The 243,793-nt window shown below is 42.3% G+C and overlaps 3 protein-coding genes and 1 long non-coding RNA gene across 6 annotated transcripts; 2 read left to right on the forward strand and 2 right to left on the reverse strand.

Moving 5' to 3' along the window:
• The first annotated feature begins 27,990 nt into the window (after positions 1-27,990).
• LARS2 (leucyl-tRNA synthetase 2, mitochondrial) lies at positions 27,991-145,392 on the forward strand. Of its 2 annotated transcripts, XM_054019628.1 has the most exons (21): positions 27,991-28,075; positions 30,423-30,669; positions 34,550-34,678; positions 49,789-49,880; positions 55,288-55,348; positions 73,559-73,648; positions 80,240-80,383; positions 86,270-86,377; positions 89,904-90,063; positions 95,576-95,680; positions 99,399-99,514; positions 100,434-100,717; positions 104,119-104,217; positions 107,557-107,694; positions 109,582-109,685; positions 110,768-110,950; positions 114,475-114,644; positions 115,124-115,201; positions 121,758-121,869; positions 132,901-133,028; positions 142,163-145,392. In XM_054019628.1, the coding sequence occupies exons 2-21, from the start codon at positions 30,445-30,447 to the stop codon at positions 142,340-142,342; spliced, it is 2,706 nt and encodes a 901-aa protein (XP_053875603.1). In that variant the 5' UTR covers positions 27,991-28,075; positions 30,423-30,444; the 3' UTR covers positions 142,343-145,392. The 2 variants fall into 2 exon arrangements, with proteins under 2 accessions (XP_053875603.1, XP_053875604.1); XM_054019629.1 differs by lacking the exon at positions 73,559-73,648.
• On the reverse strand, positions 137,972-153,383 carry LOC128832341 (uncharacterized). The gene is made up of 3 exons (XR_008443968.1): positions 153,248-153,383; positions 151,689-151,834; positions 137,972-138,530 (listed from the first exon to the last, which is right to left on the reverse strand). It is a non-coding gene; the product is annotated as an uncharacterized LOC128832341 (long non-coding RNA).
• Positions 153,384-174,485: 21,102 nt separating this feature from the next.
• LOC128832359 (uncharacterized) lies at positions 174,486-176,165 on the reverse strand. Its single transcript, XM_054019658.1, has 2 exons — positions 175,993-176,165; positions 174,486-175,009 (listed from the first exon to the last, which is right to left on the reverse strand). The coding sequence occupies exons 1-2, from the start codon at positions 176,162-176,164 to the stop codon at positions 174,534-174,536; spliced, it is 648 nt and encodes a 215-aa protein (XP_053875633.1). The 5' UTR covers position 176,165; the 3' UTR covers positions 174,486-174,533.
• Positions 176,166-180,365: 4,200 nt separating this feature from the next.
• On the forward strand, positions 180,366-236,703 carry LIMD1 (LIM domain containing 1). 2 transcript variants are annotated; one of them, XM_054019630.1, is made up of 9 exons: positions 180,366-180,449; positions 180,837-182,772; positions 195,600-195,701; positions 220,101-220,168; positions 221,938-222,000; positions 225,549-225,679; positions 230,803-230,854; positions 231,626-231,694; positions 232,221-236,703. In XM_054019630.1, exons 2-9 carry the CDS (start codon positions 181,269-181,271, stop codon positions 232,356-232,358), a joined length of 2,127 nt encoding a protein of 708 aa, XP_053875605.1. In that variant the 5' UTR covers positions 180,366-180,449; positions 180,837-181,268; the 3' UTR covers positions 232,359-236,703. The 2 variants fall into 2 exon arrangements, with proteins under 2 accessions (XP_053875605.1, XP_053875606.1); XM_054019631.1 differs by having other exon boundaries at positions 180,449-180,526.
• The last annotated feature ends 7,090 nt before the right edge of the window (positions 236,704-243,793 follow it).

Below are 243,793 nucleotides of genomic sequence, written 5' to 3' on the forward strand. Positions count from 1 at the left end.
GAATAAAGGGGAACGATTACGTTCCTCGATCTGCTGGCAATGCCCCTACTTATACAGCCCAAAATGCCGTTAGCCTTCTTGGCAACAAGAGCACACTGTTGACTCATATCCAGCTTCTCGTCCACTGTGACCCCTAGGTCCTTTTCTGCAGAACTGCTACCTAGCCATTCGGTCCCTAGTCTGTAGCCGTGCATGGGATTCTTCCGTCCTAAGTGCAGGACTCTGCACTTGTCCTTGTTGAACCTCATCAGGTTTTTTTCGGCCCAATCCTCTAATTTGTCTAGGTCCCTCTGTATCCGATCCCTACCCTCTAGTGTATCTACCATGCCTCCTAGTTTAGTGTCATCTGCAAACTTGCTGAGAGTGCAGTCCACGCCATCCTCCAGATCATTAATGAAGATAGTGAACAAAACTGGCTCCAGGACCAATCCTTGGGGCACTCCGCTTGAAACCAGCTGCTAACTAGACATGGAGCCATTGATCACTACCCGTTGAGCCCGACGATCTAGCCAGCTTTCTATCCACCTTACAGTCCATTCATCCAGCCCATACTTCTTTAATTTGGCGGCAAGAATACTGTGGGAGACCGTATCAAAAGCTTTGCTAAAGTCAAGGAATATCACATCCACTGCTTTCCCCTCATCCACAGAGCCAGTTATCTCATCATAGAAGGCAATTAGGTTAGTCACGCACGACTTCCCCTTCGTGAATCCATGCTGACTGTTCCTGATCACTTTCCTCTCCTCTAAATGTTTCATAATTGATTCCTTGAGGACCTGCTCCATGATTTTTCCAGGGACTGAGGTGAGGCTGACTGGCCTGTAGTTCCCCGGATCCTCCTTCTTCCCTTTTTTAAAGATGGGCACTACATTAGACTTTTTCCAGTCATCTGGGACCTCCCCCGATCGCCATGAGTTTTCAAAAATCATGGCTAATGGCTCTGCAATCTCACCCGCCAACTCCTTTAGCACCCTCGGATGCAGCGCATCCGGCCCCATGGACTTGTGCACGTCCAGTTTTTCTAAATAGTCCCGAACCACTTCTTTCTCCACAGAGGGCTGGTCACCTTCTCCCCATGCTGTACTGCCCAGTGCAGCAATCTGGGAGCTGACCTTGTGCGTGAAGACAGAGGCAAAAAAATCATTGAGTACATTAGCTTTTTCCACATCCTCGGTCACTAGGTTGCCTCCCTCATTCAGTAAGGGGCCCACACTTTCCTTGATTTTCTTCTTGTTGCTAACATACCTGAAGAAACCCTTCTTGTTACTCTTAACATCTCTTGCTAGCTGCAACTCCAAGTGTGATTTGGCCTTCCTGATTTCACTCCTGCATGCCTGAGCAATATTTTTATACTCCTCCCTGGTCATTTGTCCAATCTTCCACTTCTTGTAAGCTTCTTTTTTGCGTTTAAGATCAGCAAGGATTTCACTGTTTAGCCAAGCTGGTCGCCTGCCATATTTACTATTCTTAGAGCCCTTTGGAGGCCAGCACCCTGGTCAGTTAGATCACCCAAGGCATGGAGTGTGGTTAGAGTAGAAGAGAATTGCATAGCTTGATTGGGTTTGGACGGGCAGAAGGGATCACTTTACACCTGTATGGTGCCTGATCAGCTAATGAGGTAGTTAGCTCATCAACTGGAGAACCCAGGGACGAAATCAAACAGTACAAAATTCTGCTCCAGGGAGCAGGTAGGGGCCTCCATCCACTTGCTGCTATAAAGTGTTTGTACCTGTAGCTTATAGAAGAAATAATAACAAACACACTTGGTGAAGGTACCCCAATAGACTGTGTGTGCTGTTTAATTCACCCAGGGGGCTTACCAGCAGCTGAAGGGGGGACCCATTCACAGCGACAAATGAGAAAAGAAATTCATAGTTGGCATAAGCTGGTAGTAGCCTCCTTGAAATGGAGTAGAACCTACTTATTTCAGAAGTGGACTTGGCGCAAGCTCCATGCCAAGAGAAATACACAACATAGGCACGATCCTGTGAAGTGCTGAGCTCCTTAAATTTCCATTTAGTTCAGTGGGAGCTGAAGATGTTCAACTCCTCTTGGAGTCAGGTCCTAAAGTAGACAAGTAATCATACACAAATGATGATGGGCAGGTGACAGGGGTAAAAAAAACATGCTTTTGTTTTTCAATCACTGGATTAGGATTCCGGAGAACAGGGTTCAATTTGCAGCTGTACCACAGATTTTCCTGTATGATGTTGGCCAAGCTACTTAATCTCAGTGTGCCTCAAGTTCCATGTCTGTAAAATGGGAACAGTAATGCATTACTAATTTCCCATGCTCTGTCTTATCTTCTCTATTTATACCATAAAGTCTTTGGGGCAGGGATTATTTCTGATTGTGTCTATATGCAGGATCTAGCACAATGGGATTCCAGTGTTCTGTATTGATGCGAATATATTAATAAAATGGTTATCACTTTTTTTGTTAAGTCATTACAAACTTATTTGCTTTTTAACTGAATGTTAAGCTATGGCTTAAAGCATGTTACAGCCAGGATGCTTGGAAATCTAACAAAACATAAGTTTAGCTAGTTATGTTACAAAATGTTAAAGCTAATCAAAGAAACTCCGGAAGGATTTTGCTTCTGTCTCTCAAGGACAAGCAAAGATCAAGAACACAAACTGTCACGGAGTCACCGGGCGATGCTCTGGAACTACTCCATATGGAGCCAGTCAGGACTCTGGGGTAGCATGCCTCCTCTCTCTGAGAACACTGTCACCAGGGCAAGAAGCTTACACAGCTTCGACCTTCCTGGGTCTGGCCCCAGAGCATTCAGCATCCCCTTCCACACCATGCGCTTCCCGCAGCAAGTCCACCCGGGCGGTGCTCCTGGGAAAGCCAGAGGGCCCTGCACGCCAACTCCACAGTCAGCAGTGACTCTCAGCCAGCGTAAAACAGGAAGTTTTATCAGTCGACAAGAACAGAGCGCAGAATAGAACTTCTTAGCATAAAGAAATCAGTGACTTTCAGTCAAGTACGTTTTGGAGGACCCTAGGGCAGATGCACTGGACTCCCCCCTTTCCAGTCCCAAAACGCAGACCCCACAGCTTCCAGAGACCTGACCTCTGACCCTCCCCCATCATTGCGCCTCCTGCTCGCCTTTGTCTCGCTTCCTGGGCAAAGAGCCACCTGGTCGCATCCCCCTCCTTGGTCTCAGGTTACGCTGGGCAGCTTTACCTGTCCAAGGGCCTCAGCAAATGTCACACATGCAATTCCCATCACCTAAGCACTGGTGCAGTACACAGGGAAACTGAGGTACACACATTATTAGTATAGGACAGTAAGACTCACATGCAACATAACAAGGTGAATAAAACCCCACTTCGTCATACACACCAAGGAAAAAATTCCTGTTTCAGGAAGAGGTTCGATTGTGAAAGGAATGTAGAGTGTGTAATCAGAGCAATAAGTCTAGATAAAGTACCAATCCTTCACCTGCTTGCTAAGAAACCTGCTTGTGCTTTTAAACTTTAGAGGAAAACATGTGTAGTTGGAAATGTTCTAAACTTTTATTTCTTAATGTTGAAATGACAAACATCTTTGTGAAATGCAAACTTGCAAATATGTTAGCCAAATGCAAAGTTCCTACTACAGTTCCTAATGGCCCTGCTATGTAAATGATAATATGCTTTATGTACTACCATGGAATCTAATGATCTTGCTAAACTAATGACAAATGTAAGACGCTATTTACTTATGCAATATTTATATCAATGGGGAATTAATTAACTCAACTCAGGAAAATAAGAAAAATCATTCTAAAAATTGTCATGCAGAATCAACAACCTAAACTAAAGCCTTTCTAAAAGCCATTTAATTTTAAGACTATTTTGAGAACTAAAAACTTTATATGAAGTAATGTTTGGACTTTTTGAAAACAGAATTTCATTTCCTCTCAAACTAATAAAATTGAAAGAATATTCAGCCCATTCTCTAAGATAAAGAGTTAAAACTAGCCTTCAAAGTTATTTGATGCTTTTTTGCCACAAGAACAAAGACAATTAAAGAAATGTTGCATATTCATTAATAAACAACATATTCATATATGAAGGCACTCCTGAGGACAACCCATGAAGACATGGAGTCAGTGAAAGAGTGACAGCAGCCAACTTGAATCCAAAGGTGTGTTTTCCTATAATTTCTGAAAATAGGAAGGAGAGGGGTATAAAAGACTCTGAAGTGAGCCCCTCCCTCACCGCTGCTCTGCTTAGACAGCAAGCAATCCACCACTCATCCTGTCCATCTCTACAAGCAACCTGCCAAGCACAGAGGAAAAAAACAGAGAATGCCAAAGAAGAAATCAACCCAAGGAAAACCTCCCTGGGACTTCAGCATGGCTTGGTGAGAGCAAGTTGATGAAGACACTGCCAATGGATTAGATTTAAACTCTTTTAACAATTTTATTTGGATATGAAAACACTGTTGTAAGTTAAATTAACAACTGTTTCTCCTGCTAATCACTGGAGGGTTAGATCATGTATTCCTGGAGAGATGACAGGAACTGAACACTGGTAATCAGAGAAATAGTGGGATTTAATTCATTTTAAGATTCTTAATATTGGTTAATTGGCCTGTCTCAAGACAGCTCATTAAATGGCTTCTTCTGAGTAAGTAATATAAATATTTTCTTCAATTCCATAAGTTTAGTTAAGATTGCATACTTTGCCCAATTCTAAACTGGCTGGTTATTTATTAAGTGAAACAGAATTCACTTGCCTTTAAACAAATTATTTTTCCTGTACATAAACAGTTGAAGTATCTAATAAGATACTAAAATGACTTCACAATTATTTTGGAAACAATATACTTTGGTCGTCGCTTACCAAATGAAGAATGCACCAGAGGCAGTTCACTCTCCAAGGTGTAACCTCTGATAAAGCTCTCCACGAAGAGGGAGAGATACACAAAAGAGATTGTAACTGAAGTCATCAGTTTATCACGTGTTCTGTCATTTGTGTTGTTTTGTTTAATGTTTTTATTTTCCTTTCTTTAATAATAAAACAGCCCTGGTTAATAACTGATTATTTTGCTTGATTTATTTGGATCATGGTGTCCCATAATCCTTGTAAAAGAACTTCTGTGATTAAGCAGCGGGAGCCATACGCCCTGTGTTGGCAGTTAGAGAAACAGTTAGTAAGAGCTGACCTGCCATTTCTTGTTTCTCTGGACTAAATATTTTTTAGGAATTTTTAAAATAAAATTACCTGGCATCCAATAATTTAAAATTACCCCTTTCCACTCCACAGTTGGCTGGGCCATATAGGCACTGTTGTATTCCCTGAATGTGACGATGAGGAACAGAGATGTTGTCAAAGCAGCACAAGAGAAAGATGATTTTAGCTGCAATTTTTTAGGTGAACTAAAGGTGTAGGAAGATGGGAAGCTAAAACGGAGAAGGTTGCACTAGGGAAAGCAAGGGATGGCCAAGGCATGAACCAGGCTTTTAGCAATGGAGACAATGGGCAGAGGGTAGGTTGTACAAAATAATGTGGACGAAAATCTGATCGGATTTGGCAAGAGTCAAATTCTCATTCGGTTTCCATATAAATGAGTAAAGTATTTATATTCAATCCTAGATTTCCACAGGAGACTAGCTGGCATTTTGATTTGTACACTAGTTAACTGCAGATTATAAAATCAAAGATCAAAGCTTAAGGGAAATCCTGTCATGTTTGGAAACCTTTCATTTCCCCCTTGCTGTGAATGCAACATTTGCCCAATAAACTACTTATGATGCATTCTAGCACTGATAGTAACTGCCTTGCTCTGTCTAGACCTTCCTCTCAAATCCCCGGTGAGCAAAAGCGTTGATGTGCTGCTGCTTACTAGTCCCCACTTCCCCCATGACAGTTGTGTGTAGTCATAAAGTATTAGGCACTTGTTCCTCTCCCACCTCTGAGATGTCAAATTGTCATTTCTATGATGTTCCTAACATCCAGGGGCCCAGGAATGGGAGTCTAGAATCCATTTAAATTAACTGGAAAAGAGAGCAAGCTACTCAAGATTTCAAAGCTCTTACTGATACCTAGTTCTTATGTAGCTCTTTTCATCATCCCCAGGTGCTTTACAAGGAGGTCAGTATCAATATCCTCATTTCACAGATGAGGAAACGGAGGCCCAAAGAGGGGAAACAACTTGCCCAAGGCCACCCAACAGTCCTGTGGCAGAGCTAGGAATAGAACACAGATTTCCCAAGTCCCAGTCCAATAGTCAATCCAATAGGCCATGCCAGCTCTCTTGAGTGCAGGGGAGGTGGGGTGGTCTCTAAATAAAAAGGGCCTAGTACACTTCTCTGAGCCCTTTCCAACACCTACCATTTAAAAAACACAAAATAACCAGCCAGAGAGAGGTTTCCTCTCTTCCCCAAATGTGCATTTTCGCTTCCCAAAACTATACTTTCCTGAGCCCCAAAACGGGCAATGTTCTGTCCTTGACCAGTGACTGGTTTAAAGTCTGGAATCGCTGAACCATCTAGGCAGGAAAGCATCATCTTACACAACTGAAAGCTAGGAATCTCTGCTTTCCATTGGGACAGAAGGCATTTGTTTCTAGAGCTGGTAGATCGCAAGATATCAAATCTCAAAATTGCTATATAATTGTGTATGCAAAAGCTAATATATATAACTTTTAGGTTTCTAAATTTTATTAGTTATAAATTAAATTAAAAAAAATCTCTCTGTAAGGCTTGTACAGTTTGAGTCATAGGATAAAAGGAACATGGTTTTACAGGTGAAGAGATACATAAAATAAACATTAGAGGTACTAGTGTAGGAGCAGGATTTTATAATTGTACTATGAGAATTAATGTATGATTTGATTTTATCCTGTCAGCCACCCTTTTTGAATAGCAGAAAGGAATGACAGACCAGAACAATCCTTATGACTGATTATGGTCACCCTTTTGTTTTAGGATAAGTTATAATGTCTACTATGGTTTCCTATATGTATTACATATTAGGCACTCTAGTTAAATATTTCTTTGTTTTAAGGTTTTAGTAAGTAAGAGACAGGATCTTGTATTGTATCTATGTTAAGGAGATTAGAGGAATGTTGAGGGCCTGAAGCCCCAATGTGAATTGTTTTAGTTATAATATTTAGCAAGGCTTAATTTACAATGTATACTGCTGAATATAAAATACTGTATACCTTTGAAGGTTTCTGTAAGAGATTGTTTGTGTGAATGAGGAATGCATGCATCAGGAAAAGATAAAGTGTGAAAGCCATCACAAATGTCCAGATGGTCAAGAAAAAAGTGAGAGACTTGGAAACACCAGGAGACAGTCAGAAAACAGCCATTGTATCCGATGCTAAACATGTTAGCAACATTGACGACCTCAGAGGTCAGGCAGGCACCCCCAAAGGCAAGACAACAAATAGGAGATAATGATGGGAAGCCCAACAATAACCATCAAACAATAACAGCAGAAAACCCCAAGATTAACACCACTAATGATTACAGGATGACATTGCAATATATATGGACTCAAATGGGAATTTACAACCATAAAGCTGGGTGTTTTGCCATGGAACTCTGGGTTCAGTCCTGCAAAACCTCAGAGCATCGGATCACGACCGACAGAGCCCAGCTCCACACTCGTGCTCGGTCTAACTGGCCATTAGATTGACTCGAGCTACAACAGACTGGTAACTATGAACATCAACTGCCAGGACTCTGTGTGTGTGTGTGTGTGTGTGTGTGTGTGTGTGTGTGTGTGTGACTGAAAAGCATATGCCAACTGTTGTATTTTCAATAAATGCGGCGTATTTGCCTGCTCCTCTATAAAAGATCCCGTGTGCTTTGTATAGCATAACACTAGTTTAAAAACTCCCTAAAACACCTTACCGTATTTAGTTCTTTTTTTAACCCAGTCATATTTTGATCATCACAATCATGTTAGCCTTTTTGACCAATGCTGCACATTGAACAGAAGTTTGCAGAGCTAACTGTTTGTAACAGCTAATTTAGAACTCATCATTGTATTTGTATAGTTGGGATTATTTTTTCCAATGTGCATTACTTTACACTTATCAGTGTTGAATTTCATCTGTCATTTTGTTGCCTAGTCATCCCGTTTTATGAGCTCCCTCTGTAAGTCCTCAGTGTGTTTTGGACTTAACTATGTTGAGTAGTTTTGTATTGTTTGCAAATATTGCCACTTCACTGTTCACCCCCTTTTCCAGATCATTACTGAATATGTTAAACAGCACAGGTACTATTACAGATCCTTGGGGGACCCCGCTGTTCACCTCTCTCCATTGTGAAATCGACCATTTATTCCTATCTTTTGTTTCCTGTCTTACGACGAGTTACTAATCCATGAGAGAACCATTACAACTCACTTATGAGAAATGCTACCTGTAACTCATAAAAGCTTCTAGCCCATGTGATGATGTATTCTTTTTATACAAAGTATCTGCACTGACAGTCTGGAGCAATGTTCACGTGTTATGATTTATATTTCATAGAGGTCAGGGTGAAGTGAAAAAAACAGGATTCAGCTGCTGAATAAAAACTGAATTTCTCATCTAGGGAATGAAGACCAAATGTTTTGACAACCTGCCAGAAAATGACTGTGTGCTTGTCACTGATTTGTAGCTATATGACTATAGCCAAGACTCACTCTGAAATTCCAGGGTACAATTTTGTACTTGTTGAGTCTGTTCATTTTAACAGTGCTGAAAGGGAACCGTCTATCCAACAGAAACACCATCAGCTGACCAAGATTGACTTGTACCTACTGTAAAGAAAAGTCACAGCCATTTTAAACAACCTGATATCTTTGAACCTCAACTGCTTAACGTTTAAAATAAGAGGTGCGCACATCATGTAAGCCTTGTGACAGAGTGCTGGACAACAGCAGCTGAGCCAGCACTCTGGTCACTGCAGCTTTAACTAATTACTCTAGAGCAGACCTTATTAAGAAGAGCTGTGCCTAACTGATGGGCTGAGGAGATCTAAGAGGCTAATTAGGCCATTAGGTGATACAAAAAGCACAGGAAAGAAGTGGGAAAGGGATAAGCAGATAGAGAGACTGAGATTGCTCTTGCCTCATGAGCTGAGGGCTCCCTAGGACTGTAGGTTGAGGCTATATAGCATATAACTAGGGTGGAAACTAACATTGTAAATAAACTGCACCGGCTAAAAGGTCTCTGAGCTTTTTGGGGGCTTGAGCAGAGGCCGGAGCGAGCAGGCCCTGTCACAAGCCCCAACACATTTTTTTTTTAATTTATCACCCCCACTTCACCATATTTCACGAATGTCAAGATTTCCCTGCATTTTGAGCTACAAGCAGAACATGGGCTGCAGATTTTATAACATTTAATCCTGAAAATGAGGCGTTAATTGGTATTAAGAGGGAGCATTGAAACAGCAGCAGCCCAGGTTGTTTAATCCTCCCTCTGATTAGCTAACTCTCAGGGATCTGGAAGATTTCTGTCAAATATCAATAGATTTCATATAGCTGTAAGATTTATTCTAACACCTAAAATTGTTAAATTTCCAAGTAATAGGCGTAACAGAGTGCCTGTGCATGCAGCTATCACGCAAAGCAAATAGATCAATTTGATAATAACAGATGCATATTAGAAATTAAATTAGTAAAAATAATGGACAATAATTAAGTTATATCATCACAGATAATTAAGGTGTCCAAACTGGAACTCTCTGATGATTGTCCTTGCTTTCTTTTTTTAAAATAACCAACCAAAATACCCTCTTTAAAGAGGATTTAATACAGCAAGTAATGTTAACATGGAGAAGAGGGGGGGTAACTGTAACTGCACAGGCAGCTGGAGCTTATTTTAGTATCAGAGGTTTCCAAACTGTAATATATGCAATGTATATAAAATAGTAAAATGTGATATTTTGTTTGACAGTGAGCTGGATCTGGTTATCCTCTACCGACGCCACATCTGAAATAATTTCTGGCTGGTTCCATAAATGTTTCCTTTACAAATACCTCCCATGCCCAGTGGGCATGACTTAGACCTCATTCCTGCAATGAGCATGGCACAGGCACCATTTACCTCCAGCCAAGCTCTGAGTGGGCACAGGGTTCCTCTCAAATGGAGCTTGTCCAGAGTCACTGTGGTCTGAAAAACGTAGACATGTAAGAACCATAGGTTCAAAAGGACGCAGCAGGCATGTTCCCCTAGCAAGCCAGGGAGGTCTGGCTTCCCAGTGCCCTCAATAGGGAACTACCTACCAGACCACACCAAACACAGGACAATAGGGGTGGGATCCACAAAGAGACTCTTGACTCCGAGCATTTCAATGCCTAGAAAATCACAGTTGGAACCTTGGCGGCTTGCAATGCTAATGGTAATGGCACTGTTTGTGATAGATGGCTGGCTGATCTGTATATGGCCAGAGGACACATATGCATGCTATTACTTTTAAATCTATTAATGGCCCTAAACAACAAAGATCATAAGATTCTGATGATGATACACAACTCTTCACCTCATTAAACTCAGCCAGTCCATTTGCACTGGTATCTCCAGAACCCTGATGGGTGGATTGCCCAGGGTTCTCTTTTGAATATAACGCTTCAAATGAGAGGCTTCAGAGAAGAAGCAGAGAGGGGAGAGCTATGTTTCCAAAACAAACACTCCTAATACATGAAAAATATATGGAGAAATGCCTGGATCACATGGTGATGGCTGCTTTAAAAAATTGGATAGCATCATAATAATATAAAATATAGAACATAACCTTAGTCCATCTGCCTGGCAGACCAGGACTTCAGTCTCCATGACTGGAAATTCAACACTTTAAACAAGTGTTAAAACACCTTGCTTTTTAAAGATTAAAAACAATAAATGCAGAACTTTGTACAACAAAGATGTAATTTGGCTCGCCACTGTGTGTAAGTAGCTCTGTACAGCAACTAAGTTGTACCAGTGCATGTGATGGGGTCTATCAAGCCTTCTCTGCCCCCTGCTGGACCCTGACTCTCCTCGTCCAAGAAATATCCACTCAGACCAGACGACTAACAAGACAGCCCTCCAGAGCAGTGGTTCTCAACCAGGGTTACGGGTACCCCTGGGGGTATGCAGAGGTTTTCCAGGGGGTACTCAACTCATCTAGATCAGTGTTTCTCAACCTGTGGGTTGCAGCCTCCAGGGGAGTCACGGGGTGGGTTTAGGGGGCTTGCAAGTGCAGGGCCAGCAGTAGTGGGCGGCAAGCAGGGCAACTGCCCAGGGCCACAGGCCACAAGGGCCCCAGCAAAGCTAAGCTAAGTTACATGCTTCAGCCTTGCCGGCTGGGGCTCAGGCTTCAAACAAGGCTCACAAGTGTACAACAGGCTCAAGTAACACACTGAAATGTAAGTACAATATTTATATTCCAATCCATTTATTTTATAATTATATGGGGAAAATGAGAAAGGAAGCAATTTTTCAGTAATAGTGGCTGTGACACTTTTATATTTTATGTCTGATATTGTAAGCAAGTAGTTTTAAGTGAGGTGAAACTTGGGGTACGCAAGACAAATCAGACTCCTGAAAGGGTACAGTAGCCTGGAAAGGTTGAGAGGCCTAGAAGGGCCAGGAGAATATACTGACCAATCAAGAACCAACAGAGCAGTTAAGAAGGCTTGCCTGCTTTTGCTCAGGGGCAGAGCTAGGTGACACTGGGACAGAAGAGGAGCACCTCCGGGTGAGCCCTTGCCTAGCAACTAAGTGCTTGCATTTTGAAAGGGTTTTTCCCCCTCTTTCTTTAAAGGCGTAGACAGTTGAATCCTGAGTTGCTATTTTATTACTTGATTGTTTAGAGCAGTGATGCTCAGACTGAGACTTGTAAGCCGCAAGTGGGTCTTTAATGTGTCTCCTGTGGCTCTTTGCTGCACATGATATTAAAACACAGTGTGATTATTAACCAACCTTTCAGTATGTTGTTAACCAATCGTAGTTGATAAAATAATATTTGGTCAGTCATTTTGCTGTGTGTACTAAATATTTCCCGTCATACTGTTTAAATATGAATATATAGTAAATGACACACTGAATTCACACTACTGTGGCTCTTTTACATAATGTTGATCACTAATTTGGCTCCTGAACCACTGAGGTCTGAGTATCACTGGTTTAGAGACTGACACCAAGCAGGAATCCAAACCTTGCAGACTAGGGTCTCCCTGCAGTACCATGTGTGGCCTTGAAGGGCCTTGAAGGGGGCTCTACAGAGCAGCAGGGCCTCTCACAGTGCATTAGAAGAAAATGACATAGATGGAAAATGCAGGGTAGATTGCTTTGCTCTAAAGCTGGATAGTTGAAGAATAATAGAAATGAAAATGTATTGATTTTGCCATCTTTTCCCTGCCCACACACACACCTACTCACAAACTTTACTTTATTCTGACTCAGTAAGAAGCAGTTAACTGTTATAGATATTACTCTCATGTTTTTTTCGGCTGCTTGAGACGTGTTGAACATTATGGGTGAAATTCACTCCTGTGCAAAGCTCCAGCACAACCTATGGCCCACTTAATCCCTCAGGAAAGGGTTCAGGTGTTACTTAAGTTGTGCCTAGGACTCTGCACAGGGGGGAATTTTACCCTCTTTAGGGTTGCCAACCCTCCCGGTTTCACCGGGAGTCACCCAGAATCGGGCTCTACTCCCCGAGGCTACTGAAGCCAAATGGGGAGACTTTAGGCCACTAAAAATCCAGCAGTGCAGCTGGGCTAAGGCAGGCTAAGGCGCATTGCCCCTGCCCCAAGTGCTGACTCCACAGCTTCCACTGGCTGGGAACTGAGGCCAATGGGAGCTGCAGGGGCGGTGTCTGCAGGCAGGGATAGCGCACGGAGACCCCTGGTCCCACCTAGGGGCCACAGGGACGTGCCGACTGCTTCTGGGAATGGCGCAGGCCAGGACAGGCAGGGAGCCCTTAGCCATGCTGCACCGCCAACCGGGAGCTGACTGAGCTAAGTGCCACCCAGCTGGAGCCCCACACCCAAACTCCCTCCCAGAGTCTGCACCCAGCACCCCCTCCTACAGATTGTCAGAATTGTACAAGGGGGGGGATGGCGCATCAGACAGTGGTGATGACATCATGACTTTCTCCTAGAGTCCGAGAGCATGTCAAGTTCAGGCTGTCAGGGTAGGAAATCAACAGTGGACAATACCAACCTCCAAGCATGCAACAATGCTAACAGGGAAATGTCCCATGTGATTTCAGCTGGATAGTGAGGCCTTTTGCAATGTGATTCCTCATGGTGAATTGCACTTGAACACACTCATTACAAAGAGCAGGCACAATCTAATGATGTACAATGAGAACATAATGCAGCCCATAGGAAAATGTAACTTTTTAGTAACTAACCTGAATAACAACAGATGGAACCAACTGAACTTGGTGGTGGTGGATGGTAAGCACCATAGACCTCTCTTGGGGAATACAGTGATACAAGCCTGGGATGTGATCAAAGTGCAGCATCAGTAGGGTGACCATATTTCACAAAGGGAAAATGGGACACTGCACGGGGCAGGTCCAAGCCACTTGCCCAAGCCCCCCTTCCCACCCTCCATGCGATGGTAGGGTCTCTAGAACCCTGCCTGCCCCCTGCATGAGCACAGCCTCCCCGCTACAAGCAGCTGGCATCGCGGCTGGCCCCCCCTGCACGTTCCTCTGCACCACACCCCACTTTTTTGACAAAAGTTGGCATTTGTCCTGTTTGCTCTTGATCAGTTGGCCAGAGCAAACGGGACAAATGTCCACTTTGGTCAAAAAGGTTGGGACGGCCGGGACAGAGCTTAAAAAAGGGACTGTCCCAGCTGAAACAGGACGTATGGTCACCCTTAGAATCAGAATTTTATAGCTGCAGTGCAAGAAGCAAAATGGACAATGGAAACAATTTTAAAAGCATGTGAGGATGTCACAGGCGACAGATGCCTTGAAGGAAAGCTGAGGCTGGAAGTAGATCTCACGGTGAAACCTGTGTGCTTTCCATGAAGAAAAATTCCAGTGGCACTAAATAATCCAGTTTGCAAGGAGCTCAAAAGTCTGCGGAGCAGGGGTATCAGAGCACCTGCAGAGGCCAGTGCAGCCTGGGTAAGCAGCATGGTGAGGTAAAGAAGCCAACAGGCACTTTACACATCTGCATAGACCCAAAGCCACTGATGCGGGCATTGAACAGCTGCCATTATCAACTGCCCACAATTGATGACATCTTGCCTGAACTCTTCAAAGCCAGAGTCTTTACAGTCTGTGATGTGAGGAATGGGTTTGGGCACGTAAGCCTAGATAAAGAGTCCAGCGTGCTGACAACCTTTGCAACACCATTTGTTCACTACAGACGGCTGCACATACTGATGGGCATACGCCCAGCACCAGAGGTGTTCGAGAGAAGACTCACCCAAGTACTAGAAGGACTGCCTGGAGTGAAAATAATGGCAGATGATATTCTCATTCTAAGTGAAGGGAGCAAGGATACCGAAGCTGAACGAGACTATGACAGAAAACTGAAAGCTCTTCCACAACAATGCAGGGACAATAACCCAAAACTCAGCCTGGAAAAAATTGTGATTCAAACAGTGTGAGGTGACACATATTGTGTCTCTGCTCACAGCACATCCCAATAAGATCAAGACAATCAAAGACATGCCAGTTTCCAGTGGATGTGAAAGGGGTACAGCACTCAGGAATGAAACATTTTCCATCCCAACTCTGTCCGCACCTGGCTGCACTAGGGAAACCCATATGTCAGCTCACAAGGCAGGATGTGGCGTGGGTCTGGGCACGTCCCCAACAGCAAGCATTTGACAACAAATGATAACGATTGCCCCTGTCCTGAAGTACTACCAGCCAGGAGAGCCACTGACACGCCAGTGTGATGCATCGGTGAAAGCACTGGGTGTAGCTCTTTTGCAGGAGCAACCAGTTGCTTATGCCATAAGAATCCTCTCAGAGACTGAATGGGGTATGTCCAAATAGGAAAAGAGCTTCTGGCTGTAGTATTTGGAGTGGACCGATTCCATCAGTACACCTATGGCCACCCAGTAATAGTGCAATCAGATCACAAACCCCTAGAGACAATCATGGCAAAGCCCCTTCTTAGTCTTCCAAGGAGATTGCAGCGCATATTGATGCATCTCCAGTGCTACCAGGTGGAGATCAGATCCAATCCAGGTTGATTACTGATGTTAGCTGACACTGTGAGCAAGGCATATGTACCCAGTATCAGCAAGTTGGGGGAAGGGAATCAGGACATTGAATCCATTAACATGTCGCACTATCTCCCGGTTTCAAGAGCAAAGCTAGTGGAACTCAAAGAGGTCACAGAAAAGGGCATCCCACTACAGGCAGTTGAGAGCAATACTAGCTATGTGGCCAGAAGACAAGAGCCAACAACCAGTAGGAGCAAAGCCGTATTTTTCAAATCAAAGATTAGATGAGTGTGTAGGATGGAATCATATTTTGAGGACAGAGAGATGTTGTCCCCACCTCATTACATAAGGATGTCATGCAAAAATATGTGCTGCAGACTTGGGCGTAGACAGCTGACTTAGATGGGCTCCAGTGCATGTTTACTGATCAGGAATGAATACACAGCTCTGCTCCTTGATAGAAGGGTGTGACACCGGCCAGTCATGTGATTACCACCAGCAGAAAGAGACTCTGTTACCACATGAGCTGTCCACCTGACTGTGGGAAAAGGTGAGAGCGGACTTATTTACCTTCAAGGAAAAGCAGTATTTAATTACAGTGAATGACTACTCAAATTTCTGGTTTCAGAGTAGCAGCTCTGTTAGTCTGTATCTGCAAAAAGAACAGGAGTACTTGTGGCACCTTAGAGACTAGCAAATTTATTTGAGCATAAGCTTTCGTGGGAGGTTGGTGCCCTGTCTGATACAAGAAGCAAGTCAGTGATTGGAAAATTGAAGGCACATTTTGCGAGATATGGCATTCCGGACACTGTATTCACCAACAACAGACTCCAATTTGCCTCAGAAAAATTAAAGTAATTTGCTTGCAAATGGGAGTTTGACAACCACACCTCCTCCCCAGTATACCCACAGAGTAATGGTAAGGTGCAATCAGTTGTGTAAATAGCTAAGAGACTGTTACACAATGCTGTTTCTTCTGCTTCAGATTCTTTGTTAGCATTCTGGCACCCAGGAATACCGCATTACAGGGATTCCAAAACAGTCTGGTGCAGGCACTGTTGGGACAAAGGGCCAACCCTGCTACCAACGAGGGGAGACCTGTTGCAGCTAGATGGATGGGGACACCGATGAGAGGAGATGGCCAACGATCAGAGAAAGCAGGTGTTGTTAGTGCTGCGGAGTGTTGCTGATGCTACAGCATTGTTACTGCTGCTAGTGTTGCTGTTCTTGGAGCTCCAGTGTTGGGTTCACAGCCTTTGGGTCACACTGTTAGTTATACCTAGGGCTCCAGCAAGGCCTACAGCAGATACTAGAATACAACAGGTCAGCCCTGGAGTCAGGCACTCCTGTGAGGTTTCAGCCTTTAGAGAGACACCAGAAAGAGTGAACTAAAGGAATGGTGAGGGGTGCAGTGGCACCCAAGTCATTTGAGGTGACTGCAAGAGGGATAAGTGATCCAAAGGAGCAGAAGACACTTATGAGCCAGTTGACACAACACTGAGAGAGAGCCTACAGAGAGACAACCATCCAGAAACCAACTCCACAGGGAGGGAGAAGACTCCACAGAGAGATAGTTTGCTGGCCTCTGAGTCTGGTGACAGGAAGACACACATAGGCCACTTCCGGCGTGGTCATGGTTGAGGAGACCAAACTATCTCAAAGATTATGTAACCAAACCAGCTGAGTCTGTGGTAAAGATGAGACTCCAACTCAGCTATGTGCTAGCAACCTCTGGCTGAAAGGACATGGGGTGGAGGTCTGAGAATCAATTGTTTGTTTCTAATGTTTATATTTAAGATGTTTGTAAAACAGGTAAGATGTATCATGATCAGTGAAACTGGAGTGAGGTGGGCCCATGTTCCCTGGAGGACCTATTATTGATGGGTAACCAGAAAAACAGGAAATGTGGAGACTTGGGAGTTAGGCTGGAAGCAAGTCAGCCACTTGGACAGAGCAGTCTACCAGGTTTAGTAAAGTTCCACTTGCTCAACTTTAACCTGCACACAGCTTCATTCTGTGTGAATGAAACAGCTAGCATAGATTCATAGATTTTAAGGCCAGAAGGGACCATTATGATCATCTAGTCTGACCTCCTGCATAACCCAGGTTATGGAATCTTATCCAGTAATTCCTGCATCAAGCCCATCTTAATGAAAATAACACCTGATTCAGTTAATTTTTTTATCCACCAAACATCACTTGTAACATATGCAGTGTATTGAAAATTGTGTTAAAATTGTGATCCTGTGGCTTTAAATTACGTAGCATTTTCTTGCTTCTGCTTGCATGTAGGAGGCTCTGTAGAGAAGCATATGATCAGGGTCAGTTTGCAGATAGTCAGCTTAGAGTGAGGTGGGATGAGTTGTGCCTCTCTGTTTTAGGAGAAGCCTGCTTTGTCTCTTTCTGTTCTTGTGTTCTTGTGTGTTAGGATTCTGAATTCTATTGCAAGCTTCCAGCAGGAGGATTTTCTGATTTGATCTAATTTCTCTGTTTGTATGCCATGAACCATAGCCCTTCACAATACTTTTGAGGATCCGTGCCTTAGTGTCTTCCATTTTAAATTAATAACAATAGTGAAGTCCTGAGCAGTTATCATGGAATCTCTGGCACTTCTATTTTACAGGGTCAAAACTCTAGTTGGGGGTAGGGTTTTTGGTTTTTTACATTTATTTTATTAATTCATTTCCTTTTTTAAAAATACTTTTTACATCACTGCTTAATCCATCCTCTGCATTACTTGCTTGACTTTGTGGGGTGAACAGAGGGAGAGAGAGCCAAGAAATGTTTATCCATATAGGAAACCGCAAAGGTCAGAAGAACGCGCTATCCTAAAAGAGGTGACTGGAAAAGGCAAACTCCTTAAAGTCACCTGAAATAATTTTCCTGCTATAATTTGGAGTGGTGCTAGGTAGCAAATATTTTTTTTGCATTTCGCATGCTGATTTTTTAAACCTATTCTTCAATGGTATAGGAGGAAAGACTAAGCATGGTTTTTATATACTGAATCAGCAGAACAACGCTAGGAGAGCAAAATGTAAGTATTTATGGTAACTATCAGCTGGGGCCAAATTATAAGACTGCACAGGTGTTTCTGAAGCATGTCTGTTTCTGTGGCAGAATACAGGAAACTTCAGCAAGATACTTCACAGTGGAAATAATGAATTTTTTACAAGCCTTGTGTAGATAAAAAAATATTAATGAACCAATGAGTGTAAATTCTGTGTAATCCCAAAGAAAAAAGGCTAAAATTAGGCCCTGTGAAATAATTTACTACCAAACTTCTGACTCAGAGAGAAACTGCATTATACCACTGCTTCCTTATAGGGAAAAAGAGGTCAAGCAAACAGAGCTTTGCAGCCTTGCATAACCTGAGAAAAATCATAAAAACGCACTTCCCTTTTTGAGCTACACAGCAGCTGACTAGGAACTCAAACATATTTCTTCTACTCAGTTTCAAAAAATTAAGGAATGGATCAGTAGCATGTTGCCTGTACATTTTCCATAATATCCCAGGCTCTTTACTATTTAAGTGTGTGTGTGTGTGTATTTTCCTGTTTTATGTGCTTTTGTTATATTATGCAGGAAATGAGGCAGCTTCATTTGTTTCTTGGCTAACTTTCCTTTCCATCAGAATCTGCAGGTAGTATGCAGGAGAAGGAGAAATCTTGCTCTAGGTACTGTTCTTCTTGGATGGGGAAATTGTGGCAGAGAGGTTAAGTGATTAGCTGAAGCCCACAAAGGAAGCTTATATCACAGATGGGATTAGAACTCAGGAATGCCTAGGCCCCTGTTCTTAGACCCCACAGCGGTAACTGCTGCAGTGGTTATTCATGGGGTTCATTGCTGACAATGGATCTAAGTGGAAGAAATTTTAGTTTTGATGCAAAAGAATTAAAATGTTAAGTGGCTGGGGAAGAAGTCCTGTAGCATTAAGTGGTGTTGTGCATGCCCAGCATTAAATAACAGTTAATATCTTGGATTTTCATGGATTAACATGCTACTCAGTAACGTAATTGTCTCTAAGGTTAAAACAGGCTTTCATGAGATGACTATATTTCCTGTTATCTCTTGAAGTGTTTGTCTCTGTGTTGTCCTCGGTTCACCCATAGATTTAATTTGGGTTTTCAGATGATCTTGGTTAACTTCATTTGACCTTGTCTGGCCTTCCTTTTGTTACAATTTGCAGATAGTTAAATGGGCTAAAATAAGAATTGAACTAATGGATAATAAAGAGGTTTATGCTGTGCTTAGGGATTGAGCTCCCTATTAAGTCTCTATTGTTGATGAAAGATGTTCTCTATATTCTTGTATATGATACAATACCTATGTCATTGTATGCCTATACTGAATGTTATTGGCCTATTCTCAATTGCATTTAGTTAGAATCACACCGTCTGCAACGTCCCAAAGATAGATGGTAGGGGGAAATATTCCTTGTTCCTTATTTTTACTGTTTTCTTTAAGGAACTTGGGATCCAGCTGTGTCTGTGTCAGACACTGAAAGAAGCTTCTCCAGATGGCATTGTTGCATAGTCTGGTGAGAAGTGGAATCTTGGATGCTCCAAATGGGGTTCATTCCTCCAAACACTTTGGGCTGGATTCACAAAGAAACATAGGCATGGTGACATTCAGCATCACCATGCCTAACTCTTAGGTGCCTAGAACATCACTGGGATTCACAAAGTCTGAGTTCATCGCCTAGGCTCCCTGTACAATGAATGGAGAGAGATAGGCACCTTCAGCCATGTCTACATCACCATTGCACAGCTTCAGTTCTGCAGCTGTGCCACTGTAGTGTAGACGCTTCCCACATCTACAGAAAGTTTTTCTTCCATCAGTGTAGTTTATTTACCTTTCCAAGAGGTGGTAGTTAGGTTGATAGAATCCTTTCATCTACCCACCTGGTCTACATTGGGAGTTAGGACGATTTAAATATGTTGTCCAGGGCGTGAAATTTTGCGCAACCGTGAGCAATGTAGCTAGGTCGATCTAATTTTTAGGTGTACACCAGGCCATAGAATGGATTCACAAAAATCAGCATTGTAGGAAGCACTTCACTGAGATAGCCAATGAGAGGTGCCAAGCTGAGAGGTGTGTGCTAAGCCCTGCCCTTCTCTCAGATATAGGTGCCTAAGTCTGGGCTGCAGGAAGGCACCTCCCTCGGCTTGGGATTCTCAGCTGAAAACCCTCTCTTGGCAGTGGAGGAGCCGGAGGCGCTCCCTCAGATCTCTTAGCCCAGTCTAGCAGTTATCACAACATTTTTTTTTTTTTGGTGGCCCCAGAGAGCAACCTCCAACTCTTGTTGGTGGCTGCTCTGACAATTTTTCTGCCACTCTGGGGGCCCCGCCGTCCCTGGGAAGGTGGGTCGGGAATTCACCGGCTGCCTGTGGAGTCCCAGGTTCCTCTGGCGCTGTGTACACCAGCTCCATGTGTGTCCAGAGGTGGAGGCTGACTGGTGCAGGGCACTGATCCCTGCTGGCAGTGCCAGCAAACACCAAGGTGTCCCATGCAGGATTAACAGCTGGGTGCTGCAGTGATTTGACACACACACCCAATCTCCGCCCAGAACACTGTTGTGGGTGCAAAAAAATCTGCTGGTGGCCGCATTTGAAAAACACTACTCACCTGGGATTTGGGAAACCCTGGTTCAAGTCCCCCTTCTGCCTGATGAGGCAAAAGGATTTGAACAGGGATCTACCACTTCCCAGAAGAATGCTCTAACCACAGGGCTATGGGATAGTCAGATGGGGGTGGGGCCTCAGTCTTTTCTGTTGAAGGTGTTCCAACAGTGAACAAATAATGAAAGAATCATTGGGCAAGACAGAGAAAAAGTTTGTAGCCTGGTAATTAGAGCACTCACCAGGGAGAGGGGAGACTCAGAATCCAGTCACCCTGCTCCAAAGACTTTTAAAATTATATATTCAATGTGGGAACAGCTTCCACAGGAGAGACTGAGGGAGCGCCACATCAGAACATCCCATAGCTGAATGGTTAGGGCACTCCCCTGAGAGTGGCAGATCCCAGTTCAATTCACTTCTTGTTGGGGTGAGGAGTGACTTGCCCCAGGGGTCTCCCGCATCCCAAGTGAGTACCCTAATCCCTAAAAGTTATGAGAGAGCTTCTCCTCCACCCACCACCATTTAATGTAAACTCAATTATAGGGGCCCAGTCTGAAAGGCAAACTCTGAGCATGCTTAGCAGATTGGGCCCACAAGTGAGTTAGGCAGGGGAATGCCCACCTTTCCCCCATTCATGATCGCTCCAGGGCTTAGGCATCGGGATGCCTGCTGTGGGGCCACAGCAGGCAGGCCCAGTGGTAGAAACAAAGGTGCCTGGGCTCTGTGACTCCCAGTGGGGCCTAATTCTGGGATTTAGATGCCTAAAGTGGCAGCTAGGTGCCTAAATCCTTTTGTGAATCTAACCCAGACTACAAAGCAAAGTTCTCATTGCAGTAAGCACCACCCACAGCAGTAAATGTTTGCAGGACTGGGCAATTGTATGTGCAGAGTGTTTATCAGACTATCATCTGAAATTTAGATTATAAAGCAACAAATAATACTGCTGTGTTTTATTTTCATATCCTCCCCTAATAAATTAACAGAAGAGTTGTAATATCTCTAACATAAAAGCAAATTTGTAGAACCCTGCAAATATCCGCAAACAATTTTTTTGGATCAGATGCGGACACAAATTTTGTATCTGCACAGGGCTCTACATATTTGTTTAGCATGTAGCTCTTCCATAAGCATTTTAAAGGGCAATTTGATTAGTTCAGTGTTATTCTAGATTATCTCTTGCTATAAGCAAATGAAATATATAAGTAGATTTTCAGAAAGAGAAAAATGATTTTTCCTGCAATGAATGGATTAAAAAAGATAAGACAAAAGTCTGCCTAAGTGATTGGCTGTAATCTTGATGACAAGCTTGGAAAAATATAGGTCAGTATATTTAAGGAAAAATACTTTTTAAAAAAACAGTTTTAAGACATTAATGTGTTTAAAAAACACACCAAAAATTCTGTATAAAACTGGTTGTGGTTTGACATATTTTTAATGTTTCTTATACCTTAGTAGCACACAAAACACCCTGTGAGTTAGAGCCAGATTTTGCCACCCTTACTCACTCTGAGTAGTGCCTTCCTCTGTGGGTAATCCTCTTAAAATTAATGGAACTACTCACAGAGTAAGGTTGTACCAAGTGTGAGCAAGGAAGGCAAAATCTGTCTCCCAGTTGCTGCCAATATATTAAGTTGAAAACCAAATAAAGAATCAGAGTTTAATAACTTTACACTGAATAGCACTTTACCTCACAGGTAATCTCATTGACTTTAGTGGAGTAAGGTAAATTAAGAGTATTGGAATCTGGACACAACTTTCATTCCGTTTACCTTCCTATTTAACATAACCCCTCTTTAAACTAATACATTTGTCCTGCTCTACTCAAAGTGATTATTTCTATGTATTTTTGCCCTTCTATAAAAGCCATTGTTTTCTGGTCATTCCCTCATTGGAGGGCTGCTTTTACAAATGACGGGTCCAGTACTGTACATCTAGTTTGCTACTCCTAATGACTTTGGGCCTCACACTGATAACAGTTACTGAGCTTCAAGACATCTACTTAGAAGATTGTTAACATGAAAGTTCCTTAAAAGCTACACTTCCAAAGCAACTTAAGCAGCAGTGGCCCCTACTGCTGGTGATTTTTCACAAAAAAAAAAAACGATTGTACATCATTTTAAGGTTTGCCTTGATGCTGGATCCCGATAGTGGAATGTGTCAACTGTTCCCAGACACCTGACAATCTGCAGCTGATTTGAAAATTTACATAACCACATTGTAACTTATTCATGTAAAGATTTGGGATGGAAAAAGCTGTTGAGAAACTCGTCACCATCACTTAAGAAGAGCCAGGAAGAGACAATGGAATCAGTTTGCTTCTCCTTACATTGTGATAAATCAGACATAATTCCAATGGACCTTAATGTAATTACATTCGTGTAAAAAAGGGTAGAATCAGACCCGTGCTTATTTTATTTTCTGTGGCACAAAGGTTATAATTGAAGTATATTTGATAGATGTACACAGCAAAGCTGAAGGCTTATATCTGGTAAAAATTATTTTTAGTGATGTAAGACACCCAGACGTACAAAGAAAAAATATATCACCCAGCTCTCGGCACTGTATTATATAACCAGAAGTTGTTCATTTCCACTCCACTTGAACACAAGGGTAAAAAATTCAGTCAATGGTTGCCAGCAGCAAAAGGGTGCAATCAACAGGAAAAAAGTATTTCACGTTCCCTGTGCAAACTCATAGTAATTACAAACAATTATTAACTGCATTGTTTAGACAACTGGATAAGATGTTATTTTCCAGCCAGAGGTAGAATTAATTATGCTGCTTGTAGATTGTCTTTATGGACTTTTGTGTTTTCCTCATTAGTTCAGTTTTTTAATAAAATGATTATTGGCCCTATTTCTGGGCTATTGCCAGGCAAACACAAAGGAGAAGTAAAAATGTTATAAAAATCCAGCCGTGTATTGCATAGTTAGATGTATTTTACATATGCTGTGATAGTGCCCATTTGGATTCCTAATAAATATGATGGTATCTTAGTCACAGCAGTGCTTGAACTGTCCAAGCCCTGATCCTGCAAATGTTTATGCATGTGCTTATCTTTATTCAGGTAAGTAACTTACTTCCATGACATTACTTAAGTGTGTAAAGTTAAACACTTGCAGAAATCTTTGTAAGAGTGGGACCTAAAGATTTAGCATGGTTTGAGAACATGGTTAGGGTCCCATTTCCACTACTAAAAGGAACTAATCGCTTCCCGGCTCTTTGAGCTGTGGTCAAGTGAAAAATTCTCTAAGTTGTAACTACCCAGACAAGGTGGTAGCTTAGCTGGGCTCTTAGTGCCAGCATGTGTGATGGGTTGTGTACATAATGTGTGATTTGTTTTCAAAACTGTATTTAAAGCCACTAGTTACTATGGTGATTGGTACTAAGCAAGATAATATATTTTCAATAATGTTCTGAAGACACCTTTTCCCCCCTCCCCTTCTGTCACTAGTGTCACAGTTCAGGGCATCTACCCCTATATTCCCACTCCATGGTCCAGCAAGGGCACCAACTCTAGTCTCCTCACCCATCACCTCTCTTGGGAGGAGATCCACGTTTCTCCCTCCTGACCTGGGTTTTTCCAGGTTCAACAGTTCCAAGCTGTGAAGCTCTCAGGGCAGCCAGGGCTGTAAGTCATCTTGTTGTCAACTGCCTTTGGCATGAGGGAGTCTTGCCTGTGCCAGCTAGCTGTTAGCTCACTAACACAACCAGCCTGTCAGCCACTCAACCACTCTCCTCTGAGTGACAACAGATACTGGTTGAGAATAGATACACCTGAGTCCCTTAAAAATGTCCCCTCTTTGTATCATTGGATACCCACAGAAATCCCAGATCCTCCGTTCCCAAAGGAACAGTGTACCCCAGTTTTACCTTAGACCAGTGCTCCTGTATCTCACACATGGCACCTGAGTTTGATTGTAGTAAAAACAAGGGCATTTTAAAAAGAATAAGGTTCAAGAAATATTCAAATAGAATCAAGTGAGAGCAATGGAAACAAATGATTACATACAAAACAAAATCATAAAATGCAAACTCGGGCCTACGCTTACTAATAGGTACCTTTCCTATTTCATAAAGTAGATTCTCACCACAAAGTTCAGTCTTTTGCAGCATTTGGTAGGGCCAGAAGCCAGGACCAAATTTTTCATGAAGCACCTCCTTCTCATTAAGGTACCTACCCCTCTAGTGAATGGATTACTTTTGGGGGAATTCTGCACCATAAAAATTAAAAATTCGGTGCCAAAAAATTAAAAATTCTGCACACAATATTCTAAAATTCTGCATATTTTATTTGTTAAAATAACACAATATAATCATGCCAGTTTCAATTATTTTGATAATTTATTTCAAAATACCTGACAGCAAATTTGTCTGTAACAATACAGACAACAAAAAAGATTCAGGAAATGTTTTTTGACAAATAGATTCCTTACTAGGCATATTAATACAGAACGTTGAGTAATAATTCATTTAAAATACAATACAGAAACATATTTCCCACACCCCTCATAAACAGTGCAAAAGTTTGGGGGAGTTGGGGTAACAGAGGAGCTGAGGTAGCGGGAAGTAATTGCTGGGAAGGAGCCTGGGTGTGAACTTGGAGTGTGTGGGTGGGAGAAGTATGGAACAGAGTTTTTTGCAGGGAGGGATTGTTAGGGAGTCTCCCCCAGGCGGATCCTACTTGACCCCTAGCCTCTCTCATTCAGTCTGGCACATCTGCCCCGGTCCCATGTGTTCTTGCACCCCACCCCCCTCAGCTATCGCTCCTCCCCATGTGTTCCTGCATCCTCCCCAGCCACCTGCTCGTACCCATGTGCCCCTGCACCCCCACTCAGCCACCCCTTCTCCCCATCCCTATGTATCCCTGCATCCTCCACTCAGCCCCTGCCCAGTCTGTCCCCCCACTTGGCCTTCTGAAGCCCAGTCTGTGACCCTCCCCAGCAGCTCCATGCAGTCAGTCCCCCCATATCCTGTGCCTCCTGATCTGGCCCACGGGCAGGGCGCTGTGAGGAACACAGCCTTTTCTCTTCCCTATCCGTTTCTGGGGCTGCTCCCGCCTGGGAGCAGCTGCTCTCTTCTGGTACACAGCAGCCCCTGATGGGTGAAAGATGTAATTGCAGCATCTCTCCAGCAGAATATATTTTCTGCAGAGAAAAAAGATTTCTACACAAGAGATTAATTCTGCATGTGTGCAGTGGCGCAGAATCCCCCCAGGAGGAATGGATGCAGTGTCTTTCTCCATTGTGTGATATAGTCAATCAGTCTTTTGTCTTTATTCACAGACAGGGTGACCCCTTTTCACTTCCAAGTAGTTTCAATGCTTATGCTTTGTCTTTGATGGTTTTCCATTGACTTTTCTGGGTTGATGAAATAGTGGACAATTGAGTAATACATTATGTAATCAGCTAGCCGGGGTGGTGGTAACTCCCTCCTGTTTGAATACGCCATCACCAAGACATATGATTCCCTGGTGACTCTCTTTCACTCCAAGACCGTAAGGGCGTAATTTTCTATATAGTTACACTATCCTTTAAATATTATCTGTACACACATCTCACAATAAGTTACAAGCTTTCAGCAGAGATCTCACATGCTATCCTTTATGGATAAATACCATGAAAGTGGTATATTGGGTGTAGGAGTTGCTTGTAAGAACAGTAAACCCTTTGCCAGTTGGCACCAATGGGCCTCTGTGTCACATCTTCCTACACAAGTTCCCAAGCAAGCCAGCCTAAGTAGGCCAGCATCTGTACTTTGCTTACAATTCAAAGTAACAACATAATTGTCCACAGCCATAAGTTACCACACAACCCTTTCTAAGCAAGCACATTTATTCCTAAGGTAAAAAGTATTATGGCAACAACATATTAAAAACAATAAAAGAACATACACACATACTAATAAGCTTATTAGAGATCACCCCAGCTCCAGTCTTGGTCTCTGGTAGGATTCAGTCCTTCAAACCCTACCAAGGGGGTTTTCTGTGGTCACAAGTTCATAACAGCTTCTGCTCAGAACAAGAAGTTATATGCGTATATTAACTTTTTCATTATACAGCTAGGGTTTTTGATATCCAGAGACTGAATAGATAATCAGTCAGACAATGGTTCTCTCCTTCAGAAGGCTGGGTCTAGAAGTGGAAATTTGCATTTACCTCACCCCAACTATTTCATAGGAAACCTGTTTCATTGTCTCAAAAATTCCTTCTTGTCTGGCACATTGTTTAAAATAGTTTGATGCTCATAACTCTTCCCAGGATTTAGTTTGGCCACATAACTCCTTGAGAGAGGTTATGTACAATTCCACATTAATACACAAAATTTGCATTTATGAGACAATGGACTCCACAGTTATTCAAACTTCACTCAGTAAGAGCTCCCAAAGATAGGGTTGTTTCCTGCAATCTCCCTCACAACTAGGTTTTGGATTCAAAACCTCTAGCCAACTTTGTGGGAAAAGTTTTGGGTGAAGGCTGAGGCTGGATCTTATTTTATTTAAACATTCTGCCCCTGCATGGGTAAGAGGCTGGGCGCATGGCTTTTAAGTGCTGTGCTTATCTACGAGGCCCCAGCATTTATTTTTAGAAAATAAATACAAGTACAAACTAAGGATCAGGGTTTTTTTTAGTAGTTGGGTTTGACCATTAAACATCAAACGCATTTGGCTGAGGGCCTGTCTTGTAAGATTTTTTTGCTCCAGTCCCACACCCCTCCCCAGTGATGCGCGACGAGGGGGATTTGCACGGGGGGTGAGAACAAACACCCCACGCTCCAGTCGCACGGATGCAAGCCTTGTTCTGCGAGGGCTCAGTGTCTCTAGACGTTACACCTCCGGAGCGACCTGCGGGCACTGAGCTTCCCGCCCAGGCAAGCCCGGAGCAGCCCGTGGGACGGTGCCGCGGATTAGGCTGCAAGTTCATACTCGGCACTAGCTGCGGTGGGGCGCGGCTGCCAGCGAGTGAGGCACCTGGGGCCAGGCAGCACCTCACCCCCCGGGCACAGCCTGGGCAGGGCCCCGGCCGGTGCTCCAACGGAATCAGGGGATCCGGGCACGTGGGGAGGGAGGCGGCCGGCGCACAGCAGCGGGCTCGGAGTTCTGCCGCAGGAAGCTGTGGCTGGAGAGGCCACGTGGGAACCCAACCACCCGCCCGTGCCGCCAGGGGACCCCATAACCCCGCCCCTTCCCCATGGCCCCGCCCTTCGGCCCGCCTCCTCCCGGGGGGCGGGGCGAGCTGCGTTGGAGACGGTAAAGACATGGCGGCGCCCAGCGCGAAAGCGGAAGTCAGCTGGAGCGCGTGAGGGGGGCGGACGCTAGCAGCCCGGGCTCGCGCGCAGGTAACACGATCCTTCCCTTCTCCCTCTCGTCCCCGCGCTCAGACGTGGCTCGCGACGACCCCCTCATTTGGCATAACGGCCCCGAGTCCATACCGCCCCTTACGCGACCTTCCCCGTAACGGCCCCAACCGGCCCTGAGCACCCAGTTCCCCCCCCCCATGGCTCCCTGCCCAAACCATCCCCGAGCCTGTAGCAACTCCCTGTCCAGCACTGTGCCGCGAGTACTCCTCCCCCACCAAGCACCCTCTGTCCAAAGCACCCCCACCCATAACCTAGACCCCCCCCAGTACCCCTTCCCCAAAGCATCTAACCCCAGCACTGCCACTCTAACCTAGAGCCCCATAACTATTCCTCCCCTAATCTAAAACCCCCATAACTATTCCTCTATAAAGTAGGGTTACCATATTTTGAGCGTCCAAAAGGAGGACACTCCACGGGGCACCGCCCCCAGCCCTGCCCACGCCCCAACTCCGCCCCTTCCCCATTTCTCCGCCCCCTCCCCTGCTTCCCGCGAACATTTGATTCGCGGGAAGCCTGAAGCGGGTAAGGGGGGTGTGGGGGAAGGAGGCGCAGCCCAGTCTGGCCCCCCCCCCGGCGTCTCCAGCCTGGGTCGGCTCGGGCCCTGGGGTGCTGGCCCCGGGCCCGGCCCCCGGCTGAGCACCCCCGCCCGCCCAGCACTGCCAGTCCCCGGCCCGGCTGAGCACCCACGGCCCACCCAGCACTGCCGCGCCCCCTGCCCGGCCCCCCGCGCCCCCTGCCCGGCCCCCTCCTCTCTCCCAAGCTGGCCACTCAGTACAATGTGCTCTCCCACATCAGTGCACACCCGAGAGTGGCTTCACAAGGTTTTATCCTTTTTTGTTCAGAATTGAATAAAGAGAAAATGACTGTTTCAATGATTTATTAATTGTTATTATTTGTATTACACTGCAATAAAGTTATTCAGTTGGGGGGAAGTTCTGTTTTTAGCCCAATTAAAGATTTAGAGACCCCACTGTAAATTATATCATTTAGGGTCTTGATTCCATTCATTCCACACAAATGGTTTTGTCTCTTCTGAGTGAAGGATTCAACTGCAATAGGTTCAGTGGGAAGAAGAAACTTGTGAAGCAGTAATGCTGAAGAAGACCACCCTTGGGGATGAGAGGAGAAAACAGTTTGCAGTACAACAGAGCAGCAAAAATGGCCAGTGTAGTTTTGAGCTGCATAGATAGACATCACATTGTGGAATGAGGTGGTGGTAATATACCACCTGGCTTTTATATGCACTTTACAAAAGAAGTCAGTATCATTATACCCATTTTATAGATGAGGAAACAGGCATAATAAAGTGAAATGATATGTCCAAAGTCATCCAGAAGGTCAGGAGAACCCAGATCTCTTGAGTCCAGTGCTCCCTAGCCATTTTCTATATACAAAAATCACACCTCTAACTGAAATGTTATACCACTACAACTTTCAAGGGCAGACTAGGCCTAAGGATGGAGAAGAATTGGCATGGTGCAAGGGATATCAACAGGAGTAATGGGATGAGATTAAAAAGGGAAATTTAGGATGAATCTCAGGAAAATCTTCCTACCAGTGAGACACTTTATTTATTTTAAAGGCTGTGTAATATTCTCCTAATAGAAGTAAGAAAAGTTGCTAGCACTAGCAACAATGCTATTGGGAACAATCCTACATTGTCAGAGAGATGGACTAATAGGTCTTTACCATCTCTGACTTATTTTTGTGATAACTGGATTGAGACCTGCAAAAGTGTGTGAAGAGAAGTTTCCATAATTTGGGGCTCATCATTATTATCTTTGTCTTGACTTGTTGAACCACATCTGAAACTGAAGAGTTTAGTAGTGAGTTTTCCATCTAATCCTATGCAGGGGAGTAACCAGAGGCAAATGTCAATCTGAAATCTAGTAACCATAGTCCTCCCCCCATGGCTTTTCAGCAGTTACAAACTAATTGACTATATTTGAGATTGTTTTGCAACTCCCACCTTCCCCTGTCCTCATCCCAAATAACTATTAAAAAATTCTAATAGCCTTTTCCAAATTCTGTTAGTTCAAATGTCTGTAATCTCCAGGGGGTTGATACTGACTTTTCTGGGAGATTGTAGAAAGATTTTATCCCTTTAGGAAATAATCTAATACTACCAAACTAGAGCCAGTTCTTTAAAATTGAGTGCTTTAACAACCCACACTAGAAATAGAATGCAAGTACCATCTGAAATAAACAAATATTGTTTAAACTGTGCTTAAAGTATGTTTCATTACAACAGAACTGTCATACAGATTTCTACTGTAGTATTCATTGCTTGACCTTAGATTAAAAATTATGTTTTTGTATTTTTCAGAACAGCCATTGTATCCTAAAACATGCAGTCTGCTTGGCAGAGATTTGGAGTTTGTTCCTCATGTCTGAAAAGGCAGCTAAATGACTTAATTAAATGGCAAAGGAGATTGATTCCAGGATGGATCAGATCTATTTACAGTGAGACAGGGAAGTGGGAAAGAGACTATGGATTGGAAACAAGAAAGAAAGTTGAGAAGTGGTGGCTTCCAAGAATGAAGGAACAGTTTTGCAAAACTTCAGAAACAGATGTAAGCGTTTTGAGAAACTTGAAAAATTCATATTTGATTTTTTTTCTCAAGGTGAAATATTTTTGAAAGCATCCGTCTGGAGTACTTAACACTGTTTAAAACATCTATATTATCCCTTACTTAGCAAAAATATATCCTGTAATAGACTATTTGAAAAAGTTATAATAAGAAAAGTGAATAAGGAAACAATATGGTTAACAACAGACAAAAGAATTTATAAACGTATGGCTCCCATTTAATAGCTTTCTTCTAAATAAGATATTTACTGGCAGTAAAACCAAAAATATTTGGGTTTTTAAAAATATTTCTTTCATGCTAGTCGCAATAAAAACTTCCTGTGGTGCGGTGTAATGGAAGCAATAGGATACCAACAGATAAATACAAATAAATCACTCTTGAAAGAAAGCTATAAGAAAGAAAAATGGATGTCTTAAAATGACCAGCAATTAGAAGGACATTGAGAACCCAGCTTTCCTGGTCATGGACAAGAAAAAGCAATAAATGTGGTGATTCATACAACAAATCTCTTTCCCCAACTTCTTAATAAATAGTTACTCATTTTATAAGTCTAAATATGTGTATTCAAACTATTCATGTTCAGATTTATTTAAATATATACAGATGTTATTCTAGGCTTTATGAAGTTGGTTTTTCATCACTTCTAGGATTAGTTTTACAGAGGAGGGGTGAGTAATAAATATTTGTACAGTAGTAAAGCTAATGAGAATAAGAGGTGACTGTGGGCAGAGAGTCATGTCACACAATGACCAAAAAAGCCCCTTTGGATTTTTTTTTTTTTTTTTTTGGAGGGGAAACTTCTCAGTACCATAAAGATGCCAATAAATTGGAGGGAAATCTGAGAAAAACAACACAAGTAATTTCAGGACTTGCAGAATTCGTATGAGGAAAGATTTAAAAACTAAGGTTCGATTCTATAATCCGAGAACATGAGTGCAGGAGTTCTCCCATGCAAAAGAGACTTTCATTGACTTTAGAGGGACTCTACTCAGGAACAGGGGTTCACCCATGGTGATCGGATTTCTAGGTTAGGACTTAAATGTGTACACGTTGGTAAAACGATGACTAAGGCCCTGATTCTTGTAATTCCTACATCATGTGCTTAATTTTATATACACAAGTAGTTCTGTTAATTTCACTGGGACTACTCACATATATAAAGGTGGGTGCATGTGTGTATGTAAGTGTTGATGGATTGGGGCTGAAAGGTGACTTTGGTAACTGAATGCAACAGTTAGAAGATAGCCTCAGTGTTTGCAATGTCTATGCATAAAATGTCACAGTAGTGCTTCAGTGTAGACACTCCCTACAGTGAAGGGAGCAATTCTGATGTTGCTGTAGTTAATCCAACTCCCTGAGTGGCAGTAGCTAGGTCGACAGAAGAATTGTCGACCTAGTGCTGTCTACACCGGGGGTTAGATCGGCATAGTTGTGTGTCTAAGGGGTGGGTTTTTTTCGCAACACTGAGAGATGTAGCTATGTCAATGTAAGTTTTCAGTGTAGAACAGCCCTAAACAGAGAGAGGAATTGTTTAGGGTGGTACTAATACAAGGTAAAATCAAATGAGTATATTTTAGGTTGACTATGAGAGAGGTTTTCTTAAAAGTGCTATCTATTCTGCTGTGAAATAATCACCCAAAGGAAAGGGCGGAAACGTCCATTGTTTGAGTTTTTTTTTTTTAAACTGGCTTGGACAAAGCACTTAAAAAATACTGGTAAGAACCAATCCTAGATTGTGAGCAGAATGGTTTAGGAAGCTAAGACCGTATTTTCCATAGCTGAGTGATTGGGAAATACCTGATGCTCCCTCATGGGTGAGACCCATTTTTAAAGTAAATCACTTTCCCAGAATACTTAAAAATATGGAAAAAACCCTTTGAGATTATAAACTTTGTAAGGAATCAGTTTTCAAAGAGCAGTTTGGCTTCACTGACCAACTGCTAAATCTGTTGTCCCACTAATGTGGCATGTTAAATTTATATTTAGGGAAGCTTGTTTCTCAGAGTATTCTATAATTGAAAGCATCCCAGAAACAATGAATGTCTTAAAAAAAAAATACCCTCCACACTGTGAAGATCTTTGAAAAACAATTTTAGTATACTCTGTCTCTAATACAATTCCATGTTTCTTTTTCACGCTTATCTATGTTCAGTCACATACCTATAAACTCTCATTCTTCCTTCTCATTTGCTTCTCTTCTCCCCCTACCAGTCCTTCTTCAGGCAGAAAATAGAAGTCATTATATTGTCACAAAGATAGAGAGGTGACCTGACTTGCATGGAGAAGGAAAAAAAAATAAGATGAGAATTGTGCGTGCATGCCAGGGAAAGAATTGGTTTAAATACATGCCTTTTTAGTATGAGACAATAATCTAGAAAGCATTCATAAATATGCAAAACTCATAGAATTATTTTTAATATTTTTGTTCCATTCCTGGTGTTAATGTGTCATTTAATAAAATCCACTGTTAAGGTGCTAGTTGTCTCTACTACCCCAGTAAACCATTTTGATTCTCTTTAGTTTTGCTGTTTGCTGGGGAAACAAAAAGGAAAATCTGTAGGGGAAAATATATTTGGAAGAGAGTGTTTGTTAAATAGGAATACAGAGGAATTCATAGTACAATAGAACCTCAGAGTTACGAACACCAGAGTTACGAACTGACCAGTCAACTACACACCTCGTTTGGAACTGGAAGTATGGAATTAGACAGCAGCAGAGACCCCCTCAAAAAAAAAAAAAAAAAAAAATTAAATATAGTACAGTACTGTTTTAAACATAAACTACTAAAATAAAAAAAGGAAAGCATCATTTTTCTTCTGCATAGTAAAGTTTCAAAGCTGTATTAAGTCACTGTTTAGTTGTAAACTTTAGAAAGAACAACCATAACATTTTGTTCAGAGTTACGAATATTTCAGACTTATGAACGACTTCCATTCCCGAGGTGTTTGTAACTCCGAGGTTCTACTGTATTTTTTTAAAAGCGATCATAGTATTTTTGTAACACCAGCATGTAAAGAATAATGGACCAGCACGTAAATTGTTGAACAACGGATATAATCATCTATATAGTGACCAAAATTAGATTGTGAACAATTTATAGGGAAGATTAAAGTTGCAAATAAAAAAAATCATAATGTTACAAATATAACTTTATTTTAAAAAATTAGAATGTAAGTATTTTCACTTACTGTTCACTCTTTAGGCTGCCTTTTCGTATTTTTAGTTTTTGCAATAGGAATATAGTGATCAATTTCACTTTAGTTTGTAGTCAGTTTTTAGTCACCTTAACTTTTCACATTTTCATGCAGTAGCTCAGTGGTTTAGTAATTGGGTTGTAGACACTCTAGAGGCATGTTCATTTGCTTTTTAAAACCGTTTTTTAAAAAAATAATTAAAACACTTCTGTTACTCTGGATTTGGATTTTTATGAAACTTAAAATCTGGGGCAATTCTGACCTGACTGTTTAAAAATATAGCACAAATTACAGTTTTAAATGAACAGTCATATCTTTTCCCCCCCTCTTTTGTTATCTTGTAAAAGAATCTTCTGTAAAAGCAGGTATATGCAAAAACCCCACGAATGTTTGCAGTTAACTTTTGAGATAAAACACTAGGTTCCAAATTCTCTGTTAATATAAATTGGTACAACCCAATTGAAGTTTGGAGCCCTGCCAGTTTATATTCCCAGCAAACTTAACTTGGATATTTTTGATTGAAACCCTATTTTTGCCCTGCTGTAACATGACTTTGTTTTGTTTAATAGGAGTTTTAGAGATTGTGTAGCCTATAGGCTGCTTATTGATTTATTTTTTCAAAATTAAATGCTAACCTACTTGGGTTTAACTTTTTTTATTCTTCCTAGAAATCAAGACAAAAGTTTTATGTGCTTTCAATGTTCCCATACCCTTCTGGAAAGCTGCACATGGGCCATGTTCGTGTCTATACCATCAGTGACACAATAGCACGGTTCCAGAAAATGAGAGGGATGCAGGTAAGGAAAGATTTGCAATACCGTAGAACCTCAGAGATACGAACAGCTTGGGAATGAAGATTGTTTGTAACGCTGAACAAAACTTTATGTTGTTCTTTCAAAAGTTTACAACTGAACACTGACTTAATACTTTGAAGCTTTACTATGCAGAAGAAAAACGCTGTTTTTTAACATCTTAATTTAAATGAAACCAGCACAGAAACAGTTTCCTTACCTTGTCAAATCTTTTTTTTAAACTTTCCCTTTATTTTTTTTAGTCATTTATGTTTAACACAGTACTGTACTGTAATTGCTGTTTTTTTGTTGTCAGCTGCCTGATTGCGTACTTCTGGTTCCAAATGAGGTGTATAGTTGACCGGTTGGTTCGTAACTCGTGTTCATAACTCTGAGGTTCTACTGTAATTCATAGGCTCAGGAGCACCCCAGTCATATTTATAAATGTATGGCAAATGCTGTACAGTTCTTAGCAGCACCCAAAATTTCAGGCCCAAAGAACACACCAAGAGAGAACACAACTGTTGCTGACTGTTAAAGTGCTCTTTCAAAGCCTCTGGCAACTGCATAGCTCCACACTGGGCTCTAGTAATGGCCCTCGTGTCTGGCTGTTCAAACTCAGCAGACAGCTTTCCACCTTCGCCCTTCATCCTTGTGGCAGGTTGTACTCCTTTGCCTCTCAGATATTGTGCAGGATGCAACAGGGAGCTATAACCATAACAATATTTTTCTCACCGAGATCCAGTCTAGTGAGTAAACACCACCACCATCTCTTCAATCTACCAAAAGCACATTCAACAGTCATTCTGCACTTGCTGAGCTTGTAGTTGAATTTCGGAGCTATCTAGTGGCTGGTGTATGGCTTCATCAGCCAGAGGAGCAAGGGGTAGGCTCGGTCACTATTGGTATTTCAGTATCACCAGTGGTAATCCACCAGTTGGGAAAGAATGTCCCTGCTTGTAGCTCTCTGAACAGTCCTGAGTTCTTAAAAATGTGAGTGTCATGCATCTTCTCTGACCAGTCCACATTGATAGCAGTGAAGTGTCCTCATTGATCCACCAGTGCTTGCATAACCATAGAAAAATAGCCTTTTTATGTACTCTGTGTCAGGGTGGGCTGGCGTCAAAATAGGAATATGCATGCTGTCTAATGCCCCACAGCAGTTTGGGAACCCCATTGCTGCAAAACCATCCACTATGTCCTGCATGTTGCCGAGAGTCACAGTCGTTTGTAGCAGGAAATGATTCATGGCTCTACACACTTTCTTGACAATAGTCCCCACTGTAGATTTCCCACTGGCCAGTAGCAGTCTGGAATTGCAAGTTTCCACAGTGTGATCATCAGTCTCTTCTCCACTGTCAATGCAACTCTAATTCTGGTGTCCTTGTGCTGGAGAGCTGGGGCAAGCCCATCACGCAGATCCAGGAATGTGGCCTTTCGCATCTGAAAGTTCTGCAGCCACTGCTCATCATCCCAAACCTGCATTATGATGAGATCCCAGCAGTCAGTGCTCGTTTCTCAGGCCCAGAAGCAGTGTTCCATCACTTGCAGCTGCTCCATGAACATCACCAACAACTTTGAATTATTTTTTGCTATGTCCTTTAACAAACTGTCCTAGAAGAAACCATCAAGTCCCCCATTGTTGTGGTACTTCCTGTGGGTCTGCCAGTACAGAATAATCATGTGTCCTGGATGTGCACTGTTCATGAGAATAGTGCAGAGCTCTGCAGGCTCCATGTGTCTGTCAGAGATGGTGGACAGTGACAAGTGCCACACGAGTTTGTGGGATTTTTTTTAAAAGCATGAAAATTATGGCATATAGATAGCGTTATGGGATGGAGAAAGTTGCGTGCTGTGCACTTGACCACCTAGGGTCTCAGAAATCCTGGATGAGTCATTTCTACTCCACAAGAGGTGAAAATTTCCCCAAAGGCATTGCACTGGATGGTGGCAGGTGGCACTTGGAATATTTACTTATGGTATACTGCACTTTGCATTGACACGAGCACTCCATGTGATTGTACACAGCACTGATACAAGCAGCCAAGTGTGCATATGCCTGAGCAATATACAAACTTTGGTGGTAGAAGATGAAGTAACTTGCATCAACCAAAGTTTGTAGTGTAGACATGGCGTGAGGCTACCTCATTTGCATTACAAAAGCCGGTCTTTATTTCTGTGGTTGCTTCGCTTTCATTATCTGAGGAGGTCTGAAAGTCTTTCCTCCCAACCAGTTTTTATATGAGATACAGTTTCAGATCTTTCATTTCAACTTCTTTTTACCTTTTATGTGAGAAAAGACTATGTGAAGTGTATTAGAAGCAGTGGTTGCAGAACACTCTGAATTTCCTATGGATCTATAAATAGGCATAACTTTTCTTTTGTGTTAATCTGCTTGAACATCTATTTATGACTAATGATGGGCAGTCAAAGAATTCAACCTTCACATACCATAACAGACATAAAAGGTCTCTCAAATGATTTTCATTGTGTGTCAAACTCAGAGCTGTTGTGTCATGATGAACGTTTACATGAAAAGAAAAGCTCTGAAGTCTTTTTGAAGTTACCAGCCTTGCTAATTCCTACGATGTAGGAATCAATGTCTTTACTCTTGAATTTCTCTTTCAGATTAATTTCTTGTCTGTTTTTTCAAGAAGCTGTCTCAGCTTCTAAACTTCTACAGATTTACTTTGTGTGATGATTACAACAGACAAGGGGTTGGAGGTTTTATTATATGTGGAATTTGAAAACCACAAGAAAAATAGCTTCATTTCCTTACCTGACTGGATTTTACTGAATATGCATTAAATGAATGACAATTTTTTAAAAATAACAAACCAAAATATATCTTTGAATGCATGAATTGGAAAGATTTTTTTGTAGTTTATACAGTGAAAAAGCAAGTTTGGGTTTTGCAGGGCTATACATTCTTAAATCTCTTATTTTCCAGATAGAAATATTTGATATTCAAAGCAAGTCTTATTTTGAAATGTTTTTCTTGGTGCAAATTTTAAAGTTAGAAAGCAATGCCATTTATACTTGGTTGCTTTCCTTAAGAAATGGTTACAGTAGAAAGGAGAATCTTTGAAACAATGTCAGATTTAAGGACTATGCATAAAGATCATAGAATATCAGGGTTGGAAGGGACCTCAGGAGGTCACCTAGTCCAACCCCCTACTCAAAGCAGGACCAATCCCCAACTAAATCATCCCAGGCAGGGCTTTATCAAGCCTGACATTAAAAACCTCTAAGGAAGGAGATTCCACCACCTCCCTAGGTAACCCATTCCAGTGCTTCACCACCCTCCTAGTATAAAAGTTTTTCCTAATATCCAACCTAAATCTCTCCCACTGCAACTTGAGACCATTACTCCTTGTTCTGTCATCTGCTACCACTGTGAACAGTCTAGATCCATCCTCTTTGGAACCCCCTTTCAGGTAGTTGAAAGCAGCTATCAAATCCCCCCTCATTCTTCTCTTCTGCAGACTAAATAATCCCAGTTCCCTTAGCTTCTCCTCATAAATCATGTGCTCCAGCCCCCTAATCATTTTTGTTGCCCTCTGCTGGACTCTTTCCAATTTTTTCACATCCTTCTTGTAGTGTGGGGCCAAAAACTGGACACAGTACTCCAGATGAGGCCTCACCAATGCCGAATAGAGGGGAATGATCATGTCCCTCAATCTGCTGGCAATGCTCCTACTTATACAGCACAAAATGACGTTAGCCTTCTTAGCAACAAGGGCACACTGTCAACTCATATCCAGCTTCTTGTCCACTGTAACCCCTAGGTCCTTTTCTGCAGAACTGCTGCCTAGCCACTCAGTCCCTAGTCTGTAGCAGTGCATGGGATTCTTCCATCCTAAGTGCAGGACTCTGCACTTGTCCTTGTTGAACCTCATCAGATTTCTTTTGGCCCAATCCTCTAATTTGTCTAGGTCCCTCCGTATCCTATCCCTACCCTCCAGCGTATCTACCACTCCTCCCAGTTTAGTGTCATCTGCAAACTTGCTGAGGGTGCAATCCATGCCATCCTCCAGATCATTAATGAAGATAGTGAACAAAACCGGCCCCAGGTCCGACTCTTGAGGCACTCCATTTGATACCAGCTGTCAACTAGACATGGAGCCATTGATCGCTACCTGTTGAGTCCAATGATCTAGCCAGCTTCCTATCAACCTTATAGTCCATTCATCCAGGCCATACTTCTTTAACTTGCTGGCAAGAATACTGTGGGAGACCGTATCAAGAGCTTTGCTAAAGTCAAGGAATAACACATCCACTGCTTTCCCCTCATCCACAGAGCCAGTTATCTCATCATCGAAGGCAATAAGTTTAGTCAGGCATGACTTGCCCTTGGTGAATCCAGGCTGACTGTTCCTGATCACTTTCCTCTCCTCAAAGTGCTTAAAAATTGATTCCTTGAGGACCTGCTCCATGATTTTTCCAAGGACTGAGGTGAGGCTCACTGGTCTGTAGTTCCTCGGATCCTCCTTCTTCCCTTTTTTAAAGATGGGCACTACATTAGTCTTTTTCCAGTCATCCGGGACCTCCCCTGCTCGCCATGAGTTTTCAAAGATAATGGCCAATGATTCTGCAATCACACCTGCCAACTCTTTTAGCACCCTCAGATGCAATACATCCGGCCCCATGGACTTGAAGAACTATTCGTCTGTCTGATCCTGTCAGACAAGCTAGATAGGTCCCACTAGCTCTAACTCAGAATATAAACGAGATGAGTCTCTTTCTTAGGTAAAAAGGGGACTTGGGGGAGTGCCAGTGAGATTTACAGTGAGAAATCCTAAGCATGGCCATGCTTGGGGGAAGCTGAGGCTGATATTTATGTTGTTGTTTAACTTCTTAATAAAGGAAAACTCAAAAAACGACAGTTAGTTTGGACATTATATTGAGTTGGGGGCAGAGTGGGAATGCTGCTTGCGTATATAGGCATTATCTATAGGAAAAAGTTTTACTAATTTAAATAAATTGGTCTTATATTGACTTAGCTTAAGTTGGCGAGGAGTTGACTTAAGTTAGCTCAATATGATGCTTAAATAAGAATGAGTGTCTACACAAGGGAATTACACGTATTTAACTAAATTAGTTTCTAAACCAATTTATGTAAATACATCTGTATAATTTGCTCAGTTAGGTGGTAGGCTGATATCTCTATGGGGACAGAGTTAAGCAGTTTGGGTACTATTTTGGATAAGTGCAACTTTAGTGTTTCATCTTTCCAGATTTCCAAAGTTTGATTTTTTTAATTTAAACACTAATGTAAACCAGTAATATTTGCCTGAAACCTTAATTTCATTTTAACAAAGGTGTTTTTTTGGTGGGGGGGGGGAGTGGGGTGTTGGGAGGGGAACGTGTATTTGCTGCTCTCTTTCTTTCTCTGTTGCTTTGGGATTTCACTTTATGATAGAGCACCAGGTGATGCAAATGCCATGTCGCACTTAATATGAACAAGCAGGCAGGAGGGCTTCACTAGCAAGAGCCTTTGTCTAATTGCAGTACAGTAACACTAGCAACTTTACTTCCATATGTTTTTTCCAAGTGTAAGTGTAATGTCATATGACTATATAGTCACATTTGAACATATGGATGAATGATGTAATAACAAGGTTTCATTATATTACTTATCAAAAAGTATTTTTGTAATGTATGGGGAATCATTTGTGAGACCTGCATAGACAAGTCCTCAACTTGTGTAAACTGGCATTGCCCTATTGATGTCCATTTTATGTCCCCTGAGCTTCTGGCCCACGATCCTTGAGAATGGCTCCATTTATCCACAGTTCTCTCACTGGACTGTATGTAAACCTAAAGCCCTGTCATGCACCTGGAATAGGTTGTTGAATAAATGACTTCTGGTGTAACATATCTGTTTATAGGACAAGTTGTTTACTTTTTAATTATCGAAGACAAAATTTGAAGACAAAAGTCTTAGCACAAACTGTACTATTTCTAAAAATGTGTGCTCAAAGTAATACAGTAATATTGCTGTTTCCCAGGTAGAAGTACAGTTAAAACAGATCTTCAGATATGTAGTGTTAATTACAAATCTTGTTACAAAACTTAATTTAAAAATATGCTATGGAAAATCAATTTGTAGCTTTAAACTTACAAGAAAAGTGCTCCCTAAATAAACTAACTTCAAACCAAAATAAATGTTGTTACTGCTTTATCTTGTAAGTTCAAAGAGAAAAGCTTTGTGGCAACCTATGACATTTTCCTTTCTATATTTTTTAAAATATTGTTTTCTTTATTTTGAGGGTGTTGTGTCCTTTACAAACCTTAGAAATACTCCTGACATTTTTTCAAAGTCATCCAACCTGCCTCCATTTGAGGAAAAAAATTCTATTGCACCATGCTATTGTTATCACGGCAATTTAAATCATGATTTAATTCACCAAGTGAATAAATAATTGATTTTAATCCACTTTTCCATATGTACTACTTTTATTTTCTAAAGAAAGGTGCATTCTCATTGGTTGATATAGCCATTAAAACATGTTTATTTACAACTAAATAAAGTCTTTACACTGTAGTTTTTTTGCTACGTAAGGGGGTACGCTGTAACTACATAGATTTATTTAAGCAATTATATATCTTAATATTTTCAGATTCTTATTTATTGTACAATTTTAGTATGTTAAAAGATGTGAATGATGTATTGCTTATTTACTAGATAATTAACTTTTTGTTCATAATTTGTATCAAGCTATTTTAGGATGATAACTGGACTTTAAATACACAAAACAGCATATAACATTTGTTTTTATTGCTCAAAGCAACCTTAAATGTTTTGGATACATAAACTTCTTGTATCAAAATATGTTTCACGTTTGCAACCAAATGATTTATTAAACAGAGGGATTAACTGTAGTAAATGAATTAAATTGATTAATTCTGGTCAGTCTGGGAAAATTTTCAAATATGCCTAAGTGAAAGTGACTGGAGCTTAAGTTTTTACTTGTCTAAGTCTCTTGAAAATGTTTCATTCTCCTAACTTACATAGGCTGACCTATTGTGCCATGTTTTAAAGCCCTAGCTTGACCTCAAAAGTAACGTTTTTTTTCCTCTGATTCTCTCTTTATATAGAAAAGAGCCTTAACTCTAACTTTTTTTGAGAGAGAGAGAGGCTCATGGATTAAGCATATTTATTTTTATTGAAATGTTTTAAGAGTTTATAAAAAGTTATGGCTTTAACATATTTTGTATAAATTCAGATTTCATTTTCAACAGGTTTATTTTTAAAAAGAAAAATTTATAATTTAAATAAATTAAAAATTCTGATTTAAATAAAAATGTTTTTTAATTTTTTCCCCAAGAAATCAATGATTTCTATCTACAGTGTTTCTAACAAATTCTTACACAGATTGATCATTTTTGTCCTTCCCGGACCTGAGAATAATTCTCTTAAGAATCAGTAAACGGAGAGAGATCCAGTTTATTTGTTCCCATGGTGTTATTTTAATAGAATCATAGATTGAAATTAATACTAGTGAGATTCAGTCATTTACAGGAAAACTGGAAATCATACTGTAGGGATAGTCTGAAAATTATTATAAGATTGTTTAGTTTGGAAGTGACATCTAATCCATTCGTCTGCATTGTGGCTGGATTTATTTTATTTATACTTAAATCAGGTCCTAATAGATGGGATTCAGACTAACTGAACATTTCTATTATCATTTCCACAACATCCCAAGGGAATTGGAAAAGACTTTTTTCTCTTAACCACATCACAACTTCCTCCTTTTGAAATGACTTGAGTTTCTTGTTTTCCTTATGCTAGTGCTTTTGGAAATGTAGGTAGTTGATTGTATTGAAGAGGGATAAGCATATCTGTCTAAGTCTTATAATGCACTTGTCACCACGACATGTTATACCAAGTGCACTTCAATTCTGATCTTCATTAGCTTTTACTTCTTCTAGCTTCTCCTGAGAAAATGTTGTCCATTTTGTTAAATTGTAAGATGGTTCCTGTGTTTCAGATTAAATGAATAGCACCATGTATATCTCATGTGAACTGAGTCAAATTTGAATCCAGTTTTCCAAAGGCAGATAACTAAGATGTTAATTAGCTGACTGACTCTTTCATGTTAAAAAAAGAGAAATCGTTGGAGATGCAATTAAACATGATAAGAATGTAAAAGATTAAGGATGTGAGATCTCATTGTGTTGTCTAAGCAATTTTGGTTGTGTGTGGACATAGCATAAGACATAGAATAATTTTGCATTTTTTATTTCTTTTGAGAACAAGAATAGAAATAAATGAGAGCATTACATAAGTAGAGTTATTATGATGATAGAAGTCTGTGGGTTGTTTTTTTTTTTAATTGGGCAGTAGATTAGCAGAATATTAATAGGCAGCACTGTTGCAGAGAATTATTGAAATAGTGCTGCTTGCTAGATCATATATAGTAGTCAAATATTCACCGTTTTAATGTTTCCAGTTGTTCCTTGCCTGCCTGATTTTTAGCTATTAGGTATCTGTTTCTGTTAGCTGGTAAATTTAAAGGGCAATTTGGAGACATGCTCAGAAGGAAAGCTTGTTTTTAAAATTTCATTCTCTCCCTAATGTGTAGGCAAATAGAGGAATTTAGGATTTGTCGTAACCTACCAGACCATTGGTCCTTCAAATTCTTTATCACTTAAACAAGACCCTTTGTTTTTGCCTGATATTGTCTTCTCCTGCCAGCTTTAAAATAAATAAAACCAATATATAAAGTTTATGAAATGGATGTATTTTTTGGCACTCATTGTAGAGTCTGAGCACTTTAAGAAATTTCAGTCTTCATAATGGAATGCAGTACACCAGGAAAGAGATATTACAGTGCTGTGACACACTATTCCTTATATACCAAAGACTCTGATAATACAAACAAGCTCTTTGTTTCCTTTTAGCAATTAAGCAAAGGTCTTTCAATAGCTTTTCATGCCTTCTCTAGTCAGATTGATAGAGACATAAAGTTGAATATTATCAGAATATTGTTAATCTTGTATCATGAAGCACTTCTTGACAAGACAGAACATAAAGAGATTGCACAGTTGAAAACCTTCTGAGAGAAGGGGTCTGAGATCTCTCTGAGAGGAATGGAGGGAATATCTTAAATCTTCCTCTTCCAGTTCTGTAGTCATGTTAACAGGGCCTCCTGGTTAACAGTAAAAAGAAGAACAGGAGTACTTGTGGCACCTTAGAGACTAACAAATTTATTAGAGCATAAGCTTTCGTGGACTACAATAGTAGTACAAGTACTCCTGTTCTTCTTTTTGCGGATACAGACTAACACGGCTGCTATTCTGAAACCTGGTTAACAGTGACAAGTCACTGACAGAAGTGGTAGTATGAACCTGAGCATCTGACTTCTGTCCATTGTCCTGAGAACATGGACCACATCATGAGACTAGCACAGTTGCTGTGCCATGACCTAATGTTAAGCTTGATTCTTTGGAATCTAAAATATTTCAAGATACCGCTTTCTCTTGGCCCAACTGCATCCTTCTCAAGGATCTTTTCTAGAAAGAAGAGGCTACAGACTGTGTGGGGTACTAGTCAAGAACATGATAGGAAATAACCATTTTATTGTTGTAACTTCATGGGCCTCATATAAAATATCAAATGCAGATTACAAAATACCAGTCTCTGAATAACTGTTGCTTCCTAATAATACGACTCTCTCACCATCGGATTAATAAGTGTTAAGCATCCTGAGACTTACAGAGAAGAGCCTGAGTAGAAGAGGGGTCCATTATTTGTTTTCTCTTTACCTTGTGGGTAGGGAACAACTATCATCTGTGCTGAGAAGTCTTGTTAGGAAGGGGCTGTTGCTTTGCTGAGTGATCTCCAAGTGAGCAGAGTTGGTCTGTTGGTTGTATAACCACAAGAAGTAGTGACCTTTGTCTTAAGTCAACGTCAAGTCAAAATATAAGAAAGTGATTGACTTTCTTGCATTTCATTTGTTCATCTGTAATGCTGGGGGAAATAGTGTATTTTCTAATGGTGCCTGAATCGCTGTCCATGGCTAAGGAACTGATGTGCATATACATATGTCTTATAAACTGTTTTCTTCCTGTCCTTGTTTGTTTGTTTTTTCCTTCTTTTTATAAAATGACAGGTCCTTGTATTCTTTTCAGTATTATTTGAATTTGATGTATCTTCTGATATACAAATAATGTGTGTATTTCATGCATTCTTCCCTGATTTCTACCCTGTATTTCACTACTATAGAAATCATACTCAGCTGAATAGGCATCTTTCGATTGTGCTTTGTCCATGGTAACTGAGTAGACCATAAGTATAGTATGGAGAGCTGTGTGGGGACTATTGCATTTTATCTGTAGATTCATATCCCTTAGTATGGTCAGAAGAAACAGACATATTACCATTTAGACAATTGCATTTCACAAACTTTCAAATCTATTCTCACTATAGAGGTAAAAGAGACAGTGAACTTGAAATGATTTTCTCTAATATATTGTGTGCGCTACATTAGTCTCTATGGCAACTGCATAGATACATCTATTCTGGAGTTTCACTTGTGGATATTTTTAATGTCTCTTTAAACTAAGGTTCCAGTAGGAAACCTCAAATGTAAATATTTCTTCATGCTTTAATTTTAGGATCACCTTAGATAGCTATTAGAGCAAAATATCTTCTGTTGGTGAAATTCTTAAATTGATTTCCTAATGAATAGACATTCCAGAGGTTGATTTAAAAAAACATGTGTGAGGAGATAGCAATACTGTACCATCTTCAGAAAAGTAAATATTAAACTCCCCCAAAAGTTGATAGACTTAATAGGAAGACACCAAGTACAGTGATTGCATGTTTGTTGTTGTAATGAGAGAGACAAGGTGAGTGAGGTAATATCTCATATTGGACCAACTTCTGTTGGTGAAAAAGACAAGCTTTCAAACTACACAGAGTTCTTCAGTCTGAAAAAGGTAATTGGAATGTCTCAACTAAATATGAGGTGGGGCAGATTGTTAAGCATTAGGAGTAAACGCATGTTGCAAGAGACCATTTAAGGTGCCGTGGGCAATTAGGACAAGCATAGAACAAGGAAGGGTTAGTTGGTTACAGATTGTTGTAATGAGTCATAACAACTGTATCTTTGATTCCATGATTTTTAGAGTCTAGCTGAATTGTGAATTCAGGTTCCTAGGCTCATCTTTTGAAGGTGTTGTGCAGATTTCCTTTGAGGATGAGGACTGATAGGTCAGATATAGAATGATTGCTTTGTGAAAAGAGTTCGCCCATGGGTAATAGCATGTTTTTGTCTTTTATCATTCTTCTGTGAGTTCATTCGAGAATGTAATGATTGTCTAGTTTCATGCACATAGTTGTGATATGCCTCATCAAATGCCTCAACATGTTTGATAGGCATGTATAGGACCCATGGATCTTGAAAGGTGTGTTGGGAGGAGTATTGATCATTGTAGCAGTAGAGATATATCTGGACGTTTTGCATCTGCTGTTATTGCAAGGTCTGATGCCGCTTTGAGTTGGTATCCTGTTGGGAGCTTACTTCTGATGATGAGCTGGCAAGGCTGAGAGTTTATTTGAAGGCCAAAAAAGGGGGTTCGGGAAAGATTTCTTTCAGGATGTAGTCCCCATCAAGTACGGCTTGTAATTGTTCAATGATACCCCATATGGGTTCCAGAGTGGGGTGGTAGGTGAGGACTAGGTGTGTGTGGTCAGTGGTTTTGTTTTGTTTTCTGTGTTTTAAGTGTGCTAAGTTATATATACCAAACTTTCTCCTTGGAGCATATTCTGTGGGATCTGAGTGCTGGGCTTTAGACAACAGGTTTCTTGGTGTGTCTGGGGTGGTTACTTGATCTGTGGAGGTGAGTGTGGTGATCTGTGGGTTTCTTGTATATAGTTGTATGTGGGGTTCCATTGTTGGAAGCTGATCATGCTGTCCAGGAAGTTGATGCTGGTATGGGGGTATTCTAGAGAGAATTTGATGGATGGGTGGTGGCTGTTGAAGTTGTAGTGGAAATATATGAGAGAGTTTAAATTGTTTGTCCAGAGGATAAAAATGTCATTGGTTTCCTGACACATTTTTCCAGAAATTCTTCCCTTAAGGAGGTTAGCTTATTTGGGAGCCATCCTACTGCTCGTGGCTGTTCTCATGGTTTGGACAAAGTGTTTATTCTGAAATGTTAAGTTGTTATGTGTGAGGATGAAATGGATGAGTTTGGCGATGTATGGGGTGGATATCTGAGTGCTGTCCATTGTCTTGTTGATATTTGAGACCGACAGTGATGCTGTCCTGGTGAGGGATGTTGGTATATTATTGTAATGGAAATGTAGGGTTATGCTGTGGCTGTTAAGCAAGATATATAAGGAGGGGGCTCCATGCTGGACTGTTTCTGGGGCCAGTGGGAAAAACACATGAAAGAACAATGGCTGTGACCCCCTTTAATAGAATGTAGCATGTGTTCCCTCTTCCTGCACTGGTCAGGAACATCACCCAGCCGCTCTGGTGAGTCTAGCCAACAGCAGAGCTACATTTTCCTAGTTCTTGCACTTGGGGATCATGAGGACTGAGGCTATGGGCTGCTCAGCTGAGCAAAGAGTGGAAGGTTCATTGTTCCCGTTCAGCTGCCCTTCCACGCCCTTACAGGACCAGATACAGATTGGCCCTTAATGTTTACAAAAATGAACCCAGAGCGGTTATTCAGAAGTGTACTGTAGGCACATTTCTTGTTGTATAGAATGATGGAGATTATAATGGTGGGTGTGGGAGAACTGTAAAATACAAGGCTATTTCACCAAATGTAACAGCTCTTTCCATTGCAAATCCCTCAACATTTAAACAACAGTCAGGAAGAATTGATGAGAGGATGCTTATCTTTAAGTATCCCATTTAAAAAAAGAAACCCCATTAAAAATCATTTAACAGAATTTTTAGTTAAGCAAAATTTTTATTTAATTTATTTTATAGTAGCCATTTTTATTTTTTGAATGGCCCCAGCATGCTTAAAGGGCTGTTGTCATGTGGTGTCAGCCCAAAACGTGTCTTGACATCAAATGGCTGTAATCTCAGGGAGGTGGAGAATGTATTTTTGTTTCTAGATATGTATAAAAATCTGCTTGGTAACTGGAAAAGGCTACAACAAAAAATACAATATCTCTTGCTTTGTTAGTGCATTGATTTTGTGTAAATCTATGCTCTGGAACTCGCTATGCTGTCTTGAGTCACAATTAATCAACAAATATTCTTCCCAGAGCTGATGTCATTGATGGAGCTGGTGTACCAACAGAGGAATAAAATAGAGTAATATTAGTTTTTAATCAGTGTTTAAAACACAGGATGTTGGGGAGATAATATCCGTTAGATGCTGATGCTTATATACTGAGGTGGTGCTGCAGGCACCATATAAGTATCTAAGGGGGGTGCTTTTTGTTTTTGTTTGTTTGTGTTTCAAATGGGAAAGAACCACAGTTGAAATCAGGGGATCATTTTTTGTTCACGTTTGGTGGATTATGTCAAATTAAGAATAAAAATAACAAAATAATAAGAAAAGGAGTGCTTGCACCTAAGAAATTAGTTCATTTTTCCGGATGGAGGTATTAGCATTTGTCTTCATATTCAACTTCCGATATTACTATTGCTTGTTTGTCTAACTGTTCCTCTTTTTTTTTTTTTTTACAGAGTTCTAAAATAACACAGGGAGATTTTTACATAATGATTGTTTAGGTGGGAGGTCAAATTTTATGTCTTGTAAACCTTTTAAATACTATTCTTGTATCACAGGGAGCGGCAACCTTTTGGCCCGCGGCCCATGAGGGTAAGCACCCGGGCCGGTTTGTTTACCTGCCGCATCTGCAGGTTCAGCCGATCGCAGCTCCCACTGTCCGCGGTTTGCCACTCCAGGCCAATGGGGTCTGCGGGAAGTGGCGCGAGCCGAGGGATGTACTGGCCGCTGCTTTCCGCTGCCCCCATTGGCCTGGAGCAGCGAACCGCGGCCAATGGGAGCCGCGATCGGCTGAATCTGCGGACGCGGCAGGTAAACAAACCGGCCCGGCCCGACAGGGTGCTTACTCTGGCGGGCCGCGTGCCAAAGGTGGCCGATCCCTGTTATATCACCTGCTGCTGCTAATCTTTTATTTGTAATAGGTCAGAATTACTGAATTTCATAACATATTTAAAATGGTAAGAAACTCTGTCTCTTTTACAAAGCACCTATCACTTTACTGTCCAGGCACATTTAATGGCAACATTACTGAAGTGTTAAGTTAAACCATTTTTACACTATTACCATACATTCAGGAAAAGAAAAAAGCTTTTTGAATATACTGTGCTGTTGGCTAACTAATCAATTAGTTATCAGTAGGAAAGCTGTGCACAGGTTGCACCACTTTAAATCAATAGTTTTGTTTCTATAGTAAACTTATTTTTTTCAGTTGTCATTTAATTGTCATCTTTCTAAAATAATGTGTATAAAAGTCTTCAGCCAAAATTCCCAAGATTGTTTTCACAAAATTTACTGAAAACTTTTTAGGGTCTCTGTGTATGTTTTGTTTTGCCTGTATTATTTGGGGCTATTGGAAACTCTTTTCCTTCCCCGTTTTCCCACTTAAACCAAAATAAAAAAATTGGATAAACAGGAATGCTGCAGTTTGGATCTGACCTAGAGCTATGCAACAGGTTCTCAGATATGGGAATTTGTGTCCAAACAACCTTGTTCATCTTTTCACCCTTTTCTAGCACAAAGATTTGTAATACAACAGCTTCTTCCGACTCATAATGTCAGTTGCTTTGTGTTTTGGCATAGTTAGAACATTAGACAAATTACAGAGGGTTGATATTGTCATTGTTAACCCATTATTGAAATAGTGACTGTGCTGCACTATGTGAGTGATCTATAGATTAACTACTCCTACTGCATTCATACTCCCTATGTCACCAAACTACAGCAGGCAGACATATCTCACATTTCCATTAAAGCTGAACTAGTCCCAGTGGGCACTTTTTGGAGTGACTCAAATCAGGGAAAGCAAATGCTGAAGTGTGAAATAATTCATTATTTTGAGCCCTGAAGGTGTTACTAACTCCATTCCAGAAAGTGACAAAGGATAACATTTTTCATTTTTGTTACAGGTGATAAATCCAATGGGATGGGATGCATTTGGGTTACCTGCAGAAAATGCTGCAATTGAACATGGGCTGCACCCAGCAAACTGGACACAAAGGTATTTTTTATCTACTTAGGTACTTATCAAATTCACAGTATAAATAATGAACTGTACAGTTGGTTAAATTTTAAAAGCTAAAGTATATCACTGTGATTTTATAAACTCAAGATGTGATCTACTCCAAATAGCAAGTTGTAGAAGACATATTAGCTGCATATTATAAATAGGGCCCTACCAAATTCACAGTTCATTTTGGTCAATTTCACAGTTGTGGGATTTTAAAAATAGTAAATTTCATGATTTTACTTATTTAAATCTGAAATTTCATGGTGGTGTAATTGTAGGGGTCCTGACTCAAAAAAGGAGGGATGTGTGTGTGTGGGGGGGAATATTGCAAGGTTACTGTAGCGGGGATTGCAGTACTGCTACCCTTACTTCTGCACTGCTGCCTTCGGAGCCTGGCAGCTGGAGAGTGGTGGCTGCTGGCCGGGAGCCCAGCTCTGAAGGCAGAGTCACCGCCAGCAGCAGCGCAGAAGCAAGGATGGTACGGTATAATATTGATACCCTTGCTTCTGCATTGCTGTCTACAGGGCTGAGTCCTTAGTAAGCAGCTGCCGCTCTCCAGCCACCCAGCTCTGAAGGCAGCAGCGCAGGAATAAAGGTGTCATGGTATGGTACTGCCTCGCTTACTTCTGCGCAGCTGCTGATGGGGCGCTGCCTTCATAGCTGGGTCCCTGACCAGCAGCCGCCGCTCTCCAGTCGCCTATCTCTGAAGGCAGCATCGGCACCAGAAGCAGCGTAGAAATAAGGGTGGCATGGTATGGTATTGCCACCCTTACTTCTGCAGTGCTGCTGGCAGTAGTGTTGCCTTCAAAGCTGGGCACACAACCAGCAGCCACCGCTCTCCAGCCACCAAGCCTGAAGGCAGTGTAGAAGTAAGGGTGACAAAACCACAATCCCCCTGCAACTCCCTTTTGGGTCAGGACCCCCAGTTTGAGAAACGCTGGTCTCCCCCCTGAAATCTGTATAGTATAGGGTAAAATCACACAAAAGACCAAATTTCACGGAGGGAGACCAGATTTCACGGTCAGTGACGCCTTTTTCATGGACGTGAATTTGGTAGGGCCCTAACTATAAATGTGACATTTCCCAAACTCTGAAATCAGAGAAGAATAAATACAAACCTGTTTATGCTGGAGACAACTGTTAATGTAGAGTACATAACTGAGGGAGATGACTTCTCTGGCTGGATTTGCTGACATTTTCACTATTAAATTGGGGTTGCAAGATGATTGGTCCTTCGTTTGGGCCTGACCCTGGGAAGTGACAAGCACCTATATTTCCTACTAAGTTCAATGGGAGTTATGAATGTTCAGAACCTCTCAAAATTGGGCTCTCCTCCTATTACTTATTGTTTGTTTGTTTTAATAATACTGAGTGGAACTTTCTCTGATTAAAAGCAACAGAGGGTCCTGTGGCACCTTTGAGACTAACAGAAGTACTGGGAGCATAAGCTTTCGTGGGTAAGAACCTCACTTCTTCAGATGCAAGACTTGCATCTGAAGAAGTGAGGTTCTTACCCACGAAAGCTTATGCTCCCAGTACTTCTGTGAAGAAGTGAGGTTCTTACCCACGAAAGCTTATGCTCCCAGTACTTCTGTTAGTCTCAAAGGTGCCACAGGACCCTCTGTTGCTTTTTACAGATTCAGACTAACACGGCTACCCCTCTGATACTTCTCTGATTAAATAAACATTAATTTTTGTAGATGATATGTCTACAAATCTCCTATCTGCAATTATTTTGTTTACCACCTAGAGCAGGGTTGGGCAAACTTTTTGCCCCAAGAGCCACATCTGGGTGGGGAAATTGTATGCAGGGCCATGAATGTAGGGCTGGGGCTGGGGTGCAGGAGGGAGTGCGGGGTGTGGGAGGGGATGCAGTGTGCAGGAAGGGGCTCAGGGCAAGGGGGTTAGGGTGCAGGAGGGGTGCGGCGGGTGGGGTTCAGGGCAGGCGATTGGGGTGCAGAGTGTGGGACAGGGCTCAAGGCAGGGGGTTGAGGTGCAGGAGGGGTTCAGGGTGCGACAGGGGGCTCAAGGGAGGGGGTTGGGGTGCAGGAGGGTTTCAGGGTGTGGGCTCCAGCCCGGCACCGCTTACCTGGAATGGCTCTGGGGTGGCAGCAGTGCGCACTGGGGCCAGGGCAGGCTCCCTGCCTGCCTTGGCCCTGCGTCGCTCCCAGAAGCGGCCGGAACCATGTCCCTGAGGCCCCTGGGGGAGAGGAGGGCAGAGGGCTCAGCGCGCTGTCCTCGCCTGCGGGTACCTCCCCCAAATCTCCTCTTGGCCATAGTTCCCCGTTCCTGGCCAATGAAAGCTGCAGTGGGAGGTGCTGCAGGTGAGGGCAGCGCACGGAGCCCTCTGCCTCCGCCCCCTCCCCAGGGGCTGCAGAGATGTAGTGCCGGCCGCTTCCGCGAGCAGCACGGGGCACACAGCGGCATGGATGTGGCAGTCCCATGGGCTGGATCCAAAGCCCTCATAGACTCATAGACATTAAGGTCAGAAGGGACCATTATGATCATCTGGTCTGACCCCCTGCATGCTGCAGGCCGCAAGACCCTTCCCTGGACTCTACCGTTGAAGTCCCCAATCCTGTGTTTTAGTGACTTCAATCGGCTGAGACCCTCCTGCTAGTGATCCCTGCCCCATGCTGCGGAGGAAGGCGAAAAACCTCCAGAGGCTCAGCCAATCTACCCTGGAGGAAAATTCCTTCCCGACCCCAAATATGCCCTGATGGGCTGGATTCGGCCCGTGGGCCGTAGTTTGCCCACCCCTGACCTAAAGGGTGTGGTGGACTTGGCCATGTTTTCATTTTCTACTTTGACCTATTCCCTTCTCTGAAAACATCCTCTGCCCGTACCTTTTCACATTCCTTGGACAGATACTGAGATTGTTTGATTCCTTACCCACTAAAATATTAGAGGAGGCAGTGAAGTCTAATTGATTTTGCTAGAAATAATTAATACTATGCATTGGTAATTTATGCTGTTTGCATTATATTTATTGCTTGCATTTTCTTTCTACATTGTCTAGAGGAGAATATAGAAGAAAACAAATTACCATCTAGCAAAACACCAGGGACTGGCTTTTGTTCTTTTTACTCTCCAGAGATGGAACAAAAGAAGGCCTTATACATAATGCATGGCAGACAGTCAATTATGTACTACATGAAGATAGTTCAGAGGAAGTTATAGACTGCTGAACTCATAGAACCATTGCACATACACTTGGGCTTTACTACATCTGCCCAGTGTGTCCCCTCTGGGCAAATGCTTATATATTATTACCATAGATTATTTATTGTGTTACCTCTGAGGAAGCTGGGCAGTAAATTGGTGATAACCATCTTCTTTCCACTCCCTCCACTAAACCTACTGTAGCCTGAATACAAAACAAGTCTGTCTACGGTACTTATATGGCATCCATCATGGTACTATCTGAGTACCCACAATCTTTAACGTACAACACCCCTGTTGAGGTAGGGAAGTTATTATTATCCCCATTTTACAGTTGGGGGACTGAGGCACAAAGAGGCTAAGTAATTTGCCCAACATCACATAGGAAGTCTATGGTGGATCAGAGAATTGAACCTGGGCCTCTTCTATTTTTGCTGCCCTCTTATTTTTAGATGTCCCTCTTCCCTGATAACTCAGCCTGGGCAGTTTTTGTTTCTCTTTTCCTTTAAGAGTAAACTGCTAATGAAGCATTTTATATTTATGTAGTTGAGTCCATAAATCTCAGAAAAAAATACAGTTAAGCCTCTCATAATAACATTAATTTGCCCACACTGTGTATACTATCTGTCTATACATTTAAAATAACTGCACATATTTGCATTTATTAGTTTAATGTGAGAGGCCTAGTATTGTTATGGAAGCCTTATCTTTAGCATTTCCTCGTTTATTTCCCCTTCCCCTTGATGTGTTAATAGTTTCTATTAACAAAGTAGTCAATCCTGTAAATCTCTTTAATACTGAAAAATGTGTGCTATTAACTTGTTTAATATTTAAACACTCTAAGACTATTCTAACAAAACTGTTTTAAAACAAATTAACAATTAATTGTTGAAACTGCTTACAGTAATACACTGAAACTAAAACCACATTTGCATTTCCTATTGTTTTTATTTGTACTACATCATAAAACTACTAAATGTAAATAATTAAAAATGAACCTCAGTTAAGTTGTCTACTGTGTGTCTCTTTTCCTCTTTTAAAAAACACAACAAACTAAGGCCAGATCTACACTGGAAACTTTTGTATATAGGTTGGTTGTGGTGTAATTTTTTTAATGACATTTTTATACCAGCAAATGCCCTGGTATGGATGCAATGGATGTCTCCCAAGTCCCAGGTGTGTACCCTAGCCACTGGACCATCCTTTCTCTCTAACTAAACCGGAATATTTCATAACCAAAATAAAAAGTTAAACATTTCCAGAATGTTAATTCTTACCTTTAATTTCCATAGAAATGTAAACATTTATGACCATCCTATTATGTTCCACATTGTTATGCCATGTAGGAGGTGCATATTTGGGAATCCTCCATCACTTCCCTCTGCCAGGATTGGTGGAGAGCTGGTGTGCAGGCCTCCATGCATTGGGAGGAGTGTACCGACCACCATCAAAGGGAAGATATTGTGGTAATTCTCTTCAGTGAAGAGACTTGAGAGCAAATAATGCCAATATTAGTTAAATTTTTGAAGAAATTCCTTTGCAGTTTCTTGCATGCTACTCCTAGTAAATGGGAGGAGGTGCCTGTAAATATCCACAATGCCACTGCGTTATCCACCTTCAAATCTCTCCTTAAAATGTGACTGCCATGATGCCTACAAATCACTCAGCAATGGTAAGGCAATTGTTAAGAAGATGTCACAACACATTACACTTATCACTGTCGTCTCATTGTTATCTGGTGCTCCCTCTGTCTGTTTCTTGTATTCTCCTGATAGGTCTTGTCTTATATTTTGATTAAGAAATCTGGGGTAGGGACTATCTTATTGTAAGGTATGTGTACAGTCTGTAGCACTATGAAGCTGGAGTCTCTAGTTCTACTGCAATACATATACAAAATAATAATGGGAAAGCATGTTCTCCAAAACTAAAAGTTGTCGTCTTCTCTTCAGTTACATTCAAGGTAATGGCAAAAATCAGTGTGTAGTATAGATGGTCATTGAAGGTTGAACCAAAATGCACAGGAAGCCTTTAAAGTGATCACATAAGAAGGATTTGCCTATTAGACAACTACTTCAGTTGGACTGCATATGTAGGATAATGATATTTAGCAGTTCTGTAGTGCCTTTGAGGGTCAAAAAGCTTTACAGGCATCTGATAAGAAATGTCTTACATAATCAACAATAGTTAGGAATATTCTTTAATACTCTTAATTGTTTCATATTTTTCTTTTTTGCAGTAATATTAAACACATGAGGGAGCAGCTTGATGCACTAGGTCTGTCTTTTAGCTGGGAACAGGTAAGCTTTTTTCTCTTTAAGAGTCTGTTTTGTTTATGTATGAAAATTATGCAAAATGGAATCTGTATCATTTTAGGTAAAATAGAAACTGTAATATGTAATCTGGGATGGTCACTGCTTCAAACTGTTAAACAGCATAATTATACTTGAAACAAATTTGGAAAACTTCGTTGCCAAACTTTCCGCACTTTTGAGATATTCACTGACACCACTGTTTTCCACATAATGTGCGGGATGAAGGAAACACTCCTTTTCTTTTAGCATTCATCTCAGTTTTGCATTAGAATAATTTTTCCCTTTGCTTTTTTGCCTATCTACAGTAGAACTTCACAATGCCATAATTAAGGCATTGTATCAATAGTTTTTATAAGCCCAATGTTTGTGTGCCCTAAAATATTACCTGTAAGCAGAAATTTGTCATATTTGCACTCCCTCTGTCCCCCCCCCCCCTTTTCTGTGGTTGTGGTTATCAGAAAGTAAACAAAAATGTTAAACTTTTTAAATAGAGACTGCTATCTAAATTTTTTAAATGATGTCTTTGGTTTATAAAGTAAAGAGTGCTAAGTGAAGTCCCTACAATGATATGGCACCGTGGAAGAGAAGGATAAAATAGCTAATACCTAAATTGGCTGTAAGTCCATGTATGGTAAGAAATTGTTGTAAGGGGTATGTCTGCACTACGGGATTACTCCGATTTTACAGAATTCGATTTTTGGCAACAGATTGTATAAAGTCGAGCGCATGTGGCAACACTAAGCACATTAATTCGGCAGTGTGCGTCCATAGTACTGAGGCTAGCATCAATTTCCGGAGTGTTGCACTGTGAGTAGTTATCCCATAGTTCCCGCAGTCTCCCCCGCACATTGGAATTCTGGGTTGAGATCCCAATGCCTGATGGGGCAAAAAACATTGTTGCGAGTGGTTCTGGGTACATGTCGTCAGGCCCCCCTCTCCCTCCCTCGCTCCCTCCATGAAAGCAACGGCAGACAACCGTTTCACGCCTTTTTTCCTGGATTACCTGTGCAGACGCCATACCACGGCAAGCATGGAGCCCGCTCAACTCAATGCAGCAGTCATGAACATTGTAAACACTTGCGCATTATCGTGCAGTTTATGCTGAACCAGAACCTGCAACACCAGGCGAGGAGGAGGCAGCGACGGCAGTGATGAGGACATGGACACAGAATTCTGTCAAAGCGTGGGCGCCGGCACTTTGGAGATCATGGTGTTAATGGGGCAGGTTCATGCTGTGGAATGCCGATTCTGGGCCTGGGAAACCAGCACAGACTGGTGGGACCGCATAGTGTTGCAGGTCTGGGACGATTCCCAGTGGCTGCGAAATTTTCGCATGCATAAGGGCACTTTCATGGAACTTTGTGACTTGCTTTCCCCTGCCCTGAAGCACCAGAACACCAGGATGAGAGCAGCCCTCACAGTTAAAAAGCGAGTGGTGATAGCCCTGTGGAAGCTTGCAACGCCAGACAGCTACCGGTCAGTCGGGAATCAATTTGGAGTGGGCAAATCTACTGTGAGAGCTGCTGTGATGCAAGTAGCCAAAGCAATCACTGAGCTGCTGCTACCAAAGGTAGTGACTCTGGGAAATGTGCAGGTCATAGTAGATGGCTTTGCTGCAATGGGATTCCCTAACTGTGGTGGGGTGATAGATGGAACCCATATCCCTATCTTGGCACCGGAGCACCAGGGTAGGCAGTACATAAACTGCAAGGGATACTTTTCAATGGTGCTGCAAGCACTGGTGGATCACAAGGGACGTTTCACCAACATCAACGTGGGCTGGCCGGGAAGGGTTCATGACGCTCGCATCTTCAAGAACACTAATCTGTTTAAATGGCTGCAGCAAGGGATTTACTTCCCAGACCAGAAAATAACTGTTGGGGATGTTGAGATGCCTATAGTTATCCTTGGGGACCCAGCCTACCCCTTAATGCTATGGCTCACGAAGCCATCCATTGCAGCCTGCACAGTAGTCAGGAGCTGTTCAACTATAGGCTTAGCAAGTGCAGAATGTGCATTTGGACGTTTAAAGGGTCGCTGGCGCACTTTATTGACTCACTCAGACCTCAGCCAAACCAATATTCCCATTGTTATTGCTGCTTACTGTGTGCTCCATAATCTCTGTGAGAGTAAGGGGGAGATGTTTATGGCGGGGTGGGAGGTTGAGGCAAATCACCTGGCCGCTGATTATATGCAGCCAGACACCAGGGCGATTAGAAGAGCACACCAGGAAGCGCTGCACATGAGAGAAGCTTTGAAAACCAGTTTCATGAATGGCCAGGCTACGATGTGACAGTTCTGTTTGTTTCTCCTTGATGAAAATCCGCCCCCTTGATTGACTCATTCCCTGTAAGCCACCCACCCTCCCCCTTCGATCACAGCTTGCTTGCAAAGAAAATAAAGTCACTATCGTTTAAAAACCATGTATTCTTTATTAATTGATTATAAAAATAGGGAGAGAACTGACAAGCTAGCCCAGGTGAGGTGTGGGAGGAGGGAAGGAAAAGGCCACTTCAAAACTTGTTGAATGACAGCCTTCTGTTGCTTGGGCTGTCCACTAGGGTGGAGTGGCAGGGTGCACGGAGCCTCCTCCCCCGCGTTCTTGGGCGTCTGAGTGAGGAGGCTATGGAATTTGGGGAGGGGGAGGGCAGTTAAACAGGGGCTGCAGCGGCACTCTGTGATCCTGCTGCCATTCCTGAAGCTCCACCAGACGCCGGAGGATGTCCGTTTGATCCCGCAGTAGCCCCAGCATTGCATCTTGCCTCCTCTGATCTTCCTGCCGCCATCTCTCATCTCGAGTGTCCCTCCTGTCCTCACATTCGTCCCTCCTGTCCTCACGTTCGTTGGCCGCTTTCCTGTATTGTGATACTGTGTCCTTCCACTCATTCAGATGAGCTCTTTCATTGTGGGTCGACTGCATGATCTCAGAGAACATTTCATCTCGCGTGTGTTTCTTTTTTTGCTGCCTTATCTGAAAAATTTGCAGCTGCGGGAGGGAAAAAAGGGAGAGAAGTATTTTAAAAGATACATTTTACAGAACAATGGGTATACTCTTTCACGGTGAACAACACTATTCACATTACATAGCACATGTGATTTCGGTACAAGGTCGCATTTTGTATCTTAATATTGAGTGCCTGCGGTTTTGGTGTTTAGAGATCACAGACGCAGGGCCAGGCAACAGAATTCGGCTTGCATGCGGCCATGGTAAGCAACTGTCTTTCGGCTTCTGCAGCCTTCATAAAAGCAGCGCCCTCCTTTCCCATACCAAGCAAAGCCCGTTGAGTGTTGCGGTTTTCGTGTTAACGTGCAGCAGCAGAAACTAAACTAACCACCCCCCATCCAATTCTCTGGGATGATCGCTTTACCCCCTCCCCCACCGCGTGGCTGGTATCAGGGAAGATCCTTGCTAGACAAACGCAAACAGCTCAGCGCCAATGCCCCTCCCACCACCGCTTGGCTAACTGCGGGGAGGATTTCTTTTCAGCCACAGGCAAAAAGCCCAGTAGGAACGCCCACCTCAGAATGTCCCCTTAATTAAATTCCCATATTTCAACCAGGTTACCATGAACGATATCACTCTCCTGAGGATAACACAGCAAGATAAAGAACAGATATTGCTTGAATGCCAGCAAACACTGGGACCATATGCTGCCAGGCTTTGTCATGCAATGATACCAGATTACTTGCTACTAGCATGGTGTGGTAAAGTGTCCTACCATGGAGGACGAAATAAGGCTGCCCTCCCCAGAAACTTTCTGCAACGGCTTTTGGAGTACCTCCAGGAGAGCTTCATGGAGATGTCCCTGGAGGATTTCCGCTCCATCCCCAGACACGTTAACAGACTTTTCCAGTAGCTGTACTGGCCGCAAATGCATCCCAAGTCCTCAGGGCAAATTAATCATTAAAAAACGCTTGCTTTTAAACCATGTTTTATATTTACAAAGGTACATTCACCAGAGGTCCCTTCTACAGCTTCATGGTCTGGGATACCGCCTTGGGAGGGTTGGGAGGCTATTTCAGTCAGGCTGCGAAAAAGATCCTGGCTGTTGGGGAGAACGGTGTGCTGTGTGGTCTCCGCAAGCTCCTCGTCCTCCTCCTCCTCATCATCTTCCCCGTCCACAAAATCCTCAGGCATGGTTGAGAGTAACCCCTCATTGGAATCCATGGTCAGGGGTGGGGTAGGGGTGGCGGCCCCCCCTAGAATTGCATGCAGCTCAGCGTAGAAGCAGCATGTCTGTGGCTCTGCTCCGGAGCGTCCGTTTGCTTCTTTGGTTTTCTGGTACGCTTGTCTGAGCTCCTTAACTTTCACGCGGCACTGTAGTGAGTCCCTATTATGGCCTCCCTCCATCATGCCCTTGGAGATTTTTTAAAATGTTTTGGCATTTCATCTTTTGGAACATAGTTCTGCTAGCATGGAATCGTCTCCCCATACAGCGATCAGATCCTGTACCTCCCATATGGTCCATGCTCTTTTTCGATTCTTGGACTGCATGGTTACCTGTGCTGATGAGCTCTGCATGGTCACCTGTGCTGATCAGCTCTCCACGCTGGGCAAACAGGAAATAAAATTCAAAAGTTCGTGGGGCTTTTCCTGTCTACCTGGCCAGTGCATCTGAGTTCAGATCGCTGTCCAGAGCGGTCACAATGGTGCACTGTGGGATAGCTCATGGAGACCAATACTGTCGAATTGCGTCCACACTAACCCTAATTCAAACCGGCATGTCAATTTCAGCGCCACTCCCCTTATCAGGGAGGAGTACAGAAATTGATTTTAAGAGCCCTTTATGTTGAAGTAAATGGCTTCGTTGTGTGGACGGGTGCAGGGTTAATTCGATTTAACGCTGCTAAATTCGACCTAAACTTGTAGTGTAGACCAGGCCAAGGACTTGTACTACATCTATCAGTAAATGTGTTAAAATTAGTCTAAATAATAAACCTAAGTGCTCTTAGGAATCTTTTCTGTTTGTTGGATAAATGGTTTTCCATTTAAATATTTTTCAAATATTGATTTATGTGGTAGTTTGTGGTATGAAATTCCTTATAGGAATTAATGTGGTTTTAATTTTTAAAAGTATGTAAAGATATGATAGATCAGAGACGGAAAGGAAAAATTAGAAAGAAATTTTTGCTTATTAACCCTGCCTCTTCTCTCTTGTCTTAGGTGTGTGCATTGGAAATGTACACTATAGGATGGATGTATGGCCTTCCACAATATATAAACTATATCAGTCCAGTATACAGAGTTGTGTATGGCCCAATGCATGCTTCATAAAGTGTGCATTGAATGAGGCAGGGCTCCTGTGCATTATAAGATGTATATTTTCAGGTGTGCTTTTTTAATATGCACATATTTATCATGTGCAGGTAGTGAAGAAACTGTTCAAAAACAGTTTTTTTTAAAGACTGGATTATTCTGTTTGAGACTGTAAAGCACTAGCCTGTATTATCATAGTTGTCTGTATCACCACGGGAGCAAAGGTAGGAGGGAAGCACATTGGAAGCTGGAAGATCTATTTAAAACAGAAGTGCTTGAGAAGCAGCTGTTACCAAGGCTTTTAAGGTAAAGAAAATCAGACAAAAGACTGTGCAATTATGGAGATAAGAATGAAAATTTATTTATTTCTGAAGCACCGTACACTGCAGGGTTATTGCATTTACGAATAGATTGAAGTTATTCACTACCTTTGAATTCTCAGTGGTAAACTTTGATTATTACTTTAGTATGATTCTGCATAGAAAGGCAGAGATGTTAATCTTGGGTTTTTATGGCAGGACTATAGCTCGGAAAAAAGAGAGGATTTGTTTTCAGTATAAGATCTGCCCTCTCTTTTCAGTAACCATAGAGGTAAGGAAGCTTAGTTATATGGATAAAGTCTCAGAATCGTGCCACCACATGTGGCAATGAGATCATTGTTGCTGTTTTAGTGAGATTACAGTTCCCCTGCATAGCCAAGAAGTTGCTTTGGGAAGAACAGGCGAGGAGAGGAAAGTTCACCCAACACATGGTTCACATCTAAAGGTTTCCATGCATTTGTAAGCTTTTTCATGTCCGAGAGAGATTTTCTATACATGTAATGAGGAAACTTTTCAAATCATTAAACCTTTGTGTGCCTAATGTAGTGTATCCTAAAGAGTTAAGTATACTATTGCAGATAGTCTTTCAGGAGAGGTAAGAACGTTCTAAATAGTAGATGATCTTTTACATAACTTTAAGACATTGGCTAATAGATAAAACTGGCTATTTCTGGGATGTTGGAAACTGAAATGGGAAGGGTGTATAGCTGTTGTGAGATAGGGTTGTCAGACTGAGTAAAGTGAGTCCCACCGAATTTTCCTGTTTGGCCAATTTGTGAGCTTTGCCCTCACCTTCCTAGGATAGCTTATTTAAATATATGCCCCCTTGTTAATTGCTGATGCTTCTGAAGTCTCTAAATATTTGTGGCAGGGTCTGTGACACTTGCATAGAGTCTATTTTAACCCTTGCATTGATGGGGTGATTTACAATGTTTTAGGGACATTTTAGTTTATTGTTTTTTATGGAACATTTTCTGAAACAGGCTAAAAAGAGTTAATTGAAATTCAGGGAGAAGTTGTTACATAGAAGAAAGCAAGCTGGTGAGTTCAGTATTTTGTTTTACTTAATTTCAGATGGCTGGTCCTTTTCAAATATTTAACTAGGATGTTAATGGCCTGAGCAGCTGCTTAGAAATGAAGATTCATACTTATTTAATGGAAAAATCAGCTGACATTGCCAGAGACTCATCTCCTGAAAATGATGGGGAAAGAGTCTTTATCATGGCTTGATCAAGCTACCCATGGTTCTTTGACAAAACAGGAGTTTTCATTTTTTAGTAGAAATGTATTGATTTTGCTTAAATATGTACCTACTTAATTTCAATAGAGCATGACACATAATAAATACACACTAGAAGAGCATGGTAAAAAAGAAGTTAATAAAAATGGAATTTTAATACTTAATATGCACGGCTGTGCTTAAGAAGCTGACTAAATATAAAATTATCTTTGGCTTTGCTGCAAACTCCTGTCCAAGACTAGTGGAACCCAGATGTGGTTTTATTACTGAACTCAGCTATGAAGTAGATAAGGAGATTTCCTATTGTGACTAGCTGCCTGAGGTCAGGTTCTTGTATCCTTGTTTTTATTAGTTTCTGTCACAACCTGAAAGATACCTTTTAATGTTTTGGTTTGCATGTTGTAGTCAACAAAATTGCACAGATAGGATACAGAAGGATGTCATCGCAAGCATTATAACATTATCAAAATTTAGCAACATTATTTCAGAGAGCCAATAACTCAGATCTCTTAGTATATTACCTGTATTTTAAACAAAGTAATTAATGGAATTAGTGAAATACTAGTAATGGTCTACATTTTTCAAAAGTTTCAAGTGATTTTTAAGTGCCTCAATTATTAGGTATCCAATTTGAGACACTTAGAGCCCTGATTTTCAGAGATGTTGAGCACCTGCCCTCTGAAAATCAAGCTCCTTTAAGATGTTGCAAACAGGGCACGCAAAATCACTAGACATTTTGGAACTATAGGTCATTATATAAAGTTGATGGTACTTTAAAGCTCAAAATTTTAGAAGATATTTGGATATTAGAAGTTTAGCTCTAGAGTGCCTAAAATGCATTTTTAGAATACAAAATATCCTTTTCATAATAAGTCCTGTGTTCTTCATTCAAGCGTTGCTCTAATGAAGTTAATGGATATGAAACAATAGTTGTTAGTTGCATTGTCATAGGTAGGGACCTACCAAATTCAGGAAATTTTGGTCAATTTCATGGCCAGGGGTTTTTTAAATTAGTCAATTTCATTATTTTCAGATGTTTACATCTGAAATTTCACGATGTTGTAACCATGTGGGTCCCAACTAGGGTGACGAGACAGCAAGTGTGAAAAATCAGGATGGGGGTGGGGGGTAATAGGCACCTACATAAGACAAAGCCCCAAATATAGTGACTGTCCCTATAAAATTGGACATCTGCTCACCTTAGTCCCAATCCAAAAGGCGGTCAGGGTGGGAGGATTTCAAGCCTGTAGCGGGGGGAGACTGTCTTGAGGGGGGGTTACTTCTGCCCTGCTGCTGATAAGGGCACTGCCTTCAAAGCTGGGCAATGATGAGAGAGAATACCCTGAAAACCTATGCAGAGCATTACATTTCTCAATCTGTCAGAGTACCAAGTGTTCAAAAGCTGCATGTTTGAAAAACACTCTCTAAGAGACTTTAAAGAGATTTAAAGAGTCAAAAGCATTGTAGTCATGCTTTACCCGTTGTCATGGTAACCAGATTTTGGGGATTCCTGGCAATAGGATTCTTCCAAAATACCATTATACTAGACAACTACCTCCCACTGTATAGACAACTTCCTGCCGCTGTATAAACTGGCTTTTTTTAAATTTTCTTTGTAAGAACTAGTCAATAAAATTTTCACAGAGAAACGCATCACCACCAGCAAAAGATACAGACTTTGACATAACTCCCTCTCTTTCCATCTTGGGTTCCATCAGAATGAATGCACATTCTCATCAAGCCAACAATTCACAACTAGACAAATTATCGAATTGTAACTCTCTTTATCCTAGAGTACAGTCTCCACGCAAACTTATTTGTGAACTATTTCAGTCTGTTCATGCTGAATTTTCATATAATTTTCATGTAAAAATAATAATCCTTTCCTCATAGTAATTTTTAAAGGACAGTAATTCTTTGATATTTTTCTGTAGTTTGGTCATTTTAAAATGACCTCTTGTTTACTGCCTGAAGAACATTTAAGAGTTTAACAGTATATGCAGTACCTACTAATTTTCTTCTCCATCATGATCATTACTTGTGTCCTTATATCCATGTTAAAGATTGAGAGTCACATCTTCAGCTAAGTCAGCACAATTCCTTTGATTTCAGCTGAGGATCTGGCCTTTATTACTCAAACTGGGCTACCTACAGCTATTGGGTTTGTAATGTAAATATAATTTTATGAGGTTGTAAATCATTTTGGAAAGTGGATGAAATGCTGCTGTAGAAATGTTGGTTTGATAACAATCATACCAGATATGGTTGAATAGAAAAGGAAAATTGACATTCCAGAGCTTTTAGTATGGGAGTAAAATAGCTCAGAGAGTTGCATTCTTCATGAACTTTGCATATGATGTAAACGACACATGAAAAAGTAGGTTGCAAGTCCTTCAGTAACAAATATTTAACTGCTAGGTAGGAAATGTAGTTTGGTCCATCTCTAAAGATCTGTGAAAACCAAGAAATTATTTTACTTCCAGCAATCTGGTTTCTACTTGTGTGTCAGAAAAGCCATATGATACCCAAATGGACAGGTAATGTATTAAAAACTGTTTATTTTTTAAAAATGTTTTGGAGAAATGCATCCAGATTTTTTTTGTTTGTTTGTTTCCCCATAATAAGAGGAAGTGCAAGTGCAGTACAACTGTCTTGATATTTGGATGTGCTAGAAAAGAGTGATTACTAATAAATTAAGAAATGGGTTCACTCTAGTTGAGTTATGTATTATTCACAAAACCTAGCTGGGCTCACAGCAGGAACAGTTCTCTCTCTCTCAGGCTCCATATATTGCTGATATTAAAAAATAATACCCATGGAAATAGCTTAAAGGTAAACTTCAAAAGTGTTCTCTCTTTTTTTTTTTTTTTTTTTTTTTTTTTAAATGCAAACGGGTTAAGTTCATGGTTCAGTAATAGAAAATAGTATGTGTATAGCAGACTTTAAAATAACAGATGATTACATTATAAAACAAGGCACTTGAAAATCAGTTCGTCCTTTTCTTATGAACTGAATCTTGCATCAGAATTCTTTAGATCCTTGCATATACAGCAACCTTAAATGTGGATTTCCTCTTCTTCCCGCAATACCTGGAAGCAGGCCAGAATTTTGACCTGGGCGGGACTTTAAGGGTATGTCTACACAAGGATAAAAGACCCCTGGCAGGCTTAGGTCAACTGGCTAAGCCTGTGGGGATAAAAATTGCTGTGTAAATGTTAGGGCTTCAGGATCCCTCGTAGGATCCCAGAGCTTGGGCTCCAGCCCAAGTTCAAATGTCTACACAGCAATTTTGAGCTCTGCCAGACTGAGTAGGCTGACCTCGGCCAGCTGTGGCGATGCCACGGGTCTTTTATTCCTGTATAGACAAACCCTAACCAGAGTCAATAGCTTCCAAAGCTGCACCCCACTCAACTTTAAACTAGCAATGCTGTTTATTCATTTAAATTGAGAATTTGTTTGCAACAGAACCTTTAACTGAACTTCAGACAATAGTGGTAAGATGTGCCAATTAACTGATTGTAATATCTCCTCCAGCATAATTCTCCCTGGGTGGGAGAAGGTACTGGGCATGAAGGGCCTAAGAAAGGAAATTCCTGTATAAGAATACATTTTTCCTTTCCATGTCCAGCAGTCTTAACAGTGGTATGTTTGTAGCTTTGAGTGTCATCCCTGAGATAGTACAGTAACATTAACTATAAACAACAATGATAAAGATACTTTTTGGTGAAAGTAACAGATATATTTGTGACTAACCAGTGGACAAAAGGAGGAACGGAAAACTGAGAGCGAGGCAGTAAGAAGAGGGGGGATCTCTCCCCTCAAAAAACTCATCAAACTTCCTGGTGGCTATTTGTCTCTAAATCTGTCACAGACACTGAGGAACACATGCAGTAGGCAAAAGAAAATAATATTTCATTGTTGTAAATATGGTGGTGTTTTTTAACATGTATTCTATCTCAGAAGCAAAAATGCTAGTAAATCGGTCAAAACACATTCACCTGAACTGCTTTGTGTTATGGATTTTTTTTTGCCCTCCCCTTCCCCTCTCCCTCCCCTCCCCCCCAAAAAAAACAAGTGATTGTATGTATGTACTATATGCTGGAGGACTCACAAGCAAAGGAGCTAAATTTGATATATTGCAGGAAGAATCCTGTCTTGTAGTTTTGCAGACTCATTTTATGAAAGCTTTTCTGGCTTTTTGTATCAGAACAGCTGAAGACTTTCAAATCTGTGTTGGGATCATTTGAGGCAGCACAGATAAAACCTTTAATACACATCTGTCTTTAATTAAAAATGTTAACAAGCTAACAAAGGGATATTTCCAAAGATAATTTTAGAGTTTTATAACTGGGAAATATGAGAATTTTATTTTTTTCTATAAGTCTTAATGTGCTAAACTAAAGGCAGAAGGATCATATTTGCACATGGTCTTTGGGGGTGGTTCTTGGCTTGTCATCATCTGCAATGACACAAATTCTTGCTGATCTCAAACCTTGTTCATTTTTTAGAAATTCTCTTAATGCTTGACTCTGTAATGATGTTGTTGCGCTACCTTTTTTATACGTGACATGTAACTTCAGTCCTTCGTGGTTATAATGTTAAATAAATTATGGGTTTGACTGATCTCTTTGCTGTTTGGTGATTTGAGAGCACATCATTTTCAGTGATGTATTCTCCTTCATCTCCTCGTGAATGGCAAGACAGGTCACCACCTACAGAATCTCATTTGTACTCTCTCCTGTTTGCACCAGTCGAGTTTGTATTGTGTAGTTCTAAGTATGCTAACGATACCATTTTAAATTGAGAATGTCATCGCCTATAGTTTCAAATGATAACCTGCCCATCAGGATCAGAGATGAGCCTCTGTCCATTTTATTACTTTTAGCTTGACCTTTTTTGATAGCTTGTTTCAGTTGGTTTATGGGTGTGATGCTACTATCCTATCCTGATGTACAAAAAAAAAAAAAGTTCCATTGGGACTGATTCTCCATTCTCTTACTTCACTGGTATTTACACAGACATAACTACATTCGCTTCACTGGAGCTATGCCAGTATAAAACTGGCATCACAGAGTGGAGAACCAGGCTAAATTAATTGAATATGCAAATAATACCAAGTGTGTACTGAATTGTCTGAGACATAGAAGTCAGGCTTTTCATCAAGTGGTCTATTTTCAGCACAGAGTTAATGTGTTGTTAAATCTTCACACACTGCTGAAAACTTACCATTAAATGTTTCTCTTTGGCCTTCAAAGCCTTATTTTTGGTGCTGAGACATATTTGCACAAAATGTATTAATTGTTCCTAGCTTCATGTCAATACTGTAATGTTAAAATTGTAGAAAATGAATGAAATTATTAGGCAGAAGTATTTCAAAGGCCTTTGAATGTCAGGTGATGTTACCCACATCGTGATGCAACATCTATAACAGGGAGAAAAAAGGCATTATGTGATCCATGCTTGTTGACATTTTTAAGAGTTTCTTGATCACATTTGCTCAGTTTAGAAGTGAAAAGTTGCTAGTGTTTTTCTAATTGCCAACCTTGGAATCTGATAAGTCAAAATATGTTCTTTTTGGCTTAATGAGCCTGAATAGAATCCAGCTCACACTTCCATTGTTGCGCTGTTTTTGCAAGGCTAACAGACAGAAATGTATTTGTGTCCCTTAAGCAAGCACACATGAATCTAAAAGCACCCAGGCAGTGGATCTGTTGTGCAAGAAAGTGCCCTTTGTATATAGTTACACTTTTCTGACCCTGATTCAGAGTTTGACGGAGTTCTTTTGCTATTTTCATTTTGGTCCAAACTTGAAAAACTGGCCATGCCAATGAAAATGTGCTTGTATCCATTGCACCATAATCCATTGCACAGAAAACTGGGATTTGCATGCACAGCTTTAGAAAATATAGCCCTTCAGCCCACTTTAATCTTTTTCCAACAACAATTTTGGCTTTTAGTCCATGTTACTGAAACACATTTTTGTCTTTGAAGTTTTTTTAGAACTAGTTTCAGAGTAGAAGCCGTGTTAGTCTGTATCCGCAAAAAGAACAGGAGTACTTGTGGCACCTTAGAGACTAACAAATTTATTAGAGCATAAGCTTTCGTGGACTACAGCCCACTTCTTCGGATGCATATAGAATGGAACATATATTGAGGAGATATATATACACACATACAGAGAGCATAAACAGGTGGGAGTTGTCTTACCAACTCTGAGAGGCCAATTAATTAAGAGAAAAAAAACTTTTGAAGTGATAATCAAGCTAGCCCAGTACAGACAGGTTGATAAGAAGTGTGAGAATACTTACAAGGGGAGATAGATTCAATGTTTGTAATGGCTCAGCCATTCCCAGTCCTTATTCAAACCGGAGTTGATTGTGTCTAGTTTGCATATCAATTCTAGCTCAGCAGTCTCTCGTTGGAGTCTGTTTTTGAAGTTTTTCTGTTGTAATATAGCCACCCGCAGGTCTGTCACTGAATGACCAGACAGGTTAAAGTGTTCTCCCACTGGTTTTTGAGTATTTTGATTCCTGATGTCAGATTTGTGTCCATTAATTCTTTTGCGTAGAGACTGTCCGGTTTGGCCAATGTACATGGCAGAGGGGCATTGCTGGCACATGATGGCATAGATCACATTGGTAGATGTGCAGGTGAACGAGCCCCTGATGGTATGGCTGATGTGATTAGGTCCTATGATGATGTCACTTGAATAGATATGTGGACAGAGTTGGCATCGGGGTTTGTTACAAGGATAGGTTCCTGGGTTAGTGGTTTTGTTCAGTGATGTGTGGTTGCTGGTGAGTATTTGCTTTAGGTTGGGGGGTTGTCTGTAAGCGAGGACAGGTCTGTCTCCCAAGATCTGTGAGAGTAAAGGATCATCTTTCAGGATAGGTTGTAGATCTCTGATGATGCGCTGGAGAGGTTTTAGTTGGGGGCTGAAGGTGACAGCTAGTGGTGTTCTGTTATTTTCTTTGTTGGGCCTGTCTTGTAGGAGGTGACTTCTGGGTACTCGTCTGGCTCTGTCAATCTGTTTTTTCACTTCAGCAGGTGGGTATTGTAGTTTTAAGAATGCTTGATAGAGATCTTGTAGGTGCTTGTCTCTATCCGAGGGACTGGAGCAAATGCGGTTATATCTTAGAGCTTGGCTGTAGACAATAGATCGTGTGGTCATCATGAATAAATTGGAATATGACCAGGAGGCTGCTAGACAGCTCTCTAAGACCACATTCTACAGGCCATTATCCTCTGATCCCACTGAGGATTACCTAAAGAAACTACACCATCTGCTAAAAAAACTCCCTGACAAAGCACAGGAACAAATCTGTACAGACACATGCCTAGAACCCCGACCAGGGACATTCTATTTGCTACCCAAGATCCATAAACCTGGATATCCTGGACGCCCCATCATCTCAGGCATTGGCACCCTAACATCAGGCTTGTCTGGTTATGTAGACTCTCTCCTCAGACCCTACGCTACCAGCACTCCCAGCTATCTTCGAGACACCACTGACTTCCTGAGGAAACTACAATCCATCGGTGATCTTCCAGAAAACACCATCCTGGCCACTATGGACGTAGAAGCCCTCTACACCAATATTCCACACAAAGATGGACTACAAGCTATCAGGAACAGTATCCCTGATAATGTCACAGCTAACCTGGTGGCTGAACTTTGTGATTTTGTCCTCACCCACAACTATTTCACATTTGGGGACAGTATATACCTTCAAGTCAGCGGCACTGCTATGGGTACCCGCATGGCCCCACAATATGCCAACATTTTTATGGCTGACTTAGAACAACGCTTCCTTAGCTCTCGTCCCCTAATGCCCCTACTCTACTTGCGCTACATTGATGACATCTTCATCATCTGGACCCATGGAAAAGAAGCCCTTGAGGAATTTCACCATGATTTCAATAATTTCCATCCCACCATCAATCTCAGCCTAGATCAATCCACACAAGCGGTCCATTTCCTGGACACTACTGTGCTAATAAGCGATGGTCACATAAATACCACCCTATACCGGAAACCTACTGACCACTACACTTACCTACATGCCTCCAGCTTCCATCCAGGACACACCACACGATCCATTGTCTACAGCCAAGCTCTAAGATATAACCGCATTTGCTCCAATCCCTCGGATAGAGACAAGCACCTACAAGATCTCTATCAAGCATTCTTAAAACTACAATACCCACCTGCTGAAGTGAAAAAACAGATTGACAGAGCCAGACGAGTACCCAGAAGTCACCTCCTACAAGACAGGCCCAACAAAGAAAATAACAGAACACCACTAGCTGTCACCTTCAGCCCCCAACTAAAACCTCTCCAGCGCATCATCAGAGATCTACAACCTATCCTGAAAGATGATCCTTTACTCTCACAGATCTTGGGAGACAGACCTGTCCTCGCTTACAGACAACCCCCCAACCTAAAGCAAATACTCACCAGCAACCACACATCACTGAACAAAACCACTAACCCAGGAACCTATCCTTGTAACAAACCCCGATGCCAACTCTGTCCACATATCTATTCAAGTGACATCATCATAGGACCTAATCACATCAGCCATACCATCAGGGGCTCGTTCACCTGCACATCTACCAATGTGATCTATGCCATCATGTGCCAGCAATGCCCCTCTGCCATGTACATTGGCCAAACCGGACAGTCTCTATGCAAAAGAATTAATGGACACAAATCTGACATCAGGAATCAAAATACTCAAAAACCAGTGGGAGAACACTTTAACCTGTCTGGTCATTCAGTGACAGACCTGCGGGTGGCTATATTACAACAGAAAAACTTCAAAAACAGACTCCAACGAGAGACTGCTGAGCTAGAATTGATATGCAAACTAGACACAATCAACTCCGGTTTGAATAAGGACTGGGAATGGCTGATCCATTACAAACATTGAATCTATCTCCCCTTGTAAGTATTCTCACGCTTCTTATTAACCTGTCTGTACTGGGCTAGCTTGATTATCACTTCAAAAGTTTTTTTTCTCTTAATTAATTGGCCTCTCAGAGTTGGTAAGACAACTCCCACCTGTTTATGCTCTCTGTATGTGTGTATATATATCTCCTCAATATATGTTCCATTCTATATGCATCCGAAGAAGTGGGCTGTAGTCCACAAAAGCTTATGCTCTAATAAATTTGTTAGTCTCTAAGGTGCCACAAGTACTCCTGTTTTTTTTAGAACTAGTGTTTTACAAAATATTGGACACTATAAAGCATTTGGTTCTACTGACTAAAGAGTTCTTGCATAAATATTTTTAAGTTTACATTTTAAACTTTTATTTTCCAACACCATATTCCAGCAGGAGAAAGATTTATAGCTCTATTAGTCTTGCTTCATAGCACAAACATTAAGGTCTGAGTTGCACACATATCAAGGTATGTGTTTGTATAACATATATTAAAAGTACAGTGTTCTTTTCCTAACATTTCTGTTAATTTTAAACCATATTTCTTCCAGTGTTTCAAAGGCACTAATCCTGAATGAGGCAAATTTGTGGCTATTTAAAAGTAGACTGTTTTTATTCAGTGGAGTGCAAAAAGTTTCTGAAAATTGTCTTAGGTGAAACAAATACTGTCCATGATATAGTCATCTGCCCTCCTCTTAACTTCTGCCCCTCCTCTATCTTTTTATGACACGGGGCTTTCAATCTCACTTTCCTCATGATCCCCCAGCACTGTGATTTCCTATCTGACCCCTTCGTCTCACTTCTCCTTGCTGTCACCTTCTTACACAACTTTCAATCTTAGATCACTTTGCCCACTAACCAAACTGGCCACTTATTTGACCTTATCTTCACTAAGCATTGCTCCTTCTTTGATTTCTAAATATGAGGTCTCCTCAGCAACTATCCTATCTCCTTCAACGAATGTTGCATGCTCATCCCCTTTTATCACCTCTCCGCCATATTCTTCCAGTCTGTCAACACGCACAACTTCTCAGCTCTTTCCTGTTCTCTTTCCCTCACTTCTGTGGTTCCCTTCAGTCCACTTTCTCCTCTACCCTCAACTTTTGCCCTTCTCTTCAAAAGTAAAGACCACCTGTCACCTTCCGGGGGCAGTCCAGACCAATGAATGGTTGCCACCACCTGCCATGTAATATTGGGTGTCTCACATTGCTTTGTTGTTGTAGCTCCCAACTTGGGCTACTCACAAACAGCCAAATAGCATGCAGGTCAGACCCTGAGTGTCTGTGTATATTTGCAGTCCTGGTCCAGCAACTCTGGTTGCTATCCTGGTTAGCAAACACAAGCCACCCTCTGGCTTCCAGCAGCCTTGGTTAATACTTGCAGGGTGACCCCAACACACTCCCCATCCCCAATTTCCCCCAAAATGTGTGTTCTGCACTGTCCAGCCCTCTCCTGGACAGTTCAGATATTATAGGTCTGTTGCCCCTGTAGGGGGTCAGTATGCAACAGTTTGCTACTCTAACTGGAGTTACCAAACAGTTGAGTTTAACCACAACACTGCATTAGTTTAGATTTATAAAATAAGTTTATGTAACTATAAAGTGAGAGATTAAATGAGTACAAGTATAATGTATTAAAGACAGAAATAGTTACAAGAGAAATAAATATAAAACATTTTCTAGTAGCTAAAACTTAACAAACTAGACTTGGTTCAAGGTGAAATCCTTACCACAGGTTCCCAGCACCATTGCTGACCAAATTCTCAGAACAGGAACTCCTCCAAAGTCAGTGGCTGGTTCCTGTGTCATCTTAGGAGAAAGAGAGAGAGATAACCTAAGGTGGTTTTGCTCCTCACTTTTATAGTCCAGTCCCCCTTTGAAATGCATTTTCCTGAGGGTTACCCGTAGATAAATTTCCTTCTTGCTGTGAGGATGGAGATATGGAGTCTTGTGGTGAAAGAGGTTCCATGTTATTGTTTGCTAAAATGCAGATTGATCTGTTCCTGCCCACCCAAGAACAGCCACTTGATGGATGATTGCCAATCCACATTGATGACACCTGGCTAGAGGTGTTGGCTTGTCCTTTGTCTTTGAGAAACTGGTTTACCCCCTCTTGCTGCCAACTTCTTCAAGGAAAATCAACCAGATCCCTCCCATCCCACCCCATGGGCTGGAATAGCAGCATTGTATAAACTGTGTTGCAGCTCCCTGGGTTAGCTGTGGTTTGAGTGCACTGAAGGACTCACAAACCATGATTTCTCTGACTTTGCATATGTGTGCTTTTCAGTCATAGTGCACATTTTCTAAATTAATTTAATACAGTACATATTTTCCCTACAGGTTGCAATTATTCATATGGTCTATTAAGTAAATCACTTGAGTTATGATGTAGCAGGAAGATAATAGAATGTTTTTTTTCCCCTTCTCTTTACAGGAAATAACCACTTGTTTGCCAGAGTACTATAAATGGACACAGTACCTCTTTATTAAGTTATTTGAAGCTGGATTAGCCTATCAAAAGGAGGTAAGTGCAAACATTGACCTATACAATTATGCATATACCTTAAACTTAATGTCCTGAGTCACTCATACTATAGATAACATCTTTCAGGCTCTTCATTTCACATTCATTAAGGGGACAGATATCTGCATTACTGTGTTTGTGCTTTTGTGTATCACTGTAAAAGATAACGAAATGTTAATTGGTAACTATCTTCCACTGCTACATATAATGGCAAGGCAAATCAGTGATCTTTATTATCAAACTGGTATACAGTGGCTGTACGTGCAATATTGGTATGCCAAATGAATGATGTAGATTGAATTTCTTTATTTCTTGGCTCTTGATGTCATAAAATGACTCCTGCTTACTTAGGCCTGGTCTACACACTAGCCTGTTATTTCGGAATTAGCTGAGTTATTTAAAAAAAAAAAAAAAGATTCCGTCCACATGACCAAACGGTTTTTTTCGATTTAAAGGGCTCTTTAATTGGATTTCTGTACTCCACCTCGGCAAGTGGAGTAGCGCTTAAATCGAGATCGCAATCCCGGGTTCAAGATATTGTGGACGCAATTCAACATTATTGGCCTCCGGGAGCTATCCCAGAATGCTCCCTTGTGACCGCTCTGGTCAACACTCTCAGCTCCAATGCACTAGCCAGATGGGCAGGAAAAGCCCCGGAAACTTTTGAATTTCGTTTCCTGTTTAGTCACCAGCATCACAGGTGACCATCAACACAGTCCACCATCACAGGCGACCATGCAGAGTCCACCATCACAGGAGATCACGCAGTCCCGGATTCGCAGACGAGCTCCAGCATGGTCTGAACGGGAGGTACTGGATCTCATCGCATGCTGGGGAGACGAGTCTGTTATGGCAGAACTACGTTTCAAAAAAAGGAACGCAAATACCTATGCTAAAGTCTCCAGGGCCATGACGGAAAGAGGCTACTCCGGGGACACAGAGCAGTGTTGTACAAAAATCAAGTTGCTCAGGCAAGCATACCAAAAAGCCAGGCAGGCAAATGGGCGCTCTGGGTCACAGTCCCATACGTTCTGCTTTTACTGTGAGCTCCATGCAATTATGGGGGGTGATGGAACCACTACCCCACCACTGACTCATAGACTCATAGACTTTAAGGTCAGAAGGGACCATTATGATCATCTGGTCTGACCCCCTGCATGCTGCAGGCCATAAAACCGTCCCTACCCCTTCCCTGGACTCTGCTGTTGAAGTCCCCAATCCTGTTTTTAGTGACTTCAATCGGCAGAGACCCTCCTGCTAGAGATCCCTGCCCCATGCTGCGGAGGAAGGCGAAAAACCTCCAGAGGCTCAGCCAATCTGTCCGTGGGCACCTGCAAGGGGGGAGTTAAACAGAGCGAGGAGGAAGAGACATTGGAGGACAAAGAGGAGGAGGAGGACAGTGCACAGGCAGCAAGTGGGGAATCCGTTTTCCCCCTAGCCAGGAACTAATCTTAATGCTGGATCCAATAGCCTCCCCTCACTCCCAAGGCAGGCTCCTGTTCCATGACCCTGGAGAAGGTACTTCTGGTGAGTGAGAGCCTGATCGGAGCCACGCAGTGGGGGGCGGGGAACCCAGCTGTGCTGGGTTGTTCGCGTTTAAAGTAAATGGCTCAGCTCATCCTTGCTCTGAGCCTGATTGGAGCCACGTGGTGGGGGAGGTTGTTGTGTGCAGTGATCATCCCAGAGAGCCCGCAGGTCCTCCTTTTATATGGCAAACCCACCAGGCATTGTTTGCTGTGGGAAAGGGGGCCCAGCAGTTTGAAAGCATTGAAAAGAATGTAGAAGAAGCAGAACCCCGTGTGCCCCTAGGGGCTGCCTGCAAGATGAATTCTGTTGCCCAGCCGTGTGTGATTCCTTACTCATACCAAAGTGCCCCCTTTGTTCTCTGCAATGTATTTTTTAAAATACTACCCTCCCTTTTTCTCCTCCCGCAGGTGCAAATGTTTCAATGCGGCCTCTATCTACTCCGTCCCAGAGGCTGGTCCAGATTAGAAGGCGGAAAAAACGAACTCGGGACGACATGTTCGCCGAGCTCATGCAGTCCTCCCGCACTGATAGGGCCCAGCTGAACGCATGGAGGCAAACAATTGCGGAGTCCCATAAAGCATGAGATGAGAGCAGGCAGGACGCTATGGTCAAGCTCATGGGGGAGCAAACTGACATGCTCCGCTGTATGGTGGATCTAATGCGGGAAAGGCAGCAAGACCACAGACTTCCGCTGCAGCCCCTGTATAATCAAACTCCCTCCTCCTCAAGTTCTATAGCCTCCTCATCCAGAAGCCCAAGAACACGAGTGGGGAAGCTACGGGGACCCACACACTTAACCCCAGAGGATCGCCCAAGCACCAGAAAGCTGGCATATGCGAACTTTTGATTTGGTTTCTGGACTTGTGCTTCCCTCCTCCTCCACCCCCCTAACCCAACCCACCCACCCCCAATCTACTTCTAATTTCTCTCAATGCATTGTGCATCAAATAATAAAGAACAGTTTTTAAACAATTTTGACTTTATTTCCTTTCATATATATATAGGGTGCAGGTAATTTCAAGAGAAATAAACACAACTGTCATACCATACCCTGGCCAGTCATGAAACTGGCTTTCAAAGCTTCTCTGATGTGCAGCGCGCCCTGCTGCGCTCTTCTAATCGCCCTGTTGTCTGGCTGTGCGAAATTGGCAGCCAGGCGAGTTGCCTCAACCTCCCATCCCGCCATAAAAGTTTCCCCCTTACTCTCACAGATATTGTGGAGCACACAACAAGCAGCAATTACAATTGGAATATTGGTTGTGCTGAGATCTAACCGAGTCAGTAAACTGCACCAGCGCCCTTTCAAACATCCAAAAGCACACTCCACCACCATTCTGCACTTGCTCAACCTATAGTTGAACTGCTCCTTACTACTGTACAGGGTACCTGTGTACGACTTCATGAGCCATGGCATTAAGGGGTAGGCTGGGTCCCCGAGGATAACTATAGGCATTTCAACATCCCCAACAGTAATTTTCTGGTCTGGGAAGTAAGTCCCTTCCTGCAGCTGTTCAAACAGACCAGAGTTCCTGAAGATGCACCTTTCCTGGTCATCCCACGTTGATGTCGGTGAAACTTCCCTTGTGATCCACCAGTGCTTGCAGCACCATGGAAAAGTACCCCTTGTGGTTTATGTACTGGCCACCACGGTGTGCCGGGGCCAAGATGGGGATATACGTTCCGTCTATCGCCTCGCCGCAGTTAGGGAAGCCCAGCTCATTGAAGCCATCCACCGTAGTCTGCACATTTCCCAAAGTCACTACCCTTGATAGCAGCTGGTCAATGATTGTGTTGGCTACTTGCAGCACAGCACCCCTACAGTAGATTTGCCCACTCCAAACTGATTCCCGACTGACCAGTAGCTGTCGGGCGTTGCAAGCTTCCACAGTGCTATGGCCACTCGCTTCTCAACGGTGAGAGCTGCTCTCATTTTGGTGTCTTTGCACTTCAGGGCAGGGGACAGCAAGTCACAAAGTTCCATGAAAGTGGCCCTACGCATACGAAAGTTTTGCAGCCACTGGGAATCATCCCAGACCTGCAACACTATGCGATCCCACCAGTCTGTGCTTTTTTCCCAGGCCCAAAATCAGCGTTCCACAGCATGAACCTGACCCAGTGCCACCATGATCTTCCAATCACCACATGCCGTGCGTCTAGGAACGTCTGTGTCCATGTCCTCATCAGTATAGTAATCGCACTGTCATCGCTTTCTTGCCCGGTTTTGCAGGTACTGAACATACTGCTGCATAATGTGCGAGGTATTTACAATGGTCAAAACTGCAGCAGAGATCTGAGCGGGCTCCATGTTTGCGGCGCAATGGCACCTGCATGGGTAATCCTTGAAAAAGGGCGCGAAATGAGCTGTTTGGTTCAAGATGGCTGATAAAAGGCGGTAAAAGGTTGTCTTCTGTAGCTTCCACGGGAGCCCAGGACCGAAAACATGGAAAAAGCGGCGAGAGCAGAGTTTGCGGCGGAAACGTGAGCAGAGTTTGCGGCAGAAGCTGTGCGGCTCTGTTCATGATGGCCGAGAAACGGCAGGGAATTGTTGCCTTCTGTAGCTTCCACGGGAGCCCAGGACAGACAACTTGGAAAAAGCGGAGGAAGCTGTGTGGCTCTGTTCAATGGCCGAGGACATTCGAAGTGGATTCAGCATACCAGGAGACAGGTGGTGCACCGTGCTGCACCGTCTGCTGGCAGCATGGCGTCTGCCGTAGCTTTCACGGAGGGTGGAGCGAGTGACGGCACACACCCAGAAAAACCCGCGAAAATGTTTTTGCCTCATCATGCACTGGGAGCTTAACCCACAATTCCAATGGGCGGCAGAGACTGCGGGAACTGTGGGATAGCTACCACAGTGCACCGCTCCGACATTCGATGCTAGCCTCGGTACTGTGGACGCACTCCGCCGAATTCACGCGCTTTAGTGGGGACACATAATATCGAATGTATGAACTCGATTCTGGAAATTCGAATAAAATAACTTTGAATTAATTTCGTACTGTAGATGTACCCTTAGGGTGCTATCCTCCTCCTAGCAAAGTCATTGGAAGATTTGCCATTGACTTAAATGGGATCAGGATTGACCTCATCAGCAGTGACTCTTCAATCTGTGCTGACACCAGTTAATGCACCTCTTCATCTCTGCCTCCAGCACTGTTGAGATATGCCTTAAACAGTCTGAAGTATCATTTATTGCAGTTATAAATGGAATACTAGAGGAGCAACTGTGGCTTTGCTAAGGCTATAAGGGTAGCCTTGAGCAAAGATGGATGTAGAGCTCCATTCCATGACTGTGAATGCCAGGCCAGTAATTACCAGTTTACATATTGTTTAATTAGTCTGGGAACTGGAGTCAGTGAAAATTAACAGAGTCTGTCTCTGTCTTTCAGCTTCAGTAAAGAACCCAGTTTATATTCATCACAACAGACTCCTGTCTCTTCTCTAAAGTGAGAGACTGCATGAGTTCTGAACACTAGTGGAGAGGATGCAGTAGTGAGACAGAAGGGACAAAACACAGCTTTAAATCCCTGATTATGACTTTCATCTACTGATTTACATGTGGTGTTGCTCTATTTTTTTTCTTCATTGATTGTGATGGAGTTGTCTATTTGAAAAGTTCTGGATTGTGTAGTAGTACTAATTAACACCACTGTCTCATGGCTAGTTTAATCATAGTCCAAGATTTCAACATACATGCTTCTCCTCAATATCTGCAAACTAAAATCATCCCATTTCTTCCCAGCTTTGGATCGTAGTTATTTAGCAAAAGAAAAGGAATTCATAATGATACTGCTTCATTTTGGCTTTTTAGCATTTTATTATTTTTTTAATATTGTCTGTTTTGTGTTCATCAATGTTTTGTTTTAACTTTGCAGTGGTCTAGTCATCTTGTTAGGGAATGCTTTATAAATAAAATGGTCACTGTTTTTAGAGCCACTTTTACAATGTGCTATACCATTATTGAAGATACGTATTTTGATTGGCTTTGAAAATGAATTGTAATAAATTAATCTCGCATGGTATGATATTAAGTATCTTTTTAATTTCAAAAAAGTTTGACATTATTAGTAGGTTAAAGATAAAAGGTAGCTGAATCACATTAAGCATGAATTCCCATGGAATACTTGTATTCATGTGAGCTTGATTTGTAGATAGAATGAATTAAATATAGATATTTTTGATGAAAAATTTAAATTCCTATAATTTATATTGAATAAATCAATGCAGGCAATCAGATGCATAAATAGTCACTGTTAATAACAATTGTGTTCCTAAGGGGAAGGGAATCAAGCAGCTACATACTACAGTATTTCCCTTCACACAATTTGTGAAGTGGTTTTTGCTTCTTCCCAAGCACAAGCATTGTGTTTAAGAAGAAGAAAGGATACATGTGATGAGGGCTGGACTTGAACACAGATATTTTCTACACTATACCATTTTGTACTTTCTAGTTTACTTGGATTGATATAAATAGGAGAGAGTGATATCTAAAATAACATATATTGAGTAGTCAAATTCAGTGCAGGAAATGTTAACTCTGTTTAACTTACTTATATTTACAGCTGACCAGTATTACTTGAACATTTTTATATGTGATTCCTCAACCTCTCAGGTTAGAGCTCTTTAGCTATAAATTATCCTCATACTTTACCCCCAGAGCTTTTGGATCAGAACCAGCCTATTTAACTTCAGACTATATTCTTGCTCTGTAAAGCCAATGAGAATGATGTTCAGTAGTGTTTTTACTTCATTATTGAAGATAACAAATGTCCTTGGGTCACTATATCCCCTGTTAGTACAATCAATCCAAGTATGCGTGTCTTAACTCTGTAGAAAGGTAGCAGGCTTCGTTGTTGGCCTTTGAGTTTTGAAGAGCACAGTGTCCAATAGATCCCCAGTTGAATCTCAATTCATGGAGATGACTCTAATGGACATTTTTATGCAGAGATCACGGGAGCCTTGGAAACTATCTTTGTATGAGTACTGTCAATACCTGAAAAGTTAGATCTACTTTTTGTGACACACATACTAAAACTAGTACTTTGTTTCCTAAAACATTTTTAGGCCATGGTTAATTGGGACCCAGTGGATCAGACTGTTCTAGCAAATGAACAGGTGGATGAAAATGGCTGTTCATGGCGTTCAGGAGCAAAAGTGGAACAGAAGTACCTCAGACAGTGGTTTATCAAAACTACTGTTTATGCAAAGGTGTGAGTATGAGGTTTTTGGACATCACCCCATAAAATCTCTCTTCAGGTCTTCATCAGGCTAGCAGGAGAATGTGTTATGCATGCGTTCGTGCACAAACTATTATTCCTATTTGCCTTTCTCCTCCTCCTCTAAAGTAAGATATCTAAATAACTGGTTTAGGATTCAGCAGTGGAGAAGTCAAAAATGGGAATGGTTTGTTCTCACCAATAGGTACTATTTGTTTATATCCTGTTTTTATTTTTTTCTCATATATGGCCAATCAGGAAGATTAGGTTTGCCTTTCACATGTGCTTCTTATAGGTAAGGATCAGTGTTTTAAAATATATTTGAGTTGAGTAACCCTGTCAGTCTCTTCTCCTTTCACTTGTCATGTGAATCTTCAGCTAACAGGGACTGAATAATCATTAATTATTTTTTTTTAATTCTTTTTCCTCCTTGAAGCTTCTACAAAATGTTTGATCATTACCCATGAATATTAACAACCAAGGCACATACTGTAGGTAGATCATCTTTCTGTTTATCTACATTCCTCTTTTATATCCACTTTCCTTCTCTGCTTTACTATGTTTCTCCCTTTTTTCTCCTGGCTACTGCTTTTGCTTAACCTCCAAGTATATGCTTAAGTAACCCACCAAATAGCAATCATGCACAAAGGGTCAGTAATATGTTATGCAGTCATCTTGGCTGTTGCATTAATCAAGTGTACCTTTGTCATAACTATAAAGGGAAGGGTAACAGCTCTCCTGTGTAGAGTGCTATAAAATCCCTCCTGGCCAGAGACTCCAAAATCCTTTTACCCGTAAAGGGTTAAGAAGCTCAGGTAACCTGGCTGACACCTGACCCAAAGGACCAATAAGGGACAAGAGACTTTCAAATCTTGGTGGGGGGGAAGGCTTTTGTTTGTGCTCTTTGTTTTGGGGGTTGTTCGCTCTTGGGACTAAGAGGGACCAGACATCAATCCAGGCTCTCCACATCTTTCTGAACAAGTCTCTCATATTTCAAACTTGTAAGTAAACAGCCAGGCAAGGCGTGTTAGTTTACTTTTGTTTTTCTCAACTTGTAAATGTACCTTTTACTAGGGTGTTTACCTCTGTTTGCTGTAACTTTGAACCTAAGGCTAGATGGGGGTCCTCTGGGCTCTTTAAGTTTGATTACCCTGTAAGTTATTTTCCATCCTGATTTTACAGAGATGATTTTTACCTTTTTCTTTAATTAAAAGCCTTCTTTTTAAGAACCTGATTGATTTTTCCTTGTTTTTAGATCCAAGGGGGTTGGATCTTGATCCACCAGGAGTTGGTGGGAGGAAGGAGGGGAGATGGTTAATTTCTCCTTGTTTTAAGATCCAAGGGCTTTGGATCTGTATTCACCAGGGAATTGGTGAAGAGTCTCTCAAGGCTACCCAGGGAAGGGAATTAGCATCGAGAGTGGCGGCAGCGGACTGGATCTAAGCTGGTAATTAAGCTTAGAAGTTTTCATGCAGGCCCCCACATCTGTACCCTAAAGTTCAGAGTGGGGAAGCAGCCTTGACAACCTTGTTTATGCACATAACATTTTTTAGGCTTCCAGTATGTCAGGAGAGATATTTTTGGTTTGTTTTTAGAATTGGTTATTGTTACTTCACCTATATTCATTCATTTCTTAAAATAAAGAAAACAAAAATGCTGTTTGCTCATATGGCACTTCACCAATGATGACACATTTTCAAGGGTAGAAAGAGTGACTATGCAGATACTATTTTAAGTAATCATGACCATGTTGTCTCATTTTTCAAAACTTATCAGTAAACTTAAGATACTGTCAAGTAACTTTTATAGATTTTTTTTTTTTTTAAAGTAAATTTTAATTAGCTTTTTTGTTTTGACAAATTTCTTTGGTAAAAGTATAATGGGCTTAACTGATGGCATTATTATTCAAACTGTTATCTGTGCATTTTAGAATCTTATTCTGAAATATTTAGTTACTATGGTTACTCAGCTAGGACTGTATGCAGATTCATCTGCTAGTTATTTCTGTATACAAATGTAAAATGGTATAGTTATTTTTTATGTACAGCCAGCTAAGTCTTCAAATAATGATATGTAAGGTTGGCCTTTGTTAGCCCTGCCCTCTCCTGAAGGGGTGCTCTGAAAATTTCAATAACATTTTGATATTTGGTTTTAAAAACTCATACTAAGGAGCAGAAAATAGATAAATTTCAAATGTTGCAAAACAGAAAACTTCGAAATTTAATTTTTTTTCATGAATTCATATCCCTGTTTTTTGTCCAACTCTAGGGTAGTATATTTATACTTCATTTTAAAAATGTGGAAATTGGCAGGAACCACAAAATCCTGCCGTAGTTAGTTTATAGCCAACTCTGAGAATTGCTCTCTCTGAGTGCATGTTTTTTAAACAAATATTTAGAGGCACATCCTTCCCATGGTACACAAGTTGAGTAGCTGGATAGTACATAATGAAGTTTTAGGCATAGTTTCCTACGCAACCCCTGGATGGAGAAATGGTCAGTGAAGGGACCTACCAGCTCGGTTGCAACTTTTCCCTTGACTTGCCCTTACACCTAACAGTGACTTTCTCAGCATTGTGTAGGAAAACCCCACAAAGAAGGATTCCAGCACACAGGAGTTTGTACCTTCTGGAAAGGGGTTAGGCATTCAGCCCTACCAACATCCACAAACTGTGGAATCAAGGGAGTTCCACTGCTGTCCCTCCATTTGTCACTTTTTGAGGTAGAGAGCTGAGTGGGTGTCACTGTGAATGTATTCATGGATGCATATGGTTTATTAAAGTGCATAAATTAAACCTCAGCTATGAAGAAAAAGACAACTGAGGAACTGTCTAATTTGAGTGAGGCAACAGAAGGAAATATTTCAATGTTATTAAATCCCAGATTGATTTGCCTTTAGAATTAGAATTCTGTGCTCCATGGCAAACCTGTGATTGTGCTGTTAATACCATGGACAAAAGAAATCTTGAAAAATATCACAGATTTTTTTTTAGAAAACTGAATGCTTATTTTCTACTGTATGATTTTATCTGCCAGTATTTAGAACAGCATTTCATGCTGAAAAAAGTGAAATTTGTGTGTCCCCTGACTGCCCCTGGATCCCCCACCCCTGATTGCCCCCTGTCACCCCATCCATCCCTCCCTCCCTGTCCCCTGACTGCCCCCGGACCCTCTGCCCCTGATTTCCCCCCCCCCCCGTCGCCTCATCCAACCTCTCCTCTCATTCCTGACTGCCCACCCCCAGGATCCCTGCCCCATCCAACTGCCCCCAAACCCCTGCCCCTGACTGCCCCCTGCAACCCCATCCAACCCCCCTCCTTCCTGACTGCCCCCTGGGAATCCCTGCCCCCCCAATCCCCTTGTTCCCTGCCCTCTGACTGCCCTGACCACTATCCACACCCCTACCCCCTGACCACCACCCTGAACATAGGCACCAACTCTGTGGGTGCTCCGGGGCTGGAGCACCCATGGGGAAAAATTGGTGGGTGCTCTGCACCCAACGGCAGCCAAGCTCCCCACCCCGCCCCAGCTCACCTCAACTCCGCCTCTGCCTCCTCCCCTGAGCGCACCCGTCCCTGCTTCTCCTCCCAGTGCTTGCCACCACAAAACAGCTGTTTCTCAGCATAACAAGCTCTGGGAGGGAGTGGGGGGAGTGGGTTCGTGGCGCACTCAGGGGAGGAAGCGGGGCGGGGATTTGGGGAGGGAGTCCAATAGGGGCAGGGAGGGGGTGGAGTTGGGGTGGGGACTTTGGGGAAGGGGTTGGAATAGGGGCAGGGTAGGGGTGGAGTGGGGGCGGGGCGGGGGTCGAGCGCCCACTGGCACCAGGAGAAGTTGGCGCCTGTGACCCCAAACTCCCCTGCCCTCTATCCAACCCCCTCTGCTCCCTGCCCCCTTACCTCACTGGCTGGACCACCGGCAGCATTTCTAGTGTAGACATGGCCTGACTCTTGATTTGTATTTCTTTGTTCATTTTGTTAGTGTGTGTATTGCCAGAGCGCAGTTTAAACTTTTGTTACTCCCTTATTTGACTTAGGTCACTTAACCTTTCTCCTTACATCCATTCTCTTTGTCACTTTATCGCATTTGATTTTATTCCATTCTTTGTTTCAGACTTTGCTCTGCCAGTGGATGCCTTTATTTTCCCTGCTATTTCTGGTGTCTAATCTAATTACAGAACTAGCTTTTCGCCACATTTATGTATATTTTCGCTATGGTTCCAAATTGTATCTTCTCTGTTTGAAAACAAAGTGAGGGACCAGAATTTTCAAACTTGGGTGCCTGAAGTTAGACTCCTAAATCCGTATTTCAGGCACCCAAATAAGTGTCTTGATTTTTCAATGGTGCTGAGCACTCCCATTTACTTAATCAGGAGAGTGAAAAAACTAGTATTACCCCTGTTACTGACACTTTTTTCAGCGTCTAGTCCATCTTAATTTTATTCGGTGATGAACATTTCAGAAAACGTTTTTCTTTGAACATTTTACAAAAATGTTTTCATTTACTCAAATGATTTTTAAAAAGTGAGCATATTAAATGAGTGAGAACTGATGAGTATCCAGTTTGAGATTGTTGTAAGGTTATCTATTAAATATTAAGTAACATTTATTAACATGTTAGTAATATATCTCCAATGCACATTTTTCCCTTTGTAATACTGTTTAAAATGTTTTAACTTTTGTTGGTTTTTACTAAATTTCCCAGTGTAGGCCTCTCAAGTTATTAGGGCAATGCCTTAAGTGCAAAGAACTGGGATTGGGAATTATCTGTTCCGAAATTTTGACGGCATTTATTTTGTCTTTTCACTGTGTACTGTGCAGGCACACACCTATGTGAAGAAGTTTCTGTGCTTACACAGTGTATAAGGCTATGTGTTCACTGCAGAGTTAACTCTAGTTGTTTAAACTCAAGGTAGTCTAGATTGCGTGAGAGGGTATGTCTCTACTGCAGTGCAAGCCAGAGCTCAGACTTATGCTCAAACCCTAATCCCCCTTCGGTCTACACACAAATATCTCAGACTCTGGCTCAGACTCAGGGTCCTAGGACCTTGCAAGAGTGGAGGGTCTAAGCCCCCAAGTCAATGCGGGACCCAGGGTTTGAGCTACACAAAGTGATTATTAGCTGAGGAATTGTGCTAACCTGATCAGTAGGTTATATTTTCTGATGGGCCAGCCAACTCGAGTTAAAAGCACTACTACACTCAAGTTGACTGTTTGTGTGTGTGTGGAATGGACGTCAGTTAGGGGCAACACTCGAATTATAAAAAAAAATCCTAATAGTTGCCCAGTGGATTTTGAAGAGAACAGTATCTGACTAGCCAGTCAGTTGTCTATTGACCTATTTGCACACTCTTAAAATGTATTTATATAAAATATATATAATTATTTTAAAAGAAATTATCCATTCATTGGTTTGTCCTCTGCATTTCTTGCATTGGGTTATTATATGTAAGCACTCAGTATTCACTGTAGATAGAGCCCAGTACTCTATGGAACAGGACACCAAGCAAGGTAAATAGTCTTAACATGAACATTTAAAACAGAACATGAAACAATAAAGGGAATTGTTGGTTTATATTCCACTAAAGTCATTACATTATTGTTTTAAAAAGCAGCAGCTTGGCATTCTTATATCTATAAATCAGCAGAAAAGGAAGTAGTTAGTTGAGGATGCAAAAGAAGGTTAATCTAATAAGGAATAATAATCCAAAACAGTATGTAGATATGAAATTGGGGGAGCTATAGTAGAAGAACACCTTGTTCATGTTTTTACTCCTGCAGCTCTACTGCTGTGCCCCTTTATATAACTAAATTTGAAAGTGTTAATGTATGTGGTTTTATATATATGCTAGAGTTGCTAACACCTCGTTTATATTGTGCCAGGCCATGCTTGATTCTTTGTCGGATCTCCCTGAGTGGTATGGTATAAAGGAAATGCAAGCAAACTGGATAGGTGATTGTGTTGGATGTTATCTTGACTTCGTGTTAAAGGTGAGTCAGAAATTTGACCATCCCTTTCTTTGTGTGGATTATGCAAAATGACTGAAATGCATAATGGGATTTTTCTTAATATCTAGAAGATTTTTGAAAATTAAGGATACTATTACATATATATAACACTTTGCATTATTTTTATTCTTACTGCACTATAACATTCAAAGCTCACTGAAAATTTCCTGCAGAAAAATTGTGGCAGACCTTAGTATTTTTGTAAGTGAACTTTTACTTAATAACCCAAATCTGTGGCTGATCAAAATTCCCAATTCTAACCCAAAACAAATTAAGATGCGAGATTACTTAAATATATCCGATTTAGTGGGAAGGTAATGTCATGAGGCTACATTTAATCACTGGACGGAGTAAAAAACAGATATGTAGGGTTAAGATAAAACAAAGGAGGACAGGTATGTTGAGCTGTGTTTCAGAGTGTTCTCATAATGATCATATCAGCTTCATGAGTCACATTTAAAAGCTCCAGTTCTTCATTGTACTGGAATTTATTCATCGGAGAAAAGCAGTAAAATTTTAGTAGCTTCTCATTAGTATAAAAAGCAAGAAACTGAAATCCTCCACCAAAATTTGGTGTGTGAGTTCAGCAGTTTGGAACCCTGTAGCTGTTCAGTTCTGTCTGTGTCTCCTAGGGTCCACAAAGTCCACTGACGAGTGCTGAGAAGTTATACAGATCTAACTTAGTAGTTCTTTCATCTCCAACCATTCCCAAGAAAAGCCAGCTGCATCAAGTATAAGTATTTTTGCTACTGTGGTTATTAGCTCTTGGGACAAAAATCACATGAAACTATTATTAGTTCTTAGTAGGACAAAATACTACTGGCTTTTCTTTAGCAGTTGAGTCTTTAAAACTATTTTTGGTTAAATGCTTTGGGTACAGAAGCTTTCTTTGCTCAATATTTGTTTTCCTTCCTAACATTGAGTCCTGCCAACATGCATGACCACAGAAACTTTTTAAAGCAACAGGGGTTGTTGAGGATGCACACATATAGCTCTCAAACCCATAGATATCAGTGTAGAGCAACAGGGTTAAGAGATGTTTGTTTGTTTTTCTTTTCCTCCACTGGCAATGGAAGAACTCCCCTCTTGGGAAATCTATGCTAAATTGAGCCTCTTTATATTGATAGTACTATTTATTGTAAGTAGTAAGTAGTTACGTTTAATGCAAACTAGAAAACTAGACACTGAGGAACCTAAAGAAAAGTGCTGGATAAAAGAGGTAGGTAGATAAGGAGAACTTAAGAAAAGTACAGGTACACTTTGCCCTGTGCTCTGTCCACAGAACAAAGAGAATATTTGACATCCTTTTGGAAAGATGCAAAAGTGAAATGACTCTGGATGATGATCAAGTGAGAGATTTGCAAAGGTACCAATGGTGTTAGGCACCTGGCTCCCAATCACTTTCAGTGAGAGTTAGGTGCCTAATTGCTTTGGCCTAACATTTCATAAATGACTAATGACTTTAGGTGTTTTAATTTCTGGGAGCCCAAATTGAAATACTTTAAAGGGGCTCTGCACATCTGAAAAACCAGCCACCTTAGTTAGAGGCTTCTGTAAATGTATGCCTCGATGTGCACTGAAAATCTCCTCTGAGGGCTCCATGTGCTAAAGCATTTAACGGGACCAAAATTCTGTAGCAATTCTGCAGTAGCTTAATTTAAATTTAAAAAATAGATTTTTAATTAATAAAATATGAAAATAAATATTAGTGTACAGTGTCCCTAGTGTTAGTCATATATTACACTTAATTTATTTCATATTGTGCCATCTTTTCCAGTTTTCATTATGTGTTGTAAGTACAAAAATCTGCAGCATTTAACTTCATTGTAGAAATGTCAGTGAGTTGGCTGGAGATGGAAACAGTTTAAAATTCTGTTTAGATTTCAGATTCAGCACCTCACTTAGATGAATAATGGGGCAATTTCTGTCAGAACTATTGTCGCAGGATGCCTGCAAACTCAGAAAAACAAGATTATTTCCACTACCACTAGGGCCACAGCCATAATTTTTTTTAAATGAAAGTTTAGATTCTGGATCACAAATCTGTGGCAAGGGATAGATTTTCATGGTAAATTCTGTAGTCACAGAATACAGCAGTCCCTGAATAATGCTTACTGTGCATAAAGTCATTAGTCATTTACTTATAATACATCAAAGTGATTTGCAAACATTAACTGTGATATTCTCACAATGGGTCTGATACAGTGCTTGTTGTAGTGAATGGAAAGGCTCCCATTGACTTGTGTAGCATTGGATAAGGCTAAATACCCAAAGAGGTTCTTAAGTATGATTATCCCTGTTTTATAGATGGGGAAATAGAGGCAAGAAGATTCTCTTTTCCAGAGCCACAGAGAGAGATGATGTCTGAGTCAGGATTAGAGCTCTGGAGAGTTAGCTTCTGCCTGTGATATTGGAAGTTATCCTTGTGTATCTGATGGATTAATTGGGCCTTTAATGTGAATAGGAAGGAAGGTGTGGTATTGTATTAAGTTAGATGGACTATATAGGCCAAAGGTGTTAACATAACCCCAGTCCCTGTCCAACAATAAACAGTGTTAAACAAGGTCCTGGGTTTGGTACACAGAGACTTTGGCCAGCTTAATACCACAGCAACCATTAAAAATCCTTGTAACCTTTTATTAAAGATACAGAAAAGAAGGAAAAATAGCTAAAGCATTTGAAATCTGGAGTATTATGTAAGGCTTTCATTTTAACAATATCCCTTATTCCCTTTAGCTAGAGAGAGTTTTTAAAAGGAAAAAAACCCTTGTTTGACAATGTCTTAGGTGGTGTTAATAACTATCCTTTTGGGTAAAAGAGAAGTTAGTTGTGATGGGCTGGAGTTGTTGCTTCTGCTGCTGCTACTGTTAAAGTCCACCCTTTCATCCCAAGTGGTGTTTGGGAATCAGCTGGAACCAGTAGAGGTGGCGATGTTATCTGGGTCCCTTTCTCTAGTCCAATCTGGTCAGGACATCTCAGGATTAGGGTAATGAAGGCCCCGGGGTCCCAAGAGATCGTGGGGATGGAAGCCATGAAGGTGAAGTTTGCTTCAGTAGCCACCATTTCTGTTATTTCATATTGTCAGTTCTTTCTCTATTTTCTTTCCCCCCAAAGTCTGTTTCTTTTAGCAAAGAGTGATTGATGGAATAGCCCAACCCCACATCATTTTGCACACCATTAGGCCTAATATCTGATGCAGCAGTTTTGGTGCACTAACTTCCAGCTCCATGTCATATGCTTTTAACAAACATAATTTGAACAGTCCTTGGATTATATCAATATGTGTGTGACTTTCTGTTTGGAATAATTTAGTCCATCTGTCTGTTTCTCTTGCACCTATTTATAACATTCTTTATTGAAAACAATTTGACGTACTTTCCATGTTATATTCCTAAGCAAGCAAAAGTTATAGACCAGTTGTCACAGCAGAAGGAAATATAAAAAATGGAATTTTAATGGAGAAAATTAGCAATAAAACTGCCCTGGAATACTTTCTGCTCTTTATCAGGTTAATGGCAAAGAAACAGGAGAGAAGCTAGCTGCCTATACCTATACACCTGAAGCCATTTATGGAGCTTCCCACTTATATGTTTTACCTGATCATAGACTACTGCATGGAAATAGTAGTCTGAAGGAAGTGTTGCAGAGTGAGTTCATCCCAGGCAAAGGTGAGTTTTTATTTTTATTTTATTCTGGAATTGTGATAGTTTTAGAGACTAAAGTTTAAAAAAAAAAGGGGGGGGGAGGGGGAGCATGAGCATAAAAATTCCTGTTGAGGAGGAACAATTCCTTTTGATTCTTTGTACACATCAAGTAGTATCACTTTACCTCATCCTGACTTCAAGGATGGTGGGATGACAATAGCTGGAATGGTTGATAAACCTTTAAAGAAGTCAATTGGTTGCATGAAAGTAGTGGGCCAGATTCCTGTTTCTGTTCTGGGCCCTTTCTACCATGAATGGTAGAAAGGTCCAGATTCTGGTTGTAGTTGCCCAGTGGAAAATTGTCCTGGTGGAGTGTTGCCTCCTCATTGGCATAAAACTGGCAGAGTCAGCCACAAATATCTCCCCATTCTGCCCTACCCCATCCCCGGGGTGTCGGGGGCATGTGGGAAAAGATGGGAGTGTGAAGGGAGCGTGGCTAAGATATGCTTTGTCACATTGATCCTCAGCTGGCATAATGTCCCAATGGTGTAAGTTAGAGCAGCCCCATGGCTGGCCTTGACTTCTTCTGGAGCTGGCATAGACTGTCCTCCAGGTAAGAGAGTTGTAACTGACTTCCTAAGAGACACCGCACTCACCTGGGCTAAGTAGAGGTATGGCCTGTTATTTTGTTACATTTGGAAACTCACAACGATAAGAGTAACAGGATGCCTTAAAGCAGATTAAGTACAAAATATACATATTTTATTTCTACTTCATTCTGCTAATACTTATATTTTTATTAAGTTGAAAAAATATTAACTACCTTATGCACACGTGTTTATAATATAAGGTCAAATCCTCTGCTTTGCTCCTCTCATGCTCAGTGGAACAGATAAGGAAACCATCAGAGAACCAGTTGTATCTCCCTGACTCTCTTCCCAATGTCTGGCCTGGGCATAGATTTAGGGCTACTCTAAATTGCCACAGCTCACAATAGTCCCTAAGGGGCCATCTGCCTGCTGTGGGTAGTTGGAGCACAGCGCATTTCAGCTACTCTTCCCCACCTGTCACATGCTCGCTGCACTGAGAGCTGTAGGGAGGGTGATATAGGAACTGGCTATGCCAGGTTTACAGCTGTTGGAGACTTGCCCACATGGGGGATATCCCCAACAGAAAAGATGAGCCTGATTCCATCCCCTTTGCAGCACTGTGCATAGGGACAGAGCTGACCAGAGAATCTTGCTCAGTGTCTTTAATATCATAACTGCATACTACTTTTTCCACCTCATTCAGTGACAGAATACATGGCTCAGAGAATGAGGCAGCTGTTCAAGAATTATTTTTATCTTTGCTGCTCAATGTGTGGCCCACTGCCTCATTAACTTCATACTCTCCAACTTCTGCAGGGAATGAGGAAATAATCCTACAGGGGAAAAAAAAAAGTGAACATGTAATTAAAGACAGTGTCATAATGTAAATGCGCAGGGAGCAGAGTTAAGTACTTCCTGACTTGAATGGTTCATTTTTACAACCTTGATATTTTTCATATGGAATCAGAAGAAACTGGGGCCGGAAGGTATTGGTTATCCCGAGCCTCTTCCATGGGAGCCAGGAGAAACTGGAGCTGGCATATCAGAGGGATTCTGTTGTATGATTAAAAACCACTATGCCTGTGAGAAATGCATGTTAAGCTCTTATAACTCAGCTAAATCAAAACAGATTTTCATTGGCCCAGAGAAAGGCACAGCTGCGTCCTAGGGATTACATCCTTGCCAACTTTTATATTCCTATGCCAGATGACTGGAGCGCAAAAGCTGTGCAGTAAAGATCACGTGTTATTTTTGATAATGGCAAAAGTGTATTTTTTACACACTTCCTACACAAAAATAGTCGAACCATTGTTGCTTCAAGTTGCCTATAGGAATTCACCCTCCTGTGAGACCAAATCTAGAAAATTTCAGCCAGAATGATGAAAGTTTGAGAAAGTTATAAGCAATTGAAAAGAACCTTTAAAATGGAAACAGTTACACACCTTGTGACACACCCTTGGGGTACAATCTGGACTGTGGGACCGCTGTATCCCATTAATTCTCCTCCCTGGGCTGTCTTACAATGTGCTAGTGACAAGCAGCAAAACCCCTCCAGGTGCTGTGCTCACTCAGTCAACAACATACAGGGACACACCAAGCTAAGTTGTATGAATGCTCTGTAAGCCGCTCATGAATTATACAGAGAGAGTCCCCAGCCAATTTCCCCAGACTTGCACCCCAGAAATGTACCGTTTTATACAGCTCAAGACCTCCTCTTGAACAGTGCAAGCTCATCAATTAGTTCACCACTTTGTCAAAGGAAAGTGGACATGCACCAGCCTTTGTGACGTGGGGGGCTACGTAACCCCCATTCGGTACATGCCCTCTCTGAGGAGTCTCTGGGACAGTGGATTCTTATTGATGGGCCATCAACACATATCTGGCTGGTCCTGGTGTAAATCTATCGTATCAGTTGTTCTTTGTTGTCACTGAAAAGCTAATTGTGGGCTTTTTCTACTTACCCCATATTTCAGTAACAAACACATAGCAATACTTCATCACTTCACATACAATGATAGTACATACAATCCAATAGGATAGTAATGTTCAGCGGATTGAGACTTTTTAAATGATACCTCACAAGGCATACTGTGTACAAAACATATCCTAATCATATCACAGTTGTCAATATGTGGGTTCCAGGATGCTATTTTAAGGTAGAGTGCCACACACCTCTACTATAGTATAGCTATGCACTCGTGCCATTTACTTATATATTTGTGTATATGTGTACATAGAGGAACTGGAGTAACATCCTGGCCCCATTAAAGTCAAAGGGATGTCGCAGTGCTTCAAGCCACGTGCCGATCCCTGGGCCTACTGGTAAACGACAAAAATCAACGTTAGTGCCGGTGCAAAGGATAGAGTTCATCGGAGCAGTCCTCGATTAGACCTGCTCCAGAGCATTCCTGCCGCTGGAAAGGTTCCACGTGTTGGCGAACCTCATTGTGAAAGTCTTCGCGTTCCCTCTGACTACAACCAGGGTCTGTCAGTGCCTGCTGGGTCACGTGGCAGTGTGCACTTACGTGGTCTGCCATGCCAGGCTCAGGATGCAGCCCCTGCAACAATGGCTGGGGATGATCTATTCCCAGTTCCGAGACCCCCCTGGAAAAAATCGTTACCCTTCCTCAGGCGTTTCTTACCTCGTTGTGATGGTGGACTGACCTCAGGACAGTCCTGGAGGAGATTCCGTTCGACAACCCCCTTCACTCCATCGAGTTGGTGTTGGATGCCTCGGACCTGGGCTGTAGTGTGCATCTCGGCGACCTCCAGACATGGGGATGTGGTCCCTGGAGGAGGCGAAGTTGCACATAAACATCAAAGAGCTCCAAGCAGTCTAGCTGGTGTGCAGAGTCTTCCTGCCCCACCTGTTGGGCAAGGTGGTATGAGTCCTGATGGACAACACAGCCTCGATGGTCTACATCAACAAGCAAGGGAGAGCACGCTTGTCAGGCCTATGTCAAGAGACACTCTGTCTATGACATTTCTGCATCAGCCACGAAATCCACCTGGAAGCTTGTCACCTTCCTGGTGTCAAGAATATGCTGGCGGATTTCTCCTCTCACCACAAGTGGTCGCTCCACCCGGAGGTAGCCTACATGATCTTCCAGAGGTGGGGAGCTCCCCAAGTGGACCTGTTCGCCACTAGACAGAACAGGAAGTGCCATCCGTTCTGCTCTTGGCAAGGTCTGAGCAGGGGATCCTCTCCGATGTCTTCCTCCTGTCATGGTCATGATGTACGTGTTCCCTCCAATTCCACTCATCAGCCGGGTCCTGGCAAAGATCAAGAGAGACCAAGTGCAGGTTTTCGTGATCACCCCAGCGCGGCCTCGCCAGCATTGGTTCGGCACACTCATGAACTTGTTAGCGGCCCCTCTCTGGCCCCTGCCCAACCGACCAGACCTGCTGTCACGGGAGCACGGTTGGCTCCTACACCCCAACCTCGAGTCCCTCCACCTCTTGGTGTGGATGCTGTGTGGCTGAACCCAGAGGAGTGGGCCTGTTCCGAAGGAGTCCAACAGGTCCTTCTGGAGAGTAGGAAACCCTCAACTAGACTGACTTAGCTGGCCAAATAGACGAGGTTTTCCCGCTGGGGGTCCGAATGTGGCATCTCTCCCTCACATTCTTCCATACCGGCTGTCCTGGACTACCTGCTCCATTTGAGGAACCAGGGCCTGGCGCACTCTTCCATTAGAGCAGTGGTTATCAAACTTTCGTATTGGTGACCCCTTTCACACAGCAAACCTATGAGTATGACCCCCCCCCTTATAAATTAAAAACACTTTAAAAAAATTTAACACTGTTATAAATGCTGGAGGTGAAGCAGGATATGGGGTGGAGGCTGACAGCTTGCGACCCCCCCATGTAATAACCTCGTGACCCCCTGTAGGCTTTAAAGTTTTACACTATTTTGTTTTTGAGTGCAGTTATGTAACCAAAAAAATCTGCATTTGTAAGTTACACTTTCATAATAAAGAGATTGCACTTCAGTACTTGTCTAAGGTGAATTAAAAAATACTATTTTTTTGGTTCATCATTTTTACAGTGCATATATTTGTAATCATAGAATATCAGGGTTGGAAGGCACCTCAAGAGGTCATCTAGTCTAACACCCTGCTCAAAGCAGGACCAATCTGCAGACAGATTTTTGCCCCAGATCCCTAAATGGTCCCCTCAAGGATTGAACTCACAACCCTGGGTTTAGCAAGCCAATGCTCAAACCACTGAGCTATCCATCTCCCCCATTAGCAAAAATAATAATATAAAGTGAACACTGTGCACTTTGTATTCTGTGTTGTAATTGAAATTAATATTGAAAATGTAGAAAAACATTCAAAAATATTTAATAAATTTCAATTGGTATTCTATTGTTATAAGTGCAATTAATCGTGATTTTTTTTTTAATTAATAGCATGAGTTAACTGCGATTAATTGACAGCCCTAGAATTTACTATTTTAAAGGGGCATTGTCAGCCAAAATAATGCTTTGGTCTGAAATTGTTGTACCAGCTATTGTTTCAAGTAATTTCTAAAATGAGTAACCCTGAAAGAAATTGGAGAACAATAATGGTTCACTTGGTTTACTTTGTACATTTATCAGTTCTTTGCACATTGTCTGTTCCTCGGTTTCTACTATATAGTGAGTTAGTGTCTCTTATTTGTGGGGATCTTTCACATGCCATCAGGGAACAGAAAAACAGCTTTTTAAATCACAAAATTTGGCAGTGGGACTTACAGAAGCTTTTAACAGCTTTAAATTCATATTTTGAAATTGACTAGATTCTAAATTGAGTCTCTCCCTTTAAACAAAGAAAGTACTTTGATTCAGTGGGTTACCGCATAAGAAATTAGGATGCAAAGCACAGAAATTTTCATATTAATAAGTGAGATTCTTAGCACTGTTGGTGTCATATTTTAATTATTGTGATCTTTACATGTATTTGCAGACTGTCTTACGTCAGTGACAGCAGTGAACTTACTTACCAAACAGGAGGTTCCTATAGTCATCTCTGCAAAATCAGCTTTTGAGAACTATATTGATACTAAAATAGGTAAGTGACATTTAAAATACAAGAGTAACATTGAAGTTTTTCAGTTACCATTTTGGAGCACCAGAACTGCTGCTGTAAACCTTTGAAGATAATGGCTGTCTTAGGGCCTTTAGAGGCAATATTCTTCTTAATTAAGGGGAAAGGAAAGGAAAGGTAGCTACGCAGAATTTGTTACAGGTCTGAATACAAAGAGACAGGGTAATATATTGTAATGAAAGAGAAAAATATTATAAAAAATTAATAAAATTAAAAGCTGACTGTAGTGAAACCCCAAGGTTGAAGACCTCCACATTTTCTCTTAAGAATTATAATACGAGACATGTGAATATGAGTGTGTCTCTTTCTCACACATACCAAAACAGAACAGCATCAATGCTTGACGTAAAAAATATTTGCCAAAGATCAAACTCATAGCAGTATAGTTTTGCTATGCCTACACACAATAGAACTCCCCAAACAAGATAACTTAAAAATTGCCTTACTTCAATAAATGATTCAAACGATCAATCCAAATTTGGCTTTATCTATTTGTATTTGTTTGATATCAATAAAATAATACAGAATGTACAATAATTGTGTGTGTTCATGGTCAATGATCTCAAAGCTGGGAACCTGAATGTACCATCCCCAGGACTCTCAGCCCTGTCTTGCCTTGCTACTTCTCCTAGACTCTCTTCTGCTTCTTTCTTTGCACCTAGCTGCTTTTACGTCCTGGGGAATATTAGCCTATGTATGCTACCCTACAGGGCAGGACCAGGCTGGGTAGCAAATGTGGAATATTAGCCCAAATGTGATTTAGGTCTGATTGAACAAAAAATCAATAATAAAATACAGAGTTCCTCTTGGTGGGTTCTTGTTTAATCAGTTTTTAAGTTCATTATGTTCTCATAAGCTGCTGAATTTTCTTAGAAATTCTTTATTAACAGTTATTAGAAAAAATGGATTGAATAAATCAAGTGATGTGACTAGCCTACTAGCTGTGATATTATGAGTTTCACAGCATGGGTTGGAACTCGTTAGCCCAATCATATAATAGACTGTATTATTATGCCCAGTTTAGAATCAGTAAAATGTAGGTGAGTGATGTGAACTGTTAAAGTGAAGATTTTTTAGGTTGTTTCTACCTTCATCTTATTTGTCTTATTTTCCTTCACAAATTTTTTTTTTAGATAGTTTTAAAGAGCTGTAAAAGCTTAACACATGTTAGGAAGATGCATATGAACAGGTGTGGGGGAGGACATTGAGGAGGGAAGACAGAAGGGAACAAAACAAAGTGTGTTTTAGATCTTTTCAATTTCTTTTAGAGATTAAAAAAAAAAAAAAACCAACAACCTAACTTGGCTTAGTCCAAAAAAGTGTTTTTTAAAATCTTAAAGATTCCATGTATTGTCTTTCTCCTGTATCTTCCCTGTCTTTCTCACTCAGTCAATCAATGCCTTCCTTTTCGGTGTCCCTCTCTCAGCCTTTGCAAAGCCAGCCAGGGTTACAAAGCCTTGTAACTTTTTAAAGGTATTCATCTTCTTCAAGATGTTAAACAAACTTAACTGTTTTATTAGGAAGAGTTCAGATTTTCAAAGAGTCTCCAAATTTGCACATTCAGAATTTTAGCACATACTTGTTTGTGTATGTATTGAGTAGCTTTGTACACACAAATTGCTTCAAACATACATTTTTGAATGAATAGGTTATCTTGAAATTTTCTTTAGATAAAGAAAGTCAAGCTCCTGGCTGTTAATCTGGAACTTTTGATAAGAACTAAATTCAATTAAAAAATAATTTTAAAATATTGTATGAGTATTGATAGGATATTTTACTGCATCTTTATTAGTTTGGGTGTGGTATACCATCAGTATTAATATGACTTCCATGTGTCATATTCTTTATTGACTCCTAGTGATGATTTGATATAATACAGTTCCTTTCAACATTTTTGTCACGTACTTCCACATTAATCAACAAGGAGTAAATAACTAATACGCCATTGTATTTTTGGGAGCCAAAGAATATCAAAACAATTTCTGGAATAGGAGAGGCCAAATAATTGAGGTTCCCTAATATTACTTTTCATGACAGGCCTTTATTTTGTTCACTGGTGTGTACTTTGGTCTTATGTATGCTGGATACCTCCCAGATCTTCCCAGGAAATGCTGGATGCCAACTGTTGAGTTTTGATATAGGACAGTGGCATCATCATCTTCTCTAAAGAAAAATAGACTAAACTGTGGGAGCTGCTTTTCTCTATTTGTGCAGCATATGGTAAAACCACCTGTGGTGGATTGCAGGGGGTTCTTTGACTTAGTAAGATACCGATATACCATGCTTTAATAGGGGTTTAAGAATGGCAATAGGGAGCTTCTGCTGTGGAGTTGCATAGTGATTCCACATTTTGGTTTCTTTTTTGTTTGTTCTTTTGTTTTGCATTAGTTATCTGCTTATGTATTTTCACATATCGACACAGTTGAAATATTTAACATAATGGGCAGTTCCGTGGCTGAGTAAAGGTGTATGTTATTTTTTAATTCAAGTTTGTATTACGATAATTCTAAGGTGGTTGGTTTTTTTAGATCATTTTTTGAGAGCCTCTAGATCTATAATATCAACAGTTGTTTCCAAAAATAGGAAGGAAAAAAGCTAACCTGACATTTGGGTTGGTCAATATATCTGCTGTTCTGGCTGATGGAGGCCAACCTAGTAATTCAGACTTATTTAAAAAAATAGAACAATTGACCCCCCCAAAATGAAAACAAACTAACATAGAAGGATATACATCACTATGTTATATAGTATGTCAAACAACATATAATTAATATTTTAATTTAAATATGTATACTAAAAATGGGGATTTCTTAGCTAACGACCAGAATGCAGTCCTTGTAGGTGAAACACAACAGCTGCTGAACAGATTGCAGCTGTCAGGCGGTAACATTGTGAACAAGGGTTATTTTAAAATAATACATCACTTTTTGATATTGATAAGTTGCAGCAATAAAAAGAATTCTGTGTGGGTTAGAAAAGACTTGTATTCAAAACGTGTGAATGTCCCAGGTAATAAGGCACAGTGGGAAAAGGTGTCATCGGTGGCCTTAACTATTCTGACAGAATGGCTTATTCTGGCAATAGTAAGAAATGCTTTCTCTAGCTTTATTCTGAATGGAAGGTTGACATTACTTTGAATTGGAATTACTGGAGATGACTTTCTGATAGCAAAGGATGAGATTTTAAAAAGAAGGGGCAGCAGTGTTGAAGGACATTGTCAAGTTAAGTCATTTTCTTTTTTAAAAAAACCTTACCTTTGTTTTTTATAACACCTTCAGTTATTTTAAAACAACTTACTATGTATTTATGCTACTTGCTTAGCTTTTGCATTTCTCTCAATTTGGTAAATGAAAACAGATTAGTCAATTTCAGTTTTATTTTTAGTCAATTTCAGACCCAATCATTTTCAGGTTCTCCTGAGTTAGCACAGTAATAATGATTTTTGGGTTGTAAACACTATAAGAGAATGTTTTGTTTAGAAAGGTTGTCACTGAAATTTCACAAGCTTGTTTTTATCAATTTTGTGAAATTTTGGCAAAATTTTACTTACCAATATCTTTTTAAAGCCGTTGGAAAGAAGTAAGTAAGTGCCAATAGATGAAAATATTTTCCTCAAAAAAATGATGAGGAGCAGCCATGTTAGCCAATTATGGAACTGACTTTTTTCCCCTTCCATGGCTAGGAATTCCTAGTACTAATCCAGAAGATGCTGCTGTTGCTCAGAATCTGGGTCTCTCTTTCTCTGAAGTCATTGAAACACTACCAGATGGTTTGGAGACCCTTGTCAACTCTGGAGAGGTTGGTGCACTTGTACTGCGTTTCTTTCTAAAGTACAGTGATAGTGCATACTAAAACCCACTACCTGGAAAATGCCAAATATTTTGTTTTCGAGGCTTAGTCTTCAAAATTTAACATACCTGAAAGACGAAAAATGCTATAATAGTCTAAATTTTACAGTAGAGAAGGAATAATAAATTCCATCATGAAAATGGCTTGATGTTTTTTCCTGTTCTTCATTTACACATTTGTTCTTCTTTCAGGTTAAATGTTAATATATTAGTCCCCTTGGTTGTATTCACTGGAAATGTTATTACAGGCCATTTGATAGCTTCATGGCTGTGTAAGGATGTAACCCTAAACTAACACTGAAGAGTTCTTGAGGGTCTGCACATATTAATCTGAGGAAGGGGGGATTGTTGTTCAATAGGAGACAGGTTTTGTGTCTGTCTAACTTGGGAGGGATATTGAATGTTTAAAATATATGAAGAAGTGAAGTATAAAACCACCCAGAATGAATATGTGAGGGAAGGTCTGATTTACCACCCATACTCTTGCAATGTCTGCCTTGGAGTACTAATATACCGGATGCCTTGCAGTAAGGAGAGTCCACCTTAACTGCAGATATCTGGCCAACAGAGGCCAGGAGTGCTAAACAGGCCCTTCCTCAGCAATGACCCATTCAGCCCATCAAGGGAGTGACCCTGATAGGCTTTCAAGGGTGACCAGAAGGTTGGTGATTGACATGTGGAAGCCTGGAAGGTGGATGGGTGTAAACCAGGAGAAAAAAATGGGGAACCTCAAAAATGCTTGGAACCTCTGTCCCATCAGAGTTTGAATGTTGGGTTTGTGTACTATGCATATGAAAAACAACATAATGGGGCTACTACAGCATTGTCAATAGTAGCATATATCAAATGTCTGTCTTTCTTTTTATCAGTTCACAGGCATGACTAGGCAGGAAGCTTTAAAAGCCCTAACTCAGCAGGCCAAAAATAAAGGAGTAGGTGGAAACCTAACAAGTGACAAGTTAAGAGATTGGTTAATATCTCGACAGCGGTACTGGGGAACACCTATTCCCATAATCCACTGCCAGACCTGTGGCACAGTCCCTGTGCCTTATGAGGACTTACCTGTGGAGTTGCCCAATATAACCACCTTTACAGGAAAGGGAGCCTCCCCTCTAGAAACTGTCCCAGAGTGGATAAACTGTTCATGTCCAAGGTGAGCAAATGTTATATACTGTCCACTTGCTATAATTCTTCTTGCCATAATATGGCCTCTTACTGTTTCTTAATACAAGCTCTTTTTCTTGATAAATACCTAGTGGAGGAAAAGCTCAGTGTTTTTAAGTTAGAGGAAAGAAAATGAGAAAAATAAAATAGTTCTTTCTCCAGTTCTTTATACTACTGCTTACTTCATCTATTGCAAGATTTTTTTTCCTCTTTCAACAGCAGAGTTAAAGCAAAGGTTGTAGTGTATATTGAGTTGTTTTATTTACTTTTGTTAAGGAAACTAACATATTGATCAATTAATTAATAAGTCCAACAACAGAGATAAGATGGTGCTACTGCAGTAGAATCTTTTATAAAGATTTACATGCCTGGTGCATTTTACACGGCAGCAAATAATTCAAGTTGAAGGAGTTAATAGGTGTATGATTCAGATTTTGATCATACAGTTTGTTTACCAGCTCTTTAAGAAGAAGCATGTAGTTCAGATTTAGAAAGATACAAATTCATTAGAGAAAAGATGTCTCCAGAGCTGGTTGAGTGTTGGGTACATTGGAGTTTGTGCTCACCTTCTGCAGGTGGAGGGAAGAGAACCCGAGGAATCCCTGATAGAAACCCTTTCCTTTCCAGGCATATAGTGAAACCCTGCTGTCAGCAGAGCTGGCCCAGCGAGCAAGGCATTGTCAGGCTGCCATGCAGGAGAACCAGGGACATAAAGTGACCTTAAGGCTCTCACTCTTCATAACACAGAAACTGTAAATCTGTTACTTTGGAAGGTTAGCGTATTAGCGTGATTCTCATTTGTAATTAAGCGGCTTACACAGGGCAGTTCTGTGGCTCACTGGAAACGTGTTTGACTTGATGATGATATACATTTTAAGTAAAGGAAAGACATACATCTGCATATTTCTGCAAAGAAAATGTCATTTCAGGTAGGCTTTTTTAAACACTGCACAGTAACTTGTTAAGGAGTACGGGTATTTCAAGGCAGTCTGACTAAATGAATTGTAATATTGAAGTAATGCTCTCAGCAATGTCTTCTAGTCTGAAATCCTTGACTCCTACTGAAATCTTTGTTGCCCGCACTCCAGGCTTCCCACTGACAACATATAAATGTTGAAATGCCTTTGTTGTGAAGAGGGAACACTAGTTCTGATCTCCTCTAGACTATATACTCCATCTACATGCAGTATTTAATAGCTGGGATTAGGTGGATTAACAGGATGAATAGAGATGGGAAGCTGAGGTGACTGTGGTTGTGGACATACAGATGTGGAGTTCTGAAGCTGTAACCAGTCATGAGTGGAAGGATGTGCATAATGACTTCACAGTAGTTAAAAATCATTCAGTGAATAGGCAAATGTCTGCCGTCTGCATGGCTAGCTATAGGCTATCAGTAGCCGGAGTATAGTGGCTTGCATGCTGTCACTATGTTAAAAACATAAGAAGGTCAAACTGGGTCAGACCAATGGTCTATCTAGCCCAGTATCCTGTCTTCTGATAGTCAAATGCTTCAGAGGAATGAATAGAACAGGGTAAACTTACCAAGTGATCCATCTCCTGTCATCCAGTCCCAGCTTCTGTACACCAGAGGTTTAGGGACACCCAGAGCATGGGGTTGTGTCCCTGACCATCTTGGCTAATAACCATTGGGTGACCTGTCCATGAATTTACCTAGTTATTGAGCCATAGCCAGCTAGGATGCAGGGAATTGCATAACTGCTATGTTAAGTATCCCAGAAGTTGATAGGCTGAGACAATTCTGTTATAGTATAATACAATATTTATTTATTTTGTAATAAACATATTATCCTAGTCTCTGAGCACATGTACAGTATTTAATATAATTAATTCTTTAAACTAAAAAGTCAACTAGAAACAAGATGCCTCCACTGCAGTTATCCAGCTACAAGTAAAAGCTTGTTAAGAGATGGGCCTTGCACATAGATCAGACTGTAGAGAAAATAAGTAGTGGTACTTCCCTAAGCTATGCCTGCAATCCAAGCTCATCTACTATGTTGCCAGAATGAGGCACCACTCAGGGTGAATTATGCAGATATTAATGTAATTGCCTCTCTCCTGTCTTATTTGTTTTGCTCAGTTAAGACACTGAATTATCATTGGTTTCAGAATTAGCATCCTATTGAGATGAATGTTTCAGACTGTTTGCAAACTCAGGCAGATGTGACTGTATTAACTCACATTTGGTTCACATTTTGAAGGTTAACTCCACAGTTGTAAAGGCTAGAGACTTTCTTTAATGGAAGTTTAGATTCTGGAGCATGAGATAGCAGTTACCAAGTAAAAATTCTGGGCTGCTAACCTGACATCACAGCAGTCCAACCCCCTGCCTTGCACCATGCATTTCAGGGTAGCAAACTTGGTTTAAGTCATCTGAGAAAGGAAAGGAAAGGCTTTCCACTAATCACACTCAGACATAAGTCCTCTGATACTTACCACTAAATACATGCATCTCACATGCCTCAGACGACTGGAAATTCTGTAGCAAATACGCAGAGAGAGAGGTGGTGTCTTAGGTAGCCAGGACCCAAGTCATATAAAGGCTTTATAGACCAAAGACTCACCACACCCAGCAGTGACTAGGAAGCCAATGTTGCTGTTGAAGAGCTTGTTTAATATGCTCTCTATGGTTTACTAGCTGAAGCTTCCAAGCACAGTAACAGATTAGAGTTACGATTTTGTAGGTGTTAAACAGCCAGTTGACATTCTTTGTGTAATATATAGTGCACATAGGTTTGCAGCAGGTTGCAAAATTTCATTTGTATTATAAATTTATCATTATTTTAGCAGATATACGTACTTAAATACTGAGTAGTTGCAATAAATGCAAACCTAGTTTTAAAAAAGTTTCCTCCTGGTGTTTGTTTCCATGAGCAAACTATTTCTATTCATGGGGGAAGGAAAAACTATTCCAGCTTTTAACTTCTCATTTTGAATCTGTTTTAGTCTTTACCTTCAATATAATACCTAGCAAATATTGATTTGTTCTAGCAGTAATCATGAATTAAAATATTACAATGACTGGGAAAGATTTGATCCTTCTCAGTGAAAACTGGAATTAAACTAAATTTGTTTTTCCTGCAAATAAGTGGAATCCCAACTAATCAGGAAAAACAGACCATTTTATAAAACCAGAACCAGTGAAATGCAGCCTACCCTACTCTTTCTACTGGAAGTGGTCATAAATGATAGTACCGGAAGAATGTACTGGTTTTTGAGTATCTTTCTATCCTTCTATTTAATGGCAAAATACTTTTTCCTTTCTCTTGGGCTTTCATAGCATTTGTTTTATTAACTTCAAGATGTGAAAAAAATCAGCATGTGATTTTTTATTTTTCATCTAGGAGTGCTGAAAATTTTTCTATTCCCCAGGTGCAAAGGACCTGCAAAGAGGGAAACAGACACCATGGATACATTTGTTGATTCATCTTGGTATTACCTGAGATACACTGATCCTCATAACTCTGATAGGTAAGGCATCCAGGCAGCTTGCAGGCAGGCCCATGGTCATATGGGTGTTCATGTAACCTGGACCTGTTTTACATAGCAGGAGTAGAAAGAAAAGAAAAAACAAGCAGCCAGATACTCTGGTAGTTCTACTGTCTGCTGGGTGCAGCAGGATGGGAGGTTGTCTGGGAACCCCTTTATGAGTTCCTGATTCTCTGCATGCTGATTGGCCCTACTCAAGTTAGAGTAGCCTTGGGAACTGTTCTGTACTATGGAATAAGGCTATAACTCCCCTATGGGACATGAAAGGGCTGAGACTACACACTCACCTGGTGATCCACAGCTTTTACTCCTTAAGCTGATTACTTCTTCTCCAGCAGTAGACCAAGTCTCTTATGTGTGTGGATGTCAGGTGCTTTTCCGTCAACTAAGGCAGAAGCAGCCTGTGTAACTTCTGTAATGTGGACAAAGTCTTTAATTTTCTCTTTGTTGTTGCTGGTGTGCTTACATTCTGCCACTATCTAAGAATATAGCTAACTGGCTTCTTCTGGGATTTATAGCAACGCATCCAGCTGGCAAGAGCTGACGGAGAAGGAAAGAAGTGAGAAATCAAGCAATTTCCCCCAGAGACCAAAATTAAGAAAACCACCAATCTATGCTAGCCAGAGTCATGCTAATTTAGGTCCAGAGCTAAAATAAAGTATCATCATAGTGGCCTATTGCCATCTTACTATTTCAGTTAAATACAGTATTACAAAAGGAAACTCTAGATATGCTATGCATTTGTGACCATAAAATAGGGCAGTGTGAGAGATAGACAAAGTTATTTATCTGTTTACTTACTCCATCTTCTATCGTACTAGCAAAGCTGATTGTGCCCTGGAGGTTGTGTCAAATGCAGCATTAAAGCAGGCTGAACAAAGGCTGACTCAACAGTCCAAAATGTATTTTCTATACACTGTCCAGATTAGATTGCTGTCTGCAGTTGCTGGACAGACAGCCTATGATTACTGTCTCTTGAATATTTTATGAGCCGTTCTGTAGGCAAAAGGCTAGCCATAAATTAGATAAGAAGTATCACTGTTTGGGTTACTAAGTCTTCACACAGATATATAGGGAAAGTGTCTGATAGAATGGCTTCAGTGTGTCCAGCGAATTGTACTATGTGATGATCCTATGATAGGCAAACCCGGCTGTTGGAATCTGTCTTGTTTTAGATGCCAAGGTTTCTGATTTAGAATCTGACCTCCATTGGGTGGGAGAGAGAGACATTTTTGTTGAAAATTCTTGTCTACTTTATTTAAAAAAAAAAAAAAAAGATCCTGGTCAGTGGGTCTTTTTTTAAGACAAACTCAATCATTAAAACTATTTACATGTTTGTTTTGGTTAGCTGCTTTTTATCTGACATGAGATATTAAGACATCCACTTGCTTCTCTTGGTGGGGGAGGAAAAGGAGTTGATGAAGAGTTTTGGTTATAAAGACTTGGGGGATATGGAGAGGATTCCATTTATTGGTCCTACTTGTCTTTCTGCTACAGGTGGTGCTTGTGCCCTGAGCACAGTCTGGGTGTGTATTGATATACCATTAAGTAACATCTTTGGAATAAATTAATTAAATTATAGAAATAACATATTTTAAATAGAACTGGACCCAAAACAACATTCTGTACAGGATTCATTGCTCAAACTAAGCTCAAACTACACATGAACTTTTACTGGTTTAGTTAAACAAGTGCAAACCCCTGTGTAGACACACTCATTTCTCATCAGCTTAAACATGTTCTTAATGGACGTGAATTACATCGAAATAAGCTTGATTTCTACTGAAATAAGAGTGCCCACATAACATTTTGCACAGGTTTAACTAAATCAGTTAAAATCATACCTTTAGACCAGGTCTATGCTATACAAAGTTTTATCAGCATAGCTGTGTCAGTCAGAGGTGTGAAAAAAAATACCACCCTAGCCAATGTAGCTATGATGTGACAAAAACCCCAGTGTAGATGCAGCTGTGCCAACAGTAGAGTGTTTCTGTCAGCAGAGCGAATATCATTCCAGGAGGTGGTGTTACTATGCCAACAGAAAACCTCCTTCTGTTGGCATCTGCTACATCTACACCAGGGGGCTATGCTGATATAACTGTACACCCAACACATTTGTAGTTTAGATAAGGCCCCAGTTAAACAACATATAGACAAGCCCTTATTTTTATGGGTCAAACTCCAAACACCAAATCTGGACACAATGAACTTAAGAAAAGCTCAGATCTGCATTTTGAAACTTTATGTACAACAGTGTTGAGATTTGGATTTGTGACTAGTTATAGATAGGTATATCTCCATAATCTATTATATCTCTTAGAACTGGAAGGGACCCTGAAAGGTCATTGAGTCCAGCCCCCTGCCTTCACTAGCAGAACCAAGTACTGATTTTGCCCCAGATCCCTAAGTGGCCCCCTCAAGGATTGAACTCAAACCCTGGGTTTAGCAGGCCAATGCTCAAACCACTGAGCTATCCCTCCCTCTACATTATGGACATGTGAAGTCCTGATCAAGGGTTTTATTCCAGGCTCATCTCTAATTAAGGAAGCATAACTAATGTATAACAAAATAAAATCACAGTTCTGATACAAGCTGAGGTAGTCCAATAGGTACATTTACTAAAGAGTGGGGCTATAAAACATGCCTTGAGGAGACATAGTTACTTGAAGTGGTGTAAACCAAAACAGTATCTTTAAAGTTTGTTTATGATGCCCCAAATGAATATTCCGAATATGCTTTTTAAACACTATAATAAATGTCATGCTGCCCTCTAATGGTGGCAACACAAACCTTCAATTTTAAATAAATAAATGAAATCATTCCAATATTTTTAAAATTGGTTTATTGTTGTATATTTTGGAGAATAATATATAGCCATATATATATATTTTATATATTTTCCCCCACAAAATATCAATTTGTAACCACAAAAGGCTAGAACAGATAACCACAACCCAGTTATGAAAGTTCCATAGAAATCAGGCAAATATTTCCATAGCATTTTTTTAGTTTTTAGGGGGTACATGTGAACTGATAGCCATACATCTAAGATATTATGTGTAAATTATATTCCAGTGGATCTTTCTCTATAGCTTTTAAAAATTCTCACACAGATTTTTGTAATTTAACCAAGTCAAACATTGCTTTTTAAAAATAAGGAATTAAGTCATTAGCAAAATTAATAGAATGTAGTTTAAGATGCACATGCAGCTCACTGTGAACATCTATTTCCAGACAAGTCTTATTGGAGGTGTTCCAGTAAAGCTGTTTTTTCCTTTTGCTTTATACTTAATGTATGCTTTCTGTTGCTTTGTGTTTTAGGCCTTTTAATAAAGCCTTGGCCGACTACTGGATGCCTGTGGATTTGTACATTGGGGGAAAGGAGCATGCAGTTATGCATTTATACTATGCTAGATTCTTGAGCCATTTTTGCTATGATCAAAAGATGACCAAACACAAGTAAGTATTATTTGATTTTTTATGAAAAATAATTCAAGCATCAGTCTCAGACTGCATCTGGCATCCACAGGCATGAATGAAATTTTATAGAGCTAGAAGAAGCAGACGTACCAATATTATTTTCAATGGTATATTTTTCATTTCATTCTCTGAGCCTGAATTTTCTTCCTCGTCAAGTTTAGCTAAATGATCAGTTTCTTACAGTCTGTATTGCATTTGTTGTTTGTGTACATATGTCTTGTGAATATTTACTGGCTCAGGGCACAAGTAGTAAAATTTTACCTTAGGCCCTCATCCTGCAGAGAATTACACACGTTTAACTTTATGCACTGTGAGTAGAGCCATTAATTTGACCATGCTTAACTTTATGCACCGTGAGTAGTCTCATTAATTTAAATGTAACTATTAATTGTGGAGAGTTAAGCACTTGCATAAGTCTTAGGATTGGGGCTAAATGTATAAAATAGATCCTGATAATGTAGTATTCTGCCTAAATCCTTTGGAAATGTTTTTTTTTAAAATCAAAGCAACTATTTTTACCTGATAGCAATTTTAAATTGTATTTCCTTTAACCAGCAGATGGAGTCATCCCAGCATTGTTCCTAGGGTGAAACCCTTTTGAGCAACAGAAGAAATTCAGTACTGATTTGCTATTTGTTTCTAAGCATTGCCTTCTCCCCCAGATCTTTTCACAGGCTGAGCATTTCTGATTTTGGGCATGTCTCCATCCTTCTGTACTCTCCCACTTGAATCAAATATGTTTCCTTTTTTTCTTTTTCCCCGTATATGGTAAAGTATTTTGTACTGCATCTTTGAACCTCTCTCCCTGTAAACAGAAATTGGAAATGCACATTCCTACATTTAACTTTTATCAACATGGCATCTGACCTGAACTAACGCTGTGTCATGAAAAGACAAGCGTTCCCTGAAAAATTACCTCCAGTTGGGACATTTACCCAGTTTTTGATGCTCTGATTATTTAGTTAACGTTCCCATATTTGGTAAAATATGGTAGTTATTTAAATTCAAGAGAAAGGCATATGTATTGGGGGAGAAAATTAATTGTTTTATTTTTCACCTTTTTGTCATTTTTTTAACTGTTTTAATTAATGGTCTGGGAGGGCTTGCTCTCCTGAAATAAGGAGCAAAGACTCAATTTATGAACTCTCATCTTATGATTACCTTGGAAAACAATTATTTTAGGATTGGATCACTTCTTTTTTAAGATGTTCTCTTGTTCTTATGATCCAGTTGCAGTTTTTGCATCTTTAAGTGCCTTTAATTTATTGTAGGCAATGTAAGCAATTGAGTTTGTCAGGTAGGTTATGAAGTACCATTTGGAAGGTGCTCATAAAGACACTCCAAGTGTTCCTCTGTTAAATTAGGTAGTTGTCAAAACCAAGGTTAATAGTAGGGGTTATGTAACTAACATGTAGACAGTTTACCCTTATCCCACATCTGCCTACTGTGGGATTCTTGTACCTTCCTCTGAGTTGACTGGTGCTGGTGACTGCCAGAAATAGGACACTGGACTCTGATCCACTATTGCAACTCCAGTGTTCCTGTGCTGTGGGAACACTCAGAAGGAGGACCTAGGTTTGTAAAAGAAAAGACATTTGTTCAAACGTGAATATTTGAGTGACAGAAAGACGGATGCAGAAAGTGACTGGTCAGATTGCTTTTTTCATAAATATTTTTCTCCCCCATTAAATTTTCTCTTTAAAATATCCTTTGATTTTTGCAGGTGACAGCTATTTCAGTTGTCAGTGTGACATTCTTCTTTCATTAAATAATTGTCTAATTGAGTTCAGCCTCTAAAGCTTACTGTAAAATGTGCTTTTGACAGCTATTTTCAACAGACGGGTTTCCTTTTCCTTTCATCCTCAGGGAGCCTTTTTATAAACTCTTGGTTCAAGGTCTTATCAAGAGTCAGACATATAAACTAACAACAACAAGCCAATATCTGAAGAGAGAGGAAATTGATCTCACTGGTAAGAGACCGTATGGGATGACCAGCACAGGTGCATCCAGAAAAGTCAAGGGCTAGTTCAGTGAAAAAGGATGTACAAGTCATAGTGCATGGAAAATTCATCAGTGAGGAGTGAATTCTTGTAATCATTAAACCGGAGATTGACTTTTGTGTGTGTTCTGGACTCGTATGCTTAATGCTGAATCCACATACAGAGAAAATACTACTCCAATTGCCTGTAACCATTACCAAACACAATATTTCTGCTATATTTGTTTTTACTTAAGCCTATTCTATGTCCAAAAATGACTAAAAGTGAGTATCTTATGGAGGCCATTCACTAGCCCATGTGAAAGGAGTTGGTGGTCTCAATTCCATTCCTAGTAGACTGATGTTCACATTACAAAACCATTAGCACAGTCAACACCATTGTTGGCAATCTGAACAGATAAGATCTAGATAGAATGGGCATAGAATGAACTTCTCTCCAATGCTTACATGCGATCCTTGCAGAGCAGTTTAAGAAAACATATGTTTGCTACTGCCTGTGCTATACTTGTACCTTGTATAAAAGGCAGAGTTTGTGTGCAGTAAGGAAATCTGCACTGGTGTAGCTCTACACCAGTGCAAACTCCCCATGTAGATGGATACATTGTAAAGCGGTGCTTGCACTGATGTGATTTACTCTAGCTGAAACCTGCAAACTTGCTGTCTATAAACATCCAAAGATGGAATCAAGGTAAATTTGCTCCAGTGGAAGTACACACCAGTACAGCACATCTACGCAGGAGGTTTGCATTGAGATAGCTACACTAATGCAAAAATCCTAATGCAATAGATTTAGCTTGCACGAGCACTGGATTTAGCTTTATAAAATGGAAGAAAGACATTTTCTCCCCTGCGTGATGGAAACATTATAATATTACTTCAGTAAAGATATGAAAGTAAAAAAGTTTTTTGTCTTATTCTCAGAATTGTTTTTTTCTCTTTCAATTATATGAGGCCATCAGAGAAGGGATTAGAAATAACCTAGTATTAAGTTTTGCTGCTCCAGATGTTTGTAGAACCAAATTAGTTATTATTGTATATGTTCTATATATTTAGGGACTGAACCAGTTCACATAAAAACCAAAGAGAAACTTCAGGTTACATGGGAAAAAATGAGTAAATCCAAGCATAATGGGATAGATCCTGAGGAATTAGTAGAGCAGTATGGCATAGACACTATGCGACTGTACATACTGTTTGCCGCGCCTCCAGAACAAGACATCTTGTGGGATGCAAAAAGTAAGTCAAGTTGTTTTGATTCTTTCCTCCTCTTGGTTTATTTCTGTTTGAAATACAGTTTGTTGTTTGTGATTTGGAGAATTGAATGTGAACAGCTGATGTAATGAGAAGATTACACTGGCTGTCTTTCTAAAACGGGACCTTTGTTGGGATCAAAGATACTTTTGTTAGTTATGTATGTATTTAACATTAATAATAGAAACAAAAGTGGACCTCTGATCTCATATGCTGGGTCACATTCTCTGAGAGTGATCAGTACCAGATGCTTCAGAGGACATTGCAGTCTTCCCTTGGTTAGTGGTTGGCTTAATTCCTAAAGCATGAGGGTTTATATTACTTCTCAAAAATATTATCCTACCTCATATAATTATAGATGTTCTCAATATCTATAGAAATGTCTAATCCTTTTCTGAATTCCGGTAAGCTACTGGCTTCAATATTTGGTAGCAGTGAGTTCCACAAGTTAATGATGCCATTTTTTGAAAAGTATCAGAGGGGTAGCCGTGTTTGTCTGGATCTGTAAAAAGTGACAGAGTCCTGTGGCACCTTATTTGTCATGTTTTGAAAAAGTATTCCTTTTAATCATCTTTACATATGTTGCCTTCAGTTTCACTAATTGTTCTTCTGTTATGGGAGCAGGTAAATATGACCATCTGATTGACCTTTCTAGGAGTCATTAATTTCTGACAATGGGTTCTTCAGACTTTCACATATAATCAAAAATTAGATTAGGTCATTCTGTTCCAGGCTTCATATTGAAAAGAATGTTTTACATTGGGAAGGTTTCTACAGAACTGAACAATCTTTTCTATAAAGGGTGTTCCAACATGAGGCTACGGCATAGGATCTGAAGCAATATTAAGGATGATGTGTCTCTAATATCCTCTGACAGACACAGCTGCAACACCACTGCATACATACATCTCTGTAAGGCTGTTGAAAGCAAGGATCTGCAATATGGCATCTTCGCTGCACACTAGAATATTAGTCTTAGGCAGAAAAAAGCCTGCAGAAATGTTCCATTATTATGAAGACATCCTGTACACTGAGGGAAATGGAAGCAGAGAGAAAAAAACTAAGCAACCTTTTATAAGTCTTTTCCTTCTGTTTTAGCTTATTTGAACTATGATCTTTGTAGTTTATGAAAATAGTGATACCACAGAATTGGACTACATGTCCACTTTGTAAATTGAGAAAATTATCTTTAAGAAGCTAATTTTGCAAGACAGTGTTAATTAGGCTACAGACTTGTTTAGGAAGCACCTCTCTCCCTTCTTCCCTTACAAACCTCTTAAAAGCTAAGATCAGGTGTATGTAAAAAATAGCTCCTTTGGTAATAATTTCTTACCCCAGTCTCTGAATCTCTCTTCTTACCAATGACTTAGAAAGCAGCTATTTTAAAATTAGATCACCTCCTCCTTTTTAATACAGTCTCTCTTGTTTTCATGATGGGAGAATCCATTTGGAGCTTTAAGCTGCTTTTATTTATTGTAGACATTTATGCAACACAGCTTGTTAAATGGGCTCTGAATACCATTTGAAAGATGCTGATAAAGACACTTAGATTGTATGCTGTTGAGTTACATAATTGATTAAACTAGGGTAAATAATGGATCCTACAAACACACAAAACATGTACAAGTGTCTGTCTAGTTTCACCCCTTAAATATGACTTGCTTATGGGGCTCTGCCTTTTCTAAATGAATGTGCAGCCCCAATGCCATCTTAATTTTAATTTCTGTTTTCTGTCTGCCTTCATAATATTTGGTGTGCACAGGAAAATGCATGCATTTCTTGTCACACAGAACTTCAATAAAACATCTAACTACATTGTTTTAAAAAATAAATGTTTTTAAATGATTTGTTCTACCTCTTCGTTCTTTGTTTGATCAGCATCTTATAGTGCAGCCTATACCAACTACAGTTCAGGCTAGTCTGTATCACTACCTTTTTTATTCGCTATGTACCAAACTACCACATTTCTAACAACAAACTTTTGGGGGTAGAGTTGATAACATTTTTTGTGTTAGATTCCTATCACGATCCTTTCCTGAAAGCACAAGACTGAGAGTCAGTAGGTTCTATTCCCGCCTCTCGTGGATTCTCCTGCCCTTGCTAACATTTAGTAGTGCCTTACTCTGTAAGTAATCTTATTGAAATCAGGCTCTAAGTGAGTCATCCTGTGTTACACAGCCTTTTTGCTGTTGTTTCCCCTTCTTGAAAATGAGAATAATGAAACTTTATCCCCTTTTTGTAAGTGCTATGCAGTCCTTGGATAAAAGGTGTTATTTTGCAAAGTATTATTACAGTTTGATGGTTATATTATACGCACACATTCTTTCATACGTACAAGCACAGATATCTTATACAATGCTAGGAGAAAAGCATTTTGCCATTCAGACAGGTTTCTTGTCAAATACAGAGTAGTGTAAAGAAAGATATTTTTTGAGAGTCACCTCTTGTTAAGGGAATATTGGAAAAACAGTAAAGAAACAGTTAACAAGATAATGAAAACAGTGTAATAAGCCTTCTGTAAACACTGCCTAAGGCCCGTCTTCTCCTTACAGTAACAAAATAATGTACATTCATTCTGAAGGAGCCACACTGGTAAACATAGCATTGACTTATTTTTGGCAAGAAACTCTGCAATATTATGTAATAACACTGGGTCAGATATTTGGCCTCATTAAAGCTGCTTTACACTTTTCCAGTGATGTAAAAAAGCCTTAAATCTATTGTAACCAGACATTTGGGGATCATCTCAGGATGGGGAATTCCCAGGTGGTGTAGCAGCTCTTATGCCACCCACTCATCCCTCACCACTTCCCTCCTCCCCTCCACTGCTCTCAAGTATAGACGTGTGGCCTGAGCACTGTTGTACTCAAACTGTCCCCAGCTAGAGGAGCAGCCTCAGAGGCTGGGACAATTTAAGAGTCTGGACTGGTGACCCCAAGGATTAGGGAGGACATATAGGTGGCTTATAGCCACCCTTTGCAGTCCCTGCTCCCCAAACTGAGCTGGGTGCTAAATAGATGATCCCAAGTAATCTGGCCCTTTGTCTTTCATTACCGTGGCAGACACTATATATTGATATGTCAGTATCTATATGTAATTTCTGTCATCACTATAGAAGAAAGTTTAAAAGAACCATCTCCATTCAGGAGTTTGTCCCATCTTTCTTGCAAATAAAAGCATATAAAAAAAGCCTGTTTTCCTGAGTAGTTGGCAGGACATTAGCTTGATAGTGGATTGTATTATACAGTTAGGATAATACATTGAACTGCTACTTAGAAAATATTCTTGATTTTCAGTAGTGTTCATTTGTCTTCATTAAAGCAACCTAACAATTTTTTAAATGTATTTTCAATTACACTGAGGTTTTTCTTGCAACATGTAATTTCCCCTTCAACGTTCAATGGTATGGAACTCTGTGGTACAATTTTTTTTCTGTTTCTTTTTGATGTGTTGGCTTCATTCATTACAACTCAAGTCTCCCTCTTTCTGAAATCTGTCATTAAACTCAGCTGATGCTGTCCCTGGTGTACGAAGATGGCAGTCACGCCTTTGGACCCTAGCAACCAAATTTATAGAAGCCAGGACTTCCAGCACTGTGCCCAATCCTCAGCTGTTGAACGAGAAGGAGAAGGCTGAAGCCAAAAAGATCTGGGAGCAGAAGAACCTTGTGGTCTCTGAGGTTAAAAGGAACTCTTAACTATTTTGAAAATGACTAGATAGATTACTAGTGTTGTTATATCATGCACCAGCAGTGTGCCTGACTTCTTGTGTTAGCAGGTCAAAAAGTGTGTCTTCAGATTATTCCATCATAAACTATTTTAATTGGGAAACTTTCTCTGCGTAAGCCTGGGGAGAGTGAGGTCTGGATAAGCATGTTTTTTCATAATTTAGTTTATCACAGGAATATCACCTCCGCAGATTGCATATGGGATGTGTGTGTGATATTGTTTTGAGAGAAAGGTAATACTTAGTCCTGTCACAAGTGCAGGGGACTGGACTAATGACCTCTTGAGGTCCCTTCCAGTTCTATGATTCTATGTGTATGCACATTGCAATTTGCAGCTGATTGTTAATGTTGTTTTTTTTCTAAAAAGCAAAATGCTCAGTATATGGAAATTGTAAGTAACTAATGAAAGTGAACATTTTTTGTATAACTAGGTAACAAGTTACTTCACAAAAGATTACTTGTTTAATGCTGCAATCTCTCGACTGATGGGCCTCACTAACTTACTCTCAGTAAGTATGACATCTAAAAGAGCTTATGCAATAACCTCTTTTTCAATCTCTGGACATACAACTGTACAGCCAAAATAGGAGCATAGCCTTTGTCTATCTTATATCATATTATAAATAATTACTACCATTACTACAACTATTGCTTTTATGGCCCCATAAACTTGCATTGTACATCAATTCAAATGAAGTGCACACTAGTATCAGGTGTACTATATATTGCCATGAATAGCTTAAAGAGGAATTTGACTAACATTAAAACTTTTTAACTAAATTAAAACTAATTTTAATATCTTCCATTCATTTGTGGACCTATGCAGAGATACATACACACATATATAGAAAGGATCTAAACCACCTGATTGTTTTGTTGTTTACATCTGTGTCCAATAATTTCAAGGGAAGCCCCTTTGAGTTCTTCATTCAGTTTTGTTTTAAATTAGAAGTTAGTCTTTTTAAAGAAATTAGTTACTATAATCATTCCAATAAATAAAAAAGAAATATTGTTACTACTGACGGGCAAAATCACAAATCCCTTGCATTCCTCTGCGATCACTTTCAGCACTAGAGCTTTTGACATTAAGAAAGCCTGGAAAATCTCTTTTTTTTTAATAAAATAACTTTAATTTGGCACTCTTAATTTGAACCATCGTACTGCAGATTAGCCAAGTGGTAATAGGTCAAATATAATAACTGTTGCCTTTATTATTGTGCTATACTTGATTGAGGAAATAATTCTGTTTAATTTTACAGTGACCAAAATTAGAGGTCAAATTAAACATTGATATTTTTCATCTTTGATTGCAATTAATTGTAATTAGACTTTAACTTGTGATTCTAAGCCAGTTGTTGGTTAAATTACAACACTTAACACAAGTCCCCCTAAGACATAGGCAAATACTGTATTGAAATAGCAAAAATCCTAGAGACTACATAGTTCATGGGAATGAAAATGTGAGGTTTTTTCTCCAGATCAGAGATTCATATCACTTCAGACAAACATCCGAGTACTTGAACACCACTCTAAATTCTGTGGTCAAGAAATAAGGGTGGGTATCTTTCAAGCACAAGTTTCCTTGTAACATTTCAGTACTTCCTCTTTCAATCCCAGCTGAAACCAGGAAGTGTGGAGATGTGTGAAAATTAAAATTTGACGAAAAACCAAGTACTAAACTCAGTCAAGCCCTAGACAAAGGGTATGTCTACACTACGGGATTAATCCGAATTTAGATCATTCGGATTTGAGAAACAGGTTGTATAAAGTCGAAATGAGTGCGGCCACACTAGCACAGTAATTCGGTGGTGTGCGTCCAAGTACCGGGGCTAGCGTCGATTTCTGCACCGTTGCACTGTGGGTAGCAATTCCATAGCTATCCCATAGTTCCCGCAGTCTCCTGCGCCCATTGGGATTGTGGGTTAAGATCCCAGTGCCTGATGGGACAAAAAACATCGTCGCAGGTGGTTCTGGGTACAGCCTCACTTCCTCCCTCCCTCCCTCCCTGCATGAAAGCAACGGACGGCAGACAACCATTTTCGCGCCTTTTTTCCTGGGTGGGTGAACACTGCAGACTCCATACCACGGCAAGCATGGAGCCCGCTGAGGTCAAGACAGCACTCATGAATATTGCAAACACCTCGCACGTTCTCGTGGAGTTTATGCTCAGCCAGGACCAGAAAAACGAGGCAAGGAGGCAGCGGCGGCGGCAGCGCAGCGACAAGCATGATGAGGACATGGACACGGACACAGAATTCAGTGAAACCACAGGCCCCGGTGCTTTGGAGATCATGTTGTTAATGGGGCAGATTCTATCCATGGAACGCCGATTCTGGGCAAGGGAAACAAGCACAGACTGGTGGGACCGCATAGTGTTGCAGGTCTGGGACGATTCCCAGTGGCTGCGGAACTTTCGCATGCGTAAGGGCACTTTCATGGAACTTTGTGACTTGCTGTCTCCTGCCCTGAAACGCCAGAATACCAAGATGAGAGCAGCCCTCACAGTTGAGAAGCGCGTGGCGATAGCCCTGTGGAAGCTTGCAACGCCAGACAGCTACCGGTCAGTCGGGAATCAATTTGGAGTGGGCAAATCTACGGTGGGGGCTGCTGTGATGCAAGTAGCCAAAGCAATCACTCAGGTGCTGCTACGAAAGTTAGTGACTCTGGGAGATGTGCAGGCTATAGTGGATGGTTTTGCTGCAATGGGATTCCCTAACTGTGGTGGGGCAATAGACGGAACCCATATCCCTATCTTGGCACCGGAGCACCAAGCCACCGAGTACATAAACCGCAAGGGGTACTTTTCAATGGTGCTGCAAGCACTTGTGGATCACAAGGGACGTTTCACCAACATCAACGCGGGCTGGGCGGGAAGGGTTCATGACGCTCGCGTCTTCAGGAACACTACTCTGTTTAAAGGGCTGCAGCAAGGGACTTACTTTCCGGACCAGAAAATAACCGTTGGGGATGTTGAAATGCCCATAGTTATTCTTGGGGACCCAGCCTACCCCTTAATGCCATGGCTTATGAAGCCATACACAGGCAGCCTGGACAGGAGTCAGGAGCTGTTTAACTACAGGCTAAGCAAGTGCAGAATGGTGGTAGAATGTGCATTTGGCCGTTTAAAAGGTCGCTGGCGTTCATTATTGACTCGCTCTGACCTCAGCCAAAGAAATCTCACCATTGTTATTTCTGCTTGCTGTGTGCTCCACAATCTCTGTGAAAGTAAGGGGGAGACCTTTATGGCGGGGTGGGAGGCTGAGGCAAATCGCCTGGCTGCTGATTACGCGCAGCCAGACACCAGGGCGATTAGAAGATCACACCATGAAGCGCTGTGCATCAGAGAAGCTTTGAAAACCAGTTTCATGGCTGGCCAGGCTACCGTGTGAAATATCTGTTTGTTTCTCCTTCATGAAAACCCTCCCCCTTTACTGACTGATTTTCTGTAAGGAACCCACCCTGCCCCTTCCCCCAGCTTTCTTTCAAACCAAATAAAGTCACTATCATTTAAAAATCATTTATTCTTTATTAATAGATTAGAAAAAGAGGGAGGGAACCCGGGTGGTATTTGGGAGGAGGATTGCTGGGAAGGAAAAAGCCACAAAGAAAAGGTTAAAAAAATGACAGCCTTTTGCTTGGGCTGTCTACTGGGGTGGAATGGGAAGGTGTACGGAGCCTCCCCCCCCCGCGTTCTTACACGTCTGGGTGAGGAGGATACGGAACATGGGGAGGGGGGAGGGTGGAACAGGGGCTGAAGCGGCAGTCTGTTTTCCAGCAGCCGTTCCTGAACCTCCACCAGACGCCGGAGCAGCCCCAGCGTTGCATCCTTCATCCTCTGGTCTTCCTGCCGCCATCTCTCATCTCGATCGTCTCTCCTCTCCTCACGTTGGTCCCTCCTCTCCTCACGTTGGTCCCTCCTCTCCTCACGTTCACTGACTTCTTTCCTATACTTTGAAACTGTTTCCTTCCACTCATTCAGATGAGCTCTGTCACTCCTGCTGGATTGCATAATTTCAGAAAACATGTCCTCCCGCGTCTTCTTCTTACGACGCCTTATCTGTGATAACCTTCGGGATAGAGGAGGGAGGCTTGAGGAATTTGCAGCTGCTGTAGGGAGGGGAAAAAAGAGAGAATTGTTTTAAAAGCTACATTTTGCAGAACAATGCTTATACTCTTTCACGGTGACCAACACTGTTCACATTACATAGCACATGTGATTTCTGTGCAAGGTCGCATTTTGCCTCTTAATGCTGAGTGCTTGTTGCTTTGCTGCTAGAGATCACAGGTCTGGGCAACAGAATTTGGCTTGCATGCGGCCATGGTAAGCCATTGTTTTACAGCTTCTGCACCCTCCTTTCCCACATACCAAGCATAGCCTGTAGAGTGCTGCAGAAGCCTGGCCAATCTCAGCCAGTTGGGGGGGGGGGCAGTGTGGGGGGGCTTGTCTGGGCCCCTTCAGGCAAGTAGAGTGCTGCGGTTTTTCTGTTAACATTCAGCAGCACCAGAAAACAAACTAACCCCCCCCCCCGCCATGAATTCTCTGGGATGATCACGGTACCCCTCCCCCCACCGCATGGCTGGTATCAGGGAAGATCCCTGCAGGCACCAAACTACCCCCCCCCCCCGCCGCCGACCCGCCGCCGACCCCCCCCCCTCGCCATGAATTCTCTGGGATGATCACGGTACCCTCCCCCCACCGCGTGGCTGGTAACAGGGAAGATCCCTGCTAGCCAAACGCGGAAAACTTCAGGGCCAATTTCCCATCTGCGCTTGGCTAACTGCAGGGAAGGATTTATTTTCCGCCACAGGCAAACAGCCCAGTAGGAACGGCCACCTCTGTCCCCTTAATTAAGTTCCCGTATTTCAACCAGGTTACCAGGAGTGATATCACTCTCCTGAGGATTACACAACAAGATAAAGAACGGATGTTGCTTGAATGCCAGCAAACACCGGGACCATACGCTGCCAGGCTTTGTCAGGCAATGATACCAGATTACTTGCTGCAAGCATGGCGTGGTCAAGTGTCCTACCATGGAGGAGGGAATAAGGATGCACTGCCCAGAAACCTTCTGGCAAGGCTTTCGGAGTACCTCCAGGAGAGCTTCATGGAGATGTCCCTGGAGGATTTCCGCTCCATCCCCAGACACGTTAACAGACTTTTCCAGTAGCTACAGACTTTTCCAGTAGCTGAACTGACCGCGAATGCAAAGTCAGGCAAAGTAATCATTAAAAACCGTTTGCTTTTAAAACAAGTTTTATATTTTAAAAGGTAAACTCACCTGAGGTCCCTTCCATGGGGTCAGAGTCTTGGGTACTGGCTTGGGAGGCTTGGGAGGGTACTTCAGTCAGGGTGATAAAAAGATCCTGGCTGTTGGGGAGAATGGAGTGCTGTGTGCTCTCTGCAAGCTCATCCTCCTCCTCCTCCTCCTCTACCCCATCGGCAGAATCCTCAGGCGTCGAGACTATCCCCGACCCAGAATCCACGAACAAAGGTGGGGTAGTGGTGGCAGCCCCCCCTAGAATTGCATGCAGCTCGGCGTAGTAGCGGCATGTCCGCGGCTCTGACCCGGAGCGACCGTTTGCCTCCTTTGTTTTTTGATAGGCTTGTCTGAGCTCCTTGACCTTCACGCGGCACTGCTCAGAGTCCCTATTGTGGCCTCTCTCCATCATGCCCTTGGAAATTTTTTCAAAAGTTTTTGCATTTCGTCTTTTAGAACGAAGTTCTGCAAGCACTGAATCCTCTCCCCATACAGCGATCAGATCCAGTACCTCCCTCACGGTCCATGCTGGTGCTCTTTTTCGATTATCAGCCTGCATGGTTACCTGTGCTGATGAGGTATCTGTGGTCACCTGTGCTCTCCACGCTGGGCAAACAGGAAATGAAGTTCAAATGTTCGCGGGGCTTTTCCTGTCTACCTGGCCAGTGCATCCGAGTTCGGATTGCTGTCCAGAGCGGTCACAATGATGCACTGTGGGATAGCTCCCGGAGGCCAATACCATCGAATTGCGGCCACACTAACCCTAATTCGAATTGCTAAAATCGATTTTGGCGCTACTCCGCTCGTTGGGGTGGAGTACAGAAATCGATTTAAAGGGCCCTTTACATCGAATTAAATGGCGTCGTTGTGTGGACGGTTACAGGGTTAATTCGAATTAAAGCTGATAAATCCGAATTAAAGTCGTAGTGTACACCAGCTGAAAGATGAAGAATTGAATATACATAGAAACTGAACCATCCTCATCATTGGAGATGGTTCCTCCAGCTCAGAGTGGAAGCATGCTGGCAGGGCAGAATAGGGGAAAGCTTGTATAGCTTCCACCTATGTTCTACCTTTTCTAGAGATAAATGATAAACAGGGGGATTCAGTTTCATATGCTGTCGGTCCGGCACCTTTCACAAGAACTTATAAAGAACCACTACAAAAATAACAAAGACTTGAACCACAAAAGATTTTCCTATGTTTTTCATTCCCACGTTTTTTTTAGATCTCTTTAACTCTATACCAGCTTTTTCTAGACCAGGCCAGGATCCTATTCTAATAACCCCTATCTCAGTAAAACACATGCCATGGTTACATTCCTGGTCTGGCTTAATATTCTGACATGGTTTTTTTAAATGAATTGTGAACTTACTGGGCACTGCACTTCTGGAGGTGTGTGGGAAAACACATTCCAGTACCCAGAATTCTCTTCAAGGCCCCAATCATACAAAGGCTTCCATATGAGCAGACCCCCTACACCCCCAGAGGTCCAGTCACACTGATCCTTTTTTGGAGTCCAAGTTTGTAGCCATTTTATAAGAGTGCTGGTGCCTGAGCTCTGTGTAAGAGTCTTCTGTGCGCAGCTCTTTCCAGTGGTGCACTTTGGGAGCAAGAATTTAGAATGGTTTCTATTTTCATCCTCCATGCCTTTTTTAAGCTTCTGATTCATTGTAAAATGGGACTTTTTCTGGATTTAGGCATTGATTTATATGTTTATTATTTCATTCTCTCCATTACAAACTGCCTTTTTATAGGAATATTTATACTTATAATTCCTGTTTCTTTTTCTTCCCCTTTTCCATAGCAAGCCTCTCAACCTCTCATTCTTCACAGTGCAGAATTTGAAGATGCTTTGGCTACTCTTTGTATTATGGTTGCACCTATGGCCCCGCACATAGCCTCAGAGCTATGGAAAGGTATTTGCATAAAATGCTTTTTATTACTCCTGCAGAAAAAATAAGGTTGGGGAAATAATTTCCAAGGAAGTTACATCATAATAACTAGATAAGTTTACAAGAAGCATCTTAAAAACGATGCACCTCCTAGGCACTTTATAGCCCACAGATCAAGACCAGTCCTCTCCTCAGTCAGTCACCATAACCCCCAAACACACAACTTTCCCACCCCAGGGAGTTGGGTTTAGTAGTGTCCTCATGCCTGTCATTCCCCTTCACCCATATAATTCCTACAGTAACCTGAGTCTTATAGATTGATCACTCTGCACTTTCTGCTTTCATGATTTATATATATGGTCACATTGTAGTTTTTCTGTGGTGATGATGTGATGGGTGAGGAAAAGGTTACGTTTCTTTGGGTGAGAGGAAAAAGGACCTGCCACACCCAGAAGGACTTGTACAGGCTGTCATGGAGGGAAAAGCTGACAGCTGGGCCTGGGGAAGAAAACAGACCTTTTAAAAGAAGGGTTTGTACTCATCTCTGTGATGAGTTTGGGCTAAGAGGACCCCTGTCTACAGGGCTATGTGCCAAGCAGCATGAAGGGTTGTGGATTCATAGTACTACTATTGTAGCATTCCCTGGACAACTGCTGATGTGAGTTAACTCCTTTAAGGGACTTGAGATAAAACCTTGCTTAAGACTTTCATCAGCTGCGTACCCTAATATCTGAATCCCTAAGTTGGCCAAAACTTATAACCCTGCTAGAGTTGCCATCAGTAGGGTGAGGGATGTACATACCAGAATTCAGAAGTCAGCAGCAATCATATTAATGATTTGTTGATAGAAATGCCAGGATATATGTGAGAAAATGGGAATATATTCCCTTTTAAAGTTGGCCACGATGGACTGTGTTACCTTGGGCATTGCATTTTATGAAGCAACGTTCAGAAGCAAAGATCTTCATGCTGTAGTTGTTTGACTCAGCAGAGCTACTACAATAGATCCTCAAGCGTTAAGAACAACTTAGGAATGGAGGTTGTTCATAACTCTGAAATGTTCTTAACTCTGAACAAAACGTTATGGTTGTTCTTTCAAAAGTTTACAACTGAACATTGACTTAATACAGTTTTGAAACTTTGCTATGCAGAAAAAAAATGCTGCTTTTAACCATCTTAATTTAAATGAAACAAGCACAGAAACAGTTTCCTTGCCTTGTCAAATCTTTTTGTTAAACTCTCTTTATATTTTTAGTAGTTTACATTCAACACAGTACCGTGCTGTATTCGTTTTTTTTGGAGGGTGGGGGGGGGGGTCTCTGTTGCTGCCTGATTACGTACTTCTGGTTCCAAATGAGGTGTGTGGTTGACTGGTCAGTCGGTAACTCTGGTGTTCACAACTCTGAGGTGCTACTGTACATAGCTTATTTTTCAGAGCCACGTATAGCATTGTAATACTTACTGCCAGAGAAAAGGATTCTTGAGGAGAAATATTAATTTTAGTTGATGGTTTACAGGTAATAGATATTGGAATATTTGTTTATGTGGAAATTTTTTCTTGCCTGTAAACCATCAACCAAAATTCATTTTTCTCTTTGTTTGCACAGAAATTACTATAATTGCCACAATCTGATCTTCCAACTGTTTGGAGTTTTTATTGCATCTGCATACAGTGCCAAGCATAATGGGGGGCGGGAACACTAACTGAGGCCTCTAGACACTGCTGAAATACAAATAATATTAATGAATAGAGAATTATGAAATATGTTTGGTAAAATGACAAAAACTACCAACATGTCTTGGCTCAGATCTCTCTCTGGTCAAACATAGGACCTGAGCCTGCAAAATACGGAATGCCCTCAGTTCTCATTTAAAGTCTTTAGGAGTTGTGGATGCTCAGTATTTTTCAGGATCTGGCCTATATATGATGTGAGAATACAGAGCAAGAACACCAATTAATGGACTTGTGCTCTCTTCTCTTGCTACATATATTTGAAGATGCAGTTGTGTTGTCCAGAGACTCCACCTCATGCACAAATGAGGTTAGCCTACAACTACAAAAACAGTTTGTTTAGATTGCTAAACTCAGAATCATATGGATTGAATATGAGAATTTCTGTATCATCCTGATCATCATTACACTCTATAGTTAAGCTATTTTATCACAAGAGAGATCTGTTACTATTGCCTGCTTTATATAGTATATAAATCGTGTTACTTGGAGAGGATCCAACATTTGTCATTATTCAATCAAGACATCTGTGAAAAGTATCCATCTAGAGCCAAGTTATTCAATAACAGGGAAGCAAGTTAATGTTCTCAAACATATGAGTCTGCATTCCTGATCTTCTAACCCTTGATAATCAGCAATTTCGGCATTTTCTTCAATCCCATTGTATACAGAGGTAAATTCTTGGATTATTTCAAGAACTATAGCTTTAAGATTTTAAAGACATTCACATGTATATGAGCATAATTTGTAAAGTTATAAGCGATTTGTGTTGACTGTACCTTTTACCTCATATTTGTACACCTCATCATTACAGTTATAATCATACCTACTGGAAAAGAAGTGTTTAATAAGATTTTGGACTTGACCGTTAAACAATCTTTTCACTGTTTTTAAAAAGACAGAAAACATTAATATTAAGATTTTTAAATCCTCCACTTAATCTCTGTTTGTGCTTCAGTTCTTCATCTGCAAAATAGGGGTAATTATCTCTGTGCCTTGGTTTCACAGCTATAAAATAGGTATGATAGTATTTCCTTTCTCCACTCTTTCTGCCTCCTGTATTTCGCTTGTATTCTCTACAAGGCATGGTCTGTGTCTCTTACTTTGTGTTTGTACAGTACCTACCACAGTTGAGCCCCAATCTTAGTTGGAGGTGCTACAGTAATACAAATAGTAATAAAGCTATATATTTGCTATCTAAATTTTGGCCCTAAAATTTAATCTGATACAGTCCCTTTAATTTACTTTTTGTTTCTTTCAGTAATGAATTTAAGAAGAATTTTCTTTCTAAAGATAGAATCAGACAAGTCTTAATAATTGAATAGATATTTTTCCTGTTGGCTAAGAACAACATTGAACAGGAAAACAGATTCTTCTGTTTAACCTGCATCATGTTACACTCCTTTATTTGAACTATCCTTGAAAAGAAATGATTTTGCTGTGTTAATAGTATTTTGCAACTAGGGAGTGTTTATTGGGTAATTAAATATACCTAGCATTTAATGCATTACAGCCTTTAAAAAAGAGAGAGAGCACAGTTTGAATGTTTTGCATAGTACTTTGCAGTGTAATTAAGCTGCCTTCTAGACTGTATTACATTTTAGTAGTATAATCTCATTAATCTTTTCAACTGCTTCTTGTCACTGACTATGGGTAAGCTTGGCAAAATCCTTTTTTATATATAATTTCAACAGATATTGATTATATTTAAGGATTTTTTTCTATTTTTAATCTATTTATAGCTCAGTGGTTTGAGCATGGGCCTGCTAATAACCCCAAGGTTGAGAGCTCAATCCTTGAGGGGGCCATTCAGGGATCTGGGGCAAAAATCTGTCTGGGGATTGGGCCTGCTTTGAGCAGGGGGTTGGACTAGATGACCTCCTGAGGTCCCTTCCAACCCTGATATTCTATGATTCTATGAAATTTTCACAGTTGCAGGAAGTTATGGGGGTCAGACAATAATTATTTAATGACAGTAGACATTGAGATTCCAAACATTAGAGCCTTATAAAGTTATAACTTTATTGTCAATATCAGACATCAAAATATACAAAGTAAATATGTTTAATCAATAATCCAATAATTCCCTAGCAGCATTTTTCTTTCTTTACCTATCTGTACATTTCTATTATTGATGCAAATTATTTTTTGTCTGGGTATACAGTGAAATTGATGTTTTCCAACATTTACCAATAAAAATTTAATTCTTCCAAGCTTATGGGCAAGAATGAAGTGTGTAAGAAGATATTGCAACAGACAAATTCTGCTTTAAACTAACATCACTTTTGTATTTCAGTAGCACCAAGACTCCCCAATCAGGGCACCATTGTGCTTGGCACTGTATACACACATCATGAAAAGACAGTACCTGCTCCCAAAGCTCTTACAATCTAAGTAGGTGACAAAAGACAACAGGAAAAAAACAACAAACAGGCTGGGAGAGCACAAGCTAACATGGAAACAGTTGTGAATAGTATGATGAGACATCAGCAGCCTAGATATTATCAAGAGTTTTTTAGGCATCACAACAGAGATGATTTATAATTTAGCTTTTAGTCCACCACCTTCTGGTTCTTATGGTCCAATGGCAAAGCCCTCAAAATCAGCACTCTGGGTTTAATGTCACAGAATCCCTCTGGTGTAATATTTAGCCTTGTATTATAACCCTTCTTTTTTATAGATTATAATGCACAAGAAAGGAACATTTTTGTAAAATAGAATCAAAACCCAATAATTTCTGCACATCAGTGATTGAAAACTGCTTTATTTGTTTGGTTTATATGTGACCATTTTGTTTATATATTTCAAGCAGAACTTTGGATAAGCAGAGAAATCTACTTAGGCCTGAGCAGTACATTTTTCCAGTTAGAGTACACCTCTACCCCAATATAACGCGACCCGATATAACACGAATTCGGATATAACGTGGTAAAGCAGTGCTCCGGGGGGGGGTAGGGCTGCGCACTCTGGTGGATCAAAGCAAGTTTGATATAATGCAGTTTCACCTATAACGTGGTAAGATTTTTTTGGCTCCCAAGGACAGCGTTATATTGAGGTAGAGGTGTATAGGGAAAGGCTGTTTGAATGCTGTCTGATAAATGTATTACCTTTCAGTAGTTGAGCAATAATAACTGAGTAGCTACAGTACTTTGATATTTTTGTATCTTACTTTTTTGGGAAGTGCCCCTTTCTCCAGCTTAGGGCAGGAACTGTTTCCAGTGTCTTTGTGTCAGCTTAATTCTGTTACGCAGTATACACTACGCTGTAGTTTAACCAAAAAACCCCCCAAACCAACAACAGTTAATATAGCCCCTCAGTGTGTGAAGAGTTCATCAGGCTGACATACATTTTGGCAGTCTGTGAACACTAACAGGATGAGGAAATCTATTTCCTTCCTGAAACCTTGTATCTGAGGAATATACATGCACCACTGCTAAATTTGAGACTCTTTGTGTGTGTTTGTGCTTATCCAGTATTTTCTCATCCAGGCAAGTATGTGTAGCTGCTTGTTTTGAGAAGTTTCATTTGTGCTAGACCTACTTCTGTCATGAAAAGGTGAAAGTGCCATGTGATATGTGTTAAACAAGCATGGTCACTTCATCCACTTTTCATGATTTATTGAAATTTAGCATAATTACTGGTATTTATGATGCCATAATTGTCTTGGCAACAAATTAACAGTCATTACAATAGTCTCATTCCTGAAATCCTGATTCAGTTTTAACTCAGTCCTTGCTCAGGGAAAACCTCCACTGGCTGCTGTCAGTGTTTTATCTGAAGAATAAAGGCTAAATAAAAATTCTGTTAAAGTTACTAAAAGGACGGGTAATTTTGCTTTGTCCTTGCACAAACCACATATTTACCATTGATATATTTGGTCTTCATCATCTGAACTATGCTCCTTTCCGAGCTTTCTCACCAGATTTTGACCGTTTATAAATGCCCTGGAAGAGTCTCAGAGAAGTACAGGACAGTGGAGTGGAGTTGTAGTGCTGGAGCAGAGGATTCCTGAGTCATTTATCCTGTGCAGGAAAGAATGACTCAGGATGGCCTAGGACAATGTACCTTACAAGCTAGGTCAATAATAGTAACTGTGCAAAGCTAGTTTAAGTGCAGTGTGTGAAATGTTTTTTGTTTAGTGATACACTTGTATTTTCATGGCTCACAAAACCCAAAGGCCTTTGAATGCATTGTCAAAGTCCCCACAAAAATCTAAAAGCAGAAATCTCAATAAGCAACATGATCCAATATAAAAACTTGCCACCAGTTTCTTGTCAGATCAAGAATAATACATCTGTATGAATTGAGAAGGAAAAACCATGGTGAGCCTTGTTCAGAAGGATGCAGTTGGAGTAAGCTAAATGGGAGAACATTCCAAAACTCTGGCTCTAGAAATCTAGGCCTGCATCCCATAAAATTATTTGATGTTTATGGGTTCCTGCTGTGAGACATACAAAATGATCCCCATGGGATTGTATTCAGCTAAGTTTAAGTTTAGCTTTGGGTACCCACTTGTGTGGTACTAGTAACGTTGCACAATTTTCCTCCCAGCTGTTTGGAAACAGCTATGGTAGTACTGTATTGACTTAATTGCTGTGCTGTTGCAAAGCATAGCACATGTGCTCTGCAGACATGTACCTCCTGTACTGCCAAATGTGCATCCTGATATTCCTCTGGTTTGATTTTATTTAATGGGAAGGTCCATTTAAAACCCCAGTACAGAAATATACCAAGAGCAAAGTAGAGTGATGACAATATACTTGGAATTGATTGCAGAGGCAAATAGAATACTAATCAAACATGAAAATCTGCTAAATATTGTAAATGGCTGTACAGAGGTGCTTGAAAGCACTTCATTTGTCTGTGTAATGGTATTTTTACTCAATGCAGACGCTCATTGTTTGTCTCTGCCAAACCCAGAGATTGCTAAAATACCCCTTGAATAACAAATACTTGCATCACATTAATATATGATCATTCTGTGCTGCCCCTTTCTAATATTTCCATATCTCTGCCTAAAACCCTTGCCTTAAACTCTGGTCACAGCCACTTTAGATCCCTCTACTGGCTTCCTCTTACCTCCCTCGTCACATTCAGTCACCCCTCTTCCTTGCCTTCATAGTGCTACCATCTGCCTACCTGTCTATGCAAACTTCTTTTGACTTTTCCTTCTCCCTCATCCCAGGCTACATGCCTCTTTGCCCTTATGTACACTAGAAACATTTGTACTCCTATTCCAGCACCAGTGCAGTTGTAGTACCGCTGGAAAAGTACAGGTACAATTTTTTCTAGCGTAGTTGCATCCATTGTTTCATTGTACCATGCTTGTCTCCATGCCTTCTTTCATGTGGCCCTGTAAGCTTGGGAGCATCGTGCTAATGTGATCTGTGAGCTGCCTTGCTTCCCCCTTTCTTTTTAGCCCTTCCTCAAAACAAATTTTCCATGTGGCCAATAATCTGTATTTTTCTCCACCAAAACCAGTATTTTATGGGAAGTATTATTCTTATGAAATTCTCATGACTCTCACACTACTAATCAAAGCATTCACATGATCACATGATCTTGTTGCTTTAAACCATGTCCTCCGTTCCACATAACCCACTCTTTCACACTTGCCAGTGTTTGTTTCCGTCTTTTACAATGTTGTGTTTTAACTTGAACCCTGATCCTGTAATTCGAGCTGCAGGGCTGGACCCTTGGACTTGCGTGGCTCTGTATGAGGTAAGAGTGCATACCACCCAGGCGGATCCAGAGGCAGGATCAGGGCCTTGGGCATCCCTTAGCAGGGATGTTGCCTTTTATCAGCCTATAAAGATCTATGCACATTTATGGCCCTACATAAATAATTACTAAATAGATCAGCTGGGATTTAGGAACTACTCCTGCAGTAGACTGCATAGCCAACACCACAAGACAGGCTATGAAAATATAAGCAAAATACATGTTTCTTTGTAATGTGTATTTCGTCAGGTAACTTCTCCATCTATGAGAACCCAACATAAGCAAGGTCAAAGATAAGTGTTAACATTCATAATTTCAAAAGATAAGTCTGGTAGAAATGCCAAAGTATTGGTTCAAATCATATTTTTTAATATAGTACAGCAGAATGAGTTATTTCAAAAGGAGGCTGGATAGCCATCTGTCTTGGGTGGTTTAGACCCAACAAATCCTGCATCATGGCAAGGAGTTACACTAGATGAACCTTGCGGTCCCTCCTAAACCTATGATTCTGTATTTCTATTTTTGATGGCTAGTTTTTAAAAATGTACAAGCAATTCCAGATTGTGACGATGAAAGCTCCATTCTTATTTGTTTTGTTTTGAAATTATGTAACAAAATATGATTCTTGCATTCTGGAGCTTATAGAATGTGAATTAAGACAGGAAACCAACCAGGCAAGGTAAGTGAAACCTTCATTTTGGTTTCCTGTTGAACTGCATTTTCGGAAACCAGCCCTGTTGATTTTTTTCACATTTTTTAAAAGATAGACGAGCTCAGTCTTTCTAAATGGTGACATGTCTTGTAGTGAAAGGATCTATTTAAAAAGAGTGACGTTTCTTTTGCAGTATTAATAATCTGTATCTGCTGAAGAATCTTTTCCTTTTGCTTATTTTATGAGGACTGGCAGCCTCCACAGGGATTATAGGTGATCCAGTTTCTGCCTCTTTAGGTCTTGTCTCAGATCTTTTGAAGGTATTTCTGCAATAGTATGAAGAAGCCATTTAAACAGGAAAATAAGGAGTGGCCTGGCCTGTATGCATGTTTTTCTGCAAGGCATGTGATCACTTGGAAAGAAGTGAGCTCATCTGTACATGCAAAAGCCAAAAAGAGATGAATTTGTAGCAGCTATCTTCTTTAAAGTCAATGAGAAAATGAATCATCACCATGAAGATTTCTACTGTTTGATTTCTTTAGTTTTGCTTTCTTGGTTTCGGTACTTCTGTTACAGAAAAATCCATTCTTATTTTGCCCCCAATGAAGTATTTTGTCAGATATTTACTTAACAAGATTGGAGCCTCCGTTGTCACACTTAGGAAATGCTTGTATGTTCTTACTGTGATCAGAAATAACTCCCACCAATCCACCCCCCTTCCGAGTCATTAAGGAAATAGCTAGAGTATTTCTGTCACTTAGAGAAGTGGCTTGTCCACAACTTTTTTCTGATAGACTTTAATTTTCGGAGAGTTAAACTCACGCTCTCCCTTCATTTGCTCTTATTCAGTACATTTGCCTTACCTAACCACTATGATAAATGTGTTTGTTATGCATGGAATACCATGGATTCTGTCTTTGTCTCTGTGAAGTTTTTTTTTTTTTAATTGCTTCATAAAGCTGATTCTGAACAAATCTCGTGGGGCAATGCATCTTAGACTATTGTTTTTCCTTACTCTATTGTTTGAGTCACTGAAGACACATATAAAGAACAGGAGTACTTGTGGCACCTTAGAGACTAACAAATTTAAATGGTATTTCCCCACACACACACCCCACTCCGCCCCTCTACAGTTCCTCATATCTCCTTGTCAATTGCTGGAAATGGGCCATTTTCATTACCACTACAAACAGGTTTTTTCTCTCCTGCTGATAAAAGCTCACCTTAACTGATCACTCTCCTTATAGTGTGTATAGTAACACCCATTGTTTCATGTTCTGTGTGTGTGTGTGTATATATATATATATCTTTCTACTGTATTTTCCACTACATGCATTCGATGAAGTAGGCTGTAGCCCACGAAAGCTTATGCTCAAATAAATTTGTTAGTCTCTAAGGTGCCACAAGTACTCCTGTTCTTTTTGTGGATACAGACTAACACGGCTCCTACTCTGAAACCTAAAGACACATATGTGTCTTTGACCTCTTTTTCACCTTGAGTTTGTAACTGTGTCTTGACAAGATATGCACATTTTCAACTACACATCTGATCAGTTGCTATGAATTTGCAATTCTGATTGGAATTTTAGTTTAAGAAAACATTTAGAATTGTGTTATCTCATTGAAATACATGATATATTTTTAATCTGAAAATTCCTTGATTTTTTTATAAGAAACACAATTACAATGGCAGCTGGAAGCGTCAGTTTCATGTTCAAATATTTTTGTAGATATTCAGGTTCACTGAAATTGGTGTTTTTATTTCATCCTGCAACAGGAGTAAATTAAATCATTTTATTTCCATACTAAATGTTCATTCCATGAAAGAGTGATTTCAGAACTGTTTCCTTCTATTTACTGATAACACATTTCAGGGAGTGTGAAAGAGTGCAATAATGTTTATACTTAAATTCTATAGAGCCTTTCATTTGAAAGTCTCAAAACACTTTACAGAAATTTGTTACGTAGCCTTGCAAATAATGGTATACAACATTTTACGGATGGGGAAACAGAGTCACAGTGAGGGTTAGTGATTTAAATGTGAAAAGTATCGTATTGAATATTTTGTGAGATTGAGATTAAGCAATGATTTAAACAAGAAGTAGTTGCAATTGTGAAAAGTGCAGAAAGTTGACTGGCTATAAATAGGGCCCTACCAAATTCACTGTCCATTATGGTCAATTTCAGAGCCACAGGATTTGAAAATTGGTAGATTTCACGTTTTCAGATGTTTAAATCTGAAATTTCAGTTGTTGTAACCCTGGGGGTCCTGACCCAAAATGGGATTGTGTGGGGGTTGCAAACCTGTTGTTGGCGGGTCACGGGATTGTCACCCTCACTTCTGTGCTGCCTGCAGAACTGGACTCTGAAAGCAGCAACCGCGGAGCTTCCTGAAGGCGCAGGAGGTTCCCTGAGGTGGGTCTGAGCTTCCCCTGAGAGCGGCTGTGCAGGGGATGGGCATTACTAGGAGCCCCCTGGCTCACGCGCTCATAGCAGCAAGGGAAGATGGGATTTCACGGGGAAGGGCTTATTTCATGGTCCATGATGCACTTTTCATGGCCGTGAAATTGGTAGGGCCCTAGCTATAAGATTAAAGTTTGTTATGTGTAACAATGTAGCATCAATTTAAATTAAAACAAAGTTTTGGCCTTCTATATCTGTGCCTTATGGCAAAGTAGCAAAGGTTTTTGGAGCTCTAACCATAATCTGAAAAGCAGTCACATTTGAATCCCTGTATATTATATAAGAAAATCCCCTTCAAAGCTCTGAATGCTGTGTATCTTTCTGTTTATAATATGCTGTATGCTAAACTAAACCATATTATTTCCTCCCAGTGTATTTGGTTTAGACAAGATTTAAATTAAGCAGTCTTTTGACATATTTATGAAACTCAAAAGATTTAATGTTCTAGTTAAAGTATGATCAGCAATTTATCAATTTTATGTTGTAGGTTTGGCACATGTGCAGAATAAACTTTGTACGTATCATAAGTGGGATGATGATGTGCTGCATCAGTCCTGGCCCGAAGTGGACCCAGAATACCTCCAGCAACCAGATATCATAGAGATGTCTGTTCTGGTAAGAGTTTACAAGCTGAGTTTCAGCAGTGGTCAGTGAATGCATTATTTTGTTCTTGAGGACAACAGTTGAGGTTTTACATTGCTGATTGACTCAATGCTAGGTTAGAAAGAATGAAAGCTAAAGTTAGAATTGTGCTGGTTAATTTGGAAGACTGCTCAGATGAATAAGTGAAGTGGACTTACAAGAGAAACCAAGAATAAAAAAGTATAGAGATACCTGTATGATTGTGGATAGCACTACTCTTAAGAGGTTTGACTTATGCACAGTTGAGGACAGGGACTGCAGAGCAAAGCTGAGTGAGTCTGAAGCAGAAATTATGAACATATCAGCTAAGGGGCCCCTACATATTTTTAATCTATTAATCCATTGATGATGATGTATCTATACAAAAGTGTATATTTATAGGCAAAACTGGCTGCTCTGCCTATCGTTAAGGTTACCTAACACTTACCATTGTAAGACCCTGTTTTGAGTTGCTTGTAACTTAGCCAAACTTTGTCTGGGCTAAAATTTTCCATGTTTGGTCTCTACCTCAGGCTGACATTTTTTGGCAGATCTCAGCAAAATATGATTAACTGTTTTCAGGAATGAGGAAATAAGTAGCTCTACCAATGTTCAATTTTTTTCCAGTTGTGCTTTGCAGACCTATAGCACCTTCATGCTTTGCAGCAAGACCTTGGAATTTGGTAAGGAAGTAGGCCTAGGGTCAGGGAGATAGATGCCTTTTGCTGTCCCCATGAAAATCCATCCAGAGTTGTCCAAATTATAAGCCTCTGGAAGTTACCATTTGCACATGATCAATATAACTTGCTACTAAAATCTCTGGAACCTCCTGACTGCACTCAGCATGCTCCGAGACCCAACAAAGCTTTAACTCCAGATTGCAACAAGGCAGCAGCAACTGTCTCTTTAGCCTTTAGGGGAACAGTTGCAGAGCTAGGTGCCTGAAGGAGGGGATGCCATGAGTCCCAGGCTTATCTCTTTTGGTGCCTGTGTAACTATAATTAGAGCCATTTGTCCACATGCATTACAATAACTGTTAATTATGTAGTCACAGACTATTTGGTCTACAGGACCCCCGCCTCACTACAAGTAAAAATGTTCTCTTGTGTTTCTGTCCATCCTGTGCTCTGAAGAAGACAGGATCTGTATAATAAATAGTATGTGATCAGGTAATTAAAGATTTTATTTGGGTGTATGTATGTAAAATAGAAAAACATTATGAAGATGACATTAAGGTTCTACAACTATTTTCACAAAAAAGTCAGGAAATGCACAGGTTAAAATTCTAAGAAGAAGATTAACTTGGGCACATGGCACATCTTTCAGATTTTATGATATACATTTTGCAACATGAACAATAATTTGTTCCACTACACATTTAACCTGAACAACAGAATGAGAAAATACTGGATATATTTACAGTGCAGCTAAGTTAATGTTACTGTTGGAATCTTAACTTATGTCTCTTGTTAACTGTACAGCCTTACACTGCTATTAATTTGGGGGATGGATTAAAAATCCTTGTTTATTTTCAAAAAAGGAGAAGGAGGAAAATTTCCAGAGTAATGGTAGCATGTGAGTGGTCATAAATATGCTTAAGTCCTCACCTCATTTGGGTGACCAGCGTACAGGATGCATGAGTTTCCCCGGCCCCTCCCCCACAGCCTCAGCTTGCTCCGCCGCCAGTGCAATGCTCTGGGCAGTGGGGCTGCAAGCTCCTGGGGCAGCGCAGCTGGAGAGCCCGGCCTGACCAAGTGCTCTATGCTGCGTGGTGGCGTGTCTGGCTCTAGCCAGGCAGCGCGGCTGCCTGTCCTGGCGCTCTGGGCGGTGCAGCTGTAGCGCCGCCAGCCACCGGTGCTCCAGGCAGCGCAGTAAGGGGGCAGGGAGCGGGGAGGTTGGATAGAGGGCAGAGGAGTTTGGGGTGTGGTTAGGGGTTGGGGCAGTCAGAGGGCAGGGAACAGGGGGGTTGAATGGGGGCAGGGGTCCGGGGGGGGGGGGCAGTCAGGAAATGAGAGCAGGGTTTGGATGGGGGGGGCAGTCAGGGGTGGGGGAGTCTGGGGGGCTGTCAGGGAACAGGTGGGTTGGATGGGGCAGGAGTCCCAGGGGGGCCTTCAGGGGGCGAGAAGCAGGAGGGGTTGGATGGGGGTGGGGCTGGGCCACGCCTGGCTTTTTAGGGAGGCACAGCCTCCGCTAACCGGCCCGCCATACAATTTTGGAAACCTGATGCAGCCCTCAGCCCAAAAAGTTTGCCCGTCCCTAGCTTAGAAGAATCTTTCAGTTGCTTATGGTTTCTCCTTTTGTTCTCCAAGCAAAGGAAAGTCCCTAATGCCAAGTGGGCAGAAACTTCAGACTACAATTTTTGCTGTAGTCCTATTTTAAAAAGAAGTAATTTAAATGGTTTACAATGGCAAAAGTATGGCTTTTTCATTCATCCGTAACTCAAAAATAACCAAAAGGACTTCGCTGAAAATTACCAAAAAGATAAACAAATACACACCTCGCCTTCAAGATCAGTACAAAATACTTGATTTAGGATGAAAAAATCAAATGCACAACTACAAAATGGGGAATAACTGGCTAGGTGATGGTACTGCTGAAAAGGATCTGGGGGTGATAGTGGATCACAAATTGAATATGAGTCAACAGTGATGCAGCTGTGAAAAAGGCTAATATCATTCTGGGTTTATTAAGAGGAGTGATGTATCTAAGACACAGGAGGTAATTGTCCTGCTGTATTTGGCACTGGTGAGATCCTCAGTTGGAGTGCTGTGTCCAATTCTGGGCACCATACTTCAAGAAAGATGTGGACAAATTGGAGAGAGTCCAAAGGAGAGCAACAAAGATGCTAAATGGTTTAGAAAATCTGACCTATGAGGAAAAGTTTAAAAAAACCCGCCCATGTTTGGTTTAGAAAAGAAGCCTAAGGGGGGGCCCAGGGGACCATTACAACTTTTGTTTACCTTTCTCATTCTGTTGTTTATGCTATCCAGCAAAATGCCAGGCTATTCTTTGTTTTCCAGCATGTTGTATGGTGAGTCTGTTTGTCAATGGTCAGCATTATTGAACCCTCTATATTCCATTTAAAAATGAACGATGGTGTAAAAAATTCCCAGAGTGGGCCCAGTAAAATGTGCCCTGAGCCTAACCTGAATTCAGGTCTTTTAGAGAGACGGAATAGTCTGTGTGCCTGAAGCAGCACACATTGATTTAATATCTCTTATGTTAAAGCCTTCTCTGAGCCAAGGGGAGTAGGTGAATTAGAAAACAGAGAGCAGTTCCTTTTAAGAGCTGGGCAAAAGAAAATAGTTGCTACACCTTAGATTACCTGCAGGAGAAAGGCTTAGATACACTGTACCGTATGTGTGCATTTCTGCTGGCCCAGGCATTACGGTAGAGCTGCACTTTGCCCACCCCGTTACATCACATCATACCATTTGGCATTGTAAAAAATATCTGGAACTACCCACTGTGGTGTGTGTCAGCTCAATTAATTAGAAAGGAAAAGCAGAATGATTTATTTCTTTAGACGCTTCAGATCTGATCCTGCAAACACACACAAGTAGAGTTCCTCACATATCAATGCCTGCAGAATTGTTCAGAATTCTAGTCCTGCAAAGGGTTTTTTTTAAAGCTCGTTTATGATTTTTTTTTTGCTGCTTATTGTACTGCTTTACTGCAGGTGTTAATGGATTGGAGTCAGATAGGTGTTAAAAAAATATATGGAAGTCTGACTTAAAGGTCTTCTCCCTCTTGCTCAGTTCAATCTTTTGCAGAATCATTGTTTCACTAGGCTTCAATCCCTGAAGAATCTTCCAAAGTAGATGACATCCAGACTTTCTAATGTAAAAAAGTAGCAGAAAGGAAATGGACAGCTTCCTTCTTTGTACCTGGTAAAGAAGCAAAAAAGGACACAAGGACAGTTTTTGTTCCCTCTTGAAGGTCACATGGAAGTAGATTTTTCAGTAACACAGGATGTACTTGGTGCACAAACAGAATATTTGCATCTTGGCTTTCTGCTCCTAACACTTCTACCTGGCACAGATATGGGCTATATTATCCCATTGAAGGCTAGAGAAAGGTGACTAATCATAGTAGTTGACAAGGGTATGGCTGACAATCCGATGTAACTTTTTTTTTTTTTTTTAAATTAAAATGTCACTAGAGTGCTTGTTAAAGGTGGTGGATCTTCTGAAGATTGTATTTTAATAACAGAGTTAATACACAAGCCTTTCACATCAGGTGGTGAAGAAAACCATTTTGTAAATATTTGGTGACATCACAAAACCACACTGCAGTTTGGCATAATTTGTAAGCTCTGCCCCGGCCACAAATAGCAAGGATATGGCAGGTCAGGTCTGACAACGTTGGCAGCTGCAGTACAAGTTTGCCCATGTTTCTCTGCCCTGACTGGAGGGACCACTTGTGGGAGTGAAAAGATAATCCATTTATCATATTCATTCAGTCCTGTGGCTTCTCTGCCAAGACTGGCACCAAGTATGCGGGTTGTGATAGTTTTTGCACTGTGGATATCTGCCCACTGGAAATGACACAGACTTGTTAACCCATTTTGCATAGGACAGTGAACAGCATCAGATGTTACCATCTCATCAGCCACTGCTAACCTGGGATAGATTGCACTGTTGACCTAGTGGTAAAAGGCTTTATATCTTATTAGGAATCTCATGAGCCATCCAGTCTCCCTGTGTTTTTTTCAGCACTCTAATTTTGACATTATACTTTCTCTTTGGAATGTTTCATCAATGGAGCATTTCTGCAGGCCCCTGTCAAAAAGGAATAGTCTGATGAACAGCTTTTGCATATTTTTTCATAAAAGCTACAATAAAATGTTGTAGCGTATGGCTGAAATCTAATGGGGTGCTTCATATAAGGAGTTAGAGTAAGGTCTAATGTATAGACGGAGTTAGGTTGTGTTCTTTTTAACTTTGTCTTTATTTAGAGAGTGTCAACGGGTTTATAAATCTTAGTCATGTAAATAAGAGACAATACAATAATCATTACAACAGTAAGCTTTTGTTTAGAGCCCATTATACAATAATATAATCATTGGATCTCTCTATTTAAAAGGATGTTATGTTACAGAATGAGCATCTTTACACTACCCATGGTATATCGTTTCTAGTAATTTTGTTAATGGGAGTGAATTCTCTGATTACGTATTTAACAAAGTAGGCATGTGTAGACAGGATTTTATGACCCGTAAAATCTGAAATAGAGATATGAATGTGTTATTCTTCTTATTCTTTGAGTGCTGGTCCCTATGTGTATGTCGCAGATGGGTAAGTATGTGCATCGTGCACCTGAGTTTGGAAATTCTTCAAAGCAGTGTTCATTGGCTTGGTCGCACATGTGAAGTAGTTCTCCTCGTGCTCCTGACCAAAGGTATACGAGGCAGTGCGGGTCGATGCCTCTCCAGTTCCTTCTTACCGCCACATGGCCCGTGTCAGAATCATGTCCTCCTTCAGTAGGTTGTATAATCTGCAATGAAAGACAATATTTGTAAATAGTTATATATTTTAGCTTAGTAGTTAGTAGTTAAAGTTATAGTTAGCCTAGAATATATCTTTTCCCCAGCTGGGCAACCCCTCCCCAGCTCTGGGACTATGCCCAGAGTCCCAGGATTCAAGAATTGTTTCTCCTGTCCTCGCTCCGTCTCCATCAGTGATGAACATCAACAGTGCCTATACTGTCTAGGTGAGGCACATGGGCAGTGAGTGGAGCCCCCCTTCGGGGTGGCTAGCATCGACTCCGCCCCTTTCGCCCATGCGTCCCACATGCCCCTCACCCCCATGGCCAGAGCCCCCAACCTCCCCCCATCCCCACCTGAAGGAGTCCCGAGCGCCCCCTTGGCCAGAGAAGCCCAAGGCCAGGCAGAGGCCTGAGCGCCCCTTTTCCTCCTCTTCTCCCCCCCCCCCCACCCCCCGCGCGGCCAAAGATGTTCACACAGTGTGGTACTCACCTGGGGAGCCATGGGACGTGGCTCCCCAGGTGAGGCTCTTATACTGTCTTGGTTGAACGGCCTCAGATATGCCTTTCCTCCCATTTTCCTGCTTTCACAAATCATGGGGAAGATATGTCGAGACAGAGCCAACATCTTTCTCCTAGCATCCTATTGGCCCCGGCAGTTCTGCTTTCACAGAACTTCTAACAATGTCTGTCCACCCACCAAACAGGATCCACCCCATTCCCAGATCTCCTAACACAGGATGGGGGGGGTGGAAATCAAGCATCCTAATCCAGACTCACTCCACCTCACAGCCTGGTGTTTGGATGGGCATTGAAAATAGAACGCTCATGCTCATTCCCCATTCAGAAGTTCCTTAACCAAAGCAGAAAGAACTTTACTAGAACCTACTATGTGGCCAAATGGAGATGCTTTTCAACCTGGGCACAACTCCACCAACACTCTACAGACACCTTAAGCATCCCGATAGTCTAGGACAATCTCCTGTCCCTGAAGACTTCAGGTCTCACTCACTGCGAGTACACCTACCAGCAATAAGTGCCTTCCTCCTCCGGTGGAAGGATGCTCCATCTTTACTCACCCTGCTACAGTCTGACTTATGAAAGGTCTGCTCTTTTGCACCAGGCCTTAAACTTACACCTCAACGGGACCTTAACCTTGTCCTCTTGACACTCACAGATCCATCCTGTGGCGGCATGCCATGACTCACCTATCCATGAAGGTGGCATTCTTAATGGCTATCACTTTGGCCAGGAGGGTCAGCAAGTTCAGAGCCATCTTGGCAGATCCTCCTTATACAATGTTTCACAAAGAAAAGGTTTTTCTCCATCTATACCCCATATTTCTTCACAAGATTGTTTGAGTTCCATATCAATCAAATGATACACTTAACTATATTTTTTCCAAAACCCCATGCTTCCTCTGAAGACAAGAGACTTCACTCCCTGGATGTTCAGCATGCCCTGGTGTTCTACCTGCAAAGAACCAAACCCTTTAGGAAATCACTGAGACTGTTTATCCCCATAGCAGAGAGATTGTGTGGGCAAGCCATATCCTCCCAGAGGGTTTCTAAGTGGGTTTCGGGATACATCTTAGAGTGTTACAAGATGACAAAACTTCTTCCTCCTGGGGTGGCACAGCTCACGCCACACAAGCACACACTGCCTTCACAGCATCCTTATCTGATATCCTGCTGCAGGACCTCTGCAGGATGGCCACCTGGAGTTTTGTCAACATGTTCACAACACACTACGCTGTAGTTCATGTTTCAGTTGCGGATGCAGCTGTATGATCAGCAGTATTGCAAGCATCTTTGATACCCGCTTCCTCACACCCACCTTCAATCTGAACACTGCTTGCAAATCACCCACATGTGGAATACACATAGGGACCAGCACTCAAAGAAGAAGTGGAGGTTACTTACTGTAATGTTGAGATTCTTTGAGATTTATGGTCCCTATCTGTATTCGACTACCTGCCCTCCATACCCTAGATCTTGTTGGATTTGCAGTGAGAAGAGGAACTGGAGAGGTGTCGACCCAGACTACCTTCTATATCCTCAGTCAGGAGCACAAGGAGAACTACTATACATGTGTCAAGTGTCAGAGGGATAGCCATGTTAGTCTGGATCTGTAAAAAGCAACTGAGAGTCCTGTGGTACCTTTAAGACTAACAGATATATTGGAGCATAAGCTTTCATGGGTGAATGCCCACTTCGTCGGATGCATGTCGACGAAGTGGGAATTCACCCACGAAAGCTTATGTTCCAATACATCTGTTAGTCTTAAAGGTGCCACAGGACTCTCTGTTGCTTTTTACCGTACATGTGTGTGGGCCAACGGATACTACTTTGAAGAATTTCTGGACTCAGGCATATGGTGCGCATGCGTACCCACATGTGGAATACAGATAGAGACCACACATTTCGAAGAACCTCCAGTTACAGTAAGTATCCCCCACTTCTGTCATTAAGAATTGCACAGATCATTTCCTTTTACAAAACCTGGGACCCACCTTTCCCCCTCCTCCTGGTTTGCAGTATCTGTACTGTATACTAATATCCTTGATAAAATGCAGTGGCCAGAAAAGGTTTCACGCAAGCTCCTGTCCAAACTCCATGGAAAACGTTACTTTTTGATCCAAAGGACAAAGATCTGCACCACCTACAGTGGCCTTCCACATTCCTACAGGGAAGTTATTTGGTTAAACTGAATAAAAATATCTAAAAACCTTACTTGATATAATTTAGGATTGGGGTTGATTTCATTAATTATATTAAAATGTTACATACAAATCTGACAGCTTTTGTGGTCATGAATCTCTTGGTTTTAAATTGGGAGGAGGAGCTCAGTAGCGATGTCCACTCTCCTTCCTTTATCTATTTTATTGGCTGAAATGATCTGCAGTGATGAAAGGGTGAAAGGCATCCCCAGAGGTGCCTTTTATCATTTTAAATAAATCTCTAGGTAGATGTTATTCTGCCGTAGTGTGTGATTTTTGCCATGCTGTTAGGAAGCCTGTACAGAAGTTGCTTTGTAAAGCAGCCAAACAAATGAAAACATTACCTTCTTAGGGGATGTGTTCCTAGCAGTTGCTGTTAGCTTTATGGATACTCATCTTGTTAATAAACGGATGTCATTTTTTAAAAATAGTTTGTGATTAATCTCTTTCGGAGGTATCTACTCAGTCACAAGTTTTGTTTTAAACTAATGTTGTGGTTTAATCTCTGTGGTTTATCATTCAAGTACTTTAAAAGACAAAGCAAAAGTCTAAAGCAGACTGTCAAAAATTTCCATCTGCCAAACAGTTAGATTTGCTGTCTCCTTGTTCAGTTTGTGCAGTTCTCAAACATTTAATATATTGTTGTATATTCTGCTGACACTAGAAGTCTTCAAAAAGGAGAACTTCACATTGCCATTCTTTCAAGTTTCCATGAGCATATACTGTGAATCAGAGTCACTCTCCTTCTATATGGTACCTAGGGGGTTATTTGTTTTTTCTTTCTAGTCAATAAAGAAAAAGAGAGAAGGTTTGATATCATTGTTTCCTACAGGTGTAACTGGGTGGATTGGAGTGTAGATATGAAGTCCTTTGGGTCAAGTTAGTAACTTCAGTCCTTTCTTGCTGTCATGTCTCTGTTTTCCAGATCAATAACAAAGCTTGTGGCAAAGTCAGTATGCCTCGCCAAGTAGCCCGGAATGCTGAGGAAGTCCATGAACTAATTCTTCAAAGTGAGCTGGGAATCAAACACCTCCAGGGACGTCCTATCAAAAAGGCCTTTCTGTCTCCAAGAACTGCCCTCATCAACTTCCTAGTGCAAGAATAATGGGCATATGTGTTGTCTAAGGCTGCTAGCCTGTGTGTGGCTGATGGAATGCTTCAAAATGAAGCCCATTAAAAATACCAATTATGCTTATTTAAATCTATTTCACAATGGAGAAAAAGGAAAAATCTTTATTGGCTAAAACTGTATTGCTGCTGATCCTTGTCAAGTCAGTCTTCATTTAAACATAAAGAAAAGCCAAGGTATTGGGGTTTCCTATTTGATCAGTGAAGGAAGCTACTTCACCACATTGTCAGGCTGAGCAAGGATGCTACAAGAGGCAACAGTGTAAGGAAAATCAGGCAAAAGAAAAAGATATTTGGGAGAAATATCTGAAACTGCAGTTAAGAGGGCATTAGAGATGGGCCCAACCTACAATGTCTGCCCCAGTATTCAAGTGTCCTAAAGTTCATGGGTATCTGGGCCAATCTCTAGAATGTATCTTACTAGGAAATTGACTTTGTTTCTATCAGTGTTTTTGGTAAATGTGATTAAAGAGCCAAACTACTGTAGTGAGTACTTGCTCCACAACACGTTCAAAGAACCATAATACGTCACCAGTCACCTCTGCTTCCTAGATAGAGATCACATTTGGGTTTGCTAATATGAAATAGCATTATTCCTTATCCACATTTTTGGTGCAATTGAGTGCTTATAGGAATCAATTAGCACTGGATTGTGGGTAGGGTAGTGTAGGCCAGTGGTTCTCAACCAGGGGTCCAGAGCCCCGTAGGGGGCCTCAAACAGATTTCAGGGGTTCCGCCAAGCAGGGCCAGTGTTAGACTCAATGGGGCACAGCACAGAAAGCTGAAGTCCCACTGCGTGGGGCTGAAGCCTGGGGCCCTGAGCCTCGCCACCAGGGGCTGAAGCCAAAGCCTGAGCAACTTAGTTTTGTGGGGGGGCCCTCTGGCATGGGGCCGCAGGCAAATGCCCTGCTTGCTCCCCCCTACCGCAGGCCCTGGTTTTCATAAGCAGAAAACCAGTGGAGTTTTTATAGCATGTCGGGGGTGGGGGGTGCGGGCTCAAAAAGAAAAAGGTTGAGAACCCCTGGTGACGGCCATCAGGATGGATGTTTCCTTACACAGCTCTGACAGTGCACTCCAGACATGTTTGACAGACAAATTAAGAATATAAAAAAATACTTTTCATACATTCTGGTTTAATCTGTGTCCTTTTTGCTTGCTTTCCATCACCTTACATTTATCTTCTTCAGATTTTACAAACTACAGAAAGTTTCTTCTGAATAGAATTTGTTTTCACCAGATAGCACATCTCCGAGCACGCCAGACGCATTGTACAAAAGAATTACGTAGATACTAGTAATGCAGGGCTGGTGAAGGCAAACATAGCATCCTTTCTTGGTTCAAGGTGAGCTCTCACATGAGAACCCAAATGGCAACTCTCTTGTTTTTTCGGTGGATTTCATTATGTGCAAATAAACAATTGTGTTCCTAGGGGAATCTGAAGTCAATGAGATTGTTTCATAAAATACAGAATAATTCTCATGCACCAGTGCAGCCATTTTTTTGGTACAATACGTTACTGTTATATGCACAAGGAAATGTTTACACTGTTTAACAAAAGGAAGAGAGGGAATTTGAATCCTCAAGTCTGCACTGCAGTCATTTGGAATGGTTTTCTTAAAGAAAATTACAGGGTTTACTGTACTATGACCTTTGTTCTTTACAGGCAGTGAATCAAGTGGCCTTTTAAACCAGCCACGCAGGGGGTAACTTTGCAGCTAGGAAGCCAGCCAAAAAAATCAGCTAGCCATCTAAAAAGGTCTGTTAACCCTGGAGCCAACTCATCAATCAGACAGTCTGTCTCCTAAATTGAAAAGAAACCAGAAAAATCATCCTGTTTAGTAGTCATAAACAAGTTTGTTACCTAGTCAGTCACCCAAGCGACTAGAACCCAGATAGATACAGTTAGAATCCCACACTAGTTCCAACCTTAGCAAACAGGATTCGGGTCTCTGATTTTTTTAATTCCAGAAACTAACTCTCCTAGTTCCCAGCCGCTTGCCCTGCCCACTGGACCATACTGATCTATGCTTTCTTTTTCAACAGTCCTTTTCAACAGAGAAACGCCAAGGGAATTTGGCGCAGTTGGCATATTTACAATGAAAATCTGCTCTTTGTAATGTAATTCTTTAAAAATCCTAGCCATAAAGAAATGTATCTAGCCAGGCAATCAAAGCTAGGCATCAGCTGAAAATTAAAACCAGTTTAATTCCAGTGACTGTCTGATATACACGTTGTTATAAATTCTTAAAACTCAGATGCCCCTATAAGGACTAATAAAGAAGCCTTTTAAACTATCATTTGGAACTCACAGCACTGTCTTGCTTTTTCTGTGTAAACATTTACAAAATCCTTAGGCAACAGTTTTGAAGAGTTTTTCATGGATGTGGGAGGTGTTATGATTCTGTAAATAGAAACCCTCCTCATTTACTAGGAGGAAGAAAAATGCAGTAAGATCAACAAATCTGTGTGCCTTTTAACGAGGGCTGCAGTAATGGCCAGTTTCAGCAGCAGACAACAGTATTTATTGCTGTTAGCACAGGAGTGTATTTGCTCTTCCAGAATGAAGAAGTGAATTGTATATTTCACGTTGCAATGCATACACATTTATAATAGGGAACAATTTTTTCCTCTATCTTAAAAAAAAAAAATCATTATAGCCAATTGTGCAAGAAATACGTCAAGTCATGGCTGCATGTTTACAGTGAGTCACAACTTGGTTTCTAGTGTGGTCTCGATGATAAAATACAGTTCTGCAAAAATAAGCGGGGGAGAGATGAAGATGTGGAAAGCTTGACATAGCCTAACCCCATATTGAGTGTGTATTTGAAAGCTGTACGGCTATCAACTGAGGTTCTTTTGGGTTTAGCCTATGATAGCTGTTGAAACTTTTCATAAAGTTAACATGCTTCTAACCACCACCATTTTATTTGTCTTATGACAGTTGTGTATCACAAGTTTGTTTCTATATTAATATGCCTAGACTGGACTGATATTGACAACAAGTGGCATCTTACTTGTCTAAAGTAACTCTGTGTGGGTATTTATTTATTTATTTATTTATTTATTAGCCTTCCCTAATCCACATCTTCTACATTTCTTTAGAAATGATTTGTTTTACAGTAGCAAATAGATACCCCAACTGAGCCCCATTGGTTTAGGCTCTGTACAAAACAGGCAGTCCCTGCCCCAAAGCTTACAATCTTAAATAGTATGAGATTTTGAAATCTATTCTTCTCAGTGGTGGATCATGTGAATGGTATTATGCTAGTCATACATACTTAAATGGATATGGTATCCCTATAATTATTCCATGCAAGTGATGAACAAGAGAAAGCTTGGTCATTGGGAGACTAGCTGTACCCAGTGAGAGAGACACCCAGTACAGTCCATAACAATCAAATAGAAAAGTGACACTGCAAGGAAAATTTTCAGTATCCTACTGCTTAATGAGAAACCCGTACAAGAACAAATGGACATGCAGTGACATTAGGAGACAGCAAATTTTAAAACTGTTTTATGCAATATTTTTATCAATGTAAAATTAGACAGTGGAACTTATTGCCCCCAAAATATCACTGAGGTCAAGAATTCAGTGGAATTAAAAAATTCTGGACATTTATATGGATAAAGAGTTACTTTACTAAGGATTGAAAACAAAAGTTTGAAAGTGATACAATCAGAAATGTAGGGCTGGAAGGGTCCTCAAGAAGTCATCTAGTCCATTCACCTGCATTTAGGCAGGACTAAGTATACCTACACCTAATCCCTGATTATTAAAGTTATAAGACAACTTCTAACTGAGGGGGTAGGAAGAAATTGCCCCTATGGGTAAATTATCTGTAACAATGTTTCTTGCACCTTCCTCTGAAGTATCTGCAGCTGGTCACTGTCAGCTGATACAGGTCAAGATGGACCATGGTCTGATCCCATCGGGCAGTTCCTACGTTTCTAAAGTTAACTTTTGAGTTTAAAAAAAGTTAAACATTGACACCTCCTTATACCTAAAATCCCCAATATGCCCCCCGAACCTCTACCCCAAGTTGAGTTTTTACCCCAAAAAGGGAGAAGTGTCAGAGATTCCATTAAGTCCACCAGGGCCTTTGCTGTTGATTTCACCTGGAAGGTGCTCAGATACTGCAGTTATGGGCGGCTGTATAAAACCCATAGATAAATTAAATAATGTTTAAGCATACTTACTAAACATGGCTGTCTGGCTAGCATGATCAAGGGATTCGAATACTTGGTTTTAACATGTGGATGAGGCAACATGGTTTTAAAACCATGTTAGAGAATGCTGTTACAGCCTAGGTCGTGCGCTAACACCATTCTATAAACATGTCTCAGACATACTTCAAACAAAAATCTATGCTAGAACACTCTTGAGAAAGCGCTTATTTTTCCAGGCCCCTCAGCTGACTCCAAAAAGGAAATCTGATTGAAAAGCAAATGCAGTTAACTCTTGTTTATTAGCTTTTTAAACAATGCCTCAGAACCAAAACACCTGGCTAACACCATTTTTTATTTGCCTTTATAAAGAACTGGGGAAGGGGGGTTCCTCCCCATAGGAGAAATTCTGCCCATAATGAAGCTCATAAAGTGTAAGCCTTTGTGTCTCCTCTTTTCAGTGTAAAGCCTCCCAGAAGGCCATGGTCTTTCTCTAAACCTTTTGCAATCAACATGAACTGGAAAGAATGTTAAGTAGCACTTTGCCAATTGTTCATTCCTAGAGAGATTTGCAATGTATAGTGCTTTAGTGAAAGCTTCATTGTATCTTACACTAGGGCTGTTTCTGGTTGGTTAGAGACTGGAAAAAATCGCATCATTTTATATGACTATTTTAGGTAACCTATAGAAGAGAGTCAACACCCTTCACTTTATTTTTACCTATTTTGAGTTTTACGCACAGATTTTCAGGATAGATGCTTTTTCTCCCGCTCTCTTTGGTGCCTCCAACTAATGGCCATACCTAATTTTATATCAAAGGTCTGTACTGTAGCAGAAGTGTTGGCCAATGGTAGTACTGAAACAAAATGAGAACCCAGAGAAGGCAGATGCACCCTCCCATTAGCTCATCGACCCTTTGTTAGCTCAGGGTCTGATCATCCCTCTTCACAGGAATAACCATGGACCTACCACCACATTTTTTGGTCAGGCAGCCGGGTTTGGCAGGCACCCTCAGAAGAAACATGGGGACCAGCCCCTGATCCCAGTTGATCCACCAAATGCAGAGGAACTCAAAATACATGTTCTGCTGTGTACAGCAATGAGAGCAGAACTGGAATTACACATGTGTAAGGAGAGCAGAATATCAGTTATGATCCACAGTGCAGACCAGAGAAGAGAATTTTGCCTGTGTGTGTCAAGGGTGAGAGAGAGAATTGGACTCATCCTCTGACCTTCATGGTGATGTTTTTCCTTTTAGAATGTTTTGGAAAGTGACTTTCTAGTATTGTATAACACAGCACTTCACTAGCCTCTCTGTCCAAGGAGTCCCAAAGGAATGCAAAAATTTTATCTTGCAATTCTCCTCTGAGGTGAGCTAACATTTTACAGATGTGGAATCTAAGACGCAGAGAAATTGAGGCCAATATTTTCTAGTGTCTACTGATTTTTGGTGCCTCAATTTTGGATACCCAGCACCCAGAGGACCCATTCACTCCCTCTGGAATTAAGTTTCTTCAGGGATTCTGAAAATCTGACCTTGGATATCTCAAGTTCAGCACCATTTAGTGGATGCTTTTGACAGTGTGGGCATAAGTGACTTGTGGAAAAAGACACAGCAAGTCACTGACAGAATTGTTCTTCCACATCCTTAGCATTGGCAATTAAGTACTGGATGGAGTGAAAAGCTGAAGTTTTTGAAAATCTCTTGGATTTTTGTATTTGTTTTAAATTGAATATAGCCTAAATCTGCCATAGAGACGTTCATAATGACCTCATCAAAAGTAGCCTGTAGTAATGGGCAGCCATGAGACTCCTTTGCATGTTCTACTGATCTGCAGGCCATTGTAGGCAGCTTGATCTCTCACTCATCACAACAGCACATGAATGGAAAACGCTTAGCTGTAATCAATTTAATCAGTATGTTCTTTCCAGCTGTGATCACCCAAACTCATTCTCAGCCTTTCTTGGTGCAAAGAATTCTACAGGTTTTTTTACTTTAAAGGCCTACTCTTCAGTACACTTGACAGTACATTTACATACATCCAAACACCTACCTCTATTGTGCATGCACTACTAGATGTGTGTGTGCAAGTCCCTGTTTTGCACACACAGTGAGTTGGACACTTTGCCATGTGCGAATCTTCCATTTGCATGCATGCATCTAATAGTGTGTATCCAAAGCAAGGGCACGTGCTAAATTGTGCATCTACACATTTACTCAAAATCAGGCTTTGCATGCTATTAATTATTAAAAATAGATTCCAACCAAGCCACTGGATCCAAACACCCGTGGGCTTTGGTGCAGGAAGATGGTCAAATCCAGATCTAAGGACCTGAATCTCCATTTCGCTGTATCTGGTGTAGTCATTTACACCAGACCAAAATGGGTGTAAAATGCTTCCATTCTGAGTTAGTAGAGTTCTACACCTACTTTTCACTGATGTAAATGACTGCACGAGGTTCAGAGCAATGGGGAATCAGACCCTGCAATTGCAGCTGATCTTTGCTAATTATGCTTCATGTCAACTGTACCCAAAGTTACATGTTGTATAATCATGACAACTATAAACAATACAGTGCCGGAATCTGCAACTATAATGGCACAAATAATGAGGCCAGAAAAGAGAGCAACGTAATAAAGCAATATGACACATTACTGGCATTGGGCATTCTGGGTTTGTTTTGAGGGTAAGGCTAAAAGAATAGGCCTTCAACAGGAAATTAAATTTTCTGTGACAAAAAAAAAGGTGATTAGCTTAAAATATCCAGCAGCAGCGTTAGAGAATCTTACTGATTGCTGCAAGATGTACTTTTCAGAAACTGTAGTTATATTCCTGGTGTTGACCAGCCAACAAGTATTGTCAAAAGTTAGAAAGCTTTTTAGAAATATTTTTCTTGAGTATGTGTCATCCCTGGAGATCCATGTGGTCATATAAAATATCAAGGGTGCAATCAAAATGTTTGCTTTGCAACTTTCCCACGTGAAAGAACATTTAAAAAACATCTGTTGGTCAGCAAGAACCTTCTAGAACATACAGTGAAAGGACGGGTGGATGTGTTAGCCACATCTGTCATGTCCACTATGTTGAATTAGTCCATTGATTAATGACAGGATGTCACATGACCTACAGAGTTCTTTCAAACTAGGAATACGAAGAGCCATGTACAGAGTTTAAGCAGATCACAACACTGTATTTATTAATGCAAAGGGGGGGGGGGGAGTTGGGATATTTTCCAGATTTATTCTCCTGAAAAACAGGATCGTTTTAACAGAAAAGAGAAAATATTGAGCCTGACTCACTATTCATTCAGGTTGGTGTAAATCAAGAAAAATGCAACTGTCACCAACTGAGTTACACTCGTGGACGTCTGGAGTAACCGAGAGCAAGAGTTTAGACTTACATGGATGTGAGATCAGAACCACGCCAAATGCCACAGATGGTATGTACATAGACCAGAAAGAGAAACTCAAACAATGTGTCTGTTGAGGAAAGGCAGGAAAGCCAGAGAAGCTTCGTGCTTGGCACTTATCACCCGGCCTCCCACAAGCACACAGCACCAGGCTCTACAGTTTACTGAACACAATTTGCCTCATATCACAATTAAGCAGCTGTGTGATCTAGTGGCTGGGATCCCTGAGATTGTTCCCTTGCCCTGTCTCCCCCCACTGATTTGCTGTGGGGCCTGAGGCAAGCCACTTACCTAATCTGTGCCTCATTTTACCTCTCTGTAATAGGGATACATGATACTTGATATACCTACAAGATCTTCACCAAGCATTCTCAAAACTACGATACCCGCACGAGGAAATATGGAAACAAATCAACAGAGCCAGATGTGTACCCAAAAGCCTCCTGCTGCAAGACAAGCCCAAGAAAGAAACCAACAGAACCAGGGCCGGATCCAGGCACCAGCCCAGCAAGCAGGTGCTTGGAGCGGCCAAGGGGAAGGGGCGGCATGTCGGGCTGTTCGGCGGCAATTCGGCGGTGGGTCCGTCTCGGGTCCCCAAATTCCTGCCAAAGAAGAAAGTGGCGCGGTGGAGCTGCCGCTGGAGTGCTGCCGATCGCAATTGCGATCGCGGCTTTTTTTTTTTTTTTTTTTTTTTTTTTTTTCGCTTGGGGCAGCAAAAACCCTGGAGCCAGTCCTGAACAGAACTCCATTGGCCATCTCCTACAGTCAGCTTAAACCTCTCCAACACATCATCAGTGATCTACAACCCATCTTGGACAATGATCCCTCACTTTCACAGACCTTGGGAGGCAGGCCAGTCCTCGCCCACAGACAACATGCCAACCTTAAGCATATTCTCACCAGCAACCACACACTGCACCATAGTAACTCTAACTCAGGAACCAATCCATGCAACAAACCTCGATGCCAACTCTGCCCACATATCTACACCAGCGACCCCATCACAGGACCTAACCAGATCAGCTACAACATCACTGGTTCATTCACCTGCACGTCCACCAATGTTATATATGCCATCATGTGCCAGCAATGCCCCTCTGCTATGTACATCGGCCAAACTGGACAGTCCCTACGAAAGGATAAATGGACACAAGCCAGATATTAGGAATGGCAATATACAAAAACCTGTAGGAGAACACTTCAACCTCCCTGGATACACAATAGCAGATTTAAAGGTAGCCATCCTGCAGCAAAAAAACTCCAGGACCAGACTTCAAAGAGAAACTGCTGAGCTTCAATTCATTTGCAAATTTGACACCATCAGCTCAGGATTAAACAAAGACTGTGAATGGCTAGCCAACTACAAAAGCAGTTTCTCCTCCCTTGGTGTTCACATCTCAACTGCTAGAAGAGGGCCTCATCCTCCCTGATTGAACTAACCTCGTTATCTCTAGACTGATTCTTGCCTGCATATTTATACCTGCCTCTGGAAATTTCCACCACATGCGTTTGACGAAGTGGGTATTCACCCACGAAAGCTTATGCTCCAATACATCTGTTAGTCTATAAGGTGCCACAGGACTCTTTGTTGCTTTTTACAGATCCAGACTAACACGGCTACCCCTCTGATACATAATACTTGAATGGTGCTGTGAGATTTATTTACATAGCACTGTGTGAGCCAGAGAGCCACTGTTGTGGTGCGTTATAACTATAAAGGGCGAGGTAATTAAAAAAAACAAACAAACCTTTACCAGACTGTGTGTGAGTGAAGCTTTTCATTGTGCTGTATGATTTGTATTCCAAAGCAGGGATGTCTCTCCAGCTGTGATGGTTTTAGCTGGACTTTGGTGGAACATTTTTTCTCTCTCTAAGTTACACTCAGTGAACTTTACTACAAAAACGAGGGAAAAGACAAAGCCGCATTTGGTAGGACCCATTTCTGTCCACAGTTTGTGGGGGGAGGGGAAAGAATAATCCCCACAAGTGCTATGTGCAGATTTGTCCTCTCTCCTCAGGAAGGGGGGTCAGCCCCCTCCACGGCACTGCCCTACTGTCATGGAAGGCTGACTATAGGCTGTATTACCTGTTGTGTGTCCCTTGCAAGCTGTGGTGCCAGCCCCGCCTCTTAAAAGGGGATTTCCAGGGCAGCTGTAGCTTAGGGTTACCATACGTCCGGATTTTCCCGGACATGTCCGGCTTTTGGGGGCTCAAATCCCCGTCCGGGGGGAAATCCCTAAAAGCCGGGCATGTCCGGGAAAATCGGGAGGGCTGGGTGGTGCTCGGCCGGGGCCGGCGGTGCGGGGCCGGGGGCATGGTGCCGGGCCGGGAACCAGGGGCGCAGTGCAGGGCCGGGCACGGGGCCGGACGGGGAGCTGGGGGCGCGGTGCCGGGCCGGGGTCCGGGCGGGGAGCCGGGCCCGCGGGGAGCCGGGCCGGCCGGGCCCGCGGGGAGCCGGGTCGGCCGGGCCGGCGGGGAGCCGGGGAGCCGGGGAGCCGGGCCGGGGGTGTGCCGGGCCGCCGGGGGCCGGCAGTGCTGGGCGGGCCGGGGGTGGTGGGCCGGGGCCGGCACCCCAGGGCCCGAGCCGACCCAGGCTGGAGCCGCCGGGAGGGCTAGCCTGGGCTGCGCCTCCTCCCCCCCACACCTCCCTTACCTGCTTCAGGCTTCCCGCGAATCAAATGTTCGCGGGAAGCAGGGGAGGAGGCGGAGACTTTGGGGAGGGGGCGGGGTTGGGGAGGGGGTATGGGCGGGGCTGGGGGCGGGGCCGGGGGCCGTGGAGTGTCCTCCATTTGGAGGTACAGAATATGGTAACCCTACTGTAGCTGAAGGTGAGGAGAGAGCCCCAAAGCCAAGTCAGGGGTGAAGCGTCTGTGCCTCTGGTGCATCCCCAAGGACCTGTGGGGTTTGCCGGCCAAAGCCCCATTCCCCAGATGGAAGCGTTCAGATAGGCAGCTGATGGAAACTTAAGCCCTGTCTGCAGTGAGAATTTTAGCTATTGCTGAAAGCTCTCCTTGTGTAGCTGGTCACAGTTGCACAACTGCATCAACTCTGGAGAGTTTGCACTGGTGCAGCTACACTGGTGTCTAAAATCCCCAACTGTAGACGAGGCCTAGGATAAAGAATAGTCCTAAGCAGCCTCTGCAGTAGTGTCTCAGCGGGTTAAACCGGAGCAAACGTGGGAGGAAGTGTCAGGCCTCCCAGAGGAATGCGGAGGCCCGGGGGGCGGGGGGGAAGGGGGGATAACTAGAAACATTTCAATGCATTCTTGGAACCTATTTAAGGTAGGTCTAATGTGTGGCCTCCAAACCTTGGCAGTGTCTTTAAATGGCCCAGCGCCCAGCAGAATCTCCGAATGTGCCTGGTTTGAATCTCTCTTTCTTTCCTGCCATCCATCCTCTTGCTCATCTCCTGCTCCTCTGCAAAGGCATCAAGAGCTGCTGCTTTCAAAGGCTTTCCCTCCCTCCTCCGCTTGCTTTGCCCTGTAAACAAAGAAGTGGCTGCTCCAGCCCCTTGAGGAGTCAGAGGAAAAGAGAGGGAAAGCATCCCTCCCCTCCTCCTCTTCAGGACAGGGCCAGGCTTGTTTCTTTAAGGAAATGTAATGCTTTGAACACTTTTAGGGCCTGATTCTCATTTACACTAAGGCCACGTTACATCACCTAGCCAGTGTAAAGCAGCCTTAAAGTTAGCACAAATTACACACCCATTTAAGGCCCTTTACAAAGCCACAGGGTCCTAGATATTCTTGCATGGGCATGTGGTTTTTTCTCTCTCCCCAATTTCTTTCTCAGCGACAGTGTCTGTTATCTCTAGATTGGTGGGATCTGTTCACTTCTGCAACCTACATACCCAGCTTTGATCCTGGAAATATATTGAAAAGTGTTATTTTTAGTTTATTATTAGATTTAAAGTAGTTCATTATTTCCCCACTAAAACATAGTGCCTGGGTATGTCAGAGCACTTGCGGCATATGGCCCTTGGTGCAAGGCTGATATGTAAGTGTAAAGTATTCTTGTGGCTTTTATTTATTACAAGCATTGACTTTGGGGGACTGATTTTCTGTGATGGCCTGGTTCGGTGGGGTGTTTTTCGCAGGCCCAAACAATTGTGGCCATAGCTAATTACCAAAAATCCTTGCAGCTGTAGTGAATTGTGGGTACAGACACAAGCAATTAGACCTGTTTGTGTGCACAAACCAAATAAAGGGGGATTTGCAAAAGCATCTAAATCGATTGGAATTGTGCTCCTAAATTCCTCAGGCATTTTGGAAGAGCTCCTTCACAGCTAGATGTCTAGCTGTTATTCGCACCTGCAATTCTGTGTAACGCAGTTATTTGCAGGTGCAAAACTGTGCCTGCAGCACTTAAAGCTGTACTGATGTCAAAGCTAAAAATGAGCCCTTGTATCCATCCAGAGAGTTTAATTCTTAACGTTTAAGACCAGAAAGGACCATCATCTAGTCTGTCCTGCATATCACAGGTCATTAAAATTCAACTAGTTACCCCTGTATTGAGCTCAATAACTTCCCTGGCTAAACCATAACTTCCAGAGAGACGTCCAGTCTTGATATCAAGACATCAAGAGATGAAGAATCCACCACTTTCCTTGATAGTGTGATCCAGTAATTAATCATCCTCGGTGTTAAATACGTGTGCCTAATTTGAACTTGACTGGCTTCAGCTTCTAGCCATTGGTTCTTGTTATGCCTCTTTCCGCTAGATTAAAGAGCCCTTTAGTAGCAGCCAGGGGATCCCCACCACCTGCCCCAGCCACCACCGCCCGAGCCGCAGGGGGCCTCCCAGTAGTACTCAGTATTTTCTCCCCTTTAAGTTACTCACACACTGTAATTTGTCACCTCTCGGTCTTTTTGATATGTAAGCAGAGTCAGGATGAGATCTACCCTGACATCTGGTGGTGAATTATGGCGAGTGTGGAAAAGAACTCCAGGGGCTGATCTTGTTTGCATAGGCACACCCACTCGCCTGGCATGAAACAACAGCAACTCAAAGTGGTTACTTTGGCTGGTGTGGGATCCCCAGTTTCTCTGTTATTGGGGCAGGAAGAATAAAGTTTTGTTACCCTGATTCTGTGAATCAAGGCCAGTGGAACTGTGTATGACAGAAGGACTGAGTGAGTCATTCACCATTACCTAAGTAGCATGTGCTTGTCAAGGGGCATGGGTTACAAAACCCAGTGAATTGAGAGAGGATGGGGACAGGTATTTGTACCTGATGGTATGGGCCCTCTCTGAGGGGTTGAAACACCAATTGCACTACCTCCTCTCTCCATTGTTGAATATCAGAGCTAACTTTTGATTCCATTAGAAGTCTAGTTACAGACTGCTGAACTGAATTCACTTTGGGCCAGTGGTGCACTAGCACTGGGGCTCCCCTACTATGAGCTGAAATCACAAAAGAGCTGAGATCACTGAGGCGGTGTTAACTAGTGGGGGAGCCTGAAGCTATAATGCTAAGCGGCTGGCAGAGCAGCTAGCAGAGTGGAGCCTTGTGGGACGGTTGGAGTGGCGCTGAGCGACTCACAGGTCGGTGAGTGGAGCGGCTGGAGGAGCAGCTAACAGAACAGAGCCTTGTGGGAGCGGCCCAAGGGACGGCTGGAGCGGAGCGGAGCGGCTCACAGGTCGGTGAGCGGAGCGGAGCAGCGCGGTGCGGCACGGCTCACAGGTCGGTGAGCGGAGCGGCGCGGAGCGGCACGGCTCACAGGTCGGTGAGCGGAGCGGAGCGGAGCAGCGCGGTGTGGCACGGCTCACAGGTCGGTGAGCGGAGCGGAGCGGAGCAGCTGCCAGAGCAGTTCGTGGGACGGCAGGAGTGGGACTGCGGGTGGAGTGGAGCAGTTCGTGGTGAAGGCTGGGTGGAACCCCACGGAGAAGCAGCCGGTTGGCCTCGGATCACGTAAGGTGCCCCTTAACACCCTGCTCACACACCCCCCCTTTTGAACTCTGGGGCTGCACTGATCAGGGACAGAGACTTTGGGGGGTTGTCGGACTTTTGGGAGTTTGGTGATTCTTGGGTCGCTGGTTCCAAGAACCAACGGGAGAGGACACGGCCCAATTTGCTGGGGTGGGTCTTCGCTCATGGTTTGGTCTATGAACTCTAGTTGTGGTGTTTTTCCAATTTAATGCTGATGTCGTTTACCTCATGTTATTAAACATTTTCTGTTACACTCAGACTCCGTGCTTGCGAGAGGGGAAGTATTGCCTCTTAGAGGCACCCAGGGGGTGGTATGTAATTGTCCCAGGTCACTGGGTGGGGGCTCGAGCCGGTTTTGCACTGTGTTATTGAAGCGGAACCCCTAGATACAGAACCCGGCCCTTGTTGCTGCCAACTTAGATGGGCAGAAGGGTTACAATACGCTAAATAGATTGAGCTCTTTAAGGCTCTCCAGGGAAGACATTTTCTCCAGCTGTAAATCATTTTTGTGGCTCTTTTTTGCACCATCTCCAGTTTTTCACTCTCCTTTTTAAAACGTGGACACCAGAACTGTATGCAGCATTTTGGTAGCGGTCTCCCCAATGCCGTCTACAGAGAGAAAATCACCTCCCTGCTCCCCTGGTTATGCAGCCAAGGATCACCTTAGCCCTATTTGCCACACCACCACACTGGGAGTGCCACCTCGTCGTGTCTTATCCACGTTGCTGTGTTTTCTAAGAACTAGTGGTAGTGTGAAAGACTAGTGAGGGTTATGTAGTTTGCTTGTATATGTTGTAGTTATTAGGGTTATTTTCCAGTTACAAATACGTGATTGAGTTTGTCAGATTACATTTGGAAAGGGTGTGTGCACATATGTGGTTTTTTCCTATGAACATGCACACTCACTTGCTTATCCTTTTTTTTTTTTTTTTTTTTAAGAGAAAGGGGAACATGTTATGCTGAGGTACTCGGTTTCAGTTTGCCTTGCTGGCAGCTGCTGTTTCTATGAAAGAGGGCTCAGATGTCCTTGAGGAAACCAGGGAAATTCCTCAGATTCCTTATTAGGAAAGGGTCACATTTGTTCACTGAGGGTTGAAATGTAACATTTCCCCTAACACTCTAAAGCCTTCTCTGTTTTGGAGTACTATTTTTTTCCCTGTGTAGATTTCCACTGCACTTTAAATGATAGTGATTTAATTCTTTGTAGTGAGGAAATGATTTCAAGTTGCAGGCTGTTGCTGTGGTAATGGGGAAACATTTCTTGCTCTTTTGAAGCAATAAGCGTGAAGGGAAGAGGGGACTTTTTAAAAGTGTTTTTAGTTATGTCATCTTGGGCTATGCTCTCTACAGATCTCACAAGAAATGTGGGAGCCATTGGTCCATACCTAGATGGGAGATCCAGGAAGCTGTAGTTAATTATTGTTGGTGATTCAATAGGTGGCACTTTTCCCTCTGAGTCAGTAGTGAAACTAAGCTCCCAGTACCATACTAGGCAGTGTTATGTTTGTAGAACAGGAGTAGTCAATAGATGGACCGCGGGCCAAATCTGGACCACCAGATGCTTTTGAAGGGCCCCCAAAACCTTTATTTACTATTTTTCATTATTGTTGGTTTTTGTTTTCTGTGGAGTCTGGACCTTGACTCTACCTTCACCAAGAAATGTGGACCTTCACAAAAAATAATTGACTACCCCTGGTGTAGAGCCAGTGGGTAAAACTTTCACAGACACTTAAGTGACTTAGAAGCCTTTGTCCCTTTTTTGAAAGTGCCTTAGCTCCTAAGTACCTTAGCCACTTTTGAAGAAGAGTCTTTGAAAATTTTACCTACCATCTATAAACTAACATCCTGACCATGTGTGAGAAACCCTAGGACACTTCTTGCAAGAGTAAGAACATCCTAACAAAATTCCAATTCAGGCAGTAACTTTTTTCCCCACCTGAAATTCTTTCTGCAGCTTCAATTGAATTCACAATTCTTGTTTATTTCTAGTCCCATTATTTTGGATAGTGTTGTTGTGTTCTCTTAAAGACCTACCTCACTCTACCCCACAGATAGTTGCATTTTGGCTGTGAATGAAATGATCCCTGTATTATTAAACATTTGTCTATAGCTCCATAGTTGAACATAATGCTTTCCAGTATATGAAGCTGGTGAACGGTGTCCACAGAAATAAACACAAATTAAGTCAGCAAAAATTTTCTTCAAAAGATCATATTTATAGAGAAACATCAAGACAAGATAACACGAGGAGTAAGAGAAAATGTCCCCCGTCTTGATTTCTATGACAATGGCTGTGGGGCCTTCCATTCCTATATTCAGTATCACTTGTCATGATATACAGAAAGCAAATACACCTCTACGTCGTGTTACAAAGTTCTTCCTCTATCTTGGTGGGTCCTGCGCTTATTGGTGGATTTTCTTGCCTCAGAGATTCACCATGTGGGTTGGGGAACAGCCCAGAGACCTTCCCCTCTGGAAGAACTCACAGTCCAGGTCAATTGGGAGGTTAGGGGGGGAACCCGGGCCCACCCTCTACTCCACAGCCCAGGGCCCTGTGGACTGCAGCTGTCTATAGTGCCTCCTGTAACAGCTGCATAACAGCTACAACTCCCTGGGCTACTTCCCCATGGCCTCCTCCAAACACCTTCCTTATTCTCACCACAGGACCTTCCTCCTGGTGTCTGATAACGCTTGTGCTCCTCAGTCCTCCAGCAGCACACACTCTCAGCTCCTTGCACCTCTTGCTCCTAGCTCCTCACACTCACACCACAAACTGAAGAGAGCTCCTTTTAAAACCCAGGTGCCCTGATTAGCCTGCCTTAATTGATTCTAGCAGCTTCTTCTTAATTGGCTCCAGGTGTCCTAATTAGCCTGCCTGCCTTAACTGGTTCTAGCAGGTTCCTGATTACTCTAGTGCAGCCCCTGCTCTGGTCACTCAGGGAACAGAAAACTACTCATCCAGTGACCAGTATATTTGCCCTCTACCAGACTCCTGTACCCCACTGGTCTGGGTCTGTCACACTCGATATAACGCTGTCCTCGGGAGCCAAAAAATCTTACCGTGTTATAGGTGAAACTGTGTTATATTGAACTTGCTTTGATCCACCGGAGTGCGCAGCCCCGCCAACGGAGCACTGCTTTACTGTGTTATATCTGAATTCGTGTTATATTGGGTTGCGTTATATCGAGGTAGAGATGTATAAACTAAAAACACAAAGGCTTCCATGCAGTTTGAGTTCCAGCTTTGTCTCCCTTGTTTATCAGGACCACACTCTCTACAACCCAGAGAGATAGCTAATGACTGAATAATATATGGCAAATAAAAATAATTATATCCCTTCCCAAGTGAAAGTGAAGGAGATGCTGGGTTGAGGTTAAGGATTTGTTCTGTAGGGGCAAGATAGTAGTGACCCAGGATCAAATCTCACAGAGAGAATAAGGTCTCTGTCCCTGCTCCAAGGAGCTTACAGTTAAGGCATATGTTTGTGCTTATTTAGCATAAACACAGTCCTTGTAGCTTTACAGCTAAGAGTCTTGGGTTCTTTTAAGATGTCTTCCATGTTGTCTAAGCATGTATTGTTCTTCATACAGCTGATCGTATCCTTTGGAATAGGAAGGAAATGTGTCTAACATAGCTGGATAAAGGTCAGCAGTGGCAGAGAAGGACATACAGTAAGATGGCTGCTTCCTTGGAGGTGGGGAGTTCTCACAGGCCCAGTTATAAATCAACCTCCAGATGTAAGATCATTGCTAAAAAGAAATTTCCCAACATTTCTGGGGAAGTAAATGCTATATCACTCCAATAATTTAAAAACCAAACGAAACAGAAAGAGCAATGATTTGTGCTAAGTGACAGATTCTATCTTTTGTTTGTCGTAAGCTGAAAGTAACTATTTCTATACCATAATATTTCTGCCCCACTGAGGGACGGATCTAAGAGATCTAAAGATTTCCGTGTAGCAATGTGTCAGAAAAACAACAGTAATTAATTCTTGAAGGTGCCTGGTCACTGATTTTCTGGGAAGGAGCTTGCATTTGCTTGTTTAATTTTAGATCCTTTCGTGCGGAAAGGTGAAGAAACTAAGTGAGGGGTGTATAGTTTCATTTCTGAGCACTATTTGTTCCACAGTTTTACACTATGGGCTGCATTTAAGTCACAAGGACTACTCACTTAAGTCAGACAAGCAAGATTTAGTCCTATATTCTTACCTACCTGTTGTATTTACTTTTCCTTTCAAATGTTTAATTTTTTTGTATTTACCTTTTCACCGTGTATTGCTTTCCAATAGTTTGCAAGAACATACATAAATTGATCACAATTTACAAGATGTAACTAATTTGTTTAATGCTCATTCATCTACGTATTTCCTCATAATCTATTTGGCTCTCAATCTTAAATCCAAAAAGTAAAACTTTCACTCCCCAAAAGACACTGATCTTGCTGCTGATGATTGTTTTGAGTACATGCCATCTTAAGATCTGTGCCAAATTAATTTCCAAATACACTTGAAGTCAGTGGGACAAGGCATGTGATAAGGCAAGCAGTATTTACTTCTTAGCTATTCTCTTCTATCCTGCTGCTCATTCTATATTCATCACTATGGTAGCTTTTCATCAAGGGAATGTTGAATCACATGGTGAAAAATGTGTGATGGTTTTAGCTTACTCCTACATCTGTCCTCATCCCCAAATATCCTAGCACAATTAGAAAGTTCCATTCTGGAGCTGAATTTGCTGCAATTTGTAGAGAACTGACTTGGCAAAGCTGTGTAGGGATAGCTGCTGTGAAATTCTGCAAACAATATTCCCTGCAACAGTTTCTATTTTGTTTAAATACACTCTCCCAGACCTGCCCTGGGGGTTAGTAGAATTCACTATCACAGAGGAATTCTGGGTTCAGTTCTTAGCCCGATAGGGGTTGCCTGAGGGGAGTGAACATTGTAGAGCAGTGAACTTTCTGGCCAGTTCAAGAGTAGTGTTAATATGATCCAGTTGGAGCAACGTCCTGGCTTGCTTGGCCAAGATGGTCACCACAACAAAAGGTGAGGGGAATAGAGATGAAAAATCCTCAAAGCTTGGAAAGGGGCTAGGAGGGCCTGAGAGAAGGAAACAGAGTCTTGCAACAGTTTCTGAACCAAGGGTTTCATTAATTTCATCATGTTGATAGGCTTAAGAAACCTTCCCCCTAAATAGACTAGGTGGGTAGAGCAGAAGTAGCTGGACCATTCAAGAATTTGATAAATCTCTTCAGTGAGAACACCTTAAGCAGAACTCCAGTCCCAAAAGAGAACTGTCCACTCCAAAATGGCCCCTTAGAATTTTCTTTTGCTCCCACCTTTCCTGAGATCCCACAGGTTGTGAAAGAGGCTTTGGCATTACCATGACTGGAGATATTCAAAGCTAGACTAGACACATAGCTCTGGATATGTCTACACATCAATTAAACACCTGTGGCTGGCCTAGGCCAGCTGGCGGGCTGGGGTTGCAAACTGCAGTGTAGATGTTCAGGCTCGGGCTGGAGCCTGGGCTCTGGGACCCTCCCCATTAGGCAAAACAAAATCAATGGTGATCCTATCCAGGCAGTGAATTAAATGACATAGCAGAGGTGAAAAGTTCCAAACCAAATGATTCTTTGTTCATGCTGCAAGTGCTGTTGGTCTCTTCTTCCCACAGGAACAAGCACTGTCCTGCTAGAAAGGAGCCTTTCAATTTGGTTTTAGATCTTTCACAAGTTTAAGTTTAAAGAAAGGAAACACAACGTAGACTGCTATCTGGGCCAGATGCTTGAGTCTACTCTGCTAATCCCCTCAGAGAAACCACTGCCTTCACCTCCGCCCTGTGGAAACTCTGAGTGGCCCAGTGTGGTCAAATCATAGAGCAACTCAGCTTCCAGCTGCATATGTTAATACCCATTTTCTTCTAACAGCAATACCCTTTCTCTAGTTTAAAAATATAACCAGCAGCCTTTTAAAATCTACCTACATTTACTTACACAAACAGTCCTGTTGAACTGAAACACAGCCTGATAGCTGACGCAATGACATTATGCAAAAGACTACAATCACTCATGTATTTCAGCATTTGCAAGATCAGGCCCTTAGCTGCCTAAAGTGAAAGATCTAAGTCCATGGATAAGTCAACTCAGGTGCCTAAATTTAAGCACCTAAATTTGTCCCAGGCACTTTTGTAAAAAGTGTTTAATAGGAGGACTTGTGCACTAGTACAAATCTGGATAAAAAGAACAGGGAAATAAATATCCTTGTATTTGTCTGAGTTGCCCTTAGTATTGGGAGCACCCATGTTTAAATAAAGGCTTTCATCCCGCTTCAGGGTGAGGGCATGATCTAGATGACAGTTTGGGGTCCCTAAATTCTAACCCTCCATTTCTATGATCCTCACAGCCTGGCTACTCCTCCTTGGCCTTGCACTGAAGTTATATCCCAGTTTGTTTCCATGCAAATGTTTCGCTATCACAAAGTACTATGTCTATGACTTCATCACAGAATGAAATAACAAGAGCTGAGCTGGGAGGAGTAAACCATATTTTAAACGCAAATAACTTCAGACTAGATTCCTGACTTTAGGCACAACCCAGAGTGAGGGATTGTGCATAAATTGCACCACCCAACAAAGGCATCGTAAACCAGAGATCAAATTCCATTCCTGCTCCTTCCTTGACCCTGGGGGGAGGGGTGGGAGGATAGTGATTTACCGTTGGCCAGTAGCACCATGTACTGTAGTACCCCACCCTGCTACACTGACTCTGTGCACTGGCCACTGAGTGGGGGAGGAGGGTGGAACCAAGGTTCAGCCCACCCCCACGCTTCCTGCTGCCTGCTCCAGTGAGGAGGTAAGGTGAATGTACAGGCCTGTTCATGCCCATATAAGGTGCAGGGAAACCAAGCTGGACTATAATGGCAGTTTTACTCCCTTGGCTGGGTGAGTTTGTTCAAATCACAATCTAGCCCTTAGCAGAACTGATGAGGATTAGAGATGGGGCCAGACCAGAACCTTTTATATGACACACACGGCCCAACCTTAGCATTTTTGGATAGGCCTTCAAAGCAAATTTTTACCTCTCCTCACCAACTAATGCACGCACCATGATCACACCACCATGCAGAGCACTGGCTCTAGGACTGGAGAGGGTTTGACCAAGGCCCAGGGTTCTTTGGGAGACACACTAAGCTGACAAAGTCTTTGTGTGCAGGGTGTGTACATGTGTATTTTTAGTTTCTCCCAAGCCGCCTGCTTCAGAAGTGGATCCCAGCTCTTTGTTCCTTTGAACCTTAGTGATGTGTTAATACTGGTTTACAGTTGTAGTGCTATTTTTGCCAAGAAAAGAGTTGTAAACTTTTTACTAGTATGATTTGTTTTCAAGAAAGATGTGATTAGAGTCACTACCTATCCATGTTTTCCCAGGATCATCCCTTTTTTGAGATAGCTGTCCTGGGAAATCTTCAGGGTGCTCACTACATGGCGTGCGCGGTCCAGTTTTATGGCCTCAGGATCATCCCAGATGTCCCTTTTTTTTGTACCTCAGGGATGGCAACCCTAGGTGAGATCCTCCTTCAAGTTTCCACTTCTACCACATCAGGCAGGGCCTGGAGCGCTGAGGTTTGCAGGGCCCAAGGCTAGACCCTGCTCCTTCTGAACTCTGGGGGCTTGGATAAAATGGAAGGAAGATCTGAGGAAAAGTAAACCTTGGCCTGCTGAACCCAGCATTAGTGAGAATGACGATAAACCCCTAAAGGGAGACTAAGATTTATATAATCAGATATATTGGAATATTTTTCCATCCTGTAGATGAAAATTCCAGCTTTATGTGTCATTTTTAAACACAGCACTTCACAAAGTGCCTATTTCTAATAATTTATGGTACATATTTGCTTAAGGGCTGCTGGCAACAAACTCAGGGAACCAAATAAATCCTGGATATAATGCCATTGATTTCAGTGGAGTTACATTAAGGATGAATTCGGCCTCATATCCCCACCTTTGTACAGTACCTTTCTCAGGAAATAACAAAACCTCTTCCTTATTATCAGTTTATGCTCGAACTGACTTTTACAAGTCTAAAGCATCTAGAGCCCATATGCAAACATAAGGCTATCATTATACTGGCATCCGGCAGTGCCAGTCTTGCTAAAGGTCTTTGGGATTTACATTTTAAAGCCTATATCTTTTCCAGGGATTTTTAACTGCTGTTTTAAATCATATCAGGCTCAGATCTGGCAAAATAGTCACAATTGGGTAAGCAATGTTTTTATAATTGAACTGTTAAAAATGGGAGGAGATTCTTAGTTTCTACAGCTTTTTTGGTCATTCGCCAGTTTTAAAAATCTGCTTGGTGATTAATAAAGGGAATGAACATTTGCATACTCCCCAGCATCTGGCCACAGCTCATAAATCTGAAACAGGCAGAATCTGAAATCCTTGGCAAAATGTCTATGAAGTTCTACAGAGATCTCACAAATTGCATTGCAGAAATCTGGCAGTTTTCATCTGACAGCACTGATGTGACATACCATAACTCAGAGTAGCACCCTGTAACCCCCTTATTCATCCTTCATAGATGGTTGTGATATTTCATACAAAGCATGCCATGCAAGATATCATAGGAAAGGTCATGGTCTGCTGAAACCCATTGTTCTGTCAAATTATGTATATCATTAGTGTATATAAAGTTATGAGATTTTGCTGTATGTTGTTGTTGAAATATGTTGTAAATTTGGGAGTCGTCCATTGCTAGTTCTCCAGTGACAACAAAGGAGGTGATCCACACCCAGGCGGGTGTTAAACGACCATTAATCAGCAGAGAAGTTTTAAACAAGGAATTTAAAATTTTGTAAGGGCATGTCTACACTGGCAGAGTTACAGCGCCGGCAGTTACAGCGCCGATCAGAGAGCGCTGAAGGGAAACGGCTGTTGTGTTCACACTGTCAGCTGCCTGCGCAATAGCGTGTTCACACTTGCGGCACTTGCAGCGGTATTTGGAGCGGTGCACTCTGGGCAGCTATCCCACAGAGCATCTCTTCCTCCTCTACCTCTAAGACTTGTGGGAAGGCGGAGGGAGTATTGGGACATCCTGGGTCCTGTCCCAGTGACCCGTGATGAATTGCTTCGCATCCCAGCAATCCCTGTGCTTCCATCCGCATTTGGCGCCATCTTTCAACGGTTTGTGTACTTCACGTCCTGCCTCTTTGGGCTGCCTCAGTATGCTGCTCGCTCTGATCAACATGTCACGAGTGGCAGTGGAGTTATCCCTTAAACTACAAAGGCAAGAGGAGTGCGACATTGATCTCGCCACGCGTACTAGCAGCTTGTGGCATTCACGGAGGTGTTGACCACAGTTGAATACCGCGTTTGGGCTCGGGAAACAAGCACTGAGTGGTGGGATCACATCGTCATGCACGTCTGGGATGACGAGCAATGGCTACAGAACTTTTGGATAAGGAAAGCCACATTCATGGGACTGTGTGATGAGCTCGTCCCAGCTCTGCGGCGCAAGGACATGAGAATGAGAGCTGCCCTGCCGCTGGAGAAGCATGTGGTGATTGCACTGTCGAAGCTGGCTACTGCAGCCTGCTACCGATCAGTCACTAATCAGTTTGGAGTCGGAAAGTCTACCATTGGACTCCTGTTGACAGAAGTGTGTAGGGCCATTAATTACATCCTGCTCTGAAAGACTGTAACTCTGGGCAACGTGCATGACATTGTAGATGGCTTTGCACAAGTGGGCTTCCCTAACTGCGGAGGGGCGATAGGTGATACGCACGTTCCAATTCTGGCACCAGACCACTTAGCCACCGAGTACATTAATCAGAAGGGGTATTTCTCAGTGGTTCTCCAGGTGCTTGTGGATCACCGTGGGCGTTTCACAGACATTAACACTGTGGGCTGGTTGGGAAAGGTGCATGACACAGGCATCTTTCGGAACACTGGCCTGTTCAGGAAGCTGCAAGCAGGGACTTTCTTCATGGACCAGAAGATCACCATAGGGGAAGTCAAAATGCCCATTGTGATCCTGGGAGACCCCGCCTCCCCCTTAATGCCGTGGCTTATGAAGCCATACTTGACAGCAGCAAGGAGCGGTTCAACAACCGGCTGAGCAAGTGCAGAATGACTGTGGAGTGTGCATTTAGCTGTTTAAAAGCCTGCTAGCGCTGCCTCTATGGGAAACTGGACCTCGCCGATCACAATATTCATATGCTTATAGCCTCATGCTGTAGCTCCATAATATTTGTGAAGAGAAGTGTGAAAGCTTCACTCAGGGCTGGACCGCAGAGGCTCAGCATCTGGCGGCTGAGTTCGAACAGCCAGAGAACAAGGCTATTAGGGGGGCACAGTGCAGGGCCATAAGGATCAGGGATGCCTTGAAGCAGCAATTTGAAGCTGAAAGTCACTAATATTTGTTGGGAGTGCAGTGCTTGTAATGCTAGGGGGTGATTGGTGCATGTGATGCAATATGTGGGTTTAACATAATTGTTGCTTTGCAGGGCTCTTTTTGCTTTCAATTAATGGAATTAAGATTGCTTTCAAACCAACGCAATTCTTTTATTAAAAGACAACAACCAGAGGAGAGAGTCAAACAAAAAAAACCATCAGCAGGGAGCGGGATGGGGGAAGGGAAGGTGCCAGGAGGGGGAGGAGTCCCAGAATGGCTAAAGATTTGTGTATGTCCAGGGATCATATCCAACCTTCTCCTTTGGAATACAATGCAGTGGGTACTGTACTTCAGCAGGGCCAAACTGCAGAGGGATGGATGTTGAGTGCAGTGGGTACTGGGACTCCACAGTGCTGGACTGTGAGTGGGGAGGAGTGGAATGCTGTGGGTACAGACTGGAGCCAGGAGGTTGATAACAGTGTATTGGTGGTGTCTGGGGAGTGCATGGGAAAGAGTTTTGCAACAGCGGCTGCAGGGGAGAGCGGGCGCGGAGCTGCTCAGTTTAAAGAGCTAGTATTGCCTGAAGCGTGGCTGCTTGGTCCTTCATAACCTTTAAAGAGCCACTCCGTGGCTTCATTCTGGCGTGCCGCATTCTCCTTTCGGTCTCTCCTCTCGCTGTTCCGACACTCCTTCAATTCCTGTTTCTTGGCGGCGGAGTGCATCATAACCTCAAGGAGAAAGTCCTCCTTAGTTCTTCTTGGCCACTTTCTAATTCTGCGCAGCTGTTCAGCTACCGATAACAAAGAAGGAGGCTGGGCTCCCAAGGTCATCTCTGTGAACATTTTACAGAAGCAGTATTGTTTGCAACACAGACAACACTGTTTTATTGCTTTAAAACACAGCCAGTACTCACACACCTGTCACTAACTGGCTGACCCCAGGCAAGCACACATGAGCCACAAGACACCCAAAATGGTGAGTAGCCACTGGAACAGGGTAAATCACTCTTCCCAGACCCTGCTGTACACTGGGCACGTGGCTCTCTGGGATGATTATTCCTGTCCCCACACTTTCCACAGGATGTGATCATTATGGAAGATATCTCACTGCTGAGGGTGAGCAGGGAATTAAGGGAGGGTCTTCTCCAAGCCTGCGGCTTCCGCCCTGGCCCCTGTGTGGCTTGCTCGTGTGCAGCAATGGTTCCGCCACCCCCACCCTGTGACGACACAGTGGCGCGGGAAAGTTACAGTTAATGGGGCAAAAAACAAAGCAGCTCTGCCGAGGAACCTGTGGCAGTGGATTGCCCAGTACCTCCATGAGAGTTTCCTGGAGATCTCTGAGGGAGATTCCCATGAAGTGAGGGAGTCAATCAACACCCTGTTCCACTGCTCAACTAGGCATGCGGTGGGAGACAGGCCTGCTTCCTGCAACCCTCCTGGTCACAACAACTCGCTTCAGCAATTCCCAAAATCAGATCCACTTACCAGGGGCCTCCTCTCCTGTTTGCGCTTTGCCAAGAGCCGATTGCTGTGACTGGCTAGACTCCTCTGGGGTAGAAAAGAGATCCTGGCTGCATGCATCTCTGACCTCCAAGTCATCCTCTGCCTCTGGGTCCCTCTCCCCCTCCACATCCTCATCCAAGTTTTCCTCCTCCTGGCTCGGTCCACTTTCAACTGGCACGCGAGTCACCGAAGTATCCACAGTGGTCTTCGCAGTGGAGGTGTGGTCGCCACCAAGTATCGCGTCCAGCTCTTCGTAGAACTGGCAGCTCGTGGGTGCAGCACCGGAGCGGTGGTTTGCCTCCTGCGCCTTGTGGTAGGCGTTCCACAGCTCCTTCACTTTGACCCTGCACTGCAGCATGTCACGGTCATGGCCCCTTTCTGTCATGCATCATGAAATCTCTCCATAGGTATCATAATTCCTATGGCTGGAGCGCAGCTGGGACTGGACAGCCTCCTTTCCCCAAATGCTGATGAGGTCCAGCAGCTCGGCATTGCTCCAAGCGGGGGATCGCCTGGTGCGTAGAGCAGGCATGGCCACCTGTAAAGATGCGCTGAGACCACTGAATGCATCACTGAGCAAACAGGAAGGGGATTTTTAATATTCCAAAGGAATTTCTGGGGTCAGGCTGATAATTGGTAACCTGAGGGCAGGGGAGTAGAGTTCAAACCGATGACCAGAGAGGTGAGAGGCATTGTGGGACACCTCCCAGAGGCCAATCACTGTGCTATAATCTACCAGGGTGTCTACACTGGCACCATGGCGCTGTAGCCCTGGTGCAGAAAGCTGTATACCTCTCGTCGGGGTCGTTTTTTTACTGCGCTACAACTGCGCAGTTTCTGCGCACTAAGTGGCTTGGCAGTGTGTACACCTCAGGAGTTACAGCGCAGAAAGCTGCTTTACTGTGCAGAAACTTGCCAGTGTAGACAGGGCCTAAGGCCTTGGCTACACTTACCAGCTAGTTCGACGGCTGGAAATCGAAGTTCTGGGTTCGACTTATCGCGTCTAGTCTGGACGCGATAAGTCGAACCCGGAAGTGCTTGCCGTCGACTGCGGTACTCCAGCTCGGCGAGAGGAGTACCGCGGAGTCGACGGGGGAGCCTGCCTGCCGCGTGTGGACCAAGGTAAGTTCGAACTAAGGTACTTCAACTTCAGCTACGTTATTCACGTAGCTGAAGTTGCGTACCTTAGTTCGAATTAGGGGGGTAGTGTAGACCAAGCCTAAGAGAAGCACCACCAATGGTGATTGCTCAACCCTGTGACTCAGCAAGGCGCACCAGGTATGCTTGTGCTAGTGTCTTTCCAGGGACATGGACTAAGAGTATAAAATAAGGGACAATGGCATCATGAGGGCACCTTTCTCTTCCCCCACCTACACTGGAAGCCACAAGAACTCTGGGAAGACAAAGATCTGAACTAAGGAGACTGGTCCCAGGCTTAAAGGGAAACCCTGCATATTAAGGACTGTAACCTACCTGTAACATCCAGTGAGTTGAGAAAAACTGCTTGATCCAAATATTGCTCAGTCTAATAAGATCTAGGATTTAGACTGCGTGCTTACCCTTTATTTTTTTGGTAACTATCTCTGATCGTTTGTGCTTACCACTTCTAATCACTTAAAATCTAGCTTTCTGTAGTTAATAAACTTGTTTTATATTTTATCTAAAATGGTGTGTTTTGGTTGAAGCACTTGGGAAATCTCAGCTCAGGTTACAAAGGCGAGTGTGTGTCCTCTCCACATGGAGGGTGGGGTAGACTGGGTAATGGACTTACACTGGTCAGTCTTCTCACCAGGGCAAGATGGTATAGTTCTGGGGTGCAAGGCTGGGGGCTTGAGAGATTTGCTAGTGCCTTTCTCTATCTGATTTGTGAGTGGCTCAGGGAGCATTCATGCAATTTAGCTGGGTGTGAGGTGGGCTCCTCATGCCGTTGTACTGAGTGATAACAGAGCCCGTAGGGGTTTGCTGCTTGTCACTAGCAAAGCATTATGAGAGACAGCCCAGGCTGGAGAGTTAAGGGGGCACAGTGGTACCCCAGTTCCAGGTTGTATCCTGGGGATCCAGTCACAACTGCTCAACCAAATACTCTGGACCCTCGCTAGAACGCGGGATTTGGGATCCATGCCAAGTACCGCATTATAGAGGGGACTGTGTTAAAATGAAATTATATTTTTGGGACCGAAATTTCAGTACAGGTATATGTAGTTACGTATTTGCAGGTTATAGCGGGCTAACGATAGCATCAAAATTCGAAACTGTCACAAAAAATGAGTCTACAAGATACAGTACTCACCACAAAATTGCGTTATGAAATGGAAGCGATTTTAATGAATTCGGTTAAATGCTTTGTGAGCTTTGTTTTGATTGTCCACTTTCAGGTGCCATGAACTTCCGTCTTCGCGTATGGAATGCCATAGAGAAATTTATATACACTGTATATATAAATATGTATATACAAATTTTTGTAGCGCTAATTACCTTCACATCCATAAAGTATAGAAAACAAACTCCTACTTGAAGGAAACAATAAACGAGAAAAAAAGTGTTGCTTTATTAGAGATTTAAAGTAGATATTACAATAAACTTGTCTAGTTTTTCTTAAAAAAGTCGGTGAGTTGCTTTTGCTTCTTGCTGCTGTGCTGCTTCCACTTAGCAAACTGCAAAAGACTACGTAGCTGCATAATTTGTATAGGTTCAACATTTTGAGTCTCAAACTACCTCAAAGTAGTCTCTAAGCCGGCTACGGTCGCAGTTGACGTTGGAACGACGTCCTCTTCATCTTCCTCCTCTTCTTCCATGGCGAAGGCCAATTCTTCAGCTTCTGGAATGTTGTTTGGTCATACTGCCTGAAGAATTTGGTCATCCGTTAGACTTTCAGCAATCAGACAAAATTCTTCTGCTTCATCGTCACCTCTTATCCAGGACTCGATATTTTGTGGCAGAACAGTTACCCCGAGCCCGGACAGTTGCTGGGACAGCTCCTGCAACCACTCCATGTCTGTTCTTCCAACTTCCTTCTCTGTAAATCCCTTGAAGTCGAATTCCACGTCAGACTGTGATACAGTATGTGTCTTTCCTCCATCTTGCATGAATGATAAGGTAACGAACACCAAGGTCACTTAAAACTCAAAAAAAATGTACTGTACTTAAATTTGGGATCCATGGCCGTGACCACGTTATATCCAAATTCGCGTTATATAGACGCGCGTTCTAGCGAGAGTCCGGTGTACTCTCAAGAATGGCAGGGCTCAGCTGAGACTGATCACCTTTGTTTTTCACAAGTGTGTTCATTTTACACCAGAGGATTGGTATATATTTCAGTACCCTCCCTGAATTAAAAAATGGGGGTGGCACAATCTGTATTTGTGTTTATGCAACTTCAAACCAGAAATATATAACATTTTCCTACCAGATCAGACCATTAGTTGATCACATCTGATGTAGAGCCATAGCCAGTGGCCAGTTCTTGATGCACCAGAGAAATGCAAAAATTAATAATGATGATAATAATGCACCTGAACAATTGTACAGTGTTGTCCAGAGAGGAGGGATGCAGAAGGAAACTCCTTCCGTACTCCTTCATTATGTCCAGAAGGATAGGATTCATCCTATTTTAGCAAGTTATAACTATAGATATTCTAAAATTATCCAGTCCCTCCCCTTTTAAATTCAAGTACCGTGTATGACTCTGTGAGCACCTTCTCCCAGGGAAGTTAACACCATAGGCTGATTATATAGTGTGTGTATTTCTTTCTATTATATTTAAATGTACCCCTTATGAATTTTAATCAAGTATCCTTTGTGCTTATATTATGGGACTCTGTAAAAAGGACCAATCCCTTTTCACTCTCTCATAATCATAAATACCTCACTTACCCACCCCTCCCTGCCTTTCAAAAATGACTATTATTTGCAGCCTTTTATATAATTCCTGCCATACATCCAATTATCTGCATCAACCTTCTTTGTGTTTGGGGGACGTTTGCCCAGCTGAGAAGTTGGGATCGTGTCTGTGTGACAGTATGTTGGAGAGGATGTGATAAAGATCATGAGGACATTCATATTGAAGTTATATTTTAGGGTATGTCCAATTTTGGGCCTGTCAGTCTTTAACTCAACATAGGACTTTTTGGCATTTCATGCTGTACAGTCCAATAAAAATACCATGGGGACAGGTTTTAAATTATTGGGGCCAGATTATTATGCTCTCAGTTACAGCAGCATTATCCCATTGAGTTTGCTAGGGCAGAATGGACGTGCCTGAGGGCAGAATTTGCTGCCCTGTTGAATTGGGAGCCAGACCTCCACAAGGATTTCTTTGCTTCACCGATACAGCTGCGCCACTGTAGTGCTGCTAATGCAGAGACTCTAAGGCCTTGTCTACACTACGAGAGTAGTTCGATTTTACTTGCATCGAATTTTTGGAATCGATATTGCAAAGTCGAACATGTGTGTCCACACTAAGGACAGTAATTCGACTTTGTGCGTCCACACTAACGGTGAAAGCGTCGACATTCGAAGCGGTGCACTGTGGTCAGCTATCCCACAGTTCCCGCAGTCCCCTCTGCCCATTGGAATTCTGGGTGTAGCCGGCAATGCCTTCTGGGTAACAAAATGTGTCGAGGGTGCTTTTGGGTAACTGTCGTCATCCGTCCATCACTCCCGCCCTCCCTCCCTGAGAGCGCCGGCGGGAAATCAGTTCGCGCACTTTTCCAGTCATTGACAGTGCGGACGCCACAGCACTGCGAGCATGGAGCACGCTGCGACCATCGCTGCAGTTGTGGCCGCTCTCAACGCCTCGCAGCTTATCATACAGCTTTCCCTGAGACAGATGCAGAAAAGTCAGGCGAGGAGGCTACGGCACTGCGGTGATGTCCTGAAGTCTGAGAGTAGCACAGACCTCTCAGAAAGCAGGGGACCCAGCGCCGAGGACATCACGGTGGCAATGGGTCATGTTGATGCCGTGGAACGGCGATTCTGGGCACGGGAAACAAGCACTGAGTGGTGGGACCGCATAGTGCTGCAGGTCTGGGATGAATCCCAGTGGCTGCGAAACTTTCGCATGCGGAAGGGAACTTTCCTGGAACTTTGTGAGTTGCTGTCCCCTGCCCTGAAGCGCAGTGACACCCGGTTGCGAGCTGCACTGAGTGTACAGAAGCGAGTGGCCATAGCCCTCTGGAAGCTTGCAACGCCAGACAGCTACCGGTCAGTCGCGAACCAGTTTGGGGTGGGCAAATCTACCGTGGGGGTTGTTGTGATGCAAGTAGCGAAGGCAATCGTTGATGTACTGCTGCCAAAGGTAGTGACCCTGGGAAACGTGGAGGCGATCATAGATGGCTTCGCAGTGATGGGATTCCGAAACTGCGGTGGGGCCATAGATGGAACTCACATCCCTATCCTGGCACCGGACCACCAGGCCACCCAGTACATTAACCGAAAGGGCTACTTTTCCATGGTGCTGCAAGCACTTGTGGACCACAGGAGACGTTTTACCAACATCTACGTGGGATGGCCGGGCAAGGTTCATGACGCTCGTGTTTTCAGGAACTCTGGTCTGTTTAGACGGCTGCAACAAGGTATTTACTTCCCGGACCACAAAATAACTGTTGGGGATGTGGAAATGCCTATAGTCATCCTCGGGGACCCAGCCTACCCGCTAATGCCCTGGCTCATGAAGCCCTATACTGGCGCCCTGGACACTGAAAAAGAACTCTTCAACTACCGGCTGAGCAAGTGCAGAATGGTGGTGGAGTGTGCTTTTGGCCGTCTCAAGGGGAGATGGAGAAGCTTACTGACTCGCTGTGATCTCAGCGAAACCAATATCCTCATTGTTATAGCAGCTTGCTGTGTGCTCCACAATCTCTGTGAGAGCAAGGGGGAGACCTTTATGGCGGGGTGGGAGGTTGAGGAAAATAGCCTGGCTGCTGATTACGCACAGCCAGACAGCCGGGCGATTAGAAGAGACCAGCGGAAAGCGCTGTGCATCCGGGAGGCTTTGAAAGCAAAGTTCCTGAGTGAGCAGGGTAACCTGTGACTTTAAAGTTTGTGTACAGAGAAGCTAAACCTGCCCCCGTTTCTTTACCCAGTTAATGTTGACTATCCTATCCAGTTACATACCCCCTTCACCCCCCTTCCAACACACGTGTCGAAATAAAAATAGTTCTACTTTGTTAATGCACACCGTTTTCTTTAATACTGTTTTTGCGGGAATTTTTTAAAACTGGGACGCAGACTGTGGTGCGGAGCGGGTGTAGTGTAGTGACGCGAATGCAGCTTCTAAACTCAAGGATTGACCGGCTCCGCTGTGGTGGGATGGTTGTTTCAACAGAGCCTGTCACCCCTCCTGATCGGGACTGTGTGTATGGGGGGTCTATGTGACTTTGTGGCAGGGGGAGGACGGTTACAGATCCCCTGCTGTGTGGCTCTGTGATCCTGCATAAGGACCGCCGCTTAAGATCTGTAACTGCCCTCCCCCGCCACAAAGTCACAGAGCAACCCACCCCCCACCACATACCCTGGTTAGTCTGGGAGGTTGTTTTCATGTTAACTAGTCACTGCATCACTGCACTGTGTATGTGCCCTGCTGCTGTGCCTGCCCCCGCCTATGTACCCTGCCAAAGGTGACTGTCCTGTCCAATTACCAACCCCCTTTCCCCTCCTCCTCCAAAAGAACATGATTGAAACAGTAATTAACAGAAACAAATTTTTTATTATCAACTACACATGGAACTGGGAGGTGAAACTTGGACGGGGGCTTGTGTCAGGCGGGAAGGAAAGAACTTTTCAAATTTTGGGGAATGAGAGCCTTCTGCTACTAGAGCTCTCTGCAGGGGTGGAGTGAGAGTTAGCACGGGCTCTGCCGCCTCTCCTTCTTTGCACTTTGGGTGAGGTGGGTATGGGACTTGGTGGCGGGGGAGGGCGGTTAGAGATGGACTGCAGCGGGGCTCTGTCCTCTTGCCTCCGTTCCTGCAGAACATCCACAAGGCGCCGGAGCGTGTCTGTTTGCTCCCTCAGTAGTCCAAGCAGCGTTTGAGTCGCCTGCTGGTCTTCCTGCCGCCACCTCTCCTCCCGATCCATGTTTGCTTGGTGCATTTGGGTCAGGTTCTCCCGCCACTGGGTCTGCTGTGCTGCCTGGGCTTGGGAACAGGCCATAAGCTCAGAGAACATGTCCTCCCGTGTCCTCTTCTTCCTACGCCTAATCCGCGCTAGCCTCTGGGAGTGTGATGCTAGGCTAGGTTGTGAGACAGTCGCAGATGGGGCTGTGGAAATGGGAAAAAGGGAGTGAATTCCTCAGAAAGATAAATGTAGTTGTGAACAAAGAACATAGTCTTAAGACCATGCACAGCACCTATCACATGCACACTCAGCACAAGGTCGAATTCTCGGCCTTCGCATTCAGTGCCTGGGGTCTTGCGCAGCACATTTGAGAAGCGGGGCAGCACAATGGAATTTCTGTTGCAGGCAGACATGGTGAGCCGTAGACTTGTGGCAGTTTAAAACTTTTATATTACCACTGGCCTCATTTCACATTTAAAGCAATGTCAGTTCCTGCTGCCAGCAATCCGGCAAGCGGGAACTCTGCCCCTGTCCCACCCCCTCGCGGCTGTCCCCGGGAACGATCCCTTTCGGCTGTCCCTCTCCCGCCTCCACCGCGTGGCTACAAACCATCGGTTACAGTTCTGTAAAGGAACGGGCAAGCAGTCCCAACACTAACATTCCCCTACCTAATTCAAAGCAGGTCACCATGGGCGACATCACCCTGATGAGGATCTCTGAGAGCGAGAGAGAGAGAATGCTCCGGGAAAGCCTCCAAAGACCAGGGCCGTATGCCGCCCTGCTGTGCAGAGCAATGATTCCCGAGTACTTGATAGTCTCGTGGCGCGGCAACGTGTCGTACTTCAGAGGACCCAATAAGGCCGCTCTCCCCAGGAACCTCATGCAACGGCTTTCTAATTACCTCCAGGAGAGCTTCATCGAGATGTCCCAGGAAGATTACTGCTCTATCCCCGGACATATAGACCGCATTTTACTGTAGCTGCAGTAGCAGGGACTAAACAGTAGAGCGGCTTGGGCAGGACAATCACGGAAAACCGGACATTGCTAGATTTTTTTTCAAAACTTGCACTGCCCATGACTAAACCGTTAAGCGCCTAGGGCACAGGAATCATGAACAACCCATTCTTTTAATTGTTAATATTCCTGTTCTGTTAAAAATAAATGTTTAGATGTTTACAACACTTACTGGCTGATCCTTCCCCAGATTCTGTGTCCGGGGTAACGGCTGGGGACGCTTCGTAGGGGATCTCTGTAAGGGTGATGAAGAGATCCTGGCTGTCGGGGAAATCAGCGTTGTGAGCGCTGCCGACTGCCTCGCCCTCCTCATCTCCTTCCTCATCTTCCCCGTCCCCTAACATGTCCGAGGAACCAGCCGTGGACACTATCCCATCCTCAGAGTCCACGGTCACTGGTGGGGTAGTGGTGGCGGCCGCACCAAGGATGGAATGCAGTGCCTCGTAGAAACGGGATGTCTGGGGATGGGATCCGGAGCGTCCGTTTGCCTCTTTGGTCTTCTGGTAGCCTTGTCTCAGCTCCTTGATTTTCACGCGGCACTGCGTTGCATCCCGGCTGTATCCTCTCTCTGACATGTCTTTAGAGATCTTCTCGTAGATCTTTGCATTCCGTTTCTTGGAGCGCAGCTCGGAAAGCACGGACTCATCGCCCCACACAGCGATGAGATCCAAGACTTCCCGATCAGTCCATGCTGGGGCCCTCTTTCTATTCACAGACTGCACGGCCATCACTGCTGGAGAGCTCTGCATCGTTGCCAGTGCTGCTGTGCTCGCCACGATGTCCAGACAGGAAATGAGATTCAAACTGGCCAGACAGGAAAAGGAATTCAAATTCAAATTTTCCTGGGGCTTTTCCTGTGTGGCTGGTCAGAGCATCCGAGCTCGCACTGCTGTCCAGAGCGTCAACAGAGTGGTGCACTGTGGGATAGCTCCCGGAGCTATTAGCGTCAATTTCCATCCACACCTAGCCTAATTCGACATGGCCATGTCGAATTTAGCGCTACTCCCCTCGTCGGGGAGGAGTACAGAAGTCGAATTAAAGAGACCTCTATGTCGAACTAAATAGCATCGCGGTGTGGACGGGTGCAGGGTTAATTCGATGTAACGGCGCTAACTTCGACATAAACGCCTAGTGTAGACCAGGCCTAAGCCAATGGGAAATAGCTCTCCCATCGACTTAATTACTCCAGGCCCCGCAGGCGGCGGCCACTGTGTTGACGGGAGAAGTTCTCTGCGCTGACATAGCGCTGTCCACACTGATGGTTAGGTCGGTGTAACTTAGGTTGCTCAGGCAGGTGACTTATTCACACCCGTGAGCGACATGACTTATACTGATATAAACTGTAGAGTGTACATAGCCTAATTCTCCCTTCATACATGCACAGCTCACATTGACTTTTATGGGATATTAAACATATCTGAGGACAGAATTTAGCGCTAAAAGGAGTTGTTTTCCCCAATGAAGAAAACATTTCTATGGGTATAGCATAGTATGAGAAGGGTAAACTTGTGGTTAAGGTGCTGGAGTAGGACTCAGGTGCTCTGAGTTCAGTTTCCCCCAGTCACTAATTTACTTCCACAGCCCTGAGTTGCTTAAGCCCCCATCCTGCAAGTAGCTCTGTGCAGGTAGAGCCCAATGGGAGCCTTAATCTCACTTGTCTCAGCTTTCCAGCTGTAACTTGGGGATAATTCTTCCTTTGTCTGTCCTACTATGAGCTAGACAGTCTCTCACTATGTGTTTGCACAGCGCCTTTCACACTGGGGCCCTGATCTCAGTTGGGGCATTAGTATAATACAAATAATAATCGTCATAGAATATATTAGAAAGCCGTCAAGATATAACATTAATCATCCTGAGAAATGAACAGAACTTTTTAATGTGATTCTCTCTCTCTTTTTTTGGCCGGCGGGGGCGGGGGGTAGGGGCAGAGTTGGCCCCATCATGTTGTGGCAATTTATTTTAAAGTGAAGCAATCACGTTGCAAACTGCCTGTCTGTCTCTCAAGTACAGTCTTGCAAAAAGTCCTGCACAGCTATTTTCTTGTTAAATAAATACCACCAGGAGGAAAGCAGGTGTTTGAGTTTTTTTCCTTTTCCTTCAATGGTTCAGTAGGAATTCCCCCCTTCAAGGCTTCTGAATGATTAATCATAGACTAAGTCACGTGCGTTTGGCTTGAGTGCAATAATTATGCTGTGAAAGGAAAGCAAGTGTATGTGTGAAATATAAAATACACAAGAGAGCAAAAATAAACAGAGATTTTTGTCTCTCCCCTGACTCGTTTTGCAGAGAAGGAAATGATTTGACCACATCCCTAAGGGCTGTTCCACTACTACCAGCATGAACAGTGCACATTGTGGAATATTCCTCAGTGTGTTTCATTATTTGCTGTATCTTGTAGTTTTGCAAACATTTTGCGGCCAGGTTTCCTGAAACATTCAAGGTTAATAAACAACCAAAACAAAAAACCACCAACCAACCCAAGTAAGTAAAGGTCTCATCCCACAATTCCTAGATTCCAAGGCCCGATGGGACCATTGCCACCATCTCATCTGATCTCCTGCATAACACAGGCCATAGAACTCCCCCAAAACAATTCCTGTTGGAACTACAGCAGATCTTTTAGAAAAACATCCAAGCTTGATTCAAAATTGCCAGTGATGGAGAATCTGCCACAACCCTTAGTAAATTGTGCCAATGGTTAATTACCCTTACTGTTAAAAATGTACACCTTATTTCCAGTCTGCATTTATTTTGCTTCAACTTCCAGCCATTGGACTGTATTATACTTTTCTCTACTAGACTGAAGTGTCCAATATCCAATATTTGTTTCCAATGTAGGTACTTATAAACTGTGATCAAGTCTTTGTTAAGCTAAATATATTGAGCTCCTTAAGTGGATCACTATAAGAATGCCTTGTAATCCCTTGTTTGTTCTCAGGGCTCTTCCCTGAACCCTCAACATTTTATCAACATGCTTCTTGACTTGTGGACACCAGAACTGGACACAATATTCCAGCAGTGTGTGCAGCAGTGCCAAAAACGGAGGTAAAATAACCTCTCTACTCCTGCTCGAGATTCCCCTATTCTTGCATCCCAGGGTCGCATTAGCTCTTCTACCAACAGTGTCACAATGAGAGCTCACATTCAACTGATTATCCACCACAACCCCCAAATCTTTTTCAGAGACACTGATTTCCAGGATAAAGTCCTCCATCATGTAAGTATGGCCTATGTTCATTGTTCTTAGCCATAGACACTTACATTTAGCCACATTAAAATTATATTGTTTGTTTGCACCCTCTTCATTATTTACCACTCCTCTAATCTTTGGATCTGTGCAAGCAGAACCTTGCATTGGATCATGCCTATGACCCCGAGATAGCAAACACTTATGCAAGCGCAAACTTTACTCATCTGAGAAGTCAGTGGAATTTCCCATGTGAATAAAGTTACAAATGTACATAAGTGGTTGCCTGTTCATGGCCTAAGGCCCTGATCCTGCAATGAGCTCCTGGTCGGCAAACCCTTAAGTCCGCCTGGAGCCCTATGGACTTCAGTGGAGTTCCATGATGAGGACTGTAGGTGGTAGTTAGGATTATTGAAAAACTGCATACCTATGCCAAAAATGAAGGAAAAAAAGAAAAGGTATGCCACTTCTTTCTAAAAGCATTGACAATTGCCAGGTGTTTTTGTGCGTTCACAAATGGTTGTTGAGAGTTAAACAGATGGTCTGTATTTTCCTCCCCAGTTGTTGAACAGGCCCTGAAGCTGCTTAGTGAGTTATGAAAGTTGCGCATTTTAGCAGGATTGGGCCCATACTATGCTTCTTCCCAACCACTGGGTTCTTCTATTTTTATTTTAGCAAAACATTCCGCTGCAGGGTTTGTAATCCAGCCATTCCTGAATTGTGTTTAGTCATATTTGTTTCAGGTCAATTTACTTTGAAATCCTTATGCACTAATCTATTCAGGGAAGCTGCCACCACCAAACAGCACAGCAAAAAGAAAATAGAACTTTATGCTCAGCTTTAACAGGGAGGCAGAGAAGAAAACTGCTTTTGAATAAATATCCCTTTGAGGGTGACTAGAGTCTCTACATCCTCCAAGTCACCAAGCCAGTGGGCGCTCCATGCAGGTGTCTGACTACACGGGGTAACCCGCGGGGTTTGGGGGCAGAGTTTGCACCGCATCCGGCCGGCGCTGAGGGTTGGGCATGAGGCTTTGCAGAGCGAGGGGCCAAAGGTGCTAGGAGGGGATTGTGAGCAAATCCCGACCCCCGTTCGCCAACTGTACCGGGGGGGCTTTGCAAAGCGCTGGGCCCTCAGGCACTGGGCAGCCGCAGCGAGAGGTAGCAGCGCCTAAAGGCCACGGCCAGGTGGGTCCCGGCTCGGCGGGGAGCCGGGCCAGGGCGGGTCCGTCCCCCTGGCAGGGCTCCGCGCCGACAGGCAGCAGCTGCTCCACCGCCCCCTCCCCAGCCCGGGACCGTCACCCGGGGCTCGCCCGGCTCCGCCCCTCGCCCGCGGGAAGGGGGCGAGGCCGCCACGCGGGCGGGGCAGAGAAGCGACACCGAGTCACGGAGCGTGGCCGCCGGGGAGCCCCAGCCCGAGCAGCGCCCCGCCCGCCAGCCCGCGTGAGTCCGCCCGGCCCCCGCTCCCGCACGAGAAACTTCCGCAGCCGCCGCCTCGCCGGGGCAGGCGAAGAGGCTACGTGAGGTTCCCCCCGACCCTCCCCAGGAAATGCCCGGGGCTCCTGGCAGCAGCCCCTCCCCCCCGCACGTCCTGCAGCGAGACCCTGACCCCTCCCCGTGGCCTCTGGGCGGGGACTGACAATCCCGCTGCTCCCCACTTCCCCGGGAGTGTGGACGGGGCCCCCAGCCCCGCGCGGCGTGAGAGACCTGACCCCAGCTCGCCCCTCCGGCGCTGCGCGCTCCCCCCGTGGCTGGGCCTCCCGCTGGGGAGGGAAGGGGTTTGCAGCCTGTTTCAATGAGCCGCTTACAAACTCTCTCTTTCTTTTCTAGCCTCCGTCCTGCTAGTGGGCTCAGGCTGAGTAAGCCTGATTGCAGGGTGAACTGGAAATCTCCTGGAGCCCTTTCAGATCTTGCTTCTTCGAGGGGGGTGTTCCTCCCACCCTCAGATTTACAATAAAAATTGAAGCTGCATTTCTAGCATCTTATGGTAAGAAGATACGGCTGCTTCTGACCCCGTTCTTACCGGGAGATACAACCTGAAGTTTGTTTTTCTCAGTTTTTGCATATGCAAGAAAATTGATTATTTTTACAAAGCACGTAAACTCGTGTAACCTTTTTCTGAGTCGAGGACCGAGCGGACGTGAAGCTGAGGATCACAAAGTAAAGTGGATTCAGTACTGACCGCTCCTACAGTCCTGTATGGCTTGTAGCTTTCATCATTAAGTTTAGCTGTGGGAGGGGGAGGCTAGTGAATTTGCAAAAATGGATAATAAATATGATGATCTGGGCTTAGAGGCAAGTAAATTTATAGAAGATCTCAATATGTATGAAGCCTCCAAGGATGGACTCTTTCGGGTGGACAAAGGTGTTGGCAACAACCCGGAATTTGAGGAAACCAGGAGAGTTTTTGCCACTAAAATGGCTAAAATTCATCTCCAGAAACAGCAGCAGCAGCAAGAAGAGGAGCTGATGTTGGCTGACTCTGGCTCTCTAAATGGTGGGGCCAGTTTCAGTGTCCAGCAGCAGTTTCCAAACCATCCTGTGCCTGGAGTAGCTCCGGGGGCCAGTAAATTGCATTCAGGAGAAAATATTGCCAAACCTCCTCTGGCCACAGCATCAGTGTGTGCAGCGCACCAGCTTGCTTTTCCACATCACCCACAAGCTGTTCCTGATGGGCAGCGAACAAAATTATACCAAGATGGCAAAACAGCTAACAAAGAACATGGCTGTAGAGAGAATCTGGGGGATTCTGAGGTCTCTGAAGGACATGGGTTCCACAGAGCAGCCCATGTGAATCCCAGCACTGCAAAGCCATCTTTTCCTTCTCTTCCCCACGGACAGCATTATAATGAGAATCAGACAGGTATCCCTGCTTGGGGAGGAGATGCTGGTAAGTTTTCCATCCCCAAATCTGGTTTGGGGAGTTTACGATCCAATGTTAATCATAGTGATCAGCTACCAAGGAGTCCTACAAAAACCCAAGCTGATCCTCAGCCTTACCAGCATCAGAAGTCACTGAGCTCCTGCAGGTCTTCAGAAAGTGGGTATGGAAGCCAGGAAAATGGGAATGAAAGCAACAGACTCAGTCGAGGCTATGACCAAAACTCAACTGGTCAGAGATCTTCCTCTTTCTCACATACTCTGACCCCCTTTTCAACTTCTACAGGGTTTGATGATGAGACAGCAGTGGGATTTCCACAGCAGAGATCTTCCTCATTCTCAGCCCCATCAACATTGCCTGCACAAGGGTTTTCAGGTCTGTCTGATCAATTTAGCCCAAACCCTGAGAGTGAGATGCTACCTTCTGGCATACCACATAAAACCAGTCATGACCACTCGTTGTGGTACCATGACAATTCTAGTTCTTCCACGTCTAATTCAGCTCCTACTCCATTGCCTCCAAGCGTAGATTATCAGCAAGCCAGTGCGTATCCCAAGTCTACAGCCCATTTCATAGTTCATGGTCAAAATCACAGGCTTAATTGTCCTGGCTCTGGCATAAGTCCTGAGCAGGATTCCATCAGCGTAGCTTCACATGGGCCAATGATTTCTGATGCTCCAAGGTCTCCATTTAAAGAGGGCATAAGCAGTCTGCAGCATGACTCAGGACACCAGGAAAATTCCAGTTCTACAAAAGTAAAGTTACCCTGTCAGACCCTCCTTCCACAGCAGGAACAAGGGCCATCTACAGCTGAATTAAAATTAGAAGCACTTACCCAGCGTCTGGAGCAAGAGATGGATGCTCGTCCCAAGGCTGACTACTTTGGTAAGTATATATATCTGAAATTGCAATCTGTAAGTTATATTAACGCATCTGACAGTACTAACTGCTGTAAGGTTCACTTCTTCAGAGACTAGGAGGGAAACGCACTTTTTTTTTTTCCTGCCCCCCCTTCAGTGGTTTATTTTTTTACTTAAGTGTCAGTCGCTACAGAGGCTAGAAATTATTTTGACTAGGAAACATTTTTCCATTTCACTTGTTTTAAAGCAAGGGTTCCATAGTAACTTCAGGAGGGACTGATGAGAGCAGGGTGAGGTGGAAGGGTTATGACTTTTGAAGTATCTTAATTAATTTTTGATTGCAATTTAACATCTTTTAAAGATATTATTAGACTACCTCCTTTTCTAAAGAATGTGTGTGATTCAGCTTCAATTAAAAGTTTTTTTTACTCGATCAAAAAGTTGGACAAGGCTAAGGCTTGCAGTTATTTAACAACTTGAATGAGCACATCTGAAAACCAGGCCATAAATGTACTGCACTCTACAGATCAGATCCACAAGTTGTCCAGTGCTGCAAGGTATCCTTGTATCTTGAAGTGAAAAGAGAAGGAGAACTTAACATCTGAGGGTACCTGAATAAGTAGTTAAAATATTCTGCTGATTTCAGTCCATTTGATATCATCGGCTGACAATGACCTGTTGGCAAGTTTAATAGTATATTTTCTCTCTTTCTCAGTCATGTCTTAGCTTAACAAGATAGAGGATATTTAGTCTTGTTACCCAGTTCTTGGAAAGAGTGGGTCTGATTCTGTTTCCACTGAAGTCAATGAGAATTTTGTGATTAACTTCAATCGAAGCAGGATCATGCCCAGTATGACTTTTGTTCTTCCCTGTTTTAGGCCAAGCCTACACTACAGAGTTGAGTTGATGTATGCCTTAAGTCGACCCAGTTATGTCAGTGTCTATAGCCTTGCTCCTGCTAATGTAAGTGCCCTACTACACCACCATAATAACTCCACCTCCATGAGAGTGGTAGGGCCTATGTTGTTGGTGGTAAAGTGTTGCAGTGACTGTGTAGACACTGTGTTCCTTAGATCAGCTGTGGCAGTCATAACTGTCAATTTCAGGGCTCCTGACTGGAGCCGTGAAATTGACAAGAAAGGCTGTTGGCTCCCTGCTGTGGACGCCCTGCTGGGATCGCAGCTCAGGCTGTCACTCCAGGGTGCCTGTGGGGGATGGGGAGTGGGGCAGTGTTCCTTCTAATTTTTCTCACCCATGTGCGGAATTAATTTTGTTATGTGCACCTCCCCTGGCCGCAGCAAGTCCCTGAGTCAGGTTCCCTGAGCGCTTGCACAGCACTAAATAGGCTGCCGTGCGGCTGCGCAGCTTACAGGGAACTTAGGTGGCCTGGCTGCTGCTTGGGCTCTCAGGTCCCTGCTCTGAGCCCGGCTGTCATCTGGGCTTGGAGCTGGGAGCCGGGGCAACAACTGGGCTTGGAGCAGTGAGCTCCACCAAGAGCTGAGAGTCCATGCTCTCAGCCCCCCACACTGCCCCTCTTAAATTGGTGCAAGCGCTCCTGGTGAGGATGTGCTCCACTGACAGAAGGAGGGTAATGTAGACATGAAAAACCACAGTAATTACTGCAGCAGCTATATGCGGACTTAAATTTGTAGTGTAGATATGCCCTTAGATACATGGGTTGAACATCCCAAATGTAGCAGTAGCTTGAACTCTCCTTCCTAATATGAAGTAACATTTTTCACCTCTGTGCATCTTGATCCCGTGCAGGCTTACAAACACAAACCAGGGGAAAGACTTCACGCTTTCGGCTAACTCTTGCTGCTCCATGAAGGCCACCATTGCTGCTGCCATGATACTTAAGCACTCTATTCTTGCCAACATTATTATGAACTTCACAATAAACTACTGTGCAAGCTAAGTAGCTGCCAATAGTGGTATCTGAAGGACATATACATTGTTTCTCCCAATAGTTAGTTGAGAACTGCATGGAAAATATATTCCAGAATATCAATATGTGATGTTCCCCTGATAGAGAGTATAGTTGTAATCAAATTTAGTCCAGTGAAAGGGCAGATGGAGTAAAATGCCTATTGTTTCACATGACAATGATCTGACAAACTCTTTTTTTACTTTAGTCATTTTGCATGGCAGTGTCTTGTGTTCTTTTTGCTGCTTTTTGAGGCTAGTGTTTTAAATACCATTCCTCTACTCTGAATATAGAATGCTCCACTGACTAAGCCGTGAGATTCTCTTCAATAGAGGATGCTACTTGGATTTTGGATTCACGCTGGTTTGAATGGGTGAACAGAGGAGCTGCTAGGCTATACATACTTTAATGTGTGTATGGGAAGTAGGTGCATGTCAGAGCAGACGGATGTAATGGATAACTAGATTTTTACCACCTTTTAAATTGGCAGTAATGCAAGGTATGTGCTTTTTAACTTTCAGGAAGCATGTGGTGATGTAATGATATTTTGGTAACATACGAAGAGGTCTGTATGGTGGGTCCACTGAATTATTTTTATCAGGATCCTTGGGAGAGGGAAAAAGATGGAGGCTCCTTAATTCCCAGTAGGTTCCAGTGACAAAACTCCTACTAGGAAGCTATACACAGGGATGGGCAATGCAGCCAACTGAGAATAACATGCATAAGGGAGCAGAAATGCTAGGGGAAGAAATAGAATTTGCAGCAGTTTTGAGTCCCAGATTTATGAAGGGAGGTTTAGTGGTGACTTCCTGGAATATTTTGAAAGAGTTGATGCAGTATAGAAGTATTATAAACTATTGCTATTTTCTTCTCTCTCTCTCATTTTCACTTTTATGCATTCAGTATACTATTACTCAAGGATAAAGCACTGAATTGTCTCTAGAGAGACAAGGTGGGTGAGGTGGTCTCTTTTATTGGACCAACTTCTGTCAATGAGAAGCACATAAGAGGTACTCAAGCTTGTCTCTCTCACCAACAGAAGTTGGTCCAATAAAAGAGATTACCTCACCCACCTTGTCTCTCTAATAACCTGGTACCAAAATGGCTATAGCTACGTTGCATACAACGAGTTGACTTGAGAAATTCTAAGTACTGTATTACAAATCTGTTTCTTCACTAAGCCAGTTCCTCAAGCTACCAAAACTTAGTATTGGAAAGAATTATTTTTATGTAACAATGATTTAAAAAAAGAAGAGCAGTTTGTTTTTGTTTTAAACGTTCCTCTGCATTATTGTGAACTCAAATGCAACACCTCTGCTGTTACCTCAGAACCAGGAATTGAAATTGGCTAGAGATACAAGTGCAAATGATTGTTTCTGAAAATGCTTTCATGTTTGGTAATCTGAAATGCTATTGGAAACACAGGTGAGATTTTTTTAAAAACAATATTTATTGTTTATTCCATCTCTGTCAGGAATGAATGTTTTTAATAAAGAGCTCTGCTCCTAACAAGGGAGATTTTTGTATCTGCTATTGCGTGAAAATCAACTTTGGTAAACTTTTTTTTTTTTTATTTTAACTGCTAAATCCAATATAGATAGGATTCCTCTGAGGAGTAACAAACGGTCTAGTTATCAGCCAACACAAGATTATCAGATTACCATACAAAATACTTCTGGCTTCTCAAACCATATATGGTATGGGAAAGGAAGGAAAGAACCAAAGAAGTCAGGATTTTTGAATAATACATACATGTAAGCAGTGTCAGAAAAATGAGTCCTGCTTGGGTCGCTAGAGCTTTTTTGGCTTTTTTTTGTTTGTGTTAAGAGTGTTTTCTGAAATGCTGACTTCACTGCAATGGCTTATGCAGTATTTCAAAAGAGACATAAGGAATCTGAGGGGCTATCTGTACAGTCAAAATCAAAGGCTATTATCCAACTTCTAGGTTAGGAATAAAAAACTTTGAGGGGTCTGTTTCTACTACAGTGGAGAAAGAGCCCTGAGTCCACGTGAGACCGATCTGGAAATTAACTTTGATTTTATTAAAGTTTTAGACTGCCATTGTCAAGGAAGCCTGAGGGAGCTAGGTGCCTGAATTGAATGAATTTCTGTGGTATTGGGGTGCCTAACTTTTTCCTTAGGTTCCTTTCAAATTTCCTCATCTTCTCTCACTAGCTAAAGTTAAGGCCAGATTTTCAGGTGTGAGCACAGCAGGTGGACTGCAGAAATGTGCATTTGCCCACTGTGTTGTAAGAGAACACAGACTTCTGAATGAAAATCATACAGTTACAGTCAGACCAGATCATGCACTACTAAAGCCAATAGACGTTTTACTGTTGATTTCAATGGAACATGGTTAAGCCCAGTGTGCCTGACTGTCCATTTGTATGTGCAGTTACCCAGTTTGCATGTACAAACTCAGGTTTTTGCACGTGAAACAGGTATGCGCACACATTATGAGTGTACCTCTTGCGCCTATAGATGGAAATATGGCTCTTAGTGTTTTAAAGACACTGGTTATCAGTAGTGTTTTAAAACAAACTCAATGTGTTTTTTCATATTATGAGTGATTCTTAGATTTTTAAGGTCTAAATCCTCTCATTACTACTCAGGGTGGAGCTGATAAGCTGTTGGTATTTTATCAGAGCCCCAGGCATCCTAGTTTGAAGCTGAACATTGAGATGCTTTGTAGCAGGCAAACAGAGTGGATCATGTAGTTGAGTTTGAGGATTTTTCCTTTCACCAAATTAGAACTCAAGATGAATCATTTAATCCAAGTGGAGACTTGGAATCTTGGCACATGCAGATGGGTATAATTAGTTGTCAGAGCAGAGGGTAGTTTCACTGCGATAATCATTGCAATCCGATAGCTGGTATTGCTCCCAAAATGTTACAGATGCTGAAAACCTCATTTGAGGGCTGCTGCGATGGGAACCTCAGGTAAAAACAGAAGAATTTTCTGAGGTTTCTTTTACATGCAAACTTTGTGGGCTGGAGATAAGGGCAGCTTTCTCTTTGGAAATGTGTGAATGTGTTCATTTCTGCCTGGTAGATGCACGCCTGTTGCTGGAAAAGCTCTGAAGCTGGAAGAAGTTTCATGTGTTCGGTGCAGGGAGAGGGGGGCAGGAAGAGTGGAATCGTGCAGTAACTCTTCCAACTTTCCTCGTTTCAGAACATGAATTAGTACACTTGTGGACAACACAAAGCTTATCTCTGTGCAAGGAAGCAAGTGAATAAATATTTGCCTGGGATATGACTCTTTAGGATTAAAGCTGTATATGGCCCTCCTCCCCTCTCCTGGAAGCTGAACTAGACATTGTAAATAAAAATGGCTATTTTAAAGCAGGAGAGAGAGCAGTGACTGAGGATCAACAGTGGTGGTGGTGAGGGCCAGGCTGCAAAAGATATGGAGCCTGATTCACTCTGCCCTGTACTTGGTGTAGTCTTTTACACCAGTGCAATGTGAGTATAAAATGCCACCAAATCAGAATGGTGGCATTTTGTGCTCACTTTGCACAAGAGTAAATGACACCACAAGGTGTAGGATAACAGTGAATCAGGCCTAGGGGCTTTAAACACCTTGGACCAAGTTTTCACAAGTGCACAGACTATGGATAATGTGGAAAAATTGCATGTAGTGACCTGTTTCCTCTTTGCATACACAACTATCTGCATGGGCAATTAGCAGACTTGCGCCAACCACTTGAGTGCTAATTGAACAGGTATGCAGCCGCATTTGCCAAGCACTCACTAGTCACATGAGCCTCCCCCCTGCTTTGGAAATTATCTCTTTGAGGAGCATTATTGTTAACTATTGTTTTGTAGCACTCAGAGGCCTGTCAAGCACCTCTCAGTACATAGGCCCCTGCCCCAAAGAGCTAACAATGATAATGGTACTGGCCTCCTTTGTAAAGCACTTTGAGATCTACTGATGAAAAGCGCTGTAAAAGACCTAGGTGGTGGTGGTATGTTCTAACGTAGCCACGACTCCGTGAAATGTGCAACCACAAAACAGAATTGGGGTATGGGGAAGGTCAGGAGTTAGAGGAATAAGATTAGAGTTACTTGGGAAGGGGAATGTGCGCAACATGAGGAAGCAAGGTGTGTCCCTCCTTTCTTTTTTTTTATAACGTATGTTGTGTTGTTGACTTAGTTCTTGTGGTCCTCATGGTAGAAATGGGTTTTCAGTAGGGAGAATGAGAAGACGGTAGTGGCCAGGCAGCAGTCAAGACTGTCATAATGGGTGGAGCATAGGGGTGAGATGAGAACAACATAAGAAGAAAGGTGGGGCAGAGTTACTCTGGACCTTGACACAAAAAGCAATACCATGACACTTGTAGCTCTTGGGTGCAGATATATGGGAAAGAACATACCGACAATGTATTGGAGACATTTAGATGAAAACAACTTGATTTTTCTTTCCAAATGTGACTAATTTCTTCCACGTAAATCTAGCCAGTTATAAGGAGGGACCACAAACAAGCTTTAGTTAATATTAATGACTGTAATTCTTGAAGCAACATAACTGTTAAAACTGCTGGTGAAGAATGAAATTAGTTATCAGAAGCAAATGTAGGTGTCAAGGGTTATAAAGAGTAAATGAGAAGAATAAGATCCACACAATTGCTAAATACCAACCCCAGATTTTGACCCAGTAAAAGTGTCTTTATTATGTCACTTTGGATTTATATCACCCAAGTCTACCCTGAGTCATGCCCATGCTGTCTCCTCGTCATCAGGGACTGCATCGGTGAAATGGCAGATTGTGGCCTATTGTCTGAACCAAAGTATCACATCCTCACATTCTCCCCTCTGTGGCTTAGGCTTCCTGCTGAGGAAGTACAGGTGGGCACAGATGTAAATGTGGCAGTGAAATATTTTGATTTGGACTCCCAAAAGGTCTTATTGCTTTTCAGCTGAACAGACTCTGGTGGATGGAGGTGTAATGTCCCAATCAGTCATACAGAATGCTATCATTCAGCATCATTTCATTGAATTCTTAGCAAATTAGGGATTATAAGGAATTAGAAGTGAAGTAGCAACATTTGGAGGAGAAAATGTTGTTTAGACTTTGAAATTTGTGGCAAACAGAAATCCAGTTGTTGAACTTAGTGGCTGGGACTGACATTTTGGATGATACCAGAGGATCAGATTCTGCTTCCGACAGCTCTGGGATCTCTTCTGACTTGCTGGACATGTGAGCCTGGGCTGTTTCCGGTGGCAGCATTTCTGATGAATTAAAATGAAGAAACCAAGTATAAGAGCTGGGACAGACCTCGCAAGGCTTGTTTTCAGTCCCAGCTGTGCTCCAAAGGTCCTGTTGTTTAGAGCTTCAGATGTAACTTGGGGCAGTTGCTTTCCACATGATGCTAAATGGAACAGTGACTTCTTTGTCCTATTGTTCAGAGGCAAGCTGCCCTAGAAGCAGAAACTGAAATCAGCAATTTATGTCCTTTCCCTTTCCAAATATGGCTACCATTCTCCCAGTGCACTTGAGTGTGAACTTGCTAGCACTTCACATATGTGATTTTTCAGGCTCGTCAGTGCTGACGAAAGGGATACCTTAGAGTACATTTTAATAATACACTGTGCAGGGTTAAAGGCGTGTTGCCTGATTTTCAGATGTGGATAATTTAATAGAACATCTTCATCCTGTGTTTTTAGATGCTCAAGTTGGCACTTGCTTTCCTAAATAATGTGCAGGTCTGAGCATCCAAATGCAGAATACAGGCATCCTACTAAGACCCCCATTTTTTAAACATAAGCATATATACAGTATTCAGCCTTACGCTTGAAGTTGAGGAATAAGATATCTCCACTTTAGATCAGGCCTGAGTAATAGTAGGAAATTTCCTTGTTGCTGCTGGTGAGCGTCAGTGACATGTAGCTAAACCTATGGTGATGACCGTTAAACTGTAAGTGTAGGCCAGTAGAAAGCACGCTCAGCAGCATTACAAAACACTGGAGTTAGGACTTGCTTGGAGCAGGGCATAACTACAGTTCTGAAATGGAGTTGAACAATGTGTGTACTGCTCTGCTCTGGCAATTAACCTGTGATCAGCAGTAGCTCAGCGTACATGTTGGTGGTGCCTGTCATCAGCAATAGGTTTGTTCTAGCATAGAGCAGGCCTAAAAGAGCAAGTTCATCATCGCAATAGGGGGTGAGCTGGGAGGGTTGTAGAGACTGAATAGTGTTAGGTAAAAATTATAATTAATTCTGTATTTTTATTTTTATTTTTTTTTAGGAAGGGATCAGGTTAAAATGAGAGGTAAAGGCTTTCTAAAATACATTGCTAATACCACCTTAGCATAGTGATAGAAGTGAACACCCATCCCTGGAGTAATACCATTGACGTCAGTGTATTACGCCAAGGTTTAATTTGGCCCAATGTTTTTTTTGTTTTGTTTTTAAAAGAACCTTGGGGTCTGTAGTGTGATAGGTTGTCACTGATCATGGTAATGGCAGCATTTAAATAGCACTGCCTAGGATTGGAATTCAGCAACTCTGTGAAATGAACTGGATGGTGAGTACCAAAGGGGTAGCCGTGTTAGTCTGTATCCACAAAAACAACGAGGAGTCTGGTGGCACCTTAAAGACTAACAGATTTATTTGGTCACTTTTCTTGTGCTGCTATCATTTGGCTAGGGACAGCCTTGCAGAAAATTAAATAGCTGCTGTGTTCTACTGTGTGCCAACATTCCATTGGACCATTGGCACTTTCACACAGATCTATCCATTACATGATGCAGCAAGGAAGGTATGTTTTTGTCCTACATGCCTGGTGCATTAGGTGTTAAGCAATTCAGGCAATTAAGCAGCACAGATGGCTCCATCAGGGTGGGGCATAATTTGGCTAAAACTATTTTAGTACTTTTCAAGAGACTTGGCCTGTGAGGTGAATTACAGATGTCTTCCCTCTCTGAATTGTAGTTGTTGTTACTACTAATTCATATTGAGTGTCTGGGCACTTTCTGGAGAGGAAGAAATTACGTTCTGGAGGTTTAATGGAGAAAAAGTACGTTTGCATGTACAAGGGCAAAAGTTAGGCACCTTTTAAATAAAATAAATATATAGATTCTGCAAAAAGACCAGTAACTGTCATGGAAGAATCTTAAAACTGCAAAATCTGCAGTTTTCCTGCTTTCCGGCATCCTTGGTTCTAGGCAGGAGGGAATCTTACAAATCAGCTTTGAACTATGTATGTCAGATGACAGGACAAAATGTTGGGTTGTATCAGACTTTGACTTGCTATATATGCATTTGAAAGGTCAGGTTTTCCTCTTTTTATGCCCCAAATGCCTACAAAACTTAGCTTATCTTCCATTCTCTCTCTCTCTCCATCCTGTTTTACTTTCAGATAATGCATATTTTCATAAATATCTAAAATAGCTGTGCTCTCTGTTTAAGAAGATCCAAAAAGTTTTGTCAAATGATTGGCATGTTGGTGTGGATCCATAACCAGCTGGTGTGTTTGTTCAGACCACACTTGGACAAGTAGAATAGCTTTCTATTCTTCTCAGTCTTATGATTGGATTCTTTCTAGTTCTGCTCTTTGGATCTGACCACATTAGGGTTTGGAACTGTGTTTTGTAACAGGCTAGAACTCTGAAAACTAACGCGTTGTAATGTGCTTTGCATACTCAGGGATACTATGTAGTAGGAAGATTAGTATCTGCTTTTCAGCAACAGTGCAAGTGTAGCTGTAGACAGGTCTCAGGCATTTTTACCACGGAATGATGGAAACTTGTAGAAATGTTTGCTAAAATCCATAGCCAGCATGGTTCTGCCAGAGCAGTACTTGACAACGCCTTTTGGACACTGTTGCAGATAGTTTAGTTTTGTCCTAACATGGACCAGACCTTTCAGTCACTTAAAATTAGTTTGGAACCTTAAATGAGCTATGTAATCAGTTATGTCAATAGTGCCTGCCGACCCCAAATGAAGCCAGGACCTCACTGTGCTAGGCACTATCCACACGTATAGTAAGAGACAGTACCTGCTTCAGAGAGTTTTACAGTCTGAATAGATCAGACAGACAAAGGGGGAAGGAGAAACAGGGTATGTCTACACTCCCCGTTGGATTGGTGGGCAGCAATCGATCCAGCGGGGGTCAATTTATCGCGTCTAGTCTAGATTCCTGTACTCCACCGGAGCGAGAGGCGGAGTCGAAGGGGAAGCGGCAGCAGCCCACTCACCACAGTGAAGACACTGCGCTGAGTAGGTCTAAGTACGTTGACTTCAGCTATGTTATTCACGTAGCTGAAGTTGCTTAACTTAAGATTGATTCCCTCCCAGTGTAGACCAGGCCACAGAGTCATAGGAAGGTGAAGTGACATTCCCATGATCACCTAGCAGGTCAGTGCAGAGGCAGAAATCAGCCCCAGGTCTGTACAACCTCTCTTGGTTAAGAGTAAAGATAAGTGAAGTAAACATAGATTACAACATTGTGGAAACAGAGCTGGCCCTGCTGAAAATGTTGACTGCTAATTTTTCAGATAATTTGAGCCTGATTCTGCATTAAAACTGGTCTTTGGTGATCATGTGATAATGCTTAGCACAGACAAGCTAGCTCCACTTGATATTTATTTTGAGACAATAACATCCCCTTCTCTGTCAGTCTGCCTTTCATTGTGGAGTCTATACAGTATTAGAGGAGCGAGGAATATTCCAACTCAAAAACCGTGAAGGAAATTGGTAAGGGTGATTGCCCTTTCCCTCAAAACATGTAATTTGCCCTCTGTTATGCTTGTGCTGTTTTTGAACATAGGAAAGTAGCAATAATTTGTAACGAGTAAAATTCCCATTCAGTTGCAGAATTTCTGGTCCCGTTATTGCCATGTTCATTTTAGACTAAGGAAGGAGAGAAGCCTCAGTAATACTTGGCTCATGGAAATAGATCTAATTGTAATCTCTTTTCCTTATCAAAAACGGTTTCTTTGGAAATCAAACAGGGGCCAAGTGTGGTAGGCAGTCATTAAACATGGCCTAGGCTGCCCTTTCTCTGTGACTGCAGGGAGACGGCAAAGCAGACCAACTTTAGGTTTTTATTGCTTGTGAGGCAATGTCTGTCTCTCAAGGAAGATACAAGGCCAAGTCCAGCTATCACTGGGCGCTGCCCCAAATTGAAATATATTAATTTTTAAAAGGGGTCTGACATAACCTCAAGTACATCTTGTAATCTTTCCTTGCTATAGCCTTCCTCTTCCTCCTATACACTCCCCTCTCCCCCATTGCCATCTCTTACTATGCTGTGTCTATTCAGGGCCTCATTCCTGCAGTTCCATGCTATTATAGCCTCGTTGATGTTCTATGGGACTGCTCATGCATGGGGCCTTCAATAGTAGACTTCTTTGTGGAAGGCCGTGTCCTTTTTTTTTTTGCCTGCCCAAACTGTTATATACAGAGCAATAATAATAAAACACTTTCATTTTTCACTAAACAGCTAGGTAAACGCATCTACAAATTACTTGCCTGGGGCTACATTGTTCCTCTAGGCACAGGGCTGACCAAAGGGCAATGCATAAACCGCTCTGCCCCAAGAGGCATCATGCTTCAGAGCTATTCCTCTCTGGCTCTTGTTTGCTTCTTGGAGGGGGGAGACGGTACGTTACTGCAGCCCTTGAAAGGATGTTTACTCCTCCCCCTGGCCTGCTACTCTTGCCAGTGAGAGGGAGTAAAACCAAGTCTCTGCGTCCTCTTTGACCTCTTACTTGCCGTGGGGAGTGTTTGGAGAGCGGGGGTGCTGCTTCGCAACAGAGCTCATCTGGAGATCTGTGTTGGTCTGTCTTGGCTGAGCAATAGGGTGTAGGGGTTACTCCCCCATATTCTCCTGCTTGAGCGAGTAAGACAAGGACGCAGGCTAGTCCTTCTGGTTTGCAAAGGTTGCCCCCACCACCCTCACAGTCAGAGCATTCAGTTTCATTTTACATTTCCTCTGTAATAGCACACTGAATGTGGGTGGATTTGTGCTCCAGCTCAGGCTAGCCATCGTAATTATGATCATCTTATTCAGAGCCAACAGATATAGGTAGAGTTTTGGCTCCTAAAGCCAAATCTGTGTGTGCATGCACTGGCTGTTCTTCATTCCACAGGCAATTCTGAGAATCAAGTCCATACTAGCTATTCTGAGAATCAAGTCTATACGAGCTTACTTGTATTGCCAGCAAACATCTGTTCCACCAGATGGAATTGTTTTAAATGATCTGTGGGGGCATGGGGGAGGAGGATCTGGCCCGGAATACATGATATGTAGATAATATTCACATGGAGACTTCCCTTTCAGAAGGTATCTGGGAAAGGGAAGAGATGTGCATTTGATGTTTAGTCTAGGGGCTGGATTAGTGGGCAGTCTCATGATTTTTATGATCATCAGAAGTGGTAGTAAACTGAAAGAGATGAAGATTTAAATTGATCAATTAAAGGGGAATCCTAGTTTCCTTAAGCCATTGTGGCAATCAAAAGGTACATTCTACACTGAAGTAGTGAAAGCTATTTGTCATTGAACAACCAAACAAGTTTCACTACCTTCAAGCCTTTCCACAGTTTTCTTTTTTATAGTGTGTGTGTGTGAGGTGGTTGGGAAAGGGTGAGTGTGGGGAGGGAAGGGCATAGTCTAGGAAACTGGGTCTTGAGATAATCTTTCACATTATTTACAGTGATGTGCACTCCACAAATCTGATGATAGCATCAGCCTTTAACAATAGTTTGCAAGGTGTATAATACTGAAATCGCCTAGCTTCCCCTGCTATGATGACTGTGTCTAACTTCTGCTGTTCTTTAATCGAGACGCACATATTAATGAGCCAGTGCTTCTGGCGCAGGTAAAGATTCTCTGCAGCTAGGCCATCTCTTTCCTTTACGTGCATTTGTCATGTTAATACATTCTAACTCTGATCTCTCTTCTTTGTCATTATTTCATTTTCAGGAACCTGTGTGAAGTGCAGCCAAGGTGTGTATGGAGCAAACCAGGCTTGCCAAGCCATGGGGAATCTCTACCATGATGGCTGCTTCACCTGTGGAGCATGCAGTAAGTGTGTCTTTGCCTATATAGTAAAGGGAAACATTGCATACACATGGTAATGGAGCTTTACCGCCAATGGGTTTTCAGATCGTTTCAAAACATATGGTGTAGTTATTTATTTACATGGCAGGTTGTATGTACCTGATGGATTCTGTTGCAGCTCAACTTTTTCACATTAGTTCTAGCATGTCAGTTAGATTAGGTGTTCTGGGTTATGCCTGCCTTCTACTATATGGTATGTAAAGCAAGATAAAGCCCTGTGGGTATTTGTAAGTGCCTGTTATCTACCAATGCAGCTGTATCTTATGCACGGAACTTCATAGACCTAGAAGACTATATGCAGGAATGACTGGGGAAATTCCATGGCCTGAGTTATGTATGTCAGACTAGATGATCCTATGATCCCTTCTGGCCTTAAAATCTCAGTGTCTCTAAGACAGATTCCCTGACCAGAAGACTATACAATCTGAGGACCAGATATGAGAGCTCTGCATGTGAAGGGCTAGCAGGATTGGGTACTAAATTAAATTATGTATAGCTATAGGCATCATAAAGTAAACACAGCTTTTTAGAATGGGAGCTAATTTGCCTTCTAACGTCACTTTGTCTCAGTCAAGTTTTTATATCCCTGACCTGGTTATTAAACTGGTTTCAGTTGTGCCCATGCTATGTCTTGTTATGTTACACAGATGGCAGGATATATGCTGCACTTCCATAGTACGACCCATATGTATGTTGGTTCCCAGAATGGATTAGGAATTGAAATGACTGACCATTGCCATTTGGAGATAAATGGGCCACTATGAAGAAATAATGGAACTACTGTCACTTTATTCATAAACCCTGCCCTCTACTCTCTGCCTCCTCTCTCCCACACCCGTGTTCATGCCTTTTCTTTAACTCTGCTCCTTCCTGTGTACCAAGCATATTTGCTATCTTCCTATAAATTCCTCCCCAAAACCCATGTGTCTTGCCTTGCTTCCTGCCATAGACTTCACAGGACTGGAAGTCGACTTTTACCCTAAGAACTCGCCTTCACTAACTCTGTAGTATGTAACAAAAATACTCATCTCTTTTAATCCTCATCCCTGCTTTTGCAACCCCCTTCCGTTGTCTAGTCTCATGTTCCATGTTTGTTTGATTTAGACTGTTAAATTCTTTGAGTGGGGATAGGGAGCCACAATTTGCTTTATTTTAATAATCTCCATAAGGTGCTGTGCAAAGTTATGGTGCTAGTAGTATTTTGACTACGAATAATAACAATAATAGCTTTGCACTTCTAAATACTTCCCATCTGAGGCTCTCCAGAGTGTTTTACAAACACTAATGAACTAAGCTTCACAATGCATATGGAGAGGCAAGTAATTTATAGGGCTGTCAAGCGATTAAAAAAATTAATTGTGCAATTAAACAATAATAGAATACCATTTATTTAAATATTTTTGGATGTTTCTATATTTTCAAATATATTGATTTCAATTACCACACAGAATACAAAGTGACAGTGCTTACTTTATATTTATTTTTTACTACAAATATTTGCACTGTAAAAAACAAAAGAAATAGTATTTTTCAATTCACCTTATACAAATACAGTAGTGCAGTCTCTTTATAATAAAAGTTGAACTTACAAATGTAGAATTATGTACAAAAAATAACTGCATTCAAAATAAAACAATGTAAAACTTTAGAACCTACAAGTCCACGCAGTCCTACTTTAGCCAATTGCTCAGACAAACAAGTTTGGTTACAATTTGCAGGAGATAATGCTGCCCATGTCTTGTTTAAAATGTCACCTGAAAGTGAGAACAGACGTTCGCATAGCACTGTTGTAGCCGGCATCGCAAGATATTTATGTGCCTGATGTGCTAAAGATTCATATGTCCCTTCATGCTTCAACCACCATTCCAGAGGAAATGGGTCCATGCTGATGATGGGTTCTGCTCGATAATGATCCAAAGCAGAGAGGACAGACGCATGTTCATTTTCATTATCTGAGTAAGATGCCACTAGCAGAAGGTGGATTTTCTTTTTTGGTGGTTCGGGTTCTGTAGTTTCTGCATCTGAGTGTTGCTCTTTTAAGACGTCTGAAACCATTCTCCACACCTTGTCCCTCTCAGATTTTGGAAGGCACTTCAGATTCTTAAACCTTGGGTCAAGTGCTGTATCTAGCCTTAGAAATCTCATATCGGTACCTTCTTTGCGTTTTATCAAATCTGCTGTGAAAGTGTTCTTAAAATGAACATGTGCTGGGTCATCATTGAAGACTGCTATAACATGAAATATATGGCAGAATGCGGGTAAAACAGAACAGGAGACATATAATTCTCCTCCAAGGAGTTCAGTCACAAATTTAATTAACACATTATTTTTTTGATGAGCATCATCAGCATGGAAGCATGTCCTCTGGAATGGTGGCCGAAGCATGAAGGGGCGTATGAATGTTTAGCATATCTGGCACATAAATACTTGGCAACGCTGGCTACAAAACGCAAATGCCTGTTCTCACTTTCAGGTGACATTGAAGCAGGCAGCATTAAGAAGCAGGCAGACATAAGAAGCAGGCAGCATTATCTCCCGTAAATGTAAACAAACTTGTTTGTCTTAGCGGTAGGCTGAACAAGAAGTAGGACTGAGTGGACTTGTAGACTCTAAAGTTTTATATTGTTTTGTTTTTGAGTGCAATTATGTAACAAAAAATCTGCATTTGTAAGTTACTTTTATGATAGAGATTGCACCACAGTACTTGTACGAGGTAAATTGAAAAATACTATTTCTTTAGTTTATCATTTTTACAGTGCAAATATTTGTAATAAAAAATAATAATATAAAGTGAGCACTGTACACTTGGTATTCTGTGTTGTAATAGAAAACAATACATTTGAAAATGTAGAAAAACATCCAAAATATTTAATAAATTTCAATTGGTTTTCTATTGTTTAACAGGGCGATTAATCACAATTAATTTTTTTAATTGCAGTTAATTTTTTTGAGTTAATCATGTAAGTTTATTGCGATTAATCGACAGCCCTCGTAATTTGCATTAGCTCCATTTCACCGATGGAGAAACAGGCCCAGAAAGACTAAGTGACTTTCCCATGAACACACAGGAAGTCTATGGCAGAGCTAAGACTAGCACCGTTCTCTTGATTCTAAAGCCTGTGCTCTGTCCATTATATATCCCTGGAGTTGCTAGTATGTATTTAGAAATGTAGCTCCTTATGGTGTATTTTGCAACAGTAAAAACCACACTGTGCATTTGCATAGCTGGAGTTTTATTTTCCAATAGCGAGGTCTGGCTGTCCTGAGCTTCCAGAATTACCACTGTGCAACTGTTGCTCAATAAATATGGACATTATATCATCATTTTAGAGTTACTTGTATCCTATTAATAAGGAGACCGGCATTAAAGGCTTAAAAGTAGTTATTTCTATTTCTATTTCTGTTTACATCTGTTCTAGCCCAGTGGAAACAGGAATCGGGGTTAAGCCATTTTCCAAATGTGCTGCAGGGTGGGCTTGCTTTTGTCCCTCTGGACTGTAAGAGTGACTATTTGCTTCAACTGCTGATCCTAAAATGCAGGCCTTTTTATTTTCAACATGTTTCAATGCAAGATAAAATTATTTGCATTTCAGAATAGACCATGTAGGTGGATTTATCTATGCCTGGAATCCAGCAAGGGATAGACTGCTTCTACCTGCCTACGCTGTAGCCAAAGACTCACCCTGGACAGGAATCAGTGCAAAGGATTTCATATGGAAAGCTACCAGTGGGAGCCCTCACTAAAATATATTTCCGCATGTGGGGAGAACAGGGCATCAAACCCATAATTCCAAGGCCACATTTTCACATGTTATGCATCCAGTAGCTATTCACTTGCTTCAGCAAGCGGATAGAAACTTTTATTTTCTTACTAGAACTTAATACACTACAGGAAACACGTTCTGACTAATGTCAAAAATGAGGAACGTAACAGACCTCCAGAAATCCATTTGCTTATACTAGGAAATGTAATAGACTGGCATTCCTGTCTTAGTCTGGCTTTATGCCAGATGTTATAATTAGATACAATCAGCTGACATAGACCTGTAGTTGCCTGTGATGTATGATATACACATGGTGAGCCTAATCCTTTCCTCAGTTACACCAGTGCATCCCCATTGGTTGGAAGCAGAATTTGGCCTATTCCATGCGTATAATTCTGCACTAGTAGATAGGCAGCATTGGCCTTGGGTAGGGTTCTGTTCCGCTGTCCATGTGCATGGAGGTGTAGCTATCGTTAGAGGGATTTAGTGATAGGCCCACAGAGTGAGAAGGCTGTGCCCCTTAGTTATTCAGCCAGATTCACCCTTTAGTTCTGCTAGCACGAACTGTTGGAAGTCAAATGGAGGCCATGCCCGTTGGTGATAGACATAATGACGCAAGCTGCCTGCGATACTTGCTGTGCTGGAGAGAGCTAGCCATTGTACCCCACAAAGCAAATGGAACCAGGAAGGACTGGGCCAGGTGGAAGATGTGCTGAATCAGCACAACAATAAGGGAACCTCTGCTGGTAGGGGACCTGGAATATAGACCCCCCCCCCCTTCCCTTCCTCCCCCGCCCAGTGTGAACCCTGAGGCTGGGGGGCCATGGGTTCCACTGTCTGCCTTTCCTCGGGGTGAAAAGATGCTGCCCATCCATCCAGCCTCACAGGTGCCAGGGGTGAATCCGGTTCATTTTCTTTCAGCTGCCCACATTGGATGGAGTTTCAGTAAATTCCTACTGCTTGGTTGCTTGCCGTAGGTGTGGCTCTTCTTATTTTTTATTTTTATTTTTTTAAGAATCTTTATTATACCTTTGGGGGGTGTTTGATTTTTTTCGTTTCATGGTAGTCATCAGCAAACAAACAAAACTGGACATGCTTTGGAGGTCAAAGTAACTACTTCCCTGGCTGATTTGTTGTAACGGAGGAAAGGAAACACACTTTAAACATTACATGTTGTTGCTAACGTAGTTCCATTCTCTTTCCTGTCTTAACACTCATTTTAATTCAGAAGTATTAGCTCTATTTTTTCATGTTTGTTTTGGTGTTTCTGTTTGTTAGTATTTTTGTGTGCATTGCTCAGAATTATTTTAGAATCAATAAAAAGTTGAAGAGATTTTCAAGGGCCTTTACATCACCAAATATAAACATTAATCGTGTTCTTAGCCATTCTAGAAGCACAAGATTGGCCTGTTCCTGCTCCCATTGAAGTCCATGGCCAAACCCCTATGGACTTCCGTGGGAGCAGGATCAGACCCCACTGACCCAGATTCCGTTCCCAGTTTCACTTGTATAAATCTGGAGTTTGACCAGTGTCTTCAGGGGAGTTATCCTGGATTTATACAAATGTAAGTGAGAGTATAATTTGGCTCATTTTATACAGTATAGCAGTTACTCCTTAAAACCTTAGTCCTGTATGCTGTGCTCACTTAAATAGCATTTGCTTGGACGACTCGCATGAATATAGTTATGTATCTGTTCTAGTGTTTGCAGGATTGGGTGTAGTAATGGTATTTAAGGGGAACTCTTGGAAGCAGGCCCTCAGAGGAGGCTTGTTCACACACACACATCCTACAAACCTCAAAGCTGCCAAACAAACTTACACTGGAAGAAATTCACATTTAGAAAATGTCTACAAAGCAGTTTGGAGGTGTAATTTCCAGCTCAGTGCTCAAGTAGATGTAGGAGCACTAGCTCTGTTTGAGCTAGCATGCTAAAAATACCTACCTGCCCAAATTCAATCCCACCTGACCCCCTGGGTACGTATTCTGGCAGCAAGCCGGAGCCACCGCAGCCACACTGCTATTTCTAGTGTGCTAGGTCAAGCTGAGCTATCTGCCCCTGCTGGGAATTATACCTCCAGCTGCTGTGTAGAGATGTCTTTGGCTCCAAAATGTAGGCACAAAGAGCTACTTCATCAATAACTTTCTTAGCATGCTTACATATTGGAGTGATGAGATGTAGCTGTACGTTTTGTTGGTATGCCTGGGATTCTGGGGGTTCGCACAAGTTTTGCTGAATTCTGTTTCTGAAACAGGCCTCTGTGGATTGCACTCTCTTAATGGATCTTTCAGATGGTTTGCTTTGTCCTGTCTTGCTTTGCAGTTATTGGTAAAATGTACCTATAAGGACTTTCCCCCCGCCTTCTGTTCTGGTCCCTGGCCTGTAATGGTGCAGATTAAACTATTTCTGTCCATTATTCACTCTGTTGACCACAATTCAGATTAAAGAAGTATAGCTCTGTCATCAAGACAGGCATAATGTATGCCTTCCTGCACACTCTCTGTGCACCATACCATCATACCACTGCAGTAGATTGTAGGAAACTTTCAAATGCCAGTAAAATAAATGTTTGGCGGGACCATATTGTCTGTCTAGCTGCAAACCATGTGTTTGAACAGAGTATGTGGAGATGCTGGCTTCTCTGAACAGAAAGAAGTTAGACTGTCTGTAAGGTCAAGTGGAGTTCATCTTGGATAACATCCAGTAAAAACTGTCATCGAGAAGTCAAGATTGTCCATGGTCTCAGTCCTAAAATTCTGCTGGGATGGAATGCTGAATCTCTGCACTAAAATAAATTAAATAAATAGAATTACTTATTAAGATAAAGCTCATTTGTCAGCCAAAATTCCAGATAGTTATATTTGCTGTCTCATTAGTTTCATTTTAGCAATGATCTCTAATTTTGCTCATGGCTGGATTTCTGTCCAAATGTTTTTTGGTTTCCCAGACATGAAAGACTCAGAGAGCTTTACCAAGAAAAGAATAGACCTAAGATATTTCACAGTGCTGATTTTACTAAGTCCTATTTCCTGATATACTGGCATTGTGGTCAGTGAGAAATGATGTGGGAAAGCAGTTGGATGGGGCTATGTACACATTACAAGGGTCAGTTGGCAGAAAAAAAATCAGCAACTTTAACTGAGACACTGGGAATAGTATAGAGAAAATTTGGCTTTTGAGATAAAACCAACAGATTTAGAATGATTAATTACTTTGGCACAAACTAGCACATTTAGTTCATTGATACAAGAACATGTGTGCAAACAGAATAGTTTTTAGTTGATAAAGCCCATAAACCTTTAGGCAGGCAGTTTTTTGCCTGTTCAGTATACATATCTGCCTTACGTTAAACCTGTGGAGGTATGTCAAAAATACAGCCATTTCCTGCATGCTCATGGTGTCTGCTTGCTTGTTGTTTTTAGTCTATAGACCAAACATTCCCGGTCATCAGTTAGTTAAACATTAACCATTCAGCCTGCTATGCAGCTGCTGTGCAATAGTTACTCCCATTGTATGAAAAATATCTATGCACATATGGTTTGTGCTGTGTATGCTCAAGACAAAAAAAAAAAGGTATTTTCATGTAATAAGTAGGGACTTTAAAAATATTTCACTATGAGTGTGTGTGTGTGTGTGTGTTCGTGTTCCTCTAACCTATTGTGTCAGTTTGGTGCTTTTTAAACCCTGATGTGCCACAAGTTTGATGGTTCTAGGTTTATAGGACCTCAGACCCTTCTAGCTCTGGTCCCACATTGCCATTGCTGACACATTTTAGAACATATTGCTCTTGTATTTGAGCTGTATGAGTTCTGAGGTCCTCAGAGGAAATAAGACAAAAAGGGTAAAAAGGATGCACAAGAAATGAGTAATGGAAATTGTAGGAGAGGAAGGAAGTCAAAAATAGAAAACTGGTAGTGGGGTGGAGAGATGTTCAAATAGTAGATCAAAGCAGAAAATCCAAAATGAGGGTCAAAGATCAGATCTTCTATTGGAAATGAACGAGACTAGTGTGTCTTTATCAAATGGCAGAATTTGACTCTGTTTATCTCTTTTTAAAACCTGGGGTGAACATAATGTTTGTGAAAAGGGGAAAGGTTACTAGCACTAGGTTAGAATCACTGACCTGGCTATCTAATTTCAAGCTCTCTCTCTACTGCATGTACAGCACCCATTGCAAAGGGGCCTTGGTCTTGCTTGGGACCTCTAGGTAATACTATATTACAACTAAACAATAATTATATTTGTAAGCTTCCTTGGTCTGCCAGTGCACTTGATCCTAGACGACATCCCTGTCCATCCAGTGCTGGGCCTCCCTTGAGCATACTGCCAGTGGTACCAAATGTACATGTGTGGGTTTTTGTTTTTTTTTAAATGCGAACCAAAGGCAACTAGGCTATTAGAGCCAAATTCAGCTTTGGGTACGTGGCATATAGCAGTGCTGAATTTGACCATATAAGACCGCCAAATTAACTTCCAGTTGTGACAAATGTACCTGTCTCCAGAGGGGGAAGTTTTAAGCATCAATGAACATCTCTATCAAGGGACATCTTTTTAATAAAATTACCAAAGCAAAAACTATACAGTACGTAGTATCAGAGGGGTAGCCGTGTTAATCTGAATCTGTAAAAAGCAATAGAAGTATTGGAGCATAAGCTTTCGTGGGTCCATGTCCACTTCATCAGACGCAAGAGACACCTTGCGTCTGACAAAGTGGGCATTCACCCACGAAAGCTTATGCTCCAATACTTCTGTTAGTCTTAAAGGTGCCACAGGAACCTCTGTTGCTTTATATAGTACATAATGTAACAAAAAGCAAAAAGAACCTCAGTAGAGCACAGGAATTCAAATAACATCAGAAATAGTCTTGGGGCGGGGGACATCAGTGAATGTTCCAACCCCAACTTAAACTGCCCCTTATCCTCTCTGCTTCCTGGCAAGGGACCACCACCATGTGCCACAGGAAACATAGCATATGAATCACAGAAGTACAGCTTTTGTTGCATGATGATATAACCTGCTCCCATCCAGTTGGCCTGTTGCAGGTACAGAAGGACTTCAGGGCATTATTACTAAGGTGAGTGTGATATACAAGACCTTGGCTTGACGTGGCTTTTACATTGAGTAATACGCCCATACTCCCAGGATGTGAGAAGGCTGGGGCTTCAGCCCATAAGTAATGGTTGGGTTTGATGCTTACAGGCCAGTGTGTGGAGTTTTCTGAAATGTGTGTGTATGAAGGGAGGGGTAGTGGTCTGCAATTGAAGTTTAAATATGAGGTCTGGTTAGGGGAAGATGAAAGCTGAGATTGGAGCCTTTAATTGAATATACCTCCACGTTTTCTGATGTTTAATTTTAATGTTAAATTATATTCTTCTAATGTGTGCTTGTTTAAAGAAGATATGTCTACAAGTCTATCTCTGTTAAAAGGTTCATGGGGTAGGAATTTCCTTAAAAAGTTTGAGAATATTTATAAATTTTCTAGCTACAGTTCAGTATTCACTGAGACCTTCACGCACCCTCAGGAACTTGAAAAATTGATCTCTAATAACTCAGTGTTTCCACTCAACGTTAGTAAAAATTGCCTATTTTACTTCCACTGAGGGCAAATGCATGAAACTATAACTTTTTAGTACAAGCCAATGGAACGATACTACTGAGTGGTGGGGTTTTTTGTTATGAAGGATAAGACTTTCCCCAAAAAGTGAAAAAGAATTTTCTTTGAAGCTTACTATCTCAAAAACTCCTCATCCAATTAACCTCAAACTTCCCCGCACAGGTCAACCTGTGGAACTCTTTGCCAGAGGATGTTATGAAGGCCAAGATTATAACAGGGTTCAAAAAAGAACTAGATCAATTCATGGAGGATAGGTCCATTAATGGCTATTAGCCAGGATGGGCAGGGATGGTGTCCCTAGCCTCTGTTTGCCAAAAACTGGGAATGGGCAATGGGATGGATCACTTGATGATTACCTCTTCTGTTCATTCCCTTTGGGGTACCTACCATTGGCCACTGTTGGAAGACAGGATACTGGGCTAGATGGACCTTTGGTCTGATCCAGTATTGGCCGTTATGTTTTCAAAGCAATTCTTTTCTGGCTAGATTTCACAATTTGAGAATGTTAAGGGGAAAAGGAGCTCCTCCCCTCCTCTCCCACCCAAAGAAAGTTAGAGCACTGTGGGTTTAGTCAGGCAGATAGTGGAAGCTGTGTAAACAGCCTTATGTATCGAATCACAGACATGGTTCTACTGTGTCTTTGGTGGAACAGAACATCCCTTTCTAGTGGAGGGAACAGAGAGAAAGAGAGACTGAGTGTTGTGTACAAAAAGGTGCCTCAGCAGGGATTCTGCAATTTGTAACACTCTGTTCCCAGTGTGAGATGCCTTATCTATAAACTACGGTGCTATTGCGGTATTGGTGTATGAGTCCGTTAATAAATAAATAAATAAAGTGGAGGTGGGGAGCTTATTGCGGAAATCTGCCATAAGCAGAGAAGAGGCTTTATTTATGGTGTCGTGGCTGGTTGTGGTTTCCTGCGTTTGCGTCTCACACCTGTGGTTGTAATTAAACAGTGCCTGCCTTTCAGTTCCCATGTGCTCCAGCTGGAGCGCATGTTTGTGCTCGGAGGCATCAGACCCCTTTCTCCCACATTATTTTTTGCTGACCCATTTGTTTTCTGAGTAGACGGACAAAGTTTTGCAATTTTTACAGTGCGCTTTTTGTAGCCAAGTGATTAAATGAGAGAGAGGAGACGGAGCAATTTACGAGTTAAGTGTTATTGGTATGTATGTCTTTAAAAGTGTCTTGGGGTGTAAGGATAGGCATTTCTGAGAAGAAACTGCCTTATCAGCTCAAGCAAACCTGCATCAAACTTTCCGTAACTTGGGCTGAGATGCCTGCCAGGTGAGAGAACCCTGAACTCACCCTGACTTGGGGTAGATTCAGGTTTCTAGAGGAACCTTTCATGTAACCCTAGTTCAGAACTGATTTGAAATAGTAGCTGAGTATTCTGTGTCAGCTTCTCTGCTGCATCTAACCTCCAGTGAGCACGGCAGAGGCTGGAAGCCAGCTATCATAGAAATGTAGGGCTGGAAGGGACCTTAAGAAGTCACCAAATCCAGCCCCATGTGCTGAGGCAGGACCAAGTAAACCTAGACCATCCCTGTTAGGTTTGTTCATCCTGTTCTTAAAAACCTCCAGTGATGGGAATTCCACAACCTCCCTTGGAACCCTATTCCAGAGCTTAACTCCCTTTATAGTTAGAGTTTTTCCTAATATCTAACCTAAATCTCTCTTGCTACAGATTGCCCATTACTTCTTGCCCTACCTTCAGTGGCCATGGAGAACAACTGATCACAGTCCTCTTTATAGCAACCCTTAACATATTTCAAGACTGTTATTAGGTTGTCTCCCCCTCTTCCCCCCCCCCCCCCCCGTCATCTTTTCTCAACACTAAACATGCCTGATTTTGTTAACCTTTCCTCTGGGTTTTCTAAACCTTTTATCATCATTCTTGTTGTTCTCCTTTGGACTATCTCCAGTTTGTCCTCATCCTTCCTAAATTGTGGCTCCCAGAATTTTGGACACAGAAGTCCAGGTGGGGTCTCACCAGTGCTGAATAGAATGAGACACTTACCTCCTGTGTCTTACATATGACACTCCTGTTTAATACAGTCCAGAATATTAGCCTTTTTCGCAACTGCAACAAATTGTTGACTCAGATTCAATTTGTGATCCACTATATCCTCCATATCCTTTTCAGCAGTACCATCACCTAGCCCAGGGGTTCTCACCACAAAGTTTTTGGTGGCCTCCGAGTGTGGCCACCAACTCTTGCTGGTGGCCACTATGACAGTTTTTCCTAAAATATTTAATAAATTTAGGAAAAACAAATAAATATGCACATGTAGATGTCCAAATCATAGTAATTTATTTATGTAGGGTTTTTATTTGCAGACTCAATAATAAGAATAATGTACAATTGTCGCTCTTCTTTACTGGACCTAAACAGAATAGAAACACAAATAAGGTGTTTTGTATGTTCTTATCTTTTTTGTTATTGTTTCTTTTGCTTTTTTGGTTGTGGTTTATTTTTTGTAGACTTGTTAGCTAAGTCTACTCCTGTGAAAAGTGATATTTGTATGTTTTCACAGCAGCAGACTTGTTAGCTAGCTCTGAGGCAGTGATGAGTGATATTTACAAACATACACATACCACTTTTCACAGCAGTCTTACTCAGCCCTGGGAAGCCGGGGGACAAATTAAGCCCTGGATGGGGAGGTGGGTAGGGAGACAGTGGGGACCAGGGGTGATGGGGTGGATGGGTGAGGGGATGGGGGCAGCAGTGGGGGCCAGGGATGGTGAGCCCAGGGAAACGGAGCCCACCACTGTGCAGCCAAAACCCAGAGCCCAAAGCCCCACGGTCAGAGCCCCAGGCCTGAAGCTGGAAGCCTGAGCCTCACTGCCCCCGGGAAGGTGGGGAACTCACACCAGCTATTTGTTCCTCTGGCGCTTGTGGCTCCAGAGGGGGGAGGGCCCAACCCTTCTTTGTAGCCCAAGGGGAGGAAGTGCTGATTTGCCTCCACCCCCAGTCACTGCCCAGGAGACTGTGGCCGCAAGAAAAGCCTCTGGTGGACGCATTTGAGAAGCGCTGATCTAGCCAGTTATTCCCCGTTTTGTAGTTGTCTGTCTGATTTTCCTTCCTAAGTGAAGTACTTTGCGCTTGTCTTTATTCAATTTCATCTTGTTGATTTCAGACTGATTCTCCAATTTGTCAAGTTTGTTTTGAATACTAATCCTGTCCTCCAAAGTGCTTGAAACTCTTCCCAACTTAGTGTCATCTGCATATTTTATAACAATACACTCCACTCCCTTATCCAGTCATTAAGGAAAATATGGAATAGAACTGATTTCTCCCCCCCCACACACAGGACCCCACTAGATACGCCCTCTCCGTTCGATAGCGAACATTGATGACTACACTTTGAGTACAGTCTTTCAACTGGTTGTACACCCACCATATAATAATTTCATCTAGACCATTTCACTATGAGAATGTCTTGTGGGACTGCGACAAAAGCCTTATTAAAATCAAGATATATCATGTCTACTGCTTCCCGCCCATCCACTTGGCCCATAACCCTGCTAAGAAAGGGAATTAGGTTGGTTTGGCATGATTTGTTCTTGACAATTCCATGCTGGCTATTCCTCGTAACCATATAATCCTCCAGGTGCTTACAAATTGATTGATTAATAATTTGTTCTAGTATCTTTCCAGATACTGAAGTTTGGCAAACTGATCTATAATTCCCTGGGTCCTCCTTGTTCCCCTTTTTAAATATAGTGTGTTTGCCCTTCTCTAGTCTTCTGGGACTTCACCCGTCCTCCATGAGTTCTCAAAAATAATTTATAAAGGTTCCAAGATTGCTTCAGCTTGTTCCTTAAGTACCCTAGGATGAATTTCATCAGGCCCTGGTGACTTGAATACATCTAACTTATCTAAATATTGTTTAAACTATTCTTTCCCTATTTTGGCTTGCATTCCTTCCCCTTTGTTGTTTAATATTAATTGTGTTTTAGTATCTGGTCACCATTAACCTTTTTCGTTAAGACTGAAGCAAAATAGAACACCTCAGCTTTCTTGATGTCATCAGCTCTCCTTTCTCACTTAATAGAGAACCTGCACTTCCTTCCTGTTTCTCTTGCTACTAGTGCAGGGGTTGGCAACCTTTCAGAAGTGGTGTGCCAAGTCTTCATTTATTCACTCTAAAGTGGGGGAGGGATAGCTCAGTGGATTGAGCATTGGCCTGCTAAACCTATGGTTGTGAGTTCAATCTTTGAGGGGGCCACTTAAGGATCTGGGGCAAAATTGGTCCTGCTCTTGAAGGCAGGGGGGCTGGACTCAATGACCTTTCAGGGTCCCTTCCAGTTCTATGAGATAGGTATATCTCCATAAGTTAAGGTTTTGCATGCCAGTAATACATTTTAACGTTTTTAGAAGGTCTCTTTCTATAAGTCTATAATATATAACTAAACTATTGTTGTATGTAGAGTAAATAAGGTTTTTAAAAAGCTTCATTTAAAATTAAATTAAAATGCAGAGCCCCCGGGACCGGTGGCCAGGATCCAGGCAGTGTGAGTACCACTGAAAATCAGCTTGCGTGTCGCCTTTGGCACACATGCCATAGGTTGCCTACCCCATCCTAGTGTATTTAAAGAACCGCTTCTTATTGCCTTTTATGTCCCGTGCTAGGTGTAACTCATTTTGATCCTTAGCCTTTCTGATTTTGTTTCTACATATGCTTGTGCTATTCTTTTGTACTCTTCCATAGTGATTTGTACATGTTTCAAGTTTTTGTAGCATTTCTTTTTGATTTTCAGGTTATTAAAGAGCTCCTGATGGATCCATACTCTCTTACTATTCTTCCTGCCTTTCCATCGCATCAGGGTAGTTTGCAGTTGTGCCTTAATACTGTCTCCTTGAGAAACTGCCAGCTCTCCAGAACTTCTTTTTACCTTAGATTTTCTTCATGTAGGACCTTACCTACCAGGTCTCTGAGTTTGTTGAAGTCTGCTTTTTTGAAGCCCATTGTCTTTATTCTGCCTCTCTCATTACTTCCTTTCCTTAGAAAGGAGCTATCCTCCCCGATTCTCTGCCTGGCCCGAGGCACAGGTTAGAGCATCATAAAAGTGGCTCTAGCATGTGTAGGGTGACCAGATGTCCCGATTTTATAGGGACAGTCCTGATATTTGGGGTTTTTTTTTTATATGGGCTCCTATTACCCCCTACCCCAGTCCCAATTTTTCAAACTTGCTATCTGGTCACCCTAAGCATGTGGCATCTGGTGATGGTACCCAAGGTATCATTCGTCAGCAGGGGATTGCTGGCGTTCATTGTGCTTCCCTGCCTCTGAAACATCCCCTGTGCAAGGGGCTGCAGGGGGTGTGGTGTAGGACCTGGGGGAATTCCGGCTAGAGGTTTGCAGCCAGTCTGTGCTCCCTTTGTGCTGCCTGAGTGGCATGAAGGGAGCAGAATGAGACAGACAATCTGAGTTTTACTGAGGGAAACAAAAAGGAAATAGGGAACTGCAGTTTTACCCCATGGCTCCCAGGCTCAGCAAGGAGCATCCGTTGCTCTTGGCTCTTTAATTCTTAGAATGCTGGCATTTTCCAGCCAGCCACGTGGATCATTAGGAGGTTATAGCCTCTATGAACTTAAATCTTTTGCGTTTAAAAAAAAAATCTGCCAGCTGTAATTACAGTAGACGGTTGGTTTTATAACTGTAGAGCTATGTTAAGATGGATAGACTTCTAATTATACACATTGAGATGAAAACTTTTGTGGTGCACAATAACTTTTTACCTTTGAACAGGGACTTGTAATCCTGGTTTCCTTTTAAACCAGCATAACCACTGATGCTAATTAATGAGAAACCAATTTAAAAAGCCTTTGGACAAAATTAAACTCTCAGCTTCTACGGAGGTCTAGGGCAAATCTCCAATTGGCCTCTGTGGGAGCAGTAGGAGATTCAGAGTTTTATAAAGATATAAACTTTAAAGTGCAAGATCCGTAATGTGAGACTATAGTGGCCAAAAAACATTAGCATCCTGGAAGTTATGCCTGACTGTATGGTTACTACCAATTGCAGAACAAAGAGTGCTTGTTGGAGCATAAAGATACTACTGACACAGTTATAAGTAGTACTGACGCAGTGCTTAAATACCATGGTGACAGTCATCTGATAGGTCCCATAGCTAAATGGATTAGATATCCTAGATAGGACTGACGAATACATAGAGGTATGAGGATCAAAGTTCTTATCATGGGTAGGACTGAGAAATCCTATAATAACCACCAGAGATGGGATGGTAGAGGTGTGGAAATATTTTAATTGTCTACTACATTTTTGCCAATAACAGAGTGAAGTGATGGTGAAATATTGCCAGAAGCCAGCAATTCAAGCCAAAGATCATTATAGTATTTAGTTTTCAGAGTGACAACCCATGAGTTAAACATTCTAATGGGGAAGCAAGGGCATCATTTCAGCAATCATACCAATGGAATCTCAACAGTATTTGAGACATGGATTTTTAAAAGAAAGAGTTGGAATGAAAAATTACATCGAGCTTTCTGACCTCTTGAACTGATGTCAGTTTTAAGATGTAGTACAGTGGTTCTCAACCAGGGGTACGTCAACTCATCTAGATGTTTGCCTAGTTTTACAACAGGCTACATGAAAAGCACTAGGGAAGTGTGTACAAACTAAAATTTCATACAGACAATGACTTGTTTATACTACTCTATCAGTATTAGAGTATTTCTTAACCTGGGGAGGGGAGGTTGTGATTTATTTTATAATTATATGGTAAAAAGGAGAAAGGAAGCAATTTTTCAGTACTAGTGTGCTGTGACACTTTTGTGTTTTTATGTCTGATTTTATAAGCAAGTAGTTTTTAAGTGAGGTGAAACTTGGGGTACACAAGGCAAATCTGCCTCCTGACAGGGGTACAGTAGTCTGGAGAAGTTGAGAACCATTGATATAGTATGCAGCAGAATCTTAGAGTTACGAACAGCTCAGGAATGAAGGTTGTTCGTAACTCTGAAATGTTTGTAACTCTGAACAAAATATTATGGTTGTTCTTTCAAAAGTTTACAACTGAAGGTTGACTTAATACAGCTTTGAAACTTTACTATGCAGAAGAAAAATGCTGCTTTTAACCATCTTAATTTAAATGAAACAAGCACAGAAACAGTTTCCTTACTTTGTCAAATCTTTTTTTTAAAACTTTCCCTTTATATTTTTAGTAGTTTACGTTTAACACAGTACTGTGCTGTAATTGCTGCTTTTTGTTTTGTTTTGGGGTCTCTGCTGCTGCCTGTTTGTGTACTTCTGATTCCAAATGAGGTGTGTGGTTGACCGGTCAGTTCATAACTCTGGTGTTCATAACTCTGAGGTTCTACTGTATAAGGCCCCGATCCTACCACTTGCTGAAATGACTTCAGTGGGGCTTGTGCTCCACAAGACCCTTGTGCTGAGGTGCATGAGGAGGACCCAAGAGTATAACTTTTTGAAAGGCTTTGCTTTATTTGAAGTTTGCATACTATTCTTGCTACTTATGGACCACAACACATTGACTCAGTAAAATAAAATGAGTCTTCTAAGTAAGGCTGTCGATTAATCGCCGTTAACTCACGTGATTAACTAAAAAAAATTAACTGCGATTAAAAAATTAATCTCGATTAATCGCACGTTAAACAATAGAATACAAATTGAAATGTATTAAATGTTTTGGATGTTTTTCTACATTTTCAAATATATTGATTTCAATTATAACACAGAATACAAAGTGTACAGTGCTCACTTTATTATTTTTTATTACAAATATTTGCACTGCAAAAATAGTATTTTTCAATTCACCTAATACAAGTACTGTAGTACAATCTCTTGTATCCTGAAGGTGTAACTTACAAATGTAGATTTTTTTGTTACATAACTGCACTCAAAAACAAAACAATGTAAAACTTTAGAGCTTACAAGTCCACTCATCCTACTTCTTGTTCAGCCAATCGCTAAAACACACAAGTTTGTTTACATTTACGGGAGATATTGCTGCCTGCTTCTTATTCACAATGTCACCTGAAAGTGAGAACATGTCACTTTTGTAGCTGGCATTGCAAGGTATTTATGTGCCAGATATGCTAAACATTCGTATGCCCCTTCGTGCTTCGGCCACCATTCCAGAAGACATGCTTCCATGCTGATGTTGCTCATTAAAAAAATAATACATTAATTAAATTTGTGACACCATTCTCCCCCAAGGAGTTCAATGTCTCCTGCTCTGTTTTACCTGCATTCTGCCATATATTTCATGTTATAGTTGTCTCGGATGATGATCCAGCACCTGTTTGTTTTAAGAACACTTTCACAGCAGATTTGACAAAACGCAAAGAAGGTACCAATGTGAGATGTCTAAAGATAGCTACAGCGCTCGACCCAAGGTTTAAAAATCTGAAGTGCCATCCAAAATCTGAGAGGTATGGGGTGTGGAGAAATCTTTAAAAGAGCAACACTCCGATGTGGAAACTACAGAACCCGAACCACCAAAAAAGAAAAACAATCTTCTGTTAGTGCCATCTGACTCAGATGATAAAAATGAACATGCATCTGTCCACTCTGCTTTGGATCGTTATCAAGCAGAACCCATCATCAGCATGGACCCATGTCCTCTGGAATGGTGGTTGAAGCATAAAAGGACATATGAATCTTTAGCACATCTGGCACGTAAATATCTTGCAACTCCGGCTACAACAGTGCTATGCGAACGCCTGTTCTCACTTTCAGGTGACATTGTAAACAAGAAGCGGGGAACATTATCTCCTGCAAATGTAAACAGACTTGTTTGTCCGAGCAATTGGCTGAACTAGGACTGAGTGGACTTGTAGGCTCTAAAGTTTCACATTGTTTTATTTTTGAATGCAGTTATTTTTTGTATATAAGTCTACATTTGTAAGTTCAACTTTTATGATGAAGAGTTTGCACTACTGTACTTGTATTAGGTTTCAGAGTAGCAGCCGTGTTAGTCTGTATCCGCAAAAAGAACAGGAGTACTTGTGGCACCTTAGAGACTAACAAATTTATTTGATCATAAGCTTTCGTGGGCTACAGCCCACTTCATCGGATGCATAGACTGGAACATACAGCAAGAAGATATTTATACATACAGAGAACATGAAAAGGTGGAAGTAGCCAGGCCAACTGTAAGAGGCCAATCAATTGAGATGAGCTATCATCAGCAGGAGAAAAAAATCTTTTGAAGTGATAATCGAGATGACCCATAGAAGGTGTGAGGATACTTAACATGGGGAAATAGATTCAATTAGCGTAATGGTCCAACCATTTCCAGTTTCTGGGTCATCTTGATTATCACTTCAAAAGTTTTTTTTTCTCCTGCTGATGATAGCTCATCTCAATTGATTGGCCTCTTACAGTTGGTCTGGCTACTTCCACCTTTTCATGTTCTCTGTATGTATAAATATCTTCTTGCTGTATGTTCCAGTCTATGCATCCGATGAAGTGGGCTGTAGCCCACGAAAGCTTATGTTCTAATAAATTTGTTAGTCTCTAAGGTGCCACAAGTACTCCTGTTCTTTTTGTACTTGTATTAGGTGAATTGAAAAATACTATTTCTTTTTTTTTACAGTGCAAATATTTGTAATTAAAAATAAGTATAAAGTGAGCACTGTACACTTTATATTCTGTGTTGTAATTGAAATTAATATATTTGAAAATGTAGAAAACATCCATAAATATTTAAATTAGTGGTATTCTATTGTTTAACAGCACGATTAATCGCGATTAATTTTTTTAATCACTTGACAATCCTACTTCTAAGAAGTAAGAGTCAAATATTTAAATGTGGGCATATGAGTTTTGTCTATTAGACCTGTCGTGTGCTTCTGGTATATCTATGGTTTCTATTGGTGCCTGGAAAAAATGCACATGTATCTATTGCGCCAAGTCTTACACTCCTATACACAAAACAAGCAGTAGGGAGGATGGGTAGCCTTGTGGTTTAAGGTACTGGCCTGGGACCAGAGATATTTCAATTCCTAGCTCCACCATAGATTTCCTGTGTGATGTTGGGGAAGTCGGTCTCTGTGTATCAGTTAAATGGGGACACTTCCTTACCTCACAAGGATGTTGTGAGGATAAATCCATTAATGTTTGTAAGGTGCCTAGGTCCTTCGATGACGAGAGTGGTAGAAGTCAGTAAATAGTTTGCCTTGTTTGCATATGCAGTTCCCTGATCTGTGTGTACACGTGGAGGTTCCGTACATACAATTGCTGCATGGATGTTTTTATGGGTGCAATTTATGTAGTCACTTTTGAAAAATTTCACATTACATTTCTGCCAGATGTTTAGAGAAAAAGAAGGTTAGGGTGAGGTGAGAGAGGAGCTAAAAATAAAATAATCACCCCTGTCCCTTCCCCAAAAGCAAAAATAAATACATTGATTTTTATTTTCCTTGTAAAGCGTTCATGGGAATAGCACCTCTTGTGCATCTATCCAGTTCAAATTTTGACAACCGAATTATAAATACCTTCCAAAGGGGCTTATCATCCTGCTAAATGAGCTTATAAAGAAAACATTGACACAGAACATAAACTGTGACCATCCCCCTGGGGATTGCTGTAATAAATCTTGACTGCAAGTGTCAGGGGGTTAAAAATACACATGCCTGTAAAATGTGTTTTGTCATTGTCAAAGAATGACTGTGGCAGCAATTCAACCTGTGTCCCTCTGTTGCAATGGGTATTGCTAGCACACGGGTCAGGGCCTTCATCCAAAAACAGGCACAGCTTTACTGCCTTTTCCCCTCCTCCTCCCCAAGCTGTCTTTATAGAGATACATTAGATATAGCAAGACAGTCATTTGGACATCTGCACATTTTGCTATGCTACCGTGTGTGCTAGCTTGTAACTTATTTTTTTAAGTTGAATGTTTCAATTCTTGTTTTTTAATTAGCTGTGTAGGTCCAAACCCTGACACCTGTACTCTGGCAAAATTGCTGTTGAAATCAGTGGGCAGTTTTTCTGAGTAAGGACTGCTTGTTTTGGCCTCCTGTTAAATTGCTCATGAAGCTTCTTGGCAATCACATTCTAAATAATCATTAGTAGCTGAAGTATTGTCTCATTACAGCTCTATTCCGTTCCTCATCTCCCCACTGACCAAACCCGCCATCAAAATCAGTGCCTGTGTAGGACAGATCTACACACAAACTGGCATCCAAATGACTGAATTGGTTGTAATCTACACCTTGTCTTATTTCAGTATAGTCAGAGTATGGGCATTCTTACTGTGGAATCAGTGTTCTCTTTTGATTTTGCTTAACTCAGTAAAATATCAACTTAAGCACAACAGAAATTGGGCGTTTTTGTCCTGAAATAAGGGTGTCCACACAAAGATTTGCACCAGCATAACACATGGTGTAGATTAAAGCCCATTTAGTTATTTGGGTGCCAGCCTGCGTGTAGACATAATCACTGATTATGTCATCCTTCTCTCTGGGGTCTTATTGGGCTGGTGAACGATTGCATACCTGTGCTGCTGTTCTGTATTTCATTTCCTGGGACAGGTTTGCTTAGAAAAAGTCATGATTTACTGAGAATGTTTTAAAAATGATGGACCAGATAACTGCTCTTAGAACCCGTAGTGCGTGTGGGAGGTGAAGTGCTGGAGTGGCTTGGAAGGAGGTATGTCTGCCTATGCAAAATGCTGCCAAGGAGCTGGAGAGAGCACACTGAGCAGCAACTCTTGCTGCATCTGTGCAACTGATGTAGTGTGTGTTCCCACCGGTGCTGCCCTCTCAGAACTGAGTGGTGCCTGGTGAGGGACCAAGACCAAATCCCCTCTTAAACAGCTTCTGCAGCTCCCCCTCATGTAGCTCCCCTCATGTAGCTCCAGTGGCAATGCTGGCACCTCCGTCTCCACCACCTGCAGCATTATGACCACATCTTGCAAGGGAGCTCCCTGCACCACCATCTGTTTCACCCCCAGTGCACCTCTGCAAGGCAGCCTAAACCTACAGTGGCTATTCTTCTGTCTTGTGCAGCAGATGCTTATGCTGTGGGTGTGTCTGTGACTGCTGTATGCAGGGAGAATGTTAACACTAGGAGAAAGTTTGGGTTTTTAGTGGGTTGGTCCTCCAGTCAACATAGACTGCTTGTTAAGGAATCATAGCAGTGGTTTGACGTGTCATTGTTTCATAATGTCCCATGTTACATATATTGCAACTTTCACTGGCCTTGAAGTCTGCTGTAGTACATATGTTTGTATGCTCCATGCTGCATTAGGGTTACCATACGTCCTCTTTTTCCCGGACATGTCTGGCTTTTCGGCACTCAAACCCCCATCCGGGGGGAATTGCCAAAAAGCCGATTATGTACGGGAAAATGGCGGCTCTACTCCTCCCCTGACTCTTAGGCTCTGTTTAAGACCCGAGCTGCCCGAGCACTATGGGCTTCAGGCAGCCTCCTTGCCTCCAGACGCCAGCTGCCGGCCGGGCACTTCCCCTCCTGGGCTCCGGCGGCGCAGGGTCTGGAGGCATGGGGGCTGCCCGAAGCCGGTAGCGCTGGGGCAGTTCGGCTCTTAAACAGAGCCGAAGAGTCAGGGGAGGAGCAGAGCCTCAAGCCGCGGCGGCTCTGCTCCTCCCCGACTCTTCGGCTCTGTTTAAGAGCCAAGCGCAACGGGCTTTGGGCAGCCCCCATGCCTCCGGACCCTGCGCCGCCGGAGCCCGGGAGGGGAAGTGCTCGGCCGGGGGCGCAGGGTCCGGAGGCATGGGGGCCGCCCGAAGCCCAAGCGCTACCGGCTTCACGGTTTGCTGGGCAGCCTCCAGAACCTGCGCCCCCGACTGGGCGCTTCCCCTCCCGGGCTCCAGCTGCGCTGGGGAAGCGCCGGCCGGGGGCGCAGGGTGTGGGGGCTGCCCGGCAAACTGTGAAGCCGGTAGCGCTCGGGCAGCCCTTTCCCCGTGGCTGGGAGTGGGAGGGAGGAGGGGGCGGAGTTGGGGCGGGGCTGGAGGGTGGGGCCCATGGAGGGTCCTCTTCTTTTATTTATTAGATATGGTAACCCTATCCATGCTAGTTGATTTGGACAGTCAAATTGTCAAAGTGAGCTGCATCATTAAATTCTGCTTGTACCCAGAGTGTAAACTCGTGTTTGCTCACATAAATGTGTGTTGCATGCAAGCATGCACTTTTCCCTCCCCCCCCCGCCCCCCCAACAGACAGACAGACAAACAAACAAACACTGTAGTTTGACAGGCTACTACCCAGTGGGATTTTGAAACACGATGTCTGTTTTCACTATTTGACCTTGCTGAAGAGTCTTTTGGGCCCAGGCTAAGAGCTAAACTGGAACATCATTCCCTAACGTAGTTATCAAGCTGTGTTTTCCCATCCCACCTGGCAATAAAAACCTATCGTAACTCAGTTGTCCTTAAGTGTGACAAAAAACCCTATGGCTCTTATATCATAGCTAGTCCCTTAAAATGCACTTGTTACTTGTCTATGCTGATGATAAAATTGGCTGCTGCATGTGCAAACAGTGGCTGACTTTTCAAGAAATGCGTCTGCAATATTCTCTGCCCTCCTCCAGATTAAGCACTAAAGACAAAGGGTGAAATCCTGGCAAAATTTCCATGGACCTCAATAGGGCCAGGATTTCACCTTGATCTCTGTACAAGCATTTGATTTCCTAACTAGTAGTACATGGTGTTTTCTGGCCTGTCTGAAAGCGCCCTCTGGTGTACACACCTTAAAACAAATTACACTTTAATTATGTTGCTTCATTCTGTTATCTTCCTTTGTTAATTCTGTATGTTACAGTGAGTAGCATTATTATTTTGAGAGTGCCAACAATGTGCTTCGTGCTGTGTAGAACCTAAAGGAAAACATAAATCCTATGCCTAGGAGCTTATGCTGTAAGCACAGCAACGTACAATAATCTGGCAATATTTGTTTTCTTGGACAGTATTTACCCTATGCAATGTATCAAATGGGATGTTGTACATTCTGCTCCCAGAATTATACTACCTTTTCCTTGCCGAAGTTCCATGTACGTGCCTGAAATCAGACTCTGGCCATATTCCTTCTAATCAGGAGTGCTGGCTGCACAGTTCCTCCTTGGAATTATCAGCAGGTTTTGTAACATTTTACCTCAGACAGATACACAAGCAGATCAGCTGCTACTTTAGAAGATAGTGTCACAGCCTTATTGAGGAAAGTGGATTGTAAAGAGACACAGGAGGTACTCTAAAAACGAATACAAAAAAAGCTCTTTTTTTCCCCGGGAAAAAAAAAATCATATCATTGCTAGCACCAGCGCAGCTCCCATGGCAGCTGCAATAATGGGAGTGCTAGTATAGTCCAGTCACAGGCGTTTAGTCATTGTGGTGCTTAACTCTGGTCAGAGCAGGTCCAAACAATGTGGTGTTTAAAATGCCGGCAGCTGCCAGTGCTTAGTCCACCTAAAGAAGAGCTCCCACTGGTGGAACAGCACTGATGGGAAATTTTAAAGAAATAAAATCTAGTATAGGTAAACCCCTGTGCACACATCCTTATTTACCTAACCATTCACCAGCAGTGGCTTCCCAAGTGAATCAGCAAACTATCCCGCTGCTCCATGCAGGATCCTAGAACTCCCTCTCTCACTTAGTTTCAGAGATGAGTGTGGGAGATGGTATTTTGTGGCATTAAACAGTATGTTGTGCTGAGGTCGTTTCTTAGGTACGTTTTATTCAATAAAAGGGTGTTGAGATTCCACGTGGAATGTGAAACTCTCATTGTTGAAACCACCCTTGTTTCTAGCATTCAGCTCAGTTGGATAATAATAGTAATCATAATCATCATTATTATTATCATCATGACCATAGGACCTAGGAGCTCTAGTCAAGAACTAGTGCCCAATTTGTGCTAGGTGCTGCACAAACAGAGAACAAAAAGACAGCCACTGCCTCAAATGCATCTCTTTTACCAGCTTTTGGTAGTATTTTTTTCATCCATTTACTAACTTTTTTTTCTCTCTCCTCTTGTTTCTTCCTAGGTCGAAAACTGAGAGGAAAAGCCTTTTATTTTGTTAATGGAAAGGTGTTCTGTGAAGAAGACTTTCTGGTGAGTGCATTGCTTTCCTGTGCCTCTCCCGTTGCAACTTGCATGCTGTAACTCAGAGAAACTGTAATGCAAGCAACTCACACAATCCAACAACTGACATTTCAGCAAAAGAATGGCAACAAGCAGCATTCACCAGGAAGGGATTGGGTTGTGTGTTCAGATATGGTGAGGATGAGGGCATGATAAATGGAGAGAGAGAAACAAGCGAGGAACTGATTTTCCCCTTCCTATCAACTTTCTCTGACTGGGCATTTCTGAGAGAGATGAGACACCCTCATGTACTGTGGACAGAGTAGGGCGAGCAGTGCTTAAAAATATTTATTAAATACCTATCTGATTTAGGTGCACTGCATAACAACACACTGAAACAACATTAAGACTTCTGCGGCTCTCTCACATGGCTGTGGAAGTGGCACACTTAGGGCCTGTTACAAAGTCCATTGACGTCAATGGGCTTTGGACCAGACCCTTCCTTTGGGTCCTGGGCTGAACTATGTGAACAACATTGCTCTAGAAGCAGCCCCTCTGGTCATGTATGGAGTGGTTGGTGGTCCCTGTGTAGGTGCATCTGGGTGGCACAAAAATACAGCAATAGAATACAGAAATGATCTTGGACTCTAGGCAGAGAGACAGCCAGTTCTTGGAAACACAAGAAAAGTCAGCATGTAAAGGAAAAAAAAAAAGAGTATGAAAAATAAGTTAATGAAACATTAGTTAAACACTTAGTAAACTTAGTAAAACTAAGACTTTTGGGAGGGTGATTTGTTTTGTTTTGTATTTTTGTTTGTGTTGTTTTAAGAATTAGTTTGTTGGTTATTGGTTGTTAGTTAAATGTTAGTTAGCGAGTGAGTGTGTTCATTCTGCTTCCCCCTCTTCCCCAAAGTGCCCTCTTATTTATCAACCCCAGCGATTGCTATTGGGGAGAAGAGGAGTCGGCTTTCTTTTTCTCTCTCATGTAATTTAAAAACAATAGATGTTAATAATCCAGGCATTGCAAAATGTACAGTCTAATTAAATATATTAAAAATACTTGGTGGGCTCGATGCTCATTTAGACTAAAACCCTTTCTGCTAGTCACGGTATGTAAGGCAGCCTTAAAGTGGATGTCCATTATATTTGGTGGCAGTGGTGTAAAAGTGGCATTAGTGTAATTGAGAATCAGGTCCATATGTTTAGTTCTTGGCAAAAATAACCCTCTGGGCCAAATTCTATTCTGAATTATACCAGCATTAAGCTGGGACAGTGCCACTGACTTCAGCGGTATTCATGCCACATTTATACCAGCATAACTGAAGGTAGAATTTGGCCCTCCAAGTTTACATTTATTAACCTAGTGAGATTGTGTGCCAGATTTCAAGTTAGGCCAGGTTCTATCTGTGTACACCTAATTTACACATACAAATACAAGATGTATATGCATAATAAACACCCGATATTTGCACACACATGATGGTCAAATAAGCTCATATGGATTGCCAGTAGATCCCTGATTTACATGTGCAAATCTGGTATTTGCCCACATATGTTAAATTAAATTTAAACTTAAATTAGCACACTAGTGTTATGGGAACTTACAGACCCTTTTAACTTTGAAAATATGACCCTGTAACTTTGAGATATTCTAATGAGGGCCTGCCCAATATTTGTTCAGACTAAAGAAAAGGAAGTTTTGCTTCATAAGAAATGTTGAGCAGAGTAAGGCAGATCACTCAAAGTGTGTGTGTTACCCAGCCTTGTAAAATGTAAAGCCAATTTTTTTCTCCTTGCAGTATTCAGGTTTCCAGCAGTCAGCTGACAGGTGTTTCATTTGTGGTCATTTGATAATGGACATGGTAAGTGATGCTTGCCTCAGAAAGAAAACAGCATTTTGAATGATGTCTCCAGGGCAAAAGAAATTCATATATAGGATCACCTCATTTGATCTATTAGTCTAGCTGGTGTGATGACTTATGACAGTGAAAGAACCCTAATCCTCTGGCTTGTCATTGCCAGGAAGCAAAACTAGCATCCGTTCATGTTTGTTGCACAGACGTGTTTTCAGTGTCGGGTCAAAATGAACTTTGCTTTGAAGAGCAGGACATTTAAAAACACTGACTTTGACTTTTTATGAACTCCTGCGGCTGTTTATTGATGTTCCTGTCCACACCCATTGCATGAGAGCATGGCTTCCTGCAGCCCATTGAGCTGGGGGCAGATAGGGCATTGGTGGGCTGGGGGCTGAACTATAGTATCTGTTACTATGCTGGTCCTCTCTTTGCTACATGTGTCTCAGCCTGTTGCAGAAGAGTGGAAAGAGGTATTTTCTTTTGTTGGCTCTGTATTTCCTGTCCTTTAATTAGGCAGTGTCCCCATATCCTTAAGGTTTCAGACCGAGTTTAAAGGAAAAATCAGTCACTTTTTCCCTTTGACTTTTGTAATTTTGAAACTCTAAATCTAGCCCCTGCCAACTCTTCTTTCCAGCTAAATAATTCTAGTCTTTTTAATTTCTTGCTATATGTAGATCCCAGCTCTCTTCTATGGACCATTTCTATCTCTACTAAATCATTCTTATAATTAAATTACTGAAACAGGACATAGTATTTCCGATGACACTGCACCATTGTCTGATGTAATGTCATAAGTATATTATTTTCATAAACACATAAGAATGTCTATACTGGGTCAGACCAATGGTCCATCTAGTGCAGTACCCTGTCTTCTGACAGTGGCCAGTGCCAGATGCTTCAGAGGGAGTGAACAGAACAGGGCAATTTATCCAGTGATCCATCCTATGTCATTCAGTCCCAGTGTCTGGCAGTCAGATATTTAGGGACACCCAGAGCATAGGGTTAAAAGCAACAGAGTCCTGTGGCACCTTTAAGACTAACAGAGCATAAGGTTGCATCCTTGACCATTTGGCTAATCGCTGTTGATGGACCTATCCTCCATGAACTTATCTAATTCTTTTTTTAACTCAGTTATACTTTTGGTCTTCACAACATCCCCTGGCAATGAGTTCCACAGGGTGACTGTGTGTTGTGTGAAGAAGTACTTCCTTTTGTTTGTTTTAAACCTACTGCCTATTAATTTCATTGGGTTATGTGAAGGGGTAAATAACACTTTTTTATTCACTTTCTCCACGTCAGTTGTAATTTTATAGACCTCTATTTTATCCCCTCTTAGTCGTCTTTTTTCTAAGATGAACTGCCTCAGTCTCTTTAATCTCTCTTCATATGGAAGCGGTTCCATACCCCTAATAATTTTTGTTGCCCTTCTCTGTACTTTTTCCAATTCCAAAATAGCCTTTTTAAGATGGGACGACGAGAACTGCACTCAGTATTCCAAGTGTGGACACACCATGGATTTATATAGTGGCATTATATTTTCTATCCCTTTCCTAATAGTGCCTAACATTTTATTAGCTCTTTTGACTGCCGCTGCACATTGAGCACGTTTCCAGAGAACTATCCACAATGACTCCAAGATTTCTCTTGAGTAGTAACAGATAATTTAGACCCCATCATTTTGTATGTATAATTGGGATTATGTTTTCCAATGTGCATTACTTTGCATTTATCAACACTGAATTTCATCTGCCATTTTGTTGCCCAGTTACCCAGTTTTGTGAAGTCCCTTTGTAACTCCTCATATCCTGCTTTAGACTTATCTTTCTTGAGTAATGTTGTATCATCTGCAATCTTTGCCACCTTTGGGGTTTACCCCTATTTCTATGAATATGTTGAACAGCACTGGTCCCAGGACAGATTCTTGGGGAGACTCTGCTATTTACCTCTCTCCACTAAAAAACGTAGCCATTTATTCCTACCCTTTGTTTCCTATCTTTTAACCAGTTACTGATCCGTGAGAGGACTTTCCCTCTTATCACATGACTGCTTAGTTGGCTTAGCCTTTGGTGAGGGACCTTGTCAAAAGCTTTCTAAAATTCCAAGTACACTATTTCCCTTGTCCACATGTTTGACACCCTCAAAGAATTCTAATAGATTGGTGAGGATTTCCCTTTACAAAAGCCATGTTGACCCTTCCCAACATAGGGTTCATCTCTGTGTTTGACAATTCTGTTCTTTATTATTGTTTCAACCAATTTTCCTGGTACTGAAGTTAGGCTTACTAGCCTATAATTGCCAGGATCGCCTCTGGAGCCTTTTTAAAAAAATTGGCATTACATTAGCTATTCTCCCATCATCTGGTATAAAGGCTGATTTAAGCAATAGGTTACATTGTTCTGCGGTTTCACATTTGAGTTCCTTCAGAACTCTCACCAGGTGATATTCACCCAACTTATTAATGTTTAATTTATTAATTTGTTCAAAATCTCTTCTATTTATGCATCAGTGTGGGGCAGTACTTCAGATTTTGCCCCCCCCCCCCCCATAGGATAGCTCTGATGTGGGTATCTTCCCCACATCCTCTGCAGTGAAGACCAATGTGAAGAATTCATTTAGCTTCTCTACAATGGCCTTGTCTTCCTTGAGTTCTCCTTTAGTACCTCGATCGTCCAGTGGCCCCCACTGATTGTTTGGCAGGCTTCCTGCTTCTGTTGTACTTAAAAAAAAATTTTGCTGTTAGTTTTTGTGTTTTTTTGTTTCTAGTTGCTCTTCAAATTATTTTTTGGCCTACCTAATTATACTTTTACACTTGATTTGCCAGAGTTTATGTTCCTTTCTATTTTCCTCAGCAGGATATGATTTCCAATTTTTAAAAGTATTTTTTTCTCCTGTAAACACCTCTCTTACTCTGTTTAGTCCTGGTGGCATTTTTTTATCCTCTTACTGGTTTTATATATTTTTTTTTAATTTAGGTTATACATTTAATTTGAGTCTGTCTTATGATGTTTTTAAAAGTTTCCATGCTGCATGCAGGCATTTCACTCTTGTAATTATTTCTTTTAATTTCTGTTTAACTAGCTTCTTCATTTTTCTGTAGTTCCCCTTTTTGAAGTGAAATGCTACTGTGGTGGGTTTCTTTGGTATTTCCCCCTCTCCCCCCAAAGATATTAAATTTAATTATATTATGGTCGCTATTACTCAACTGTTCAGTTATATTCACCTCTTGGATCAGATCCTGTGTACCACTTAAGACGAAATCAGGAATTGCTTCTCCCCTTCCAGGACTAGCTGCTCCAAGAAACAGTCATTAATGGTGATTAGAAATTTTATTTCTGCAGCCCATCCTGAGGTGATGTGTACCCTGTGAATATGAGAATAGTTGAAGTCCCCCATAATTATTGGGTTTTCTGTTTTTGTAGCCTCTCTAATGTCCCTTAGCATTTCACAGTCACCGTCACTATTCTGGCCAGGTGGTCGGTAGTATGCTCCTACTGCTATACTCTCATCTTTTAATGCCTGTCCATGAGCTCTCTTCTGTCTCTGGTTTATTGCAGATCCTGCAGGCTCTAGGGAAATCATACCATCCAGGCTGCTTCCGTTGTGTGATCTGTAATGAATGTCTGGATGGAGTGCCATTCACTGTAGACACGGAGAACAAAATCTACTGTGTCAGAGATTACCACAAGTAAGAACAAAGTAAACAGCTAAGTAAACCTAGTCGAAAACCCACTAATTCAACCTTCAAAATAGTGTGGGTGTATGGACTAGTGTAATGAGCATGGGACTGGGTGCTAGGAACTCCTGACCTCTTCCCTTCCTTCTGCCACTGACTTCCTCTGTGGCCTTGGGTAAGTCACTTAACACCATCTGCAAAATTGATGTAATATTCACCTATCTGTCAGGGGAAATGTATGGTTCAGTTAGCTAATGTTTGTAAAGTGCTTTAAAGGTATAAGAACTAAATCAGCCCTGAAGTACCGGTAAATTCTTTTGAAGCCAATGGGAGCTGCACTTTGTTACACCAGGGGCTGACTCTGGCTTGTAAGAACCAAATATGATTAGGATGTTAGTGCTGAACATATGTGTGTGTGGTGGTGGTGGGTTTTTTTGGAGGGTGAGGGTTAGTATCCATCTTTTTATATGGTTAGTTAATTAAACAAATGATATATCATAAAAAAATCTACTTGCAAATCACTAGTAATGTACCATCTAGGGAGATTAAAGAGCCACTGTCATAGGTAATATTAGACCTACCAGTTGACATACACTTTGAGCCATTCGCTTACTCAATTCTGCTGCCTGATTCCTCTTATGATCAAGGAGGATATTGAAATATACAATAATCCTGCTCTAAGGTGCTCCACAGAATTGCCTTATGTTGCACTTGTGCTAAAGTTTTAATTTCTCGTAGATATAACTATTACTATAAAGTAATGCATACTCCCTTGCACTTGAAACGATTTGAACCCACCCAAAACACTATTCAAGCTTGAACATGCCCCACTGCAATGAAATCGGGCCCCAGGTCTTTTAATATGTCTGTGCATGGATTATTCCTGTGTCTGATTTTCCCTGTCCCCACTTCCACCTCTCTGAGTAGCCATTTTAAACGATTGCTACTTTTTTGTTTTCAGACAGATAATGCAGTGCAATGCTATCCTATTCCTACTTCCTAGTCCTTATTTAAGTGGGGTTCACTGTTCTTTCAAGGACTTCTTCAACCTGAAATCTACCTCTGAATGGCTGAATAATCTGCAGTAAATAGTACTTGTAGATGAAAAAGTAAATCCTAGAGCCAGACCATGAATTTTTTAAACATCCGGATCGCCTTTAAACAGAAAGCAATTTCCTACCTTAACAATAGAAGAGCTGGCACTCTACTATTACAGTGTACATGAGCCGTTAAAAATGGCTTGTATGACCTAGTGATAGAAACTGCTCTGTTCTTCTTCGAGTGCTTGTTCACATCAATTCCAATCAGGTGAGCGTGCGCCGCATGCACGGATGTCGGAAACTTTTTCCCTTAGCAGCTCCCATCGGGTCGGCTGTGGAGCCCCCTGGAGTGACACCTTCCTGGCGCTGGATATATGATCCTGCCGACCCGACCCCCCTTCAGATCCTTCTTACCATCCGTGATGGCCATTGAAACAGTGCTCACTTGCTCAGCAGGTGCTCCCTTGGTGTTCTCCTGTTAGTCATTTGAGTTTCAAGTTAGTGTTATAGTTAATTTAGTACATAGTTGTATAGATAGTTTAGATAGTAGGTTGGGAGCGGGGTCTCTCCCCAATCCCTAACACTCCCCCTTGGGCTCTGGGGCATGCCCAAGGCTTGAAGCCCTGCAGTGCTTGCAATAAGCCTATGCCCATCAGTGACCCCCACAACTCTTGCTTAAAGTGTCTGGGGGAGGCGCACCAAACGGAGAGGTGCAAAATCTGCAGGGCTTTTCGGCCAAGAACCAAGAAGGAGCATGATTTCCGCCTAAAACCACTTTTAATGGAATCCACTCTCCACCCACAGCCGGCTGCGGACCACCAAGATTGGCACCGAGCATGTCCATACAGAGTGCTCCGGCATCCGTACATGACACGGCACCGAGGAAGGACTCTAGCGCAAGAGACCCTTGGCACCGGTGCTCCCCGGCACCGCAGCCAGGAATAGCAGCCCAGCACTGCTCAACTTCTGCAATGCCGCACAAGCGACTCAAGAAGGGCGAAAGGGGGCTCTCATCGGCCCCGAAAACCGTGGGACTGTCAGGGGATGCACGGGCGCACCCCAGAAATGACCCAGTGCAATGTGGGCATGAGTCGGTGCCATTAACTTCGGTGCCCCAGAGGGACCATTGAGTCCGGCACGTAGCGACTCTCTGGCAGGGCAGTGTGAGGTGGAGGTGATGAAGCTGTGGCAGGGGCGTGAGCTTTGGGCCCTCCTCCAATTGACCATAGGGCACATCAGGACCTCCTTAGGCGAATTGCCCACAACGTGGGGTTGCAAGCAGAGGTGGTGGTCGAGGCCAAGGACCCCATGGTGGATATTCTCACTCCTGAAGGTCCATCACGGGTAGCTCTGCCTTTGATCAAGACTGTTCAAAACAACATAAAGACCCTTTGGCAGACCCCGGTCTCGATTCCGCCAACCGCCAGGGACTGGGACTCCTCCTTGATGTGAACAAGTCAACCTTGTCACCGATCTAAAGAATAGAATTCATCAGGGCGGTGCTGGACTCGGTACAGGCAAGGGCATTCCTGCCAGAGACCCGATTCCAAGTCATAACAGACATTATTCAAAACCTCAGGCGGTACCTGACCACTACAGCAAGGGGATGCCCGAGACACCTCGGCCACATGGCAGCCTGCACTTACGTGGTCCGGTATGCCAGGCTGAGGCTCAGGCCATTCCAAGCTTGGCTCGCTTTGGCTTATCGCCTGGGACGCATCAGCCTAGACTCAGTCGTGACGGTGCTACAGCAAGTAATCAAGTCCCTCCATTGGTGGCTCGACCCTCGGATGGTGTGCACAGGAGTCCCCCCTCAACAGCCCACAGCCCTCCTTGTCCCTGGTAACGGACGTGTCAGTGCTGGGTTGTGGGGCACATCTGGGAGATCTCCGAACACAGAGCCTATGGTCAGAGAACGAGCCCTTACTCCATATCAGTATCAGGGAGCTCAGAGCGGTGCGACTGGCATGCCAAACTTTCCAGTCCCTACTGCAAGGCCAATGCGTGGCAGTGATGACGGACAACACCACAGCCATGTTTTACATCAACAAGCAGCGTGGAGCCCAGTCCTCTCCCCTATGTTGGGAAGCCCTCCAGCTATGGGAGTTCTGCATAGTCCAGTCCATTCACCTGGAGGCGTCCTATCTCCCAGGCATGTAGAACGAACTAGCAGACCACCTCAGCAGGTCCTTCGGCAATCACGAGTGGTCCATCTGTCCAGCCAAATCGATTTGTTTGCCACCCGGTGCAACAGAAAGTGCCCAACGTTCTTCTCCTTCCAGAAACACAGCCCGGGTTTGATCTCGGACACATTCCTGCTACCCTGGGGAGACTGCCTCATGTATGCCTTCCCTCCGGTCCCACTCATGCACAAGGTGCTGCTGAAGATCTGCAGAGACAAGGCAAAGGTAGTCCTGCTGGCCCCAGCGTGGCTCCATCAACATTGGTACACCACGCTTCTGGAGCTGTCCGTGGACACCGCGATCGTACTACCACTCTACCCCGATCTGATCACACAGGACCACGGACGCCTTTGCCACCCGGACCTCCAGTCCTTCCATCTTACAGCCTGGAAGCTTCATGGTTAAACTGGATGGCACTCATGCGCTCGGTGAGGGAGGTCCTACTAGGCATCAGGAAACCATCCACCAGGGCCACTTATCTAGCTAAGTGGAAGAGGTTCACTTGCTGGTATGCCCAGCATCACACACCTCCACTCCAGGTGCCTGTACCACTCATCCTGGAGTTTCTCCTACACCTGAAACAACAAAGCCTGGCAGCATTAAGGTACACCTCGCTGCTATCTCAGCCTTCCATCTGGGAGCGTCTGGACGTTCCGTATTTGCCAACCCCATGATAGGGCGTTTCCTCAAGGGCCTGGACAGGTTATATCCGCACATGTTATGAGCTGGCCAAGGTCCCATCCCCTGCTATTATGGCACGTTCCACAAGGGAACAAGTCTCGTCCGCTGCTTTCCTGGCCCAGGTCCTGATACAGGAGATCTGCAGAGCAGCGAGTTGGTCATCGGTGCATACGCTTACCACTCGCTATGCTATCATCCAGCATGCCAAAGATGATGCGGCATTCAGCAGAGCGGCGCTCCAATCAGCAATTCTTTGACTCCGATCCCACCTCCGGGGTAGAACTTGGGAGGCACCTGACTGGAATTGACGTGAACAAGCACTCGAAGAAGAAAAAACGGTTACTCACCTTCTCGTAACTGTTGTTCTTCGAGATATGGCCACATCCATTCCAATACCCACCCTCTGTCAGAGTAGCGGCAAGAAGAAACTGAAGGGGGGGTCGTGTCGGTAAGGTCATATCCCCCGCCATGAAGGCACCACTCCAGGGGGCTCCACAGCCAACCCAACGGGAGCTGCTGAGGGAAAAACTTTCCGACGTCCGTGCACGCAGCACGCGCACACCTGATTGGAATGGATGTAAACAACATCTCTCAAAGAACAACAGTTACGAGAAGGTGAGTAACCGTTTTATCTGCGGGTCTGCAGCTACCAGCTTGGTATGGCTCCTTCTGAGAATAACTAGCCATGCGCACCACTCCTAAAAGTTTTCAATTTTGAAAAACATGTCTAAACACAGGTGCCCTTCCCTTCTAGAGAAAACAGAGTACTGAGAGTCGGCCTCAGAAATAGGTTCTCAAAAGTGTTTATTCCAAAATGGCAGCTCCTCAGATCAGAGCAGATTCTCTCAGTCACACCAGGATATAACTGGCATAAATGGCATTTTTCAATGGATCATGTACAATATTCGTTGATAAAGTCCATGGTCCGGATGCTCCATGGCCTGGATGTATAAAAAATTTGTTGATTGGCCCTGGGATTTACTACTTACTCCATAAGTAATGTTTACTGCAGATTGCGCAGCCATTTGAGCCAATATGAGGGCTATATGGTGGTATCCAGTTTGTTAGTTCATTTTGTAAACAAACACTTGGAATGAAAAGCTCTTCACACCACTATCCTTGCAGGTAAAGTGAAAAACCACATACTGCAGTTTACCTCTTAGTCAGAACATACAAGCCTCTTTCATACAGATGGTATATGTGTAACTGTAATTTCTCATTGCTCTTGTAGAGTTTTAGCTCCAAAATGTGCAGCATGTGGACATCCCATTCTGCCAACTGAGGTAAGAACCTTTTTTACTATTGCTTACAATTCTTATTCCACTGCTTTCCTGGGGACCCCTAGGATCATGCCATTTTTTCCTTCATGCTTGACTCTCTGTCAGACTGAATGTTCTCCTGGCTCATAAGAGCTGTACGTTGTTTCCTCGAGTGTTGCCTTCACAGCAGTCTCAGCCTCTGTTGGCCCAAGGTTGAAGTGCAGTGTCTGAGACTCAGTAGTTCCTTTGCTTGATAGTTCAGGTTGCTACCACTGGGTTAATCTGCTCTTTTCACCTTCTGTGAGATTTCATTGCTGTTACTGGTAGGTCAGACTAACTTGTCCCTTAGTCAATACCAAGCTGTTGATTTTGAAGAGTGTTCCACATATGAGGGAGTGCCCTCAACTAGATTTGAGTTCTTATTCACCATAGTCTTGTTAATTTGGTGTCTTTTGGTAGAATCAGTTAACAATGCTGACACTTTCTCAGAAATGTGAAATATTGAAGGATTTCACATACTCCTTCTGTATCCATTTGGGATTGACTTGGCCAGCAGAAATCTTTCTTTTAGTCTCTGATATTCAGTTTTCCAGGGATGCCTACAGTAGATTGATGAAGAAGCTTTGCTGAAAGCAGATCTGCAGATGGCAGGCTTTATTTGAGATTTTCTACCAGTGGCCCACATGCATTTGTTCAATATCCACATTGCTGCAGGAAGAAATTCACAAAACCCACGTGTCACATCCTCCTTTATCTGCCATCTGTTTAATATATTTATTGCTTTAATATTTACAGGGGTCCGATGAGACCATTCGGGTTGTGTCCATGGACAAGGATTACCACGTGGAATGTTATCACTGTGAGGTGGGTCAACAGCTTTCTAAGGGCAAAGTGAAAAAATACTATTTTAAAAAGAAATAAAATATGCAGGTATCTTGGAAACTCAGCAGATCAGCAAGAGCAACCTCATGTTGTTAAGTTCCTACAGCAGTTATTAACTGCTGAAAAATGTCCAACATAATATGTCTAGGGTCTTCAATGGAGTAAAACGGTGGTGAATCCAGCCTGGAAATTTTAAGAAAAATGCTAGTGTATTTAAGATGTATAGGGACATAACTCACCATAAGATCTAAGTAATAAAGAAAAACTACTAAACCAGACTAACCTTACTGTGCTGGAGGTTGAATCTTACAGATGCTTATGATGGATACTTTCCTGCCCTGACAAATCTAGGTACTAGGGGCTTATTTTAAAAGAGCTGTCAACAGTTTAAGTGCTCATGTCCTTATTAGAGAATATGATCTCCTTTAAATACTGGTGTCAGGTACTAGTTGGTTCTTGCAGCAGAAAGCAAATATACATTTTAATAGCCACTCTGGTCTTTTTGTAGGATTGTGGGATGGAACTCAATGATGAAGATGGACATCGCTGTTATCCTCTAGATGAACATTTGCTTTGTCACTCCTGTCACCTGAAGCATATAGAGAAAGGCACAACTCCAGCAGCTATGTACCAGCATCACTACTAGTCAGTACTGCTAATTCCCAGAATTAGCCTGTCAGAGGACTTGTTATAGTACACATTTTCCCCCAGTTGATTTCCAGTATGCATTTTCCCCAATCAGTAATTTACAGTAAGAGGATACAGAGACATTAGCTAGATTTTTTTCGAGGTTTGTATGTATGTGAGCTCCACTCATATCACAAATACGTTTATTTGAACATGTAATGTTTTCCAGGCTGGTCGATTTATTTTCCCATGCCTTTTTACAATCTCAAGAGCTCTTTGCTTTCACTTGGGAAGATTTTTCAGTAGAAGGATAACCATCTATCACATCAGTGAGTTCATATGATGCCATGCACAATTAATAAGCCACAGACCTCTCTACCTGCCTGCTGAGAACATTTCTTCAGTCTGTGAAGTGGTTTCTGACAAGCACGTTTCATCAAATCCCCCAAGGATATCAGCTTATTAATACTGATTCTTAGAATCTTTATAATTCTTTAGAAAAAGGGCTCTGTGCATAAAAGCACATTCAGACCTTTCAGTTTGTTCCCAGAACTCCGATGCCAGCCCAGCTGTGAAATGGTTGTGACGCAGAATAGCAATCTGAGCACAAACAAACCAGGCATCTCACTTGGCTGCTGAATGTCCACATCCCAACAATTATTTTTTTTAAAACTGGAGCAAGATATACAAAGCCATCTTGGCAAATGTGGTCACCTGTGCTGCTGCTTGTGCATAAGCATGGTACACTAGGATCACTTTGTTGTATAAAGTCTGAGCAGCAAATTACATTTGAAAAGATCTGGATGCTGAAAATATGTACGGGAGGGCAATCTATCTCCCATTATCTCTTGCAAAGGTCACTTTAGAAAACAGCTCTGTGCACGCAGACACTTCCTAAGCCTTTCATTTTATCCATGGAGCGCAGACATCAACACTGCTGTGAAAAAGGTGCAAGTCAAGAGGGCTCAATACTCACTTCTACAGTGTTTATCCAGCTCAGACCTGTTTCATAACGGTGCCTATTTAGAGTTCTGGGAACAGATTCAAGAGCATGATGAAGGCTTTATGTTTGCACAGATTTAGAGCCTAACTCTGCAACCCTCACTTGTGAGTAAGCCCGTTGACACACATGGATTTGCTCACATGAATAAGGATTACTTACGTGAGCAGGGCTTCCAGGATTAGATCCTTATTTTTTTTGTTCCGTTTAGAAAGCAAAAATGGCAAATGTTTTTCCTTTTTAAACACCCATGCCTTTTAATCAAAGAAAATGCCTCCCAATGGGTACACAGCTATGTGTGTGGTAAATATGCGATGGGTATTATTTACAGTACACATACTGTGCGTATTAAAGCTTTGCAGAAACTGGTATACAGGTACCATTTTTTTAATTTAAAAAACCAGCTGTTTCCACTGCTGTTTAGTGTCTGTGAACTGACCTCCCCAACGTATCCTAAGTGTATTGAAGACTAATTAAATACTAACTAAATCCTTTTGCATCAGAGCTAAGCTATTTATTCAACCCTGTTTGATAGTATGGTGTACAGTTTCCTCCAAGATCCACCATGAAACAGTGCTGACTAAATTAGCGAAACAGTGGTAACTACATTCCAGGAACGAGCCAGAGCAAAGTAGCAATACTCTTCAACCAAACATCTCTCCCAATAACAACTTTCTGGCGGTAGCTAACTGCTTGAAGTTTAAAAAAAAAAAAGGGGGGGGGGGGCAGATTCTGCCACTCGTACTCCCATTTAATAGTATCTTACTCCAGGAGTAGTCCCACTGAAACGAATGGAGAAATAAAGTATTACTCAGCTAACGGTGGCAGAATCTGACTCACAGTTGATGATATGCTGATATATACATTTCTCCCCCCTCCATCCTTAGCTTAGAACTGAGAGAGCCCAGTCCTGAAAGTGCTTCCTACAAATTGCTGAGCATGCTCAACTTCACTTTGCAGAATTGGGGGCAGCTGATGTTTTTGTTTTTTTCCCCCTTCACCGAATGTCATGAGAGGGGCATTTTGTCCCACAAAGCAATAGCTCTCAGCATCCCAGCCAGTCACTTTCTGTCACTATTTCCAATGACAACAGCAAACTTCCAGGTGCAGCAGTCACTTTGTCGTGAGGCCAGATAGGGCTCTTTCAGAGCTATTGATCATGCTGTTCCCTGATTCTTGTGGTAGAGGATGCAAGAAAGCAGGCAGATTGCTCCATTTGCCTGGAGACCATGAGACAAGCAACTTTCACATCTCCCCACTCTCCTTTCATCCACCTCTCTTTCTTCCTTCCTCTCTCTCCTATGCGCACACTCTCTAAGATTGTCTAGATTAGTGGAGGAAACTTTTGCTGAGTGTTTTTTAACACCTTAAAATATTAATTTGCATTAACAACTTACTACATATCCTCATTTGCCACAATGTGAGTAGAAATAAACAGAACCCAGCAATAGCAGATTTTTATGCTGAGATTGTTCAGCCAGGCACGGGTTTAATCAGTTGCACAAGCAAGCGTAGTCAGTGGGGAGGGTGTTGGTTTAACAGCTGCAGGGGAGAACTACGATACGATTAGTAGTGATGGGCAGGTTTCCAATCCAATGCCTCAGTTTGCCCTGACTGTCCTGCTCTAGCCAGAAACCAGGCAAGGCTCTGGACTCTGATTTTGGCCCAGGGCTTGGTCAGATCAGCAAACACCCCTACAGAGCACAGCAAACTGATATTTATGACCCATCCATTAGGTGAATGCCTCTGCATGTACTTCATTGTGACTGCTGCCCTTTGGGACGATGCCACTGGAATAAGGTTGGCAAGCAAGTCCTCTAACGAAGGCCAGAAAGGATGGTTGGTTAGGGCTGTTCAGCAAGCTTTGAACAAGTGGGGTAGTTTAGCTCTGAAGCCCCAATATCCCCAAAGACTTACAGCCTTCAGATGAGTGAGTGAGGAATATTATTAAGGACTGGTAGTCACTGCACTAGTATTGAGAGAAATATTCCTATGCTAGTGCCCTTGACTCTGAGGCATGAGGGGGGGTTTTTACTGGTGATTTCAGCAGGAGCAGAATCCGCTCCAAGATGTACAAGGACCAGAACATGGAACTGGGGGGCTCACTATGCAGCTGTTGAACAACAGCCGGGGGAGGGAGGGCAGGAGGGATGCTGATGCAGCGGCAGTGCTATACACAAGAAGGCTGAGCCAGGTGTAGTAACACGTAAGGACCAAATCCTGCCAGGTGCTGAGCACCCTGGACTCCATTTACCGTAATGGAAGTGGAGGCTGCTCTGCTCTGCACAGGATCCAAGCCTGTAGTGCTTGCAGCCACACCCAGTAGGTGTTTGAAAAAAGTAGTTGCAATCTAAGATTGCGCCAAGGTACTTGGGTGGAAAGCAACTATAGTAAATTGGCAACTAATGAACATCACTGACTCTTCCTTGTAAACGAAAGCATTCTGACCGGAGAATATATGAATAACTTCATAGGGATGAGGCATAAATGCCAGGCCTGGCACGACTGCTCTTCCTCAAGAGATCAGTAATCCCATGGCTAAGTTTTATTAGTGATACTGACTTTCCGAAAGCCACCGGTATGCGTGCATTTCTGGTCATAATGTGGGGAAGATGTGAAAACACTAACAAGAACTGGACTCTTTTAAACACAATAGACTCCTCAGTCATTTAGGGCAACATCTGAGTGATGCAGAATAGAGATGATTGGGTTATTTTGGGCTGCAGTCAGACCAGAGGAAAAGCCATCTCACAAGAAGTCTGCTTGTTGTTAATTTAAAAATATACCCATGGAAAACTAGTCAATGACACTCAAGTACAGGACAACTTACTGATCAATAGATATTGGCAGCTTCTTCTTGGGTTTAAACTGACACTCTCTTCTCTAACACTAAGAGGGGAGGGAAATGAGAGAATGAAAAGTTACTCTGTGGAAAGCCTCTCTTGGCCTGTCATTCTGCTCTGAGTTACACTGGAGAAGATTTCTCTGAACTGACGGAAAATTCAGCCTCCGGTTCCACATGGTGTCTTGTTTCTCATGCGAGCAATCCCAGAGCCCTCATCATTGGGGAAATGGAGGATTGTCCTACTTTCATTGTTAAAGTTCTATAAATTATGAGTGATGTGAAAGTTTTTTTTTCTCCTGGTGTGTTTACAGAGAGCTAGGCGGCAGCATTAAGCAATTGGGAATGGAATGTATATGTTTGTGTTTTTGAAGCTAAAGTGTACTGAATAATTGCTCACCTGCCTGTTTTAACTTGTACTGTTTGATCTTTGTCAGTCTGAATGAATTCAAGATGCTTTTTGTTCCTGTTATTTGGAGGAAGATATTTACTGGTTGTTTTAAAGTCTGATGTACATTTTCATCTCTGAGTTACTTATTTGCCAAGGCCCTCTTCCCCTCAGATTTCACTGGAAGGTGTGTGGGTTTAGAGGGCTGCCTTTGCAGCAGCATCTCCTCCTAGCCCTGGAACCCCATGGAACTCCCTCTACAAGTACTCTGCAGGATTTGGAGGGATGGTAGTGGCAAGAGCTTGTCCTCATCACGTTCTCCCCTTCCCAGGCTATGGATATCTGAACCTGTGCTGATGCTGCTAGTAGTGGCCCCAGGTCTGCACCTGTCTCTGCCAGGGGGTTTTATGCAGGCCAGGGAACCTGAAAGCTATGCTGTCAGGGGAGAGGGAGGACCAGGACCTCTGAGGAACTGTGGATTTCCTTCCTCAGGGACCATGGAGATCTGTGGGGTCAGAGGCTCCACTCCCTGTCCTCAAACACCTCCCTCAAGGGAAGAATGCCAGGAAACTCTTAGCCTGCAAGGTGCTGAGCAGCCTACCTCCCACTGACTTCACGGGGAATTGAGGGCACTCACCACTTTGCAAGAACAAGCCTTCTGCAAGGTCAACCTGGCAGACTTTCCTGGGCCACCTGTACCTTTTGCCATGGGTATTTTGGCAGGAGAGGAAGAGTAGGTTTTAAGCAGTTTAAAGCTGCCTCTGTGGAGAGGTAAGAGCAAGATGGAGCTATCACAAAAAGTGTGACACATTCTGGCTTATTACATGGCTTATAAACATCATCTCTCTTCTCTTAATGTGCATGTGCAATCTTTTGTTAAATGAGCTCTTGAAAGCAGCAGTATGCTCTGAAAGTTAGTCTAGTCTTTACGTGTGGAAAGAGCTTTGCTCTTTTAATTACCTTTTAGGGTAAAGGATGTTTTGAAGTCTCCATTTTGCATATGATTATTCATTACAGCCAAATAATTATTTAAATGAAAAATATCTAGGGTTTGCTTTCAAAAACCAAGGTTTAAAAGATTTTTAACTCAGCTCATGCTTTTAAACACATACATTCTCTATTATTTAGAAGACTGATGTTGGCTTAAATTTGGATTTTTGCATAAAACTTGGAGCAAGACGAAAAACTGCAGTGAAGACATTTGTGTGTGTTTTAAAATAACAGCATGAAAAGTAGTTAGGGTCTAAAAGATTCGCAAAACTGCAGCGGCTACTAAAAGAAACTGAGGGCCCAATCCTGTGTCACTGAAATCCAATGGAGATTTGTCATTTATTTCAATGGGAGCAGAATTGGGTCCTTGTTTAAAGAACACTTACGCTTGCTACCAGTTTTCCTTTTTTCATAACTTCACCACGTTGGCCTGATCCTGCAGATGCTCTGAATGTAGAACTGCTATTGACTTTGGCGATAGTTCTGCTTGTGGGCTGGCTGCCGAACTGATCCTGATGCTAAGAAATCTCTTTATCCTTTGAAGGGTTATGCTTGTATTTAACTTTATGTATATGAGTTGTCTTATTGGAGTTAGTGGGCCTACTCACATACCCTGAAGTAAAGTGTGTGTGTACAAGTTTTTGCTGGATCAGGGCCAAAATTATTTAATGTATAAATGATGCAGGCATGGGAATAAATGGTATACAATTTGTTTTAAATGGTCATTTAAATATACTGGGGCCTCTTTGTTTAAGTAACTTAAACAGTGGGTGCTGATTTTAAAAAAAAAAAAAAAAAAAAAAAAAAGCATGTTGTCAAACAATGCTCTTGTTTTGGGTGGGAGACACAGGGCGCTTATGGTAATGGAGGAGCCAAAGGTCTTTTTGGGGGGGAATTGTTCATCATATTACCATAAAATTAGTTAACAGATTTTTTTGAGATTTCCCCACACACACACTCTATAGAGTGGACACAGCTCTGCTCCTTCTGACTTCAGGGCAAGGAGTATCAGGCCCCAAAAGCAAAACACTGTGTATCCTTTTTCTGTCTGTCTGTGGAGTTACAGGGGGATTGTGCTTTGTATAATAGAACTGCCAGGTGTATTATGCCACTGAGATCTCACCATGGTGATAGCAAGTATCTCTAGGGTTTCCGGGCAAGCTTTTATAGGTGAATGTGGGATTCAGTGGTCGTTGCTTATACTGGGCTACATTATTGTGTAACACTGATGAAGTCAATGTCATTGCAATAGGGAAGGATTGGGTCAACAACATATGCTGCCCCCATCCTAAAAGACTGACTGAACATCTAAATCTGACAGTGAGAGTCAGAAGACTTTCCCTACTCCCATCACATGGCAAGTCCACTTTCTATGACACTGGCTATATGGCACTGTTGTGTACACCTAAGAGAAGCAGATCTAGCAGTCTGCGTTCTCTGGTGGGCTTTGGAAATACCCACCTTTTTGAAACAGCCCTTCAGAGGGCTCAGAGGGAAATAAACTGACTGAAGAGAATCAAAATTCAGGCTTCTGTAGCACTAAAATTCCTGAGCCCACTAAAAGGGAAACAGGAGATCATGCAGCAGAGTGCACCACCTGCCAGCCTGAGGAAAGAAGTTAGGCATAATTTCTGCCGTATGTGGAAAATATATAATCTAGTGCCTTTAGGTGATAGTTACCTCACAGAGATTGTGTCCCGTATGCTCTAGTGTTTGCTGCAAAGATGAATGAATAACTTGCTTCCAGAACTATTTTTATGCCCGTACTAATAGTGACCCTTATTCCCAATGCAGCTGGTCTGCAGTATACACCCACACTTGAACTCAGGCACACACCGGAATTACACTGCTTTCTACTCCAGAAAGTAAATCCAGGATCCAGGTTGAAATACTGAATGGTACTAATTTTTGTTGCCTTAAAACTCAGATCCAGAAGAGCGTGTACTAGAACTGCTGTTGGTGTAACTAACCTCGGCTACATGTGAATATGGTTTTTTTGTTTTTTTTTTTCTTCCTTCTATGCTGTTAAATATTTATAATGAAGGCCTGTAGCAATGGCAAACCTTTTGGCCTGCTGTGATTTCAGTGATTAAAAAGAATATAATACAATAACTCTGAGTCTGAATTCTTTTCTCACGTGATTACTGTATATTCAGTCAGGTCAGAAATTGAGGGGGAGCAATTTATATTGTAAACTGAGGGATTGGGTCAGCTGGATCTGTAATGAAAAACAAATACTTGATGAAACAAAACTTTTATCTTTAGGCCTTCATACTTCAGCGTACAGAGATTCCAACCACAATTCATCCCCCATCCCTCCCCTACCCCAATTTCAACATAGAAACCTAGCTCAGACCTAGTCCATCTTTTTAGTAACTGTGTGCTCTGTCCCTGTAGCAGTCTCCCACAGGCATTTATTGTTCTAAGGTTTCCTTCTGAGTGCTAGCTACATCCTCCTGCCCTCCTTGCTCCTATAAATATTTTCCTAAAAGCATTCTTGATCTTTTGAAAAAAGTTCTTTAGAATATGTTTATTCTGAAGTGTCTAATTTATTTTTCACACCTGACTTAAAGGTACGTTGTCTTTTCTCTCATGCACAGATCTCCTCCCTGTTATTTTGAGACACTTCATTTTGAAATTGGTCCAGTGTCGCCTTGAAGCATCGGATGTTGTCTTGAGCACAAATATTTCACTAGTCGTGCCTCACCCTCCCAGCCTACAGACTGGAATTCCCTGTTCACTGAAAAATCTTAAATTTTGGACTTTTTCACTTTTCAACATGATTGACACTGGCAGGGTCCTACCTACAATTATGCCTGTAAGGAAATATTTTCCATTTTTTGGAGAGAAAATAGGGAGAAAAACCAGCTGCACCAGTTTGTTGATACATGGGGTTATCGCCACACCATGAGTGTATTGTTAGGTAAATAGCCTTAGATTTGTACCTATTTTTTATTGGGACTAATAATTACATGGTCAGACTGCAGTACCACTTTAAAGTGCCATATAACTTGTTACTAGTCTACTACAGAATTACTATTGTTAAAGGAGAAAACTTACAGAAATAATGTGTGTGAATAACCTGATAGCCTGGCAGAACTGAAGAAGCCTCACTGACTTGTCAACTCCTAATTAGACCCTCCTTCTCCGCCATTACTTCTGAACTTTCCCTGCAACAGACCAGAAGTCCTCTGGAGGACTTGGCTATTCTGTGATCACAGGGTCTGATGACCGCTTGAGTCGCCACACACAAGCTGGTTTTAATCTAGCTAGCTCAGGTCCCAGAGCAGTGAAACCGTGGTGTGTGCAGGTTTCTGTGCAAGCAGTACAAGCCTGCCCAGAACCCTGGGTAATTACTCCTGGGACTAGCTTGTGCTGCAGCAGCTTTGGTGCTCTGGGACCTGAGCTAGCTAAATGAATGCTTATCTACAGTGGTGTGAGTAGAAATCATTTCTTGCTGGTACTGCACTCATAGGAGGGACACAAGGGGCGGCATGTGACCTCCCCAAGTGACCCTCCATGTGACTCCTCCCCAGCCCGGGGCGCCGATGCTCTCCATGTCCCCTCCGACACCCCCTTACCTGTCTACAATTTTACAACTGCATCTGTTAACCTGCTATACAGGTTTTTAGGTTTGCAACTCCGTGAACCTCTGCCTGTTTGAGATTTGATTATTATTTAATTTTGCTGGTCATAATGTGGGAGGGTATCCTCTCCATCCTCTGCTCATAAGGTTATGTATGTGTGTCTTGTAGCAATCTTCTGAACACCAGTTGGAAGGAATTTTCTTTTCAGTAAGTGTGGACTGATTCTTTTCTCTTTTGGGGGTACACACTGATTAACACAAAACAATTGGGGCTGTTAAACTTTCTTTGAATTCCATAGAAAATTAAGTTTAGCTATATTTTCCGGTACAGTGATGAAATGGGTGTTTGTATGTACAAACATCAACATGCTTAACTACTCACTTTCCCCCCAAATATGTAGTATTCAGTCTGTTTATATGGAATATGGAAGTTGGATGAGGAGCCATTTCAGCATATGTATGACTTATTAAAAGACGAATTTTAAGTAGAATTGTATCCTTAACTGCTTTATGGTATTGTAGCCAAACATTGCATTTTAATGGGGGATTGAACTTCCTTTATAGGAACTGAACAGACTCCTAAAACTCGTACCACAAACGTGGTCCATGGACATGCAAATAATGCCATTATCTTCAATGGGGTTGATCAAATGATTAAGGGTTTACAGGATTAGGTTCCAAGTTTGTAAATTGTTCTGCGTGAAACTGACAATGCCTGAGCTGTCAGATCAGAAGGAGCTTCATTTGAATAAAGGTGGGCAGATGTGTGATAAATCTTAGCTCCCTTGCTAAGATGAGGAACATATTTTCTGCAAAGTTCTTGGCAGATTCCTGAGGCAGGTGATTTAAGGCCGTCAGTGTCCGGCATTATAATCTTCACTTATAGTTCTCTCACCCACAAAGCTGGAAAATGAGGCATTTGTTTTCTTTATTTTGCTGCTCCAGTTCCAGTTAACAACATTCATATTAGACTAGTTTGGCTGCAAAGAAGAATTCTATGTACGCTGGGGACAACACTTGATTTCTGTCAGGATGCAGAACTGGGCTGACATCAGAATCCAAATATCCTCTGGTCAATGCAAGCAGAGGCATTCCTCTAATGATTTGGACTTGATCTGATGCAGTATGGATGTCATGGATAATTCAGACCAATGAGGAGAAACAGAATCAAAAACATGTTTAAACACCTTCCACGTCTTCCCCCGCCGCCCCCCCCTTCCCCTCTTGAGGACTCCTGACCATCTTAACAGCACAATACATATGCTAACAAACTTAAACAAAGCCTTTGTTTAAGTTTGTTAGCATATGTATTGAGGTCCAGATACATGCCCTGATCGTGGGAGCCCTGGGCTCCTGGGACCCCCACAACGACCCAGTACTGAGAGTGTGCAGAGTCGGTCGACGCTACGCCCGGCTCATGAGACAGCTCATGGTGTCTGACGTCATCAGGTGGTCCAGAGACATCCATACGGACACATCACGGGACACCGTTAATACCACATTGAGTAATCGAGACCACCGACCAGGGAAATAACCCACTTCCTTCCCTGATAAACCAAGGGATGCACCCTACCCATGTACTTATCCGCTACACTGATACTGACTTGGACTCTTAATATATTTCATGGGTGGCGTACCCGAGCCCACTTATCCACTGACACTTGAAAAACTCCTGCCCCCCAATCTGGGTCTATGCTGGTTATGTGATATGTATGTATCTCGTGATCCTTGTAACTGATATCTGTAATCCCTCATAACTCAAACCTGACCCCAGATGTACAGTACCTTCCCTCTTTACTTGTGTATATTTAATTTTAAATATTAACTTTAATAAAAATTTTAATGCTGTTAAAGCCAGATAAAGAATAAATGCCCTCCCTAGTCGTGTTCTGCTCAGAGCACAGCCCATCCCCTCCCCCCCGAGTGGGGGAAGCCCCTAGTCTTTCTGGTACCCTGTGCCCAGTAAAAATCTCTTGCCGGTACTGTGTACTGGTGGGTACTGCCCTACTTGCACATGTGGCAATTCAGTGTGCAGCAACCTGGAGTGTAAACCTGTGCAGTAGATCAAAGTGCACCAGGGAACTGTTAGCATGCAGCAAGCAGGACCCACGCTGACAGTTAGTGAATAGCAGGCTAGTGGGCTGTAGTTTCACACCCCAGCTTGATGTGCACTAAATTGCCATATAGACAAGCCCTTAGTCTGACACCACCCCACGCTGTGAAAACACTTTTCTTTCTGCCTCCCCACCACTTTGGTCTTGTCTGGCTGGCTAGTCCCGTTTCCTCCTGAACTCCATCACTCATGTTCCTTCCTGACCCTCAAATATCTCCTACCTGACTCCTCACCCCCCCACCCCATTTTCCCCACCTCAGAGGCTGGATTAGAAACCAACAGTGGGAAATCTTGCCACAGCGAATCAGTGAGGATTTCTTACAGCAAGGAGGCAGGGTGACATTCACTCCAGGCAAGCTATCCCTTGTTAACATCCTAGCCAACCCTGACAAACCTTTAGGAACAGCCCATCTCTAATAGTATGTGTCTAACAATTAGCCAGTTTAAAGGTAAAAGCTAACATACTGCCAAGCAATGAGACTAGCTCCGTACTCTAATTGAAGTAGGCAGATAGGAAGCATGTTGTGGTGGCATG

This window comes from Malaclemys terrapin, chromosome 2, assembly GCF_027887155.1.
Source record: "Malaclemys terrapin pileata isolate rMalTer1 chromosome 2, rMalTer1.hap1, whole genome shotgun sequence".
NCBI classification, from domain to species: domain Eukaryota; kingdom Metazoa; phylum Chordata; order Testudines; family Emydidae; genus Malaclemys; species Malaclemys terrapin.

Bases quoted from the DNA above. Each gene is read 5' to 3' on its own strand.
- LOC128832359 (XM_054019658.1), bottom strand. From the start codon at position 176,164: ATGTTAGGGGACGGGGAAGATGAGGAAGGAGATGAGGAGGGCGAGGCA. The intron at 175,010-175,992 runs GTAAGTGTTGTA...CCATTTCCACAG, and splicing joins ATCTGGGGAAGGATCAGCCA to CCCCATCTGCGACTGTCTCA.
- LARS2 (XM_054019628.1), top strand. From the start codon at position 30,445: ATGCAGTCTGCTTGGCAGAGATTTGGAGTTTGTTCCTCATGTCTGAAA. The intron at 30,670-34,549 runs GTAAGCGTTTTG...TATTCTTCCTAG, and splicing joins GCAAAACTTCAGAAACAGAT to AAATCAAGACAAAAGTTTTA. The intron at 49,881-55,287 runs GTATTTTTTATC...TCTTTTTTGCAG, and splicing joins CCAGCAAACTGGACACAAAG to TAATATTAAACACATGAGGG.
- LIMD1 (XM_054019630.1), top strand. From the start codon at position 181,269: ATGGATAATAAATATGATGATCTGGGCTTAGAGGCAAGTAAATTTATA. The intron at 182,773-195,599 runs GTAAGTATATAT...TTTCATTTTCAG, and splicing joins TCCCAAGGCTGACTACTTTG to GAACCTGTGTGAAGTGCAGC. The intron at 230,855-231,625 runs GTAAGAACCTTT...TAATATTTACAG, and splicing joins ATCCCATTCTGCCAACTGAG to GGGTCCGATGAGACCATTCG.